A 271,366-nucleotide genomic window follows, 5' to 3' on the forward strand; every position below is an offset into this window, starting at 1 on the left:
GGACATACTACAGGACACTTGTAATCAAAACAGCATGGTACTGGTACAGAAACAGATGGATAGACCAATGGAACAGAATAGAAACACCAGAAATCAATCCAAACATCTACAGCCAACTTATATTTGATCAAGGATCTAAAACCAATTGCTGGAGCAAGGACATTCTATTCAACAAATGGTGCTGGGAAAACTGGATTTCCACATGCAGAAGTATGAAGCAAGACCCCTACCTTGCACCTTACACAAAAATCCATTCAACATGGATTAAAGATCTACATCTACAACCCAAAACCATCAAATCATTAGAGAACATTGGAGAAACCCTGCAAGATATAGGCACAGGCAAAGTCTTTTTGTGAAAGACCCTAGAGGCACAGGCAGTCAAAGCCAAAATTAACAATTGGGATTTGCATCAAATTGAGAAGTTTATGTACTTCAAAAGAAACAGTCAGGAAAGTGAAGAGGAAACCAAAATAATGGAAGAAAATATTTGCAAATTATGCAACTGATAAAGGATTAATAACTAGAATCTACAAAGAGATCAAGGAACTCCACAACAAAACAAACAACCCACTTAAGAGATGGGCCAATGACCTAAATAGACATTTTTCAAAAGGGGAAATCCAAACGGCCAATACACACATGAAAAAATGTTCAGGATCACTAGCCATCAGGGAAATGCAAATTAAAACCACAATGAGGTTTCACTTCACGCCAGTTAGAATGGCTTACATACACAAATCAACTAACATTAGATGCTGGTGAGGATGTGAGGAAAAAGACACACTAATCCACTGTTGGTGGGAATGCAAACTGGTAAAGCCACTATGAATGACAGTTTAGAGATTCCTCAGAAACCTGAATATAGCCCTACCACATGACCCAGCCATCCCAATCCTTGGAATTTATCCAAGGGAAATTAAATTGGCAAATAAAAGATCTGTCTGCATCTCAATGTTTATTGCAGCTCAATTCACAATAGCTAAGACATGGAATCAACCTAAATGCCCATCAACAGAAGACTGGATAAAGAAATTATGGGATAAGCACTCTATCAACTACTACACAGCAGTAAAAAAAAAAAAATGAAATCTGGTCATTTGCAACAAAATGGAGGAATCTGGAAAACATCATGCTGAGTGAAATAAGCCAGTCCCAAAGGGATAAATATCATATGTTCTCCCGGATCTGTGACAAGTAACTGAGCACCTAAAGGAAACCTGTAGAAGTAAAACTGACACTATGAAAAACAATGACTTGATCAGTCCTGTGATGACTGTATTTTCTTTTTCTACTTAATCCCATTGGTTTAACTCTTTAATTTACAATGGTTATTATTAGGTGTTTAAAGTTAACTGAAAATTGATCCCTGTTAACAATAAGAGCGGGAGTAAGAGAGGAAAGTGATGTACAGTTTGGCACATGCTCACTTATCCCTAACAGTATAGCTAGAAACATCCCATTAAGTTGGCATGTACCAATGCCATCTTTCTAGTTAAAGTAATCAGTTTAAGTTCATAATTGACCATAAAGATAGGATTAAGTATCAAAGGGATCACATAAATAAGACCAGTGTCTGCTAATAATAATTGATAGAATTAAAAAGGAGAGAATTGCCCAACATGGGAAGCGGGATAAACAGCAGACTCATAGAATGGCAAATGCCCTAAACCACACTCTGGCCTGAGAAGCAGCCCTTAAGGCATTCGGATCTGGCTATAAATCCCATGAGAGTATCTCAGGCATGGAAAGCCAAGATACTGTGGCAAAAAATGACCTAAATGAAATATCCCAGTGAGTGAGATCCCAGCAGAAAGGATGGGCCATCACACAAGGAAGTACCTTTCTCCAAAGGGAGGAGAGGACTTCCACTTTAATTATGGCCTTTTCTAAATAAGATCGGAGTTTGTGAACTCAAGAGGCTTCCGTAGCCTTGGCAGCTCATGACAAGAGCCTCGGGTGATGACTGATATCATAAATAAGAGTGTCAATTTTTAAGTGAACAACTGGAGTCACTGTGCACTTACTCCCCATGTAGTATCTGTTCTTAATGTGTTGTACTATGCATATTAATGGTAAAACTAGTGTTCAAAGAGTACTCTATACTTTGTGTGTGTGGGTGCAATCTGTTGATATCTTAGTATATACTAAGTTGATCTGTATATAAAGATAACTATAAATGAATAAATGGGATGAGAGAGGAAGTAGGAGATGGGATGGTTTGTGGGTGGAAGGGTGGTTGTGGGGTGGAACTGCTATAATGCAAAAGTTCTATTTTCAAAATTTATATTTATTAAATGAAAATTTTCTTAAAAAAAGAAAACCCTCCCCATTATAGGAGTTCATGAAAAAGTGTAGTTAAAATGTTTTCAATGTACTTTGAAACAGAGGCATTCTAAGAAAAGAGATACTTCAAGGCTCCCCACCAAAAAATACATTTTAAATACCAATATACCTTGATAATTCATTAGAATTATCTGAAAGAACATAAATGGTGTCAAATTTTTAAAATATAAAGTAGTTGGGACTGGCACTGTGGCTTACATGGCAAAACCTCTGCCTGTAGCACCGGCATCCCATATGGGTGCTGAGTTCTAGTCCCGGTTGCTCCTCTTCCAGGCCAGCTCTCTGCTGTGGCCCAGGAGGGCAGTGGAGAATGGCCCAAGTGCTTGGGCCCCTGCACCCACATGGGAGACCAGGAAGAAGCACCTGGCTCCTGGCTTTGGATCAGTGCAGCTCTGGCTGTAGTGGCCATTTGGGGAGTGAACCAATGGAAGGAAGACCTTTCTCTCTGTCTCTCTTTCTCACTGTCTGTAACTCTACCTGTCTAATAAATAAAAAAAAATTTAAAATATAAAGTAGTTAATCATGGGGCCAGAACTGTGGTGTAGCCACCACCTGTGGTTTCGGCATCCCTAATGGGCACTGGTTGGAATCCTAGCTGCTCCACTTCTGATCCAGCTCTCTGCTATGGCCTGGGAAAGCAGTGGAGGATGGCCCATGTCTTTGGGCCCCTGCACCCACATTGGAGACCTGGAGGAGTCTCCTGGCTCCTGGCTTAGGATTGGCCCAACTGTAGCCATTGTGGCCAATTGGAGAGTGAACCAATTGATGGAAGAACTCTCTTTCTTTTTCTGCCTCTCCTATGTGTAACTCTTTCAAGTAAATAAATAAATATTTTTAAATATATTTAATCATAATAATATGAGTAATTTATAATTGACTACTGTTCACAGGAATAACTACTGCAAAAGTTTCCTAAAGACATTTACTTTATTTTATAAAGCATGAAGACATAAAGAAGTATTCCTAAAAAGTTATTTTAAATGCAAATATGCACTAGAGAAATTGGTAATTCTGTAAATAATGTAATATAAATATACATATTTGGATTTATGCTAGAAGTTTGAGTTTTATGACTATGGGGGCACATAGTATTTAAATTGCACTTATTGCAACATTATATAAAGCACTGACTAAATATTCTTCAGTGTTTGGAGTGAATGTCATCTTAAGCAATGATTGCCTAAAAATTCATAATAATCAACATCCCTATATACCTTTACACTTGATAATAATAATATCAAAATTGAATATATATTTAATGAATAAATGATTACAAAATGACATAAATAATGAGCATAGTTTTAGTTTGTTTTCCATTATAGTTCCTGCTATCCCCAACTTCATAATTGCAAATTCTCTTTTTTAATTCCCCACTGACTAGTCTGCTGTGGAAGAAAGCGACTTTGTCTTCCTGGGGCTGAGCTGGCTCATTCTCACTTCCAGCAGAGCTTCACCTGTCAGCTAGGCCACCAACTACTTGGGGACAATTTGTTTCTCTAGTGCTCTAAGTGGAGAGTGATTTAGCAGTCTCCATCTCTAGAATTTTTAAAAAAGTAATTATTTATTTGAGAGGCAGATTTAAAGGGACAGGGAGATATAAAGACAAATGTCTGAGTTACACAGAGAAGGAGAGCAGAGAGAGAGAGAGAGGAGAAAGGTCTTCCATACACTGGTTCACTCCCTGATTGCAATGTCCAGAGCTGCGCCGATTTGAAGCCAGGAGCCAGGAGCCAGGAGCTTCTTCAGGGTCTCCCATGTGGGTGCAGAAGCCCAAGGACTTGGCCCATCTTCCACTGCTTTCCCAGGCCATAGCAGAGAGCTTGATCAGAAGTGGAGCATCTGGGACCTGAACTGGAGTCCATATGGGATGCCAGCACTGCAGGTGGTGCTTTTACCCGTTACACCACAGTCCCAGCCCTGATAACTCATTTCAAACACAAGATTTTTGCCTCAGCAAATGTGCTTGAGCAAATGTGCAATTTTTGCCTTAGGGTATGCGCCTCAGCAGCATGCAGTTTCAGAAGTGGCAGGTCTCAGGTGGCTCTTGCCTCAGAATCATGCAGTTTCTGAAGCCTGAAAAAGATCCTCCATTCAATCTCTCTTCCCTCAGTGCATGTGGCTTGGGAAGGCTAAGCAAAAATGCAAACTGTATTATATTTTCTGTTCCCCACTTTGGTACCTTTAGGGGAGCATAAGCTAAGATAGACTGTTTCCATTAATAGAATTTGGGTCAAAATGTGGGAGGAAAGGGGGCCTGTTTGTGAGTGTTTGCCAGTGTTTCTGTGCTTCCAAGTTTTCTGTGATGTGTTTGTAAGGATTATTTATGGGGGCGAGCACTGTGATGCAGTGAGTTAAAGCCCTAGCCTGAAGTGCCAGCATCCCATGTGTGCACCTATTCTAGTGCCAGCTGCTCCTCTTCCAATCCAGCTCTCCGCTGTGGCCTGGGAAAGCAGTGCACCCACAAGGGAGACCTGGAGGAAACTGTTGGCTCCTGGTTTTGGATCAGCACAGCTCCGGCCATTTCAGCCATCTAGCAAGTGAACCAATGGATGGAAGACCTCTCTCTGTTTGTCTCTACTTCCCTCTGTGACTTTGTCTTTGAAAGATATAAAATAAATCTTAAAAAAAGATAATTTATGTATTTGGGGAAGTTAAAGCTTAAGCCTTTAGTCCTAAGGGATGATTTTTTTCATGTCTTTTAGAGTTTTATTTCAGTAATTAATATATAAAAAATACAAATATTTTACTTACAAATATAAAGACATCTTCCAGGAGAAACGTTTAAAATAGTATAAAATTGTTGCCTCCAAGATATGAGAATCTAGGATGCTTCTTTTGGTTGTTCTTATTATCTTCTTTTTCCCCAGAAACCTTTTATTTAAGGTACAAACTTCATGCACTTCATAAGTACAAATTTAGGAATATAGTGATTCTTCCCACCCTATCCTCCCTCTCACCCTCATCCCATCTTCCTCCTCCATCTCCTATTGCCACTCCTAGTTTTTTACTGGTGGCAGAAACATTAGAATTCTATTTCTCACCTTTCAGGAGACCAGATGTCCAAGATCAAGAGACCAGCAGATGCCTCTTTAGCTTGCTGATACATGGTTGCCTTCTGCCATATTCCTGTGCCCTCAGATAGTCTTGGCTTGCATGAGGGAGATCCTAGCATCTTCCTGGTCTTTTGAGCACACCAGTTCTATTGGCATGGAGACTCAGCCTTTGAATTCAATTAACCTTGACGACATATTAAGGGCTCTGTCACCACAAAGAGTTGCACTGAGGGCTAAGTCTTTAAATGCACGAATTTGGTGTGTGTGTGTATGGCGAGGTAGTGAAACAATTCACCCACACAAATCTAGTTGTTTAAAAATCTGTCTGATTCATACATTCATATATGTTGCTTATAGCCAATGTCTATTGTGATTTATCACTGAACTGAACTATAGTTGGTTATTAGAATATTTTTATTATTTATTTATTTTTGACTGTGTATCATCATTTTATTTTTTTAGAATTTTTTTATTTAGTAAATATAAATTTCCAAAGTACAGTTAATGGATTACAATGGCTCCCCCCCATAATTTCCTTCCCACTTACTCCCCTCCCATCTCCCTCTCCCTCTCCCATTCCATTCTCATCAAGATTCATTTTCAATTATCTTTATATACAGAAGATCGATTTAGTATATATTAAGTAAAGATTTCATCAGTTTGCACCCACACAGAAACACAAAGTGTAAAATACTGTTTCAGTACTAGTTATAGCATTACTTCACATTGGACAACACATTAAGGACAGATCCCACATGAGAAATAAGTACACAGTGACTACTGTTGTTGACTAAACAATTTGACATTCTTGTTTATGTTTGAGAACAAGTTTTGTAGTTAATCTCACAGTACTTTTGGTAAGGAGTTACAGGGAGAGGGAGAAGGAAGGGGATGGAGTTGGAGAGGCAGAGAGAGAGTTATGCCATCTACTGATTCCTTTCTCAAATGGCCATACTAGTTAGGGTTGGACCAGGCCAAAAAAAGGTGCTTGAAACTCCATCCAGGTCTCCCACACGCATTCAGGGACCCAAGTATTTGGGTCATCTTTCGTGGATTTCCCAGGTATATTAACAGCTGGATCAGAACTGGAGCACCTGGGAATCAAACCATCCCTCTTGGAATGCCAGAGTTATAAGTGGCAACTTAATCAGCTATGCCACAATGCTAGCCCCTCCTCTGTTGTTTTTTTATAAATATTTATTTATTTATTTATTTGAAAGAGTTACACACAGAGAGAAGGACTGGCAGAGAGAGAGAGAGAGAGAGAGAGAGAGACTCTTCCATCTGCCAGTTCACTCCCCAAATTCTACATTGTGTGCTAAAAATATTTATATCTAATTAGTATTTCTACCCTTTATGTATGATGGCCATTTTTGAGTGCTTATTTTGTTCCTAGAAATCTTAACAAAGTATGATTTAAAGTGTTTTTCTAGATCAAAAATCAGTTTTGAAACATTTACAATTTTTATACCACAAGCTTCCTTTTCTAAATATGTTCATTGTGAGTATCAGAAACAATGGTAAATAATAGTAATGATTTGATCTCATCTTCTGACTTCGAAGCTAATGGCTGCAACCATAAACATTATTTTAGCAAATTATTTGAAATAAATATTAAGTAAATGTTGGGTTTATATGTATTAATTTTATTTTTTAAAGTATTCATTTTACAGGCAAAATGACAGAGGAAGGTAGATCCTCCATCCACTGGTTCAGTATCTAAATGGCTATAATGGCTGAGATTGTTCCTGGCCACAGCCAGGAGCTTGGAACTCTAACCTGGCTCCCACCTGGGTTGGGGGGTGTCCAAGTACTTGAGCCATCTTCTGTTTCCTTCCCAGGCATATTAGCAGTGAATTGGATCAGAAAGAGAGCAGTTTGGACTCAACCACAGTTGATTTAGGTTGCCAGTGTCACAAGTAATACCTCAACCAGCTGTACCACAACGTTGGGCCCAGTATTAATTGGTTTTAATCCATAATATTTAGGAATTTTATCAAATATCTTTTCTTATATATCAGTGCAATTTATTCACCATGGATTAATCAGGAATCTCCAGAGAAACAGAATAACAAAAACTTGTGTTTCTGATTCAAAGCTTGTACTGCCACTGTCTCTCCAGAACCACTCACACAGGAAGGGGAGGAGATAGGAAGGGAATGAAAGTGCTTTCCTTATCACCTGTGCTGGGTTTCCTTTCCAAGGAAAGATCCAGCTCAGTTTAACTTCAAGGCTAATGCCTTAAACTATTTGGTGCATTGGAATCACCTGAAAGGCTTGTTAGACTACAGATTGCTGAGCCTCAACTGCAGAGGCTTTGTTCAGGAGGGTGGGGCCAGAGAGCTTGAATTTCAAATCAGTTATAAGATGCTGCTTCTGGTGCTGGTCCCTGGACTGTATTTTGAGAACCTCTGACTTAGCTTAATGTTCATTAAAGATGATACTTCTAGGTTGCACAAAGATAAGCAATTACAATAGAATCTTCCTGCATAACACAACATAATTCCAGGATGAGAATTTTATGCTGTAGCTTGTGGTTGTGGTGAGGAGAAGGGAATGGTGGGACATGTAACCCCTTAAGGTCCTACAGCTACAGCACCTGTGGAGGGCAATGAGATGCCTAGTGTGCAGCACACTTGGTTTCCAGGGTCTAAGAGGGGTGGGGAAATTGTTTCTGCCTGGGGCCATTTGGATATTTAAAACATCATTCACAGGCCATAGAAAATTATCAGCTTAAAAATTAGTCTGTTGAATTTCCAGCCCTGCCTGTGGCTGCCTTAAGGCCAGGCCAAATGATTTCATGGGTCTTTTGTGTGGTCCAGGGGCTGAATCAGCTCTGCCCCTTAAACAAGACACAATATGCAGCTCTGTTGTTCAGGAGCCCAGAAAGTCTGCCCCTTTAAAACATCCATTTCCCCAACTAAACCTTCAACCAACAAATGAGCAGGGAAACAGTTCCTCACTATAAGTATTCTCAAAGTATAGTTCTGTCAACCTTGTCATTAATTGTTCCCTGCCCTCTTGTCCTTCTATGAGTTTACAGGATATTTTTCCAGGGGGTAGTGTGACTTGCAGTATTACCCAAGATTGAAGGACAAGCAGCTATGAGAGTCCAGATAATTTTTTTTTATTAAGCAAGACATTAGATTTTCAAAAATAGAAAACAATGCTACTGTCCTAATTTTTTATATTTGTGGTTTTAGAAAATGTAGTTACTTACAAAAATATTTTGCTGAGCTGGTGCATGGCTCACTAGGCTAATCCTCCACCTTGCAGTGCCGGCACACCGGGTTCTAGTTCTGGTCGGGGCACCAGATTCTGTCCCGGTTGCCCCTCTTTCAGGCCAGCTCTCTGCTGTGGCCAGGGAGTGCAGTGGAGGATGGCCCAAGTCCTTGGGCCCTGTACCCCATGGGAGACCAGGAGAAGCACCTGGCTCCTGCCATTGGATCAGCACGGTGTGCCAGCTACAGCACAACAGCTGTGGTGGCCATTGGAGGGTGAACCAATGGCAAAGGAAGACCTTTCTCTCTGTCTCTCTCTCTCACTGTCCACTCTGCCTGTCAAAAAAAAAAAAAAATTTGCTATAGATTATTGCAGGGTCTTAGTCCACCCATACAGGATAGACTGGGCCTGAGAAAAGGTAAGTGCTCTGCTTGCCCGTTCCCCAGCCTCCAGATCCCGGAGACAATCAGATACAGCAGGGAGCCAAGTGTAGCAAGAACTGGTTTATTTCACGTGTAACAAAGCCTTTTAAAGCACAAAACTGCAGAGTCATTGGGGCAGCGCATAAGGACCAACCAATCAAAGATCACTTTATGGGGCAATGTCTATAGGACTAGCCATGTGTATACCCTCATTATCAGTTGTTGCCACTCCCCCTGATGTTGCATAGCCAATTAGTTTTTGTTTTTTGTTTGTTTGTTTGTTTGTTTTGACAGGCAGAGTGGATAGGGAGAGACAGAGAGAGAAAAGTCTTCCTTTGCCATTGGTTCACCCTCCATTGGCCTGCCACGGCCAGCGCACTGCGGCCGGTGCACCATGATGATCCGATGGCAGGAGCCAGGTACTTCTCCTGGTCTCCCATGGGGTGCAGGGCCCAAGCACTTGGGCCATCCTCCACTGCACTCCCTGGCCACAGCAGAGAGCTGGCCTGGAAGAGGGGCAACCAGGACAGAATCCGGCTCCCTGACCAGGACTAGAACCCGGTGTGCTGGTGCCGCAAGGCGGAGGATTAGCCTATTGAGCCGAGGCACCGGCCGCCAATTAGTTTTAGTGGTAAACAACTTTGGATTCCACCCACCTTACTTCCTTTGGGTGCCATCTTTGAATTGCCTCGTGTAACTAATTTCCCCACAATTATAGTATTACAACTTCTTTCTTATTTTTTTAAACAGAATAATTATTTTATAGAGATACTAGGAGAAAAGTTTGAAATTCTTAAAAGTAAAAATTTGACTGCAAAGATCAAAATCCACCATATTTTGAAAATCAAATTTATAAAACACAAGCACAACATAAAACAGGAAAACCCTATATAAACCCAGAAAGTTGAATCACATTTTGAAAATTCCAAAGAACCAAGCAAGAAATGAAACCACAGAATCAAAATTTCATGTCCAGACTTACAGAATACTCCACACTTTTAAGGAAGAAAAATAAATTTACATTTCCCATACCTACACAGAGTAGAAAACACAAGAATATTTTAAAATTTCCTTTGGGAAACTGATATTATATTGATGTTGATGTAAAGGTACCAGGACATGAAATAAAAATCAAGTTATTTAAATGCATCCATTTCATAGGCCAAGCTATAGGTATCCTAAGCAAAATATTAAGGTAATAAATCAAATTATGTAAGAAAATATATCAATAGCAAGAAGGAGATAATTTTAAAAATGTACCAATGGTTAAGATTGTGTTACAACTTATTTCAAATGATCAGTAAATGCATATTTAATTCTTTTCTAGTTTTATTTTAGAACATGTCATTAAGAAACTCATTTAGCCAATGTTTTTGGGGACTCTGAATTATTTTGTCAGCTTTGTTGTATAATTTACATACCATATGGTCACCTACCTCATGTATGCAGTTTTATGACTTTTAATACATTTTTCTTAAATTTATCTTATATAACCAGTACCACATCCAATTTTGGAACACTCCCATTCTCCTGAAAAGACCTCCCTTGCCCTTTTAAGTTAATCCCTACTCCATTTCAAAGCACCAGGCAACAACTCTTGTGCATTATAGTTTTGCCATTTTAGAAATATCATATATTTCATTATACAATATGTAATTCTTTGCATTTGATTTCTTTCACTTATCACAATGTTTTTGAGATGCATAATGATTGTGTTATTTCATTCTTTTTTTGCTGAGTGTTACTCCATACTAGGAACATACTACATTTTATATGTCAAATCTTCAGTTAAAGGACATTTAAGTTGTTTCCAATTTTGGGCTACACAGTATAATATTGCTAGGAAATTTATATGCAAGTCTATAATTTATTAGTGTAGTTATGGGTAGTTACTTAGGGGCTAAGTTGCTGGATTGTTTGGTATAAATACTTGACTTTTTTAGAATTACACAGTTGAATAGAGAAATAACCATCAACACTTTCCCAGAGGAAAAACAATGCAGGAGTCTACAGAGATAGTTCTTATAGATGAGATTAAGGTGAGCAGAATGGTGCAATTTTGAGTTTCAACTTCCTTTGGGCCAGTCAGTGGTGATCCTTGCCTCTGTCCAGCTAAAAATAGGATAGGAATGCTTGAGAGCAGTTCTCAACAGTCCTTGATTTATTATCTTTTCCAGTAAACCTGTAACTTTGAGACCCTTAAACCAAACTTTGGTAAGAGTTCTGGGTGGGGGGGTGGTAGAAGTCAACAATGCACAAGACCCCGAGTGTCTGGTAAGGAAATTGCATTTTTCTCAGCTCTTGCTCCTGCTTTCCCTCAAGATATCCAAAGCCTTCCTTTGGGGTTGCTCTTTAAGGAATTCTTCATCTTCAGCACCAATCACTAAGAGCAGTCCAGAGGAAAAGGTGCCCAACTTCAGCCTCTAGTGCTCCTTCTAGTTTGGATGGTGTCTTCTAAAACTTCTTTTTATACCCAGTGATGGAAAAGCTTATTGGGCACTAATCATAGCCAACGAAGTTTCTTGCTAATTGAAAAGTTTTCTCAAATAAGTGTACAAAACTTTTAAAAAGAAAATAAGAAAATATGGCTTTAAAAATGCATTACCTGGATAGTGTGAATTATTCAGGGTTCCAAGATTTCTCAAAATAGATATATATGATTGTAGTCTGTACAACTGAAATAATTTTGTTTGAGTTCATGATAAAATACTTAAAATTCAATTTGTTTATAGGTTCACGATGGAAGGATAGATTTAGACTAGGATATTAAAAACATTCACAGGTAATGGTAATATGAAAGATGAAACATAAAATTATTGGCTGTTTCGTGAAATAAAATATATTATGATTAAGAGGGAGAAATAATAGATTGACAAAAGACATGAAAAATTGGTGATAAACAAATTATTATAATGCATTAAAATAAAATAAAGACTCAGGAAAAAGAATATCAAAGACAATAACAGTTACCAGAATAATCTTGAACTTCTTTAGCTTTCACAATTAAAAGGAAATTTACAGTCCCATAAACTTCCATAAAATGTACAAAATATATTACCTGGTAAATGATACCCCACCCTAAGGTCTCTCTGAGAAACTGTGTATTTGAAGGTTCCCATGACAACTTACAGAACTTTAAGGAATTTGATGACCTCACAATGTAAAATACAAGCAAGATGGCTTCCATTTCACTTAGCAAATTCTGACTTAAACTAAGATATAAAAGATATATGTAGGTGGTAGATAGAAAGTCAAAAACCAGTGTCGGCCCCATAAACTCATTCATAAAGAATAGAGCCCATAAATATTCTAATCATAACTACATTCCTTTTCTCAGAGAGCATGTAGATATTAATATTACTAATTTACTTTCATAATTTTTCTGCTTTTTTATTATTTTAGCCAGGGTTCTTAATAGAGGAATTTGCATTAAAAAGTATTACCTCCCTTACTTAGTTGATGGTAGAGGTTAATCACATCTACAAAATATACACTACTGGGTGGTTTATTTGAAGATAAAAAATACTGGATATGAGTAGGAAGCATCTTGATACAATTCAAGTTCAAAAGTTATGAGAGTAGGTCAAACTTCAAGATATTTAACAAGTAAAACAAAAGGAATATTGTTGCATTAGGTATGGAATTTTGAGGGAGAGATAAGTCCTAAGACTCTAACAAACACTCATTCATAGAACTTGTCCCTTACATGAGCAGTGGCACCACAGAGCACTGGCAGCAGCTGGTCTGGAGGTTCAAACTGCAAGATGATCCTCAGGGCCATTTCGTGGCAGATCCAGCACTTGAAGGCTATGGCACTGAACTTGCTACAGCAGGTCTCTCAACTGCTCCCTGCTAGCACCACCATCTTTATTCAGGTCAGGCACAGTAACCCTCCTTTGCTTGCAGCCTGCAAGGCTACATTCAGGAAGGGGGCAGAGCTGCCTAGGGATCCAAGTGGATGACATCATGCAGCTCTGTTCACTACCCTCTGGAGCTGGTGATACAGTGTTCAGGGTGGGACTGTATCAGATGTACTATTTCATGAGCTTCATATGGCAGCATATGAGACTCATGCAGGGGTATCATTGGTAACCACAGATTGGAGCTGGGCACCTCTCAGATGATTCAAATGCATTGCCTCTAGAAGTGACAAGGCCCTGGAGCACTCTCAGGCATCCCTCACAGATTTCCCCTCACAGTAGCTGTTGAAGGTTGGTCTCCAGTCCCAGGTTTCCACACTCTTTTTGTTTGAGCCCTTTCCTCAGCTTACTCTGACTAGTCCACAACCTGCTTCTGTGGGCCCTTCCTGGTGAGCAAGCTAATTGATCACAACCCACTTCAGATCCCCATGAAATTCCTGTACAAGGTGCTAGAAGACCTTATTGGTGGTGGGGAAGGTGATTGTCACAACCCCTCAGTGTGTGGTGCCTCCTGAACTTCAGGTGGACTTTCTTCCAGGGAGCACTCCATGCCTTTCTCCATTGCTGCTGGATTCAGTGATGCTCGGGCATGCCCCTGCATAAACTGGGCTCTACAGAGACTTCTTTTGAAAAGTAGAAAACTGAATTAGTCTCTGCATGTTTCCCCTGCTTCTATAATGTGATGTAATAATGTAATTAAATATACTTGATGTGATAACTATTCTAGAATAATCATTCATGCAGTTTAATTTTAAACATATATAATACTATATGAAATAACCTTGTTAGGATAAAGGCCTATTGTTTTAATAGATCAGTAGTAATATTATTTTTAAATTTACATTTTAAGACAGAGAAATATGAACATACAGAGCACCATCTGCTGGTTCTCTTATAAAATGCCCACAATGGCCAGAGCTGGACCAGGATTAATTGGGATCTTAGAATTCAATCCAGAATCCTACTTGATTGAGGGAATCCAGTTTTTGAGCCATCTCATGCCACATCCTGAGGGGTGCATTAACAGGAAGCTACAGTTCAGAATGGAAATGTGACTCAAGCCCAAGATATGGAACACAAACTCTGATATGGAACTCAAACATCCCAACCTATGTGTTATTTGCTAGAACAAATGATTATCCTGAAAGTATTTTTATTTGTAACTTTTTCATACATTTTGCCTATAGAAATGTAGAAGCAATGAATACTTTCATGGGTTTAATATTGCTGTTCTTTATTACACGGAAAGATTATTTCTGCTTTGATATTTCTTTTTAAATACTATATATGATTTTTATGATATAGCTTTTTATTTTATGCACACAAAGTAAATAGTATCTATGTAATTTCCTTAATTTTCATTTAAAAATCTGTGCATCCAAAAATATTAGCACAAGATGTTTATTGTGGAATCATAGTAAATATTGCAAGTACCTCTTCAATTATTTTTTGTCTGAGAGTGAGAAACAAGCCAATAGATAAAACAGAAGGAGAGATAGACATCTCCCACACACATGTTCACTCCTCAAATGCCTACAATAGCCCAGGTGAGGCTGGGACCAGATGAGAAGTCAATCTAGGTACCTACTTGCTTCATCACTTGCTGCTTCCTAGAGTGCACCTTAGCAGGAAACTGAAATGAGGGGTTAGTGTTGGGATTCAAACTCAGCATTCCACCATGGAATGCAGGCATCTCAACTGTTAGGACAAATGCTCACTTCATAATTTTAAGCTTATTTTAGCTATTCACTCAAATAGAAAGTTCTTTTAAAAATGATTTTAGAAGGGCTAATGCTATGGTATAGTTGGCTTAGCCTCCTCATGTAGCGTCAGCATCCCATAGGTGTTCTGGCTCATGTCCTGGCTGCTCCTCTTCTGATCTAGCTCTCTGCTATGGGAATGCAACAGAAGATGATCTGAGTGCTTGGACCCTGCGCCAGCATGGGAGACCCCAAAGAATCTACTGGTTCCTGGTTTTAAATTGGCCCATCTCCAACCATTGCATCTATTTAGGGAGTGAACCAGCAGATGGAAGACTTTTCCAGCTATCTTTCCCTCATCTTCTGTACTCTGCATCTCAAATAATTAAAATAAATTCTGTAAAAATTATTTTAGAATAACATTTTTTAAAGTATTGTAATTGTACATATTTATGGGACATGACAGGATAAGGGAACACCTCAGGTTAGTTAGCATTTTCATCTTCTTAAATATTAAATGGTTTTCTAATAATTGTACATAATTATGAAGTGTAATGTGAAATTTCAACAAATGTACATCACATGAGCTGGTAAAATCAGTCATTAACATTTTCCCATCTTTGCCTTTAGTTGATGATTGCGGCCTATTAAGAACCCCTCTTTTTATTTGCTCAAAAAATATCTAATAGGTTATTGTGAACTATAGCCATCCCACTCTGTTATTTACCACTAGGAACTTATTCCTTCAAAATCTGATTTAGTAGCCATTATTCAACCTCCTTTAATCTAACATACACACTTACCATCCTACAATTATCATTATTTTGTGTTCAGATCGACTTGTTTAGCTTCAACACATGTAGGATAAAGTGTAGTATTTATCTTTGTCTGTTTTGCATATTTGAAGTGACATCAAATTCAAATCCATCCATTTTGCTGAAAGTTACAGAATGTCATCCTTTTTATGGCTGATAGTATTCCATTGTGAATATGTACTGCATTTTCTTTATCCACTTATCTGGTAATGTACATTTAAGTTTATTCTATATCTTGCTATTGTGAAGAGCACTACAATAAACATGGGAGTTCAGGTATATTTTTAATAGTATGATCTAATTTCTTTTGAATATACACTCAGCTGGATCTTTTTATGAAAAATAGTAAACATGTAAATGCTAGAGCCATGAGCCATAAACTGATGTTATTTGTCTTGCAGAAATGTTGAGCTTTGCCTGCACAGTAAAAAATTGGAATTGCATATTAAATTGCAGATTTAAGAAATGGGGTCTTGGGGCTGATGCTGTGGGGAAGCATTGCTATTGTTATGTTTCTTAAAATTCACACTCATATGTAAATTGCCCAAAAATGGAACATCACTCCCCTGGTAACTTTTTAAAAATATGATATCATAATGGTGGTTTATGGCATTCCAATTAATTATTACATCACCAGGTCCTATGTCATCACAATTGATTATGAGATAATAATGGTAGTTTAGGACATCAAAATTTTTTACAGAATCACAACAGATTTTGATTTCACAATGTTTCTATTATATCATAGATGATTATAACACCATAACAAGTTTTATGGCATCACAGTGGAAGCTTATAACATCACAATGGTAGTATATGATATCACAATTATAACATCACAATGGTATGTTATGCTACAATGGCTTTTATGGCTTCAAAGTTGAATTAATGGCCAGCACCACAGCTCACTTGGCTAATTCTCTGCCTGCGGCACTGGCACCCCGGGTTCTAGTCCCGGTTGGGGCACCGGATTCTGTCCTGGTTGCTTCTCTTCCAGTCCAGTTCTCTGCTGTGGCCTGGCAGTGCAGTGGAGGATAGCCCAGATCCTTGGTCCCTGCACCCACATGGGAGACCAAGAGGAAGCACCTGGCTCCTGGCTTCAGATCTGCACAGTGTGCCAGCCGCAGAGCACCAGCCATAGCAGCCATTGAGAGGGTGAATCAATGGAAAGGAAGAGCTTTCTCTCTCTCTCTCTCTCTCTCTCTCTCTCTCTCTCGCTCTCTCTCTCTCATTGTGTAACTCCGCCTGTCAAAAAAATAAAAGTTCAGTTAATAATGACAACATCGTAGCTGGTTTATGAAATCACATTTTTCTATTTATCACAGTATACATAACAATATTAGTATATGTCATCATAGTGGTTTTCATGACATCATAATTGATTATGACATCACAATCATGGTCTATGGAATCATAATGTGACATCACAATGCTAGGTTTAAAATGTCACAGTGGTATTTATGACTTTACAATTGATTATGACATCACAGTGGTTGGTTTGTGACATGAAAATATTAGTTTATTGCATCATAATATTGATGGCAAAATAATGGCTTTCATTATATCACAATTGATTATCATACAACAATGGCAGTTTAACACTTCACAATTGATTATGACTTCCTAAAGGTAAGTTTGTGACATCACCATGGTTTTTATTAGTTCACAATTGACTATGACATCAAAATGGTATCTTTATAGCATCACAATGATTTATTGACTTTAGAATTGCTTATAATGTTACAATGATAGGTTCATAACATCAGGGTGGCTTTTAAGACTGCAATATTGATCGTAATATCAAATGGATTATGAAATCACCATGATTATTTATCATATCCCAGTTGATTTTTGTGACATCACAATTGATTATGACATAACATTGGTAGCTTTATTGCAATAACAATTGTATGTTATGCCATCACAATACTGGTTTATGGAATCACAATAGATTTTATGACATTATAATTGGGTTTATCATGAAAATGATGTTTTATGACATCATAATTGATATGACATCACGATAGTTTAAACAGCAATGGTTGCTCATGTTATCACAATTATAGTTTATGACATCACAAACTGGTTATAACTTCATACTAGTATATGTATAACATCACAATAGTATTTATGAGTCAATTGATTAGGACATCACAATGGTAGGTGTATTATATCCTAGCTGATAAGAAAATTACAAGGATTTTTATGATATCCTAATTGATTATGACATTACAATTATAGCTTTATGTCATTTACATCATGGTTTTTCATATCATAATAGGTATTGACTTCAAAATTGTTTTAATTACATCATAGTTGATTATACCATTATATTGGCAGTTTTATGACATTTCAATTGTGGCTTATGATATCAAAATATTGTTTTATGACTTTATAAATTATGATGACCTCACAGTGAAAAGTCATGTCCACACAGTGTTCATTTATGACATCTCAATTGATTGTTACCTCACAATGGCAGTTTCATGACATCACAATGATATTCATGGTTTTACTATTTCATCATGACTACACAATGTTTGATCTATGATATCACAATTACACATTCATGGCAGCATATTAGTATATGATATCAAAATAGTTTTCATAATATCTGATTTTATTATAACATCAATATTGCGTTTTATGACATCACAATTGATACTGCCATCAAAATGCTGGTTTATGACATAGTAATTGAATAAGACATCATATTATAAGTTTATGACATCACAATGGTTTTCATGATTTTACAATTAAATATGACATTATAATGGTTACTTTATGAGATCACAATTAATTATAATGTCATAATGGTAAGGTTATGATGTCCCAATTATTTCAATGACTTCACAATTGATTATGACACCAAAATGGTAATTTTATAAAATCACATTGGTCATTATGACATAATTATGGTTGTTTATGCATTGCAATTGATTATAATGTTACAATGGTAGTTTTGTAATACCACAATGGTTAGTTTCTGTTATTATTATTTTGTTTTACTGTAGTACAATACTTTATGCCACCCCAATACTGATTTATAACATCATAATTGTTTTATAGCATCACTACTGATTATAGTATCACAAAGGTGGATTAGGATATCTCAGAGATTATGATATAACAACATTGGATTTGTGGCATCACATTGGCTTTTTTGACTTGACATCATAGAGATTGGTTTACTTGTGTGTGTCTTTTATTTTTTTAAAGTTTTTATTTAATGAATACAACTTTCATAGGTACAGCTTTAGGAATATATTGGTTCTTCCCCCCATACCTACCTTCCCTCCCCCACTCCCATCCCACCCCCTACTTCCTCTCACATCCCATTCTTTTTTAAGCTTCATTTTAATTAACTTTATATACAGAAGACCAACTTTATACTAAGTAAAGCTCTCAACAGTTTACACACATACCTACATGCAATGTAAAAAAAAAAACAGCTGAGAACAAGTTTTGCAGTTCTCATAGTACAACTCATTAAGGACAGAGGTCATACATGGGGAGTAAGTACACTGTGACTTTTGTTAATTTAACAATTACCACTTTTATTTATGACCTCAGTGATCACTCAAGGCTCTTGCCATGACCTGTCAAGGTTATGGAAGCCTTTTTGACCACAAACTCTGTCAATATTTAGACAAGGCCATAAGCAAAGTGGAAGTTCTCCCTTCACTTCAGAGAAAAGCACATCTTTCTTTTATCACCCTTTCTTTCCACTGGGGTATCATTCCCTGAAATCCTTGATGTAGAATATTTTTGCCACAGTGTCTTGGCTTTTATCAGAATTATCAGATAAATCTACAATGTCTCTGAAAATGTGTGTCCATGATGATTGCCAGCAAAAACTGTAGTCTTTGGATGGAGTTGATGATCTCATAAAGAAAAGCCCAACCATGATGACCACACATTCACAGTGCTAGAATTGGCTTACAATATCAAGTTAAAGAGATATATAGGTATAAGTTATGAACTCAAATGCAAAAGCAAATAAACAGGCTGTTATGAAATAAAATATATTATGATTGCAATGAAAAAATGAATAGTTTTAGTAGCAATGATAGAACGCAAAGAAGATAAAAAAAAACTGTTGAAAACTAGACTATTGGGGCTGGCATTGTGACATAGTGGGTAAAGTCACAGTCTTCAGGGCTGGCATCCCAAATGGGTACCTGTTCAAGTCCTGGCTGCTCCTCTTCTGATCTAGATTTCCCTATTGGGAAAGCACTAGATGATGGACCAATTCTTTGGCCCCTGCACCCATGTGGGAGACATGGAAGTCTACTAGGCTGTGGGTTCAATCTGGCTTGGCCATGGCCATTGTCAGAATTTGAGGAGTGAACCAGGATGGAAGATCTTAAGATCTTTCTCTTTCCTCTCTCTCTTTCTCTCTCTCTCTCTTTCTCTCTCTCTCTCTCTCACACACACACTCTTAATTTCACTGTCTCCCTCTCACCCTGTAACTCTGCCTTTCAAATAAATAAAATATTTTAACAATATACTATTATAATTAAGGTAGAAAGAAAAATAAATGAGTGCTTCAGGAAATGTTAATCAAAGAAACACCACCTGCCAGAATAAAAACACCAGTAAAATATCAGTATTTAGGGCTAACCTACTGATATTTCCAAAAAAAATCAAAGGTAATGGTATGGCTCCATAAACAATCACACTTACCATAAAATCTGTTACCTTGAAGTGGGTAAAGATCAAATGCTCCTAAAATGGCTCTGAAAAATTCTGTACATGAAGGTTCCCAGAACAACTTATACAATTTTGTGGTAGTTGATAACCTCATAATAAAAACACCAAGAAAGATGGCTTAAGGTTCACAGTGGTAGGATTTGCTGAGCATAGATCACTAAATATATATAGGTGATAGTTACAAGGACCAAGATAAAAAATTAAGTAAAGATAGAGATGCTATGAAATCAAATATATTATAAGAAAAATAATTTTAGAGAAACAATAGTACAACAACAAGTAGATATAAGTACTTTGGCTGGAAACTATATGACTACAATTACCCTAAAAAGGAAAATGGATGAAAAAAATAAAAAATGGAAATCAAAGCTCAAGTAAGTTAGCAGTAAAAATTCAAAGAAGCCGGTGTCTGCACCTATTATAATGCAACTATCATACACTGATAGTAAATATAGAGTCCCATAAAATTCAAATAAGTTAGAAATATGTTGCATGTGACCCAACATTATGGTACAGCAGATAAAGTTTCCATCTGTGAAGCAAGCATTCCATTTTGGTGCTCGTTCCTATCCTTTGTGCTTCACTTCTCATCCAGCTCCCTGTTAATGGCATGAGAAAAGCAGTGGAAGATAGACAAGTGATTGGGCCACTGCCACTCATGTGGAAGATGGGAAGAAACTCCTGGTTGCAGCCTGGACCACACAGCCATTGCAGCAATCTGTAGAGTAAGCCAGCAGATGGCAGATCTCTGACTCTCCTCTCTGCAACTCTCAAATAAGAAAAAAAAAAATTTAAAAAGGAAAAGAATAAAAGATGGCTTTAAAATTCATGACACGGATGATGTGAATTATCATGAATGCCAAGATCTTTCAAAATATTTGTAAATGATGGGTTCTTAATACAACTTAAATAATTTTGTTGGAATTCATGACCTCCTAATCAAAATTTAATTTGTTCACAGGTTCACAATGGAAGGATAAACTTAGATTAGGATATTATAGGCCGGTGCCACAGCTCAACAGGCTAATCCTCTGCCTGCAGCACTGGCACCCTGGGTTCTAGTCCCAGTTGGGGCACTGGATTCTGTCCCGGTTGCTCCTCTTCCAGTCCAGCTCTCTGCTGTGGCCCCTGAGTGCAGTGGAGGATGGCCCAAGTGCTTGGGCCCTGCACCCACATGGGAGACCAGGAGAAGCACCTGAATCCTGGCTTCAGATCAGTGCTGTGCACCAGCTGCAGCACACTGGCCACAGCGGCCATTGGGGGGTGAACCAACGGAAAAGGAAGACCTTTCTTTCTGTCTCTCTCTCACTATCCACTCTACCTCTCAAAAAAAAAAGGATATTATAAACACACACAGGTAATGGTAATAGGAAATATGAAGCATAAAAATATTGGATGTTTTCTGAAATAAAATAAGCTGTGTTTAAGAGAGGAGAAATGAGTAATCCAGTGGGAGAAATAATAGATTGATAAAAAACATATGGAAAATTGCTGATAACAGACTATTACAACACATGAAAAAAGGAAAATAAAGGCTCAAGAAAAACAAAATCAAAGACAATAGCACTTACCAGAATAGTCTTCGACTTCTTTATCTTTCACAACTAAAGGAAAATTTAAGCCCCATAAACATCCATAAAATGTACAAAATATATTACTTGAAAGTGGTGAATGATTACCCCATCCTAAGTCTCTCTGAGAAACTGTGTACATGAAAGTTTCCAGGACAGCTTACAGAACTTCTGGCCTCCATTCCACCAGGCAAATACTGACTTAAACTTGGATATTAAAGGTATGTACAGGTGGTAAGTAGAAATTCAAAGAACAAAAAGTTCAAATGTGCTGCAAATATTATGAAATGAAAAGCAATTTGCTGTCATTACTATGAGAAGAAATGAGTACTTTGTTAGAAACAATACAAATGCCAAGAGATAAGAGAAGTTGCCAAAAAGTAGCCCATAAAAATGACATTAAATCTGTATTGGTAATTGTTATATATTCAAAGACAGCACAAAACATAAAGTTTGCAGATATTTTAAAATAAAATATGGTAATTATCATTAGAAAGAATGGTTAATTTTGTAGGAGCATCTGATTTAAAATGAAATAGCAGGATTATATATTTCCTGTCCTTTCAGAATTTCATTTTTCTAGTAACTAATTTACATTTTACTTAGTATTAAATGTTACAAAATATCAATCCACAATGTATTAGGGAAGATACTGGTCCTTTCCTACAGGTGGCTTGAACAGCAATGTTCTAGCAACAGTCAAGAATGCATTATTAAAAACTTACTTACATTATACAGAGTAAAAATATTTAATTAATTGAATAGTAAACTCATTCTAAAATATTAATTTATTTGAAAGACAGAGTACAGAGAGGCACAGAGAGCAAGAGAGAGAGAGAGAGGTCTTTCACCTGCAGATTCACTCTGCAGATGGCCAAAATGGCCAGAGCTGTGCCAATCCAAAGCCAGGAACCAGGAGCTTCTTCCAGGCCTCCCACACAGGCACAGGATCCCAAGCACTTGGACCATCTTCTACTGTTTTTCCAGGCCATACCAGAGAGCTTAACCAGAAGTGGCACAGATGTGACTCAAACTGGCACCCATATGGGATGCCAGCCCTGAAGACAGTGGCTTTACCCACTATGTCACAGTGTCAGCCCTATAAACTCATTCTTAAGAGTCCATAAGCTTTCTAATTATGCCACATTCCATTTCACAGAGAGCATGCAGATATGCATATTACTAATTTAAATTTATATTTTCTTGTCAGTATTTAGTTATTATATCAGTCTGGGTTCTTAATAGAGGAATTAGCATTAATAAACATAATCTTCCTTACTTATTCAATGACATGTTATTCACATCTACAAAATATATACATAGCAATATCAATAATACTGTTTTGCCAAATTCATCACAATAGTGCAACTAAGTTGACTAAGTTGAGTTGTTGATTACAATAGTTTCTTTATCAATACTGAATGCATACTATGTCCTTAAAGCAGATGTAAACTTGAAATAAATAAATGTCATTCTTCTATGTCAAATAATACAACTATACTTAGACCAAATTGCTGGTCATTCTTTATCTCATGGGGAAAACTTCACTTCCAGTTAGGGTACAAAACACATCATTTCACTCAATTATTGTCATCACGTGTGTTACACCAAATAAGCAAGAACTAAACAATACATTGCAAACCTCATTAAATTTTATTTAAGTATGTGAGAGGTAAGCTGCATTGTTGTGGGTACACAGATTAAAACATAGTGGGACCTCTGAAGTAAATTAGGAGTCTTTATTAGCCAGCTGGTGATTGCCCTCTCACAGAGCAAGTCTGGAGAAGGTAGCCCAGAGTTTTAGTGGTGGGGGGGGTTGTTAAAGGCAGCAACTACATTTTAGTGGTCTTGACCATTATCAAGCAAGCAAGCAGAAATACAGAAGCCAGAAATATGCTGGTTACAGCTGGAAGAGCAGACTGATATCTATAACTTGTTTCTTTCAGAGGAACAGTCCCTGCTCTGAAACAACCAACCAAGATAACCTATAACCACTTGGGCAGGCTATGTCCCATGAGAAAACCTTAAACTTAAAGACATGCTGTCACATTCCCCACTGGTTTTACTCAGGAGTCAAACTATTGACTTGCCTTGCTGACCCAACACCTGGCATGGCCCTTCTCTTTCCTCCTGACTTAGCTGTTGGTAGTGAGTTCAGAGCATTAATAATTCGACTGCATTTAACCTGCTGGTAATATACTTTGAGAGATAATTTAGGAAGCACGGTCCTATAAAAAGTCCTATAAGAATGATGGTCAGGGCTCCAACAATTGCTGAGATAAGTGTTGTTAGCCAAGGTGACCATGAGAAGAAGTTTTGATACCAATTATCTCCACTTTCTCTTTGTTGTTCTCTTTCTCTCAATTGTTTTCAAACCAGTGCTACACTGTTCCTAAACACACACCTGAGTGGTTAGCATAGAAACAGCAAGTTTCTCCCAAGGCCATGCATAACCCTCCTTGTTCTAGAAATAGAAGATCTAAGCCCCTTTGATTTTGTAGGGCTACCTCAGGCAAAGAGTCTAGTGAAGATTCAAGATGAGTTATAGATTTCTCTAACTCTGCTAGGCTACCATCCACCTGTCTGCTTAGGATCTTGAAATTTTGTTGACTGGTGGCCAGGGGCAATGTTCCAACTGCAGTGGAGTCTGCAATCCCTAATCCAACCAGCAGAGGGACCAGTACTGGGGCTCTCTTCTCTCTGCAGAGGGATCCCAGATGTTCCCTTCCACTTTCCCCAAAATAATAGCACACCTGAGGTATTACATGTACTAGTACACACAGTTCTGTCTGATTGGACTTATTGAGTCCCACATTTGAAAGGAAAGGAGTTGCCAGCACTGTGGCTCAATAGGCTAATCCTCTGCCTTGTAGCGCTGGCACACTGGGTTCTAGGCCTGGTCGGGGCTCCAGATTCTGTCCCGGTTGCCCTTCTTCCAGGCCAGCTCTCTGCTGTGGCCCAGGAGTGCAGTGGAGGATGGCCCAAGTGCTTGGGCCCTGCACCCCATGGGAGACCAGGAGAAGCACCTGGCTCCTGCCTTCGGATTAGCATGGTGCACCAGGTGCAGCATGCTGGCTGCAGCGACCATTGGAGGGTGAACCAACAGCAAACGAAGACCTTTCTCTCTGCCTGTCTCTCTCTTCACTGTCCACTCTGCCTGTCCAAAAAAAAGAAAAAAACACAATGTGGTTTCACTTCACCCCAGTTAGAATCACACACACACACACACACACACACACACACACACACCCACAAACAATAAATGTTAGTGAGAATGTGAGGAGAAAAGTTCACTAATACACATTTGGTGGCAATACAATTTATACAACCATCACTAGAGAGAGTGTAGAGATTCCTCTACAATCTGAGAAAGATCTACAATATGACCTAGCCATCCCACTCCTGGGAATGTATGCAAAGGAAGTGAAATCAGCATAATTGAGTTATCTGTGTCCCCATGTTTACTGCAGCTCAGTTCACAATAACTAAGATTTGGAATCAACCCAGATGCCAATCAACTGATAACTGAATAAAGAAATAATGTCTTTTGCCATAAAATGGATGCACCTGGAAACCATTATGATCAGCCTCAAAAAATACAAACATCCTGATTTCCACGATATGTGGTTACTAATATATAGTGTCCAAAAATGCTATGTATAGGAGTGAAATTAACATTTCAGATTATTGTGTATAGCTCTTTCTATACTCTTCAGGAACAGTAAGTTTCCTTCTATTATTTGTTGAATCCTTTACTTTGTGGAGGGTTAAGCTTGTGATTATAACATAAACTGAAAGTATGTCCTTGTAAAAATTAAACTAATAATGAAGGAGGGAGGAAGCTATGAGCCTGGGCAGGAGAGAGGTTAGGATAGATCACTATGCTCCAAAATCTGAATATATGAAATGCACAAAATTTATTCCCCTTATATAAATAAAATGTAAAAATCAGTAAATAAATCAAAAGGAAATAAAGATAACAATTCAATTTCAAAATCATAAAAGGGAATAAAATACTTAGAAATAAACTTAACCAAGGAAATAAAATATCTAAATGTTGAAAACTATGTCACACAAATAAATGTAAATATATCCTGTGTTCATGGATTATAAAATATATAATATGAGAAATCAATATGATCCTAGTGATCCTTAGATTCAAATAATTCTTTATAGTATCCTAATAGTTATTTTTAGAAAAAAAATTAAAAAAATTATACAGAAAATTCATATGGAATGTCAAAGGATCTAAATAGCCCAAATATCTTGAAGAGTTTCCCCCATGCTCTTGATTAATTTGATGGTGTCGTGGCATAGATTTAGATCTTTAATGCATGTTGAGTGGATTTTTGGTCTTGTTTCATACTTCAAGTGATTTAATTCCATATTTCTTGTTTGATACTGCCCTAATTCAAATTAATTGAATACATACTTAAAGAAATACTTCATTTTTGTTACATGAAACAATTTAAAAGATGTATTAATCATCAATTTAAGATAAAGTATTGCCTCCTAATCACTCCACTTAGAATGACAAAATGCCAATATACTTATTTCCAGATTATGTTTGTCTTAATAAACTCCTTCCAAAGATCATATTATTAGTTGCAATACTAATTTAACACCCCTTAACCTTATACACCAAAAAAGATGATGTTTTGAGTTTATTTTTATTGACAATAATTATATATACCTATTGGCTACAGTGTGAAATTTTAATTGATGCATGCAATGTGTACTGAACAAAGCATGGTAAACAACATTTTCCCTTCTCTGTAATTACACTTCATGATCACAGCCTTTGAGCACCTTTCCTGTTTGTTTATAAAATATAGAATAGATTACTACAGTCTATAGTCACACAACCATGCTATGTAACACTAGGTACTCACCCCTACCATCCAACTCATCTATCATCTAACTTCTCCAAAAAGAGAGGAGCCCTCCAAGTAGTTTTTAAAAATTATGTAATTAATTAGTTTTAAGGAAAAAGAGACACATAGAGAAACAGAGAGGGAGAGAGAACACTCTCACCCACTGGTTCACTTCACAAATGCCTACAACAACTATGGTTGTGACAGACCTCAACAATGATTTAGGAATAACATCAAAAGCACAGGTGACAAAAGAAAAATAAAGAAGTAGGACTGCAAAAAACATAAAAAAAACTATGTGTACTAAAGGGAAAGCTGAAAAGTGAAAGCAAGGAATAGGAGAAAATATTGGTAAACCATTGTATGATTAAAAGAATAATACAAAGAACTTACACAACTCAAAGGGAAATACTGTAATAAAAATGGACAAAGGATCTGATCAGTTTTTCCACAAGCAGCCAATAGGTATTTGAAAAGGGGCTCTCAGCACTGCCAATCAAGAGTATAATGGTTATGATCTCACATATGTAAAAATGGCTATTATCAAAAAGTAGAAACTATAAGTACTGAACCAGAATTGGAGAAAGGGAACAGATAAATTCTTTTTGGGAATGTAACCTGATATACTTACAATGAAATACACTACAGAGATGCCTCAAACAAAATTAAAAATGGAACTAATAAATGATAAAGCGGTCCCATAATTGGATGCATATCTAAATAAAATTAATATCTCAAAGACACATCTGCACATCCATGTTCATGTGAGCACTAATCACAAGAACTAGATATATAAATACATTGTCTATCAAAATGAATAGAGAAAATGCCACACACTCACACACACACACACACACACACACAAATCACATTCAACCTTAAAAAAGAAATCCTGACATTTTGTCATAACCTGGATTCAAAAGTATGAATGTGGACATTAAGTTGATTGAAGTATGACACAGAAAGATAAATATCTCACACTTTCCCTTATTTGTGGAACCTAATAAAATCAAATTTAATAACAGATCATAGTAATGTGGTTTCCAGGGGCTGAGAGTGAAGGAAATGGTAAGATGTTAGTTGAATGACACCCATTTATCACTAGGAGATAAATTAACTCCTTCAGACATAATACACAGCACAGAATCAAAATGAATACACTACTGGGTACTCACACTTGTAAAGATATTAATTATTCTTTTAAAAACTGTGTAAGGTGAAGGACTTGTTAGGTTGATTGTCCTAGTCATTTCATAATGTACATACACAAGGGAACTCCAAAAGATTTGTGAAAAACTAGATTAAAAGATAAAGGGAATTTTCCATAAACTTTTAAAAAAGTCCCCTCACAAATCAAAATATCAGGTTGCAGGCCTCGAATACATACAAATTTTGTTTGTCAATTATACTCCAATAACCTTGAAAAAATCACCCTACATCAAAATTAAAATTAACTTAGGAAACTAGATTGATATCTTTGTGGTTGGAAAGACATGGTGGAATAGAAACAGTTTTAAAACACTCGTAAATGTGGCTACCTAAAATTTCCAACTTTAAGTACAGAGACACATCGCAGTCTGTCTAGCGAACATATAAATGCTAAGATGACATCGAGGTAGCAAAATACAACGTCCTCGTGACCCCCTAAAACCTAGACTAAAACCCTGACTGAAATAAAGCTGCTTTGGTTAACTGACCTGGTCTGTGCCTGTGTGATGGCTCTGAGCAGAAACGGGACAGGATGCATGGAATCGCAGGTGCCAGTCCAGCCCCCATACTGCAATCCAGCCCCCATGCTGGCTCCACACTGAGGGAAGGATCGTGCTGTGAGCAGGAATGGGACAGGAAGCCTGGAGTCCCGGGTGCCAGTCCAGCCCCCATCCTGGCCCCACACTGAGGGCAGGGTCGAGCTGTGAGCAGGAATGGGACAGGATGCCTGGAGTCCCTGGTGCCAGTTTAGCCCCCATCCTGCAGACCAGCCCCCACACTGGCCCCACACTGAGGGCAGGGTCGTGCTGTGAGCAGGAACAGGACAGGACACCTGGAGTCCTGGGTGCCAGTCCAGCCCCCATCCTGCAGTCCAGCCTCCACACTGGCCCCACACAGAGGGAAGAGTCATGCCAGTAACAGAGGGCCCACAGACCCCAGAGCCGACCTCTGGGAAGCCCGCATCCCACCAGCCTTTTCTAGCAACGTCCACCTGCTCCCCTTCCTTGCTCCTCAGACCTGGCCCCACACACTCACCATGTCCCGAGTCCGAGGGGGTGGTGTCCTGCGATGGAAGAGGGGCAGAGAACAGACAGAGCAGCGGACGCCGGCTACCCGCAGTGTTCCGAGTGCTGGAGCCCCCTCCTGGGCCCTCTCTCCTCAGTGGAACGAGAGAACTACTATGGCGTCAACATCCCGCGTGATTTGATTGCACAGCTTGCATACCAGGGGCAGCATCACGCCATAAAAGACGCAGCCAATCAACATCCTCCATAGCGCTGACGTATAACTTCAGGTCTTTCTGGAGGGGAAAACAAGAGGGAGTTTGGATTCATTTCTAACACGAGGACCTCCTGGGCTCCACCTCCCTGCAGTGGGCGCGGGGGAATTCTCTCTTCTCTTCACTGGTCCTGCCAGCCACTGGATCCCTCCTGCATCTTCCTGAGTGGCTTCTGCTTGGGGGTTGAACGTAATTTAGGTCAGCTACAATTTAATGGCTGTTTATTGACTTAAGAACCTTTGTTTTTTATCATATATGTGACACTTTTCGTCTAATGAATCTTCTATGCTATTTTTAATATTGATTTAAAGAATGTTTACGTATATAACGTAATTTAATCCTTTTTTCCAATTTTACTTGCACATTTATTTCTAGTTTGCCTGTTGTCCTTTAATATTATTTTCTATTTGCTTCTTCCTGGTACTTAGTAGAAACACACACACACACACACACACACAATCTTTCCAGTAATCTCATTTATCAATTGTATTTGTTTTTAGTTTTTCCTAGATTATCTCTGTATATAAACCTCATCCAATATATTCACATTTTACAACTTATAAATTGATCTTTACACCATATAATTTCTTCTTGCTGTTTTATTTCTCTTACTGCCCTTGAAGTAGAAAGCTCGAGAGAGTGCAGGAATCGTGGTCTAAGTTTACTCCCAGGGAGAAAAAGCTTCAACGATGCTGTATTACTTGTGTTGTTGGCTGTAGGTTCATTTCACTCTTGATCAGAGTAGCGAAGTCACTGGCTTTTTTGTTGTTCTGCAGGCAGTTTTCTTTTTTACTAGATGCTGAACTTTATTAAAGCCTTCCAACATGTAATCTAAATGACCATGTGATTTTTTTCTTGTGTTTTTTACCTACTTGGATGACTTGTCTGAGAATCTTTACCACTCTTGTGTGTTTTATTAAGTCCTGCTTGCTATTGATATATTTTTATGTTATTTCATTTATTATATTAGTACTTTGCTGCAGATATCTGTAGCTATGTTTATGAAAGGGATGCTTTTAATAAAACTTAATGTTTATTTCAAGTCCTGGTCTGCTTGCATCATCCTCACTGCAATGCAGGTGTTCCAAAAGAAACCAAGAAAAAAGCTCTACTTATTTGCACTTTGGGTGAAATGTAGATTTGTTTTTCCTTCTCTAAAATTTTGGAGTATTCTGTAATTCTGGATCTGAAATTTTGATTCTGTGACTTTTTTCTTGATTGGTTGTTTGGAATTTTCAAAATATGATTTAACTAACCTGATTTATATAGTTTTCCTACTTTATGTTATATTTGTTTTTTTGCAAATTTGATTTTCAATATAGGGAAGATTTTGATTCCTGTAGTGAAATGTTACTTCTAAGAATTTCATACCTTTCTCCTAGCGCCTTGGTCAAAATTATAATCTACAAAGGAATGATTCTGTTTTAATTCCTAAACTGGTTATTTGTGTTACTTTCCCCATTGGTTCCTTAATTGTTTTTCCTAATGGTTTATTAACTTTGTTAATATTTTTCTTAAAGTCATTGTGTCCTTGTTTATTTGTGATACATTTTATAGCACTTCATAGATGTCTGCTTTTCTTTTTTCTTGCTTTTCTTCAATACTTTTTGATTTTTTTCTTTATAATTCTTAACAAGGAAGCTGTAATGATGATTTTGAGTATTTTATTCTATTGTAATCATTTGACTATAAATTATTTCTGAGCACTCATTTACTGCATCCTCAGTGTTCCTTCAGGTGTTTCTAACACCTGTGTGTGCAAGCCATGTCTGTCTCCCAGTATCCCTAATTCCATGTACCTGCAGCCATCACAGGTTACATGTGTCTCCAGGTCGGAAACCCATATGTACTGATTGGTAGATTAGTGCTTCAGTCATTAGAGGCCCATTCCTTACACTTGTGTGCCCAGTTAATCACAGCCCATCAATTACCCTTTCCAAGTCTGTAAAAGGACTATGGCCCCTTAAAATATATCACATCTTAATTTCTTTTAGAGAAGCAGATACAATTTCCCAGACAGCCCAAGTTAGAAATTTCCACAGAAACTACTGACAACATTGAAGTGTCAGCTTCGATATCAACCTTTCATATCAAATAGAACTGCTCTGATTGTCAGGTGTTTTTTCTTTACAGGGCTGCCTGTTAATTGCCAATTTGTCTCGATGCTAATGAGAGTCATATATCTTATTTTTCTATTAATTCTCATGACATTCTGGAGTGGCATGAATGGCAAAATTCTGTCCTCATTTGAAGAAGGTGGCAAAAATTATATCTTTGTGTAAAAATAGTTCAAGTTTTTGAAGTGCTCTGGATAAAAAATAAAATAATGTCCCAGTGCTTTGGCCAGAATAGTTGAAAGTTCTCACTAATGGATAATACATGATCTTAAAACAGAATAATGGAGAGTAAATTTCAATAAGGAAGCTGGGAAAAGATCATTTAAGCTGAAGAAGTGAACAACAAATTTAGATATTTTAATGAAGGGAAGAAAAATGCAGGTGTATAATCAAAGGATAAAGGAGGACTGAGCTGGAAGATGAAGAAAAAAATGAAACATGCTGTAGTTAATAACAATGTATTGGCCGGCACCGCTGCTCACCAGGCTAATCCTCGGCCTGCAGTGCCGGCATCCTGGGTTCTAGTCCTGGGTGGGGCACCAGTTCTGTCCTGGTTGCTCCTCTTCCAGTCCAGCTCTCTGCTGTGGCCTGGGAGTGCAGTGGAGGATGGCCTAAGTCCCTGGGCCCTGCACCTGCATGGGAGACCAGGAGGAAGCACCTGGCTCGTGGCTTCAGAACAGTGCAGCGCCAGCTGTAGCAGCCAATTGGGGGGTGAACCAATGGAAGGAAGATGTTTCTCTCTCTCTCTCTCTCTCTCTCTCTCTCTCTCTCTAACTCTGCCTGTCAAAAAAAAAAATCCCTCATATTCATGAATTTCAAATTATCTTGCACCAAAATAAACTTACCATTGAATTCCATTCACCTCAGACTTTTCAAAATATCTATTGTGAATAATAAATGGATATATAATGTATATATTTTAATTTTTATTTTAATTGAAATCTATTTTTATGTTTTCAAATAAATAAATAAGAAACATAAAATGAGACTGTTGGTGGATTTTAAGTATGGAGATCTTTTTCTGTTTGTGATGGTTTTAAGAGATCACTTATCAGCTGGCACCGCAGCTCAATAGGCTAATCCTCCACCTGCGGCGCTGGCACTCCAGGTTCTAGTCCCGGTCAGGGTGCTGGATTCTGTCCCAGTTGTTCCTCTTCCAGTCCAGCTCTCTGCTGTGGCCCAGGAGTGCAGTGGAGGATGGCCCAAATCCTTGGGCCCTGCACCCACATGGGAGACCAGGAGAAGCACCTGGCTCCTGGCTTCAGATCAGCACAGTGCGCCGGCCACACCACACCGGCCGTAGTGGCCACTGAGGGGTGAACCAATGGAAAAAAGGAAGAAAAAGAAAAAAAAGAGATCACTTATCTTTTAGACACTGGACTATAGGATCCAGTTTGTAGACTAATCTCTTTGGGTGCACCAACAACGACCTATCTGTTTTTTTCTGGTGGAGATTTGAATTTTGACCTCCAACTTTTTCCTACTTATTTGGTGATTGATTGTTGCCATAAAAAACACTGGAAGGAACATCATATGAAGATGTCTGTGTCTGTTCCTGGCAGACCAACTCTTGTAGCAGTGCAGTGTGTTATGCACATATTGCATATACACATTGTCAAACATGTTCAATTTGAACCCGTAAAGACTTGTATTCCTGTTTGAAGGATATTCAAGAAAATAGTCAAAGGCAACCCAAGAGAATTCAGACAAAAAGTAGAGAATGAGGTGGGCTTTGGGAGAGCTGGCCTTTGTCTCCAACACATCATGAACTGTTAATGGGAATGAGCAAGACTAAATGACTGAAAGGTCAAAGAGAGAATCCAGTCAGTTTCCCTGCATTGTCCCCTGGATGTGTCTGACACAGGAAAAATTGAAGTAATCATTGCTTATTAAAGGGAATGGAAATGCATTGCTGAACAAAAATATTATTAAATCCGGTAACTATTGTACACATAGAATGTTGACATATTGGAAAAAGGCAATATTATATTTTCTTTTTTAAAGATTATTTATTTGAAAGTCAAAGCAGAGAGGCAGAGGCAGAGAGAGAGAAAGAGAGGGAGAGAAATGGGAAGAGAGACAGAGACAGAGACAGAGAGACAAAGACAGATACAGAGAGACAGAAAGACAAGAGAGAGGTTTTCCATCTTCTGGTTCATTCCCCATATGTCCGCAACAACCAGAGCTGGGCTGATATGAAGCCAGGAGCCGGGAGCTTCTTCTGGGTATCCTATGCAGGTGCCCCAACCCAAGGATTTGGGTAATCTCCCACTGATTTCCTAGGCCTTAGCAGAGAGCTGCATCAGAAGTAGAGTAGTCAGAACCTGAACCAGCACCCACATAGGATGCTGGCATTGCAGGCAGCAACTTCACCTGCAATGCAACAGCACCAACCCTACATGATGGGATCTGGGATGATATGATAAGCCTTTTAAATTTCATAGAAAATATGTATTATGGAAAAGCCATCCATGGATGTAAATATATTTCGCTTCAAAATCTTATTTTTAATTGAATTCTTGCAAAAGCTTCTTGAAATGCCCTGTATATTATGCTAAGAAATATTTTTAAACCCTATGTTGTTTTTGTATGACTCCATTTTCAATGTGATACTTACTTGCCTTTTCTAAGGCTGTACATTATGACTAAGAAGAATATAAAACTTCGCATCTGCAGTTGTTAAATTTTGGACTTCAAAATCAGAAATGTCATCTATTGGAAGTTAAAGATGTTAATCCTCTAGTCTCTCCTAGATACTTTGCACTGTTTACCTATAAACTTGGGGTATTCAGTTTACTATTTGGATTACTCTGTGCTGGAGATGCATAGCTGACAGCTGGCACTTTCTTGTGAAATTTGGTTCCACTTAAAACAAAGCAAAAGAAATACCAGCACTGCTCACAGGCCTGCAATTTATTGTTAAATAAATGTTGTATAAACCTTCAATAAATTTTCAAAACATTAGAAGTTAGTAAGAAGAAAGTGAAAAGCAATAACACTCAAAGAAAATGCTTAGCAATAGTGCTAATGTCAGAGATGTTACCATTTTAGTTACATGCACTATACCAATTAAGTTATTTCAAATTCGGACATAAGCACACCATTTCCCTTAACTACCTTTATATACAGTTAAAAACCTGGGATCCTATGTAGAAAAGTGCTAGTAGCTCAAGTCTCACTTGATTAGAGTCACTTGGAAGTCTGTAAGATATACACTGACTTATCAGAGTAAGGGGAAAATAAAGCCAAGGAAAAGTAGTCCAAAAGGAAAAATGTGCTCATTTAGATTTCAGGTAATAACCTTTATAGATGTTCTCATGGATAATCCATGCATACATAGTTATCATTCATTCGCATAGATTTCATTTTTATTTTTTAAACTTTTAATAAAAATTTGTTTTTGTTTCTGGAATCACATTTTACTATACTTTGTATGTTCCCATCAGAGTAAACTTGAAGTTGCTTACGTCAAAAAGGTCCACAAGTGAAGAACTTACTCAGAAAAGAGGTTGCCAACCACGAATCACAGGAGCAGTGCTCACTGCTACCTGAATACTTCAAAGTCTGTATGAGCTGTTTCAATGGAGACAGCTGTAGTTTTACAGTAAACTTTCTATTATTGAATTGCATTTTTTCATATGGGCAGCTTACATCATTAGAAAACTATTTATTTTCATAATATATTATTCCCATGTGTATCTGCAAGGTGCTTACAGGCATACTACTGAATATATTAAACAATCATGACCTAGTTTCAGTGTAAGAAATTTGAATCTCTCTCATAAAGCAAGAAACATCCACAGTTGAGATTTACATAAGTAGTACCTCTTTAAATAAATAAAAAATAAAATGATATCCTGTCTAAAAGTTGTACTAGTTCATTTTACAGATTATTAAAGTGCTTATGAATGCATTAGTTCTCAGTAAATAAACATGGTGCTACAATACATCTAAAAGGATAAAGTCATCACACTGGCCCACAGAAGTGCCTAGGATTATTTTATATCTCTTAACATTAGAAAAATTAAATGAAATAAAGAATTAAAATTAAAAGAGAAACAAGAAATTTTACAAAATTAGAACACTATGGCCTAAAAATATACTGAAATATTCAATTCGGTAACTAAGTCATTTCTGGATTGAACACTGTATAATTAGGTTTGGAGAGTGCTTCTGTTAGCAAGGTCATAAGGTATGTGGAAATAATATAAGCATTTTATAAAGACTGACCCTGAAACAGTAATTGTTTATAAACATCACATACACCTGGTGCTGTGATATAGAAGGTTAAGCCTCCACCTCTGGTGCTGACATCCCATTTGTTCCTTAGTTCAAGTCCTGGCTTCCCCACTTACAATCTAGCCCCCTGCTAATCTGCCTGGGAAGGTAGCAGAGGATGGCTGACGTACTTGTGCCTCTGCACCCACACAGGAGACATGGAAAGGTTTCCTAGCTTCTGACTTCAGTCTGGCACAGCCCCAGTCACTGTGGCCATTTGGGGAGTGAACCAGTTGATGTAAAATTCTCTCTCTCTCTCTCTCTCTAAGTAAATAAATAAATCTTTCAGAAATAAATAAAAATCACATGCTAAGATACAACCAACATACTCAAGGCTTTTGATTTTGATGGAATGAAATCTTAGAGTGGGAATACAAATGAAACCAATAATCATGGAGATGCCACTTGTTTTCACCAAAGTAAACAATAGGAACATCATTTCAAGGTATAGCACATTGACAGACTAAAATGAGAAACTGTGAACAATGTTAGTTAGTACCAAAATATTCCCTAAGTTTGGAAGTAGTTCTAGTTCTGTTGCCTGTACAATTGCTCTTCAAAACATGTGTTCTCCTTAGAAAATATGTCTTCTGAATGGCTTTGTAGTCAGTGTGGAAAAGTAGGAAATGAGGTTCACAGTGAAGCTGAGTGAAATGCTTCCAAGATGATTCATTGTATCAGTTAGTAATCTCACCATACCTACATGTTGAATTTCAGGTTTTTGTTTTTTAACTCCTTCTCAAGTCTGTGGGCTTCAGCTCCTCAGGTAGTAATAATATTTTTCATGTTTAAGTATACAGGTCCCTGCTGTATAGTATTCTATAGAGTATATGTCCCATAATTTCTTTATCCAGTCTACTGTTGATGGGCATTTGGGTTGGTTCCAGGTCTTAGCTATTGTGAATTGAGCTGCAATAAACATTAATGTGCAGACAGCTTGTTTGTTTGCCAATTTCATTTCCTTTGGGTAAATTCCAAGGAGTGGTATGGCTGGGTAGAATGGTAGGGTTATATTCAGGTTTCTGAGGAATCTCCAGACTGACTTCCATAGTGGCTTAACCAGTTTGCATTCCCACCAACAGTGGGTTAGTGTCCCTTTTCCCCCACATCCTCTCCAGCATCTATTGTTGGCAGATTTCTGAATGTGAGCCATTCTAACTGGAGTGAGGTGGAACCTCATTGTGGTTTTGATTTGCATTTCCCTGATTGCTAGTGATCTTGAACATTTTTTCATGTGTCTGTTGGCCATTTGGATTTCCTCTTTTGAAAAATGTCTATTGAGGTCCTTGGCCCATCTCTTAAGTGGGTTGTTTGTTTTGATCTTGTGGAGTTTCTTGATTTCTTTGTAGATTCTGGTTATCAACCCTTTATCTGTTGCATAGTTTGCGAATATTTTTCCCATTCTGTTGGTTGTCTCTTCACTTCCCTGACTGTTTCTTTTGAAGTACAGAAACTTCTCAATTTGATGCAATCCCAAATGTTAATTTTGGCTTTGACTGTTTGTACTTCTGGGGTATTTTCCAAGAAGTTGCCAGTACCTATATCTTGTAGAGTTTCTCCAGTGCTCTCTAATAATTTGATGGTGTTGGGTCGTAGATTTAAGCCTTTTATCCATGTTGAGTGAATTTTTGTGTAAGGTGAAAGGTAGGGGTTTTGCTTCATGATTCTGCACATGGAAATCCAATTTTCTTAGCGGATGATTTTATGGTTATTGGTGATTGCTTTGCCTCAGGATTTTGGTTTTAAGATCTGGCATGCTATAGTGACTCTCCTATGGCTGGTTTTGTGTGGCACAAACTGGAAAGGACAGATTCTGTTGCCTAGTAACCACAATAGTCTCAGGAAATGTATTGAATCTGTAATTTGCTTTCAGAAGTATGAACATTTGATGATGTTGCTTCTCCCAAGTCATGAACATGGAAGTTTTTTTTTCATTTTTAAATGTTGTTTTTTTATTTCTTTCTTTCTTTAGTGCTTTTGTAATTTTCATCATAGAGAACTTGGTTGGACTTCTTTCTTAAATTTATCCCAAGATATTTAATTATTTTTGGAGCTAATGTTAATGGGACTGATCTTGAAAGTTCTTTCTCAGCTGTGGCATTGTCTGTGTATACAAAGGCTATTGATTTTTCTGTGATCATTTTATATTCTGACACTTTACCAAACTCTTTTAGGAGTTCAAACAGTCTCTTAGTAGAGTCTTTCAGATTCCCTATATATAGGATTATGTCATCTGCAAATAGGGATAGTTTGATTCCTTCTTTTCCAATTTATATCCTTTTGATTGCTTTTTCTTGCCTAATGGCTCTGGCTAAACCTTCCAGGACTATATTAACTAGCAATGATGAGAGTAGGCTTCCTTGTCTGGATCTAAATCTTAGAGGGAATGCATTCAGCTTTTCACCATTCAGTAGGATGTTGACCATTGGTTTGTCATAAATTGCCTTGATAATGTTGAGGAACATTCCTCCTATACCCAATTTGTTTAAGGTTTTCCTCAGGAAAGGATGTTGTATTTTATTAAATGCTTTTCTGCATCTATTGAGATAATCATATTGGTTTTGTTCTTCAGTTCGTTCATGTAATGTATCACAACCATTGATTTGTGAATGTTGAACCATTCCTAAATACTAAAAATAAATCCCACTTGATCCAGGTGAATTATATGCCTGACGTTTTGCTGGATTCGAGTAGCTAATATTTTGTTGAGGAGTTTTACACCTATGTTCATCAGGGATATTTGTTTATAGTTCTCTTTATTGTATCATTTTTCTGACTTAGAAAGTAAATGATTAACATTTCATTTAAGGAGTTTGGGAGGATTTCCTCCCTTTCAATTTTTCTGAGTAGCTTGAGAAGAATACTATTAGTTCTTTAAATGTCTGGTAGAATTCAGAAGTGATGCCATTAGGTCCTAGGCTTTTCTTTGTTGGAAAGGTCTTACTTACTGATTCATTCTCTGTTGGTTATCAATCTGTTTAGATATTCTATGCCTTCATGACTAAATTTTGGTAGATTATTTGTGTCTAGGAATCTCTCCATTTTTTCTAGTTTTCCAATTTTTTGGCTCACAGCTTGTTCTAGTAATTCCTCATGATTCTTTTTATTTCTGTGGTGTCTGTTATATTTCTATTTTCATCTCTAAATTTATTGAATTGTGTCTTCTTCCCCCTTTTTTTGTTAGTTGGCCCAATGATGTATCAATTTGCTTATTTGCAAAAAATAAGCTCTTCATTTCACTGATCTTTTGTGTTGGTTTTTGCTTTGAGTTTTATTTCTTCTCTAATTTTAATTATGTATTTCTTCCTACTAATTTGAGGTTTGGTTTGTCATTTTTTTTAGGTCCTTGATATACATTAATAGCTCATCTATTTGTTTCCTTACCAATTTATTCATGTAGGCAACAATTGCTATACTTTGCTCTTAACACTGCTTTTATTGAATCCCATAAATGTTGATATGATGTATTGTCACCTTCATTTGTTCCCAGAAAATTTTTGATTTCACTTTTGATTTAGTCTATGAACCACTGTTCTTTCAGGAACATGTTTTCAGTCCCATGTGTTTGCATATGATCTAGAGATTCCCGAGTTGTTGTTTTCCAGCTTCATTGCATTGTGGCTAGAGAAGATGTATGTTGTGTTTCAACATTTTTTTAATTTGTTGAGACTTATTTTATGGACTTAGCATATGGTCTAGCCTAGAGAAAGTTCCATGCGCTGATGAGAAAGATGTGCATTCTTCAACTGTAGGGTGAAATGTTCTGTACATATCTGTTAGGTCCTTTTGGTCCATTTTTGGTCTATTACCTATGTTTCTGTACTGATTTTTTTGTCTATTTGATCTATTGATAAATGTTGGATACTGATATCCCCCTTACTATTGTATTGTAGTCTATGTATCCTTTTATATCCATTAACATTTCTTTTGAATAGCTAAGCACCTTATAATTAGTTGTCAATACATTTATTTTAGTCACATCTTCCTGTTGAATTGATTCCTTAATCATTATATAAAGCCCTTCTTCATCTGTTACAATTTTTTGTGTTAAAATCTATTTTGTCTGATATTAGGATGAAAACACCTGACTTTTTTTACTTTCCATTGGCATGGAAAATTTTTTCCAGTATTTTACTTTCAGTTGGTATGTCTCTTTGGTAGTGAGATGTTTTTCTTATAGGTAGCAAATAGATGGTCATATGTTTTAATCCATTCAGCCAGCCTGTATTTTTTAACTGGATAGTTGAGGCCATTTGCATTCAATGTGACTATTGATATTTAACAACTTGGCTCTGCCATTTTCCAGTAAATATTCCTAGTGCTTACTTTGGATTTCTTTCATATGTTTACTGGAGGATTATCAAACTTTACATTCTTTCATATTGATGGCTATCTTTCTGTGTTTCTGTGCATAACACATCCCTAAGCAACTTATGTAAAGCTGGATGAGAAGTGACAAATTCTTTCAATTTATGTTTGTTATGAAAGGTGTTTCTTTCACCTTCACTCATAAATGACTACATAGCAGGCTACAGGATTCTGGCTTGACAGTTTTTTTTTTCTCTCTTAAGATTTGGGATATATGCTGCCATTCTCTCCTAGCTTGTGTTTCTGATGAGAAGTCAGCTGTGAGTCTAACTGGATCCTCTGAAAGTAATCTGGATTTCTCTCATGCACATTTTATGGTCTTTATGGTGAATATCTTTTCTGGTAATATCTGTTAGGAGATCTATATACTTCATCTACATGAGTGTTCCTTTCTTTCTCCAAATTAGTGAAGTTTTCTCTAATTATTTTACTAAATGGGGCTTCTAATCCATTCTCTCTTTCTACACCTTCAAGAACTCTAATACCTGTATGTTGTGTTATTTGATAGTATCCCATAAATCTCTAACACTGTTTTTAAGTTTTCTAATTTCTTCTTTTTCTTCTTCTTTGATCTAATTGAATGATTTCCAAAGTTTTGTTTTCTAGGACAATATTCCTTCTTCTTCCATGCCAAGTCTGCTGTTATGGCTTTCCACCACATATTTTATTTGGTCTATTGAATTTTTCATTTCTAATATTTCATTGTGATTTCTCTTTAACATATCAGTTTCATAGGAAAATTTTCATTCATACCATGTATGGTTTTCTTAAGTTTGTGGATTTGCTTCTGGTTGCTTAAGAATAACCTATGTTTACTTTTTAATTCTATTTCCAGAATTTCATCAATCTCTTCATCCAAGCATTTAAATATTGAAACATAGTTGTGTTCTCACAGGGTCTTCTTTATTATTGTTTCTTGAATTTCTTCATTTGTATTTAGTTAAATACAATGAATAAATTTGTGGAGTTTTTTTCTTTTCATGGTAGAGTTTTTTTTTCTTTGAGCTATGAATCTATGACTTAATGTAATGCCTGCACTTTTAGTAAACACCCAGAGGTATATGGTTGGTATGGCCACGGAGCTCTGGTCAGTGCTTAGGTGTGGGGTAATTTTCCAGAGTAACACACAGGTGGTTATAGTAGATCTCAATGCCTGGGTGTGTTCTGAACCACTATAAACCCCACAAGTGTTCTGCACAGTCTTCACTGTGAGCACATTTTCTGCAGCAAAGACCTGTTATTAGTAACCAAGGAAATCCAAGCATGTGGAGCTGCAACCAGTGATTGCCCACAGGCCCCACTATACCCTGTATCTTTTCATGTATCCACCAAGTCTCTACAGTCTCAGTACAAAAGGCCCCAACAGACTCCAAGTGCACAGGTTTCTCTGCCCTACCAGGCTGTCCAGTCAATAGAGTGGCAAATGTTCCCTGAGACAGTTCTGCCTAGGTGTCTTGCTCCTGGGAGTCTGTGGGTGCTTTATGGTCCTCTGAGGTTGACCGCCTACCTCCCTGTCAGGCTCAAAGTCAGTGGGGACTGCCTAGTATTTTCTTTGCTAGAGTCACTGGATCACATGCATACATAGAAGTCACTGGCCAAATGTTGCTATCTCCTTACCATTACTGCCAGTACTGCAAAAAACAGGGAGTCCTGCTCAGCCAGTTGCTGTGCATGTGCACAAATTCTTCTGCAGTTCCTGCTCTAATCCAAAATGATGCTCACTCCTTCTCATCCAAGCAGCAGGAGCTTTTATGGGGAAGTTGAGGTGAATTAAACATGCCCCTTGTCCTTCCACTGGGTTCGTGGACAACCTGTAGCAACTGCTGGCCTCCAGAGCTCCAGTCCAGACTCACACTGTGACTCCCTCTGGCTATATCACCATGGGTTGCTTCAGCCCAGCCTCACCTCTGTCTCCAAGCTGCCTCCTGCTCCAGCTCTTGGCTGCTTCAGTTGTGCTTGTGCTGGTGTTCTTACTGCATGGCTGCACCTTCCACACAGGTCCATGACATTCCTTTTCCTGTTGTAGGATTTCCAGTGCAGTTTTCTCTCCTATTCTATCCTGAGAGTGTACTCCCTATCCTTTTTCTTCCTGTTCATCTGTAGCCTATCACAGTGTGTTGGTCCCAAATTCACCATCTTGGAATCTCACTATAGTTATTCTTATCACAGAAGAGTGAGTTGTAAGAAGAGTCGATTCTGTAATATCACCCACAAACCTCACTCAATTTGGAATTTGGCTTAGAGACTACTAGAATGAAGCCAGTGGGGATTCATAGCAGAGACAATGCTCCACAGAGAAGCAGATTAAGTCAGAGTTGTGAAGTTGGAGGGTATTTGAAATCTTCAGAATTATTTTGATCAATGTGAAACCTAAAGCAACTTTCATTCCTGGGAGATTGAAACGCTAAGACAAAAGGGTAAGTCATAGTGTGTGTACTTTTGTGTTCTATAACACCTATGGAGTTTCTGGCTAAAAATGAACAAGTATTTCTGATATGAATTTGAGCCAATAAAATGATATATTTAAAACACAGTTTGGAAAAATTTGATAAATAATTTATTCATGAAAATATGCATGGCTACTTTTTTTAATCTCTCAAAAGTGTTCCATCCTCCCCATGCCAACCCACAGGCATGTGAAATTTCCTTTAACATTTCCATGCTTTTTCTTAAGTATGGAAATCAATGTCAAAACCAAAACTGTCTGTATGACTTCTTCCTCAGCATTTCCAGTTGATTATTCATTGAGTGCTGAGGAGGAATGTGAAATCAATAAGACCAAATAGCAGTGCTTATTTCCAGATGACTTTCCATTATATAGTCAGTCATGTTCTTACAATTATTTTGGATGTTTATCTTGCATGTTCATAAATCTTGTATGTTCATAAATTGTAATTTTAAATATAATTAGAAATCAGTGACATAACTCAAAGAATGATTTATTACTCTCAGGAAGTACTGAGGGCAAGCAGTCTTAAAGTAAAGCACCATATTTTTATAGGTTTGAATTACAAGCTCTTAATTTGTAAAACACATCTAGACTATAAGATTAGAGATCAGATTATCCATTATTATTTACAGCCAGTTGGATCTGTAAAAGAAAGAAATTACAAAATAAGTCTGACATGATACAAAGCAATTTCACACCAGATGTTTATCTAGATTTTAAAATTAACTTAACCCCATTTTTTTTTTTTTTAGTCAACAAGTATCCTAGGCCAACAGTACCTGTTCAACAGTTTAATACTTGAGGTTGTCTCTAAGACAAATAAGTGTGTTCAGGCCACTGTCAGACATCTTCCAACTTCATCCTGAGAGTAGATAGCTGAGGTGGTCTACTATTGAGTATATACAGTATTATAGTCTATACATTATACACCACAATGGAGACAGAAGAAATCCTGTCACTGTTGATGATTTAATCCATGGAGAACCTACAAAGAGAAGAAAGGAAACAAAGTACAAATCCATTCTGTAAGTACTTCAGATGAAGGAAGCTGACTAAGATAGACTCAGGGGCATCTTCCTGTGTTCTACATATTAAACTAGTCAGTTATCTCTGATTAACAGCAAGCATTGATGTTGACTTTTCTTTAGACCTAATTTTTTCCTGGGACATATTTTTTACCATCTACCTTTGGGTTAACACAGAAGTTTGTAAGTTTGAAGCTTGTAAAAGATGACCTATTTTATCTATGAGCACTGTGGGGAGCAACTCGGACTAGACTAAGTTACTGGAATTAAGACTTATTCTATGCATCTGCTCTCCCACAATATGGCACTGGGAGAGGAGAAAACAGCTTCTACACAGCTGCCTCTCACCAACTTGACAAACTGTAGGACCTGCTCCTGATTGGAGGAGAGCAGCGTACTCGGCGTGTGGGCAGCCGAGTTGGGATTGGTGGAAGAGGACTATAAAGGAGGAGAGAGACAACATGCACCAGGAACATCTAAGAGGAACACCTGTGCAGCCCCTGAGAGAGCAGTGTGCCACTCCCCCGCGGAAGTGGGGAAAGTGGCTAGGGGGAACCGCCCTTCCATGGAGGTGGAAGGGAAGGTAGCCAACCCGGGAAGAACCAGCAGCAAACCCGGGGAGGGCCGAGCAGACAAAAGAACAGCGCAGGGTCCTGTGTCATTCCTCCATGAAGAGGGGGAGCGACAGAGCACAGCAAAATATTTACCATCAAACTACAGTACAAGATAGTTTTTGAACACCCATGATTGTTTTTAACAAGAAAATTAACAGGAAACAGAGGGAAATATCTCAAACTTTGTGGCAAACAAAGGGAGATCAAGGATCAAAGGAGAGAGAAATACATAAGAAAGTAGGGCCCTCATTCATAAGGGTGATAGGTGCTGAGTGTCTTAGTGCAAGAACATTTCAGCTCTCTTATAGAGTTGTGAAAAAGTGAAGAGACCAAAGGGGAACTGATGCCATCCATCATCCTTTTACATTAAATAGGACTCCCACACTAATTCACAACCTTGAAAGTGCAAATGATATAATACTGGCAGCCAATGTGAATGTAGGCAGGTGTATCATAGTTCCAATGACTTTAGAAAGAATTAACTCAATGTCATAAGTTATAAGAAAAAACAAACAATGCCTACCAATCAGCACCATAACTCTTCACTACTGGAAAGAATGCCCTCCCCTATGTGCACTAACAAGATGTAGAAACACGATTCTCAGCTGGGTAAGTTTGACGTCCCAGAATTCTGAAAACTGTCCGGAGACATTTCCAGCTGTCACATAATGGGCTTCACTGCCTTCCAGTGGATAGCTGTCATCCTCCTAAAAACAGCACTGGCCTGTGCCCCAACTATTATCCAGCTCAAAATGAGTATGGTGCCCAAGTAGAGCATTTTGGCATAGGAAAAGGGTCTATACTCCCCCCTCTTTCAAACTCTTCACCTTTTAAACCACTTTTCCAATAGTTTGAGATATTGGGATATTTGTGCATCATGAGCAAAGTTTTTCATAGAAGAGTGGGCACAGTAGGCAGAATTTTAAGGTGGCCTCTGACTTATGCACACTGTGTTATGCCCTGCATTTCCCTCACCCTTAGATTAGCACTGAGTCTAGATGATTAAGGATGGCAAAGCTGATATACAGACACTCCTATTGTTATGGCCTTTGACATGAGGAACCACTTGAAAGACTTGAGGGAAATTCCCTTGCTGGACTGTGTACTGTGGTATGAGTGGGAAGTACAAATATACCCTAGGAACTGAGGTTAGATGACAAGTGACACAGAGAAGCTGGATCTCTCAGTCATGTGCCATAAGGAAATAAATAATGCTGATGATAAGTATGTATTCATGAGCAGATAAATCTGATCCCGCAGATGACAGCCAATGCATGTAGAAATTTGATGATGTCTTCAATTATGACTGAAGCCCTTTCTTGGCAAGGGGGTCTTTCCTTGTCTCCTGGGCTTCCTACTCTACCATGACTGTTACTGCCTGCTTTTCTAGATGATTCATTCCACAGTCCTTCTCTCTCAGATCCTCCATGTCCCTGGATATTTCCTGTAAGCATGATCAGTCCCTAAGTTAAACTAATAAAACTAAGAATCCTGTCACAGTGACTTCAGCAAGGTGTTTCAATACTAACATATCTAACATGTTGAACCTGCCTAACTTCTTAAAATAAAGCTTTCCAAAATTATATGGTCAGAATCTTATATTTTCCTGTATATCTTATTTCACTTATACCAAGTGTTTCTTTAAGTATTTTTGCGTCTTACTCATTAATGTGATTCAGATTAGAAATATATTTTATTCATGTGCATGATTTTTACATTCTGTGTCTCAGCAGTGTGAGAAGAGGAAGACAACTTTACACAAGAGAAGGAAATGAAGAACTGTGATTTATATGCTGTCCAGTCTGATCATAGTGACTTCAGTCCACCGGATTGAAACCTTAAGTACTCAGTGTGACACACTTAACCAAAATCCTCTGCCATAAAAATCTTAGAAGCAAACTCATAAAAGCTTACTTCAAAGAGAGGTTGTGAGGAAGAAATGCTAAATTAGGAACTTGCCTTATACATGGTGCTCCTAATTCATTTATTCAAGCCTATTCAGTCACTGCAAGAATAAAAAAGGCACTGAGTGCTAATACTCCTGTGAGCTGTGTGAAGTGTATATTTTATTGGAGTAGTGACAGAACAACAGAACAGTAGGCTCCAAATAATCATTGATAGACAAAATTGGGACAGGAGGGCATGGTGGTCACACTGACTACGATGTCATCAGTGTGACAGACTGGTAAGGGTCTTAGAAGTTGAGGGGATGGGAGAGAAGAAATGCAATAAGAAACACAATGGTGAGCCACATTAGGAGCAGAGACAGGTGTGATGACTCTTTAGTGGCCCTTCTCAAGACTCTGAAGTTCAAGTGGTAAGTAACAATTTATTCCAGAGCTAGAAAGGAAGTCTTGGGTAAGATTCTCTCTATTATTGATTCTGGAGGACCCTGTAGTAATTCTGGCCATGTAGTCACCATTCTAGCAGACAATAGAAAGCCCCTGCCTCAACTGTCACCACATGATATTTCTCATCACCAAGAAAGACTTGAAACCTGAGGATGTAAGGAAACATCCACCCTCATGAGCATTCATCCTGCAGTGTTTGGCACTCACACAATACCTGTGCCAGTCCTCACGCAGGAGCAGTGATGGGGGTGGATGGCTAATGATCACATCACCAAGTCACAGGGTTAGGGGAAGAGGAGTTACAGGATTTGATCTGTGTCTGAGGTATCCCAGTACCCATCTGCCCAGACTCTGTATCTTTATGAATGGTGCTGCCTTCTGTGGACATCTGTCTCCTTGGGATCTTTCCACAATTTCATCACTTTCTATTTTCTAAAATGTGCTGTCTGACTGGGCTCCTGTGTCTACAGTATGCTTTCTCATCACTTTCTGGACCAGTCTCCTAGTGGAGGGAGCACATGGAGACAACTCAATTACGGCCATTAAAAGTTGAGTGCAATTGCCAGGCTGTATTTTGAATACTTTCCTGAACCTTAAGGAAGAGACTTCAATCAAGTTTTTCACATTCATGTAGGAAGCCTCTAGGGGTAAATGTCAATCAATAACCCTGGGCAAGTGCTAGGAGCAGAAATAATATTTTCCTATTCCTGAGTCCCAAAACCATTAAGATTCAACAATTATGATTAAGTCCTGACAGTGAACCTGGTCCTATTTCCAAAATTTCACAAGTGAGATTTGATGTTCTGATTATAGAAATAGACTAAACTATGATCAGAGTGTTGGTAAGTGACTGCTCACCTGCCATGTAGTATCAGCCAAGTGACTTTATCTTTCTATGCCTTGCATTCTCTATAAAAAGGGCAATGATTCCTGATGCCCAAAACTGTTTTTGAGTATAAAGAGTTCCAGATACAGACACTCCTCAGCTAGTGTCGGACAAACCCTAAACCCTCAATAATTCTTAGATATCAGGATTTGGAATGTTACACCTTGTGATGATTTAATTGATGTTTTCTCATTCCCTGTTCACCTCTAGTATCCACAAAGTAAGGGGTCTTTTCAGATTACTTCTCATTCTCAAGACAGAGACTGAAATGTAGAAGACCTCCAGACTGAAGAAAGGAATGATGAACCAAGAACACAGTTTTTTTACTCAATTCTGTCATCTTATCATGTGGATACTAGTCAGGCAGTAAAAAGCACTGAGTTCTGGCCTCACTTCTACCACAAAGGTAAGTCATTGTCTCCAGATGAGTGTTACTGTGGCTATGACAGCCTGTGAAACTTACATACACAGAGGCCTTATCTCCTAAACACAGGCCTTGTACACAGGCCTCTCACAAACACAGGATAGCACATCACACAGGCCTCTCTCTCTCTCTCTCTCTCTCAGAAAAAATATCTGGCAATCTGTCTCAAGGGTGTCCTACATGCATAAGTGTAAGGAATAGATCTCGCTCCTCCCTTACTCGAGTAACAAGAACAGACCAGAAATCATTGAGTGAGTATTAAGAATTGGACATGAAAAGTTCATAGTAATGTGGGAGAAGATGTTATGGAAATAACCTCTGTGATCCAAAACAATGAATGCAGTGATATGCTCTTATGAGGTTCTATATGGATTTATAGAAACAACTATCAATCCCACCTGTACATGCTCAGGGAAGACTTATCCTAAGAGATGAAATCATATTGAAATATTCTAAAGCATTACTTTTTCCAAATCTTAAACTGTCTAAGGAAAGAGCAAGGTCAGCTTTGCAGATCTGAAATCTTGTGATGCTGAGAGTTCGGAAATCATGTAAAATAGACAATCAGAAAGAATCTAGTCTCAGAACAACCAGGACACACTGCATCCCAAGGACCCAGAGGAGATAGACATAAATATATTAAGACATGCAGTATTTCAAATAATCCACTGAAAATCATAAGTCGTATAGATGCAGGAGTGCCTGCTATTCTGTATCTCCCTCCCATACCACTTCAGTCAGACTCTGGAAAGATGATGCTGGGATCTGCGGGACCTTGGAAACCCTAGGTCATAGAGGTCACTCAATAGCTCTTCAACATTAGAGGTCCCCAGACCTAACTGTCAGCAGTGGCTTTTGAACATGAATCATTGAGGTTCCACAGACATAGCAAGATGGCTCAAGTGCATTACCTTTTGCATGAGTTCAAACAGATCCTGGGCACCTGCTGCTTCTCAATTTCTGTTTGAGGAGATCATGTTGCAGAGTGTGAGAATCACTTAGATTAGACATAGCAGCCCTTGGGTTAGGGTGAAACATTCACCAGTAAAAATGAGGAGACTAACACTTTGCCACACTTGCTTTCTCTCAAGAAAAAGAGATCTCCCCTTTATGCTTCTCCTCCTGTCCCCATTCTCAGCATCTTTTCTCTGTGTCTCAGTGCTCTGACACTCTCCATATTAATTGTTTCTCTCTTTTAACTCATAACAGCTTCTACCTCCAAATTACAACTTGGCATGATCTTTCCACACTACCCACTGCCAGTCCCCACATCCATTTATAACATCTCTCATTTGCATAATTTAATTTCTTTCCTGGACAGCTACTAGATTACTAAGTTTCCAAATTCCATGAGGTAAATCAATTATTGGATGGTCTTGGATCAAGGGTCCAGAGCCTATTAGTTGGTTTATTTTATTTATTTGTTCTGCTTTACTTCATTATTTACCATGTTGTATGCACTACACTTTACTTCTTGCCCCTTCCTAATTATTTTTCTTGCAGCAGTTGTTCTCAGGGAATCTCATTCAGTCTAACATCTTTAAAGGACATTTGAAAGCTCATGACATCTTAATGTCTACCTACAGCCCAAACACCATCTTCAGCTTCTCTTATATTTAGTATACTGTCTTATAATAATAACTTATTTACATGACTTACTAATCATGATGTCTAATTGCCAGCTCCAAACTAACCTGCCCTGACCATATTTATCTATCTATTTCTTTCTTTCTTTCTTTCTTTCTTTCTTTCTTTCTTTCTTTCTTTCTTTCTTTCTTTCTTTCTTTCTTGCTTTCTTTCTTTCTTTCTTTCTCTCCCTCCCTCTCTCTCTCTCTCTCTCTCACACACACATACACACACATACACATGTATATATATACACACACACACAGAAGTCTGCCTTCATTACACATTTGAGTAATCCTAAACTACTATTTTCTTCTCATACCAAGGCAGGAGTCAGCTAAGGGTTAATTGGGGAATCTGAGAAAAACAAATTCTCAAATTATTTTGTAGTCTTAGTGTGTTTTTCCTTTTTCCAGTCTCTACCTCCTTGCCCTTATACTTGACCTTGAGGCAGTAGACAAAGAGATAATTGGAGAAGCTAAGGAAAAAAGTTGCAAACTTGACCTTCATATGCATGTGGTAATGTCCAGATGGCTTACATGCCAGATGATCTCAGAACCACACGGAGGGTTGCCTCTCACCAAATAACCACACCTATAAATATACAGACCTTAACCACATTCAAGTGGCTTTGGTCTCAGCCTGTTGCCAGCTCATATTTTCATAATGAGTATACTTTACTTTCCTGTAATAAACATTTATTTCTTTACTCACTGCTTGTGTGAGCCTTGTTCAATTCATTATCTGAAGTTCAAAAGAGCTTAGTCATGAACTTTCCACTGTCAACTCCAATGATACTAAATATGTAAATTAAAAAAATTAGCTATTTCTGTATTTTGAAGATCTGATCTCAAGTCCATCTACCTCTACCGCCAGCATTTTTCATTCTATTCCTACATGACTCCATCTCCTGGACTGCTCAAAATCAATATTCTCAAGTTGGTACTTATTTGGGGCTGGTGCTGTGGTGTAGTAAGTAAAGCTACTGCCTGGAGTGTCAGCATCCCATATGGGCACTGGTTGTAGTCCTAGCTGCTCCTCTTCCAATTCAGCTCTCTGCTATGGCCTGGGAGATCAGTAAAAGATGGCCCAAGTGCTTGGGCACCTGCACCATCATGGGAAACCCAGAAGAAGTTCTTGGCTCCTGGCTTCAGATCGGTCCAGCTCTGGTGGTTGCAGTCATTTGGGGAAATGAACCAGTGGATGGAAGCTTGCTCTCTCTCTGCATCTGTCTCTCTGTAATTGCCTTCCAATTTTAATTTTTTTTTGACAGGCAGAGTTACACAGTGAGAGAGAGAGACAGAGAGAAAGGTCTTCCTTTTCCTTTGGTTCACCCTCCAAATGGCTGCTGTAGCCGGTGTGCTGTGATTCGAAGCCAGGAGCCAGGTGCTTCCTCCTGGTCTCCCATGCAGGTGCAGGGCCCAAGCACCTGAGCCATTCTCCACTGCCTTCCAAGGCCACAGCAGAGAGCTGGACTGGATGAGGAGCAACCGAGACAGAATCCAGTGGCCCAACCGGGACTAGAACCTGGGGTGCCAGCACCGCAGGCAGAGGATTAGCCAAGTAAGCCATGGCACCAGCCGTAATTGCCTTTCAAATAAATAATAAATAATACTAAAATGTTTTCTTAAAAAATTGGTACTTAGGGGCTGGCACTGTGGCATAGCAGTTTAAAGCCCTGGCCTGAAGCGCTGGCATCCCATATGGGCACAAGTTCTATTCCCTGCTGCTCCTCTTCCCATCCAGCTCTCTGCTATGGCCTGGGAAACAGTAAAAGATGGTCCAAGTCCTTGGGTCCCTGTACCTATGTGGGAGACCCGGAAGAAGCTCCTGGCTCCTGGCTCCGGGCTCCTGGCTCCTGGCTCCTGGCTCTGGCTTCAGATCAGCTCAGCTCCAGCTGTTGTGGCCATCTGTGGAAGACCTCTCTCTCTGTTTCTACCTCTTGCTGTAACTCTGTCTTTCAAATAAATAAAATAAATATTTTTTAAAAAATGGTACTTCATAGTTGCCTAACAATAAATCATTTATTTGATTATTCATACCAAATTCAAATTTACACTTGGTAAATCCTTTTATATCATTTGTTGGATTATTTTATAGAAAAGTCTTACTGATGTATTTTGCCTTTTACCAAAATGCATAGCCTTTTAAACATATCTGCTCTTTGCTAAAATCTAAAATTTACCAATAACAGACATAGCCATGTGCCTGTTTTGCTATTTTGGAAAAAGGTGAAAGATTTATACATTCTGAAGAGAAATCAGAGTATAGTTTTGCCATTTTGAATGTAGCATAATACATAATATTCTATTTGCATTTTATGAACAGTAATAATTGTTCTGAATTGGAAACTGCTAAGAATCATCATGCTATTGTATTATTTGAAGATCAGTGTGTTTATATAGTTGGTCTGAATATTTTTCATAAGGTGAGAATTATTCTTCCACCTAACAAGTATAATATACCCAAACAGGTAAGCTACCCTTTTAAAATAAATAAGTATTTTCTATAAAACATATCTGAACAAAAAGATGTTAAGATGTTGACAGAAAAATGTATTCTGTTTATTTAACTGTACCTTCAATGCTATGTGTGTGTGCATGCGTGCATACATACACTGTTTATCACAGGAAAGATTAAGCATAATACAAATTATCAATTATTTAAAGATAGCAGGTAAATATTATTTGAAGATGGCAGGTGAATATGAAATGAGATATTTTGGAAATTAGGGACCATACTATTGTAGATTGATCATTGAATAAATCATAAATAGAAGGAGATAGATTTGGGAATTTTGAAACTGAAAACGTAAGGTCATCTTTAAGAAAAACAAAATGTAAAAAAAAAAAAAAAAAAAAAAAAAAAAAAAAAGGGCCGGCGCCGTGGCTCAGTAGGCTAATCCTCCACCTTGCGGCGCCGGCACACCGGGTTCTAGTCCCGGTCGGGGCACCGGATTCTGTCCCGGTTGCCCCTCTTCCAGGCCAGCTCTCTGCTATGGCCAGGGAGTGCAGTGGAGGATGGCCCAGGTGCTTGGGCCCTGCACCCCATGGGAGACCAGGAAAAGCACCTGGATCCTGGCTCCTGCCATCGGATCAGCGCGGTGCGCCAGCTGCAGCGGCGGCCATTGGAGAGTGAACCAACGGCAAAGGAAGACCTTTCTCTCTCTGTCTCTCTCTCTCACTGTCCACTCTGCCTGTCAAAAATAAAAAAAATAAATAAATAAATAAAAAAAAAAAAAAAAAAAAAGAAAAACAAAATGTATCAGTACAAAATGGGCAAGTGCAAGGGAGGCACCCAGAAACTGTGGTGAGAAAAACTGCTTGTACCATTGCACTAAATGGTGGATAACTGGGAAAGAAATCATTCATGACTATGTCTAATAAGTACATTGGGTTCTTGAAACATATATTTTGTGTTTTGAAAGCTATTTGCTATGTCCTAAGGGAGAAAAAATGTGTAACTTCTCCTTGTCCAGTTTTTTCTTTTTTCCTTTGGTTGCTGCATATGATGGGGCCAATTAGACATGTTACTATAATAGGATTACCTGCAATCTACCAGTACAAAAAGATGTCTTCTAAGTATGTACATTTCTGTGAAAGGAGCATAATTTTAATGAGTTTTCCTGTTCCACAAAATACTTGAATATCACTTCTATGTTGTACTCTGTAAATGTCAGGTGGAAACAGTTGAATGAGAGGAAATCCAGGAGTTTTTTTCTTTGATATATTCTATAGGCAAAGGTCCAGTAAAGATAGGATAGTTCTATTTAATATGTGGCTAAGTATGACTCGTGCATTTTCTTTCTTATACTTTCAGTACACAGAACTGAATTAATCATAATTATTAATTGTAGATTGGTCATCACTGATTTATATGTAGCTTTTTACATTATATGCTTAAATATTAAAATATAAAGGCTCATTGCTTATATCTAACAGGCACATTTTTATCTTTGTACTTATGTAGTCTCTTATCTGATAAACCAATTGCAATTTTTCATTTTGAAGTATTTTAAAGATCAAACACTTGAAGGTATTTGACAAGTAACCTGGGTATAAACTCCTTCAAATTTAATACATTTTCAATCTATCGTATTGATTGATTCATATCTGATTTGTCAGTTTTGACATTCATATTCACTGGTATTCTAAAATGTTCAACTTTTATAGAAAGCATTTTTTTCTTTTCAGACTTTTTATTAGTTTAGATGGTATTTTACTATATAATGATCATAATATACTCAGAAACAGAAATAGGTCTTTACACACACAAAAAAACTGACACATGGAAGATGTAGATCTTATTAGAAGTGGTCATGAGCATTAATTCTAGAGACTGTCTAACTTCTAAAACAAATGAGGATTTAAAATTAACTGCAACAAAATGTGCTTTTGTCAGTGTAAGAGATGGTAACTTCTTGACAGATCCATCCTTGAAGTAGCAGAAAATGTCAAACATCAATTTGTCACATTCTATCTTCTCTGTGTAACAATTAGAGAGTTGGTTTTTTTTTTTGACAGGCAGAGTGGACAGTGAGACAGAGAGAAAGGTCTTCCTTTTTCCCATTGGTTCTCCCCCAGATGGCTGTCGTGGCCAGCGTGCTGTGACCAGTGCCCCATGCTGATCCAAAACAGGAGCCAGGTGCTTCTCCTGGTCTCCCATGTGGGTGCAAGGCCCAAGGACCTGGGCCATCATCCACTGCACTCCTGGGCCACAGTAGAGAGCTGGACTAGGAAGAGGAGCAACCAGGAGAGAATCCAGCACCCCCACCAGGAGTAGAACTGGTGTGCTGATGCCACAGGCAGAGGGTTAGCCTATTGAGCCATGGCGCCAGCCCAGAAAGTTATTTTTGACATCAATTATAGGTGATATTTCAGTCCTTCCTGCACATGACACTGTGCACACACATGTTTCTTAGAACTGATTTTTTTTTCTAAGCATGAGATGATTTATAACATACTAGATTTTATTTTTAATATTTAGGACACTTGCCCTTATAACACCAAGTCATATAAATTTGTTATGTACAATTTTTCACTATGAAAATTTTAATTTTTTGTAATGTTACAAATATATTTTAAATGGAGATCAATCATTGGAGAAGCAGCAAGCCAGATCCTCACAATGTGATGCACATCTGATAAACACATGAAATGCAGGCTAATGGATGAATTACTAAATAGCTACAGTGATTACATTCTTAGAAGATTATATATTTAGAATTGGCCATTCTGTTTTATTTTGAGTTTTGAACCTCTTTTTTTCCTAGTGAAATGCAGGTACACATAGGAGATTCTTGATTTTCCAGATATTTGAATTCTAGAACGAATGTTTGTTACAAGTAGTGTTTGAGAAAAAATTAGATTTGTTTTATTTTTTAACTTTTATTTAGTAAATATAATTTTCCAGTTTATGGATTACAATGGCTTTTCCCCCCCATAACTTCCCTCCCACCCACACCCCTCCCATCTCCCACTCCCTCTCCCATTCCATTCACATCAAGATTCATTTTCAATTATCTTTATATACATAAGACCAATTTAGTATATATTAAGTAAAGATTTCATCAGTTTGCACCCACACAGAACATAAAGTGTAAAATACTGTTTGAGTACTAATTATAGCATTAATTCACATTGGATGACACATTAAGGACAGAGATCCCACATGAGGATTAAGTACTCAGTGACTCCTGTTCTTGACTTAACAATTTGACACTCTTGTATATGGTGTCAGAAATCTCCCTAAATGTTATCATAAATTTTTTGAAATCCGTATCTTGAATTTCTTCCATCTCATCACCTTCATAATCTTGGCTTGGCATGTCTTTTTCATTTGGGGGTGTCATAATGTCTTCCTTGTTCTTGTTTCCTCAGTTTCTGCGTTTGTTGCTTGGTATTGTGGAGATATTCTTTGGATTCTTCTTCCCTCACTGTGGTGTTTTTTCTTTTCTCTTTATACTATGACTGTATTAAGTGGACTGTCTGCTTTTGATGGAGCCTTAGAGGCTTGAGATGGGTGTGGCCAGAGAGCTCTGTTTGGTTCCTCAGGGTTAAGGGTGTGCCAAAGGTGACATTCCCAGGTTAGGTGGGGTAAATCTCTCTCTCTCTCTCTCTCTCTCTCTCTCTCTCTCTCTCTCTCTCTCTCTCTCTCTTTGATTCAGAAGGGAAGTAATTCTGCACAGTTGAGCAGAACTGAAGGTAGTCAGCTTCCAATCTCTGGCTCCTGTGGGTATAACATTCACCTGCTCTTTTCCAAGGACCACACAGAGAATCTGTTCTGCCCTCATTGTGGGCTCAAATTCTCCTGCAGTCTCACTGGGTTGCCAAGACTACTGAATTGCAGCGTCTCTGGAGAGTACTCACGTGAACTCCATGAGTTCTCTCACCCACCGTCTCTTTTTTCACAGTCTCAGTTCATTAGCTCCACACATTCACTAGGTCCTACTCTCCTGTTATTTCACCCCCGCCTCCCAGAGTCAGGTTTTTTTGCTTGGCTGTGGGTGGGCAGAGCCCTAAGGTCATGCAGCTTATACGTATGATCAAAATGGTGCCTGCTCTTTGTCTTGCTCGCCTTTGAGAGGAGAGCGGAGAGAGAGAAACTTGTATTGGTACTGCTCCCCCTTTTTTCCCCTCTCCTCTAGTTAGCCTGGTGAACTTTCCCCCATGGCGCTTCAAGCCTCATTCCCTCTAGGCTCCTCCTTCTGCTTTCCTGCCAGTGTCTTGGGCTATTGAGGTTCGGCTCACCTCGTGTTCCAGTGCTGGTGCGTAGATTCCACCACTGTTGTCCTGAGCCATGGGCTCCCACTCCCTCCACACAGGTCCACCATGAATCACTAGTTCTGGAATAGTTTCCTCTGCTGTTGCTTCCCCAACTCTTCCTTGAACCTGCAGTATCTCCACTTTTATTAAACTGTCTCTTCCCGGACTATAAGTGTGCTCCCTTCCTATTCTGCCATCTTGCCCTGTTTTTCTCTTATGGATTACATTTAGTACTATATTAGTTACCAAAGATCAGAGAGACCCTATGACATTTACCTTTTTGTGACTGGCTTATTTCACTAAGTATAATGGTTTCCAGTTGCATCCATTTTATTGCAAATGAAAGGATTTAATTTTTACCACTGTGTGGTATTCCAAAGTGTATATATACCATAATTTCTTTATCCAGTCCTTAGTTGATGGACATCTGTGTCGATTCCAAATTTTAGCTATTGTAAATTGAGCTGAGGTGAACCTGCAGATACCTATCACTCTTTCATATGCTAGTTTCATTTCTTTTGGATGACTTCAAGGAGTGGGATGGCTGGGTTATATGGTAGGTCTATATTCAGCCTTCTGAGATATTTCCATATTGTCTTCCACAGTTGCTGTGCAAGTTTACAATCCCTTCAACAGTGGGATCCTCCTCCCCACATCCTCACCAGCATTTGTTGTTTATTGATTTCTGTATGAGGACCATTCTAATGGGGTGAGGTGAAACCTCATTGTGGTTTTGATTTGCATTTTCCTAATGGACATTGGGGAAATGCTACAAGATACTGACATAGGGAAAGACTTCTTGGCAAAGAGTCCATAAGCGCAGGCAATCAAAGCCAAAATTAACAAGTGGGGTTACATCAAACTGAGAATCTTTTGCACTGCAAAAGAAACACTCAGCAATGTGAAGAGGCAACCAATATAATAGGAGAATTTATTTGCAAACTATGAAACTGACAAAGGATTGAATTCCAGAATTTATAAATAGGTAAAGTAACTAATCATACACAAAACAAACGACTTAGTCAAGAAATGGGCAACAGACCTGACCAGATATTTTTCAGGAGAGGAAGTTCAACTGGCCAAAAGACACATGAAAAGAAAAAATGCTCAGGATCACTAGTCATCAGGGAAATGCAAATCAAAACCATAACTATTAAGTTTGACAAGTTTGTCAGTTGAGTCATTAGGATACCACCTGCTCACATGATATCTCTACTCTTAATTTTATGTGAAAACACAAGCATTACTTGCATTAAAACAGATTTGTACAAACCTAACCATTTTAATCAGGTGTATAATGCAAGCAGTATAAATTACTGGACCTGTTAAGAAAAATGGGTTGTACCAAAACAATTTAGCTTCAAATGTTAATGCATTAATTATCCCCAAATACTAAAATTGATATTGTATAAATTTGAATGTGTGAGTTCCTTTATATTAGTTCTAGCAAAAGTTCAAAATATGTGGGTATATAAGAATGCAATCTATGATTTAAATTGTGATCGATACATGAAAATACCTCTTTGGAGATCCTTGAAATCTATATTGAGTGTAATTAATGTTACACAAACCTTATTTTGCACAAAAGTATGCTAAGTGCTAATGCCCAGATAAGTAAAGTGAGTTGTTCAAAGTCATGCAGGTAATTTGTAGCAGTGAAAATTATATGAAGAATCTGGTATCCTGAAATGTAGGCCATCATTCTATCAATATAGTACTCCTTCTTGAGTTCAAGGTTATAATTTGTGGGAAATTAATGTTGGAAAATAAATACTTGCTTTTTTGTTATGGTGCAAAATTTCTTTGCATACTTATTCATGAGTTGCATGAATTTTTTCAACATATTTTTGAGTATGTTTGCTATTTATTTGAAATATATATATATATATATATATATAACAAGTAACTACATCTATTTCCCAGAAGAATTTTAGAAACTATTACATATATATGCTTAAAATTATTTGCTGACTTACTTGGCAATATGAAAAAGCAATGCGTATTTGAAAACCTTGAAGGGTACTATGTCACTTGCATTTTAAGATATAATGCTATATTTTAGGTCGTTTAATGTTTTGAGTAATGATTTTTAAATAATGAGGATTTTTCTTTTTTGGTAATCATTATGTTTTCATTTAAAACAGTATATTAAATAAGAACTCTCAAGGGAATAATTTCATAATAAATCCTAACACATTAATATATTTTAAGGTGAGAAAATAGGATTTCTTTGAAATCTCATAGAATGATAGTGAAAATTGAAGATATCTACAGTGTTTCATAATTTTGTTTAAAAATTTGTCACATTGATAATTTTTAGTTAAGTTTTTAGTTTTTAACAGATTCAATAGGTTTATAGATACAAGTTGAAGAAATAATGTATACCCATCCTTATTCATTGCCACCCTCTTTCCTTCCTTGTCTTTTTAGTTTTTGAGATAACATTTTAAATTTACATTATGATAAAAAAACTTAATACTTCAGGGAATTAGTTTAACAAGTATAAAGCAAAAAAAAAAAAAAACCTAGTTTAATAAGAATACAGACAATGGCCATAAACCATATTTGAATAAGAATAGAAAAGATTAAATGATAAAATCACAGTTTTAACTTCTTTACTAAAAGACTCAGAGAAAGTTATTATTTAACAAATGTCAGTGTGAAAACGGATGTAAAAAGTGGATTATTTTTGTGTAATAAAATGGAACTTCTCTCAAGCTTTCTTGACAATCTCACAGAAAAACTTTTTAATAAATTTAAACGAAGTTTCCCCCTCCTTGTAAATTTTAGAAATCATCTACACTGTTTATACTTAATATTATTATATATTAAAAATAATGGGATGTTTTCTAGAAAGTTACACAGAAAGGTCACGTGATGGAACTGAGGCCCCTCGTCCCACATGAGAAGAATGGAAGAAACGAGGACCCATAAATGACAGCTCCTCACCTGCGTGAGCCCCACACACAGCCCAGGCTTCTCTGTAGTGGCCACCTGGTCCCAACTGCACAATCAGGGGAGACACAAGGCTGTGCTACACAGCTGCCCAGGGATGGCTCTGGGCCCAGAAGTCTCTGCCAGCAGGGAAAGGGCAGAACACCGGGGGTCCCAGGTGCAAGTCCAGGCCCCACCTTGTCAGTCAAAAGAGACCCAGGGAAGTGCTGTGCCACCTGTGAGATGGGGCCAAGCATTGCACAGACAGCTCTGGGAGTCTGCATCCTGCCTTAGCTCCACCTTCCCCCATTCTAGACCCCAGCCCCACACACTCACCATTTCCCAGTGTCCTAAGTGTGTGGTTTCCTGTGCTGAAAGAGGGTCAGAGATCAGTGGACACTGGGACAGCTTTCGGAGTCTCCCAGTAGCAAAGCCCCCTCCTTGGATCCTTTCTCCCTATAGGAACTGGACTACTATGGTGTCAAGATCCTGTGTAGTTATGCAGTGTTTATACCACTGGGCCTGATTAGACAGCTTGCATAGCCATCAGCACGCATGAAACAAAAGACACAAGGAATCAGCATCCTAGATAGCAGTTACATAATTTTAGGCCTCTCCAGATGGGAGAAGTAACAGGGAGGGCTGCGTTTGTGTTGCAAACTGCCTCCCCTAGGGATCCACCCTCCCTGCAGGGGGAGGGCCTTTCACCACTGGATCATGCCACCTGCCTCCCCATGGGTTTTCCTGCACCTGTCCTACCTAGAAGTTGTAGTAACCTGCTTAAGATGAGTTAAAGTCTAATGGTGTTTATTGGCTTCTGGGCCTTTTCATTTTCTTCATATTTCTGACTCATTTCTCTGTTGGGTCATTTGATTTTTTTTTTGTTTTTTATTCTTTTTCTATTTTTTTTATTTATTCTTTTTTTTAACTTTTATTTAATGAATATAAATTTCCAAAGTACGATTTATGCATTACAATGGCTTCCCCCACATACCGTCCCTCCCACCCACTACCCTCCCCTTTCCCACTCCCTCTCCCCTTCCAGAGGTTAAATAATCATTTTGTTGTAGATACTTGTTTTCTAGTCTGCCTCTTGTTCTTAAATATGATAGTTGTTTCTTGCTGGTACTGAGTAATTAGCAGATTTTATACATTAATCTTCCCAGTAATCTTGTTAAATTTATCAGTTGTATTTTAGATTTTCTGAATTATCTCTGTATTAAAGTGTCATCCTAGATATATAATATATATGATCTATATAAACAATATATTCCTTCAAAATTTATCTTTACCCCATATATATATATATATATATGTGTATATATATATGTGTGTGTGTGTATATATATATATATATATATATATATATATATATATATATATATATATATATTTTACAGGCAGAGTGGATAGTGAGAGAGAGAGACAGAGAGAAAGGTCTTCCTTTGCCATTGGTTCACCCTCCAATGGCTGCCACGGCCGGCGTGCTGCGGCCGGCGCACCGCGCTGATCCGATGGCAGGAGCCAGGAGCCAGGTGCTTATCCTGGTCTCCCATGGGGTGCAGGGCCCAAGCACTTGGGCCATCCTCCACTGCACTCCCTGGCCACAGTAGAGAGCTGGCCTGGAAGAGGGGCAACCGGGACAGAATCCGGCGCCCCGACTGGGACTAGAACCCGGTGTGCCGGTGCAGCTAGGCAGAGGATTAGCCTAGTGAGCCGCGGCGCCGGCCATTTACCCCTTATATTTTCTTTTTGCTTATTTACAGGACTACTCCTCCACTATGAAGTTGAAAAAAAAAATAGTGTTGGCATCTTATTCTAGGCTTTCTTCCAAGGAAAAAGTTTTCAAAGCTTAAGTGTGTTATTTGTTTTAGGTTCCTTTTGATCTTGATCAGATTGAGGACATTAATTTTTGTTTGTTTTAACTGATAGCAAGTTTTTTCAAATAGAAACTTAATTCTATTATATGTGTTTAAACATTCACTCAAAATGATCATGTGATTTTCTTTTTGTATTTTTCACCTAATTGGGAATCTTCCAACTCCTGCATTTTTTATTTTCTCTTGCTTGTAATTGATCTATGGCTTTCATACATGATTTAATTTATTATAATAACACTTTGCTTATGATATTCATATTTCTGTTTATAAAAGGGATGCTTTTAAAAATTCTTTCAAATCCTGATGCACTTGCATCATCATCAGTGTGATATTGGTTTTCCAAGAGAAATTTAAAACATATCCTCTGCTTATTTCCAGTTTACATAGATCTGGGAAACATAAGTTTGTTCTTTCTTCCTTAAAAGTTTGGAGTATGTCTACAAAGATGGACCTGAAATTTTGATTATGCAAGTTTTTCCTTCATTGGTTGGCTGGAGTTTTGAAATGTCATTCAACTTACTTGATTTATATATGACTTTTTCTATTTTATGTTATATATGTGTTTTGGGAATTTGATTTTCAAAATATGGTGGATTTTGATCTCCCTACTCAGAATTTTGCTCTTAAGAATTTCACAGATTTCTCTTAGTATCTTGGTAAAGGCTGCAGAAGAATGATCCTGTTTTAGTTCCTGAAACTGGTTATTTGTGTGACTTTTCTCTCTGTTTCCTTAATAGCTTTTACTAATGTTTTATTAACTTAACATTTTTTAAATCATTATATCCTTGTTTATTTGCTTGTGGTAGTTTTTTTTTTTTTTTTGCAGCTTTTCACAAGGTTTGCTGTTATCTTCTTGCTTTAATTAAATACTTTCATTTTTTCTTTATAATTCTTAATAAGCTGTAATGATTGATTTCATTGTTTCACTCTAACATAATCATTGAAGGTTGTAAATTATTTTTTTACTATGGTTTACTGCATTCTCTTTATTCCCTCATGTTTTTCCAACCCCTGTATGTACAAGTCCTATGTTTCTCCCAGTGTCTCCAATCCCATGTACCTGAAGCAATTGCAGTCTACATGTCTTAATTTCTGTACCTTAAACCTATATGTTCTGGTTGATACATTAGTGCTTCAACTATCTGAGATCCATTATTTATGCTTACCTGCCCAGGTAATCACAGTATGTCAACTACCCCTTTCATGGATGCAGAATGGCTGTGGTGCTGAAGAGAGCACCACAACAGAGCAGTGTCTCCAATAATTTCAATAAAGCAAGTAAAATTTCCCAGATATCCTAAGGTAGACATTTACTTATGTACTGCTGACTACATGCAATTTGTTCATTTCTACATTAATCTTTTGAAATAAATGCTGCTATGATTGTTGATTTTTTTTCTTTATGGTGCTGCCTGTTAATTGCTGACATGTGTTAATACAAATGAGATTCATATATTTTCTCTTCCTACCAATTCACTCCACATTCTGGTGTGACCTGAATGGTAAAATTCTGCCACCATAGAGTATATCTGAAGAATGTGGTACAGATAATATCATTTTAACTCAAAATAATTAACATTTTTAAAATGATCTTGAGAGGCCGGCACTGTGGCTCACTAGGCTAATCCTCTGCCTTGTGGCGCCAGCACACCAGGTTCTAGTCCCGGTCGGGGCACCGGATTCTGTCCCGATTGCCCCTCTTCCAGGCCAGCTCTCTGCTGTGGCCCGGGAGTGCATTGGAGGATGGCCCAAGTGCTTGGGCCCTGCACCCCATGGGAGACCAGGATATGTATCTGGCTCCTGCCTTTGGATCAGTGCGGTGCGCCGGCCACAGCGCGCTGGCCACAGTGGCCATTGGAGGGTGAACCAATGGCAAAGGAAGACCTTTCTCTCTGTCTCTCTCTCTCACTGTCCACTCTGCCTGTCAAAAAAAAATGATCTTGAGAAAAAAATAGAACTCTGTAACTCAATTTTCAATAAGGAAGCAAGGAAATGAATATTCCAACTGAGGAAGCAAACCACACATTTAATTGTATTAATGAGAGAGAGAACAATATGGGTGTATAATGAAAGGATAAAAGTTGATATTTCTTACTTACTGGACATTATGTTTAGTGATGCGTTAAGCCTGTGATTATAGAGTGCACTAAAATTACATTTTTGCAAAAATTTAAAAAATAAAGAAAACAAAAGGGAGGAGTTGAGCAGGGGAAAAGAGGGTTGGAATTAGGCTTATGTTCTTAGAATTATGCATGAAAATACAAGAAATCTGTTCTCCTTATATTATTAAAATTTAAACAAATGCATTTTTAAAAAGTTAATTGACTTTAATAAAAATGAAGGGGGATGGTGTTTGTGGTTTACTGGTTAAAGTGGCCACCTGCAGTGCCGGCATCCCACATGGGCACCAGTTCAATTCCTGGCTGCTCCACTTCTGATCTAGCTCTCTGCTGTGGCCTGGTAAAATAGTAGAGGATGGCCAAAGTTCTTGGGCCTGTGCACCCATGTAGGAGACACAGAAGAAGTGCCTGGCTCCTGGTTTCATGTTGGTGAATCCTCAGCCATTATAGCCAACTGGGGAGTGAACCAATGGATAGAAGACCTCTCTCTCTCTCTCTTTCTTTCTGTCTCTCTCTCTCTTTCTCTCTCACTCTCTCTCATTCTGTCTTCATCTCCTTCTTTCTGTGTAACTCTTTCAAATAAATGAATCAATCTTTAAGCAATGACAATGAATTCTATTAATAAAAATTGTTGAGAAATAGATTTAAGGAATTCTAACTTAAAATATATGCAAGGTGATCAGTATGTAGTTGGTGCTTTTGGTTCCTTTGAAGAAATTCTTAGAAATGAAATTACTTTGTCAAAAGGTGTGATAAGTCTAATTCTTCATCACACAGGAAATATTGTCCTTAAAAGTCATGGTTCTTCATCTCTGGGATTTGAGGAAAGGTAAATTAGTAATTAATTATTTTGGGAGCAGTGATCTTACTTTTCTTTTGATTAAGAACCACTGTTCGGCTGGTGCCATGGCTCACTAGGCTAATCCTCCACCTGTGGCACCGGCACTCCAGGTTCTAGTCCCTGTGGGGGCAACAGATTCTGTCCCAGTTGCTCCTCTTCCAGTCCAGCTCTCTGCTGTGGCCCAGGAAGGAAGTGGAGGATGGCCCAAGTACTTGGGTCCTGCACCCCATGAGAGACCAAGAGAAAGCACCTGGCTCCTGCCTTCAGATCGGTGCAGCACACCGGCTGTAGCGGCCATTTGGAGGGTGAAGCAACGGAAGGAAGACCTTTTTCTCTGTCTCTCTTTCTCACTGTCTAACTCTACCTGTCAAAAAAAAAAAAAAAAAAAAAAGAACCACTGTTTGAGCATTAGTAATAGCCGCAGCTGACAAGGGAAATTTTTCTTTTCAGAGATTGTTACAAAGATGATGTGAAAGGATAGAGTTATAAGTGAAGTACTTTAAAGCCTAAGCATATATGTACTACACCATAGTAAGAATAATTAATTGCTCAGATAGTTAATTGGTTTATGGAAGTGAAACTTTACACAGCATCAAAGTAACCTCACACACTTGGTTACAAGGGAGGAATAACAATAATGATATGGTTTTGGCAGCAGTTTGTCATCATTACTTTGGTTAATTAGAGAAGCTTTTATATGTCATTTGAATAAAGTAGTAAGCTTTAGAAGGAAGGATGGAACCCTTGGTTAAATTTGAATTTCAGTTAAACAACATCAATTTTAGTTTGAGAGGCCATCACTGTGGCAGAGGAGGTTATGCCACCATCTGCAGTGTGAACAAGTGTGGGGAAGATTATCCCTTTTTCTCTCCCTCTCCCTCTCCTTTTCTCTTTCTTCCTCTCCCTTTCCCTTCCACCCTCTCTCCTCTGGGTCTCCTCTGTAATTCTGGCTTTCAAATAAATAAATAAATAAATATTTAAAAAGATAAAATTAGCTTGATCATATTCCAGGCAGTATTAGAGTGCCCTGTATTTTATCTGGCAGAACCACTTTTATAGCAATGTAATGTGTAATACTACAATGCATATACACATTGTCTTCCAGTCAACATGTTACACATCAAATAAATACTTAGCTTTAAATTTGTATTCCTGAAGGATTTTCAGAGCATAGAATAAAAATATTTAAGGACAATCTAAAAGAACTGAGACAAAAAGATGATGATGAGGTAGAGTTTTAGGCAACTGGCCTTTATTTCCATTAGGTCAATGAAATGTTAAAGGGAATGTGTAAGACTAAATGAAAGAAATGGGCCAAGAACATATCCAGTCATTTGCACTGCTTTGTTACTTGGACATGTCTGACATGTGAAAGAACTAAATTAGATAGAAACACATTGATGAAAAATAAGTATTCATCAAGGCCGGTGCCGTGGCACAGTGGGTTAATGTCCTGGCCTGATGTGCCAGCATCCCATATGGGTGCTGGTTTGAGACCTGGCTGCTCCACTTCCAATACAGCTCTCTGCTATGGCCTGGGAAAGAAGATGGCGCAAGTCCTTGGTCCCTGCACCCACATGGGAGACTTGGAGGAAGCTTCTGGCTCCTGGCTTCGGATCGGCACAGCTCCGGTCATTGCGGCCAGTTGGGGACTGAACCATCAGATGGAAGACCTCTCTCTCTCTGCCTCTCCTCTTTCTGTGTAACTCTGGCTTTCAAATAAAATAAATAAATCTTAAAAAAAGAAAAAGACGTATTCATGAAAGCAGGTAACTGTGACACACAGGAAGTTCTCATATAAGAAAATTGTAATACTGTATTTTCATGATGAGATCTGGGATTATATAAGTATTAAAATTGATTGATGTAAAATATGTACTATGAAAAAACTATGCATGGATTTAATGTTTCTGCACAAAATACTTACTTTTAATTCCATTTTCCAAAATTGTCTCAGTATGCCCTTGTGTATATATGCTAAGCAATCTCATATCAACCAGTGTTGTTTTTGTATAACCCAGTATGTTTTAACTTACTTGTTCTAAGGGTTTAAATTATTAATAAAAAGAAATATTGCATCACATATGCGGTTGTTAAATTCTGAACATTGTTTTTGAATATTTATTTATTATATACATTAACATTTTAGCTATATGCCATATACTAATGAACTTTTTCAGTTTCTATAAGCGTTTCAGATTATTAGAACTATGCCAATTAATTGGAAGCATCCGTAAATATTCCTCAAAATATTGCAGTCATATGGGGACCAATTCAGTTCCCAGGTGATCCTCTTATGATCTAGCTCCTTGCTAATGGCCTAGGAAAATAGCAGATGTTTCAAGTGCTTGGGCTCCTGCCACCCATGTGGAAGACCAACAAAATTCTCCTACCTTTGGACAGGCCTGCTGCTACTTGGGGAGTGAACCAATGGATGGAAGATATTCACTCACTCTCTCTCTCTCACTCTCAACTCTGCTTTTCAAATAAATAAAAATAAATATTTAAAAGGAAATTTGAAAATCTGGCCCACTCTTGCAGCCACCTCAAAATGGCATGAATTATTTCATGAGATAAAACAGAAGTCATTGAAATTATGGATCATCTTGAAATCCAGGGAAACCAAAAACCCCTAGCAAAAGTGAAATGTTAATCCAGTAGAGAAATTTTGTTGGATGACTTAAGAAAAGCTGAAATCAGGGAGGATGGGTTAAGGGTTGCTTGTTTAGTTGAAGGTTCATTGATGCTGGTGTGACCTAGGAAGACAAAGCTCACAAAAGTCAATAGCACATGCTTCTGTTTTGGAGCAGAGAGCTACAATGAGGAAGGCCCATTGGAAATGGGATTACGTGTCAAAGGGATTACATAAATAATACTGGTGTCTGCAAATATTTAATAGAATTAAAAAGGAGAGAATGATCCTGCATGGGAAGCAGGATACACAGCAGACTCATAGAATGGCAAAATCCCTCAACAGCACTCTGGCCTCAGAATCAGCCCTTAAGGCATCCAGAGAGTTTCACAGGCATGGAAAGCCAAGACACTCTGGAAAAAAAAAGAAGACCTAAATGAAAGATCTCTGTGAGTGAGATCCCAGTGGAAAGAACGGGCCATCAAAGAAGGAGGTACCTTTCTCTGAAGGGAGGAGAGAACTTCTACTTTGAATATGGCTTGTCTAAATAAGATTGGAGTTTGTGAATTCAGGAGGCTTCCATGGCCTTGGCAGCTCATTACAAGAGCCTCAGGTAATTACTGACATCATAAATATGAGTGCCAATTGTTAAATAAACAGCAGGAGTCACTGTGCACCTGCTCCCCATGTAGGGCCTCTGCCCTCAGTGTGTTGTACTTTGTGTGTCTGTGTGGGTGCAATCTGTTGAAGTTTAAAAGATATGTAGTTGCAAAGGAATAATCTGTGGGGAAGAAGAATTTTCCTGGGAAAATGTTTTTAACTTGATTAATTCTGTAAGGCTGTCAGTTTTCCATGAGGACATTTCCATTGCTTAAATCGCAGCACAAGCCTCTCGCCCATTCATGACTTATTCAACTTTCAGTACTCACTATTATAGTTCTCATTTAAAAATAATGGTAAAAGCAATGGACTAAATGAATACTTTTTGAAAATATAATCAATTCGGAAAATGGTTTATAAGGCAAAAAAATCTCTAAGCATGATAGCATAATGAATTTTCATTATGCAAGAACAATTAATCACTGTGTAACAGATTGTCAGCAAAACAAAATGCTTCAAATGTAAACAGGAGTGTCAATTTGTAAAGTCAACAACAGGAGTCACTGTGCACTTACTCCTCATGTAGGATCTCTGTCCTTAATGTGCTGTACATTGAGACTTAATGCTATAACGAGTACTCAAACAGTATATTTCACTTTGTGTTTCTATGGGGGTGCAAACTGTTGAAATCTTTACTTAATGTATACTAAACTGATCTTCTGTAAAAAAAAAAAAAAAGAAAAAATTATCAATTCCCAACTTGACTCTCACTGGGATTAAACATGACAATAGGTCTGATCTGATTTCATCATCATTTAAAAAATCATCTATTATTTTTCACTTTATGTTTCTGTTTGGGAGCAAACTGTTGAAATCTTTACTTAATGTATGCTAAACTGATCTTCTGTATATAAAAGAGAATCAAAAATGAATCTTGATGTGAATGGAAGGGGAGAGGGAGTGGGAAAGGGGAGGGTTGTGGGTGGGAGGGACGTTATGGGGGGGAAGCCATTGTAATCCATAAGCCATACTTTGGAAATTTATATTCATTAAATAAAAGTTTTTAAAAAATGTAAATAGTTACAAAATATTGTCTGTAAAGGTCAGGGAATTTTCTCTCTATGAAATAGGTTTTAATGATGAGGATTATAATGGAGAATATCATAAAACCAACAAATGTGAGATAAATCAACACTAATAATTTCTGTATTAACAAAATATATTTCCTATTCATTAAAACAATTTTTTGTGAATGTCCATAAAGAAAAAGATATAAAGGGATTCCAGTTAAAATACCTCAAGGGCTGAGATTGTGGTACAGTGGATTAAGCTGCCACCTACAATGCTGGCATCCCATATGAGAGCTCATGTGGGTGCCTGCTCGCTTGCTCGCTGTTCTTCTAATCCACCTCTCTATAATGCTCCTCTGACAGTAGCAGAGGATGGACCAAGTATTTTGGCCCCTGCCACCCCCATAGGAGACTTGGATGGTGTTCATGGCTCCTGGCTTTAGCCTTTCTCAGCCCCAGCCATTGTGGACATTTGGGGCAATAAACCAGAGAATGGAAAATCTTTGGTCATCTTTTATAACGCTAGGCAAGTTGTGACAAATTCTTTAAATTTCTGTTTATTATGGAATATCTTTATTTCACCTTCATTTATAAAAGAGAGCTTTGCTGGGTGCATTATTCTTGGTTGACAGTTTTACCTCTTAACACTTTGCATATATCTTCCCATTCTCTCCTAGCCTTTGGTGTTTCTTATCAAAATTCAGCTATGAATCTGTGCGGGTCAGCCGCATCAGTCAAATGGAACCTGAGGAAGGGAGAGGGACCTAAAAGAGAGGCAAGCGATCAGAGAGAATGGAGCCAAGACAACAAGGCTGATCAAAGCTCATTTATTCCAATGTCTGGGTGGTATTTTTACATAACAAGCACAAAGAAGAACAAAAAAGCACAAAGACACACAAAAGATAACAACATACATAAGCAACTTATTGGGGCCTCTGGTGGCACAGATAATTTTAACAGAGTGTTCTTTTTCTTTTCTTTTTTTTTTTTTGACAGGTAGAATGGATAGTGAGAGAGAGAGAGAGACATAGAGAAAGGTCTTCCTTTTCCATTGCTTCACCCGCCAGTGGCCACTGAGGCCAGCACACTGCGGCCGGTACACCATGCTTATCCGAAGCCAGGACCACAGCAGAGAGCTGGACTGGAAGAGGGGCAACTGGGACAGAATCCAGCACCCCACCGGCACCGTGGCTCAATGGGCTAATCCTCCACCTGCGGCGCCACCACACTGGGTTCCAGTCCTGGCCGGGGCGCCAGACTCTGTCCTGGTTGCCCCTCTTCCAGGCCAGCTCACTGCTATGGCCCAGGAGTGCAGTGAAGGATGGCCCAAGTGCTTGGGCCCTGCATCCACATGGGAGACCAGGAGAAGCACCTGGCTCCTGCCTTCGGATCAGCGCAATGCACCGGCCACGGCGGCCATTGGAGGGTGAACCAATGGCAAAAAGGAAGACCTTTCTCTCTGTCTCTCACTCTCTCTCCCTGTCCACTCTGCCTGTCAAAAATAAATAAATAAATAAAAGAATCCAGCTCCCCAACCTAGACTAGAACCTGGTGTGTCAGTGCCACAGGCAGAGGATTAGCCTATTGAGCCGTGGTGCTGGCCAACAGAGCGTTCTTGATTATCATCCTCCTTCAGGATGGGAGTATGTGACTTTCTTATCCCAAGAACTCCACAAGCCAAGATTGACCTTGATTGTCCAAAGGCTGCCTACATGAATCTAATTTGAAATCCTCAGAAGGCAATCTGGAGTTTCTATCATGTGCATTTTATTTTTTTTTACTTTTATTTAATGAATATAAATTTCTGAAGTACAGAATATGGATTACAATGGCTTCCCCCAATAATGTTCCTCCCACCCGCAACCCTCCCCTTATCCACTCCCTCTCCCCTTCCATTCACATCAAGATTCATTTCCAATTGTCTTTATATACAGAAGATCAGTTTAGCATGTATTAAGTAAAGATTTCAACAGTTTACTCCCACACAGAAACATAAAGTGAAAAATACTGTTTGAGTACTAGTTATAGCATTAAATCACAATGTACAGCACATTAAGGACAGAGATCCTACATGAGGAGTAAGTGCACAGTGACTCCTGTTGTTGACTTAACAAATTGACACTCTTGTTTATGGCCTCAGTAATCACCCTAGGCTCTTCTCATGAGCTGCCAAGGCTATGGAAGCCCCCTGAGTTCACTGACTCTGATCATATGTAGACAAGGCCATGGTCAAAGTGGAAGTTCTCTCCTCCCTTCAGAGAAAGGTACCTCCTTCTTTGATGACCCATTCTTTCCACTGGGATCTCACTCGTGGAGATCTTTCATTTAGGTTTTTTATTTTTTCCCCCAGAGTGTCTTGGCTTTCCACACCTGAAATACTCTAATGGGCTTTTCAACCAGATCCGCATGCCTTAAGGGCTGATTCTGAGGCCAGAGTGCTGTTAGGACATCTGCCATTCTATGGGTCTGCTGTGCATCTCACTTCCCATGTTGGATCATTCTCTCCCTTTTTGATTCTATCAGCTAGTATTTGCAGACACTATTCTTGTTTATGTGATCCCTTTGGTTCTTAGTCCTATCATTATGATCAATTGTGAACAGAAATTGATCACTGGGACTAGTGAGATGGCATTGGTACATGCCACCTTGATGGGATGGAATTGGAATCCCCTGGTATGTTTCTAACTCTACCGTTTGAGGTAAGTCAGCTTGAGCATGTCCCGAATTGCACATCTCTTCCCTCTCTTATTCCCACTCTTATATTTAACAGCAATCACTTTTCAGTTAAGTTTCAGCATTTAAGAAGAATTGTGTATTGATTGCAGTATTCAACCAAAAGTATTAAGTAGAACAAACAAAATACTAAGAGGGATAACATATTAAGCTGCTCATCAACAGTCAGAGTGAGGGCTGATCAAGTCATCATTTCTCATAGTGTTCATTTCACTTTAACAGGTTTCCTTTTTAGTGCTCAGTTAGTTGTCACCTATCAAGGAGAACAAGTGGTATTTGTCCCTTTGGGGTTGGCTTATTTCACTCAACATAATGTTTTCCAAATTCCTAACAGGGATCACTTTTCAGTTATAATTTAAATACCTAAGAATAATTGTGTGTTAATTACAGATTTCAACCAATGGTACTAGAACAAAAAAATACTAAAATGGATAAAGTATTACATTGTACATCAACCGTCAGGACAAGAGCTGATCAAGTCACAGTTTCTCATAGTGTCCATTTCACTTCAACAAGTTTCCCCTTTGGTGCTCAGTTAGTTGTTGCCGATCATGTGCATTTTAGAATCTTTTCTTTATATTTTACTGTAGAGAATTTTAGTACAATGTGTCATGAAGATCTTTTCTTATCATGGCTATTAAGAGCTTTATGTGCTTAATGTACTTGAATGTTCCTCTCTTTCCCAAAATTAGGGAAGTTTTCTGTAATTATTTCACTAAAAAGGCTTTCTTGGGCCAGTGCTGTGGTACAGTGGGTGAAACTGCCACCTGCAGTGCCAGCATCCCATATGGGCACCAGTTCGAGTCCCAGCTGTTCCACTTCTGATCTGGCTCCCTGTTATGTCTTCGGAAGGCAGTGGAGGATTGCCCAAATGCTTGGGACCCTGCTCCTATATGGGAGATCTGGAAGAGGCTCCTGGATTTGGATCAGCACAGCTCTGGCCATTGCAGCCAACCAGGGAGTGAACCAGTGCATGGAAGACCTCCCTTTCTCTTTCTGTCTCTCTTTCTCTCTCTCTTTCTCTGCCTCTCCTTCTATCTCTGTGTAACTCTTTCAAATAAATAAATAAATATTTTAAAAAGGCCTTCTAAATCCGTTCTCTCTTTCCATGCCTTTAGGAATTCCTAAGATCTGTATGTTGGGTCATTTGATAGTATCCCATAAATCTCCAACACTGTTTTTTATTTTTCAAATTTCTTTTCTTCTTTTGTCTTACTATAAAATTTCCATTGAATTGTCTTGTAACTTGTATATTCTTTCTTCTACCTCACCAAATCTGTAGCTAAAGTTTCCCACCACATTTTTAATTTGATCTATTGAATTTTTCATTTCTAATGTTGCATTTTGATTTCTCTTATAATCTCAATTTTATGAGAAAATAGTCATTCTTTCATATTATGTATGGATTTCTTTAATTCATGGATTTGCTTCTAAAACTACTTCTAAGTAATCCAATGTTCAATTTTTTTTAATTCCATTTCTGCCATTTCTTCAATATCTTCATCTTCATATTCTGGTATTGAAGTGTTGTTGTGCTCTTTTATGGGCAAGATATTGTCTTCTCTTTTCTTGTTTCCTGAATTGCTGCATTTATTTTTAGGCATTTGTGGAGATACTTGGTAATTGTTGGTTATTTTTCTTTGTTATGGATTTTATCTTTGGACTATGCCTCCATGGCTTAGTGGAGTGTCTGTCTATTCTTTCAGTGAATATCAGAGGCATGTGCTGGGTGTGGCCAAGTAGTTCTATTCAATGTTCCAAGTTGAGGGAAGTGTGCACATTGACACCCAAGTTGACTGTGTTAAATCTCTTTTTTTTTATCACAGGGGAGGTTTGATCAACTCTATTAATATAGTCTCATGCTCACCTCCTTCCTCCAATGACCAATGCTTAGGTGCTAGCCACAGTTGCTACAATATTTATGCAAGCTGACACAAGAACCATACAAAGATCTGTACAGCCCTTGGTGTGATCATGAATCCTGCTGCAAAGATCCTCACCGGGACTCAGGGAGCCACAAGCATGTGGAGCCATGCATAGTGACTGCCCAAAGACCCAGCCACACCCTGTGCCCTCCAGTGCAGCCACAATGTTTTCACAACCCCAGCTAACAGTTACAACCACCAGAACCCTGTCAATTCTCCCAGAAGACTTAGATGATTCCTCTTGGCTAGTTATTGGGCACATGGACACAAGCTGGTGCACCTGTTACATGTGTTCAAAATGGTGCCTGTTCTCTCTCAGCTGGTTGCAGGATTCCAGTGTCTGCTGGTCACACAGAGAGAAACATGCCTACTTTTTTTCCCTCTAGGTTGGTGGGTACACTGTTCCCCACAGGGCTCTAACCCAGACTCACACTAGACTCTTCCCTCACCTTTATTACCAGTGGCTTGGGCTGCTGCAGTCTGATCTCACCTCACTCTCCAAAACTGGTGCTGAGGCTCTTGGCTGCTGGATTCCTGAGATGTGTGAATCCACATCCTCTACATAAGTCCACAGTGTTCCTCTAATTTGCATTAAATTTCTTCTGCAGCTTTTCTCAATGTATCTTCCCTGAGATTGTTTTCTCTTTACTTTTCTAAAACTATCTTCTGCTAGAGTAGAGCAGTAAGCTCCCTCCCTATTTCACTATCTTGGAATCCTCTTAATAAATATTTTTAAAAACATACTATAGTTCTGCATAGAATGATTAAAAACTCACTAACATAACAAGAAGATATTTAAAGGACTAAACAAGCTGAAATAACCATTCATAATGGAAAATAAAAATTAAGAATGTAAAGCTGATATTTTTGGAAAAAATAATGAATGTGAATGAGTGCTATAAGATGTATAATTGAAATAGAATAGAAATACATGAATAAATAAAATTCTTCCAGATGTTTACTAGAATTTTGTGTACAATATTGGTGGGACCTCAGATTGTGAAGATGTATTACAATAAATGTTAAAGGAAATAGGCTAGTCAATTTGTGGGGGGTATTAATTGACATATCCAGGCAAGGTAAACCAAACATGGAACTTGAATAGATCACAAAATATTAGATTTTAGTGAGACACTTTCCATTCAAAATGTTCCAATAAACCCAAGAAACTCAAATTCAAAGCTGAAATATTTAAATAAACAAAAGTAAACATTTTGATGCACAATGCATTGTAAGCAATGTTTTAAAAATTTCTAAGATATGGGGGCTGGTATTGAGGCATAGTGGGCTAAGCTTCCTCCTGGTGTGCCAGCATCCCATATGGGTACCAATTCATGTCCCAGCTGCCCCATTTCCAATTTAGCTCTTTGCTATGCCCTGGGAAAGCAAAAGAAGATGGCCCAGTCCACACATCGGTGCTGGAAGGGGAGCAGACCTGCGTGGAGAGCGTGGGAGCCCACAGTTCGGGACACCAGCGGCAGACTCAACACACCAGCGCTGGAACACGAGGTGAGCTGAACCTCAATAACCCGAGACACCGGCAGGCAAGTGGAGAGAGGAGACTAGAGTGAACGACCCCCGGGGGGGGAGACTTCACCAAGCTAACTGGAAGAGAGAGAGAGGGGAAAAAAAAAAAGGTGACTGGTATGGACACGGGTTTCTCTCTCTCTGCTCACCTCTCAAGGGCGAGCAAGACAAAGAGCAGGCGCCATCTTGGACATACGTCATAAGCAGAGCGACCTCAGGTCTGCACCGGCCCTGAGCCTAGCAGAAAAACCTGACTCTGGGCGGGGCGAATTAACAGGAGATTAGGACCTTGTAAATTTGTGGTGCTACTGAACTGAGACTGTGAAAAAAGAGACGGTGGGGGAGAGAACTCATGGAATTCACGTGAGCACTCTCCAGAGACGCTACAATTCCATAACTTTGGCAACCCAGTGGGAGACTGAAGGAGAATTTGAGCCCACTCCGAGGGCCGAACAGATTCCCTGTGTGGTCCTTGGGAAAGAGCTTAAAATCTCTGGCTCCTGTGGGTATATCATTTGCCTGCTAACTACCTCCAACTTCGTTCAGCTGTGCAGAACAACTTCCCTTTTGAATCAAAAAAAGAAAGAGAGAGAGAGAGAGAGAGGTTTACCACACCCAACCTGGGAGTGTCACCTTTGGCACACCAAACAGAGCTCTCAGGCCACACCCATCTCAAGCCCTAAGGCTCCATCAAAAACAGATAGTCCACTTAATCTAGAGTCATAGTATAACAAGAAAAAGCACCACAGTGAAGAAACCAAATATCTTCAATATGACAAATAACAAATGCAAAAACCAAGGTAATAAAAACAAGGAAGTCACCATGAAGCCCTCAAATGAAAAAGACACCCCAATTCAAGATTATGAGGATGATGACATAGAAGAAATGCAAGAAGCAGATCTCAAAAAATTGATAAGAACATTAAGAAGTTCTCAAAAACAAATTCTTGAACTACAGAAATCCTTAATGGACAAGATAGAAAATCTCTCTCGTGAAAATGAAATATTAAGGAGGAATCAAAATGAAACGAAACAACTAGTACAACAGGAAACTGGGATAGTGACTGAAGTGAAGAATTCAATAGAACAAATGAAAAACACAATAGAGAGCCTTACAAACAGAATGGGAGAAGCAGAAGAGAGAATATCAGACTTAGAAGACAGAGAACAGGAAAGGATACAGTCAGACCAAAGAAAAGACGAGGAAATTAGGAATCTAAAACATATTGTCGGGAATCTTCAGGATACTATTAAAAAAACCAACATTCGGGTTCTAGGAGTTCCTGAAGGCATGGAGAGGGAGAAAGGATTAGAAGGCCTTTTTAGTGAGATATTAGCAGAAAATTTCCCAGGTTTGGAGAAGGACACAGAAATCCTAGTACAGGAAGCTCACAGAACCCCTAACAAACACGACCAAAAGAGATCCTCACCACGACACTTTGTAATTAAACTCTCCACAGTGAAACATAAAGAAAAGATCCTAAAATGTGCAAGAGAGAAACGTCAGATTACTCTCAGAGGATCTCAAATCAGACTCACAGCTGATTTCTCATCAGAAACTCTACAAGCTAGGAGGGAATGGCGAGATATAGCCCAGGTACTAAGAGAGAACAACTGTCAGCCCAGAATATTATATCCTGCAAAGCTATCATTTGTGAATGAAGGTGAAATAAAGACTTTTCATAACAAACAGAAATTGAAAGAATTTGTTGCCACTCGTCCAGCCCTGCAAAAGATGCTTAAAGATGTGTTACACACAGAAACAAAGAAACACGGTCATCAATATGAAAGAAGGTAAAGGAAGGAAAGCTCACAGCAAAAGATCACAGGGAATTCAAAGCATATATTAGAACTTATCTTTGGCAAATGGCAGGGCAAAGTTACCACTTATCATTAGTCACATTGAACGTGAATGGCGTGAACTGTCCAGTTAAAAGACACCGTTTGGCTGACTGGGTTAAGGAACAAAACCCATCTATTTGCTGCTTACAAGAAACACATCTTTCTAACAAAGATCCATACAGACTGAAAGTGAAAGGCTGGAAAAAGATATACCATGCCAACAGAAATGAAAAAAGAGCAGGCGTAGCCATCTTAATATCAGACACCATAAACTTTACCACAAAAACCGTTAAGAGAGACAAAGAGGGACACTACATAATGATTAAGGGATCAATTCAACAGGAAGATATAACAATTATCAATGTATATGCACCTAACTACAGGGCACCGGTTTATCTAAAAGATTTGTTAACGGACTTAAAGGGAGACTTAGACCCCAATACAATAGTACTGGGGGACTTCAATACTCCACTCTCAGAAATAGACAGATCAATAGGACAGAAGATCAACAAGGATACAGTAGATTTAAACGACACTATAGCCCAAATGGATCTAACAGATATATACAGAACTTTCAATCCTACAGCTAAAGATTTTACATTCTTCTCAGCAGTACATGGAACCTTCTCTAGGATTGACCACATACTAGGCCATAAAGCAAGTCTCAGCAAATTCAAAAGAATTAGAATCATACCATGCAGCTTCTCAGACCATAAAGGAATGAAGTTGGAAATTAGCAACTCAGGAATCCCTAGAGCATACGCAAACACATGGAGATTGAACAACATGCTCCTGAATGAACAATGGGTCATAGAAGAAATCAAAAGAGAAATCAAAAACTTTCTGGAAGTAAATGAGGATAACAGCACAACAAACCAAAACTTATGGGACACAGCAAAAGCAGTGTTAAGAGGAAAGTTTATATCAATAGGTGCCTACATCAAGAAATTGGAAAGGCACCAAATAGATGAGCTTTCTATTCACCTCAAGGATCTAGAAAACCTACAGCAAACCAGACCCAAATCTAGTAGGAGAAGAGAAATAATTAAAATCAGAGAAGAAATCAACAGGATTGAATCAAGAAAAACATTACAAAAAATCAGCCAAACGAGGAGCTGGTTTTTTGAAAAAATAAACAAAATTGACACCCCATTGGCCCAACTAACTAAAAAAAGAAGAGAAAAGACCCAAATCAATAAGATCAGAGATGAAAAAGGAAATGTAACAACAGACACCACAGAAATAAAAAGAATCATCAGAAATTACTACAAGGACTTGTATGCCAGCAAACAGGGAAACCTATCAGAAATGGATAGATTCCTGGACACATGCAACCTACCTAAATTGAACCAGGAAGACATCGAAAACCTAAACAGACCCATAACTGAGACAGAAATTGAAGCAGTAATAAAGGCCCTCCCAACAAAGAAAAGCCCAGGACCAGATGGATTCACTGCTGAATTCTACCAGACATTTAAAGAAGAACTAACTCCAATTCTTCTCAAACTATTCAGAACAATCGAAGAAGAGGGAATCCTCCCAAATTCTTTCTATGAAGCCAGCATCACATTAATTCCTAAGCCAGAAAAAGATGCAGCACTGAAAGAGAATTACAGACCAATATCCCTGATGAACATAGATGCAAAAATCCTCAATAAAATTCTCGCCAATGGAATGCAACAACACATCAGAAAGATCATCCACCCAGACCAAGTGGGATTTATCCCTGGTATGCAGGGATGGTTTAATGTGCGCAAGACAATCAATGTGATACACCACATTAACCGACTGCAGAAGAAAAACCATATGATTATCTCAATAGATGCTGAGAAAGCATTTGATAAAATACAACACCCGTTCATGATGAAAACTCTAAGCAAACTGGGTTTGGAAGGAACATTCCTCAATACAATCAAAGCAATCTATGAAAAACCCACAGCCAACATCCTATTGAATGGGGAAAAGTTGGAAGCATTTCCACTGAGATCTGGGACCAGACAGGGATGTCCACTCTCACCACTGCTATTCAATATAGTTCTGGAGGTTCTAGCCAGAGCTATTAGGCAAGAAAAAGAAATTAAAGGGATACAAATTGGGAAGGAAGAACTCAAACTATCCCTCTTTGCAGATGACATGATTCTTTATTTAGGGGACCCAAAGAACTCTACTAAGAGACTATTGGAACTCATAGAAGAGTTTGGCAAAGTAGCAGGGTATAAAATCAATGCACAAAAATCAACAGCCTTTGTATACACAGACAATGCCATGGCTGAGGAAGAACTTCTAAGATCAATCCCATTCACAATAGCTACAAAAACAATCAAATACCTTGCAATAAACTTAACCAAGGACGTTAAAGATCTCTACGATGAAAATTACAAAACCTTAAAGAAAGAAATAGAAGAGGATACCAAGAAATGGAAAAATCTTCCATGCTCATGGATTGGAAGAATCAATATCATCAAAATGTCCATTCTCCCAAAAGTAATTTATAAATTCAATGCAATACCAATCAAGATACCGAAGACCTTCTTCTCAGATCTGGAAAAATTGGTGCTGAAATTTATATGGAGGCACAAGAGACCTCGAATAGCTAAAGCAATCTTGTACAACAAAAACAAAGCTGGAGGCATCACAATACCAGATTTCAGGACATACTACAGGGCAGTTGTAATCAAAACAGCATGGTACTGGTACAGAAACAGATGGATAGACCAATGGAACAGAATTGAAACACCAGAAATCAACCCAAACATCTACAGCCAACTTATATTCAATCAAGGATCTAAAACTAATTCCTGGAGCAAGGACAGTCTATTCAATAAATGGTGCTGGGAAAATTGGATTTCCACATGCAGAATCATGAAGCAAGACCCCTACCTTACACCTTACACAAAAATCCACTCAACATGGATTAAAGACCTAAATCTACGACCTGACACCATCAAGTTACTAGAGAACATTGGAGAAACCCTTCAAGATATTGGCACAGGCAAAGAGTTTCTGGAAAAGACCCGGGAGGCACAGGCAGTCAAAGCCAAAATTAACTATTGGGATTGCATCAAATTGAGAAGTTTCTGTACTGCAAAAGAAACAGTCAGGAGAGTGAAGAGACAACCGACAGAATGGGAAAAAATATTTGCAAACTATGCAACAGATAAAGGGTTAATAACCAGAATCTACAAGGAGATCAAGAAACTCCACAAAAACAAAACCAACAACCCAATTAGGAGATGGGCCAAGGACCTCAATAGACATTTTTCAAAAGAGGAAATCCAAATGGCCAACAGGCACATGAAAAAATGTTCAAGGTCATTAGCAATCAGGGAAATGCAAATCAAAACCACAATGAGGTTCCACCTCACCCCGGTTAGAATGGCTCACATTCAGAAATCCACCAACAACAGATGCTGGCGAGGATGTGGGGAAAAAGGGACACTAAGCCACTGTTGGTGGGAATGCAAGCTGGTCAAGCCACTATGGAAGTCAGTCTGGAGATCCCTCAGGAACCTGAAGATAACCCTACTGTTTTACCCAGCCATCCCACTCCTTGGAATTTACCCAAAGGAATTTAAATTGGCAAACAAAAAAGCAGTCTGCAGCCTAATGTTTATTGCAGCACAATTCACAATAGCTAAGACCTGGAACCAACCTAAATGCCCATCAACGGTACACTGGATAAAGAAATTATGGGATATGTACTCTTTAGAATACTATACCGCAGTAAGAAACAACGAAATCCAGTCATTTGCAACAAAATGGAGGAATCTGGAACACATCATGCTGAGTGAAATAAGCCAGTCCCAAAGGGACAAATACCATATGTTCTCCCTGATTGGTGACAACTGACTGAACACCAAAAAGGAAACCTGTTGAAGTGGAATGGACACTATGGGAAACGGTGACTTGATCAGCATAGCCCTGACTGCTAATGGACAACTTAATACATTATCCCTCTTAGTAGTTTCTTTGTCTGTTCTACTTAATATGACTGGTTTAATTCTGTAATTAATTCACAGTTATTCTTAAGTGTTGAAATTTAACTGAAATGTGATCCCTGTTAAACATAAGAGTGGGAATAAGAGAGGGAAGAGATGTATAATTTGGGACATGCTCAAGCTGACTTGCCCCAAATGGTAGAGTTAGAAACATACCAGGGTTCTCCAATTTAATCCCATCAAGGTGGCATGTACCAATGCCATCTCACTAGTCCAAGTGATCAATTTCAGTTCACAATTGATCATAATGAAAGGACTAAGAGTCAAAGGGAGCACATAAGCAAGTTTAGTACCTGCTAACACTAACCGATAGAAGAAATAAAGGGGAGAGTGATCCAACATGGGAAGTGAGATACTCAGCAGACTCATAGAATGGCAGATGTCCTAAATAGCACTCTGGCCTCAGAATAAGCCCTAAAGGCATTCGGATCTGGCTGAAAAGCCCATGAGAGTATTTCAGGCATGGAAAGCCAAGACACTCTGGCAAAAGATCTCTGTGAGTGAGATCTCAGTGGAAAGAACAGGTCTTCAAAGAAGGAGGTACCTTTCTCTGAAGGGAGGAGAGAACCTCCACTTTGACTATGACCTTGTCTAAACAAGATAAGAGTCGGAGAACTCAGAGGGCTTCCATAGCCTTGGAAACTCATGACTGGAGCATAGGGAGATTACTGATGCCATAGACAGGAGTGTCAATTGGTAAAGTCAACAACAGGAGTCACTGTGCACTTACTCCTCATGTAGGATCTCTGTCCTTAATGTGCTGTGCATTGAAATTTAATGCTATAATGAGTACTCAAACAGTATATTTCACTTTGTGTTTCTATGGGGGTGCAAACTGTTGAAATCTTTACTTAATGCATACTAAACTGATCCTCTGTAAAAAAAAAAAAAAAAAAAAAAAAAAAAGAAAAGAAACTATCAACTCCCAACTTGACTCTCACTGGGATTAAACATGACAATAGGTCTGATGTGATTTCATCATCATTAAAAAAAATCATCTATTATTTTTCACTTTATGTTTCTGTGTGGGAGCAAACTGTTGAAATCCTTACTTAATGTATACTAAGCTGATCTTCTGTATATTAAGATAATCAAAAATGAATCTTGATGTGAATGGAAGGGGAGAGGGAGTGGGAAAGGGGAGGGTTGTGGGTGGGAGGGACGGTATGGGGGGGAAGCCATTGTAATCCATTATTCGTACTTTGGAAACTTATATTCATTAAATAAATTTAAAAAAAAAAGAAAAAGTAAAAAAAAAAAAAAGAAGAAGATGGCCCATATGCTTAGGCCTCTTACCCACTTAGGAGACCCAGAAGAAGCTCTTGGACCCAGGCTTTGTATCAGTCCAGCTCCAGCCTTTGCAGCCATTAGTGACTGAACCAGCAGATGGAAGGCCTTTCTCTCTATCTCTCCCTTTCTCTGTTTATAATTCTACCTTTCAAACAAATAAATCTTTAAAAAATTTATAAGACATGAATCATAGGGTTTTTTACTTTAGATAATGGGTGAGTTTCTCCGTTACATAATGAGCTTCTATAAATCAATTGAAAAAAAAAAAAAAAAAACCCAGTCACCAAACAAAAACATGGACAAAATATGTATGGATTATTTTTAAAAAAGGAAAAATGAGTTTAGATATATGAACAGAAATGCAACCTCACCGGGAGAAATTAACAAAAACAATCTGGAGATCATCATTTTCAACTTTAAGATTGGCAAGAGTCCTAAAGGTCTCAGAAGACCATATTGGTCAGGCTGACTGGAGAAACAAACCATCATATCTATTACCAAACAGCTAGAATAGCCAGATCCAATTATCATGACCACTATAAAAGGCAATAAGACAGGGCCAGTGTTGTGTCATAATAGGATAAGCTTCAACTTGTGGCTTTAGCATCCCACGTGGACACAAGCTAATGTCCCCGCTGCTCCTCTTCTGACCCAACTCTCTGCTTATGGCCTGGGAGAGTTCAGCCTAGCTCTGGCCATGGCCTACATTTGGGGAGTGAACCAGAAGGTGGAGGTCCTTCCTCTGTGTCTCTCCCTCTGTATGTAATGCTGCCACTCAAATACATAAGTAAATATTTTTTAAAAAGGAAACATGACAATATTTATCAAAATTATGAGTTCTTATGCTCTTTAACTCAGCAATTCTAGATCTAGTAATTTCACTTAGAGGTTTACCTTCACCTGTGTAAATTAATATATTTCATTGATATCTATTACAGCATGTATTGCTATAAAAATAAAAGTTTGGAAAAAGGAAAAAGTAAAATATCTAAGGAACATCTGTACTAGAGACCATGAGTCTCAAAATATGAGGAAGTGATTTTGGTAATGATATGATTGTCTCTAAGGGGGTGGACACCATGTATTTTATTGTACCTTCTGGACATTTTATTGCCTTTTAATTATATAAAAATAAAGGGAGCACAAACCACAATAAAATCATTGCAGAATACTATACAAAATAAATGTACATTAATTTTACATTAAGTAGGCTAGTACAAGATGCATCTGTGTAAATTACATAGACTATGCTAAGGATAAAGGGAAGTAACTATGAACAAATCATTCAGGGGCCTGTAATAAATTACTAGGAATCTAAAGTTAGCCTCATTGGAGATGCAGAAGCAGACACTAGAAAGAACATGTATGATTCAGCAGTGGCTGGGGTGATAGATGGGAGTGATCTACCTAGGATTGATGAAGGGTATAGGATTATCACATTCAGAAAGCAGAAAGGGGCCCAAGTAGGATGCAAAAATAGCCTATGTATAGACACATCGTGGGGATCCTTCAGAACACCAAAAGCTTAAAATATAAGTAGTGTAAACAGCAAACAGAGAGAACACAGAGATTATCCTTATGTCATCAGTTGATACCACTTGGGGCCTTTCCTCAACAAGGGTCATAGCCAGAGGATCATGAGCTGGCATCTTCATATGCTGAGGAACCTGGTCACTCCAGAATTCCACACATGGAAGTTATGATTCAAGAGATGAGGAAAATGGAATTTACCTCTCATACACTTGTACAAAAGAAATGCTGAAATACACTGTTCAACACAAAGAAAATTGCTGTGCCATGTTCCAATGATTCAACGATTTGTTTATACATCCTCCTTCAGTGACCTTTTGGATTGTTTCTGCTTTAAAGAGAATGGCAGTTTTAAGTAGTGCTATAATGTTTAGTGATGTAGTACTTCAGGCTTTTTTATGAATAGGTGCTATAAACTTTCTAGTTAGGTCTTAAGGTAGATTTACACATCTACTTCTCTGCATACACCTAAGAGTGGGTCTTGAAGTAAGCCTATGGTAAATGTTAATAGAAACTGGTAAAGATCTTTCTGTCCATGCTAATATTCTAAGAATAACCAAGGATCTCTAAATTTAGGATTAGGAGGGAAATTACACCAATGTACCTATGCATCATGCTCAGTGGTCAAACATGAGAAATATGAGGGCACTTCAAAGCATTTGTGGGAAAACAGAATTAAAAGATAAAAACTGTAGGCTAATCCTCCACATCACGGTGCCGGCACACCGGGTTCTAGTCCCAGTCGGGGTGCTGGATTCTGTCCTGGTTGCCCCTCTTCCAGGCCAGCTCTCTGCTGTGGCCAGGGAGCGCAGTGGAGGATGGCCTGAATACTTGGGCCCTGCACCCCATGGGAGACCAGGGTAAGTACCTGGCTCCTGCCACCGGATCAGCATGGTGCGCCGGCCTCAGCGTGCTGGCCGCGGCAGCCATTGGAGGGTGAACCAATGGCAAAGGAAGACCTTTCTCTCTCTCTCTCTCTCACTGTCCACTCTGCCTGTCAAAAAAAAAAAAAGATAAAAACTGATTTGGGTCTAACATGCTTTGAAATCCATGCATAGCATTTTCATAGCATTCTTTTTACATGAACTTCTTAAAATCCTCCCATTTTTCCTTTAAGGAAAAAGACAAAAATGCCAGGATATATAACAAAAAACATTTTGAAATTATGAAAGTACATTGTTTGCAGATTAATATGCAAAAAACTAATATACAAATCAATAATACATTGAAAAATCCACTAAAAATTCAATTTAACATAATCACACTTATAGTAACAGTAAGAACTACAATGTATCTCATAAGAAATACATGGTAAAACCTTTTTGGAAAAATATCACAAACCATTGCAGTAGTACATAAAAGAAGATTGAAACAAATAAAGAAATTTAAGAAATTCATGAGGGAAAGACAATATAGCAATTAATTAATCTATAAATTTAATGTAATTCTAAATCCCAAAAATATTTTCCAAAGATATAAAAAAGCTGAATAAATGTGCAAAACTATCCAGGACAAAAAGAATAAGGAGAAAGGTCAAGGCCCTACAAATCCTGTTCCATTATCACTCAGAAACTCGGGCCACTTGGTATACTGCAGGGAGACAGAACTCTCTTAAGACAGAATAGAGTTTTCACAAATAGTCCAGGTACATACTTGCACTTGATACATGATGAAGAAGCTATTAAAGTTTCAGTGAGGACTGTGCCAAAATATATTTTACTTAAATCTAAACCTCTAGATATAACCTCAAGCTTACAGTAAACAAGAGATTAAATGAGTAAATTAAAGGATACCATTAGGAAATACTCAGACAAAACTGAATACAATTTATTCTACAAAGGTATTGATTTTTACACTTTAAACAAATTTTTGAAACAACTGGAAAATTTGAAAAATGTTTAGTAACAATAGCAAATTTTGTAATTATTGGTAGTTGTTTAGGTGTAATAATGACATTGCATTTATTTGGGAGACTGTCCATATTTTTAGACGTATAATGAAATAGTGAGGAGTGAAATGTCAAGATATCTGCAACTTACCTGCAAATGAATTCAACAAAAATTACATATGCACCTGCACACTCATTGACACACAGCAAAATGCTAGAAATTGCTAATTTTACATGTCAGGTATACAGAACATCACTGTATGACTTTTGTTTCTTTCTGTACACTAAAATTTTCATAATAAAATATTTGAAAACCAGATGGGAAACAGTATATATTAAACAAATATTGTTGAGAAAATTGAGTTCTTATAAAAGTATATTCTTACTTGACATCCTAGGAGAAAACAAGAAAAAAAAGCATTTTAGGAGAAAACAAGAAAAAGTCTCTTTTCTCAAGTTATGACAGAATTTCTTAAGGCTCAGAATATAAGTCATGGGGCAAGCACTGTGGCATAGCAGGTAAATCCATGGCCAGCATTGCTGGCAACTCCTATGGGCAGTGGTTCAAGTCCTGGCTGCTTCACTTCCAATCCAGTTCTGTGCTATGGCCCTTGAAAGCAGCAGATGATGGCCCAAGTTCTTGGGCCACTGTACCCTCATGAGAGACCTGGAGGAAGCTCCTGTCTCCTGGCTTCAGATCTGCACAGCTCCAGCAATTGAGGCCAATTTAGGAGTGAATCAGAGGATGGAAGACCTCTCTCTATCTCTCTCTGCCTCTCCTTCTCTCTGTGTGTAACTCTAAATTTCAAATAAGTAAATAAATCTTTTTTTAAAGAATATTAGTCATGAGAAAAAGAACTAAGTAAAAAACTAAGAACTAAGTCTCTCTGTATCTCTACCTCTCTCTTTAACTCTTAAGAAATTAAACAGGTGCAGCAATTATGAGAACATATGCTCATTTTGGGATGAAGTGTAACTTTGGGGAAGGGGATGGATGGGCTTGTGTGATATTTTTTCAAAGAGATATTTCTTTGAAAGACAGAGAGAGAGAGAGGGAGGGAGGGAAAGAGACAGATATATATATATATATATATATATATATATATATATATATATATCAGAAGCAGAGAAGGTAAGGGTTGATCTGCTACTCCTATGGGATGCTGTGTTGCAAGCAAAAGTTTAACCTGCTGTGCCAGAATGCCATCCCAGGGTAAGTCTTTAGTTATACTTACCTTTGATTTTCATGGGAAAATATTATTTTTCTTTTTACTTTTTAAAGATTTATTTACATACATGAAAGTGTGTGTGTGTGTGTGCGTGTGTGTGTGTGTGTGTGTGTGAGAGAGAGAGAGAGAGAGAGAGAGAGAGAGAGAACTTCTATCCAATGGTTTACTCCCCAAATGGCCAGGACTGGGCCATGCTGAAGTCAGGATGCAGGAGTTTCTTCTGGATCTCCCACATGAGTGAAGGGGCCCAAGAACTTGGGCTATACTTTGTGCTTTCCAGGAACATTAGCAGGGAGCTGGATAAGAAGCAGAGCAACTCTGCCTGGAACTGATGCCCATATGGAATGCTGGTGGTGCAGGTGACAGCTTTACCCATTAAGTGTTGTTAAGTTCAGGGCCATTTAACTGACTCTTTCCCTAAAATCAATGCCATTCTTATCTGCTGATACCCAAAGTCTTACAAGTAGGGCCTCCTCCAAAGCTTCATTGCCTAGGAGCCAATGACTGACCACAAAGGTAGCAAGAGGCTAACAAGAAATGACACCCTAGAACATCCCTGATAGAACGCACATGGAGGCTTTCAGCCCAGACATCTTTCCCAACTCCCTCTCCCCAGCAAGAACGTAGAAGGAAAATGGAATGGTGAGGCTACATAGCAAACCAGGAAAATAGCAGTGAAAGGGAAAAATCATCAAAATTGAAATGCAAACACAGCAAAATCAATCCAAAGCACCTATGTTATCTTAAGTGAGGTCTCTCACGTGGGTGGTAGGTGCCCAACTACTGGGGCCATCTTTATACTGCTTTCCCAATCACAATAGCATGGAACTGCATCAGAAGTGGACCAATCTGGACTCAAAACTGTGCTCATTTCAGATGCTCATCCTGGAGGTAACAGCTTAACCTGCTGTGCCACAATGCTCAGCCCACCACAGCACTTTCAGACTTGGACATTTTGATTCAGGACAATGAAATCCCTTTCTTGCTCCCCATGTTTCTGCTATGAGTTCTCACAAAGCATTCTCTGAGTATTTTCCTATCAGTCCTCTTTTAAATTCTGCCATCCTCATGGAAAAACTTGCTTTTGTTGATTTTGCATTGGTGGGGTATCTTAGTGAAGAGGTGTTACAGAAATGCCCAAGGAGTCAAATGTAATATTTCTCTCACATTCAAACAGTAGTAGCACCATGGTTGAACATACTTGGAAGAGCTCTTTGATAAGTGCCTACCATACTCCAAGCATTTCATGCCAAAATCTCTCAACAAAACAGCTGTGAAAATAGGGAAGCTCCCAGAGGGCTCAAACCTCCTCCCCTGGCCACTAGCTATGACCTGGCAAAAACAAGACTGAATTTCAATTCCCATGATCCCTAGGTTATATTCTATTAAGTGCTCTTTGGTGTACCATGTTGCCCTGATTTGAAATTTGGGATCACACTGGGAATACATAAGACAGGTCCCTCAGGGGTTCACTGTCTTCAACCACTCATGATTTTCATTTTATCTCAAAGAAAGGGCATAAATAATTATTAGATTGTCCACTTGACTTTTGTCTGCTATGGAAGAAACAAAATGTTTAACAGTGATAGGAATTCAGAAACCAGCAGAACTCAGATGAAGACCAAAAAGGAGTAAGTTTTTGGTATACTTTGTTTTAATGTCCATATTTTGATGTACTGTTTATTTTTTGTATTTAAATACCAATTTATTGATATTAATAGATAAACCTAGGCACACTGAAATTCTTAGAGTTTACCTGAGCACTCAGTGATTTATATGTTTTGCAGCCCCAGATTACAAGTAGTTCAGGTTCAACCAAGAGGGCATTAGGGGAACCTTTAATGAGTTCACCGAAGATAAACAAATAAAATGTTTGGTTGAAGTGGAAGGTCCCTAGTTAGAGGTTACTTGGAGGTTTCTGACTGGTAAAGTCTCTAGGCAGAGGTTAGTTGGGGGTTTCTGGTTAATCTGCAGTTCTAATTGGCTAAGCTTTTCATTTTATTATTTACACGGAGATGGATTTTGGTTTGTTTATGCAGCAATTCAAGGACTAGAGACAACACAAAGATTTTTTAGAGGTCTCTCCATTTTTTTTAGCATTGACACATTTTACCTTGTATGTTTTTTAACTTTTATTTAATAAATATAAATTTTGAAAGTACAACTTTTGGATTATAGCGGCTTGTTTACTTTAATGTAATTATATTAATGAAGTCTTTTTTTCTCAGATTAAAAAGGACTGCAAACTATACTGCTGTTTAAAATACTAAAAAAAATCAGTGCATATTCAGATTCAGGTCCTCTGGGGGAAAATAAAGGTAATATTTTCTTATTAATATCACATTATAAGATTTCAAACTTAATAGATAATAGTGAAGAAAAAAAAAGCCCTCCCTTCAAAGTCTTTAAGATACATAGAGTGATCATTAGAGACCACTGGAATATACAGTGTGGCTCTTCACACGTGATCCAGTGTTACCTGAGTATTCTGAGTACTCACCAGAGTCATGTGGGCCATGCCTTGCAACACAGCATCAAACACCTTCTGATGTCCCTGTCCATGATAGACTTGTATGACTTGTGCTAGAATGGGTGATATATAAGGGGAGCTTGTCATGAGTAACATGGAACTACATGTCCACTCATGGTTCCCGGCTGTCATCACTGAATATCTTCTGTGGATTTGGTTAGAATGTGTGATGTATGAGGTGGTAAGGCAGTGAGTGACCAGGGAACTGCACATTCACACAGAGCTACTGTGTGTCATCACTCCATATCTGGTATTTACAGACCCATGTTGCCCCTTTATGACTAAAAGACCTTTTTTATCCTCAGAACATGGAACATGACATCTGTGAACCCAAAACTCCCACTTCCCAGATAAGGAAAAGGAGTCCCAGGAAAGGGAAGTTACATCACCTGAAATTACAGCCATCTCAAGGCAGAGCTTTGTCCTTGTTCAAAGTTGCCCAAATTCTTTCATCAAGAAATCTTTCCCAGGACAGAGGGAAGACACTTCAGTATCAAGAATTAAAATGAAATATTGACATTGCTGATGCAAATTGTATACTCCTCATTATCTCACTAGTGAAAACAAGGGAGGCTATTTTTATAAACGTCACACATTCTCCACAATAAGTAATTAGTTGAGGCAGATACATGTGGCATTGCCATCCCTGTCCATGCCTGTCACCCTCTTCATCTGGAAAAGAAAGGAGAAAGGAGGTGAGTAGGCCTTCTGCAGACATGCCACATCTACCACCAGAGACAGAGCTCCCAGAAGGCCTGGAGTCCTGTGCAACTGGGTCCGGCTTCTCAGGCAAATCCATGAGTCATATGATCAAAAATACCAATCCGCTCAGTTTTAAGAAAGTGAAATTGACCAAGTTATTAATATTCTTTTCATATGCAAAATTATTTGCAGTTTAAAACACATAGATTTAAATTAAAACTTAGTCTGTTGATAAAAGTATTATTTGTAAAAATAGTATTTATTTAATAAAATGGAGAGGGAGAGAGTGAGAGAGAGAGAGAGATGGTTTCCATCTGCTGGTTCACTCCCCAAATGAGTGTGACAACAGCCCTGCAAGTTTACTTTAAGTAAAATGACCCTTTTGTGAAATCAGCAGTCAATATTGATTTGTCTGAGAATGCGCTGTATGCCTTCTCTTCCTTCCTCCCTACTCTTTTTGGAGAAGGCCTGCTTAGCTGTCAGCAGAGATGTGGAGAGAGGCTTAGAACCAGCTCACTGAGCTTTCTCACTTCCACTATTAATGCTGATAAACCTCTGTCTGGTAGGCTTCAGCCATCAATTCCTGTTGAGCTACAGAAACCTGCTTTCTGGGCAGTCAGCATTTATTCTCTCTTCCTGTATGCACAAAACTTGGAAGGACATCCACCAGCTTGTGATCCACATTGGCATTGGGAGGCACCCTTGAAGAATGGAAGAAAACTTTTCTGTTTTCTTTTGCCTGATACTCTTGTTAGCTTGCTCTGACATGCACAGAAGATGGTGCTAAGGTTACAAAGCAAGATTCCTGCTGACCTCCAGGGTTTCCATGATCAGGGGATTAGACACAGTTGGCAAGGGAGGCTGCAGACTTCATTATGAAGACTTCTCTTGGAGCTGAGTCACAAGGTACTGGGTTTTCCAAATCAGTGCCATCAACCGACTGAGATTGTACTCCACAAGTCAGCACCTTTACACAGAAACTGGTGAGACCTAAATTAACATCTAGGATTCTGTGCTGGGGTCATGAAGAAGTAAAACAGGACTGTCTCTTCCCACTCTGCCCAACACAAGAAGTACCAGAAATGGCCCCGTGCCCTCACTTACTGCATACACTGAGGAACACTGTATCCCAGGATGGCACCAGCACAGGCAGACGTGGTGACCTGTATGCCATCCCAAATTGCAGTTAACACCATAGGCAGCTTCTGGGTGCCTGGGAGGGTTATTTAACTGCACATGGGAAAGCAGCAAGTGCACCAGTAGGAGGCTCCATGGAACCCAACCCAGGTATGAGGGCTCTGAGGCACACGGGCATTCACTTGTTGCAGGACATCAAGCACATCAAGGTCTTCTCATCACTTGCTCTCGGGCCTCAGACTGTGTGGCCAGCAGCCTATGGAAGTGACTATGCTGAAATTGGGACTTCAAAGTTCATGGGAAATGCACAATATCTTTTAATTCCATCTTCTTATGAACTTTTTAACTAAAATATTAACATCATTGACATCAGCAATATTGCTAAGCATTTTCTTTGATTCTTATTGATCCTCATTTTCTTCTTGCCATCTTTTAATGCTTTAAAAATTTACAATATGAAACAGTAAGAAACAGAATTGTAAACTGGTGTAGGTGAGGGTTAATGTACTATTTATCTTATAATAAATTGAATGTGAACAGTGCTGATATTTCTTTTGCTTTCCTTTTAAGCAGAATTGAATTTCACAATGAAGATACTATTTGCAATGTTTGCATTTCCAGCAGACAACAATATAGAGTGCAAAATTAGGCACTATGACTTTGTTGGTAAACAGTGCTCAGTATCTAGGACAGAATGGATGACCAACATCTTTAACTTCCCATTGATGAAATTTCTGATTTAAAAAATTCAAAATTTACCAACCGCAGATGTGAAGCTTTATACTATTTTTTTGACAGGCAGAATGGATAGTGAGAGAGAGAGAGAGAGAGAGAGAGAGAGAGAGAGAGGTTTTCCTTTGCTGTTCGTTCACCCTCCAATGGCCACCGCGGCCAGTGCGCTGCAGCTGGTGCATTGCGCTGATCCGATGGCAGGAGCCAGGTAATTATCCTGGTCTCCCATGGGGTGCAGGGCCCAAGCACTTGGGCCATCCTCCACTGCACTCCCTGGCCACAGCAGAGAGCTGGCCTGAAAGAGGGGCAACCGGGACAGAATCTGGCGCCCCGACCGGGACTAGAACCTGGTGTGCCGGCGCCGTAAGGTGGAGGATTAGCCTAGTGAGCCGCGGCGCCGGCCCGCTTTATACTATTTTTAGTCATAATGTGCATGCTTAAAACAAGCAAATATCATTCTGAATAATGGGATGGTAAAAAAAGAGCACGGGGTTCAAAGATTTCTTAACATAGATACACAAGGGAGCTTCAAGAAGGTTTATTAAAAGTAGAATTGTTTATTTTTTCAAAACTATTTAAATTCATACATAGTTTTTATTTTTTCTTTTAGTTTTCTTTAATACCAATCTCTGACATTATAAAGCTTCATTTTTGCTTTTTGTCCTTCGAGAATTTCTAAATATAAATTGAGTTAAAAGAATGTTCCAAAATCTGATATTTCATTAAAAGGCATTAAAATGTTTCTTAGGCATGAACGGATCCACTAGTCTTTTAGTTGTAGTTTTTTGGGGTTAACTGATAAAAAGAAACCAGGTAGGAAATGGCTAACAAACTGAGACTATCCTCACATGCCAAAATGCCACTATTTTTATTTCATTTGTGTCTTGGTTGGTCTGGAGGATCCTCTGCTGCTGGGTGGGCATGAGGTGTGCACTACAGGCAGGATCCTGGGATCGAGTTGCTGTACTCTGCAGTCTCCATCTTGAGGATATAGGATATTATGCTATCAAAGCATTGCAAATGGGATAAGTAAAAAAAAAAATTCTTCTGTTATGTTGGATCCCATGAACCTGGATGCTGGCAGGCAGACAAGAATCTGGGCCAATTGGTAGGTGTGTTCCAAGTAGGTTTTCTGAATATAACCCTGCGACTCCATCTGTGCCTTTTCCTGAAATTTTTTGGCTTGTTCAGTCAAACGTGGATGCTCAGGACTAAAGAGAACTATAACTTTAAGGTATGTATACTCATAGCTGCCTATATCCAGCTTTGCCATGCGGTTACAGAACTCCTACAGCTTCCAGATGTGCTCCATGACCTGTTTTATCTAGTAGATGGAGAGTGTGTCTTCCTGGATGCTGTTATGCAGGTGGTTTATAATGGCAGTCAGAATGGTGGAGAGTGTTGGGAAGCAAGACATCAACAGCACTGACAACTTGGAGGCTCTTGTCTAACATGGCCAAAAGACCCTTGAGGAAGGGAAGAGGGGGCTGCACACAGTGAACTCTGTCCTAGTTTCACAGAACACTGCATGGAGCAATAGGGAATTTGGCTGTATGAGAAGTGCACAACATCCTCCTTTCTCAATATTGTGGGTGATTTCATGTCTGTTTCCTCTCTGACGACCTAAGTCCTTACTGTAGTTATAGTTTTGTGGAAAACAAAGCCTCCCTGTCAAACCTCTCATACCAGACTCCATATTTCTTGTTTGAAAAAAAATTGGCTGATCTAAAGAAGATAGTCCCAGAGTCTTCACTCAGTGCCTTCGATCATTTTTCTACAGTATTTCAGACTCACTGGGTTGCTGCTTGAGAAAATAAGCAGCATAAGTTTTGCTCAATGTGGGGCTGGCACAGTTTGCATTTGCTATCTTTTCATCATCTGTAGTGCACTGCCAACCCCTGCTGCTCACTGCAGCTGTAGTCCTTGCCTTAGTCTTTCCTGCTTCTGATTGGGACAGAGGACTCATCCTGGCACACAGAACTTTCAGAGAGGAGAGAAATTCACCATGGCAGTTTGGGTAAATAGGGGTAATTGGTCCCATAAATACAGGTAGTCATGGGAAATTCAGCCACTGTGGAAAGAAGGCATTTCATAGCTATGAGAAAACGTATGCTAAAGACAAGAGGAGTAAAGTGTGCACATAGTTTCAATGCCTTTTGTAAATTACTATTCTAAGGGCCACCACCAAACATATAGCTTCTTCCTTTACAGTGGACTTCAGATACCACCACATGGGTTGAGTAATGGCCCCTGAATGAGAACTAAAGGCTTTTCAACATTTGGTTGAGGAACCAATTAAAATTGGGACCTCAGAGCTCTTAATAAAGTCATGAATAAGATGGGCACTTGAAGCCTGCACTCCTAGCTCCTCCTGCTATCCCTGCTCATTACCATATCATTATTTTGGAACTAAAAGATTGCTTTTGCTCTATTCCTCCCCATCCTAAAGACAAAGAGCGATTCACCTTTCCAGTGTAACAGTTAAATAATAATATCCCTACACCCTGATATCAGTGGACAGTCCTCCCCATGGGAATGAAAAATAGTCTTAATATATGCCAGTATTATGTTAATAAGGCTACACAACCTTTCCTTTGCCTATATCCCACAGTTTTCATTATATGGATTATATATTGGTAGGACATCCAGATGAGGATTATTTAGACAAAGCCTTTTGTGACCTTCAGGGCATGCTGTATAAACAGACTACATAGCACCAGAAAAAGTACAAAAGTAGAAACCTTTACAATATTTGGGAACAATAATTACTGACACAGCCATAAGATCTATAAAACCTCATTTGGAGTTAAAGAAAACTTTAAGGTTAAATGAGCTAGAAAAGCCCTAGGACATATTAATTGGTGTGGACCATATTTTTCCATTACTACTGCTCAAATGAGTCCTTTATTTCAATTATTGGAGGGAGATTCCACTTTAATTCAATAGGAATGGCTACTCTTCATGCTCAGGAAGTACTTTAATTGATAAAGTTTTGATAAAATGGAACTACATAGATAAAATCCAAGAAAAGGAAATACAATTACTTATAGTCCCTACCAAAAAAACAACCTTTGCGAATAATAAGCCAAAATTCAGAAGCAGGCATAGAGTATACCCATCTCTCTCATGTACTTCCTAACTTCATCACACCTTATTTAACTATGACTATGACTCTTAATAAGGAAGGCAGAAAAGTGTCAAGCTATTGTTGGGGTAGAGTATCATACCCTCATACTACATTTAAATAAACAAGAAGTAGAATATCTACATGAAAATGATCCCATAGGGCAAGCTACTCTACAACATTTTCTGGGAAAAATAAACTCCCACTACCCATCTAGGAAGATGCTCACTCACCTTACTTGCAAGACCCATGTTATGCCTCAAATGCTGAGTAGATATGCTGTTCCCCAGGCTGATACCCTATGTACAAATGGTAGTTCTACAGAGACAGCCACAATGACTTGTTATAAATCAAATCAAAAACTTTCTGTCCACAAGACTTGGCATAATATTCAGGGATCAGCACAAATTTTGAAATTAGTGGGTATTCACAATGACTTACAAATGACTTCCCAAGAGGTCAATGTCCTTACTGACCCTTTACAATCCTTATAAACTTCCTATATTAAACCAAAGAATACACCATTTGCAACTATTTTTTTACCTCTCTACAAAAATTTTTTATCACATAATAAGCCTTTTTACATCTTCCATATCAGAGTCCACTCTGGAATTCCTGGACAGCTAGCTGAATAAATGAGGCTACAGACAAACTTACTAGGATAAACATCCAATATTTAGAACAAGAAAAACTCAATCATCTGTTGCTACATCAAGATCCAACTATGCTAAATCAACAGTTTCTACAATTTACTACTCAGCAATCAAAATGTATTGTCTTGTCTTGCAACCAATACTCTCCATTCTAGCCATTAGGTCTATAAATGTCTGCCAACCCTAGAAGATTTAAAAAAATGCTGTTTGGCAAATGGATGTTACACATTTTCTGGAATTTGGAAAATTAAAATATGTCCATATAACTATAGATACTTTTTCTAATGCCTTAATGGCCTCCACTTTGACAGGAGAAACAGCCACACACATGCAATAAGTTGTTGTATTAAATATTTCTTATTTTTAGGCATTAATTTTCAGATTAAAACAGACAATGGCCCAGTATATTCAGGTCAATGGTTTCAGGACTTCTGCAGGCAGTGAAAAATTCAACATGTCACGGGCATTCCCTATAACAGTATAATTCAAGCTATTGTGGAGCACCATCATCAGAGATTAAAGGCACACATATAAAAAAATCACAAGGGGGGATCCCACTCTCAACATGCATTATTATCAAAAGCCTTACTAACTATTTTTTTACCTTAAATAACAAACAAGAAGCTCGTATTATGACTCATTGGACCCCATTAGCCTCTTGAACTCCGTTACCTCAGGTACAGTGGAAGGATCTCTAAACTAATCAATGGTGTGGTCCTAGCCCATTACTAACCTGTGGCAGAGGATATGCTTGTGTCTTTCCAAAAAATGAACCCAGATCACAATGGATCCCTCTCCTACACATCCAATCACACCATACAACAGGGGATAAAGAGGCTACACATCCCCAAAACACTGAGGGAGATCAAAAGTGGGCAGGACATGGAGAGTGCTGAAAGCACTTGTGGAACAAGCCAATAACTTAGGAAGAAGAGAAAGACAGGACATTTCCAAGCCTGAAAATTTATTAATCTTTTAGCGACACCTACGGTTAGCAATGTAAATGTTCAAGTAGTACATCGGGCTTCTGTTCCTTACCCACCTGGTATGCATGTGCTAGAATGGTATCAGGCAGCTCCATATTGGTGTGTAAATGATACAAAGTTATATCCAGGATCTGCATAATGGGATCATGACCCTAAAATAGAACATAAATCTCCTAAGGGAAGTGACAGAGGGACTTGTTAATTATGTTCAATTGGATTGTGACAAAAATTGGAGAGATATATATGTGTCACTACACCACAATGGAATAGCTCAATGTATAATCTGTCCATGATTAATCAGTACATCTCTGGATGGTGGAGTGTTCAAAATATGCAAGGGATTGTAAATTTGACAAAATGTAATTATGAATTGGCTAAAATTCATGTGGATGCTATCAATGAATCAGTGTTCACAAACCTGATTATAATTTTACTAAAGGCTTACATCAGATAAGTCTGGGGACTCTTACTTTATAGGGTGCTACCATAAATGTTCTTTGTATATTTCTTAAAATAATTTGGTGACTACTCTCTAACATTCATAAATCCCTGATGTTCACTGTGTATTATTTACAAAATAAAAACAGTGGAGAAAATGTTAGGGAACAAGACAGCCACAGTATTGACAGGTTTGAGGCTCTGTGTCTGCATGTGGCCAACAGACCCTTGAGGAAGTGAAGAGGGCAGTCCTGCCCAAGTGCCTGAAAGGCTTGGACTGAACTGGCCCAGTGCATGGAGAGGAAGAACAGGAAGGACACAGACTTGCAGATGTACTGCACATTGAGGTGCTTCGGCATCAGGCTGGGCATTGTCAGCTTAAACATGAAGTGTGTGTCTGAAAGGAGAGGGCCTTCAACCTCAATGGCAGGTGCTTACTGGTCTTGTCTGGTGACATGGATGCTCCCTCCTCCACTGGTGTCCATCTGTTTGATCAGGCTTGGTGGCCAGGAGCTGTCTGTGGTATTAAGTGCTTTAGCTAAGGTATCAAATGCCCTGCAATCTCACTTGCAGACTGGCCCTCTAGCTGGATTTCTGAAGTGTAACCATTGTTCAAGGATTCACTTAGGTTGACAAGGAGGTCACTACGTTTGCCAGTGTGCCTAAGCTCCCTGGCTTGTTTCTGCCTTGGAGTAAAGAGAATTGTGCCATCCTGGGCTGCTAGACATTCACAAGCATCCCTGCTCCTTCTATGTCTTGTGGATATCAGAGGACTTCTCAGGTCCTTCTGGATATAGATTTTCTCAGGTGAAGCAGCACAATTGCTCAGTTTCTCCCACTGCTATCAAAGGACATCTGTTTACTCTGTACAGATTCTATTTTAATGCTCATAGCCAAGCATTTTTTCAGCTGGCAAAACTGACAGTGATTGTAGTGATGTTTGCTGATGATGAAGTCTTGGTTGCTCTAGAAATTTTTTTTTTGCATGGTCCTTTTAAAGAAACCTTTGCAACCTTCACAACTGACAGCCACATAGTGATGGCCAGAGGCTTTGTCACCACAGACTGTACAGTACTCCACCACCTGGAGCTGCTGTAGGTCCATCCTGCCCAGAAATTGCTCCACAGAAGCAGAACCCATGACGACCTGGATCCTGCCAGGAACCAGGTTGGTGTAATGATCTGAAAGCACAGGGAGAGGCTGGCCATCCCTTAGAGATTCTGGTAGAGAGGTCTTTGTAGGTGGTAATTCAACCACTTGTGGGTCCCCATTCTGTAATGAACCAGCCCCTCCATATTTGTAGCCAAGGTGAAGCAAGATCCTTCGAGAACCTCAGGATTTGGCACCAAAGTGGCCTGGAAGCAGGTCTCATGTTGGCGGCGGGCAACCCCCAAAGAGGAGGGCAGGGCACAGTGAGACTGGGCCCCCTGAGTAGGTAGATGGCAAGAGCCTGGGGGTGCCACAGGGGTTGTGGGGAAGGAAGAAACTGTTATTGTTTTTGTCAGTGAAAGTTCAGTGTTCTTGACCCCATTGCTGTAGCCACTGCAGCCTGGGCACTGGGAGGAGGAGCACGAATGTTCTTCCTTTTCTCTGTGACAACCATGACACGCAGTTTTTCTAAAATACATATTTCCATGATTTCTAATCATATTATCTCAGATTCAGTATGCAGATATAGTATGACTTTTTTCCCAATATTAAAACATTCTTTGTGTAGCATGGTAACCTGAATTCATGAGTTAATGGTATTTATTTTTATTAGACAATGAAGTCCTATCCCATTTAATGAGCAATGCTTACTTCAACTTTCCCACATAACAGGAATGTCCTGGGAAGAAACCAAGTCAACATTCCTATTAACATTTCACTGATTTTTTTTAGATATACTTATTTAGCTGAAGGTCAGAGCTACAGGGAGAGATACAGAAAGACCCTGAAAGTGTGGGTTCACTCCTTGCAATGTCCAAGGTGGGTCAGGCCAAAACCAGGAGCTTCATCCATGTCTCCCACATGGGTGGTGGTGACCCACACACTCAGGCCATTTTCTGCTGCTTTTCCAGGCCATTACCATGGAGATGGATTAGAAACAAAGCCACCAGAACATAAACTGGCACCTATATGGGGGGCAGGAATTGCTGGTTGTAGCTTTACCCACTATGGCAAAATGAAGGCCCCTACTTCACTGAATTGCAGGAGACAATGGCCAGCTGTACCCAATGCCACCTCAGCTTACTTTTTAGTCTGGGTTCTCTTAGATTATCCTTGAATATTTCATTTTATCTACAAAATATCCTTCAAAAGGAAGAAAGTTTTAAAGCTAAATCTTTATAGGTTCTAGGTAAACATGCTTGAGTGGAAGGCAGTGTGTTTGTGCACTATGTGTATCACATATTGTGTTGCTGCAGGGGTGGTTTGCTATATAAAGTCCAGGACACCCTAATATTGTGTGGAACATAATTATACTAATATGTATGTTGTTTAACTGAAATTCAAATTCAACTAAATGTTCCATCTTTCTAACTCTGACTGCCTTACTCAAAAGACGCATAAAAGCTTCTCAAATTAACTAATAAAATGACAAACTGCTATCTATGTTGTATCATTGTGGTTATTTCCTTCTTGCTACCAAGTGTGTGAGGTTTCTTGGCTATCATATAAATTTCCACTCTCAACAACCATTTAACCAACTTCCCAGGTTATTACACTGATTCTTTTCTAGTCCTATCTTTAGGCTTCACAAAATGCCTCTCATAATTCTAAGTTGACTTCTATATTATTTTTAATAGAAAACTTTTATTTAATAAATATAAATTTCAAAAATACAACTTTTGGATTATAGCAGTTCTTTCCCCCATAATCACCCTCCCACCTGCAAACCATCCCATTTCCACTTCCTCTCTCATCTAATTCTTCATTAAGATTCATCTTTAATTATCTTTATATACAGAAGATCAACTCTATACCAAGTGAAGATTTCAGCAGTTTGCACCCACACAGACACACAAAGTATAAATTACTGTTTGAAGACTAGTTTTACTATTAATTCTCATAGAAAAACACATTAAGGACAGGGTTTCTACATGGGGTGCAAGTGCAGAGTGCCTCCTGTTGTTGATTTAAGAGTGTCAATTGTTAAATCAACTCCTACATTACTGTAGTAACATTCTACTGCACAGAAAAACTTCCTTTGTCAGCTGAGGCTATTAGTAATGCTCAAGCTATGATTCCTAATCAAAGCAGAGGAAGGCAGGATCACTGCTTCCATAACAATGACTACAACTCGACCTTTTGAGCCACAGCTCAAGCACCATGACTCTAAGAATAGGATGCCTTGTGTGAGGGAAGATTAGACTGTTTGTGCTCTTTGACCTAGTAATTTCATTTCAGGAATTTATGCTAAGGAAACAAACAAACAAAAAAACACAAAAACATACGCAGATGATGTTCCTTACAGGTTTACTTGTAATAGCAATAAATCAACAAATAAATAGAAACAAAAATGGAGGCCAACATTCAAATCTCCATCAGCATAGGATTAGGTATGTCCCAGATGGTGCACCAAACAAGATTAGTTTCCTAATGGGACCTTACCCTACTGTCCAGTCTCAACAAACTATGTGATCTCAAAAAAACACCAAAGACAAAAAAGCTCTCCATGCTTCAAATCCACCAATAGAATCTCATTTTATTTTTATTAATTATTTATTCATTTGAAAAAGCAAAAATTGCATTTTAATTAAAAACAAAAATATATTCATTATATATTAATTAATTATGAACAATGGGTATTTCAAAAGTTTGAGGGAAATAGAATTTAAGCTAAATTTATTTTAGTGGAAGAAATTTTGAAATCTATGTATATATGTGCTCTTTAAAAAGTAATAGGACATGTTTATTATAAAAATCTATACATAGATTCAAGTCTTTTTCAACAAAAATAATCTCTTAATTCCATTTTGCATGAACTATTTGAAACATCATTGTCTGCATTGTTCTGAAAGATGTACACATTGTAGAATGACCAAACAGTGAATTAACACATATATCATCTTGCACATTTTTAAGAGGTAGTAGTCCTTAAATCTATTTTTTTCAACAACTTTAGAGAATACAATACATTTTTATTAACCATAGTCACCATGTTTCACATTTTATTCATGTCCCAGCTCAATCATCTTCTATCTTTTGATTATACACGCACATTTTTCTTCTGTTAATTAAGATCTTCAACTTTGTCTATTGAACTTAAATGTTCTTTTCCTAGTTTCCTTAATGTTACCCTATTATTATGCTTTAATATTAAATATTACCAATTAGTTATGTCTTTCAAACTACTAAAGCTAAACTAACATTTAACCCTGTACTAGGACCTGTCACATTACAACATTTTATTTTTTTCTCCAGAGCTCTTTAAAACGAACTATTTTTACACAAAGTTTTATTTTGTACTACCTTCTTGAAATATGCTCTATGAGGTCAGAGTTTTTGACATTCAGCCCACTCCAGAATGTAGAATGAATTATAGAAAATTCAGATATATGAACTTCATTTTCAACACAAGTTAGCAATTAACAGGCAGCCCCATAAACTAAAAAACAAACTAAAACAAACAAAATAATCCAGAAAACTGAAAATCAGAGCAATTATATTTGTTATGAAAGAGTGCTTTATAGGCTGATAATGCAGAATTAGTCAGTAGTAAATACGGAAGTGTCTACCTTTGAAGGTCCGGGAAAGTTTACTTGCTTCTCTAAAAGAAAACAGGAGAGACATGGCTCAATGAGGATATGATACATTTTGAGGGGCTACAGTCCTTTTGTAGACATGGAAAGGGTAGTTGATGGGCTGTGACTACCTGAGCATATAAGTGTAAAGAATGGGTCTCTGATGGTTGAGGCACTAATTCACCAATCAGAATAGATGGACTTCAGGAACAAAAATGGAGACATGCATAGCCTGTGATGGTTGCAGGCACATGTGGGTGGAGACACTGGGAGTCAGACAGGGCATGCACATATAGGGTTTGTAGACATGAAATGTAATAAAGTGGATACAAATAAACCATTGCTTGGAGATAATTTATAGTCTTAGATGATTATGTCAGAATAAAACACTGAAAAGCAATCATTATAGCTTCCTTGTCAAGAATTTAAAAGAAAATTAGAAGAATATTGAATGAAGGAAAGAAAAAGTAAAAGTAGACATCTATCAAATACCATTAAAAATACCACACATAAAAAAGGATCCAATGATTTTTAAAGAAAAATGTTAATAAAGTTAATAAACCATTAATAAAGGGAATTAGGGAGACATAGGGAAAAGTAACACAAATAACCAATTTCAGTAATTATACAGAATCATCCTTTTGTAGAGGTTATAGCCCTGGCCTGAAACACTGGCATCCCATATGGGTGGCAGTTGGAGTCCTGGCTGCTCCTCTTCCCATCAATCTCTCTGCTATGGCCTGGGAAAGCAGTAGAAAATGGGAAATGATCCAAGTTCTTTGACCACTGCACCTGCATGGGAGACCGAGAAGAAGCTCCTGGCTCCTGGCTTCAGATCTGCACAGCTCTGACCATTGTGGCCATCTGGAGAATGAACCAGCAGATGGAAGACTTCTCTCTCTCTCTCTCTCTCTCTCTCTCTCTCTCTCTCTTTCTCTCTTTCCCTCCCTCTCACTCTCTCTCTCTACTTCTCTCTTTAACTTTGTATTTCAAATATATAAATCTCTAAAAAAATACACCATGTTTTGAAAATTGAATTTCCAAAACACAAGTGTAACATAAAACAATATAGGGTGATTACTGACACCATAAATAAGAGTGTCAAATTGTTAAGTCAACAACAGGAGTCACTGTGCACTTACTCCTCATGTAGGATCTCTGTCCTTAATGTGCTGTACATTGTGATTTAATGCTATAACTAGTACTCAAACAGTATTTTTCACTTTGTGTTTCTGTGTGGGTGCAAACTGTTGAAAGCTTTACTTAATACATGCTAAACTGATCTTCTGTATATAAAGAGAATTGAAAATGAATCTTGATGTGAATGGAAGGGGAGAGGGAGCAAGAGAGAGGAGGGTTGTGGGTGGGAGGGAAGTTATGGGCGGGGGGAGGTCATTGTAATCCATAAACTGTACTTTGGAAATTTATATTCATTAAATAAAAGTTAAAAAAACCCATAAAACAGGAAAGCTCCTAAGTAAGTTGAATCACATTTTGAAAATCCCAAACAACCAACCAAGAAAAAAGTCACACAGTAAAAATTTCAGGTCCAGATTTACAGAATGCTCCAGAGTTTTAAGGTAGAAAAAAACAGATCTACATTTCCAAGACCTACCCAAAGTAAAAATAAGCAGAGAACATTTTTAAATTTCCTTTGGAAAATCAATGTTTCTTTGATGATGAAGCAAGTGGACCAGGCTATGAAATAAAAAATAAGTTTTTTAAAAGCATCCATTCATAAACTGAGCTATAGGTATCCAAAGCAAAGTAATAATGCAATAAATTAAACCACATAAGAAAACATCAATAGCAAGCAAGATATAATAAAAATGAAACAGTCGTTAAAGTTCTCGGACAAGTCATCCAGGTAGGTAAAATTACAGGAAGAAAAACCACATCATCATGTAGGTTACATGTTGTAAAGCATTTAATAAGGTTCAGCATCTAGTAAAAAAATTAAAAACTGCTAGCAGAACATTGAAATAATAAAAGCCAGTGAGTTCATTACTGTGATCAAGATTGAAAGGAACTTACAAAAACAGTGTAACTAGTATAGGATCACTGTATTATTCCCCCCCTGGAAGTAAACCTAGACCATGATACCTGTACTATCTCTCTTCAGCTTTCTATTGCAGGAGTAGTCAGGGAAATAAAACAGTAAAAAGAAGCTACAAGGTGCAAAAATCAACTTCTAAGTAACAAAATGTTACTATATTGGATGCTGCTTTTATACAGAGATGAAGTCTAAAAACATACAAGGGATAAATGAAATTACTGGAGAAATCAATATATAAATAATACATAAAATATATAAAATCCACTGGATTACTAAGTACAGCAAGGAATACAAAATAATATTAAAGGACAATAGGTAGACTAGAAAAAAGTCTGCAAGAGAAATGGAAAAAAGGATGAAAGTTTTAATATCTTTAAGTATTCTTAAAATTAAATTAAAAAAATGAATGAAAAGAAAAACAAAGGCTTGGAAGGCAATAAACTGCCTCTAAATTATAACTGACCTGAATGAAGTAGGCTGCTGCAACCCCCAGGCAGGATCCTCTCAGGAACAGGGACCAGGGAGGCAGGAGGGGCCAGCAGGTGGCAGGACCGGGAGGTGAAAACCCCTCCTGCTGCTTGGGAGGTGATGTGAGGACTCTGTCAGAACTAACCCGGGACCGGCCCCTACTTTTCTCCCCTGTGATCCCTGAAGATACACGTCTGCGCTGTGGAGGGTGCTGATTGGCTCCGTTCTGTATTACGTGTGCGTGCCCTCGGCTACACAAACTGTCCAATCAGGGGCGCTTGCGTAAACAATACATAATCGCGCGGGATCTTGACGCCACAGTAGTCTTCCGGTTTTGCCGTGGAGAGAGGTCCAGGAGGAGTTTTCACGGATGGGAACCTGAGAAGGTGAGGAGCGTCCGTTCTTTGTTTTCTGATCTTCCTTCACGCAGGACGCCTAGCAGAGGTGAGTGTGTGGGACAGGGAGTGCGCGGAGGGGTAGGGGGGAGTTGGCAGAAGTTGACGTTCTGCCTGGCAGGACTCGCAGGGCTCCGGAGGTTGTCCCTGGGCCTCATGTCACTGCTGGCACCTCACTTCCTTCGCCCCCCGCTGCTCCACGGTGTAGGCCTGGACTGGCACCTGGGACTCCGGGCTTCCTGTCGCTTCCTCACAGAGACTTGTCAGCCCAGAGCCATCTCTGGGCAGCTGTGTGGCAGCAGTCGCCCATCTTCCCCGATTGTGCAGTGGGGGTGAGCGGTCGTTTGGGAGAACCCGTGCTGGGGGTGGGAGGGTGCATGCAGGCGAGCAGCTGTCCTCTATGGGGTCCTCGGTTCCCCTTCTCCTCCCAGGGCTGACCCTACTCTGACTATGTCAGAGGCAGGGTCTCATTTCGCAAACTCTGACCTCTCAGCATAGCTCTTTCTGGGAGTCTGATATCAGTGTTTGAGACTAGACAAGTTAAAATGAAAGCTGTGTGGTTCAAGGCTTTTGGTCCAGGTTTTAGTGGGGCAGGGGGACACTGTGTTTGATACTTGAATGTCATTTTATCACGCACACATTCCCTTAACAGGCTGTCATCTGTGTTTGAACTTTCAAAATAGAAACTTCGGTTACATTTATGAGTGTTTTAAAAAAGATTTCTGTTCCATGATTACCTTCCCAGTCCCAAAGATAAAGTAAAACTTAGATTCCTAAGTTATTTTTAATTTGTATTTTAACAAGGTAATTTTTCAAGATTATTTGAGTACAATTGACAAAATTGGTTTTTACTGAAGGCGTGCAACCTGATATTTTGATACATTACTGGAATTTCAAAAGTATATGGAAAATTAACATTATTTTTAAACCTATTTTCACAAAACATTTGGAGTCCCCATGTGCATATATATCATGAAATTATTAGGACAATCCAACTTTCATATCCATCAACTTACATCATTCTTAAAAGAGTACTTAAGTTTTTAATAAGTTATATCTAATGCTGTATTCATCTCATTATTGTGTTTTATATTATATCTCAAGGAGTTAATTGATCCCATAATTGTAAATGTGTATTGTTCAAATAACATCTTTCCATTTCCTCCACACTCAGGCTCATGGTAACCACCATTCTGTTCCGTCTTTCATTTGACTTTATTATATTCCACATATACATGAGAGTATGTGGTATTTATTATTCTCTGTGATATTCCAAATAGTGTAATGTCCACATCAGTGCTTTTGGATCCAAATTGTGAAAAATTTCAGAATTTGCTTTTCTCCACATCTGATTCAGCATTTAACACTTTTGATTTTATTTTACTTTTTGATAATATCTTTTTAGCCTATGTGAGGTAGTAGGCATTATGGTTTTTATTAGCATTGCTGAGCCATTTTTCATAGGATTGCTTGCATATGTTGGTTGGAAAATCTGATCAAATACTTTGTCCATTTTTATTACAGTATTTGCTTTTGCAATATGTATGTTCTTTATATTATTACATTACTCTTACTATCATCTGCCAAGATTTTCTCTCATTTATTTCTTTCTTAATTTTTTCTGTTAGTATGCAGAATCTTTCTTCAGTTTTTAAAAATATTTATTTATTTGAAAGGAGAGTTACAGAGAGACAGAAGCAGACAGACAGCAAGAGACATCTTCCATTTTCTGGTTCACTCCCCAAATGGCTGCAATGGCCAGAGCTGGGCTGATCTGTACCCACAAGTCAGGAGTTTCTTTTGGGTCTCCCAAGCTCTTGGGCCATCTTCTACTGCCCTTCCAGGCCATAGCAGAGAACTGGATGGGAAGTGGAGGAGCCGGCACTCAAATCAGTGTGCACATGGGATGCCAGCACTTTAGGGGGCAGGTTTTTATTTTTCTCTGCTATGCCACAGCTCTGGTGACATCTTCAGCTTTGTTTTAAATCTATAAACCTTTTATTTAAGATATAAAAACTTCAAGCATTTTGTAAATACAAATTTAGGAACATAGTGATCCTTTCCATCCTGGCCTCCCTCTCACCTGCACCCCCCCACCCTTCTTCCTCTTCCCCCTCCTATTCCCAACCTTATTTTTTGCTAAGATTTATCTAAGATATATTTTCTATTAACTTTAAACACAAAAGATTAACCCTACACTAAATAAAGAGTTAAACAAATAGCATGAAAACAACAACAACAACAACAACACTGTTCCTCAACAGTGGAGACAAGGGCTGTTCAATGTCATTACATCTCAAAGTGTCACTTGCATTTCTATAGATTACCTTTGAGGCATACTTTAGTTACCACAGATCAGGGAGTTCATTTAGTATTTGTCTTTCTGAGACTGACTTCCTTCACTGAATATAATATTTTCCAAATGAAAATGAAAGTATTCCATTTTCATTTTTTTTTGCAATCATACTTCCTTATTTTTGCTTTTGTCACCTATGCGTTTTGTGTCATATCCAAATTATTGCTGAAGCTAAAGACAATGGATTTGCTCCCAGTATTTAAGGAGCTTTAAGTTCTGAGATCTTCTGTGTAAGCCTTCAATCCATTTGGATTGATTTTCAGGCATGGTGTAATATAATGATTCACTTTCAGATTCTGGCATGTGGATGGCCAATTTGCCCCTGCCTCCAATGCTGGCCCCCAAAATGTCCAATGAGTACACTCAGTGAACCCATTGTCACTTTATCAAGCGCCCCTGATGCTGTGCCTGGAGCTGAACAGTGATAAGGTAGAAACTGGCAGAGTCCAGTTTTACCATCACTTGCTATCTCATCTCCCAGGCCCATCTTGCTGTGCTCTGTTGCTCTGCCCTGTCTGTATTGGGATACCACAGAAGGGGAGAATTCAGGGAGAGGGACATGAGAAGAGTTTGGGATGATGGGGAGAAACAGACCGTGCAGTGATGGGGTTGGGCTCATGGGGCTGTGTCCCCTCTCTGCAAGCCAGAGATGTGGAGGTAATTCAAAACTTTCCTGGAGGGATGGACATTGTGTTACAACCTTGTTTAGAATGCACATGTCCCATATTGGGGTGTCTGGGCTAAAGTTACATCTTCCACTTCCAGCTTCCTGCTAATGTGTGTTCCTGGATGGGGGGGAGTGATAGTTGAGGTAGTGAATCCTTGCCACCCACCTGAGAGACCCAGGTTGAGTTCCTGGCTTCAGCTTGGTCTGGCATGGCCATAGCTTTATTGGGCATTTGTGAAGTGAACAAATAGATGAGGGTGTTCTCTCTTCCTCTCTGTCTCTGTGCACATCTCTTTTTCTTCCACACTAATTAATTAATGAATTTGTAAAAACTGCATGGAATAATTGGTACCAAATCAGAGTTAAATTATAGGAGTAAGTTCCTAGTGTTACATAGCATATTGGAGTAACTATAGTCCATAATCTTATATTTTATGAACAAATAGAATTGTGAATTGTAATTTTGAGAAGGGAATGTGTTGTTTACCCTGATTTGATCAATACACATGGATTAAAAGCTCATACTGTATTCCATAGATATGTACAATTATTGTCAATAAAAAATTAAAAAACAACATTTTACTTAGTGTATAATGTTACAAGTTGTTGAAATATTTAAGTTAGTATCACAATTAATGTGATCTTTGGAAGTAGTTTATTAATACAAATATAATCTAGAACACATGGACTGATATTTTGTCATGTTAAGTGGAGCAATCAGGAGGCAGTATTTTACCTTAAATTAATGATTAATATTTTAAACTGTTTCATGTAAGAAAAAAATAAATTATTTCTTAAAGTGTATATGGAATAAGAATTAGGGCAATATCAAACAAGAAATGTGGAATTAAATGTTGGGTTAATTTTGATGCAGAAATTTCTTGAAACATATGTATAGTTCTTTCATACAAAATATTGTCCATGAATTTAAAGTCCCCTCATATTCATGCTTTCAAATATTTTTGAAATAAAATGAACATATTTTAATTTCATGTTCCACAAAATACTTGAAGCCCCCTCATATTTATTGGTTTTTAGTTTCTTCTGTGAAGCCCAAACTCATAAGCCTGTCTGTGCAGTCCTAACTGTCCCATGTTTTCAGTGTGTGTTCCATGCTTTGTACTACTTTGGTAGTCATATAATCATAAGCACAGTATAAGATAAGCCCATTTTCATTAATTCCACAAATGTTTCATATTATTTACAGTACCTCTTCATGACTATTAGTCCCAGACAGGTCTTAATCCAAATTTTGTCTCCAGACATTGACCTTTTCTGGACTGACCCATAATTGGACTCATATAGTGTTACAGTATGTGTGGTTTTGCTTTTTATTTCTTTTCTCTCTTTTTTCATTTTTTGAGTTTCATTACTTTTGTAGTCTGTCATTTAATAGTTATTTTTGATTTCTAAATACTATAGCATTATAAAAGATATACTACATATTGTTGTTTTTCCACATCAGTATTTGGGTTGCTTTCACATTTGGGTTTCATGAATATTGCTGAAGTGAGTATTTGGGTGCATGCGGGCTTTGTATCTTTTAGTGATGTATCTTGGAAGGAAACTGCTGAGGCAATCAATAATCCCATGTAAAACATGCTGAGAAACTGCCAAATTATTTTTCCTAGTGGTCTCACAGTTTTATTGGAAGTTTGTTTACCTATGGCTGAATCAGTCATTTTATTGACTGTGAAGTTGGATTGTCCAGAGGCTTTGATTTGCATTTTCACAACGACTAACTTTAAGCATACCTCTTTTGTAATATTAAAATGTGTTACTGAAATCACTGCTTCATTTTATTATGCTTTTTAATTATACTTTGTAATTTTAGTATAAAATCCATGGTCTTATTTTAATTCCTTAGTGCTATTTTCATTCTGTGATGCTACATTGAATGTTCTCATTGATTATATTTTCAGAATGTTCATTGCTACTAAACAGAAATATGATTGATATTTGAATCTTTTATATTTTGCAACATTACTGAATTTTACTTTGAGTGGGTCTATAGTGAGTTCCTTAGGATATATTTTACATACAAGATTATGTGTTAGGCATTACAAGCCAAGTTTGCTCTTTTGTTTCTAATTTGGAGAGTTGAATTTTTTATTATGAGGTCTTTAGCAGAATCCTGTAATACACTGTTGAGTAGAACTCCTAAGAGTATTTGTGGTTTGTTTTCATCTTATAGGAGTTTACTGTAGATTTCCCATAGGTGCCCTTCTTGAAGTTCTCTTCAATTCCTAGTTTGTTTAGGGTTTTAATCATAAACTGCATTAGTCAAAAATTTTCCTCTATCAATGAGGATATCAAATTTTGATTTCCTTTTATTAGCATAAATTATTACATTAATTATTTATCTGTAACATTTTCTTTGTTTATATTTGAGAACTACATAGAGATAGAGCTCCTACCTTTTGGTTCACTCCCCAAATGTCTGCAGTAACCAGGTCTGGGATAGAACTGAGACCAGAGCCAGAAGCCAGAAACACAATCATGGCCTCCTATTTTGCTGGCAGGGAGCCAGTTGTACCATCACCACTGCCTCCTAGAGTCCAAATTGACAAGAAACTGGAGTCAGGAGTCAGAGCTAAACATTGAACTGTAATATGGAGTGAAGGCATCTTAGCCAGCATCTTAAATGATGGGCCGAATGCCCACACTTAACCTCTGTAGTCTGCTCCTTTGGTCTATCTGTTTTTGCAGTAATAATGCATTGTTTTGATGACTTTTGCTTTTGATATTTATCATATTTTCAGTAATACTTTGTGTATTTGAATTGTTGACATTCCATGTGAATTTTCTGTATAGTTTTTTTTTTTAATTTCTGCTAAAAGTAAGTATTGGAATGTTATAAAGAATATGTTGAATTTATAGATCACTTCAGATCATATTGATTTCATTTTTAATGAAAGTTTTTCTCTTTTTAAAAAATTGTTTGAAAGACATAGTTACATACAGTGAGAGAGATCTTCCATCCACTAGTTCACTCCCCAAATAGCTGCAACAGCTGGGGTTGAAACAGGCCAAAGCCAGTAGCTTCTTCTGGGTCTCCCACGTGGGTGCCATGAGCCCAAGGACTTGGGCCATGCTACACTGATTTTCCCAGGTGCTTTAGCAGGGAGCTAGATCAGAAATGGAGCAGCTGGTTTTGAACCAGCTCCCATAAGAATGTCAGCATCACAGCAGCAGTTTTACCCACTATACCACAAAGCCAGCCCCAATACTGATTTCTTACATATATTTTATAATCCACAAACACAGGATATATTTCCATTTACTTGGGCCATCTTTAATTCCTATCAGTAATCCTTTATAGTTTTCAGTGTTTAGATATTTTATTTCATTGGTTAAATTTATTCCTAATTATTTTATTCCTTTTGATGCTATTGAAAATTCAGTTGTTCTTGTTATTTCCTTTATTATTGTTAATTTTTAGTTTATAAAAAGACAGCTACTTTTACTATGCTTATTTTGTATTATGAAACTTTGTTGTATTTGATTATATTAACAATTTTACTGGAGAATCTTTAATATCCTCTACATGAACGGTCATGCAAATAAGGCTGCAGAAAGGTTCTGTTGTTTGTCCTGTGAGAGTCAGAAATCTGTCTGCTGGGCCGGCGCCGCAGCTTACTAGGCTAATCTTCCACCTTACGGCGCCGTCACACTGGGTTCTAGTCCCGGTAGGGGCACCAGATTCTGTCCCAGTTGCCCCTCTTCCAGGCCAGCTCTCTGCTGTGGCCAGGGAGTGCAGTGGAGGATGGCCCAAGTGCTTGGGCCCTGCACCCCATGGGAGACCAGGATAAGCACCTGGCTCCTGGCTCCTGCCATCGGATCAGTGCGGTGTGCTGGCCGCAGCACGCTGGCTGCAGCGGCCATTGGAGGGTGAACCAACAACAAAAAGGAAGACCTTTCTCTCTGTCTGTCTCTCACTGTCCACTCTGCCTGTCAAAAAAAAAAAAAAAAAAAAAAAAAAAAGGAACGCGGGGTATCGGCGCCACAGGCGGAGGATTAGCCAATTGAGCCATGGTGCTGCCACCCCCCCCCCCAAAAAAAAAGAAATCTGTCTGCTGGACATTGGGCTAACACTGCCAACAAAATCCACAGAATCACCCAGGGCATCACACCACCTCTGCTTCATACATTCCCAGTTAGACACTACAGCTTCTTAAGGGATATCTTACACCCTATAATGTGTATTGTGTGCTTATAGCAGCAGTCTATAAGCATGACAGATCCAATGGGATTATTTGAGACTCAGGTCCTCTAAATTGCATAAACAAGAGTTTTGGTAGCTGTGAAATAGTGATTCTGAGAGCACCAGGTGACTGCTGCCTGCACTTCAAGTTCTTACTGTTCTAGCCTAGCACATAAGCGATGGCCACATCTACTGTCAGGAAGAGGAAGATTGCTGCCCATACTAAGGAACTCCATACCAAGGTATGACCTTTGATAGAGATGGAAATAGAAAGCCTGTTCAAAGACCCAAGACAAAGACTCAGTGAGAAAGACACACCTGGTGCACATATGTTCCTGACAGGAAGTGATCTGTAACTCAACAGACAGGGACTGGAGAGCTGATAGCCATCACTGAAAAGATGCCAAGATCATCTCAAAAGCACAGTTGATGGTGTCCTAGGTGCAGAATGCTTGTTTGGAGACTGACAAATTGCATATTGCAGCATAAATTTTCTTACAACAAATGATGGTGCACAATTGAGAAAAGAGCTGCTGAGGCATTTAGGTGTTTTTCATAGAGTTTATCTGACTGCCATCCCTGTGGGACAGGAAGAAGACCAGAGTAGTCCCATTCTGCCACATTTGGGTTCAGCAGTTTATTAAAACTTTAATCAGTGTTATTCGTGTTAAAGGCACTAAGACAGATATTCTATCCACTGATTCTCTCATCAAATGCTCACAATAGCTGGGACTGAGCCAGCCTGAAGTGAAGATCCCAGAACTCAGTCTGGGTGGCAGAGACCCAAGTTGTTGAGCTATCACTTGCTGCCTTCTAGAGTGTGTTTTAGCAAGAAGCTGGATTGGTAGTAGTGTGGGGTCTCAAACCTATGTGCTCAGATGCAGGATGTGGGCCTCTAAAGATCTATCTTAAGTGTAGTTCCCAAATGCTGATTCATCTATTATTTTATGAGGACTCCCAATGGAGGCCAAACCCACTCTCCTGGCTCTGATGATCACAGCCCCTAAAGTTCCCAGGCACAATCATCCAAGGAGTCTTCACAGCATCAGACTCCTGCTGTGCTACATATCCAGTGTACCACCAGGTGCTGTTCTCCCTGACTTCTCTCCATCCATTATCCACAGGCTAGCACCCAATCTGGCCATCCACAACAAAGTCAGAATGCTCTCTACTGATGTGGTGGTGAGAGGGACTTCTAAGATGACTCATTTCAAGTAAATCTCATGGGTTCCTCTAGTCCTTCCTTGACATCCAGGTGGCCCATCTACCCAGATAACCACCAGTAGCTAGCCCCTGGCATACTAGGCCTGGAACCCCACAGGCACCCCTCTGGATGACAGTCACCTGTTTACTGGCTCATGGCATAGACAATCATGGCCTTATTGGAACTGAATATAGGCCATTTGGTCTTCAACTCATTAGTGCAGTGCACTAGCCCTGCTGGGTCATTAAGAAGAAGGCTAGCCCTTAGCATACTCTTATGGTCATCATTCTTAAGGCCATGTTTTACATCTCCGGTGTTGTTCTTTCCCAGCTCTCATTTACCATTTCTGATCCTTGGCATGGATGGAATTTATGATAGTCTAACATCATTCTCCAGTATCTGGCTTTGTAATGTTTCAACTGATGAATTAAATCTGGATATGTTGGGTTCACTATCTCTGCCTCCTGCTTTATTTAGTTTTTAAGGGTAGCATGTAAGCAGATAATACTTTTTAAGAACATAAATCCAGTACCATCATCCCAACTTTCAAAATTGATAGTTGAATATTATCTAATACCCACTGCTTCTGATTGTCACATAGATTTTGACTTAGTTATGGCTGGAAGAATGGCTAGAGGACTTACTCTTACACTATAGGCCATGAAACCAATTCTTCCCATTACTCTGTATTTCCCTTCCAATTCTACAGCTTGAGACCAGGGACATTAGCTATGCTGGGCTTGGGGAACCAGTAGACTCTTTGAAAACTAACCTTGGACTAGAACACTGTTTTCTACCAGTGCCCCATGCACAGCTACTCTAAAATAGGACTGTGATTCCACTTTTTTTTTTTAAACTTTTATTTAATGCATATAATTTTCCAAAGTACGACTTATGGATTACAATGGCTTCCCCCCCATACCGTCCCTCCCACCCACAACCCTCCCCTTTCCCACTCCCTCTCCCCTTCCATTCACATCATGATTCATTTTCGATTATCTTAATATACAGAAGATCAGCTTAGTATACATTAAGTATGGATTTCAACAGTTTGCTCCCACACAGAAACATAAAGTGAAAAATAATAGATGATTTTTTTAAATGATGATGAAATCAGAGCAGACCTATTGTCATGTTTAATCCCAGTGAGAGTCAAGTTGGGAATTGATAATTTCTTTTTTTTTTTTTTTTTTTTTTTTACAGAGGATCAGTTTAGTATGCATTAAGTAAGGATTTCAACAGTTTGCACCCCCATAGAAACACAAAGTGAAATATATTGTTTGAGTACTCGTTATAGCATTAAATCTCAATGTACAGCACATTAAGGATAGAGATCCTACATGAGGAGTAAGTGCACAGTGACTCATGTTGTTGACTTTACCAATTGACACTCCTGTCTATGGCATCAGTAATCTCCCTATGCTCCAGTCATGAGTTTCCAAGGCTATGGAAGCCCTCTGAGTTCTCCGACTCTTATCTTGTTTAGACAAGGTCATAGTCAAAGTGGAGGTTCTCTCCTCCCTTCAGAGAAAGGTACCTCCTTCTTTGATGACCTGTTCTTTCCACTGGGATCTCACTCACAGAGATCTTTTGCCAGAGTGTCTTGGCTTTCCATGCCTGAAATACTCTCATGAGCTTTTCAGCCAGCTCCGAATGCCTTTAGGGCTGATTCTGAGGCCAGAGTGCTATTTAGGACATCTGCCATTCTATGAGTCTGCTGAGTATCTCACTTCCCATGTTGGATCACTCTCCCCTTTATTTACTCCATCGGTTAGCGTTAGCAGGTACTAGACTTGTCTATGTGTTCCCTTTGACTCCCAGTCCCTTCACCATGACCAACTGTGAACTGAAACTGATCACCTGGAACAGTGAGATGGCATTGGTACATGCCACCTCGATGGGATTGAATTGGAATCCCCTGGTATGCTTCCAACTCCACCACTTGGGGCAAGTCAGCCTGAGCATGTCCCAAATTATACATCTCTTCCCTCTCCCATTCCCACCACCATGTTCAACAGGGATCACATTTCAGTTAATTTTCAACACTTAAGAATAACTGTGCATCAATTACAGATCTAAACCAGTCATATTAAGTAGAACAGATAAAAAAAACTACTATGGGGGATAATGTATTAAGTTGTTCATTAACAGTCAGGGCTATGCTGATCAAGCCACCATTTCCCATAGTGTCCACCTCACTCCAACAGGTTTCCCTCTTGGTGTTCAGTCAGTCGTCACCAATCAGGGAGAACATATGGTATTTGTCCCTTTGGGACTGGCTTATTTCACTCAACATGTTGTGTTCCAGATTCCTCCATTTTGTTGCAAATGACTGGATTTCGTTGTTTCTTACTGCGGTATAGTATTCTAAAGAGTACATATCCCATAATTTCTTTATCCAGTCTATCGTTGATGGGCATTTAGGTTGGTTCCAGGTCTTAGCTATTGTGAATTGAGCTGCAATAAACATTAGGGTGCAGACCGCTTTTTTGTTTGCCAATTTAAATTCCTTTGGGTAAATTCCAAGGAGTGGGATGGCTGGGTCGAACGGTAGGGTTATCTTCAGGTTTCTGAGGAATCTCCAGACTGACTTCCATAGTGGCTTGACCAGCTTGCATTCCCACCAACAGTGGGTTAGTGTCCCTTTTTCCCCACATCCTCGCCAGCATCTGTTGTTGGTAGATTTCTGCATGTGAGCCATTCTAACCGGGGTGAGGTGAAACCTCATTGTGGTTTTGATTTGCATTTCCCTGATTGCTAATGACCTTGAACATTTTTTCATGTGCCTGTTGGCCATTTGGATTTCCTCTTTTGAAAAATGTCTATTGAGGTCCTTGGCCCATCTCTTAAGTGGGTTGTTGGTTTTGTTTTTGTGGAGTTTCTTGATCTCTTTGTAGATTCTGGTTATTAACCCTTTATCTGTTGCATAGTTTGCAAATATTTTTTCCCATTCTGTCGGTTGTCTCTTCACTCTCCTGACTGTTTCTTTTGCAGCACAGAAACTTCTCAATTTGATGCAATCCCAATAGTTGATTTTGGCTTTGACTGCCTGTGCCTCCCGGGTCTTTTCCAGAAATTCTTTGCCTGTGCCAATATCTTGAAGGGTTTCTCCAATGTTCTCTAGTAACTTGATGGTGTCAGGTCATAGATTTAGGTCTTTAATCCATGTTGAGTGGATTTTTGTGTAAGGTGTAAGGTAGGGGTCTTGCTTCATGCTTCTGCACGTGGAAATCCAATTTTCCCAGCACCATTTATTGAATAGACTGTCCTTGCTCCAGGAATTAGTTTTAGATCCTTGATCAAATATAAGTTGGCTGTAGATGTTTGGGTTGATTTCTGGTGTTTCAGTTCTGTTCCATTGGTCTATCCATCTGTTTCTGTACCAGTACCATGCTGTTTTAATTACAACTGCCCTGTAGTATGTCCTGAAATCTGGTATTGTGATGCCTCCGGCTTTGTTTTTGTTGTACAAGATTGCTTTAGCTATTCGAGGTCTCTTGTGTCTCCATATAAATTTCAGCACCATTTTTTCCAGATCTGAGAAGAAGGTCTTCGGTATCTTGATTGGTATTGCATTGAATCTGTAAATTGCTTTTGGGAGAATGGACATTTTGATGATATTGATTCTTCCAATCCATGAGCATGGAAGATTTTTCCATTTCTTGGTATCCTCTTCTATTTCTTTCTTTAAGGTTTTGTAATTTTCATCGTAGAGATCTTTAACGTCCTTGGTTAAGTTTATTCCAAGGTATTTGATTGTTTTTGTAGCTATTGTGAATGGGATTGATCTTAGAAGTTCTTCCTCAGCCATGGCATTGTCTGTGTATACAAAGGCTGTTGATTTTTGTGCATTGATTTTATACCCTGCTACTTTGCCAAACTCTTCTATGAGTTCCAATAGTCTCTTAGTAGAGTTCTTTGGGTCCCCTAAATAAAGAATCATGTCATCTGCAAAGAGGGATAGTTTGAGTTCTTCCTTCCCAATTTGTATCCCTTTAATTACTTTTTCTTGCCTAATAGCTCTGGCTAGAACTTCCAGAACTATATTGAATAGCAGTGGTGAGAGTGGGCATCCCTGTCTGGTTCCAGATTTCAGTGGAAATGCTTCCAACTTTTCCCCATTCAATAGGATGCTGGCTGTGGGTTTTTCATAGATTGCTTTGATTGTATTGAGGAATGTTCCTTCCAAACCCAGTTTGCTTAGAGTTTTCATCATGAACGGGTGTTGTATTTTATCAAATGCTTTCTCGGCATCTATTGAGAGAATCATATGGTTTTTCTTCTGCAGTCTGTTAATGTGGTGAATCACATTGATTGTCTTGCGCACATTAAACCATCCCTGCATACCAGGGATAAATCCCACTTGGTCTGGGTGGATGATCTTTCTGATGTGTTGTTGCATTCTATTGGCGAGAATTTTATTGAGGATTTTTGCATCTATGTTCATCAGGGATATTGGTCTGTAATTCTCTTTCAGTGCTGCATCTTTCTCTGGCTTAGGAATTAAGGTGATGCTGGCTTCATAGAAAGAATTTGGGAGGACTCCCTCTTCTTCGATTGTTCTGAATAGTTTGAGAAGAATTGGAGTTAGTTCTTCTTTAAACGTCTGGTAGAATTCAGCAGTGAATCCATCTGGTCCTGGGCTTTTCTTTGTTGGGAGGGCCTTTATTACTGCTTCAATTTCTGTCTCAGTTATGGGTCTGTTTAGGTTTTCGATGTCTTCCTGGTTCAATTTAGGCAGGTTGCATGTGTCCAGGAATCTATCCATTTCTGATAGGTTTCCCTGTTTGCTGGCATACAAGTCCTTGTAGTAATTTCTGATGATTCTTTTTATTTCTGTGGTGTCTGTTGTTACATTTCCTTTTTCATCTCTGATTTTATTGATTTTGGTCTTTTCTCTTCTTTTTTTAGTTAGTTGGGCCAATGGGGTGTCAATTTTGTTTATTTTTTCAAAAAACCAGCTCTTCGTTTGGCTGATTTTTTGTAATGTTTTTCTTGATTCAATCCTGTTGATTTCTTCTCTGATTTTAATGATTTCTCTTCTCCTACTAGATTTGGGTCTGGTTTGCTGTAGGTTTTCTAGATCCTTGAGGTGAATAGAAAGCTCATCTATTTGGTGCTTTTCCACTTTCTTGATGTAGGCACCTATTGATATAAACTTTCCTCTTAACACTGCTTTTGCTGTGTCCCATAAGTTTTGGTATGTTGTGCTGTTATCCTCATTTACTTCCAGAAAGTTTTTGATTTCTCTTTTGATTTCTTCTATGACCCATTGTTCATTCAGGAGCATGTTGTTCAATCTCCATGTGTTTGCGTATGCTCTAGGGATTCCTGAGTTACTAATTTCCAACTTCATTCCTTTATGGTCTGAGAAGCTGCATGGTATGATTCTAATTCTTTTGAATTTGCTCAGACTTGCTTTATGGCCTAGTATGTGGTCAATCCTAGAGAAGCTTCCATGTACTGCTGAGAAGAATGTAAAATCTTTAGCTGTAGGATTGAAAGTTCTGTATATATCTGTTAGATCCATTTGGGCTATAGTGTCGTTTAAATCTACTGTATCCTTGTTGATCTTCTGACCGGATGATCTGTCTATTTCTGAGAGTGGAGTATTGAAGTCCCCCAGTACTACTGTATTGGGGTCTAAGTCTCCTTTTAAGTCCGTTAACAAATCTTTTAGATAAACCGATGCCCTGTAGTTAGGTGCATATACATTGATAATTGTTATATCTTCCTGTTGAATTGATCCCTTAATCATGATATAGTGTCCCTCTTTGTCTCTCTTAACAGTTTTTGTGGTAAAGTTTATGTTGTCCGATATTAAGATGGCTACGCCCGCTCTTTTTTCATTTCTGTTGGCATGGTATATCTTTTTCCAGCCTTTCACTTTCAGTCTGTATGGATCTTTGTTGGAAAGATGTGTTTCTTGTAAGCAGCATATAGATGGGTTTTGTTCCTTAACCCAAGCAGCCAATCGGTGTCTTTTAACTGGACAGTTCAGGCCATTCACGTTCAAAGTGACTAATGATAAGTGGTAACTTTGCCCTGCCATTTGCCAAAGATAAGTTCTAATATATGCTTTGAATTCCCTGTGATCTTTTGCTGTGAGGTTTCCTTATACAGGTAAAAAATATTAGGGCATTTATCTCCCCTCACTGTGCCACTACCCACATAAATGTGACAGATTGTTTTAGTTAGAGACTGGAAGAATGTTAACCTATATGCTTGATGTGATGTTACACATATCTGGGAACTTGTCATCTACTTCAATCAAGTGAGATTTGTGTTTGAAAACTGGCTTATGTACAGGAACAACAGAAATATGACTGATGGAACATGTGCTCTCACTCGTCTTATGAACTGATCTTAAAGTGTTTAGATTGCATCAGTTGAGCACTGCCCTTTTTATCTGAGAATTCATGTTGTTTCTAGGGATGCATGCTATAATAAGCATTTCCATAGCTCTCTTGATCAAGTACCCTTGGCTGCTATTTCATTCTTATTCAAAGTGAACACAGCTTGCTTCAATAGTTAAGTACTTCCACCGAGTCCCTATTATTATTGTTTTGGAATCTTGACATTCAAATTGCTGAGTTCCCAGTGTTTATGACATTTCCCACCATCAGGAGTGACCTAGAGAGAAGATTCACCTCTGTGGTACTCAGAAATGACAGTGCCTTTCTCACCAACACACATTTTATAAGTTTCATAAATGGATTGTCTTTGGGCCTCTTGTAGAAAAATAGTCGTTTTATAAGTTTTTCAATTTTAAATATACTTCTGTATTAATTTAATAACTGAAGCATAATTACTGTGAGATTTCGATTGTTTCTCTGTCACGGCAATTCAGGTATTTGTACCTCACTTAACATGGATTATTTTTATTCAATTTCAGATTTCATGCTAGCATTACCATCACCATTTGGAATTCTTGATAGTAAAATCCTTTGTTTTCAATGAGTGCTCTCACTTTGAGAAATGCCCCTTTCCTAATTTTGTCCTGTACCCTCAGGACCCAACCCCATACATATTCTCCTACTCCTGATAGAACATATTGGCTATGCCCTGCAACTGTTTCTTTTGAGATAGACCCATTTTTTCTCTCTTAAAAAAACTATACTTCTGTATCTGGGTTCATGAGGATGAAAAAGTTATTTGGTCCTTCAAAGTACTTTTAGGATTAGTAGATGTAGTAAAACCCCCAAGTGAAATCTATTTGTAGGTAGCAGACTCCTTTCTTTCACTAAGGCATATGTGATATGATTATATTACCTTTACATAAATTCATGAAACCAGGATGACCACAATCAGTAATTTCAGAAAATCCACTGTCTGGGAACTAGTTTAGCAAGACAAAAGAGAGTATAGTTAGTTCTACTAGGCAAAGACCATTTTCCTCATGAGTAAGCAACATAACCAGTTAATTCCCCTAATGTTATGGTATTATCAAAATTATGTAAGTATATTATATGGCTTCACTGGAGTACTGTCATAATTTAATCTTTTTAAAAGTAAGCTTTCTTGTATTTCTCCCCAAATCCACATGTTTGATGAATATTATCAACATTAAAATGATAGTTGTATTAAAATGTTTTATTGACACAGTTAACAATTATAGGTTAATCAGACATGGAAACTAACTTTGTGGATGAATATTATAACTGTAGCTAGCTGAATCATCTTTTAGGACAAATATATAAACCCAACAATTAAAGGTTGATATACAGTTTTGGCCTTGTTGAATATTATAATCTATATAAAGTATTTTATGTCCTAGAAGATGAAATATAAATAACACAGCTAAAGTACTTAACAGAAATTACATTGAAAGTCAACAGTCATTGTCGTAGATGTCTATCTTAATTTCGTGGTTCTTGGTTAAGCCTTGTAATTCTAGAAATTCATCTGATTCAGAAATGAAGAAATCCTGTACGTGATATCCTAAGCTGTTTATATAGTCTGCCATATTTGTGCTAACACTGTAACCTGTACTGAGAAACCTCTACTCTAAACTTTTTTAACTTTTTCCCCAGAAGACTCAATATTTGATAGCAAGAGCTTTCTGTATAAAGCAGAAATGATCTTACAATGATAAAACTGGCTGTAGTCAACATATTGTAACTATAAACATCATTAGAATGGAGAACTCAATGCTTTGTTGAGGAATAATAAATCATCAAGCTATGGGTGTAATTCAGTGATTCCCTGGGGGGAGAGAATATTTTGGGTATTGACAGATTTTCAAAGCTTTCAGTTAATGACATAAGATGTATTATAAGTAAACTCTAGGCTGGCGCCACAGCTCACTTGGCTAATCCTCCGCCTTGCAGCACCAGCACATTGGGTTCTAGTCCTGGTCAGGGCACTGGATTCTGTCCCGGTTGCCCCTCTTCCAGGCCAGTTCTCTGCTGTGGCCAGGGAGTGCAGTGGAGGATGGCCCAAGTGCTTGGGCCCTGCACCCCATGGGAGACCAGTAGAAGCACCTGGCTCCTGCCATCGGATCAGCGTGGTGTGCCGGCCGCAGAGTGCCAGCCACGGTGGCCATTGGAGGGTGAACCAATGGCAAAGGAAGACCTTTCTCTCTGTCTCTCTCTCTCTCACTAGCCACTCTGCCTGTCCAAAAAAAAATATAAGTAAACTCAATAGACAAGACAATCAGTTTTAAATCTTATAACCATGTCACAAAGTGGGAAAATTATCTTCTTACATTAGTAAGCACTAAATCACTAGAATATTCGTATCATGTGGGATACATTTATGAGTAGTAAACCATTTTTGTTTTAAAATATAAATCTTATTTTATTAGAAATTATTATTAAATTTTGAATAAGCAGTTTAGAGGTAAAATATAAAATGTGTATGTGGGGGCTGGCATTGTGTTGTAGTGGGTAAAGTCATTGCCTGTAATACCAGCGTTGCATATGGGTGCCCTTTGGAGTCCAGCTACTTCACTTCTGATCCAACTCCCTGCTACTGTGCCTGGAAAAGCTGCAGGTTATGGCACAAGTTCTTGGGCTTCTACACCCATGTGTGGGACTCAGAACAATCGCCTGACTTTGGACCGGCCCAACTTTAGCCCTTGTGGCCATTTGGGGAGTGAACCAGTGAGTGAAAGTTCTGTGTGTGTGTGTGTGTGTGTGTGGATAACTGCCTTTCAAATAAATAAATAAATATTTTAAAATGCATTTATGTACAGTATATATATATATATATATATATATATATATATATATATATATATATATATATAAATGTTTAAAAATCAGTGGTGTTATTTGAACAGTGATAATTGAAGTTCTCTGTTTTAAAATAAATATTAATAGAAGTAAATTCATTGTTTTTGTTTTATGATTTCCTTGTGTGTTCCCTTTGTAATACTTTATGGGTCTTGGACATACTAGTGGGTATGTTGAAGTTTATCTTGGTATCATTTAAAACTATGATGGCAAAAAGAGTTTCCACTGTTTTTGTCAGATTGCATCATATCAAATAGCCTATAGTCAGGAAATTCTCAGTCCAAACCTTGCAGAGACAAAAAAAAAAAAAAAAAAAAAAAAAAACTGAGATTATTTCAAGGAGGGTCCCTCTTTTTCTGGTTTGTATCAACTCTGTAAATCTAAATACTGTTTGCTATGTGCCCTGGATTGAAGAAGGAAAACAAGCAACAAAGCTTTAGCTGCTGAGAATAAATTTTGTTTCAACATTATTCTAAAGACTGTAGTTGATTGAAAAAACTCAAAGAAACAAAAATGGGACCTTATTCCTCAATGTCCTTGGTATTTTTAATTCTGAAGTAAATTGAATCCAAAACATCTGGCCTCACATCCATATTGTTCACTTTGATAGTGCTAAACAAAATAGCCCTTTAAAAATCATAGAGTCAGTTGAATTTCAGAACATCTACAGATTCCATAATGGCAGATTTGGGCCAGCATTGAAATATGGGTGATCAGGAATCTGGTTCTTTTGTTCTGCTGAGAGCACATCCAAAATTTCCCCAGAGGCCGGCGCCATGGCTCAACAGGCTAATCCTCTGCTTTGCGGCGCTGGCACATCAGGTTCTAGTTTGGTCGGGGCTCCAGATTCTGTCCCTGTTGCCTCTCTTCCAGGCCAGCTCTCTGCTGTGGCCTGGGAGTGCAGTGGAGGATGGGCCCTGCACCCACATGGGAGACCAGGAGAAGCACCTGGCTCCTGCCTTTGGATCAGCACAGTGCGCCGGCCACAGTGGCCACTGGAGGGTGAACCAATGGCAAAGGAAGACCTTTCTCTCTGTCTCACTGTCCACTCTGCCTGTCAAAAAAAAAAAAAAAAAAAGCCAAAATTTCCCCAGAGCAGATGGCCTATGTGAACCTGATCCATGAAGGCTTCAATGTAATTCTATTTAGGTCTCTGTGTAAGATAATGATCATGAATCGAAGGCCCTGATCACCATGAATCTGACCCGAATCCAAAAGCAAAACACAGAGCTAATTATCACTGGCTCATTTTCAAAGGACTTACAATTCTGCATATGCTTGGTGCCCAGTGGCCCAGTTATAATTGGCTTTGTAGTTGAATTAAGCTTGGCTTTAAGTTATACAGTGGATAGTGTCTTCTCCCTGAAGACAAAAGCTGATATCCAGCAGAGTGTTGGCCTGAATACAGTCACCCTAAACCATAGAAGACGGCAGTGTTAAGTCACATGTGAGAAATGAGGAAGCTTTCTCAGTAAGGTGGTCAAAGTACCTATTGATAGATCTTAGCATTAAAAGTTCCTGTATGGGGCCAGTGCTGTGGTGTAGTAGGCAAAGCCTTTGCCTGCAGGACTGGCATCCCATAAAGGCACCTATTCATGCCCAAGCTGTTCCTCTTCTGATCTAGCTCTCTGCTCATGGCCTGGTAATGCAGTGAAAGATGGCTCAAGTGCTTAGGCACCTGCACCCATATGGGAAACCTAGAAAAAGGATACTGGCTCCTGGTTTCAGATCAGCTGAGCTCCAGCCTTTGTGGCCATTTTGAGAGTGAACCAGCAAACAGAAGACCATCTGCCTTTCTCTCTCTCCATCTGTAATTCTACCTATCAAAGAAATAAATAAAATCTTTTTAAAAAAGTTCATGTGTCTATTTGGTACTTTATATATGCATTTTAAAGTTCAAGTGGAAATTTATCTTAATTTAATGTGTTATTTTTTTCATACAGGATTGTTGAAAGAAGAAATAGACTAAGTGTGTAGAACAACAATATATATGTGCTAGTAGAATATATGGCAATAAATTAACCCCTTCATTTTTTACATGGAAACCTTTGATCAAAGACTAGAACATTTTCTTCTGGTTCTAACTGTAGGACTCTACTTTAGGGTTTCTCACTCCCAGGCCATATTGGTTCTCCTATTTCACTAGAACCCCTCTTGTGGTGGGAAAATACAACATTAGGAAAAAAGCAACATGCAAGAACCATCTAACACAGATGTTCAGGTATTTTGGTTCTTCTAGCTTTGATTTGGATGACCTTTGGAAATGGAGGTGACTGTTAGGATAATAGTGGCTTTTGTAACCTTTTTTTAGGTTTTGATGTTGGTGTATGCTTATTGAAGGTAGTTGTTCCTTAGGTTTGAACATTTACATTAATTAGAATTTGATGACAATTTCACCCATTTACTTTTCTTCCCCTTTATCTATATCCCCCCATATTTTTCACATGTAATTCCTCTGTTGTAGCCAAATGCTACATTTTCCTACTTGTTTGATGATGTATCTGCTATTCTTTTACTGGATCGGGTTGGCAAACTATGATCTGTATGTTAGATCTGACTGGCATCTATTTTATAAATAAAGTTTTATTGGAATAGAGCTATGTACACCTATTTATGTATTGCTTGGGGCTGTTTTTGGTTGATTCTAGTTTGTAATTGCAGAAGTGAGAAAATACAGAAATAGAGACAGATGGGCCCACAAGACTAAAATATATACTATCTGGGCTGTATAGGAAAATTTTCTGACCCCTGTTCTAATTTTTCAATCTATTTATACTTTTGAGCACATGAATTTGGTTGTATCATCCATTCATTGCACTGGAAACTGACAAGAAATAGATGTGTTTCAATTGGGTTAAAATTTTGCAGGAAACAAATTTTGCAGGATAAAATTAACCATCCAGGTCATGGAGCTGAAATAGGTATTTAGTTAAAACACATGAATTTGACTTTTTTGTGGGTCAAAATAATTTGAATTATGTAATTCCTTAAGATTCAACCCAATAATACTCCTAACATAATTTTTCTAGTCTCCCTCCTGCCATGAGAACCTGCTGTCAGTAGTAGGGACTCACTGGTCTGGAAAGCCCATTGCTTACTGTGCCAGCATTTCCTCCTACAGTTTTTTTTTTTTTAATTTCCATCTCTCTTCAGGTGGTTGCAAATAATTTTTGCACTTCTGTTAAGCCCTTGTTGACATATACATGGTCATCCTAGTTCTTGAACAGAACTCTAAATATCAAGTCAGTATCTGCACCTGGGGAGGAAGAAGTGGATTCAGTGTCCAGGTATCCCTAACAATATCCATTCTGCTGGTTTCCTTGACCTTGATAAGATCCCACTGGTAGGACCACTTCATGGGCAATGTACTCAGCATTCAACAGCATTCATCTGTTGTAACAATCAGGCTAGGTAAAATAGTTTACCCAGAGCCAATAAATTTGAAAAGTCAAGTCTACTTTACAGTGAATACACTTACTTCTTTTCATCAACCAATAGTCCAATTTAATCACTATAAAGATTGAAGTTTCACTTGACCATGGTGGCAGAACTTTGATCAAATCCTCATGAGTTTGAGTTCCCAAACATAGAAAGCAACTTTGCAAAGATTGTAAATACAAAATGTTTTAACACAGATTTCTGTGGTGGTGCTTTTTTTTTTTTTTTAATCAGTATAGGGAATACTTTCTAGCAGATTTAAGGTCAAAGAAACAAGTAAGAGACTGTCCATGATGTAGGAGAAAGAACACTGAGTTTGGGAGTTTCGTTTCCTGGGTTCAAGACCCAACTCCACCATTTAAAAGCTGTGCTAACTCAGACATACTTCTTAATCTATAGATTGGAGATTACTCAAGTGCAACTTGAGTTGACATATGCAGTCTGAGGCCCCTACAATTTTAGAAGTGCAAGGCATCCAATAATATTATTTTCATATATTTAATTGCAGAGTACAAATAGCTGATCACAGTAAGAGCTATTAATTATTATATTGTATTTCATAGTGATTAATTAGCCACTAGATCACCATAGATCTTGAAGATACACAGAAATAAAATCTCTCTGCTGACAATACTAATTGGTGTGGTATTCCTCAATCAGTCCTAATTTATGCCTGTAATTCCAACGTAATTACTATCATTTATCTCTTTCATTCTTAAAATAGTTGCAGTGAAAATGATAAATTATGTGGCCACTTTAAGTAAAATGTAAGTAGAACCTGATGTTCAAAAAAACAGTATGATTAAAATCCTTTATTAGTACATACTGTTGATTTTATGTGTACTAGAAAATAAATTGTCCTGCCCTTATTATCACTTTACAGTTGCACAAAAGATGATTGAAAATGTTATTAGCCTAAGGTCAAGAGTCTGTGGGTCATAATAGGATATAGAGTTATTCTCCCAATATTGAGATATTGTTTTAGTCATTAGGCTACTTTTACTTGCCAAGTGTAATAGGGTCACTGTATTTTTTAGTCAAACTCAGCAGATGTTTGTTCTTTTTTCTCTTTGTTCTTTGTTGCCTCTGGGATGAATAACTCTAGAAGAAACAGCCTGCTTTTGTTGCTTCCCTGAATTGGAAAGACTAACTCGAAATGAAATTGGCTGGTTTTGCTCAAAATTTTATTAATTATATTTAAGATTAATATGTTGAGTGTCCTTGCTGTATATTTATATAAGAATTCTGAATATCCAGGTTTTCTGAGGAATCTCCAGACTGACTTCATAGTGGCTTAACCAATTTGCATTCCCACCAACAGTGGGTTAGTGTCCCTTTTTACCCACATCCTCTCCAGCATCTATTGTTGGTAGGTTTCTGAATGTGAGCCCTTCTAACCAGGATGAGGTGCTGAAACTTAACTGAAAATTGATCGCTGTTAAATATAAGAGTGGGAATAAGAGAGGGAAGAGATGTGCAATTCAGGACATGCTCAAGCTGACTTACTTCAAACGGTAGAGTTAGAAACATACCAGGGGATTCCAATTCAATCCCATCAAGGTGGCATGTACCAATGCCATCTCACTAGTCCCGGTGATCAATTTCTGTTCACAATTGATCATAATGATAGGACTAAGAGCCAAAGGGATCACATAAACAAGAATAGTGTCTGCAAATACTAGCTGATAGAATAAAAAAGGGAGAGAACGATCCAACATGGGAAGTGAGATACACAGCAGACCCATAGAATGGCAGATGTCCTAACAGCACTCTGGCCTCAGAATCAGCCCTTAAGGCATTTGGATCCAGCTGAAAAGCCCATGAGAGTATTTCAGGCATGGAAAGCCAAGACACTCTGGGGGAGAAAAAAAAAAAAACCTAAATGAAAGATCTCCGTGAGTGAGATCCCAGTGGAAAGAATGGGTCATCAAAGAAGGAGGTACCTTTCTCTGAAGGGAGGAGAGAACTTCCACTTTGACCATGGCCTTGTCTACATATGATCAGAGTCAGTGAACTCAGGGGGCTTCCATAGCCTTGGCAGCTCATGAGAAGAGCCTAGGGTGATTACTGAGGCCATAAACAAGAGTGTCAATTTGTTAAGTCAACAACAGGAGTCACTGTGCACTTACTCCTCATGTAGGATCTCTGTCCTTAATGTGCTGTACATTGTGATTTAATGCTATAACTAGTACTCAAACAGTATTTTTCACTTTATGTTTCTGTGTGGGAGTAAATTGTTGAAATCTTTACTTAATGTATGCTAAACTGATCTGTATATAAAGAGAATTGAAAATGAATCTTGATGTGAATGGAAGGGGAGAGGGAGTGGGAAAGGAGAGGGTTGCGGGTGGGAGGGACGTTATGGGGGGGAAGCCATTGTAATCTATAAGCTGTACTTTGGAAAGTTATATTCATTAAATAAAAGTTAAAAAAAAAAGAAAAAATTGCCAGGTATGATGCAATTGGGTTCATACATTTAATATAGTGACATCTTCCTGTTGAACTGTCCTGTTAATCATTACATACTGCCGTCTTTGTCTCTTTTAACAATTTTTGCGTTAAAGTCTATTTTATCTGATATTAGGATGGCTTGACCCGCTCTTTTTGTTTTCTGTTAGCATGGAATAACTTTTCATTCTCTGTGTATATATTGTTGGTGATATGTGTTCGTTATAAGCAGCAAATAGAGAGCTCTTGTTTTTTAATCAATTCAGCCAGTCTGAATCTTTTAACTGGAGAGTTGAAGGCATTTACATTCAAGGTTACTATTGATATGTAACAACTTGACCCTGCCATTTTTCCATAAATATTACTATTGTTTACTTTGTATTTCTATTACTTTTTTGAAGATTTATTTATTTATTTGAAAGGCACAGTACAGAGAGGCAGAAGCAGAGAGAGTGAGGTCTTCCATCCACTGACTCCTTGGATGGCCACAATTGCCAAAGCTGCACCAATTTGAAGCCAGGAGCCAGGACCTTTTAGCAGGTCTCCATGGAGTTGCAGGGGCCCAAGGACTTGGGCCATCTTCTCTTTTATAACCAGCTCCTGAAAGAAGTTCTGATATTCGTGAGATACAAATAACCACTACAATTGGATCATGTCTGGTTACTGGGAACTTTTTGGTCAGGTCTGTTTCTGAAGCTGCTATATAGCTGGATTTGGCTACTTTACGTTGATTTATACAATAAGTGCCTTTTATAAAAAGATATAGTATGATGAAATAAAAATAAAAATAACTAAGAAGTACACAAGAAATGTCTTATATATTTTAAAGTTATATATTATGTAAGCTTATAGAATAAGAACTCCCTTACCACAGTCTAAACCTTAACTCATTAATGCATGACTTAATTGTCTGTAAGACTAACAAGTCACCTGTTAATCACATCAAGACCTTATGTGGGAGGAACACTCAGAATGTATGGCATAGTCATTATTTTCTTGGTGAGTTAAATATTTCTTACCAGGTATACATGGAATGCTGTCTGGAAATGACTTAAGTCATAATTTTTTAGAAGAAAAGTATTCAATATTTCAAAGGTTTGAATAATATAAAATATATCATCTGGTGATTACAAGTGAAACTAGAGACAAATAACAGCACAAACCTTGGAATATCTGTAAATATGCAGAAAGCAAATAAGAATCTTTATTTAAAAATATTTTATTCTTTTCTGAGCTGCAAACCAGTTTCTGGAAAAAAACAAATATGCAAGGGTTTTAATAAATAATGCTATTATAATTACCTTCTGGCATCTTTTGTTATAGAAAATAAAGTTATAGCAAAGTACATATATAAGTAGAGAACCATTTTCTTGCAATGCATCAGATATATAGAAAGATGCTCAATATCACTAACATACCAGGTAAATGCAAGTCAAATACACAATAATATTTCACCTTCTTTTACAGTGCCTTTTGTCAAAAGGATAGGAGATGACAAGTGTAGTCAGGGATGTGGATAAATAAGAACCCATCTATATAATTAGTGGAAATGTACATGGGTACAGCCAATATGAAGACAATATGAAAGTTCCTCAAAAAGTAAAAATAGAATAACTATAGGACTCATCAATTACTCTACTGGGTGTATATGCAAAGAAATCAGTCAGTCATCACCTGGTAGAGATATCTGTGCTCCCATGTTTATTACAGCATTTTTACAGTAACCAAGAAATGAAAACACACTAAGTAACCTCTGATGGATGAAGAAATATTATAAATAAAGAAATGGAGAATCAAATATTTTATAATGGAATGCTATTGAGAGAAAATTATTTAGCCATTTGCTACAGCACAGATGAATCTGGAGTATAAACCAGATATATAAAAATATTTAAATTGCTTTATGGTCTTGATTATATGTAGAATTTTTAGGATTCAAATGCTGTACATAGAAACAGTGCAGAACATTGGTTACTGGGATAGGATGGAATGATGTAGATCAAAGGGTAGAAATTGTTTTTAATCATTATTGATTTGAAAGGCAGTGACAGAAATTTATCCTTTTAGTTTATTATCCAAATTACCACAATACCTAGGGCTAGGCCAAGTCAAAACAGGAGCCAGGGACTCAACCCAAGTTTCCCCTGTGGTGACAGACCTACAACTTCAACCATCACCTGCTGCCTCCAAACATGTATTAGCATGACTCCAGAATTTAGTGCAGAGCCAGCGCTCAAACCCAGACCCTCCAATAAGGGATGTGAGCCTCTCATGTGGCATCTTAACTGCTCCACCAAATGCCTGGTCTATGTATAAAGTTTTAATTCTGTAAGGTTAATCAGTTTAGAGATCTGGTGAACAGCATGAGAACTCTAGAGAATTATATTATAATCTCCTAGAAATAAATTCTCAGTGTTCTTACCATGTACTTTAAAAATTTAATGTGAGATAAACATTGATATCATATTTTGTCAACATACCACAAAACATGAATTGCAGTGGTATAAATCCATTTTACTCTCAAATATAATTTGCTTAACTTTAAGAAAGATACATATACATGAGGACCTACATGCACATAAATGCACATTCTTCTAATTCTCTCAAAAAATCGTTAATAGAAATTATTTGAAAATGCTACCAAGCTTTTAAGAAAATCATACAGTTTTACATTAAATATTTATGTTCATTGTGTTATCAAGACTTTAAAAATACGTTAAAGTGTTGTACCTCTCTTGTAAACACTAGCAAATTATCTATTATGTGGTGATCATATAGAATGAAAATAGATAATTTAGTGTTCCAAAATAAATATAGAATGATTACATGCAGTGGAATGCATTACAGTTTTATGCTTTTAACAGTTCTCAGATTTTCATGAGAAACATGTGTGTTTTTTAATTGTAATTTTAATTTTAAGTTTTCACACATCATATAACATATCCAAATCTTGAATATACTATTCAGTGGTAGCTATAAATAATCCAGAGTTTAGGAAATGAGTTAGTTTTCATCTATATTATGAGTGCTTTTGCAGGGCCATAAACAAAACACACTTAAAGGGAGAGGACATTTCTAAATGGAATTATCTCTACAGGCAAATGTCTTGGGAAGAAAATGTGAGAAACAGAAAATAGTAATCAGAGAAGGCCTTATAAATGTGCTGACAGTAAAACCCTTCCAACTCTAAGAGGTATATCATCAATTTATTTGGGTTTCTAAGACCTGGAGTGTTTTTAGTTCTAGTATGATGGAAGCAACACTAGTATCCCTAACTTGATGCAGCCCTATGCAGCAGCTCTGGGCTGCTTTTCTGTTGTATGTGCAGATGTGCCTATCTGAGGTTGTGCCTATGTGTCTGTGCTCCTATTTTTCTCACCTCCCCAAAAAGTTCTTCTTAATTTTATCACCTGCTCTCAGTTGCTTGTGGGAAGTAATGTCAATAGCACCAGCTATTCTGATGACTGGGATCACAGTGTGTCAACCAATCACAGAAACCCTGTGGTCACACTTGGTGTCATCCAGGACAGGGCGAGGGACAGCAGTAGTCACTAACAAGGTGTGAGTCCTTGTTGTCCATTTATCATGAGCAATTATAAGTTCCAGAGTATTCTGCTGCCCAGTCTTCAGTGTTACCATTATACAATAGCTCATTTCACACTCAATGGCTAACTCAAAGAATGCTGAGAGTACAGCAAAATGAAATAAAGGCTCAAAATATTCCAGGGGACTGGCGCCATAGCACAATAGGATAATCCTCTGCCTGTGGCACTGGCATCTCATTGGGCACCGGTTCTAGTCCTGGCTGCTCCTCTTCCAATCCAGCTCTCTTCTATGGCCTGGAAATGCAGTAGAAGATGGCCCAAGTCTCTGGGCTCCTGCACCCACATGGGAGACCAGGAAGAAGTATCTGGTTCTTGGCTTCAGATCAGTGCAGCTCCAGCCATTGCAACCATTTGGAGAGTGAACCAACGGGAGGAAGACCTTTCTCTCTGTCTCTCCCTCTCACTGTCTGTAATTCTACCTCTCAAATAAATTAATAAAATCTTTTAAAAAATCTTAAAAAACAATATTCTATACAAAATTCCCACTGAAAAATATTAAAAATTAAATATTTATTTTTTAAATGTATATATTTTTCTGAAAGGTAGAGGCAGATTTTCCATCTAGTGGTTTATTTCCCAAATGCTCCCAACATCTGAGATTGGACCAGGCTGAACCTAGTATCCAGAGACTCCATCTGAGTCTTCAATGAGGGTGGCTAGGGGCCAAGTACTTGGGCCATAATTTGCTGCCTTCCTGAGGATATCTGGGGAGGGGGACAAGTGCCTGTGGGCCTCTTAGACACAGAAAGAATTTCTGACATAATGAGGTTGCAAATGTGCAAGCAGGCTGCAAGCTGTGGCTGGAAAGCTTGTTTTACCTGCTGGCATCTCCCCCATGATAACCTCCTGTTCAGTATATGTGAGCCTGTAGTTCTAACCACAACATCAATCCTCTACCCAGAGCTAGTACAGGAGAGGCCTGAGCCCCTAAGGGGAATCTGGCTGACTTCATGAGACCCCCACTATCTCCTTGGGTGGCCCCAGTTCAATCAACATAGACTATGTGAAGCCCCTGTCCAATGGGCACCCCCATAGATTGACCCAATTAAAATGCAGTCATGCCATAAAAACCCTGGGCACTTCCTGAAAGCCATTGTCGTGCTCTGGCATTCCATCCGGTCTCCTGTTGGGCTAGATGCTTTACTGTTGCTTTGCAAACTAAATAAAGATTTTGCATCTTATTTGCAAATTGTTTCCCATGTTTTTATTTCTATGCTAAGCTGAGGAAAAGCACACATGGAGATTGCTCAGGTAACCACCCTCCCCTCCATGACCCATAACACTTCCCAGGAACACTAGCCAAAGTGGATCAGAAGTAAAGCAACTGGGACTTGAACCAATGCTCTGATATGGGATACTGGCATCACAAGCAGTGACTTATATTACTATACCATAATGTTGGCCTCTAAGACTATTTAAGTAAACTTGTTAAGTAAAATTATTTAAATAAAATTCTAGATTTACACTATGAGAAAATATTGAAAACATAGATTTTAATTGATTTTTACTACTAGTTTAGGAGTTACTTTTGGTCCATTTAGTATCACAAATTGATATATTTATAATAATGTATAAATACATATATATTCTATACAACTTCTGTTATTTGAATATTTAACCAAAAATGCACCACATAGAATCCAGATGAAAGATAAAATAGACCTATTAGCCTTAGAAATCATACATTGCATACACAGAATACATATGTTATGAAATCATTTACGTATCTGATGCACCTTCCTGTAAATAATAATGTGAATAATATATTCTTCCTCTCTTGAGTGTGTACTTTCATAATTCAGTCTTCTTCCAGATGAGACTCAGTCTTATCAGCTTAAATTGGAAAAGCAGAATTGAATCTTAGAATATCTGACTTTAATAAATCACAGCATATTTTTCATCTACCAATACATTTTTGAAAATGACATATTCAAAACACATACAGAGTTATATATTTCCTGACATTTTCTAAAGCATTTATTTTCAATGCCACTATAAGAAACTATTATAGAGAGAAGAAATATTGCTCATCCAAAATCCAAAATATAGAAATCTGTACAACTTTGCCACAATCTGTACAAATTTATACCAGTTCCTAATTTACACAATAAAACATGACTAACAAAGTTAATGAAATAGATGGTGATTTGTGGAAAAGACTTTTAAATAATTAAGTCCAAGGAGAGTTACAAACCAGACCTACACTTTCTAAAATTAAGTTGTTTATTTGGTCTTAGAAAACTACAAACTAACAAATATACAGAGAGCTGGCTGGTGCCTGGTATTTTCTAAAGAGTCTTTTTTTTTTTTTTTTTAAATCCTGTGGCCATTTAAGATTCTGGTCACTTGCTACTTTCAAGGCAAAAAAAAAAAAAAAATACAAGAGCTGACCATTTCCCCAGGTCATGCTTACTGGTCTGTATTTGTGTAAATTTATAGATATTTAAGTGCTAGCTAAAAGTCTTGTCATAAAATTCCCAGTACTACCATTTTAAAGACATTTATCTTTCCTATTGAGATACCAAAAATTGATGCTAATTTTCAAGCATTAATAGTGAAAACTTATCTGCAAGATATACTGCAGAGAAAGATTCATTGAAATATTGATTTTCATTAAAGTGACTGATATAAAACTTTAGGTTTAATGCCTTGGAGAAACTGAAACATAGGACTTCACTCCCTAGGAAATAAAATGATCATTTACTTGGTCTCAAAGGCTACTAAGTCATTGAAATGGACTGTACAAACCATGGCTTTTGACACTTAAAATTATTTTACCATTCTATTTTGTGCAAGATCTTCAAAGCTGTGACATGTTTTAAGTTCCATAATGTATCCTCAAGAAAGCTCACCCAAAGCAAAAATCAAATTTGTCCATCCATTATAAGACATCTTTCCATAGCCTATATCTTAGCCTGATAGGCATTATCTTATAATTTTTAGAAGGTTTTTTTTCTACTTAAGAGAACCCTCCTTTGAGCAGATTCTTCTGTCTACCATTTGTACCTTGGTGCTGTTCTGAGTGCTTCCTCCTGCTGGTGAGACTTCCTATAGCACGCTGGTGGAGCCATCCTGTCCTACTCTGTAGGACACTTCATAGGCATCAGCCCAGAGTGCAAGTTAGTGTTCAGGGAGCAGCCTGAATAGCTCTTGACTGCTCAGTGCAATCAGAGGGTCCAGTTTCTGGTTGATGCTCACAGGAATATGATGTAACGTGATCCCTTGCACAGCTTCTCTGGGAGCCAGTGGAGTGTGTAATGCTCTGCCCATGTCTCCTGCAGGCTCTGACTGAAGGTCTGCAGCTATCACTTGATCATGAGCCTCTTGGTGTGGAGGAACATGGAGATGATGAACTTGGTGGTGGCGATCTCGCATATCATGGGGGTGGCGCAGGTGTAAAAGGGATGCATGGGGTTGCATCCAGGTGGCTGAGACTTCCCCTGGGATCCCTCCCAGGTGAGAGAGCTAAGAGGGAGTGAAGCACTGATGGCTACTGCCCTCGCCACTTCTTTGGAGTAAAAAAGTTATTTTCAAGATAAGAGGTGATGGGAGAGAAGAGAGAAGCGACAGCAGCCTGGTTACAGTTCTGGGAGCCTCCCAGCCACCTATGCCTCCAGCTCTTTAACCTTCAAAACCTCAACAGTGGTGTTTCCACCTCTGAGTGGGAACAGCCTGATTTGTAGAGTGAAAGACACCTTCAGAGAAGTAGGACTCGAGTATCCCATCTTATTAAAAATAGGCCTGTCTAGTGATATATAATGTTCTTGAGATGGCAAGATCATTTTATGGAGATAATTTCATTTTATGAATATTTGAGCTCCTTTACATGTAGATATTTCTGAAGGGAAGCAAGCACATTAGTTGTAACTTTTGGATCCTATAAGGGCTTCAAAGTGATCATGAAATAAAAACACAAATAAAGGGGTTTCATACAGTATAGATTTCTGAGTATGTTAATAAGTTATAAAAGCATGTCTAGTTGTTGAGAAATATAAAACATAAACAGTATGTACTTAGGGTCTGTCCTGAATGACTTCCATCTGCCCAGCTGAATCAGTGAACTATCTCATGGCTGCCAAGTGTTAGTGCTCTCCCAATGCACAGCTGACATTGGAAAAAATTCTAACCACACAGGGTACTGTTTCACAGTTTGCATTTGTCAAGAAGAGCAACAAAATAAAATATTTGCATTTATTATTAAAGTAGACATGTCATAATTTTATGTCCAGAAATGCATTTATAAATTATTAATACAATATATAGATTCTGAAATGTAGGTGTAAACCAGAGAAGCATCAACCTCAGTTAGAAAACAAAGAAAATGTTGAAATTACTACCTTGTACTTTAAAAATATTATTATTTAAATATAGATAAATTATGAGTCATGGAAAATATAATATAATTATGGGCATACAGTATGATAATACATCATAACCAGAATCTATTGTTAAACTGACAGCTTCCTTTGCAGATGCTTTCTATTCATAGTCATTTTTTATGTAACTGGGTTTATATTAATGAAACATTTTATCATTCACACAGTATCGGTCAATAAATGGTGTTAGAACTATAAAAAATAAGAGTTATATGATTAGATTTATTATTATTTGGATAGCTTTAGATCATGTTATTCATGCATCATTATGAATTGTAGCAAAAATGCAGGAGTTTAAGTGTCAAAATATTCACAATTAGCTATATACATATATTTCCATCTTGTGGTATAATTTGTATGTGATTTTATTCATTGAAAAATTACACTATGTACAAGGGATCCAACCATCACTATGTTTCTCTATGTGTTTGGAATTCAGAGAGCATGCTAAATTATCACGTGCCTTTAATCAATCTGTAATTCATAGATATTGTGATTCATATTTATTTTGTTTACATTTGTAAGCATAATAAATAAATTTTCATACTGAAACTCAAGATGGTTAACTTTCAGTGATTCCAAGTATTTCTTCTTATGTTTTCCAGAGTATATGCATTTAGCTTCCAGTTTGCTTGCAACTCTTTTATTTCCTTTCCTATTGCTTTTTATAGAAAATGCTAGAGAACATGGATTAGTCAGAATTCTAAGTGTGTCATTCAAATTAGAATTTTGAAAAAATATGCAAAATTCTTTTTAAGTAAAATATGAATTTGATTCAAATTCTCAGAGTTAAAATCAAACCTTAAGGAAAAATGCTATTTGCTTGATTATGAACATTAGTGTTAAGGAATTGTTAAGTGGAAATATGCACAACATATATGTGTAACAGGTGGTAAAAATTCATGTTGCTGAATATAACTGAGATGGACAAACTATCTTGAATTCAACAAAAATGTATCTGAGATACTTATTCTAATTGATGCCATTATTTAGACAGAAAGAAAGTTGTGATTATAAAAATCAGATTTCCAGGTAATAGATGAACAACAACTCATGGAAATATGACAGATCTGAATAATTAGAAGGCATGCTTGAGGAGAGAAATAGTAACAAGTTTATTGACTATGTCTAAATAACTCAGTGTCATTGAATTATACAATTCAATGGTTATGGGTTTAGAACCTAAATGTTCTCTAACAAATAATAGACAGTCTGAACCAGAAAAATTATAATTCCTTTAATTCTTCTGGAAAAAGGGATCCGCCAGGTTCCTGTTGTTCTATGATTTCAGTCATACTGAGTTCTCAGACTATATAAGGAAGGGCTGCATAAGTAACCATCAATGAATAAAGTGAACTAGATGGTCATTGTGGCAGCTTGTCCATGCTTAATGTGGGCAGCTGTGGACTGCAACTGGGATTCTTAGTTGAAATTTCCTTAAGCTTAAATGTAGATGAGTGTATTTCTCAAAACACTGCAAAAATCTAACAGCAGCTGCCTGTTAGCTACAGAGTTCATGTATTTGATTACCAAAGGCACAATGGCAACTAATTTCAGATATAGGAATTCATATACATTTTCATCATTCATGCCTCTGAAATTGTCTTATTTATCACTTAAGAAACACCCCACATAATTTCATGATTTGGTTTCTGTTTCAGGATTTCACCTGGCATATTCCTCCCATTGCCAGTAGCAGAGTAGTGTTCATCACAAAGTAGCTCCTTGCTGTAGATTATATTTAATTCCTAGTTGTGTGGCATCTCTTACAATTTCTCAGAGAAAAGTCGTCTCCATTTTGGAGATGGAGGGACTTAAATACTGGCTAGAAATCTAAAGTATGGAAACATTTATTCTTTTTTTTATCCTTATATAGTCAATAAGAAATTAATCTTACTGAAAATGCTTTTGTATATCACCCTTTAAAATGCCCACAAAATGCTGGAAGTTGTAGGCACAATACAGTGGGGTAATTGCAAAGGTACTATCCTCATAACTTGTAGGATTGCAAGACAGCTGAAATGAAAAGAGATGTACTGCTTTAGGCAAGGACAAAATAGCAGAAAAAAATGGAGGGATTGCATTCCCAGGAGAGAGTTGGAGACAAAAGTGCAGTTGAAATTCTACAGATGTAAGAGTGACACTATGAGATAGTGCAGAAGATACAGCAATGAGTACAAACACAATATAGGGTCCCACAACCATGAGCAACAGGACACTGCCAGCTTTGGAGAGTGAGGTGAGAGCAGGCTGCATGCAGCAGCCTATGCCTCTTGTGATATTGCCAGAGGGAGAGCCTGGCAGACCACACTGTCTTTGATTCCATCCTGGGGTCCTAATAGGAGCAGGGTACCATCTAACACAGTGAAGACAAAGGGCATTTTTTTCTCCCTTACCCCAACCAAGGCACCTGGTGGAAGGAGCCATTTTGAGAACAGAGTGGATGCAGCAGTACTTGTATGTGCTTGTGAGCCAGGGATGTTACCAGAGGGAAAAATCCATGTTCCCCACAGACTTTGAGTCTGGCTGGGGGCTAAGCACCCATACAGGATTGTGAGGTGCCCCCAGCCTCTCAACATATTACAGGTTCCAATGCTCAGTATGCCAAGGAGGAGCACCCTCAGGTAGCTGGCTCTGGGAACATCTCTACTTTCTCTGTGGATGGGAAATGAAGAACACATTTTTTTGAAAAAGTAAACAAAATTGATACACACACCATTGGCCCAACTAACCAAAACAAAGGAGAAGACACAAATCAATGGAATCAGAAGTGAAAAAGGGGGTGTAACAACAAACACCACAGAAATAAAAAGAATCATCAGGAATTAACTACAAAATGTTATATGCCAGCAAATTGGAAAATATAGAAGACTTGGATAGATTCCTGGACACATGCAATTTACCAAAATTGAGTCATGAGGACATAGAAAATCTAACAGAATAATAACCAACATTGAGATTCAATCCATAATAAAGACCCTCACAACAAAGAAAAGTCCAGGACCAGTTGGCTTCACTGCTGAATTCTACCAGATGTTTAAAGAACAGTGTTTAATTCTTCTCAAGCTATTCAAAACATTTGAAAGGGATGTAATCCTCTCAAACTCCTTTTATGAAGCCAGTATCACCTTATTTCATAATCAGAAAAAGATATAACAGAGGAGAACTACAGACATCCCTAATGAACATAGACACAAAAATCCTCAAAACATACTAGCCAATCAAATCCAACAACACATCAGAAAGATCATTCACCTGAACCAAGTAGAACTAAAAGCTGATATGCAAGGAAGGTTCAACATTCACAAATCAATGTGATCAATCACATTAACAAACTGAAGAACAAAAAAAAAAGATTATCTCAACAGTGGCAGAGAAAGCATTTGATAAAATACAACATCATTTCATGATGAAAACCCTAAGCCAATTGTGTATAGAAGGAACATTCCTTAAGATAGTCAAGGCAATTTATGACAAACCCACAGCCAGCATTCTAATGAATGGGGAAAAGCTGGAAGCATTCCCCCTAAGATACAGAACCAAACAAGAATGCTCACTCTCACCATTGCTATTCAATATAGCCCTGGAAGTATTAGCTACATCCAATAGGCAAGAAAAAAAAATCAAGGGTCCAGTGCTATGGCTCAGTCAGTTAACACCCTGTTCTGAAGTGCTGGCATACCATATGGGTGCCAGTTTGAGACCTGGCTGCTCCACCTCTGATCCATCTCTCTGCTATAACCTGGAATAGAAGTAGAAGATGGCCCAAGTCCTTGGGCCCCTGCACCCACGTGGGAGACTTGAAAGAATCTCCTGGCTCCTGGCTTTGGATCAGCACAGCTCCGGCCATTGTAGCCAATTGAGGAGTGAACCAGTGGATGGAAGACCTCTCTCTCTACCTCTCTCTGTAACTCTGTCTTTCAAATGAATAAAATAAATCTTTTTTTTTAAAGTGGCAGTATATAAAATTAACACACAGAAGTCAATAGCCTTTGTATAGAAAAATAATGTCATGGCTGAGAAAGATGTCTTAAGTTCACTCCCATTCAAAGAGACACAAAATAATTTAAATGCCTTGGAATAAATTTAACCAAGGATGTGAGCGATTATATGATGAAACTTTTTAAAAAATGAATAAAATAGAAGAAGACACAAAAAATTGAAACATTTTCCATGTTCATGGATTGGAAGAATCAATATCATCAGAATGTCCATTCTACCAAAAGCAAATTACAGATTCAATGAGATCCCAATCAAAATACCAATGACATTCTTCTCTAATGTAGAAAAAAATGATACTAAAATCATATGGAAACATTAGACACCCTGAAAAGCTAATGCAATCTTATACATAAAACCAAAGTTGGAGGCATTATGATGTCAGATTTCAAGACATACTACAGGGCAGTTATAATCAAAAAACCTGGAACTGGCAAAAAAAATATGAGTAGACCAATGGAACAGCACAGAAACTCGATTAATCCATGCATCTACAACCAACTTATTTTTGACAAAGGAGCTAAAATCAATCCCTGGAGCAAGGACAGTCTCTTCATCAAATGGTGCTGGTAAAGCTAGATTTCCACATGTTTAAGAATGAAACTAGAACCCTACTTACACCTTACACAAAAATCCACTCAAATGGATCAAAGACCTATCTATGACCGAATACTATCAAATTATTATAGAACAAACTTGGATAAACTTTGCAAGCCTTTAATATAGGCAAAGACTTTTTTGGAAAATATCCCCAGAAGCAGAGGAAATCAAAACCAAAATTGACAATGGGATTACTTCAAGCTGAGAAGCTTTACATTGAAAAAAAAAATCAGCAATGTAAAGAGGCAACTGACAGAATTGAAGAAAATATTTTCAAATTACACAGTTGACAAAGGGCTAATACCAAGGCTGTATAAAGTGTTTGAGAGATTCAACAACAACAACAAAAAATACACTTGAGAAATGGGCAAAGGGCTTTAGCAGGCATTTTCCAAGAGAGAAAATTCAAATGGCCAACATATACTTGAAAAATGTTCAGGATCACTAGCCATCAGGGGAATGCAAATCAAAACCACAATGAGGTTTCACATCACATCAGTTAGAATGGATGTCATACAGAAATCAGCAAATGACAAATGCTGGTGAAGATGTGGGGCAAAAGGTACCCTGGTCGACTGTTGGTGGGAATATAAGCTGGTTCAAACACTGTGGTAGACAGTGTGGAGACACCTTGGAAACCTGAATATAGACCTAGGATATGACTCAGCCATCCTACTGCTGGGAATTTACCCAAAAGAGAAGTCAGTATAAGAAAGAGTTATCTGTAACCCATGTTCATTGCAGCTCAGTTCACAATGGCTGTAAATGTTCAAACCAAATTACCCAATCAAATGTCCATCAACCATTGACTGGATAAAGAAATCATTGTATATATACACTATGGAATACTATTCAGCTATTTAAAAAATCAAAATCTGTCATTTGCAACAAACTGGATGCAACTGAAAACCATTATTTAGTGAAACAAGTCAATCCCAGTAAGAGAGATACCATAAGTTTTCCCTGATCTGACATAACTAATAGAGTACCTAAAATGTAATGTATTAGAGTGAAAGGGGCATTATAACATTTGATGATTGTTTACAGCCCTTATCTCTTCTAGGTTTTTTTTTTTTTTTTGCTCTCCATACTATTTGTTGAACTCTTTTATTAGTGTAGGATTAACCTTATGGTGATTAAGTAAATTGAAAGCAGATCTTTGTAAAAACTAAGAGTAGCAATAGGAGAGGGAGGAGGAAGAAGGTTTGAACAATGGGTGGGAGAGATGGTGGTGTGAGAAGTATCACTATGTTCCTTAAACCTTATATATGAACTACATGAAACTTGTATAACTTAAATACATTTAAAAATATATGAAAATTAAAGAAAACCCAAAATAAATAAATCTTAACAGATAAATATTTTATAGAGTATGCAATAATTTAAATATTTTGTTTTTCATTTGGTTTAACATTAATATGTGTATATATGTGGATGAATATTTAGCAAAATTGTATTGATTCTTTAATAGGCATCTTTGACACTTCTTTTCCCCTTAGCCCTAAATAAGCCTAATAGCTCTGCCTCATGAATATTTCTCAAATACACTATTATTTCTGTTTCTACCCATTACTATTAACCCCAAATTATTTTTCCTTATAAATATTAGAAAACTCCGAACTAATTTCTGATGATGTGAAAAATGACTTTCCTAGCAAATAGGCTAAAGGAGAGGGGGACTTAGAATTGAATGTAAATCACAATTTGTAAAGCATTGCTATGTATCACAAAAGAGATGAATTTTCCTGACATGCAAGAAACATAAGAGTATAAACATAAGAACATAAACAAAAGAGCAATAAACTTTTTAAATGCCCATATATCAATATTAATACATCTGTTAAATCAAACAGTAATCTGGCATTGGGTTATATGTTCTAAAGATAAAAGAAAACTTGAATACTTCACCAAATTGCTTACTAAACAATGATGATCTGACCCTGACAAAACTGTGTGACTTTATCCTCCAAAGCCTCCAAATCCTGAGATGTAACTTCTGAAATGTTCATGGTTCTGCAGGCTGCTTTCTATCTTGTAAGAGTAGAACGCCAAACTTTATTGTCAATGTGACTGTTAATCTTTCTTCCATGGTCTTTAACATGTTTAGGGAGGTACCAACACAATTTGGCAACACTTTCAATGCTAGGGACCAGAGCTCTTCACTTAGTGATTCTGATTAATTTTTTGAGTAAAGGATGCTCAGGGAGGTGGTGAAGCATTATTTCCAAGTATATCTGAGGGTATTTCCAGAAGTGCCTAACATTTGGATCAGTATGCGTAAAGATTCACCATCATTATTGTGGGCTAGTGTTGTACAAACCACTGAAGGTCCACACAGAACAAAATAGGAAAGGGAAAGCCAATTCCATCTCATTACTCTGGTGCTGAGACATCCCTGTTCTGTCCACTGACACCAGAGTTCCTGGTCCTTGAGCTTTGGCAATCTCATTCTGTTGAATGAGACTATGACTATAATTGGATAAATCATGAATTTGAATTGTGGTAATAAAATTAATGGCTAATAATTTTGGACTTGGCAGGTATACCAATAACACTGTAAGGCAGAAACTATAATTTTTTTATGTTTTGCAAAAAGAAACTAGACCCAGGGAGTTTAAGTAGCATGTGAAGGTCACAAATGCTTTTCTTTTCTTCTCCAGAGAGAAACTATTGTACATAATGCATTTGAGCATGGGGTTTAGAGGCTTACAGATCTGGAATTATGCCTTATCCCTCTAAGTGCAGCAACAGTCATTTCTCATTTGTTTTCCACAAATGGTGGAGAAATAGAAATTTAAAGAAGTATATACCTCTTCCTTATCTACTCTGAAAACATTTTGACTTACTGGAAGTTTAGGTAGTGATTAATGGATAGATACCGACACATGGGTGAGTGAATAAAGACCTTTAGCTTTGTTATTTTCTGTCACTAGATGACACAAAAATGCCTAAACAAGTTTAAAGTCTTCTTTCTGGGACTCACAAAGCATACATAATAGTAAATAATCATTAGACTTTAATCCTAACCACTGAAGATTACAAGGGGATTCTACATTTCACAAATATGATGGAAAGACTAATTTGAGTTCCTATTCTGTCTTTTTCTATGTATTCAGTATAATTTTAAAATTTTCCCTTCATTATTTCAAAATATTTTTTCAATTCTTTTTGATTTTCATTAATGTAAAAAGAACAGATTTAATATATTTCTGAGGTACAATTAGTGAGATAACCATACTTCACTCCCTTCCTTCTCTCCATCAACCAATGCTCCTCCTTCCGTTCTTTTTTATTTAATCTTTGCAAAAGCACAATTTCAATCCATTGTATATTCACAGATTTAATATACCACTAACAATAATAAGGTAGAGAGACCATAGTTCCACAGAAGTATGAACAAAGGCTAAATACATCAACTTGTAAGATGTCCATTTCATTCCTATACATCTTTCGTGCTTTATAATAACTACAATATATTAGAGAAACCATGTATTTGTTTTTGGGATACTGGCTGATTTCACTAAGCATAATGTTTCTAGTTGCATCCATTTCTTTCAAAAAGCAGGATTTCATTAATTTTTAAGGCCGAGTAGTATGCAATCATGTACATGTACTAAAAATCTTTTTGAAGATTTATTTATTTATTTGAAAGGCAGAATTATAAAGGGTGAGAGAGAGAGAGAGAGAGATCTTCCTTCTGTTGGTTCACTCCTCAAATGGCCACAGAAGCCAAGGCTGGGCCAGAATGGAGCCAGAAGTTTCTTACAAGTCTCCCACATGGGTTCTAGATGCCAAGAACACAGGACATTTTTAACTATTTGGCCATGTGCATTAGGAAGGAGCTGGATCAGAAGTGGAGCATCAAGGACTTGAATGGGTGCTCATATGGGATGCCAGCACTGCAGATGCCAGTTTAACCTGCTGCAGAACAGCTGTGGCCCACATGTTTTCTTCATAGAGTCATCAATTGATGGATATCTGGGTGGATTCCATGTGTTAGCTATATGTGAATTGATCTGCAATGAACATAAGGTTCATTTATATGATGATTTCATTTCATTTGAGTAAATTCCCAGGAGATGCATGACTGGGTCATATGATAGATCTGTTTTCAGATTTCTGAGTAATCTCCCTATTGTCTTCAATAACAATTGTGCTAGTTTACATTACCACCAAAGGCGTATTAAGGTAACGTCCCTGCGTCCTCACCAGCATTTATTATTTTTCTGATTTTTGGATTATTAACATTGTAACTGGGTGAGGAAAAACCTAATGTGGTTTTTAGTTAAATTTTTCTGATGGCTACTGATCCTGAGCATTTTTTTCATTTGTTGTTATATTTCCTTTTTTGAAAAAATGCCTGTTCATGTCCTTTACCAATTTCTTAACTGTATCTTGTTTTATTGTTGTTGAGATTTTGAGCTCTTTATAGATTCTGAAAATTAACTATCAGTTTCATAGTTCACAAATATTTTCTTTCATTCTGTTGGTTGTGTCTTCACTGTGTCAAGTTTTTATTTTATATCGCAAAGGCTTCTTAGCTTGATGTAATCCCATCTGTCTATGAGTTTTGATTGCCTGTGCTTATCGTTTTTTTTTCCAAGAGTTCTTTGCCTATGTTAATGTGCAGAATTTCCACATTGTTTTCCTCTAGTAATTTGATGGTATCAGGTCATAGATGTAGATCATTGATCCACTTTGAGTTGACTTTTGTGTAAGGTGTAAGGTAAATGTCTTATACTTCTGTGTGTGGAGATCCAATTTTCCCAGCACCATTTGTTGAAGAGACTGTCCTTTCTCCAGGGATTGATTTTAGCTCCTTTGTCAAAGTTAGTTTAGATACATGGATTAATTTCTGGGGTTTCTATTGTGTTCCATTGGACTGCATGTCAATTTTTTTGCCAGCACCTAGCTATTTGATTGTAACTGCCCAGTAGTATGTCTCAATCTAGTATTCTGATGCCTCTGGCCTTTTTGTTTGTTTGTTTAAGATTGCATAAGCTGTTCCAGGTGTTTTGTGTTTCCATGTGAATTTTAGCATCATTTTTTCTAGATCTGAGAATATTATTGGTATTTTGATTGGGATTGCATTGAAGTCTGTAAATTGTTTTGGGTAATATGGACATTTTGAATATCTTAATTCTTCCAACTCACAAACATGGATGAATTTTAAATATATTTTTGTGCTTTCTTCATTTCCTTTTTAATGTTTTGTAATTTTGATTGTAGAGATCTTTCAAAACTATAATTTATTCCAAGGTAGTTAAATTTTTTGTAGTTATTATGAGTTGTACTGAACTTACAAATTGTTTCTCAGCTATGGCATTGTCTAGGTATAAGAAGGCTACTAATTTTTTGTTTTGCTTTTATACTGTTCAACTTTACCAAACTCTCTTATGAGTTCCAATATTCTTCAGTGGACTCTTTTGGTTCCTTTATATATAAGATCATGACATCTACAAACAGGGATAATCAGATTTCCTCCTTTACAAATTGTATATCTTTGATTTCTTTCTTTCTCCTTTTTTTTTTTTTCCTAATGGCTCTGGTTAAAACTTCCAGGACTATATTGAATAGCACTTGTGAAAGTGGACATCCTTATCTGGTTCTGGATCCCAGTGCAAATGCTTTCAACTTTTCCTCATTCGGTGCATTGCTGGCTGTAGGTTTGTCATATAGTTCCTTGATTGTGTTGAGGAATGAATGTTCCTCTATATCCAATGTGCTTAAGATTTTTATAATGATAAAATGTTATATTTTATCAAATGCTTCATTTGCATGTATTGAAATAACCATGGTTTTATTCTTCAGCTTAATGTGATGTATCCCATTTATTTATTTGCATATGTTGAAACATAAATCTCACTTGGTCCAGGGCAAGTGAGATTTATCACCATTCTGATGTGTTGTTGGATTCGATTAGCTAATATTTTATAGAAGATTTTTGCATCTGTGTTCATCAGGGATAGTGGTTTATAGTTTTTTTTGCTGTATCTTTTTCTTGTTTTTGACTTAAGGTGATCTTGGCTTCATAGTAGGAAATTGGGAGGATTCCCTCCCTTTCAATTTTGAAAATTTCAGAATTAGAATTAGAATTAGTTATTCTTTAAAAGTCTTGTGGAATTCGAGTGTAGCCATCTGGTCCTGGACTTTTCTTTGTTGAGAGGGTCTTTGTTACTAATTCAGTCTCCATCCTGCTTACTGTCCTATTTAACTTTTCTGTGTCTTCATGACTCAAGTTTGATAGATTGTAAGCTTCTAGAAATCTATGCATTTCTTGTAGATTTCCCAATCTGTTGGCATATAGCTGTTTGCAGTAATTCCTGATGATTCTTTATTTTTGTGGTTGTTGTAACATTTCTTTTTTCTTTTTTTAAAGTTTTTTTTTTTATTTATTTGAAAGTCAGAATTACACCAAGAAAGAAGGAGAGGCAGAGATAAAGAGAGTTGTCTTCCTCTGGTTCACTCCCCAATTGGCTGCAATGGCTGGAGTTGTTCTGATCTGAAGCCAGGAGCCAGGAGATTTTTATGTCTCTCATGCAGGTGGAGCGGCCCAAGGATTTGGGCTACCTTCTAATGCTTTCCCAGGCCACAGCAAAGAGCTGGATCATAAGTGGAGCATCCGGGTCTCAAACCAGCAACCCTATGGGATGCCAGCACTTTAGGCAGCGGCTTTTTCATCTTTGATTTTGGTAATTTTGGCCTGCTCCAACCAAGGAGGTATGAATTTTATTTATTTTTCAAAGCACTATTTCTTCATTTCATTGATTTTTGGCATTTTTACATAATGACCTTATTTTGTCTTTTTTGATGGTTTCTTTTTGAAAAAGGATTTATTTATTTAGTTGAAAGTCAGAATTACACAGGGCAGGGAGATTGGCTGCAACAGCCACAGCTGCACCAATCTGAAGCCAGGAGCAAGGAGCCAGGAGCCTCTTCCCGGCCTCCCATGTGGGTGCAGGGTCCCAATGACTTGGGCCATATTCTACTGCTTTCCCAGGACAGCAGAGAGCTGGATTGGAAGTGGAACAGCCGGGCCTCAAACCAGCACCCATATGCTGGCACTTTAGGCTAGGGCATTAACCCGCTGCACCACAGCACTGGTCCTTCTTTTTCTTAAGATTTATTCATTTATTTTAAAGTCAGAGTTACACTGAGAAAGGAGAGGCAGAGAGGTCTTCCATATGCTGGTTCACTCTCCATTGGCTGCAATGGCCAGAACTGCACCAATCCAAAGCCAGGAGTCAGGAGCTTCTTCTTGGTCTCCCATTTGGGTGCAGGTCTACAAGGACTTGGGCTCCAAGGACTTCTACTGCTTTCCCAGGCCATAGCAGAGAGCTGGATCAGAAATGGAGCAGCTGGGACATGAACCAGCACCCATATGGGATGCCAGCACTGCTGGCAGTGGCCTTACCCTCTTTGCCACAGCATTGGCCTTGACAGTTTCTGTATTAAAGTCTATTTTCTCTGGCTTGGCACCCACACAACTGAGCATACTCCAAGTAGGGCTCTGGTGACTCACTGCTGGCAGACCCTTGGGCTGAGGCCAGACACTCTTCATCCCTTCCACCTCTGACATGCTGTTGGCTTAGTCTGTGTATGTGTGGTAATACCATGCCTGCTCCACTGTCAGCCATAGTGCCTTGCACCAGGAAGGATGCCACTGTGGTAATTTTCCTTCATGATTGGAAGATCCTTGACATGGATGGGCAGAAGCCTTTGCAGGTAGCACAAGTTCACATGCCAGATATATCAGCCTGCGTGTACCCATTGTGCCTGTTGCATTAAATATAAACATGGCTATGCCTTTTTGGTTTGATAATATTGGACTTTCACCAGACTCACCGGAGGATGAATCTAGAATTAAACAAGCAACAGAAAATGTAAAGGCTTTGATAGATCAAGAGGTGACGAGTAGCATTGCTTCTAACAGAATTATTTTGGGAGGATTTCCTCAGGGAGGAGCTTTATATACTGCTCTTACCATATAGCAGAAACTGGTGGTGTCACTGCACTCAGTTGCTGGCTTCCACTTCAGGCTTCATTCACAGGGTCCTATCAGTGGTGCTAATAGAGATGTTTCTATTCTCCAGTGCCATGGAGATTGCAACTCTTTAGTTCCACTCATGTTTGGTTCTCTTACTGTGGAAAAACTAAACACATTGCTAAATCTGGCCAGTGTAACCTTTAAGGCCTATGAAGGCATGAGTCACAGTTCCTGTCAGCAGGAAAAGATGGATGTCAAGGAATTCATTGGTAAAATCCTACCTCCAATTGATTGAGTCATTAAGAGGACTGTGTAGAAGTACACCAGTATCACTGAATCTGATAATTTTTAGACAAGGCCATGGTCAAAGTGGAAGTTCTCTCCTCCCTTCAGAGAAAGGTACCTCCTTCTTTGATGACCCATTCTTTCTACTGTACTCAAACAGTATTTTTCACTTTATGTTTCTGTGTGGGAGCAAACTGTTGAAATCTTTACTTAATGTATGCTAAACTGATCTTCTGTACATAAAGAGAATCGAAAATGAATCTTGATGTGAATGGAAGGGGAGAGGGAGTGGGAAAGGGGAGGGTTGCGGGTAGGAGGGATGTTATGGGGGGGAAGCCATTGTAATCCATAAGCTGTACTTTGGAAATTTATATTCATTAAATAAAAGTTTTTAAAAAAAGAAGTACACCAGTATCATTGTTATACAGTATAATCCTTTTCCTGTACTCAGCCTTGAAACTTCTGTTTGCAGTGTTAAAATGTTTCACAATTAAACACCTATGACACTGACTAAATAATGTCTCCTCATAGGAAACTTGTGATATATCAGTTTCTATACGTGTATTTGTAAAATATGATCCAAAATACCTGTTATTAATATAGGTGAAGCAGCTAGCTTTTTTTTCTTAACTGGAATTTAGAAAAATAATTAAGCATTTCAGTCAGATTTTTTATTATATTATTTGAAATTTAACAGTATGCTTAAGAAAAATTTATGTAGGTATGAATGAACAGTTAAGAAATGAGATTTTTGCATGGTGTGACTTAGTCTATAAATTTGTTCCAAAGTTGCTTAGTCACCATGCACTCTTTGGTGTTTTTATATATGCTCTCATGTGTAATGATTGTAATGCATAAGAGGGAGAAGGTATTACATTATTCCAAATAGTGGGGATAATGCTTTTAAGTGTCAGTAAAGAGTAATATTCTTCTCTTCAAGTAATGGCCCTTTTATTTTGGGGAACAGACTTTTCCCTGGGTATCAAGAAAAAAATGTTCTTGCCTGATTGTCCTTCATCGCAGACCAAATACTGCTTTCCTGCCATAGAATGTGTGTCAGTAATGCTGTAATTTGACATTCTGAATCATAGATATATGGTATTGAAAATCTATTTGCACTTTAAGAGAAAGCAACTATTACTTAAAACTTTCTGTATAATATTTCAAGTAGCTGTACATTAATCTAAACTTGGACCTGTTCAGTGATTAGAATCTTCAATCCAGGTAATAAGTCATTCTGTGTTTTTATTTTTCTGTATATAATTAAAAGAATAATTAGATCACATTCTAGTGTGTTCTGAAATAATTAAGACTAATCTTAAAAACTAATTTCTGGGGGCTGGTGCTGTGGCGCTGTGGGTTGATGCCCTGTCCTGAGGCACTGGCATCCCATATGGGTGCTGGTTCAAGGCCCAGCTGCTCCACTTCTCATCCAGCTCTCTGCTGTGGCCTGGGATAGAGGTAAGAATATGGCCCAAGTCCTTGGACCCCTGCACCCACCTGGGAGACTTGGAGGAGGTTCCTGGATCCTGGTTTTGGATCAGCACAGCTCCAGCCCATGCGGCCAGGTGGGGCATGAACCATCAGATGGAAGACCTTTCTCTCTCTCTCTGTGACTCTCCTCTCTGTGTAACTCTGACTTTCAAATAAATGAATAAATCTTTAAAAACAAACTAATTTCTGAGATGATTTCATCTCCTGGTAGTATAGATTCTCTTTTCTGTACATTTGTTTCAAACCAGCTACTGTAGGAAATAAACATTCCATTAGAAAAATGTTTTTTGTTTGGGCCGGTGCCATGGCTCACTTGGCTAATCCTCCACCTGCAGCACCAGCATCCCATATGGGCACTGGGTTCTAGTCCCAGTTGCTCCTCTTCCAGTCCAGCTCTCTGCTGTGGCCCAGGAGGGCAGTGGAGGATGGCCCAAGTGCCTGGGCCCCTGCACCTGCATGGGAGACCAGGAGGAAGCACCTGGCTCCTGGCTTCAGATCGGCCCAGCACTGACTGTAGCAGCTATTTGGGGGTAAACCAATGGAAGGAAGACCTTTCTCTCTGTCTCTCTCTTTCTCACTGTCTATAACTCTACCTCTCAAAAAAAAAAGTGCTTTTTATGCCAGTGAACTTAAGTTTTCATTTAGCAAAACGAGTTTTAACGATTAGCTTTCTGTTCTGACATAAAAATAGTGATCATTCAACTCTAAATAGTCAGAATTCCCAGATTACTGGAATAATTTTTGAAAACAAGTTTATGGATAATAAACATTAATCAGAACTATGTACTGTGGTCTAGTTACCACAGTTTAATATGTAGCAAAAATGGATGCTTAATATTTCTGAAGTGTTTTAATTTTTCTGCTGTATTCCAACAGACCAAACAATGTTAAGAATGCATCTTTATAAATGGGTGCTAATTGGTAATGCAAATAATTTAATACAGTATTCTAGCCTGACAGTTTTATTTTTCTTTGAGGACTTGGGCTATGTCTCTCTGTTCTACCCTCTTCTGTAGAGTTTTTGAGAAATCTGTCAAAATAGAGCTCTTTTAAAGATAATCTGGCATTTCTGCTTGTACTTTTTAGCATCTTTTCCTTGTGTTTTACATTTGAAAGTTTGAATATTCTATATTGTTTTTTATTTTTTTTATTTTTCTTATTTTTTTTATTTATTTTTTTGACAGGCAGAGTGGACAGTGAGAGAGAGAGACAGAGAGAAAGGTCTTCCTTTGCCGTTGGTTCACCCTCCAATGGCCACCGCGGCCAGCGCGCTGCGGCCGGCGCACCGCGCTGATCCGATGGCAGGAGCCAGGAGCCAGGTGCTTTTCCTGGTCTCCCATGGGGTGCAGGGCCCAAGCACCTGGGCCATCCTCCACTGCACTCCCTGGCCACAGCAGAGAGCTGGACTGGAAGAGGGGCAACCGGGACAGAATCCGGCGCTCCAACCAGGACTAGAACCCGGTGTGCCGGCGCCGCTAGGCGGAGGATTAGCCTAGTGAGCCGCGGCACCGGCCAAATATTCTATATTGTGATTAAGACCTTTGCCAATCATGTCTATCTGGGATTCTATGTGCTTCCTGTACTTGAATGTCCATATCTTTGTCCAAATTTCAGAAATTTTCTTCTATTATTTCACAGTAAGTTTTCTAAGTTACTTTGTTTTTCCATTCCTTCGGGAATGTCTAAGACATGTGTAGTTTGGCCTTGATGGTATCTCATAGACTAAACACTATTTTCATTTTTCTGAATTTATTTTCTTTTTTTGTCAGACTATGATATTTCTTTTTTTTTAAAGATTTATTTATGTATTTGAAAGTCAAAGTTACATAGAGAGAGGAGAGGCAGAGAGAGAGAGAGAGAGAGAGAGAGGTCTTCCATCTGAGAGTTCACTCCCCAGTTGGACATAATGGCCGGAACTGTGCTGATCCAAAGTCAGTAACCAGGAGCTTCTTCTGGTTCTCCCACGTGGGTGCAATGACCCAAGGACTTGGGCCATCTTCTGCTGCTGTCCCAGGCCATAGTGGAGAGCTGGATTGGAAGTGGAACAGCCAGGACTTGAGCCAGCACCCATATGGGATGCTGGTGCTTCAGGCTGGGGCATTAACCCACTGAGCCACAGCTCTGGCCCCAAGACTGTGATATTTCAAAACCTTAGTCTCTCACCATGGATATTCTTTCTTTGGCACCACTGAGAATGGTGTTCAGGCTTTTCACTGTATTTTTTACTTGACGTATTGAATTCTTCATTTCTTAATATTTCAATTTGGTTATTCTTTAATATTTCTATTTCTTGGATGAATTTCTCATCTGTGGCATGCATCAGTTTCTTTAACTCATGTAATTGTTTTTCTGTATTTTTGAGTAATCTTACAATAAGTCTTTTGAATGCCTTTTCAGGCATTTTGTCAAGATCCTCATCTTCACAGTCCAATATTGAAGTATTATTGTGTTCTCTTTGGTGTTTCATATTGTCTTCCTTGTTAATATATCTCATATTTATGATTTTTACACATCTGGAGAAGCACTTGTGGATATCTCCTTTGAAGTCTTTGTTTTTAGGAACATGCCTCTAAGAATAGGGAGATGCCTGCACCTTCAGTGGATATCTAGAGGTGTGTACTGGGTGGGATCTGGAAGCTCTGGTCAGCATTTGTGTGTGAGGTCAAAGTCCAGGGTAACACCCAAAATATGCATGGTAGCTCTCCTCTGTATTCAGCAGAAGAGAGTGGATGATCCCCCTGGTTGTTGTGGTCACTGCCTCCACCCTTCTCTGTGCCAAGATGAACTTCTCTGTGCCTGCACCCTGCCCCCAACTCACTCAGGTGCATAAACTGCACAAAAATCTGTCCACTATGTAGCCTGAACATGGAGTCCTCCTGGCTTATAGCATAAGACCTCCATTCCCAGTCACAGAGTGTAGGGTTCCTGCAGTCAGACTGTAGGGTATCCACTCTCTGCCCTTGGAGCCTTTCTATCCAGAGACCTATTCTCTCCCTGACCTTGGGATAGGGCAGGAAGGCAACATACTCTCCATTCCCTGAGCTAAATGGGTGCCCTGCCCCCACCAGCTCCTCTTTCTGGACTCAAAGTCAGTGGAGATTGTAGATTTCTCCCTGTGATAAAAACCCCAGACATTCACTAGCTGTGGCAGCCTCTACTCCCATTACTATGAGAAGGTGGCACTTTCCCCCTTGGTGGGGGAAGGGGCAATGTGCCCTCCATTCACAAAGTTAAGTGGACACTGTCCCTGGATAACTCACCTCACCAGAATGAGAGTCAGCAGGGACCACAAATCTCATCTCCAGACAGGATCATCAATGGTGCACAGGCTTGTACAGAATCCTCTCAACTCACTCTGGGAAGATGGCCTCACTGCCAGATAAGGCCTGCAGGAGCTGCAGCCATAGGAGTAGCTGGTGGTGTCCCCTGAGCTGCTGTGTGTCTGTGCAATCCTTGCTGCTCCACAGAGTGTCTCTTCTTACTGTATGCATTTTATTTCTATTTCTTACTTTACTGCATTGTTTAGGACTTTCAGTAACATGTTGAAAATTGGTTGTGAAGACACACGCTTATTTTATTCCTCATTTTAGTGGAAAAACTTGGGGCTTTCTATCATTCTCTATAATGTGAGCTGAGAGGTCTGTGTAAATGTACTGTATCAACCTGAGGACATCCTGGGCTGGAGGCTCTTACTTAATTTTTCATCCATTTGTTTCATCACTCATGGTGTTAGACTTTGTCAGGATTTTCTGTATTCATCAAATTGATAAAATTGTGCTTTTCTTTTTTTCCATTGATTTGGGAAATTAAATTGCCACCAGTTTGACCTGCCTTAAATATCTGGAACTAATTCCATACATTTATCAAACATCACTCTTATAATACTTTATTGAATTTTATGAAAAATTTTAAAATATGTGCATCTATGTATAAGAAAGACACTGGCCTTTAAATTATTTTCCTCTACCGTCTCTGTATGGTTTGGATAGGGGAGCATTTCTTCGAGTTCTATCTTCCAGAAAACTTCATAAATAATTACAGCAATTTTTTCTTAGATGTTACATAGAGTTTCTCAGCAAACCCATCAGGGCCTGGTGCTTTCTGTTTTAGGAGATTGTTACTGAATTAATTTATCTTTAAATTATGTTTATATTTATTTTTTATCTATTTATGTGAAAATCATAAAAAGAGGTCTCTTCTCTTGCAGTTCAATTCATCAAATGACCACAACAGCTGAAACTCAGGAAGCCTGCAGTTTGGAGACATAAACACAACCCAGGTCTCTCCATATTAGTATAATCCAGATCTTTGATGTGAGTGATAGAGACACAGAAATTTTAGACATTGGCTTTTACCTACCAGTGTGCATGTCAGTAGAGAGTCTGAATTGGGAGTGGAGCTGTTACTTGAACCAAGGTAGTCCACTGTTGGTTGCAGGCATATCAAGCAGCAACTGCTGTGAAAACATCTTTTAACTGAATTTCTTTAATAGATATAGAAACTTTTAGGATATTTATTTCTTCTGATGTGAGTTGAGGCAGATTGTTTATTTTAGCTGGTCCATTTCTTCTAGATTAAAACTCCAATATTTTTGCAAGGGCAATTTGAAAGCCATGAATTCAGCATTTTATATGATTTCAGTGAGAAGATTGGTCAATGTTATTTCATTATTTCACCAGGTAACAGTTTTATTTGACTCCTATGTTCATATTTGTACTAATAGGTAGCCTAATTACTGGCTTGTCACTTGAATTTGTTTAGTCTTGGTTTTTCAGCTTTTCTATAGTAGGCCTGACTATATGTCAAGTTTTCCATAAACACTATTAGCTTTGAAGGTCTTGACCTCCAACATTTTATTTCCCTTAACATCAAACCAGGGCTATTTAACATACTTTTTTGTAGAGTGGTCTAAAATAAGCATTATTGCAGTGTGTGGTTCTTACTTATAAAGTACAGCCTTTAGGTATTTCACTTACATGCCTGTGATGTTAATAATATGTCAACAAGGTCTTACTTGGGTTAGAACTTAGATACCCTCCAAACCAAATAATCTGAAATATATTTTTACACTCCCACCTCAGGATCAGTTACTCTCTGGTGAACCTCATATAGTTTCACTTCATTGATGCTCAAATTATCTCATGCTCAAGGGCTTGTGGGGACTTTACATATCCAGCTCTCAAGTTTTCATCTGTTCAGTTATATTCATTCCAGTTTCTTCTTTGGAAAGTTCTTGCTGTCCTCAGATATGGTAACTACTGCATCTCAATAGCAACAGGTATTGACTGGAATCCAGCTCATTGTATTGTTGAAAAGTCATTTTTCCCAGCAGAAACCCATATAGCTGTACTGACTGCTTGTCAAATTTTCTTTTCTTGGTGATCTCAATGTTTTATTGCCTGTTGTTTGCCTGACATCTTCTCACAAACTTTCCTCAATGCTTTTTGTTGTGTTTTTTAGTGTCAAGAGATTTTAACCAGGTATTGAAAGTAAAATCACCTGATTTCATTTCTACATTCATGTTTTTTTCCACTGAGAATATTTCCTGATATTTCATATGAGAAAAATGAATTTTAGTAACTCCTTTTGATACAATGTTAAATTTTGAAAGTCTGTCACATTTTCAGATTTATTTGAAAGGCAGAACAACAGAGAGAAGGGAGAGGTGAAGAGATTTCACTTCTACTGGCTCACTGCCCAAATAGCCACAACATGCATGTGTGGGCCAGGCCGAAGCCAGGAGCCAGAAACTACATCCTGGTCTCCTACATGGGTGGCAGAGGCCAAGTATATGGGTCATCTTCCACTGCTTTCTCAAGCACAATAGCAAGACACTATATTGGAAGCAGAACAATGAGAACTTGAAGAGGCATTCCAGTGCAGGATACTGCTGCCACAAACAGGGCTTAACCTGCTGTGGCACAATGCCAGGCCTTCTTTTAAAATTAAGATTCAGTTAAGTGGAAGCCAAAGTAAGAGAGAGCAAGCTATCATTTTTATTAGTTTTTCCTAAATAGTTGCTTATCACAGAATAATAAAACAACATTTCTATTACTTATTTTTCTATTTTTATATTTTATATAACTCACAAAATAATGATTGTATAAAAATTGACACCAAGTTAGCAAAGCATACGATTTCCAAAAATGTCCTGAGTTTTTGGTACATTCAGTTTCCAAAGGATGCCCTCAACTCAATAGTTAAAATGCAGACATTATGCGGTATTTCATTACCTTTGGTAAAAAATATCCTCATTAGTCTGTCTCCTCACAGTATTAACTCTGGGATCCACTTGATGCACAATCTGCTAGTACTAGAATGTCAGAAAAGTTTAAGCCTGGAATGACAAGAGGCAGATATTGCCAAGAAGCAGTGTCAGCCTTGGGCCACACTGCTACATTAATGTCATATGTCTACACATATGGGCAAGCTGAGAGCTCAGGGGCCTCCATCCTGGTGTCTACAGAGGCTCTCATTTGGGCAAGAAGCAAATTTTGGGGGGTAAAATGGAAACAAAGGCCATCTCTAAGGAACCCAAGTTGTGCTGTGGTGTGGTTGGAACAGTGACACCAACAAAAGAGCCAGTGTGGGTGCCGGTGCTGTGGCATAGCGGGTAAGGCTACTGCCTGCAGTGCTGGCATCCCATATGGGCTCTGGTTTGAGTCCTGGATGCTTCACTTCCAATCCAGCTCTCTGCTATGGCCTGGGAAAGCAGTAGAAGATGGCCCAAGTCCTTGGACCCCTGCATCCATGTTGGAGGGCTCTGGAAGAAGCTTCTGGCTCCTGGCTTCTGGCTTCTGTCCATTGTGGCCAATTGGGGAGTGGAGGTAAACCCTGCTGAAACACCCATACAGGCCCTAACTACGGCCATTAACAAACAACACAAAGAAGTCTAATGACCCTCCAGTTTGTTGGGGATGTTGGGAAATAGGACACCTACAGTGAAATTGCCCAAATGCTGACAGATAGGGCAAGCCCAAAATGCTGTGACCCAGATGTAAAAAAAGCTTCCATTGGACACCTAGAACAAGTCCGTATTCTACACCAAAAATTTCATGTCAGCAAACAACATAAAATTGCTTTTCCCAGAGCTAAAAATGAGCCAGTGCAAACACCTAGTGCACTCTTGCAAGAATTGTGCACCCTTTGCCCTATTAGGCCCACTGCAACAAGCAGGAGTGAACACACTAGGCCTTGCTCCTCATAAGCTCTGGCAAGTGGACATAACACACATTAACTCCTTTGGTAAACTTAAGTTTGCCCATGTGGTGGTAGATACTTATTCAAAGGCTGTATTTGCAACAGCCCAATCTGGAGAAAAGGCTAGTAATGTGATAAAGGCAGTTAAATCAGCCATGCTGATCCTTGGTGTCTCCTGGATCATAAAGACTGACAATGGGCCAGCATATACATCACAAGAATTTAATTCCTTCCTGAAATACTGGGACATACAGTCTGCCAGAGGTATCCCATACAACCCACAGGGACAGGCAATCATTGAAAGAACTCATAGGATGATTAAAGATCTCTTACAAAGACAGAAAAACAATCATATGCCCCCAGACCCACAGCTTGCTTTGACTGAGGTCCTTTTCACTATCAAGTTTCTTACTTTTGATTCCCAAGCGAAGAGCCCAGCTTACAAACAATGGGGCTCCTTTCCATCCCAGACCCCAGCCCCTATGGTTAGGTGGAAAGACCCCCTGACAGGAGAATGGGAAGGACCACACCCTCTGCTAACCAAGGGTTGAGGATATGCTTGTGTCTTTCCAGAGAATGCAGGACAGCCCATTTGGGTACCAGCCAGAAACATCAAGCCTGCAACTGACAGCCAACCAGAACCAGCTGAACAAGACTGAGAATCTGCCTTGTTAGCAGACATACCTGCCCTATCATCCTACCCTGAGAAATTGCCCATAGCCATCTGTTACTGTTTTATATGCCACTAGCTCTGGTCAGCCACTTGAATGGCCCACAGCCTGCATGTGGTCATGCCATTCCTGATAACAGTTGTTCCTCATTCCTAACCCTATCTGAGCAAGCACTCTTGTGGTCTCTCATTTTGAGTGCTGGTTAGTCAATGATGGGAAAGATCCCCTGGGGGACAACCTAAGACAGGCACAGCTGTGTATGGAGACGACCTGGAAATGGGGTCAACAATGGTATGGCCAAGAATCATGCCTCCAGTTGCTCAATAATAAATGAAAAGGGGGAAATGTGGTGGAATGAGAAGGTGAGAAGGTCATGAGCAGGTGAGAAGGTCATGCCAAGATGACCACTGACAACAGAAACTGCCTGGCAACAGGCCATGATTGGATGGCTTTGGAAACCACATGACAACAGAGATGGACTTACAACAGGCCATGATTGGATGGTTTCAGAAACTGCGTGGCAACAGAGCCTGACTGGCAACAAGCTGTGATTGGATGGCTTTGGAAACTGCCTGGCAACAGGCTGTGATTGGTTAGGGCATAGACTGCCCCTTGACTGGATTGGATGCCTTGGCTATATAAGCAGCTGTAGCAACTGAAATAAGCGAGTCTGCAAGCTGCTTGCCTCAGGTCTGCTTTCATCCAACTCCCAGGGTCTATGTGGTGACCCTGTGCCTCTTTCCTCCACCATGCTCTTCCTTTCAGAAACAAATCCACAGCAACAGCAGATGGAAGACCTTTTTGTCTCTCTGCCTTTCCTCCTCTTTGTGTGCAACTCTGACTTTCAAATAAATTAATTAATTAAAAAAAATAAAAGAGCCAGGGTATCCCCGCTCTCTGGTTTCTTATTGCTGCTGATGTGATGCCCCTCCTGAAAACTTGAAAGGGAGGTTTGGGGCCAATGCCCAAAAGGTAGGGGGACATTAGCACTTGTGAAACTAGACAGGACTTTATTCCCTGTAATATGTTTGTTATGTAGACAACACATGAAATGAAGCAGAATTTGAACGCTTAGTGCATTCATGACTATCTTCATACATTCTTCAAAACTTACTGGGCCTGGCACCATTATACAGTAGGTTAATCCTCTGCCTGTGGCACCGGCATCCCATGTGGGCACTGGTTCCAGTCCTAGCTGCTCTTCTTCCAATCCAGCTCTCTGCTGTGGCCTGGGGGAGCAGTGCAGGATGGCAAAAGTACCTGAGCCCTGCACCCGCAAAGAGACCAGGAAGAAGCACCTGGCTCCTGGCTTCAGTTTGGCATAGCTCCGGCACAGCTCCAGCCATTGTGGCCATTTGGGGATTGAACCAATGGAAGGAAGACCTTTCTCTCTGTCTCTTCCTCTCACTGTCTTTAACTCTTTCAAAACTTACTAACAGAAAAGGATGAATACTATCACATACTGTGACTTAGTGTTTTACTCAATGTCAAGTTGTGTGCTACTTCTTTAATCCTCAAGATAACAAGGCAAAGACAAAAGGAAAAAAAAATAGTGAAAACCAAAGAACTAGATGAGTCAAGGATGGGGGTTGCCAACAAATTTCTGGAACACAGTAAATTTTGAAAAAATGAAGTATTTTATACTTTTGCTGCTTCATGTGAAATACACATACACACACCACCAGCATCATGACCACTGTCACCACCACCCCTCACTGGAGCTGCCTGTGTGTTGGAGAATTGAGGACATCATACAGGCAGGACACAGGAGCTGCAGGCATTGTCTGACAGTAAGGAGGCCATGAGACAGCTCTCAGAGCAGACCCATCTCTCTTTACTGAACATAGCTGTGGGATTGGGGGAGCAGAAGCCCTGTATAAGGAAAGTGTTGAAGAAATCACCAAAATAGTTTGCAAAAGTTTACGATGATCTAAGTTACAGAGAGGTGGTCTTAATTTCTATCAACTGTTGGTTTTGTCTAATGTGAGTAGTCAGGAAATTTTTAAAAAATGATTTATCAATGGATTATGCTGCAGAAGTTCAGGGTCACAGTCTACCTGTGAGAATAGGATAGTTTTCTCATGGCTTGGAATCCTGTCAGATGCATTCAAGTCACTAGAACATATTCCACAGGATGCCTCACTGGTAGGGCTGCTTGGAGAGAGCTGTAGCTGTCTTTGGGTAGGGCCCGTGCATGTGTGTTGGTGCACAAGTGTGCATTCATGTGTTAAGGAGGCCAATGTAGTGAGGAGAGTCTCCCAGGTTCTCCAGTCCCTTCTTCCCAGGCACACAAAAAGGTGAAATCACTATCCATGCAGGTCTGGTTCATCTCACTTAAGTTTTCTACTAACAACAAATGTGTGTATATGTATGTGTGTGTGTTTTTGTGTGGTTGACAGTGTGAGTGTCTCCTTGTGCATTTCAAAATCCCTATAACTTAGGCTTGAAGCTTCAACAAAATAACCGGCAATGGTGTTTACAATAACCACACATTGCTCAAAATCCAGGCTCACAGAAGAAAAAGACCTACTGTGTGTAGGCAGAATTATGACATACAGCCCCTAGAATACAGTGCATATCAGGGATATGAAGAAAACTCACAGGCTAGTTCTAGTACTTCTGCATTTTAAAAGTTATTTTATCTGAAATGCAGAGTTACAGATAGAAGCAGTGAAAAAGGGAGAGAGAGAGAGAGAGAGAGAGATCCTCCAGCCACTGATTCTGTCTCCAAATGGCCAAAATGGCTGGGCTGGACCAGGTCGAAGCCAGAAGCCAGGAGCTTTATCTGGGTCTCTAATGTGGGTGTCAGGGGCCCAAATACTTGGACTGTCCTCCACTACTTTTCCAAGGAGATGGATTGGAAATGAAGCAGTCAGGACTTGAACTGGCACTCATATGGGTTGCTGTTATGGCACGTGGCATCTTAACCAGTTATGCCACAATGCCAGGCCTTAGTATTTGCAATTTAAGACTGTAAACTATTAAGCCATGAAGTTAGTAAATCTGTAGCCTCCCACAAGGGTTTTAGGACTACACTCTGTGGATCAGTTAATGTCCCAGGCATCTGGGACTCCTTACTAAGTTAGGGTTTAACTGTTTCCTCTCCCTCTTAGGCCAGGCATGTGGCCCCCAGGGCAGGTTGGGCAAAAGTATTGTTTTTCCAGACTTGGCCTGATGGGGAAGTTTCCTGTTCCAACTCCTGAAGAGCAAGCTGCCAGCCAGGCACAGTGTGGCTTTCCCAATCAGTAAGGAGGGAAGAGACACATGCTCAAAAATAAGAAATGGGGTAGGGGTGGGCCAACAGGGCCTAAACATTTTTTTTTAACTTTTATTTAATGAATATAGATTTCCAAAGTACAGCTTATGGACTACATTGGCTCCCCCCCCAATGACTTCCCTCCCACCCACAACCCTCACCTTTCCCACTCTCTCTCCCCTTCCATTCATTTCATGATTCATTTTCAATTTTCTATATATACAGAAGATCAGTTTAGTATACATTAAGTAAAGATTTCAACAGTTTGCACCCACATAGAAACACAAAGTGAAAAATACTGTTTGAGTACTAGTTATAGCATTAAATCTCAATGTACAGCACATTAAGGACAGAGATCCTACATGAGGAGTAAGTGCACAGTGACTCCTGTTGTTGACTTAAACATTCCTGAGCAGACTGTGGAAAGAACACAGGAGCCTTTCTGAAACCACCTATATCCTTCCAATGTCAGGTCTCCCAGTGGGCCCTAGCTCACGCCTGGCTCTGGGGAACAAGGATGCATTGCTGCCTGGAGGAGCTAACACTTGAGTCTGGGGAAGTCAGTACACAGCTCCCAGAGCTTGATTTTGTACAAATACATACAGAGAGATTAAACAGTTCTCAGTGAGCCCAGAGGGGCTCGACCCTTAAATCAAACAAGAATCAAATGCCCATAGACATTCCTTTCCAAGTAAATATGTCTGCTCCTCCAACCAGCACCATGTATGGGGAGACAATGGGGATCATGAGAGACACAATTCACATCCATCTATGTTCATGTATGCATCAACATTAGCCAGTGTTCTCTGGAGTGTGCATAACATTCTAACCCAGATGGCACTGGAAGACAGACTAGGCCACATGCAACCTTCCTGGGCACTACAGCAGAGAGGCAACTCAGACACGACATCCTCCCTACTGCTGTGCAAGGGGGCAGCTTGACCCTTCTCAACCCAGTAGGAAAAGACAAGTCTCTTAAGTCACCTGGAGCCATCATGTGTGAACATGGCACTTCTGAATGTTCCATAAATCATAAATCATGAAACATATTTTTTTTTTAAATCTCAGTAACTGAAGTCATCTTATGGTACTTCATCTCAAGTATTTAAAATTTTGTTTTCTAAGTAAATTGTACCCTTAAACCTCAGGAATTTGTTTTCAAAAAGTAATTTCATTTTAATTAAAACATAGGTAAAATGGAGCATGAAAAATGTGGGCAGAAGAACAAGACAATTGCTGATTTGCATTTTGAACTGCCAGGGGTGGGCAGGACACAGCCAGGAAGAGAGGACCCCATTCCTCTTGCCCCTCACTCCCACAGTTCAACTCCCCCCAACCTCAGCTGCACCATCAGGGAACACAGGCAAGAAGTCAGAATCACAAGACACCAAATTCAAGGTTTCTTTTCTGTACTCTGTAGGTGTTTACATCTGCAAATGCAGGGAGCCATGCTCCAGGATACAAGGTACCAGTGTGTGGACATCATACACTCTAGAACAGTGCTCAACCCTAACAGCAACCACTGCTCAGCCTAACATCTCCTAAATCAGGAAGTAGATGGGTTCAGTGTCACTCACTGGCCCCTATGCTACTGCAATCCTGCTTCTGTGGCTTGCTGACGAGAGTGGGAGTGGCTGTTCCTGGGGTTTGCCATCAGGAGCTCATTGGTGCAGAGCAGGTTCCAGAGAGTGGATTGTTTCCAGGAGCTTGTGTGAGATGCCATACAAAGAAGCAGCAGTCAAATTGTGTCTTTGTTGGGCTCCTCCTTGCCTGACCTCTCCGAGCCCAAGCTCCTGCTGGGCTGTGCTCCCTTGCTGCAGTGGGGTGAGCTGTTCTCCAGGTTCCTCCTGCCAGCCACCTCCTCCCACGCAGCTGCCCACTACTGCTGGCTTCTCCTGTCAGCTGGAATACTGGAGGGCAGTCCAGGGCAGCATCTTCAGCCTCCGTCTTCACCTTCATGGTGTTATTGCTTAGAACTTTCACATCTTCACTGAGTTCAGTTGAGTCCATCTTCTCCATTGGGACACCGAGTTCTGGGCTTTGCAGGGAGGATGCGGGTCAGCAGTGGAGCCTGCACGTAGGGCCTGTCTGAGGCCCCTGAGTATTTTCCCCATTGGGGGTCCATGAACTGCACTAGTGCACAACGTGGCAGGACTTTGAGTGTCACTTCCCCACAAGGACACAGGAGCTCCTCACTGCAGTACAACCACATGTCTGCTGCCCTTGGCCTAGTGGGGCACATGCGGGACCATGGTGGGGGCTCACTGTGGGGGCCAGGGCAGATACCACTCCACAGGCCTGGTGTGGGCCTGCACTCATGAGAAGGTGGGGGCTGCAGCTGTGCATGCAGGGCATATGGGGTGGCACCCTGTGCTCCCTGGAAGTCACTTCTGGAAAATGTGGCTTCTCAGACCTGGGAGTGTGGCCCCAAGTGATGTAGGCAGGCACATGGGTTAAAATTGATTAGATTTGTGAGCTGGAAGACCATGCCTCACCACACCCCTGTGTGACCTCATGCCCTACCTGGCCACACCTGTGCACACAATGGCCAGTCAGGTTAATTAACCATTCCCCTTTGAAAATAGTTTAAAAGCCTGGTACATGGTGTGTCCACCCTTTCCTATTCCTTGGCATCTTGCCAGTACAGGGTCTGTGTGGCCCTGAACCTCCAGGGTGCATTGTCTTTGGGCCACCTTCCCCATGCTTCCTGGCCCAGATGCTTTTACATGTGGCTGGTTCCTGGTACTTGGTATGAGCCCAGATTTAACTCTCTTTTTAGGCAGAGCCCTCACTCTCCTATGCATCTTTCGCACTGAATCACTGAATACAAGTTTAAAATGCACCACGCTGCCTCGTTCATTTATGCCAGTATTCAGAATTCTTCTCTAAACATTAGGCAAGAACCCTCATGGGCTTATCAATATTGGGAATTTATCAATAAGCATTCAGTGATATTGTATGGCACTCCAACTTCTGGTTACATAAGGACCTCCTTTTCTTCCTCTGGTCCTCCCCCTCCTCCCCCTGCTCCTCCTTTCCCCTCCTGTCACCTCCCCACCTCCTACACCTCCTCCTCTGCCTCAGTTTTTTGCCTTTGCTAGAAACATGTTGTCTTTTTTTATTTTTTCCATGCATAATTGAATCAATATATACATTTTATTTTGTTCCTTTGTGTACTAGTGTCACACTGTGTGAACATTATTACAGAGTCCTTTCTCATTGCTCTTCTATTTTGCAGGGATTTTTTTTACTATTTTCAGCTTGAGTGTTCTAAACATGCCTATAATAATTTTCTGCAGAAAATAAAATATTCAGGGATTTTTAAATTAATAATTTATAATTTATAAGTCATAAATAAATTTTATAAAAATGCACCTTCCATATTTACATATTTAAAATTAATGTGGAGTAAAGAACTTTTTATATTAAGCCAATATTCAAAAACATGATATTTTCCCCTTTTACAATGATACATGTGTATAAGCTTCTAACATTTTATCTTATTTAAAAATTGTTTTTAGTAAAAATGGGGTCTTCTATTCCATCATATCTTGTAATTGGTGTATGTTGAAAAGCACAAAGACTATTGTGATTTGGATGTTGGTTTTATAAACTGATTCATTAAGTTATCTTGCTAATTTTAGCTTTTCCAAGATTCTTTTAATTTTTTTCTATAACCAAATAATTTTCAATAAAATACTTTCTTCTCTTTCTGAAGTTATCATGATTCTAACTTGATTTTTTTCTTCCCTATTTCCATGGTTAATAACCTAATAACAATGAAAATGGTAGCATCTATGTCCAACTCTTAAGTGCAATACACTTCTGTTTCAAAATTCTTAGTGTATCAATGCCATTATAAAGATAACTTATTTCAGAATACTTTAAATTTATAAGACAAAAATTACAAAATAACCACACAGTTCCCATATATCCCACTCTCAGAATCCTTACTGCTAACATCTTATACTAGTATGATATATTTGTCACAATCAATGAGCCACTCATAGATTTCTCTATTTTTATCTCACTAGTTGTGATAGTCTGTCACAATTAGTGAACCATGCCAGTTTTGCCAATTGTTTACCCAACTCCCTCTATCCAACCCACCACTTTCAGATTCTAACACTAACAGTTATTTGTTGAGATTGAGGGGTTTTGGGGGTCCTACATCTGAGGAAGATTTTGTTAATGCATAATCTGCCTCTAATTATCAATGCCAACAAAATATCTGATGTTCTTTATTTGAGATAGAGTCTGTATTCTCTTCCTCTAACTCTAAGCTACTATGTGAGTGCCTTGACATGAGATTACACTATAAATGATGTCATGCCAGTTTCTAGACCTGGCCTTCAATGCAATGGCAGCTCTAGGCCTTACTGAAATCAGTAGAACTACTCTAATGGGCAATGCCTGGAGAAACCTAGAGAGGGAAGTGTGCCCAGCTGATTCCCAGCACCCTAGCCTCCTCCATGACAACACACTAGTTATGTGTATCAATTGTCTTAAACCTTCTAGATCAGCTGAGACCCAACATGAGTATCCCAGCATGATCTCAATGTCATGAGAAATGGACATATTTGCCAATGAATTAGTGCCTGTATTTTTGACTGACAAGATCATGAGATAATAAAATATACACTGTACTCTATTGAATACTATACAGCAGTCAAAAACAACGAAACCCAGTCATTTGCAACAAGATGGAGGAATTTGGAAAACATCATGCTGAGTGAATTAAGCCAGTCCAAAAGGGACAAATATCATAGGTTCTCCCTGATTGGCGACAACTAACTGAGCACCAAAGGGGAAACTTGTTGAAGTGAAATGGACACTGTGAGAAACAGTGACTTGATCAGCTCTTGTCCTGACGGTTGATGTACAATGTAATACTTTATCCATTTTAGTATTTTTTTTTTTGTTCTAGTACCATTGGTTGAACTCTGTAATTAACACACAATTGTTCTTAGGTATTTAAATTATAACTGAAAAGTGATCCCTGTTAGGAATTTGGAAAACATTATGCTGAGTGAAATAAGCCAATCCCAAAGGGACAAATACCACTTATTCTCCTTGATAGGTGACAACTAACTGAGCACCAAAAAGGAAACCTGTTAAAGTGAAAGGAACACTATGAGAAACGGTGACTTGATCAGCCCTGGCCCTGACTGTTGATGAGCAGCTTAATATGTTACCCCTCTTAGTATTTTTTTTGTTTGTTCTACTTAATACTTTTGGTTGAATACTGTAATCAATACACAATTCTTCTTAAGTGCTGAAACTTAACTGGAAAGTGATCGCTGTTAAATATAAGAGTGGGAATAAGAGAGAGAAGAGATGTGCAATTCAGGACATGCTCAAGCTGACTTGCCTCAAACGGTGGAGTTAGAAACATACCAGGGGATGCCAATTCAATCCCATCAAGGTGGCATGTACCAATGCCATCTCACTAGTCCCAGTGATCAATTTCTGTTCACAATTGATCATAATGATAGGACTAAGAACCAAAGGGATCACATAAACAAGAATAGTGTCTGCAAACACTAGCTGATAGAATCAAAAAGGGAGAGAATGATCCAACATGGGAAGTGAGATACACAGCAGACCCATAGAAAGGCAAATGTCCTAAACAGCACTCTGGCCTCAGAATCAGCCCTTAAAGGCATGTGGATCTGGCTGAAAAGCCCATGAGAGTATTTCAGGCATGGAAAGCCAAGACACTCTGGGGGAGAAAAAAAAAAAAAAAACTAAATGAAAGATCTCTGTGAGTGAGATCCCAGTGGAAAGAATGGGTCATCAAAGAAGGAGGTACCTTTCTCTGAAGGGAGGAGAGAACTTCCACTTTGACCATGGCCTTGTCTACATATGATCAGAGTCAGTGAACTCAGGGGGCTTCCATAGCCTTGGCAGCTCATGAGAAGAGCCTAGGGTGATTACTGAGGCCATAAACAGAGTGTCAATTTGTTAAGTCAACAACAGGAGTCACTGTGCACTTACTCCTCATGTAGGATCTCTGTCCTTAATGTGCTGTACATTGAGATATAATGCTATAACTAGTACTCAAACAGTATTTTTCACTTTATGTTTCTGTGTGGGAGCAAACTGTTGAAATCTTTACTTAATGTATGCTAAACTGATCTTCTGTATATAAAGAGAAACGAAAATGAATCTTGATGTGAATGGAAGGGGAGAGGGAGTGGATAAGGTGAGGGTTGCGGGTTGGAGGGACGTTATGGGGGGGAAGTCATTGTAATCCATATTCTGTACTTTGGAAATTGATATTCATTAAATAAAAGTTAAAAAATATACACTGTTTATGTCCAAAGTCTGTCATTTTTGCACATAATCAGACATAACAATATTACTTTCCTTTTATCTATTCAATGTAATTGATTACATTAATAGATTTCATATTAAACCAATTTCAATCTAGATTATTTTATATAATTATTTTGCTATTTAAAATTATTAATATTTTGCACTCATTGTAATATTTCATAATTGTTATACATCATTTTTGGTTTAAGATCTCTTTTTTGATGAAATCTGTTATTTTTTTAGACCAAATTTTCCTTCCTGTCTGTATGTGGATAGTGTGAGATCATCTATTCTTCCAAGGATTTTCAGATTTCTTCTACTTCTTTTTATTGTGAGGAAGATATTTAATGTAAAAATGTGGGCTTTTAAGGTTGATTTTATTTATTGGAGAGGCAGAAGGAGAGAGAGAGAGAGGGAGATAGAGGTCTTCAATCTGCTGGTTCACTCTCCAAATGACCACAACAGCAAGGATTGGTCCAGGCTAAAGTCAGGAACCTGGAGCTTCACTCGGGTCACCCACATGGGTGTAGAGGTCCAGTATCTTGAGCCTTCTGTTACCTTTCTCAGGTGCATTTGCAGGGAGCTGCATCTGAAGTGGGGCAGCTGGACTAGAACTGGCACACATATGGAATGCCAGGACTACAGGTGATGGCTTAACTAATTATGTCACAATGCTGGCCCAAATATGTGGTTAGTTTTATCTTATAAATTGTAATGTTATACATTAGCAGCATGATAATAAATGGATCATATATCAGAATGATATAACAATTGTAAATATTAAGGTGACCAACAGAAAGTATCAAATGGCATGAAACAAAAGCCAGGTGGGTGATCATTGGCATCATAAATAAGAGTGTCAATTGCCAAATCAACAACAGGAATCCTTGTGCACTTATTCCCCATGAAGGACCTTTGTTCTTGATGAGTTGTACTATGAGAATTAACTGTAAAATTTGTTTTCAAACAGTACCTTATACTTTGTGTGTGTGTGGGTGCAAATTGTTGAGATCTTTACTTAAATATAGGGGTGGTCTTCTTTAGTTAATTGAAAATGAATCTTAATGAAGAATGGAATGGTAGAGGGAGTAGGAGATGGGATGATTTGAAGGTGGGAGGGTGGGTATGCGGGGAAGAACGGCTATATTCCTAAAACTATACCTATGAAATTTACATTTATTAAATTAAAGCTTTCTAAAAAATTTTAAAAAGAATTAAATAAGAAAACAGAGGCCCAGAGGAGCCTCTAGTATTTAAAACTCAAATAGCCTATATAATCTATGGATGAAAAAATCACAAAGAAAATTATAATTTATGTTGGACAAAACTAAAATACAAAATGACAATCACATTTCTGGTAGATACATGGAGGCCAGAATGTCTTTACAACTCTAACATCTGAGGTGGAAATTACTGCCCTTTGAATGTAGGCTGGCCTTTGCCTACTGAGTCAACACAGCTTGGCATGTTTAAAACACTGAAAAAGATATCTACAGAGCTTTTCATCTCACAGTAGCAGAACACACATTCTTCTCACCAGTGCATGGAACTTTCTCTAGCATAGACCATATGCTACACCGTACTGAAACCCTACCATGCATCTTCTATGGCCACAGTGGAATCAACCTGGAAATCAACAATTCAAGAATCTCTAGGACATATGCAGACAAATGGAGACTGAACAACATGCTCCTGAATGAACAGTAGGTCATAGAAGTAATCTAAATATTTCTGGAAAGAAACAGTACAATACATCATACCAAAATTACATCATACAAAAAAGGAAGTGCTGAGAGGGACATTTATAGCAATGGGTACCTACATAAGAAATTGAAAGACACCAAATAAGTGAGCTGTCAATGCATCTCAAGGACCTAGAAAAAAAAACCCAAAGTAGTAGAAGAAAAAAATACTTAATATTAGAGAAGAAATACACAAAAACAAAAATACAAAATATCATGAAATGAGGAGCTGCTTTATTTGAAAAAATACATAAAATTAATACACTACTGGCCCAACTAAGAATAATGAAGGAAAATATCCACATCAATAAAATCAGAAATGAAAAAGGAAATATAATAGATACCATAGAAATAAAAAAGAATCATCAGGAAATACTACAAAGAGCTATACGCAAATAAATTGGGAAACCCTGAAGAAATGCATAGATTTCTGTACACATACAATCTAATATAATTGAGTATGAAGACAGAAAAACTAACAGACCAATAACCAAGACAGAAACTGAATCAGTAATTAAACTCTCCCAATATAGAAAATCCCAGGACTGGATGGTTTCACTACTCAATTCTACAAGATATTTAAAGAAGAATTAATTCCATTCTTCTCAAGCTATTCAAAACAACTGAAAGAAAGGAAAACCTCCCAAACTCCTATGAAGCCAGCATAATCTTAATTCCTAAACCAGCAAAAGAAACAACAGAGAAAGAACACTATATACTAATATCCCTGCCGAACATAGATGCAAAAATCCCCAACAAAAAATTAGCTAATTGAGCAACACATCATAAAGATCATTCACCCAGACCAACTGGGGTTTATCTTTTATATGTAGGGATGTTTCAACATTCCCAAATGAATAAATGTGATACATCATATTAACAAACTGAAAAACAAAAACCATGTGGTTATCTCAATGGATGAAGAGAAAGCATTTGATAAAATACAACATCCTTTCATGACTAAAACTTTAAACAAATTGGGTATAGAAGGAACATTCTTCAACACAATCAAGACAATTTATGACAAACCCATAGCCAGATCCTACTGAATGGGGAAATGCTGTAAGCATTTCATACAAAGATCCCCACTCTCACCATTGTTACTTAATATAGAAGTTTCAGCAGTCTATCAAATTTGGGTTCAATGTCAGCAAACTGGGCTTGCTTTCTGGAAAAATTCTAAGTACACCTCCACTTACCTTGGCACCCCAGTCTTTATTAATATATACAAGTCACACATCTCCCATCTCATTTTGGATTATCAACATACCACACGTAACCTGTTCCATTGCCTGGATAACAACCATGGCTTTCCTCCGGCCAATCATTTTGTAGTTGCCCAGCTTCTCATTACAGTGGTGGATCAGGTCATCCATGCTGCTCATCAGCAGCCCAGCGGTTTCACAGCTGGCTGGCTGTGAACTTGCCTGTGCAGTGCAGGGCGCACATCTCGTCGCATATCTTGTCCAGGAAGTCATCCACTACCCAGATGCCACGCTTGTTCATGCAAGGCAGTGCAGAACTGGCTTCATCTGCCCTTTGGGCTGCAGACCACAGCTATGGCTCAGTCCCTCGCAGGGCGTGTTTCTAGGTGGGTACTGGTTTGCTTGCTCCTGATACTGCGATGGGCGGCTCAGCAGTTCCTCCTTCCCTGGCTCCACCTCTGCCACTGCCGGCCCTGGAGGCCAGGGTTCCTGTTTATGGCAGGGTGGGCCATGGACTTGGCCTTTGCCTTGGCTGCATCTCCTGCAGCCGGCCCGAATACCTGGAGGCAATGGAGGTGCTGTAGGGACTAGGGATGAGCAGCTCCTTTCCTGGCCTATTGGGCTCTGGCCCCACGGCCCTGGGCCGTGGTGTGGTGGGAAAGGCCAGGGCGCTGGTGCGGGCCTTCCCCATGGCCAGAGGCGCCCTCCCTGCCCTGGCACAGGAGCTCCTGCTCCTTCCAGTTCTGGCGCTGGTGCGGCCGCAGCACAGCAGGCTCTCCATCTCCCCACAGGGCTCACAGTACCGCTGGTCCCGCTTGCTCTGGCCCTGCCCCCCAGGCCCGCCACTGTCATTGCCCATGGTGGAGACATTGGTGGTCCAGTAGGAGAGGTGGGGGCTGGACTGCCTAGTTCAGGGCCAGGGAGCAGAGAGCGGCAGAGAATGTTTCTGCGCCATGCACTCACTGCCTCTCTATTCAAGCAGGCCGGCGCCAACGTCCTCAGCCAGGCCGCTTTCTCATCCTTGGGGACAGCCCCGCAGTGCCAGCGGCTGCTTCGGTGCCTCATCACGCAAGGGTTGAGGGTGTACGGCCTGCGTGGGACCAAGATCTCCACTCTGGGCGCGCTAGACCAGCAGCCTTCCAGGCCGCCACCTCGCCATCCCGGGTGGCCTGGCCCAGCTTGTGCAGTAGCGCAGGGCATGCAGGCGCTACTTCCTCTGCGCTCTCTCCAGACACCACTGCCCGGTGGTGACCAGGGCAGGGGCTCGAGAGGGCAGAGGAGGGGGAGCAAGGGCCCAGGGCAGCGCTGAGGGGGCGGTGGCCGTGCACACGATTGGCCTACTTGGATCTCCTGCACTCTGCGGGAGGTGGCCTCGGCGGAGCCCTTGGGTGACATTCCGCGTTGGAGTGGGCCGGGGACATCAAGAGGCCGTCGCACTGCCACCACCCTCTGTGGTCTGTGAGTGGACACCCCGCAGACAGATTGGGGAGCCTAGAGAGGAGGGGGCAGAGGCAGGCTGTGCACATACCTGCTGAGAGAGGGTGCTGGCCTGGGGAGGGTCACAGAATGGCAGACTCATAATCCTTGCTGCTTGTCCTTTAGGCCGACTCGGGTTGTGCTAGGCGCACTCCTAGACATTGAGTTGCAAGGTGTCCATTGAGAAGGAAATGGAAATTCATAGAAGTAAAGCAACTTGCCCAAGGTCATGCTGAACTGGGATCCAGGAATCAGCTTTGTTAGATTCCAAGGCTATTTTTCCCATTACACCATGCAGCTTCTGCTTGAAGAAAGTTAATTAAATAGAGTCTCAGAGCAGGCATTTGGTCTAATAGTTAAGACACCTCTGTCCCACACCTGAGTGCCTAGGTTTGAAGCCCAGCTCCAGCTCCAGACTCTAGCTTCCAGCTAATGCAGACCCTGGGAGGCGGTGGTCATAGCCCAGGTAATTGGATTCCTGCCATGCACGAAGGAGACTTGGATTGTGTTGTTGGCTCTTGGTCTTTCACTTTTAGAAGTTACATATTCTTTTTTTTTTTTTTTTTTTTTTTTTGACAGGCAGAGTGGACAGTGAGAGAGAGAGACAGAGAGAGAAAGGTCTTCCTTTGCTGTTGGTTCACCCTCCAATGGCCGCCGCTGCAGCCGGCGCACCGCGCTGATCCGATGGCAGGAGCCAGCATCCAGGTGCTTTTCCTGGTCTCCCATGGGGTGCAGGGCCCAAGCACCTGGGCCATCCTCCACTGCACTCCCTGGCCATAGCAGAGAGCTGGCCTGGAAGAGGGGCAACCGGGACAGAATCCGGCGCCCCGACCGGGACTAGAACCCGGTGTGCCGGCGCCGCAAGGTGGAGGATTAGCCTATTGAGCCATGGCGCCGGCTCAGAAGTTACATATTCTGCCTCCAGGAGTGTGCATCCATGACATGTGTAGACTCGCTTCTGCTTTCAGGCATAGTACAAGGCAGGTGTGGCACCTTGTGGACGTGAGGGCTCCCCATTCATTTTTTAAAAATATTTATTTATTTATTTATTTGAAAAAAGTTACACAGAAAGAGAAGGAGAGGCAGAGAGAGAGAGAGAGGTCTTCCATCTGCTGGTCCACTCCCCAACTGGTCACAATCCTGGAGTTGAACCAATCTGAAGCCAGGAGCCAGGAGCTTCCTCTGCATCTCCCACATGGGTGCATGGGCCCAAGGATTTAGACCATCCTCCACTGCCCCCCCCCAGGCCATAGCAGAGAGCTGGATCAGAAGTGGAGCAGCCGAGTCTCGAACCAGCACCCATATGGGATGCTGGCACAGCAGGCAGGGGCATCATCCACCATGCCACAGCACTGCCCCCCCCATTCAATTTTAACACATGAGTGCTCAGGGACTTGTGAATTATGTTTGCAATTACCACCTAGTAATTATCCATTAGCTGCTAAAAATAAACTCAATAAGTTGCCAATATTCTGTGAATTTAGCACATTATTACTGATGCACTTTGTTGGCTTTGAAGAAACTAATGTGACATATATGCCAATTTAACATTTTCTCACAAGTTTAGTAATAATCATATCTACTTCACCAAATTTGTAAAATAATTACAAGAATTATAAGCATATGCCTGCAGTGCCAGCCTCCCATATGGGCACCAGTTTGAGTACTGGCGGCTCCACTTCCAATCCAGCTCCTTGCTAATGCACCTGGAAAAGCAATAGAAGACAGCCAAAGTGCATGGGTCCCTGTACCCACATGGGAGATCCAGAAGAAGCTCCAGGTTCCTGGTTTTGGATTGGCCCAGCCCTGGCAATGGTGGCCATTTGGGGAGTGAACCAGTGGAAGGATAATCTCTCTCTCTCTCTCTCTCTCTCTCTCTCTCTCTCTCTCTCTCTCTCTTCTCTGCCTCTGCTTCTCTGGAACTTTATCTTAAAAGTAAATAAATAAATCTTTAAAAAAATCTAGCCATGATTTTAAAAATGTCATTATGTAAAACTGGCAGTGGGGGGTGGCACTGTGATGCAGTGGGTTAAAGCTCTAGCCTGAAGCATGGGCATCCCATATGGGCATCAGTTATAGTCCTGGCTGCTCCTCTTCCAATCCAGCTCTCTGCTATGGCCTGCAAAAAAAGCTAGAAGATGGCCCAAGTCCTTGGGCCCCTGCACCCACATGGGAAGCTGGGAAGAGGCTCCTGGCTCCTGGCTTTAGATTGGTGCAGCTCTGGCCGTTGTGGCCATCTGGGGAGTGAACCAGCAGATGGAAGACCGCTCTCTCTATCTCTACCTCTCTGTAATTCTTTCAAACAAATAAAATAAATCTTTAAAATAAAACTGTCAAGGAATTGAAAAATCCATACTGAACCACTCTGCAGTTACTTTAGTAGATAATGCTCGAAGATAAAAGGAAGCATTAAACCTGTTCCTATAATAACAGATTGATACTCTCTCAGAACTTATATTCCCTACTTGTCATATAATCATAATTTCAAACAGATTAACATTAATTCAAAGTTTATAAAATAATTAGGACAACATCCCTCTTGTAAACTGGTCTGTATTCCTGTAAAGAATAGTTTTAGTTTTGTTTCTCATACTATGATGCATGTGTTTTCTGAACGATGAACGGTGGAATCATATGTACTCTTATATAATTACCTGTGTTCTCATTTTCCTATTTCTTTTCCATTTTAATATTTTCTAATATTCAACTTCATTGGTTACTATGTTGACTTTATCTGAATGCAACATTTAGACATTTATATTTTTGTATGCACACACAGGAGTTTGTAAGTGTGTGTGTGCATATGAGAGACAGCATAGAAAATAATATTATGAGGAATCCTAACCCTCATTTCAAGCATTAAGCCCTCCTCAGACCTGGCTTCTTTGAAGCAGAGCACCGGGACCTCTCACTGTAATGGGCTGAACTGATTCTCCCAAAAGTGAATATCTTGCAGCCCTAATCCCCAATGTGATTGTTTTTAGAGACAGGACCTTTAAAGGTGTAACAGAAGGAAAATGATATCAAGTGTGAGACCCTAATCCAGGCTCACACCTGACCTTATAAGGAGAGCCAGCAGGGATTCACATGGACAGAGGAAATACCATGTGAACATATAGCAAGTTGCTGGCTGACTGGAAGCCAGGGAGCAAGGTCCCAGAAGTCACCAAGCCTGTAGACACCTTGATCTCAAACTTCCAATGTGCAGGACTGTGAGAAACAACATCTGGTGAATTAAACCATCCCATTTGTTGTAATGTGTCATGGTGACTTTGGCAAAGTAATATACCCAATCACTACCTGCTTAAATTGCACCCACCCAGAAGCTCCACAAAAAAAAAAAAAAAAAAAAAAAAAAACTTTCAAAGAAATATGGAAATTAAAAACTGTGAGAAAAGGAGAGAAATAAGATGAATGAAAAATAAAACACTAGAAATATGTCCATTAAAATCTAGATATCAGAGAAAGGGAAAGAAAATACAAAAATGAATAAATTATTCTTATGTATATGTGTGTGGTTTTAAAAAGCTAATACTTTGATCCAAGTAGAAATTATAATGCTTAATGATATAATAAGCAGATTTAAAAGGACCCTGATGGACTATGGTGTTTCCATAGAACAGGGTCTAAATTAACTCTTGAGACCAGCATTGTGGCTTAATGGGTTAAGCCAGAGCCTATGATGCCATCATCCCATATGAATGCTGATTCAACTCTTGGATGCTCCACTTCCAATCCAGCTCCCTGCTAATGTGCCTGGGAAAGCAATAGAGGATGGCTCAAGATCTTGGGCCCCTGCATTCATTTGGGAGATCCTGATGAAGCTCGTGGTTCTTGGCTTCAGCCTGGCCCAACCTTGAGCATTGCAGCCATTTGGGCAATGAAGTAGTAGATGGAAGATCTTTCTCTGTCTCTGTCTCTGTCTCTCTTCCTCCTTCCCTTGCTCCATCCCCCCCTCTAACTCTGCCTTGAAAATAAATAAGTCTTTATTAAAATTAATTTTCACAGCTTCCAGTATTTACCTATTTTTAAAATTTCATGGGCGAAATCCATAGTGTGGCCCAAATTACAATTGTAGCTATGGATAGCTCTAAATTTAAACAAAATACAACATATGATCTTAGGAAAATTACAAAAAGAAAAGAGAAGAAAAAATAAGGTATTCACTTATTATACTTATTTTTAATTATAACAATGCTTCTATTTTCCATGGTCAAATGAACTCAATTATTCCATAGGAGGCAGAGTGACTCTAAAAGAATAAGTAACAAATTAAAAGTAAACTAAGTTTTTGGAAGTTAAAATTTGCCTAGATAAAGTGGAAATCCACAGGCCAAATTAAAATGAGTAAGATGGCCAAATATAAGGAAATTCAAAGGCTTCAAGTATTGCAATTTATGACAAAAGAAACAATTAACAAAGAGATGAGTATTCCCATTGCTTTCCCTTGCTTTGTTCTTAAAACTAGAAAGAAAAATGGCACTCACATGGTGGTGGCTCAACTAACTGAACCACAATACCAGACCCCGTGAATAGCTTTTGTTACTTGATGTTGGAGAGTTTCCGTATCCTATTCCTGACATGTAGCCTTAGACAGCAAACACTGGAGGCCATCCTCTCTGGCAGTGGTCACCTCCCAGCATGAAATGACAAAAGCAATTTAAGGCCTGGCATTTGACTCAGCTGGTTAAATCAATGAATGCAACATTGGCATTCCATGAGCCCAGGTCCAAGACCTGGCCACCCCATTTCAGTCCAGCTCTCTGCTGATGTACCTGAGTGGGTATCAGGGGATGGCCCAAGTGCTTGGGATAGTGCCACCATATGAGAGACCTGGAAGTATTCCCAGGCTCACAGCTTTGGCCTGGTCCAACACTGACCATTGCATCCATTTGAGGAGGGAACCCTCCCTCCCTCCTTCGCTGTAACTCTGCTTTTCAAATAAATTATGTAATAAATCCAAGGAAAAAGCTATCCAAATACATTTTCACACCATTCTTCTGACTGTTGATTGTATTATTATTGGTCTGGATGCATGCCTCAGTTTGCAAACCAAGGACCCAAACTTTTGTTTTTCCCAAAGAAACCTTTTATTTAATGGGTACAAATTTTATAAGTACAACTTTAGGAATATAGTGATTCTTCCCACTGTACCCACCTTCCCACCCTCACTCCACACCACTTCCTCCTTTTTCTCCCATTGCCAGTTCCATTCTCCATTAAGATTAATTTTCAATTAACTTTATACACAGAAGACTAACTCTGTACTAAGTAAAGATTTCAATAATTTGCACACACACACAAAACTGAGACCAAGTTTTATAGTTAATTCTGTTAATACAACTCATTGAGGACAGGACTGCATGGGAAGCAAGTATACAGTGACTCCTGTTGTTAATTTAACAAGTAACATTCATGTATTATATCAGTGATCACCCAGAGGTTCTTAACATTAGTTGCCAAGGTTATGGAAGCCTTTTGTATCCCAAACTTTTTTTTTGGACAGGCAGAGTTAGACAGTGAGAGAGAGAGAGACAGAGAGAAAGGTCTTCCTTCTGTTGGTTCATCCCCCAAAGGGCTGCTACGGCTGGCGCACTGCGCTGATCTGAAACCAAGAGCCAGGAGCTTCCTCCTGGTCTCCTATGTGGGTGTAGGGCTCGAGCACTTGGGCCATCCTCCACTGCCTTCCTGGGCCACAACAGAGAGCTGGACTGGAAGAGGAGCAACTGGGACAGAACTGGCACCCCAACTGGGACTAGAACCCAGAGTACTGGTGCCACAGGTGGAGGATTAGCCTAGTGAGCCGCCGCACCGGTGAGACTCAAACTGAAAAGGAAGCATTTCTAGTGCCAGTGGGGGCTAAAATTTAAAAATAAAAAACATAAACAAAAAAGACACTCCTGTATCAATATCACTGCAAAGTAATTTTGTCAAACTTTATATCTTTGACAAACCAATGGTTAAGAATGATGTACCACAGTTGCAATGATCTGTGATTATTTTAATATTTACTGTGTATAATTGAAATGGACGTCATTTTATTTGATTTTTATTTATAGACTTGTCAATATTCCTAATGAACCATGCTGTTTTTATTTTTTATTTGTTGAACTCTTTATTTTGTGGAGTGGCACATTTTAGGAAAATGAGACAAAGGGATAAGCAGAGTCTTCAACAATAGCATTTGGATTTGCCAGTATCCTTCTTTTAGTAATGGATGGCACAACTATGAAACAGACTGAAAAGGATTTGGAAGATTTGAATATGATAAAACAACAAAGTTAATTGATATATACCACACTAATAAAGAGAATATGCCTTTCATTTAGTGTGCATGCAACGTTTTCCACAGAAAACTTTACTACATCATAAAATCACCTGAATAAACCTTAATGAACTGAAATCATTTAAGATATTTTCTCTGACCACAATTAGGAGTATTCGGTCTAGTGGTTAAGATAATGTGTGTAGGGGCTGGCGCTGTGGCACAGGGGTTAAAGCCCTGGCCTGAAGCACTAGCATCCCATATGGGCACTGGTTCTAGTCCCAGATACTTCTCTTCTGATCCAGCTCTCTGCTATGGCCTGGGAAAGCAGTAGAAGATGGCCCAAGTCCTTGGGCCCCTGCACCCATGTAGGAGACCTGGAATAAGCTCCTGGCTCCTGGCTTCAGATCAGTGCAGCTCCAGCCTTTGCAGCCATCTGGGGAGTGAACCAGCAGATGGAAGACCCCTCTCTCTGTCACTGTCTCTCTCTGTAACTCTGTCTTTCAAATAAAATAAAATAATTTTTTTTAAAAAGATGTATGTTATATCCAAATCAAAATCAGAGCACCTAAGTTCAAGTCTTGGCTCTGCTTTCATTTCAGCTTCCTTTAATATGCATCCTGGTAGGAAGCAGGTGATGGCTGAAGTAATTGCAGCATTGTCACCCATGTGGAAGACTTACTGGCTCCATTTTGCCTGGATGAACTCCAATAGTTGTGAGTATCTAGGAAGCTGTGCAATCTCTCTCTCTCTCTCTCTCTCTCTCTCTCTCTCTCTCTCTCTCTCTCAGTGTTTTTTTGAATAAATTATAAAAAGCAAAACCAGAATGATACTTGAGAAGTTGTAATATAAGTGGAAAATAAGCAGTACATTGTGGGAAAAAATAAGTAATGGAATGGAAAAAAACCTCAAGGGAAATTATAAAATATGAGGAAATTATAGAAAATTAAAACACATTATACAAGAACTCATGATTAAAGAGTCATATATGGAAGTTATTAGATCTAAAAAAATCTATTTTATGAAGAAGAAATATATAAAATCCATAAGGCAGACTTCCCATTTTAAAAAAGCTAGAAAAAGCTGGGAAAACTAATCATCTCCATGAGCAGCTACACAAATGACAGCAAACAACAAACAAGTGAGCTCCTAGCCACTTTCATTGATGTTCTCTGCAGCACCTGGGCTGTCTCAGCCCCCAGGATCTGTATCACATCACAGACCAGACTCACAATCTGTAGAAGATGTATGAGGTCTGGGCTATGTCTTTATGCACAATCCAAGCTTCCTGCAATGTGCTGTATCATCCCCAGTTGCTCCATCCTCTTCATCTTATCTCCATGAGCATACCCACCTCCCTTGCCCAGTGGCACCCAAGGGTATGCTGGCCTCTGTTCAACTGATGGTTCTTTTTGGAGGTTGGATTCTCACTTTCCAAAGACTCTATGGGGGGCTGGCACCATGGCATAGTAGGTTAGCCTCTCTCTGCAGCATCAGCATTCCATATGTGCACCAGTTCAAGTCTCAGCTTCTCTCCTATAATCTAGAAGTCTGCTAATGGTCTGAGAAAGCTGTAAAGATGGTCCAAGTACTTGGGACCTTGCACCCACATGGGAGACCCAGTAAAGGCTCCAGGCTCCTGACTTGAGATTGGCTCAGATTTGGCTGTTGTGGCCATCTGGGGACTGAAAAAGCAAATGGAAGGTCTCTCTCTATCTCTCTCTCTCTATCTCTCTAACTCTGCCTTACAAATCAATCAACCTTAAAAAGAACACTATGGGTAGTAAGGGATTCTCACAGCTAGTGAAAGGCTCTTTTACTGGAATGATGCTCCAGAAGGGACCAGCAATAGATTGGCAGGTGTTGCCTTACAGTGGGCTCCCAGTAGTATTTGGTTAAGCTGCCATAAAGGCCTCTACATAAGGGATATCTATTTACCACACACATGACACAATAGTTCTAGCTATAAAATGGTATTACAATTTAAGTTCCAATTATCTAGCTGTGTTTTTTCCCTCAAATTTACTGCAGCCAAGGAATACTACAAAAAATGATGGGTCATTCCTTTAAGGTCTGGGGATCAAACCATGAACAGTTTTTATACAATACAGTATTATCATAAAGCCATGGGTTTCACCTGTCAGAATAAAGGAAAAATAATGGCAATAAGATAGGCATTTCTGCTCATTTCCAACAAATAAGGGGAGATAACAAGCCATTCCTGTTTGATCTCCCAACTGAGGAAGAACAGGCCTGGCGATACTTCTGGGTTTATGGAATCAAATAATACTAGTGAAAGAATCAACTAGTCCTTACTGAATAACCCCATCCTGAATATTTCTAAATCTCTCGCAGAGGGTCCTTCCATATGTGGAAAAACCTTCCATTTTTTAAAATATTTACTTATTTGAAAGGCAGAGTTACACAGAAAGGAGAGACACACAGAGAGGGAGATAACTTCTATCCACCGGTTCACCCCTAAAATGAGAGAAATGGCCAGAGTTGGGCTGATCTGAAGCCAGGAATGAGGAGCTTTTTCCAAATCTCCCACATGGGTGCAGAGGCCCAAGGATTTGTGTCATCTGCTGCTGCTTTCCCAGGCACATTAGCAGGGAGTGCATTGGAAGTGAAGCAGCCAAGGCATCAGCTGATGCTTCTATGAGATGGCACTGCAAGTACATTGGCTGCAGAACCTTCCACTTTTAACCCCTATCCTGACCTAATGATGCCTAGTCAGGCCATGAGAAAGAATCAGCCTTGAAACTCAGTTCCAAGTGTGATGGTTGACCCAGGTACACAGGTAGCATTGTCAACATGCGGGGGGGAAATCTTGAAGACTCTGAAATATCCCTAAATAACTTGACAGTGCATTATATACAATATTATTCCTCAAGAAATCCAACAGGAAATTCCAAAATTCAAAGATTTAATTTAGATTTTGGATATGAAGAAAAAAACCCACAATCATCTGAAGTTTAAAACATCTCCTCAAAATAAGACTCCTCATCATTGAAAACATAGTCACATTTAACCAGGATGCTTTGATCAAGAAGTATAGACCAGATGCAGAGTTTTAAGATCACTCATCTTAGAAAAATAAGTTGATAATCTTAACTTTTTAAAAAGAGATTTATGTATTTATTTGAAAGGCAGAGTTACAGAGAGGGAAGGAGAAGCAGAAACAGAGACCTTCCATCCACTGGCTGGGCCAGGCTGAAGCCAGGAGCTCCAAAACATCTTGATGGTCTTCAATGGGGGTGCAGGGGCCCAAGCACTTGGGCCATCTTCTACTGCTTTCCCAGCATCATTTGCAGATAATGGAGTTATGGAATTAGTAGGGAATATGGGATACTGGTGCTGCAGGTAGATTTACCCACGCTGGCAGCACAGGACCTGGGATCCCTCTGGTGATATTATTCCCAAGCTCCCTTATCCTCATGGTCCTCAACTCCAGCTGGCAGCATCATGCCTTGGGGCGCAGTGTGAGGCCAAAACCACTGGGCACTGTAGAGAGCCAGCCCTAGCTGGCCATGGAGCTTGGAGTCGAGGTGGCCATCAAAGTCACAAGGTCACTCAGAAATTGGGGGTTCCTGTTGACCCCAGGTGGCTGCAGCACAGCTCCAGGTTTGTGCTGGTTCCCCAGCAAGGAGAGCTGGTACCCATGGGACCCACCTCACCCACATCCATCACCTGCCCTCAAAGATGTAGTAGACTCCAGGCATCTGGTGCCACTGAATCCTGCCTCTCTTTAAGGAAAGGAGAAAATTGTGGGCATCCAGACAGTAGCAATAGATGATATGAGAGCCAAAGATGCATCACCCTGTTGTTCTCCCATTGCCCATCCCCTCTTTCCTGACTCATGCACCCACCTCTGCTCCACCAGCCCACTGCCCATTTCTTGTCTCCTTTATGCCCCAGGCACACTCAGGACACTGTCACTACCCACCCTCCACACTCACCAGCCTGCACCTGCACTGCTGGGAAAGCTCTCATCAGCCTGCTGCTTTCCTCCTCCTGGCTGTCAGATTTTCTCTTTCCTCCTTGCCCTCTACAACATTTCAGGGCCAACCCATGCCTTTCTGAACATCTGCCTTGAAAGTCTCAGTCTTCCATCCCCATTCCTTTCCGTGGTCAGCTCTGGTCAGCTCTGGACTAGGAAGGCCTCTGACTGTCACTGGGCCCCTCAGGTTCCCTTTTCTGCAGTTAGCACATAATCCTTGGCTTCAGCTTCACCCTGCACTGCCTCAACCCAGAGCTCAGATTAGGAGAGTTAAATAGGGGAGGGTGCCCCTCTATGCCTAGCTGTGCCTCCTGTTCTGGGAGCCCACCCCTGTGTAAGACTAAGGCCTGAGACAAATTTCATTTGCCCTGGAAGGGAGCACTGAGGTCAGGAATGCTGCTGATAGAGTTCACAGCTTTAAGATTCCCCCAGATGACCTGGGCCAGAGGGGGGAGCCACAGCACTCCCTTTTGCTTCAGTCTTCTCCTGACTTCCATCCACCTCTATGCCAACTCTCTGGATGAAGCCAGGAGCCAGGAGTTTCTTCCAGGTTTCCCATGTGAGTGGCAGGGGCTAAGCAGCTAAGACTTTTCTTTTTGTATTTTGATTTTTTAACTTTCATTTAATAAATATAAATTTCCAAAGTACAGCTTTTGGATTATAGTGGCTATTCCCCCCATAACTTTCCTCCAACCACAACCATCCCATCTCCCACTCCCTCTCTCATCCCATTCTTTATCAAGGTTCATTTTCAATTATCTTTATATATGGAAGATCAACTTAGTATATACTAAGTAAAAATTTCAGCAGTTTGCACCCACAGAGATTTAAAATGCACCCCCCAGGCCATTAGTGGAATGCTGGATTGGAAGTGGAGCAGCCTAGAGAACTGGAGCCCATATGAGATAGTGTTGCAGGCTGCGGCTTTACTTCATAGGCCACAAAGCCAGTCCCTGGAAGGACTTTTCGAATTTGAGTAAGGACATGGCTGTCATTTCTTTTCCAGTGAAAAGTTGCCATTAGGCTATACTATAAAATATGCATATTATGGTGTATCAACACCATACAATCAATTGAATAGGCTACATGGGGAAATCCAGAAACAAAGCAGAATCTACTTCAGTATTGGCAGTGACTTTCGTGGATGATGGAATCACAGGGTTATTGTTCATGTTAATGCTTTTCAGAATTCCCTTTTTCCAAAATGAACAACATTTGCTTTAGAATAAAGGGAAAAAAATCACCCATGAGTCTGCTAGCTTGATAAAATCTCAGTTATTATAGTTTTGACACCTTTTCCTATCCAAGTGTTTTTATACAGGTATAATCATGATGTACATACATTGTTTTATTCTCCTTTTTAATAAGACATGAATTTATTTATATGAAAGGTTTTATATACAGCATTGAATGCATGATCCATAAAAATATAGAATGTGAGCTGTGTTAACTAAAGGTGTTCTCTAACATATTATTTAAATAAAAGATAAGCCCTACAATGGGAGATAACACTTGTAAAACATATATCCACAAGAATTGCCTGCAAATTTCATGAAGCTTGTGACATTTAATAAGGTGATAAATCCTCCAATTTAAACCTAAAAAATTGAGTTGTATTTACATAGGATATATGCAGCTTAGAAATAAATACATACAATATATTGAACTTTAGGGAATTGTGAGATAAAAGAATGAATGTTCCATAAAATTAATGCAAATTAAATGCCAATGAGGTAGAAACACTACATATTTATAAAATGGTCTTAATAAACAATCATTTTGGTGCCAATTTTTACTAGGATGCAGAGTATTCAAAAATATTATTCATTACTGGTCAAAATGGCTAAATCCTTCACAAGATATCTGGATAAGGTATTTTAAAGCCTATGATAGTATCCTTATACAGTGCAGGAAGGATGTCCTGATGATTTACCCAGCTAACTGGAAAGCTTAGACCCACAATCTAGGATAAAAACATACACACCAGCTTTATTCCTAATGCCTAAAACCTGAATGAAATCAAAATGTTCTTTAGTAGATAAACAGAGAGCCAAGCTGTCACAGTAGGTGGAGGCTCTTGAAGGCACATGGAATTAGGAAATATGGGGCCTGGACACTGGACATGGGGACACAAGAGAAAAGGCATGGGCTGGAGTCACAGGGGTTCCAGAGACACAAGGAAGACATTGGCTTCAGGCAAGTAGCAGGCAGACAGCTGAAGGAAGCCGTAGTTGTAAGCAAAGGGCAGAGTGGTACCCATAGGCTTCCATGAACTGGGAGTAAAGGGACAAAGTCACTGCAGGGCAGGAGAAAGGTCACTCTATACAGAGAAAGACTGGAGACACACAAGTCCTGACAGGATGTATGGACAAGGGAGGTCAGCACTTAGGGAAAATTAGGGCTACATACAGAGTGGCTGGGGACCCATGGGGACTGGCATGGTGTGCAGGCCCAGCAGGAGACTTGCAGAGAGATGTGCTGTACATAAAAGGGATGAGGACTCTCACAGCTGGGACATGCTGCAGACACAAGGAGCAGAAGCTTTAAAGAGCTGGCTTGGATGACACTTTTTAAATGACAAAACTATCAAAATGAACAAGGGTCCCAGATAAAGGAGATGTTGAAATAGCAAATAACATATGGGCTTTAGGAACAGGATTAGAGATAAGCAAAGTGAGCAGACACATGGAACTGGAAACATTAGGAGGCAGACAGGGCATATTATTACAGGATTTGGAAACACAGCAAAAAATACAGGAGATGCAATATAAATTGTCACAGTAGGTGGAGACCTGCTTAGAGAAAATTTAGAGTCTCAAGTGATTGAGAACCAGTCATTATGGCTTCCTTTTTTAAAACTGATTTGTTTATTTGAGAGAAAGAGAGAGAGAGAGAGAATCTTCCATCATTCCACTGGTTCACTCCCCAAATGGTTTTAATGGCCAGAGCTGGGCCAGTCTGAAGCCAGGAGCCAGGAGCTTCTTCTGGATTCCCCACACAAGTGTAGGGCCAAGCATTTTGGCAATCTTTTGCTGTCTTTTCCAGGCCATTAGCAGGAAGCTGAACTGCAAATAGAGCAGCCTGGACTCAAACTGGTACCAATATGGAATGCTGGGGTTGCAGGTGGCAGCTTTACCCACTATGCCACAATGCCAGCTTCCTGCAGTTTCTTTCTTAAGAACTAAAATTAACTATAGAATAAACCACACAAGAGAGGCAAGTAAAAACAGGCAGGCATCAATGAAACCTGTAGAAAAATGCACAATAGAAATAAGGAAAAAGTGTTTTTAAAGCATATTAACAAAATTAATAAAAATTAGTATAAGTCATTAAGGAAACCAAAGAAAAATACCATACAAACAACCAGCTTCAGGAATCCAAATAGCATCATCTTCAAAAATTTTCTTTTTTTTTTTTTCATTTTAAAGATTTATTTGAAAGTCAGAGTTACAGGGGAGGCAGCAGAGTAAAGAAAAAAAAAAGAAAAACAAAGAACTACACACATACACATGAACACACACAGAGAGAGATAGAGAGAGAGAGAGAGAGAGAGAGAGAGAGAGAGAGAGAGATCTCCCATCCCTTGGGTCACTACCTAAATGGCTACAGTGGATAGGGAGGCAGAAGCCAGGAGTGAGGAGCCAGGAGATTCATTTGGGTCTCCTGTGTTGGTTGCAGGGGTTCAAACACTTGGGCCAGCTTCAGCTACTTTCCCAGGACACTTAGCAGTGTGCTACATTAGAAGTGAAGCACACAGGACTTAAATTGGTGCCTTTATGGGATGCTGGCATCCCTGATGCAGCTTTACTCATTACACCATAAAGCCCCCCAGATACCCTCCTCCATTTATAAACCTTAACAAGATAGTAAGTATTATGAGAAATAGTTTGGAGTAAAAAATTTTAAAGAGATATCAAGTCACTGAATTTTGGAAACCAATATACCATAACACAGATATTGCATACTGTAGAGAACTTCCATATAAGTTAAATAAGACTAATCAGTAGTTGAAAAATCAAATCAATGAATTTAAAAATTCCACAAGGAAAATTTCAGATTCAGACTTAGAAAATTCTAGACATTCAAGGAAGGTTGTTGCTCATTTTCCCAGATTCATCTAAAGTGGCAATAGACAGAATATATTTGAATTTCTTTTGAATTCATTGCTTTACATTAGTGGACACAGATCAGGTGGAAGGAACTTAACATAAATCTTTAATAAGAGATACAGGTATTTGAAGCAAAATATGAAAACAGAAGAGATCAACAACAAGCAGGATACATTAGAAGATGCAAAGATGATTTAACATTCCAAAATAATCCAAGTAAATAATTCATGTGTAAGAAAAATATAAGTAAATCACATGAATGTTGAGATTAAATGTTGAAAAGCTTTTAATACAACAACTTATAACTATAAAAAGAACAGAAAAATGATAGCAGTTCCCTAATTGTAATTAAGACTAGCTACAGAGAAGTAATAATAAACAGCATAATTAACACAGAACACTAAACGATTTTTCCCTGGAAATAATCTTGGACAAGGTTTTCTCCTCTCTCTTTCTTCAACATTGTCCTGGATGCATAATTAGAGAAATTAAACAAACAAAAAGAAATGTGAGGTATTGGGTTAGCTTTTAAGTAATAGAACTCTTAATGTATGTTAATGATATTAATATATGTAGAGAAAATCCAACATAAGCCAAAACCAAATATGAGCTGATAGGCGAATTAACTAAAATTATTGGGTACAGGATCAATACAATCAAGTAGGTTACCAGGTCCCCGTAAAAAGCAATTAGAAAACAATGGTAACGGACAAAGTACAATCCAGAAAATGAATATCTGTATGAGAAATACTCTTCAATTCCGTATTTAACAAAATCAAATGACCTAACAGAAAAATAAGCCAAGAACACAAAGAGAAAAAGGCCCAGAATCCATAAACAGTAAACTGTAACTCACCTGAGGATTATGGCAAGCTCCAGATTCAAGGTCTGAACAGGATCTCAGGAGATGGGATCCTGCGGGCGGGGCAGCACCCCCTGCAGTCGGGAAGGCCAAGTTTCAGGCCTGAGACCAAGCCCCGCCTTTCACTCCCCCACTCGATGTAACCCCAAGGGCCCGCCCTCACACTAGGGATGATGCTGATTGGGTGCGTCCTCTGTGACGTCATGCAGCCTCTGTGACTGTTGAATCAGGTGCGCCATGGCAACAGGGCAGACCCTGGGGGATCCTCTTCCTGGTCTGCTCCTGAGAGAGCCCCGGTCAGCTCAGACACTTCTACCCTGAACTCCCCTCAGCGCAGGGCCCTGAGAGGACGCCCGGAGTCCCTGGTCGCAGGAAGCGGTGAGTGTGAGTCCCAGGCCCACAGGAGGTGAGGGGAGCGGGCAGCTGCAACCCTGGTGTAAGGCCCTGTCTCAGTGTGCAGCGACTCCACCTGAACCCGGCCTCACCTCTCCAGGTTGTGTGGGGAGAAGGAGAATCTGAACCTCACCCGTGACCTGATTTCCTTGAGTTGGGCACCTGGGTCTCAGGTCCATAGCTTTTCCTAGGGGTTTTGTTGCTAATGATGTAACAGCAACCACATGTTTTTAAGCCAAGGATGCGGGGCAGGGTGTGGGGACGGACTTCTGCTGGTGAGGCTTGGGATGGCACAGATCCCCCGTGGACAAATGGAGAGTGGGGGAGTCCAACCCCAGGTAGTGTGAGCACCAAGACCTGGAGCCTGGGGAACCTGAGTGTGGGTTCAACAGGCAGCCTCCCAGCGCTCATTCCACTCATGTCTTTTGCAGAAATTTGCTTCCATTTATTCACAGTCTGCCCACTTGTGTAGGAACTGTGTGACTTGATTTGAATGTTACACTGCTGTTTTCTTTGATGAAACCTGAGTTTATTCAGTAATAAGATTTGAAAAAGGAAAGAGGATCTTTTATTTTCTGCTAAGTTTGATTAATAATGTAAACACTAATGGAATGGCTACCCAGGTAAATAAGTGGGCCTTGGTCAGTTCAGGGGTCCTGTTTCTTTTTGAAGTTTTATTTATTTATTTGAAAGGTAGAGTTACAGAGAGGTAGACGTGGAGAGAGAGAGAGAGAAAGAGTGAGAGAGAGAGGTCTTCCATCCATTGGTTCACTCTCCAGATGGCCACAATGGCCAGAGCTGTGCTGATCCAAACCAGGATCCAGGAGGTTCTTCCTGATCTCCCATGGGGGTGCAGGGCCCCAAGAACTTGAGCATCTCCCACTTTCCCAGGCCATAGCAGAGAGTGGGATGGGAAGTGGAGTAGCTGGGTTGGGAACCGGCACCTGTATGGGATGCTGGCAATGCAGGCAGCAGCTTTATCTGCTGTGCTACATTGTTGGCACCAGGGGTCTTCTTGATCTCTTCTACCTCTGCCCCCACTGGTGAATGAGCTGAGGTTCTTTTTAATGTTGTGTGTGTGTGTGTGTGTGTGTGTGTGTGTGTGTGTGTGTGTGTGTGTGGCATAAAGCTATTACTCTCAGCTGGCACCGCGGCTCACTAGGCTAATCCTCCACACCTGTGGTGCCTGCACACTGGGTTCTAGTCCTGGTCGGGGCGCCGGATTCTGTCCCGTTTGCTCCTCTTCCAGTCCAGCTCTCTGCTGTGGCCTGGGAAGAAAGTGGAGGATAGCCCAAGTGTTTGTGCCCTGCACCCATGTGGGAGACCAGGAGGAAGCACCTGGCTCCTGGCTTCAGATTGGCGCAGCGTGCCAGCTGTAGCTGTCATTTGGGAGGTGAACCAGTGGAAGGAAGACCTTTCTCTCGGTCTCTCTCTCTTACTGTGTCACTCTGCCTGTCAAAATAATAATAATAATAATAAGCTATTACTCTCAACAGTGAGCTTTTCTTTGTTTATTTTGTGATATTTGTGATAATATTTTAATTTTTTTTCATGTGTTGCTTCACAGTATGTTTTTAAAATAATGCAAAAATGTTGTTAGGCTATAGGTTGTGAATAAATTCTACTTCTGTAGGCAGTGTTAGTGGAATACAAGGATTAAGTATCTAACTTTTCATGCTTATGCACTTACTAAGTTTTTGACTTCCCAGCAGTTAGATTTACCTTATTTATTTATCCCACCTGGTGTTAACTGACATTTCTGGTTGGTAACATATTCCTAGTTCCTAATGACCACTGGTTGAGTATGTATACTGTTGATCTATTTGTACTGATTAGGAATGATGGATCTGTATTTTTGCTTGGAGTTATATAAGTTTTCTCTTACATAACTTAATGCTCTACTTAGGGGCACTGGTAGCAAGCCTTGTAATGTCTTCTTGAAGAACTGCCAGTTGTCTCACTGTGTAACCCTTGTAGTAGTCTGACCTAAATTCTGATTAGTCTGAAATGAATGCTGTTTTTCTACATTTAATTGAATTGGTATTGTAATGGACTATTTTTCTGCATATTTTTATTTTTAAGCAGCTGTGTATAGATGTGTCTTAAATTGATGAGAATGGAATTTGGAAATATTTATATAATTTAAATGAACAAGGGAAGGCAATTACCATCTCCATTATGTTATGTACCTATTTTCATGATAAGAATCCTTAAAAGTCTAAATTCTTATTTATTTTTCTATAGTAGAACACATTGTTATTAACTATTTTCACCATGTTGCACAACAGACCTCTTGAATGTATTCCTACTATGCAAATGAAATGTGATTGGCCAAGATGACTTCAAATTCCCTTCATGTATCTGTATATTTAAATGGTTTTCCTATAGACAGCACGAAGTTGGGTCTTGGTTTTATTTTTCCCATGTCAATCTCTATCTTTAGTGTATTTAGATAATGCACATTTAAAGTGATTATTGATGTAAGTGGGTTAGTATGTAATGTGGTTGCAATCATTTTCTCTGTTATGCTTTTTTTTAAGTCTTATTTATTGATTTTCGTTTATTTGAAAGGCAGAGAGACAGAGAGAGGGAGATCTTCCATTGGCTGTTTCACCCCCTCTGGAAAAAAAAAAAAAAAAAAAAACCTATAACAGTTGCAACTCAGCCAGATTGAACACAGGAGCCAGGAAGTCCATCCTGGTCTTGCACATGTGTGGCAGGGACCCAATAACTTGAGCCATCCCCTATTGTCTCCCAGGGGGTGCATTCACAGGAAATTGAATCACAAGTGGGGTTGCTGAACTCAAAGGTGGCACTCTTATATGGGACATGGTTATCAAAATTGGAGTGTCAATTTGTTAAGTCAACAACAGGAGTCACTGTGCACATACTCCCCATGTAGGATCTCTGTCCTTAATGTGTTGTACAATGTGAATTAATGCTATAACTAGTACTCAAACAATACTTTACACTTTGTCTTTCTGTGTGGGTGCAAACTGTTGAAATCTTTACTTAATATATACTAAATTGATCTTCTGTATATAAAGATAATTGAAGATGAATCTTGATATGAATGGAATGGAGGAATGGAGAGGGAGTGGGAGATGGGAAGGTTGCGGGTGGCAGGGAAGTTATGGGGGGGGGGAGGTCACTGTAATCCATCAGCTGTACTTTGGAAATTTATATTTATTAAATAAAAGTAAAAAAAAAATGGTGTGTTTAGCTGTTGCACCAAATGCCCATGCCGATTCTTGTTTTTAAACATTTTTTTGTAATCTTATTTTATATTTTAAATTTTTTTATTTATTTAATTCATTAAAGACAGAGATACAGAGTGATCTACCATGTGCTGGTTCACTCCTTAAGTTTCCAACACTGTGGCATAACAGGTAGAGCTGCCAACTGTCGGTTTATTAATAGTCCCATATTATATATATATATATATATATATATATATATATATATATATATATATATATATATATCATATTTCTATGATCAATTATATATATTCTATGATCAATTATGTCTTTTTTTAAAGATTTTATTTATTTGTTTGGGAAGCAGTTACAGACAGAGAGGAAAAGAGAGAGATAAAAGATCTGCATCCACTGCTTCAGTCCCTAAATGGCTCCAAGGGCTGGAAGGTGGTCTGATCCAAAGCCAGGAGCCAGGAGCTTCCTCCAGGTCTCCCACATCAGTGCAGTAACCCAGGGCTTGAGCCATCTTCCACTGCTTTCCTAGGCCATAAACAGAGAGCTGGTTGGAAGTGGAGCAGCCAGGTGACAAACCAGTGTTGATATGAGATGCTGGTGCTGCAGGTGGAGTCTTAGCCCACTGTCCCACAGTGCTAATCCCCAGCCATGGCTTTTAATTTCTGTGTTTGTCTGATAATTGCGGTGGCCTTCTAATTGGCTGTAGGAAATATAAGCAGAGAAAAGAGTGCATTGCTTTGCTAGGGTGGCCATAACATAATACTGTCGAATATGTGGCTCGAATCACAGCAATATATTTCTCATAGTTCTAGAGATTATATATTTGAGAGCAAGATGATAATGGGTTTGGTTGCTCCTGAGACCTCTCTTTGGTTACCACATAGCCACCATGTTACTGTACCCTTACATGGTATTTCTTCTGTCTATGTGCATCCCTCCTTATAAGAACATTGATCAGTTTGAATCAGGGCTTCACATTTATGATATCATTTGATGTCAATTATCTGCTTAAAGTCTTATCTCCAAATAGGGTCACATTGCTTGTCAGCGTTTCATGATATAAATTTTAGAGAGATACAGATCAGCCTGTAGTACTTAGAAGGACCCAGGGATTTGCCCTGTAGGAAGCTGTCTCCAAGGAAGACTTCATTTTTGAAATGTGTGTTAATGTTTCTCACAGTATCATTTTCTTTTTTTTTTTTTTTTGACAGGCAGAGTGGATAGTGAGAGAGAGAGAGATAAAGGTCTTCCTTTACCGTTGCTTCAACCTCCAATGGCTGCTGCGGCCAGTGCGCTGTGGCCAGTGCACCAAGCTGATCTGAAGCTGGGAGTCAAGTGCCTCTCCTGGTCTCCCATGCAGGTGTAGGGCCCAAGCACTTGGGCCATCCTCCACTGCACTCCCGGGCCACAGCAGAGAGCTGGCCTGGAAGAGGGGCAACTGGGACAGAATCCGGTGCCCCAAATGGGACTAGAACCCGGTGTGCCGGTGCCGCAAGGTGGAGGATTAGCCTATTGAACCATGGCACCAGCCTCATGGTATCATTTTCAATACCGTATGTAAATATTGCTGCATGCATGAACATGCATGTGCACAAACCCCTGTATACATTAGATACATTATTGTGAAGATGTTTAATGCTTGCATGGAGGTAAAGTTAATATAGTAATCCATATGATGACATACTGGGGCCAGCAGTGTGGAATAGAAGGTTGAGCCTCTGCCTGCAGTGCCAGCACCCCATATATGTGTGGGTTCAAGTCCTGGCTGCTCAACTGCTCATCCAACTGCCTGCTGATGCACCTGGGAAAGCAGCAGAAGATGGCCCAAGTGCTTGGACCCTGCACCCACATGAGAGACCTAGAAGAAGCCTCTGGATCCTAGCTTCAGCCTAGTGTAGCCCCAGCTGTTGCTGCCATTTGGGGAGTGAACTAATGGATGGATGTTCCATCTCTATCTCTCCCTCCCTCTCCCTCACCCTTTCTCCCTCCCCTTCCTTCCCTTCCTCCTCTTCTCTCTGTATCTCTGCCTTTCAAATAAACAAATCTTATTTAAAAATGACACAGTAACAAACATTAAAACATTATGAAAAGTAGAAAAATGATAAAACTGAATAAGTGTGTTATCCAATATCTAATTCCTAAAACATAAACAGCAAACAAGGAGTGTTTTCTTAACATGGTTAAATTTTTTAAATTATAATTACTCAAAACTTAAACTTTTCATTATAGGGACACAATGGCAAGCTACTTTACCAAAAGCATAAATCCAATACCACTATAGTAATTTTTCATTATTGTTTCCTATTTTTTCAATATTATCTACTTAATTGTGAATTATGGTGGGCTTTTCTGCTCTTTGAATACCACTTATAGTATTTAAGAAATTTACAAATTTATCATCGAGTGTGTTTTTTCAACCCAGGCACTGATATTGCCAGTTTAGTGAACACTGGGGTGGCCACTGCAGGATTTAAAATGAAATTTATATTATAATGACATAGGTCTCCCTAAAATCTTCAAAGCCTCCAAAGCACATAAATTATCACATCAGTAATTTATTAGAGATATTTGATTTAGTTTTATTTTTATGGTTAATGTGTCATTACTGTTTGGCAGTTAGAAATATAATTGATAAAGCAGGACTAAGAACCAAAGGGATCACATAAACAAGAATAGTGTCTGCAAACACTAGCTGATAGAATCAAAAAGGCAGAGAATGATCCAACATGGGAAGTGAGATACACAGCAGACCCATAGAATGGCAAATGTCCTAACAGCACTCTGGCCTCAGAATCAGCCCTTAAGGCATGCGGATCCTGCTGAAATGCCCAGGAGAGTATTTCAGGCATGGAAAGCCAAGACACTCTGGGGGAGAAAAAAAAAAAAACTAAATGAAAGATCTCTGTGAGTGAGATCCCAGTGGAAAGAATGGGTCATCAAAGAAGGAGGTACCTTTCTCTGAAGGGAGGAGAGAACTTCCACTTTGACCATGGCCTTGTCTACATATGATCAGAGTCAGTGAACTCAGGGGGCTTCCATAGCCTTGGCAGCTCATGACAAGAGCCTAGGGTGATTACTGAGGCCATAAACAAGAGTGTCAATTTGTTAAGTCAACAACAGGAGTCACTGTGCACTTACTCCTCATGTAGGATCTTTGTCCTTAGTGTGCTGTACATTGAGATTTAATGCTATAACTAGTACTCAAACAGTATTTTTCACTTTATGTTTCTGTGTGGGAGCAAACTGTTGAAATCTTTACTTAATGCATGCTAAACTGATCTTCTGTATATAAAGAGAATCGAAAATGAATCTTGATGTGAATGGAAGGGGAGAGGGAGTGGATAAGGTGAGGGTTGCGGGTGGGAGGGACGTTATGAGGGGGAAGTCATTGTAATCCATATTCTGTACTTTGGAAATTTATATTCATTAAATAAATGTTAAAAAAAAAGTAAGCATTAAGATTGCATGTTTCCTAGAAAGAATTTTGGCATGACAGTGTGAGTATATGTCTGCCTTCATTTTAGTAGGATTTATAAAAAATGTTTTAAAAAGATATATTACTTATTCATTTGAAAGGCAGAGTGACAAAGGGTGGGAGAGTTTACTCCATCAATGGCCCAAGGATCCAGACAAAGCAAGGCCAAAGCCAGTAGCCCCAAATTCCTTTTGGTTTCCCATATGTGACAGGGGCTAAAGCATTTGGACAATCATTTGTTGTTATTCCAGGTGCATTATCAGGAAACCAGATCAGATTCATAGTAGCTAGGACTGGAACTGGTTTTCTAATGCAGATGCCAAGTAGTTCAAATGGTGGCTTTACCACAATGCCAGCCCTGACAAATTTTGTTTAAAAGAAAGGAAAATTCTTGTACCTTCCCTAGAAATGGTTCCAAAGACACTTGCAAGTAAAGAAATATTTACTGAAGACAGATTTGTTAAGAGCAGAGAGACTCAGTGCTTATGGATCCAGACCTGTTTCCTACCTTCCCTATCACAACTCAGTGCAATGGAAACTCCAATCCTAAGTGCAACTGAGAACACATGGCACTCTCTCCTGCTAGCTGCCAGCTTGGGATGACATCCTCATTTTTTTTCCTGTCCTCAGTTGCCTACTGCCAGAACTATGTGCTGGGTGAGTGTAGCTGAGAGGAAGGGCTCAGACCACACTTGAATAATGGAGACTCTGTATTGGGCATTAGGATGCTTGGATCTCATCCCCACAACATGCAATGTCCACTGTAGGCACATCCATAGAAACAGTACATTTGCAGTGACTTTGGGTTGAAAGTATTAGGGATATTAAAGAGACAGCCTTCTTTTTATTTATTTTTTATTTTATAAGCAAGGACAAATAACAATGAAAGAAAGTTTCCACCTGCTGGGTCATTCTCCATTCAAAACAAATAAGACTGAGCTAAGTTAAAATTGGAAGCTGGTAAGATAGGCATGATAACACTGAGAATTAAGTATTAATTGGGATGCTCACTTCCCTTTTCAGAGGGTCAGTTCAGATCCCAGCCACTTTGCTCCTAATCCAGCTTCTGACTATTAGGCCTGGGAAGGCAACCCATGTTGGCCCACACCAGTATGGGAGATGAGACCTGCATGGAATTCCTCAGCCCTAATTTTGCCTTGGCCCAACTTTGGCTGTTGTAGGTATTTGGAGAGATGGGGGCATAAACCACCAGATGGAAAAATCTCTGTCACTCTCTCTGAATTTCAAATAAATTATTTTTAAACAGTTATAAATTGGGAGCTAGGCACTCAATTTTGGTCAACAATGTAGCTAGGTGTCCCAACTACTTGAGCCTGTACCTTCTGGGTGATACAGACCTAGGGTGACCATTAGCAAGAAGCTGGAGCTGAATCAGGATGGAGCTGGGACTCAAACCCAGGCTGTCTGGGATGTGCTGACCCAAGCAGTTTATTAACCACTAAACTCAACCTCAACACTTTAAGGAGATAAAAAAAAAATTATAAAATTGTCAATGGTGATGGTTACAACTGAATGAAAACAGTGAATTGTATAGGTACTATTAACAGATGAATCTCATGGGAATTTGCATTTATATCCAATTATGCTATTTAAGAAAATTATATAACTTAGAATATATTGTATTATTTCAAACTTTTCATGTAATGTATATTTTAGTGTCTCAAATTCCAATGCACATAAAATGTCGACTTTCCTCTGTAGGTTACATTGCATATTTACATATAAATATGAATATAAATGTAAGACCAAGGGATGACAGCATATTAACTAGATAAGGAACAGTGATTGATTCAGGACCAAGGGATATTGGTTAAAAGATGACATTAATCTTTTCTGTATATCTTTTCTGAGAATAAAATTAAGAAATGAATTAACATGAAACAAACCATGGTCAGACATCAGAGGCATGTGAATATATAATTTACCAGAGATGAATCTGAGAAGACTAACATTTGGGACTGACATTGTGGTGCAGTAGGTTAGGACACTGCTTGCAATGCTGGCATCCTATATTGGCATGTCATTTGGAGTCCTGGCTACTCTGCTTCTGATCCACATTCCTGTGAGTGTGTTTGGGAAAGCAGTGGAACATGGCCCAAGAACTTGGATCCCTACCAGCCATATAGGAGACCCAGATAGAATGGCCTGGTCCTGACTCCTGGCCCCATCCTGGCTGTTGCAGACACTTGGGGAGTGAGCCACAAGAACGAAGATCCATCTATCTCTTTGTCAGTCTCTCCTGCCTCTCTCCTTATTTCCCTTTCAAATAAATCTTTAAAAAAGAAAAAGATTAACCTCATTTCATAATCCTTGTGATGGAATCTTAATTACCCAATCTCCTTTCTATTCATCTCTCCCTTTATACTACAGGGACTATTTATTCCCATTCATCCAGTACAAATTACTTACTAGAATTGCTGTCATGACTTGGTGCTCAAAAACATGAACTGCAATCATCATATGATATCTATACTTAAGAAACAGATAAAGAAGTTGCTTAAGGTTAGCCATCTATTTGTGAGTATGTTCTTCCCGCTTTTATTCATATCAGGACTCCTCATTGAATCCAAATATCTGACCCCAGTAGGAACAGCTCCCATTGAAAGAGGTATGTGATGACCAAGGGAACAATTCCTGGGAATGGGTATGAGAAACCAGTATGTTGTGTTGCTAAACTAGTTCTTTGATCCCTGAAAGTTCATTTTTTTTATTTCAAGGAATGTGTCATAGAGACCCATTTTTTTAAGCATGTAATTTCTTCTGTGTCCTGAGATGAGAGTTCCTAGGCTATAAATTCAATTTTGCACAATAGTCACTAAAGGGCAATGGCAGGATCAGAGAAGGCTTGGGAATTTCAACAGGGCAAACCATAGGTGAGGCACAAAGAAAGCCAGGGATAGGCTGTGGGTCAAGAGTCAATACCCTGTCCTACTCCACTCAAGCCCATCTCAATTCTAGCCATCTTCATATGAGAGCTCCATGAAACCCTCTGTTGGCCTCTTTGCCTAGTTTGTAACATAAACCAATGAGTAGAGGGAAAAGTTCAGATCTATTTCTTAGAACAGTAAGTGATTTGTTAGATATTTAGATGGACAGATGGATTTCAGAAGCTCTTAGTTATGTAACTAATGGAGATTGAAACCTTTGTATTTGTGGACACTTTTTGTTTCAAAATATGCACTAGAATAGTTTTCTCAACTCTGGAATATGACCCAAGGATGGAACACTAATTATTTTAGTAGAAAAGACTAAGTATCTTTATATGACCATACTTCCCCTCCCCATACTGTCTATGGATTGTGTGAATCAAATATGTTTATAATGCAAGTTTTTCTCTTTTAATATCAGTTACCCATTTTTTGACAATCATAAATGTTGCAGAGATTCAGTGTTGGTCCGTTTCCAATTATTATTTTTTAATTTTTTTTTTTGATAGGCAGAGTAGACAGTGAGAGAGACAGAGAGAAAGGTCTTCCTTTTCCCATTGGTTCACCCCACAATAGCCGCTACAGCTGGTGTGCTATGGCTGGTGCACCACACTGATCTGAAGCCAGGATCCAAGTGCTTCTCCTGGTCTCCCATGTGGGTGCAGGGCCCAAGCACTTGGGCCATCCTCCATTTTCCTCCTGGGCCACAGCAGAGAGCTGTACTGGAAGAGGAGCAACTGGGACAGAATACAGCACCCCAACTGGGACTAGAGCCCGGTGTGCTGGCACCACAGGTGGAGCATTAGCCTATTGAGCCACAGCGCCGGCCCATTTCTAATTATATAAAATGTGAGCAAATCAGACTACTGCTGATAATCACTTTGTAAAATATAAATAAAATGCAATACAGTGCCCAACTAGAGTATAAAATATTTCAATATATTCTTTTTTAAAAAAGATTTAGTTATTCATTTGAAAGTCAGAGGAGAGGCAAAGACAGACAGAGAGAGAGGTCTTCCATCCTATGGTTCATTCCCCCATTGGCCGCAATAGCTGGAGCTGTGCTGATCCGCCTTCTTCTGGGTCTCCCAGGCCCAGGGGCTCAAGCACTTCGATCACCCTCCACTGCTTTCCCAAGGCACAGCAAAGAGCTGGACTGGAAATGGAGCAGCCAGGTTTCAAACTGGCACTCATATGGGATGCTGGCACTTAAGGCCAGGATGTTAAACCACTGTGTCACAGCACCAGCCCCTCAATACATTCTTATGATATCCAGGCATTTTGTGTGGCAGCAGCCTAGCTGACAGAGTTGGCATGACTCATGCTCACGAACAGGTCTATGTGAAGGTCTCTTGATTGTATATGGCATGCAATTAAATTCTTCCTTACCAAGAGTATATCAGCATTTGATATATAACAAATCAACAAAAATTTATGTTATAATTTTCTTTGTAATTATTTTTTAAAAGGCTGAGCATCAGAGAAGGGGTGGAGGAGGGAGGGACAAAGGATGAGGGAGAAAGAGAGACTGTTCCATCTACTGCTTGATTCACTCTCTAATTATCCTAACAGCCAGGGCTATGCCAGGCTGAAGCCAGAAGGAAATAATCTTACCTGCATCTCTTTTGAGGGTAACAGGAACCCAAGTACTTATCCATCATCCACTACCTCCCAGGTACAACAACAGGGTGTTTTATTTTAAGTATGGAATAACCAGGATGAAAACCACAAATTTGCTTATGGGATGTGTGTCCCAAGCAATATTCTAATCTGCATCACCATATACAACCCTCTCAAGTTTGGTGGTTTGCTCTGGCTCTTGCCCAAACTCTGTGTCTCCAATAGGCAAGTCCCAGACTTCTTCATAATATAAATGTTTAATAAGGTAAACTCCAATAAGCAAGTACTTTTCAAAGTGTGTAGGTTTCATATTTACTGATGTCCAGATGTGTAAAGCAAGAAAAATGGTAATGCCAAGGATCATTGTGATGAAGATTATTTGAAGGCTTGTGTGTTGGGAGGTGTGTTATTTGGGATAATTACTAGGAAAGTATAGTACAATAAGTATGTATTATATCCATTTTTACTGTACAGTTGTGGGTAAAAATACACAGATTGCTAAATGACTAAATTCTATAGGATTTTCAGTATATGGACAGACTCCTGTTCAGTACATCTGTAGTAATACCAAAGTAGTTAATACCACTCAAGTATTTTTTTTCTGTAGTATGGTTTTAGTGACAAAATGATGTTTATTTCTATGATATACTGAAATTTGTTTAAACAGTCATCCTGAAAATAATAAATTGCTTCTCAGTCATAACATTAGCTTTTTTATTTAAAGATATATTTTATTTATTAAAAAGACAGAGTTACAGAGAGAGGTAGAGACAGAGAGAGAGGTCTTCTATCTGCTGGTTCACTCTCCAGATGGCTGCAATGGCTGGAGCTGCACCGATCCAAAGCCAGGAGCTAGGAGCTTCTTCTGGATCTTCCATGTGGGTGCAGAGGCCCAAGGACTTGGGCCATCTTCTACTGCTATCCCAAGCCATAGCAGACAGCAGGATCAGAAGAGGAGCAGCTGGTACTAGAATCATTGCCCATATGGGAAGCCGGTGCTTCAGGCCAGGGCATTAACCCACTGTGCTACAGTACCGGCCCTATCACTTGCTTTTTAAAAATAAGTAACAACAAAATGATTCCATTAACCTAAGGATAACTAGATTTAATCACTGCCAGTTAGTAAAATTTTGGGTGCTCTTTCAGGATCTTCCCTTCCCCTTATCAAGTGTAAATTGCTAAATCACCACAGAGATTGTTTCTGTTTCTCCAGCTAATATATCTATAATTCTGCATTCATTTCTATCATGATCTTCCCTACATTGTAGAGTCTAAGTGCAAGCGAGACCAGTTCTCTTACAACTCCCTGTATTCACTTTCTTTTCCAGGTGTAATTGTAGATACCACTACATGTTTCAGGGGCCAAAGAAAATGAATACAACACCAGTAAGTTGTTTACTTATTTCTCAACTTGTTTTACATTGTATTATAGGAGCTTTATGAGCATTTTTAAATTAAAATGGAAACATAAAAGTGATAAACAAGGTAGTATTGTCATAGTTATAAGGTATTAGAGCCATCAGAGCTGATTGTAAATTTGTCTACAGTCTTTCTGGTGCCTCAAAGACATATCTGTTACATGGTCCAAATCAGAAATTAGAATTTGCTAAATTCTAGTGGAAAATGAAGTCTGGAATAGTATTTATTGGTCATATGATGCTAAAGTGGAAGTGGTTTAGTTCCAATCTAGAAATAAACATACAACATTCTGCACTGGTAAGAGTTGCTAACTGGTAATAAATCAGTTAATAAAGTGTTTTAGGAATTGTGAAAATACCCTTGGGAGACTGTACCAGATTTATGGATTGGACTGGGGTTGTGTGGAGAGCAGAATCTCTTCAGGTTCTTAAACAGCTCTACATACATTTCTTCCTGCCAGACTATACATGCTGGTTGTGCTGCAAACTTCCCAAAGCTCTGTCTTCCAGCAAATCATTCCATTCTTCATTCATACTTTAAGCTACTCAAAGTACCCTCAATTCAAATAGTCAAATATTTATCAATGTCATTAAGTATATTGTCTGGCTTTTTCCTTGCTTGAATCTTTTACATTTAAAATATATTTACATATTTGAGAATTAGAAAGAGAGACAGGTAGATTAGGAGAAATCAAAGAGCGTCTTATCCACTAACTTACTCTCCTAAATATCCATAGTAACCAAGAATGAATCCAAGAGCCAGGAATGTACTCCTTTTCCCTGACATGAGTGGTAGAAGCCTAATTACTTGGATTATCACCACTGCCTCCCAGCACATGCGGTAGCATAAAATTGGACTCAAAAGCAAGAGCTGGGAATAAAAACAAGCACTGTTAACTAGAATTAGAATATCTTTTTAAAATTTTATTTGTTTATATAAGTAGAACAGATTTCATGCATTTCCTATATATGGTTTTAAGAGCATGATGATACTTTTCACTCTCCCTTCCCTTCCTCCTTTTCCCTTTCTTATTTTTCTTTTAATTTGTGTGATAGCACATTTTCAAGTTACTTTATAATCACAAGCTCAGCCCTCCACTAAATAAAGAATTCAACAAGTAGATAGTAGAAACGTCACTGTTCCTGAGGAATATAGAAAAGGGATACAGATGATAATCAGATCTCAAGATGTCAGTTTCACTCATACATTTTTTTCTGCTGTATAGGCTACCAAAAATCAGAGAAAATATTTTTGTATTTTTAGGGTTGACCTGTTTCAGTAGGCATAATTGTCTTCAATTGCATCCATTTTGTTGCAGAAGAAGGATTTCATTCTTTTTTATGGCTGAGTAGTATTCCATTTTATATATGTGTGTGTGTACACACATACACACACACACACATACCACATTTGCTTTATCTAGTCATCAGTTTATGGACATCTGGGTTGATTCCCTATCTTAGCTATTATGAATTGAGCTGCTATATAAAGTTGGGGGCACAGGTAATTCTTTCATATGCTGATTTTATTTCCTTTGGGTAAATTCCCAGGAGTGGGATGACTATGTCATATGTTATATCCATTTTTGGATTTCTGAAGAATCTCCAAAATGTCTTCCATAATGATTGTGTTAGTTCACATTCCCACCTAAGTGTATTAGGGTATATTTTGCCTACATTCTTGCTAATATTTATTTGGAGGGGCACTTTTGGGTGAAAGCCATTCTTACTGGGGTGAAGTGAAACCTCATTATGGTTTTTATTTTCATTTCTCTTGTGCAAATCTTGTTGCCTTGGCTTTGGTTCTAGGTGAACCCAGGATTGTAGTGTCTGAGTGAGTCCTTTTATTTTAGTGGCTGTCAGCTGTGTCTGTTAGTAACACAATGGTCTAGTCAGCTGCAGTTCCTAGGGATGAATAAGTGTTTCTTTGGGTGTGCATCTTTGGTCCACAGATTCTGTGTTAGTCTCCCTGATGATTGTGATAGCCAAGGGCTTGTTCTTGGTGCTGAGGAAGATGAGGATGGCTGGTCCTTGACTTACTGGCAAGCTTGAGTGATACTGGGATTTGTGGCACTGATTTCTGTGGCTTTAGGACTGTGCGATATGGATTGTCCCTTCCTCAGTTCTTGGTAAGAGAGTCCAACTGGTACTTTGTTGAGTAATAACAACAACCCTAGTCCTAGGACTAGGTGTACAGGTTTTACTCTGCAGAGTATGGGTCCAGAGAGGAGGAATGCAAGCAGGTTCTTCCCTATGTCCACTGGGTAGATTTCAGTGGCACCCAGAAATTTACAATAAATTGTTACAGTCCTGGTCTTTCAGGTATAGTGGATCATTACCCAGATCTCCTGGGGTGGGAACAAACATTTTTATGGCCTGCTTCTGGTGGTAGCCCCCAGAAGCTAAGGTGATTTTCTCTGGCTCAGGTAGAGTATGTGAGTGTAGCTCTGCCCCCAAACTCCCACAGATGCAGGATGCAGGGATCTGTCTTTTACCTTACACATTGCCCTGACTCTACAGTGCTGGTAGGAGCAGAGCAGAGGCTCACTGTGTATCTTCTCTGCTCAGTGTCATGCTCTGCAGGAATCAGGGAGGGGAAGGAAGCAAGGAGGCTTCCTTGCTCCAAGCTCATCAGTTGCTCAGACCCCATCAGCTCTCAGGTTGAGGTAGGAAGTCAGTGGGTGACTGACTTTTTTTTTTTTACTTCTTTGTCTAACATTTCAGTCAGTCACTTCTCTGGAAAATAGTATTTCCTTTGTTCTGTTCATATCTCAGAGCAGCTTAAGTCATTATGGCTATACCCGATTCAGCCATCTTGGATCTCACCATGATATATTTTTGATTTGTAGCTCATCATTTATTCTGTTGTTGTAAATGTTGGACAGTGATTTATAAATATTATTTTGGTCAATACTGTCATTCATGTTTATGGTTGATGTTTTATTAGTTTCATCAATTACTATAAAATGTAAATCAATTTTCTAACATTACTTTTGAGGATTTTTCTTAAGTTTCTTTTTTTAGTTTTGTGGACTTTGTTTCATATCATTTGAGGTTTTGTTTTTAGGCACATTAGCATTTATAATGATATGATCAGCCTGATGTATTATCTGTTTATTATGATGAAAAGTCCCTGAGTATTTCTTTAGCCATATAAGACCCAAAAAATCATTTGGTTTGACCCTGCCAAGACAACCACAGGTGGTATTATTAATTCAAGGAGCTAATAACAAGCTAATTTTAAGTTGATAATTTTGTATGGACAGCACATAATGTTGTAATATCCAAATGGCCTTTGTCAGTAAAAAATGCTCCTATGTTCCTAACTCCTACTAATCCAAGTATTCATTTTGTATCATTTTATTTGAAAATGAACTGCTTCTTTTATATTATATTCTCATTTTCCTGTTCAGAAAATGTCTTTTGTATACTTCATGGATTAATGCTTTATTTATTTTTATTTACTTGATAAAAAATTAAGAGCTCTATCTGCTGTTTCACTCCCTCAAATACCTGCAATGGCTGGAACAGGGTTGAGGCTAAAGCCAGGAGGCTGGAACTCAATCCAGATCACTCATGTGGATATCTGTGACCCAGCTACTAGAGCCATCATCTGGCACTTACCTGGTGTGCATTATTATGAAGTTAAATCACAAGCAAGGTTAGGAACTTTGATATGAGATGTGAGCATCCAAAGAAGCAGCTTAACCCAATGAGCGAAAATACCTGCCCTTGTTCATCTCATATTTTACAGCAATTAACACTACATATAGGATCAAAGATGGAAGGATATTTTTTTCAGTGTAGTGAAGATTTCTTTCACTAATTTCTGAGGAGAAGTCAGCTATCATTCATACATAGCTGACCCAGTAGGCTGTTGTTTCTTTCACAACATTCAAGGTCTGTTCTTTGTATTTGGAATCCTTCATTTTATTTGCCTTTAGTAGCTTTCTATCTGTTGATTAAGGGGTCACTGAACATTTCAAATCTATAAATTGATGTTTTTTTAATAAAATTTGAGAAGCTTTTCACCATTTCAAAATACATATTTTGTTTTTCATTTATTCTCTTCCTACTGAAATTTATTGCAGTTATGAGGGACTTCACAAAGATTCTGGAAAGTTGAAAGAAAAAAGTTTATTTTAGTGCAAAAATGTTAGTAACCCATGCATAAAACTGGTCTATAAGTTCATTGAAAATGCATAAATGCATACTATAAAACATGATTCATAAAGGATATGGAAAGTGTGTATTTGTAGATTAAATTTTTTTTAACCAAAGTGAACTTTTCTTTTTAATTCTGCATTTTAAATGTTAGATTACTTTCTATATTGTTCCTGGACTTCTGAAGCTTTGCATATTTATGTAGTATCTTTCATTAATTAAAAAAGGCTTTTAGGGGGTGACACTGTGGCATGGTGGGCTAAGCCTCTGGCTGTGGTGCTGGCATCCCATATTGGTACCAGTTTGTATCCCAGATGCTCCTTTTCCAATCCAGCTTATGGCCTGGGAAGGCAGCAGAAGGTGGCCCAAGTGCTTGGTTCTCTGTACCCACATGGGAGACCCAGAGGAATCTCCTGGCTTCTGATTGGCTTAGCTCTGGCTGAGCCATCTGGAAAGTGAACCAGTGGATGGAGGAACTTTCTGTCTTTCATTCTGTCTGTAACTCTGCCTCTCAAATTAATACATACAGTCTTTAAATAAAAAATGTCTTTTGATCTATGTCCATCTTAGTCTCTTTGTGATAAGACTGTCAAACAGGTTATTTAGAAAGAAAACATTTTTTGCCAAAATGTATTTACTTTAAAATACTTTTTTCAAAATGTATGTACTTTCTCTTTCTGTTAATAAAAGAGAGAGGGAGAGAACAAGGGAGATTCTATCACCTGTTTCACTCACAATAGGATAATTTGGGACATGCTCAGGCTGACTTGCCCCAAGTGGTGGAGTTGGAAGCATACCAGGGGATTCCAATTCAATCCCATCGAGGTGGCATGTACCAATGCCATCTCACTGTTCCAGGTGATCAGTTTCAGTTCAGAGTTGGTCATGGTGGAGGGACTGGGAGTTAAAGGGAGCACATAGACAAGTCTAGTACCTGCTAATGCTAACCGATGGAGTAAATAAAGGGGAGAGTGATCCAACATGGGAAGTGAGATACTCAGCAGACTCATAGAATGGCAGATGTCCTAAATAGCACTCTGGCCTCAGAATCAGCCCTAAAGGCATTCAGAGCTGGCTGAAAAGCTCATGAGAGTATTTCAGGCATGGAAAGCCAAGACACTCTGGCAAAAGATCTCTGCGAGTGAGATCCCAGTGGAAAGAACAGGTCTTCAAAGAAGGAGGTACCTTTCTCTGAAGGGAAGAGAGAACCTCCACTTTGACTATGACCTTGTCTAAACAAGATAAGAGTCGGAGAACTCAGAGGGCTTCCATAGCCTTGGAAACTCATGACTGGAGCATAGGGAGATTACTGATGCCATAGACAGGAGTGTCAATTGGTAAAGTCAACAACAGGAGTCACTGTGCACTTACTCCTCATGTAGGATCTCTATCCTTAATGTGCTGTACATTGAGATTTAATGCTATAACGAGTACTCAAACAATATATTTCACTTTGTGTTTCTATGGGGGTGCAAACTTTTGAAATCCTTACTTAATGCATACTAAACTGATCCTCTGTAAAAAAAACAAAGAAATTATCAATTCCCAACTTGACTCTCACTGGGATTAAACATGACAATAGGTCTGCTCTGATTTCATCATCATTAAAAAAATCATCTATTATTTTTCACTTTATGTTTCTGTCGGGGAGCAAACTGTTGAAATCCATACTTGATGTGTATACTAAGCTGATCTTCTGTATATAAAGAGAATCGAAAATGAATCTTGATGTGAATGGAAGGGGAGAGGGAGTGGGAAAGGGGAGGGTTGTGGGTGGGAAGGACGGTATGGGGGGAAGCCATTGTAATCCATAAGTCGTACTTTGGAAATTTATATTCATTAAATAAAAGTTAAAAAAAAAAGGAGTTACAACAGCCAGAACTGGGCAAGGCCAATGCCAGGAGCCAGAACCTCCATCTGAGTCACTGCATGTGTGTCAGGAACCCAAGTACTTGGGCAATTATACATTGCCTTCCTACATGCTTTAGAAGGAAGCTGAATTTGAAGTTGAGTAGCCAGGACTCAAATCAGACTCTATGAGATGAGAGCTTCACCAGTGGTGACATAATATGCTGTGCCACAAGACCAGCCTCAAGAAAACAGTTATTTCTTCTAGTCTGGGAGCTAGACAGTCTAAAGTCAAGAGGCCAATATAGAAAGACCATCTTCCTGCATCACAGTGTGGCAGATAACATCACACAGTAAGAGAAAAAAGTAGAAGTCTTTTAAAATTGGTGTTAAGCTGTTCTTTATGATAGCAACTTTTACTTTGTGGACTAAACTTGCATTGCGCTATTTTTTCCTTTTCCTACAAATAGGTTTTCACTGTAATACTGTTACATCTATAGAATTTAAATAGCTTATCAGTCTTTATCTAACTTTATATGATTTGTAAATACTGGAAGATACTTGGAGATTCTTTAGGTATCTTGTCTACTACTTTCAACACCTAACTTAAATTTCTTCCTAGTTTTTCTGTCCTTGAGTATAAGTCAGATTTTCATTTTTCCCCCAAGTATAATGATTTTGAATTTTATCTTGAGTATTGTAAGGCATATGTTGCAGAAATTGTGAATACTGTAATATTCTTCAGAATGATTTGCTTTACATTAATTTGCTGTATTAAAATTCTGAACTCCATATTCTTTGCAGTGATCAATAAGTCCTTGCTTCTCATAGTGTCAGTTTCACTTCTACAGGTTTCCTTTTAGGTGCTCAGTTAGTTGTCACAGATTAGGGAGAACATATGCTATTTGTCCCTTTTGGGCTGGCTTATTTCATTCAGCATGATGTTTTCCAGATTCCTCCATTTTGTTGCAAATGACGGAATTTCATTTTTTTATTTCTGTGTAGTATTCTATAGAGTACATGTCCCATAATTTCTTTATCCAATCATCTGTCGATGGGCATTTAGGTTGATTCCATGTCTTAGCTATTGTGAATTGAGCTGCAATAAACATTGAGGTGCACACAGCTCTTTTATTTGCCAATTTAATTTCTCTTGGGTAAATTCCAGGGAGTGGGATGGCTGGGTTGTGTGGTAGTGCTATATTCAGGTTTCTGAGGAATCTCCAAACTGACCTCCATAGGGGCTTTACCAATTTGCATTCCCACCAACAGTGAATTAGTGTGCTTATCTCCCGACATCCTCGCCAGCATCTGTTGTTAGTGGATTTATGTATGAAAGCCATTCCAGTCAGGGTGAAGTGAAATCTTATTGTGCTTTTGATTTGCATTTCCCTCATGGCTAGTGATCCTGAAAATTTTTTCATGTGTCTGTTGGCCATTTCAATTTCCTCTTTTGAAAAATGTCTATTGAGGTCCTTGGCCCATCTCTTAAGTAGGTTGTTTGTTTTGTTGTGATGGAATTTCTTTATCTCTTTGTAGATTCTGGATATTATTCCTTTATCAGTTGCATAATTTGCAAATATTTTCTCCCACTCTGCCAGTTGCCTGTTCACTTTCCTGACTCTTTATTGTGAAGTACAGAAACTTCTCAATTTGATGTATTCCCAGTTGTTAATTTTTGCGTAGGCTTCCTGTACCTCTGGGTTCTTTCCAAGAACTCTGCCAGTGCCAGTATCTTGCAGGGTTTCTCTGATGTTCTCTAGTAATTGGATCATGTTGGGTCATACATTTAGGTCTTTAATCCATGTTGAGTGGATTTTTTGTAAGGTGTAAGGTAGGGGTTTTGCTTCCTAATTCTGCATGTGGAGATCCAGTTTTTCCCAGTACCATTTGTTGAATAGACTGCTCTTGCTCTGGGAATTGGTTTTAGCTTCTTGATCAAATATAAGTTTGTTATAGCTGTTTGGATTGATTTCTGGTGTTTCTATGCTATTCTATTGGTCTATCCATATGTTTCTGTAACAGTACCAGGTGTTTTGATTATGACTGCCCTGTAGTATGTCTTGAAATCTGGTTTTGTGATATGTCTGGCTCTGTTTTTGTTTTCTAGGATTGCTTTAGCTATTCAAGTTCTCTTGTGCCTCCATATGAATTTAAGCATCATTTTTTCAAGATGTGAGAAGGACATCTTTGGTATTTTGATTGGTATCACATTGAATCTGTAAATTGCTTTTGGGAGAATGGAAATTTTGATTATATTGATTCTTCCAATCCATGAACATGATTTTTCCATTTTTGATATCTTCTTCAATTTCTTAAAATTTTGTAATTCTCATCATAGAGATCTTTGAATCCCTTGGTTAAGTTTATTCCAATGTGTTTTTTGTAGTTATCATGAATGGGATTGATATTAGAAATCCTTTCTCAGCCATGGCATTGTCTGTATATATAAGGGTGGTTGATTTTTGTGTATTGGTTTTGTAACCTGCTACTTTACCAAACTCTTCTATGATTCCAATAGTCTCTTGGTAGAGTTGCAGATCATATCATCTGCAAAGAGGGATAGTTTGACTCTTCCTTCCCAATTTAAATCCCTTTGATTTCTTTTTATTGCCTAATAGCTCTGGCTAAAACTTCCAGTATTATATTGAATAGCAGTGGTGAGAGTGGACATCCCTGTCTAGTACCAGATCTCAGTGGGAATGGTTTCAACTTTTCCCCATTCAGTATGATGCTGGCCATGGGTTTGTCATGAATCATCTTGATTGTAATGAAGGATGTTCCTTCTATACCTAATTTGCTCAGAGTTTTCATTGTGAAAGGGTGTTATATTTTATTGAATGCTTTCTCTGCATCTTTTGAGATAATTGCATGCTTTTTCTTCTGCAGTTTGTAAATGATTTATTGATTTGCAAATGTTGAACCATCCTTTCATACCAGGGATAACTCCCACTTGGTCTGGGTAGATGATCTTTCTGATGTGTTGCTGCATTCTACTGGCTAGAATTTTATTGATGATTTTTTTCATCTATGTTCATCAGGTAAATTGATTTGTAATTCTCTTTCTCTGGTGCCTCTTTTTTAGGTTTAAGGATGAAGGTGATTCTGGCTCTGTAGAAATCATTTGGGAGGATTCCCTCTCTTTCAGTTGTTTTGAATACCTTGAGAGTACTTGGAGTTAATTCTTTAAATGCCTGGTAGAATTCGGCAGTGAATCCATCCAGTCCTAGGCTTTTCTTTGTTGGGAGGGCCTTTATTACTGTTTCAGTTTCTGTCTTAGATATGGATCTATTTAGGTTTTCTATGTCTTCATGGTTCAATTTAGTTAGGTTGTATGTGTCCAGGAATCTTTCTATTTCTGCTAGACTTCCCAGTTTGTTGGCATACAGCTCTTTGTAGTAATTTCTGATGACTATTTCTTTGGTGTCTGTTGTTTCTGTTGTTACATTCCCTTTCTCATCTCTGATTTTAATGGTTTGGGTCTTCCCTCTCCTTCTTTTTTTTTTGGTTAGTTGGTCCAATGGTGTGTCAATTTTGTTTATTTTTCAAAAACCCAGCTCTTTGTTTTGCTGATCTTTGTAATTTTTTGGATTAAATTTTGTTGATTTCTTTTCTGATTTTAATTGTTTCTTTTCTCCTACTAGGTTTGGGTTTGGTTTGCTGTAGAGTTTCTAGATCCCTGTTATGGTTTGGTAGCTCATTTATTTGGTGCCTTTCCAATTTATTGATGTAGGCACCTATTGCTATAAACTTTCCTCTTAACAATGTTTTTGTGGTATCCCATAAGTTTTGATATGTTGTGTTGTTATCTTCATTTGCTTCTAGAAAGTTTTTGATTTCTCTTTTGATTTCTTCAGTGACCCAGTGTTCATTCAGGAGCATGTTGTTCAGTTTCCATGTGTTTACATATACTCTAGAGATTCTTGAGTTGCTGATTTCCAGATTCATTCCTTTGTGTTCTGAGAAGATGCATGGTATGATTTTGACTTTTTTGAATTTGCTGAGACTTGGGAAGTGAAACAGCTAATGGAAGATTTTTTCCCTATCTTTCTCTCCCTGTCATTCAGTCATGCAAATACATAAATACTTAAAAGGAGAGAAAAACCTCTAGAATTTTGGTAAAGGACAATGTTTCTTCAGGAAATGTTAACATTTTTCTGTATAGCTTGTGATTTGTAGCCTGATCTGTTGATCAATAGGATTACAATTTTCACTAGCTTAGGATATATTTCTCTGATCCTACTCCCAGTGAGGTCTGCAGTTACATATGTGCCATACCACTTGCCCATACCACTTGCTACCATCCAACACATCACTGAGTCTCCAGTACTTTCATCTGAGATCCCATATTAATGAGACCCATTCCAATGGGAGATATTTGTATCCTCAGCAAAATGAGAATGAAAAAATCTCTTTCCTCTGTAGTCATTTTTGGCATTGGATTTAACCTCCCATGCTACATATCTTCAGAATTTGGCAATTGACAATACACAAAAAAGGCATATCTGCTGATGTTTAAGTTACTAATTTTGTCATTCTACCTCTAAAAATTCTGCTGAGTTTTCTATTCTTGATTTTGAGCTTGCATAGTTTCTGGATATTGAGTTTCAGTTAGAATAGATTTTCCTAATCTAAGATTATTAATCACACACTGCATGTAATTCTAAAGTTGTTAAATACTCAGTGTGAACTGTGGGTTCACTTTTAATTTTATTTTGTGTATGTTTTCCACAAAATTTGCTAAAAAGTCTATAACCCCCAGCCTCTGTGCATTTCTTGCCCCCTTCCATGGACTTAGAGAGATCCATCTATTAAAGTGAACTGCTGTAACAGATGCTCTATTTGTTAGTGTCTCACAACAATTGGGTTGAAAAGTTAGGGTATAATTAGGTGACAAGTGACTCCCAGACACTGCAGGGCTTCCACATTTAAAGTGTGTTTCAGATCTCCTATTTTTCTTCATCCTGCTATAGTGACCTTTACTAGAAATGCTCATCTTTGTGATTGGAGAATATAGAAGCCATTGGACCAAGTAAAGCTCTCCTAGAAGTGACACAATTCATATCTACTGATATTTGCTGAGTGAGAATCATGTGAATTTGTGTGAGTTCTAGACTGGGAGTGGATATGTGATTTTCTCACAAGAAACAATACTGAAGTTGAGTGAGCAGTGGTCACCACACATCAGTTAATCTTATCTCACAAGTATCTTAACTTCATTCCATACCCAGAGAGACAAACTTAAAAAATATCATCTATTCTCAACTTTGAAATCAAATCCAAGTTCTGTGAATGATACCAGAAATGTATCATGTCCAGATGTGGCTTCTCTTGATTGTTAGACCTGTGTGTCATGAGCAGACAAGTGACTGCTTCGTTTTTAATCAGTGTACATGATTTAAAAAGGAGGAGGATAATCACGACAGCCATTCCTTTTTTATAATTTCATTTTAAAAATAATTTAGGAATTCTGGAGGATAGCAGCACTGTCTCATGGCAATATGACCATGCTGGGGATACATGTGGAGAGTGGCCTGTGCTGTGTACTTGAGACACAGACTTTGTTGACTCCATTCCATACCTTGGTAGCTCTTCAACCTTTTGTTTTCCAAGGAATCATTGTTTCTTCTAATAAATAGCTTTCTTTAACCATTATCAATATTATTTACATTACATCATTTTTCTTACAGGCAGAGTGGACAGTGAGAGAGAGAGACAGAGAGAAAGGTCTTCCTTTTGCCATTGGTTCACCCTCCAGTGGCTGCCGCGGCCGGTGCAGCCAGCGCGCTGAGGCCAGCACACCATGCTGATTGATTGCAGGAGCCAGGTGCTTATCCTGGTCTCCCTTGTGGGTGCAGGGCCCAAGCACTTGGGCCATCCTCCACTGCACTCCCTGGCCACAGTAGAGAGCTGGTCTGGAAGAGGGGCAACAGGGACAGGATCTGGTGCCCTGATTGGGACTAGAACCCAGTGTGCCAGCACCACAAGGAGGAGGATTAGCCTAGAGAGCCACGGCACTGGCTCCACATTACATCATTGACCAGGACTGAATAGAGCATGCTTACTATGGGCTGGGCTGCCTTGTTGGCTTCCTTCTTGTTTATAATATAACTTCTTTATCTTCTGGCACTTTTGAAGTAAATTTGGTTGTTTCTGACAGTATAACCCTTTAGAATGTGTGTGTTTGTGTGCATTTGTGTGTGTGAGTGTATTTGTTATTCCAGCCAGTTGTCAGCCTTCTGAAACATGACATTTTGTCTGGTTATGTTACTAGTGTTTTAGCATGTTTTTTAGATGTACCTTGTGATCTCCTTCCTGTGATTTTGAACAATTGAAAATTCTATTGAGAACAACTACTTCATTTACATGATTTAGCAATAGCTGTCATGGTCATAACCTTAATTTTCAAGTTAACATGGATTTCAGTATGAATGTTTTGGCTTTCCAAATTGTTTCTTACTGTATATTTTACTTGTAAGATTAAAAAAGGCAGACTTGAAAACCTTATAATAAAAGCCCAAATGAAAATGCTTTGAGAGTTTTCCATTCCTATGCATCCTCAAGTTTCTGGTTTCTTCCTCTTCCCTTTATCTCTTTCTTGTATGATTTGGATACTTTTATGAGCTCAGCATTTTCCTGTAGACATATGAAGTAGAGTGAACTATACCTGATACATGTTACTGATATTCTTTTTCCTGCTTCAAACTCTATGTCCATGATGTAAATATTATTTGACCTATGGCCTGGTTACATAATTGTGGTAGTCATTAAGTACACACAAAAATTTATCAAATAATTAATGGAAAAATACATTAAAAAAACTATGCATAAATTTTAAAAAGTTTGCAATAAAATAAATGATCTGATAATACAGAAAAATTTATTTTTTAAGAAATTCCTCGTTCTCCCAATTGATGTTCAACATTTTCTCCTGTAACTCATCTAATGTTAATTCAGTCATATGCTTACATGTATGTCTACAGATTACAGTGTGGGCTCTTTTCAAAATCATTAGGAGAAAGAGCAGTTCCATAATAACGAGCATTCCATTGTACTGATTTTTGAATTATGAAATTAATATAGAAGCAAGATATTTTCATTGTAATTTTGCATTCTGTTGCCATATAGATTCCAAAATCATCCGCATCTTATATAAAAGGCATAGAAGACACACACAGAGAAATGCACTCCTAGTCTTTTTGTGACAGAACTGGCATGATGAACAAAAAAAAATGTGCTGTTGCAGATGTTGGTGTCATTTGAAGACCTGGCTGTGGACATCACTCAGGAGGAGTGGCAGTACCTGGACAGTTCTCAGAGGACTCTGTACAAAGATATGATGATGGAGACCTACAATAGCCTGTTGTTTTTGGGTGAGTGCTATTCCCCTCTCATGCCGAAGTGAAACAGTTACTTCCCATGTGACAAGCAAATTAATTGTTTAAAAGATTACATGGTGGATAAGCATAGAATTTGAGGCCAAGAAACATAAGGAAAGGATTGAAATCAACAATTTTGTTTCACAGCCCCTGTGAACAAGCTGTTGTCTTTCAAAACTCTAACATAATGATATGATGACACCCAGCATTATTTCCCTTTAACAGGGTACTGCAAAAGCAAACCTGAGGTGATCTTCAAGTTGGAACAGGGGGCAGAGCCATGGACAGTGACAAAACCCCTAAATTGGAGCCTGTCAGGTCAGTCAGCACACATGGGACAGGGAGACTGGGATGGAAAAGATCTCAAGGAATGTTGACTGGGTAGAGCATTTCTCATTATTTATCCCAAGTCCCAGTCCTGAGAACAGCTGATATGATGCATCATCTGCTTGTTGTTTTGCTCTGGGTGAATATTTTGTCAGAACTACCAACAATGCAATCAATTTATTTTTAAAATTTTATTTATTTATTTATTTGAGAGGTAGAGTTACAGACAGACAGAGGGAGAGATAGAAAGGTCTTCCATTCACTGGTTCACTCCTCAGATGGCTGCAATGGCCAGAGCTGAGCTGATATGAAACCAGGAGCCAGAAATTTCCTCTGGGTCTCCAAGATGGAGAGCACTTGGGCCGTCTTCCACCACTTTCCCAGGCCATTAGCAGAGAGCTGATTTGAAGAGGAGCACCTGGAACATGAACTAGTACCCATATGGGTTGTCGATGCTGCAGGCAGAATTTTAGCTTACTGTGCCATAGTGCTAGCTCCATTGCAATCAATTTCTGCCTGTAATGAGACTAATTTTTAGGTTAAATACATCCCCTGTATTCAAACTTGTCCTTCTTCCTACTGTCACATCCTGTTTTTCTTCAGATGTTTATTCTTTTTTTTTTTTTTTTTGACAGGCAGAGTTAGAGAGGGGAACAGAGATAAAGGTCTTCCTTCCATTGTTTAACTCCCCAAATGGCTGCTCCAGCCAGTGTGCTGTGGCTGGTGTGCTGCACTAATCTGAAGCCAGGAGCCAGGTGCTTCCTCCCGGTCTCCGATGTGGGTGCAGGGCCCAAGCACCTGGGCCATCCTCCACTGCCTTCCTGGGCCACAGCAGAGAGCTGGACTGGAAGAGGAGCAACCAGGACAGAATCTGGCACCCCAGGCAGGACTAGAACCTGGGGTGCCAGTGCCACAGGCAGAGGATTAGCCAAATGAGCCATGGCACTGTCCTATTCATGTATTTATTCTATCAATGCTTATAAAAATTGGATCGCACAGAGGAACTGATTTCTTATGAGTTGCAGAAATTTAGTTCCCACTCATGGTTTTGACCAGGCACAGGCCTTACTGTTGCACAAATTTGAGTACTGAATTAGTGAATGTGAGCTTTCTCATTGTCTCTTTCCTCTCCCTTTTTCTGTCTTTTTTTTTAAGATTTATTGATTTGAAAGTCAGTTACATGGAGAAAGAAGGAAAGGCAGAGAGAGAGAGGTCTTCCAAGTGCTGGTTCATTCCCCAGTTGGCTGCATCTGCCGCCAATCTGAAGCCAGGAGCCAGTAGATTCCTCTGGGACTCCCACATGGGTGCAGGGCCCAAGTACTTCTACTGTACATCTTCTACTGCTTTCCCAGTCAGAAGTGGAGCAGCTGGGACTTGAACTGGTACCCACATGGGATGCCAACACTGCAGGCAGTGGCTTTACTCGCTATGCCATAGTGGCATCCCCTCTCTCCCTTTTTTCTGTCTCTGATTCTCAAATAAATGAGTAACAAAATAAATGGCCATTGCAAGCAATTGAAAAGTGAATGAGTGAATGGGCTTTGTTTGTCTGTCCCTATCCCTGTAGTTCAAATAAATAAATCATGAAGAAAATGGGATTCCAGTGTTGCAGCAAGCAGGTTAACATGCTATAATACTTTTCCTGCTCCTTTTATAATATAATTATAATATAAAAGTTTAGAAATGCATAAGAGAGTCAGTTTTCTGTAAAAATGGGATAATTTTGAGCATCTAGCACAAGCATTAAAAGCCATAACTTCAAATTTTAGAGCAAGAGTGTATACCAAGAACTCAAAGAATACCAAGTATGCTGGTTTCATAATGAGGTTGAAGTACTTCTCAAAGAAGGTGAACATAATCCTAATGGAAGAACATATTTCCTTAAATTGATTGGAAAGCATACAAAAAATGATGTATGGGACATTTATGGGCCTTCTGTGGTACTGAGAATCTGAAGATACTAGGTTTTCTTAGGAATCTGTGGAAACCTGTCATCATAATGTGCATATAAAAGATTTGGGAAGGGCTGAGATTGTGACAGTATGTTGAACCACTTCCTGTAATGACAGCATTTCATATGGGCACCAACTTGAGTCCTGGCTGCCCCACTTGTGATGCAGCTCCCTGCTACTGTGCCTGGGAAAGCAGCAGATGTTTCTTTGCACATATCTGGGAGACTCATTTGGAGTTCTGTGCTCCTGTCTTTACCCTGGTACAGCCCTGACCATTGCAGCCATTTGGGGAGTGAATAAGTGGAAGAATACTCTCTCCATCTCTCTTTGTAACTCTGTCTTTAAAAAAAATAAATCTTTTATAAAAGTTTTTTTTATTTATTTGAAAGAGAGAGAGAGAGGTAGAGACAGAGAGAGAGAGGTCTTTCATCTGCCAGTTCACTCCTAACTGACTGAAATGCGTGCAGCTGAATCAATATGAAGCCAAGAGTCCAGAGTTTCTTCTGAGTCTCCTATGCAGGTACAGGGACCAAGTGACTTGGGCCATCCTCTGCTGCTTTCTCAGGCACATTAGCAGGTAGCTGAATCTGAAGTGGAGCAGCTGAGACTTGGCACCCATATGGGATGCTGGTGCCACAGGGCAAGGCTTTAACCCACTGCACTACAGCACCAGCCTCTAAAATAAACAAATCTTGAAAACATTTAAAGGAGGTGTTTTTGCTTAAGAAACCCCACAGATCTCTATAGCCATTCCCCTGGAAAAACTGAACATGCAGCAACCAAAAAATGGATGCCGTTTCTAAGTTATGGTCCTGCCTAGGGGATACACACATGTCCTCTTCTGGTACCTATAAGTAAGTGATCCAATGAAGTTTTCCCATCTTCAAAGCTGAATGATTAAGGAAGCAAGAAACCTCACTTTTATAAGAAATGATGATGGTTGCTGGGAAGTTTGCAGCTTATTACTCAAATAAGATAGTTGGTAAGTATTTTTACTAAGTGTTTCTCAACTTTTATAAATATTTACTTAGTTATGAAAATGTTTATTAGGTTCTCCTTGCAAGGCAGAATGAAAGTAACAGAGAAATAGAGAATGAGAGAAAAGTCCTCCATCTACATGTTCATTGCCCAAATGCCTGCTACAGTAAGAATGAGGCCAACCTGAAACCAAAAGCCAGTAAATCTGTTTGGGTCTTTTAAGTATGTGGCAGGCTCCAACACACTTAGAATCATCATTGGTTGCCTGCCAGGACACATTAGCAGGAATCTGTATTGGAAGCACAGTAGCCAGGACTCATCTGGTACTAATGTGGGATGCATGTATCCTCAGAAATGGTTTGACCCACTGCCTGACATCACTTGCCCCCTCTCTCCACTTAAAACATTTAACATAGTTAAATGTATGAATTTGGGAAAGCTTCCTTTGTTTTATTACCTTAGTGTATTATGAAGAAAAAGATATATAGGGCAACACTGAATACCTTTTACTGACCTATTCAAATGCTATTCCACTAAGAAATTGCATTGCTTTTACTTGAACATTCTACAAGTAACATTTAGATATGGTTCATGGATATAGTATTTTTTTTTCTCATTTCAGCCCACAGAAGGGATGACCTATTGGGAACCAACTGGAAAAGTCAACAAATAAATTTGAGGCAAGTTGTAATCACAAACAACAACTTAACACACAAGAGAGTTAAATTAAAAAGCAACACTTAGCTGGTGCCGCGGCTCAACAGGCTAATCCTCCGCCTAGCAGCACTGGCACACCAGGTTCTAGTCCCAGTCAGGGCACCAGATTCTGTCCCAGTTGCCCCTCTTCCAGGCCAGCTCTGCTATGGCCAGGGAATGCAGTGGAGGATGGCCCAAGTGCTTGGGCCCTGCACCCCATGGGAGACCAGGAGAAGCACCTGGCTCCTGCCTTCAGATCAGCATGGCACACCAGCCGTGGCGGCCATTGGAGGGTGAACCGATGGCAAAGGAAGATCTCTCTGTCTCTCTCTCTCTAACTGTCCACTCTGCCTGTTAAAAAAAAAAAGCAACACTTAATTTAAGCTCAGGCCATATTTTTACTGAAAGCTGAGACATATAATTTATTTCACAATTTGCTTCTCCCTAGGAGGCCTGATGAGATGCGAGCTGCAGAGAAATCTGATGGCACTAATGTACCTGGCAACTCAAGTGAACGTTGGGAGCCCATCAGGCAGCCTCACAAGATTCAGCCTTTTCAGCAGGTGTTTGAACACAGTGTAAAAGGCAAAGGGTTCAACAGGAAAAGGGTGTTCTTTACAAATGAAAGGGATCATATGGGAGACACCTGTAATAAGTCAGTTGGCATTGTAGGAAAGACAACTGAACATGTAAAGAACTTTCCAGAAAAAGTCCTACCTCAGTAAACCTCAACAAACACACACAGGAAAGAAACTTTATGAATCTTTTGAGTATGAGGAAACTCTCATTTACAAATCAGATTTTATCACAAGTCAAAGAACACATACAGGAAGAAAAACCTATTCTTGTAACCCCTGTGGAAAATCTTTCAATTGTAAATCCTGCCTTTCTATCCATCATAGAACTCAGAAAGGGGAAAGGCCCTCTGGGTGCAATGAATGTGGGAAAACCATTTACCCGAGGTCAGATACTACAAATCACATGACTCACACAAGATACAAATCTTTGACATGTAAAACATGTGGCAAAGCATTTTATTGGAAGTCGCAACTCATTCTACATCAGAGATTTCACACAGGGGAGAAACCTTATCAATGTAATACATGCGGAAAAGGCTTTCATTGGAAAACAATCCTTATTTCACATCAAAGAATTCACACAAAGGAGAAATCTTACAAATGTGATATATGCAGAAAAGCCTTTTTCTGGAAGTCAAATCTCACTGTACATCAGAGAATTCACATAGGGCAGAAACCTTATGAATGTAATAAAGGTGGAAAAGCCTTTATCCAAAAGTCAAATCTAACTTCACATCAGAAGATTCACATAAATGAGAAACCTTATGGATGTGAAATGTGTGAAAAAACCTTTCGCTGGAAGTCAAACCTTACTACACATCAGAGAAAATTCACACAGTGGATAAACCTTTTGAATGTAATACATGTGGAAAAGCCTTTTGCCAAAAATCACAACTCATTGCACACCAGATGATCCACAAAAAGGAAGAAAACTTATGAATGTAGTACCTGTGGAAAATCCTTTTTCCAGAAGTCACAACTCACTCTACATAAGACGGAGAAGATTTATAAATGCAAAATGTGTGGAAAACCCGTTTGTTGGAAATCACAACTCTTTACCCATCAGAGAATGCATAGATCAGAGAAAATTTATGAATGCAATACATGTGGAAAAGTCTTTTGTAATAACTCACAACTCATTACACATCAGAGAGTTCACACAGGGGAGAAACCTTATCAATGTGATGAATGTGGAAAAACATTTTCTCAGAATTCAAACTTCAGAAGGCATCAAAGAACTCACATGTAAGAGATAACTTGTCAATGCTATGGATAAGAAAAGACTTTTTGCCAGAAGATACATCTCAACAGAAGGCAGAACTCACAAAAAGGAAAAAAAATACCTTTTAATGAAGTGATTATGTAAATTCCTGATGCCAGAAGTCAGTGTTAGGCACACATCAAAGAACTCACAGGTGAGAAAGCATGTGAATATAGGAAAACTTTCTACCATAAGCCAGATCTCACTATCAGGGATCTTAGAGGAAGAACTCTACAAAGGCAGTGGAAGTGGACAAAGCTTTTACTCTGAGGCAGATTTCAACAAGCATCAGCAAAATTATCCACAAAATTATTAGTACATAAAATAAGTGCTAGCCAAATTACTCAATATTATTCTGCAAAACAGTAATGAAGGTGGAAAAATACCTGTTTAACATCACATCTCTGCAGGTATTAGGGAATTCACATGAGGGTGTAACACTGTACTGCAGAGGCTGGCTATGCAGTCTTTGAAATCTACATTAGTCTCTGTGCCAAATAATCTGCTGTTTTGCCTGCACTTATTATGAGTAGGGGACGATATCCACATGTAATTTTTTGTAAGTAAATACTCATTCTATACTACTCAGTTTGAAATACAATCCTAACATTTGCAAAGTATTTGGTACAACTCTTTCACTGCCTGCACATGAGTCTTCCTCCATTTATTCTAGTACAGATCAGTAATGTGACCACAGTTGTGTTACCTCACATGCCAGCCATAATGCTGTACTATTAGAGTTGGATGTTGTTGTTTTTTTGTCCTAGGTAGGATTTGTCTTGTGGCTTTTTCAGTCATGTGAATCCCAGATTTGTGTGTAGACTGTCTCATTTGTCCATATTACCAATCTATTTATAGATTGAAGAGGATTCATAAGTATTGCTTTGGTGGCCAAATGTCCAAACTATCTTCCTGGGATTGTTTCTGGGCCAATGTTTAATTTTTTTTTCCATTAAAAGACAATGACAGAGCAAAACATGTACACAGAGTTCTTATATTCACTACTTCACTACCACAGATGGCTGAAACAGCCATGTCTAGGTGAGACCAAAGCCAGGAGGCCTAAATTCTATTTTAGCCTCCCACATGGGTGGTAGGGCCCCAAACATATGGATCATTAAGTACTAACTCCATAGGAGTATTAGCAATGTAGTGACAGAAACAAAGTAGCCAGGACTCCCAGCTAACACTTAAATATAAAATGTCAGCATTGCTCACAGCAGCTTAACCTGTTGTTCCACAGTGCTGGCCATAGTTCTTTTTATTTTTGTCCTTGTTTGTTCTGCAGCTCTCTTGCCTCTCTATTGTGGTTATGCCTGTTTGGAGTCATTTACCAATGTTCTGACTTCTGTTTTATTTCATTTTACTATCTGATGATATAGGCAGCTAGCCAGTGAGCTCTAGGAATAGAAAACTGCCAGCAGCATGTGTATTGCAGTCACACACTGTCCAAAACCCAGACCTTCCATACAGCATACAGGGTTTTCAGCTAGAATTATTTTACATGGCTCCAGGCTCATCACACACACTCCCATCAAGAACCTGAGCCTTAATTCATGATGTTCTGGATTCATATTTCTTAGAATAAAGCATATGTATTCCAGTTACCAATGCACTATAAACCCATCCTGCTTTTCCCCCCAAAGAAACCTTTCATTCAACTATAACAAACTTCATGCATTTGTTAAGTACAACACTCTTGCACCCATACTCCAGTCCCTCCTCATCCGCTGTCTCCCATGCACAGTCCCATTTTCCAAGATTCATTTTCAATTACTTAATGAACAGAAGACCAACTCTAAGTAAAGATTTCAACAACTTGCACACACACAAAATTGAGAACAAGTTTAACTCTCATAATACAACTCATTGAGGATAGAAGTTCTGCATAGGAAGTTAGTGCACAGTGATTCCTGTTGTTAATTTAACAATTAACATTGCCTGGGGCTCTTGACATAAACTGCCTGGGCTATGGAAGCCTTTTGAACCCTCAAACACCATCAGTATTTAGAAAAGGCCACACACAAAGCGGAAGTTCTTGCTTCAGAGAAAAGTACATCCTTCTTTGGTGACTTCTTTCCACAGGGATTTCACCCACAGATATCCTTCATATAGGACATTTTTGGCCATGATGTTATAGTGTTCCATGTCTGAAATACTCTCATGGGCATTTCAGCCAGACCAGAATGACTGAAGGGCTGATTCTGAGGTCAAGAGTGTTATTTGAAGTGATTATCATTCTATGAGTTTGCTGTGTGGACTGTTTCCCATGTTGGACCCCATATTGGGGTCCAATGCAAGTTTATAAACTGTACTGTTAGCAAAAAGTCCATAGGAATATATGCAAAACTATACAGCTTTACAGTTATAAATTTCCTCCTCCCTTATTCCCACTCTTATTTTTTTACTGAGTTCTATTTTTTTTTTTTTTTTGGACAGGCAAAATGGACAGTGAGAGAGAGAGAGGCAGAGAGAAAGGTCTTCCTTTTTTCCATTGTTTCACCCCCCCATAGCCACTGCAGCCAGCACACCGTGCTGATCCAAAGCCAGGAGCCAGGTGCTTCTCCTGGTCTCCCATGGGGGTGCAGGGCCCAAGCACTTGGGCCATCCTCCACTGCACTCCCAGGCCACAGCAGAGAGCTAGACTGGAAAAGGAGAAACCGAGACAGAATCCAGAACCCCAACTGGGACAAGAACCTGGTGTGCTGGCGCTGCAGGCAGAGGATTAGCCTATTGAGCCATGGCGCTGGCCGAGTTCTATTTTTAATTGATTTTATACACATATGATTAGCTCTGTTAAGTAAAGAGTTCAACAAATAGAATGAAAAAAGTTCCTTCATAGTCAAGATAAAGGCTGTTCTCATTGCTTCTCAAAGTGTCAATTTCACTTCTACAGACCTCCTATTAGGTGCTCTATTAGTTATCGCAGTTCAGGGATTTCATTTTTTTTTTACTGCTGTAGAATTCCATAGTGTACATACCCCATAATTTCTTTATCCAGTCTTCGGTTGATGGGCTTTTAGGTTGGTTCCATGTCTTAGCTATTGTGAAAAGAGCTGCAATAAACATGGGGGTAGAGATACTCTTATGTGCTAATTTCATTTCCCATTTGTAAATTCCCAGGAGTGGGAGGCCTGGGTCATATGGTAGGTCTGTGTTCAAATTTTTGTGATGCCTAATGGCTTGTGTGTTTTTTTTTGTTGTTGTTGTTTTTGTATACAGTTGCTTTAGCTATGTGGGGTCTCTTGTGTTTCCATATGAATTTCAGCATCATTTTTTTTAACTCTTGCAACTTATTGTTTTTAAGATTTGGTAATTTGAAAGAGAGAGAAGGAGAAACAGATCCTCCATCTGCTGGTTCACTCCCCAGATTATCACAATTGATCAGGCTGGGGCCATGAGCCTCTTCTAGGTCTAAGAGGTGAGTTTAGGGGTCCAGAGGCTTGGTCCATCTTCTACTGATTTCCCAGGTACCTCACAGGGAACTGGATATTAAGACGAGCAGCTAAGGCTTGAACTGGAGCCCATATGGGATGTCAGCACTGTAGGCCTTTGGTTATCCCACTGCAACACAGAGCTGTTCCAACCTTGGTGTTTTTAATTCTAATTTCTACCTCAGTTTTTTTTTTCTGACTGACTACATTACCTACACTCCTTTGAAATTTTTTCTGAGTGTTCAGCAGAAGCCACATCATTACCAGCTGCCTTGTTTATATTATCAGATTTTTTGGTTCTACAACAATACAATGTTGACTGCTAAATACCTGTAGAGGTAAGGCACATGACAAACTGCCAGCAACTGTGACCAAATAGTGAAATAATGATGTAGATAATGATAGGGCATGTGTGTGCCAGATGAAGGAATGAGGAATTTGTCAGGGAAAAATGGATATGAGGCCTGACTCCTGCTATATGCCTGCATGTCCTGCCCCACCTGCAGTGCCAGACATCTTGATCCTAAATCATGCTTGCACATCAGGGAGCACATGTACTTTGCATCCCTGGAGGTGCATTAGCAGGTGCCTTGAATCTTCTAATTTGTTGGCATAATGCTGAACATTGTCACTTGAACTCCTCGCATCCCAATTCCTCCTCAACATGCACAAACTCTAAGGCACTTTGGCATCTTGCCTCTTGCTTGAGAAAGCAGGCATTGAAAGACATGCTGGCTTCTGGGCCCCCATCTCTGAAAGGCACTATGAGGCATGCTGCTCCTGGGTGCACAGGCAGAGAACTCTACTTCCCATTGAGATCCCCAGATTTGCCTTAGCTTGCATCAAGTATTTCTGCCACCATGTTGGCTCTGAAAGCCTCTGCCTCATTCCTACCCAGGTTGCCTGGGGTAACAAAGACTAAGCAATAAGCACATGAAGTCCCCTTTGGGAACTCCTGGCTTCCAACATCTTTGCAAACCATGAGCTACAACTGTCCACTGCCTTATCCTGAAGACAGAGACAGCCCTAAGGCAGGAGACTTCAGTTTGGTATGAAAGTCCTGGGATATAGTATTTGCTAATGTAGAGGCTGTGAGACAGCTCCACATTCCCTTTATGCCTGATAGTCACCCAAGTTTTCCCTCCATTGGGATGAATTGTCCCTGGAAACAAGATTGTGCCTCAAGACATTGAGGTCTATGAGTGAGTACCAGCTGACTGTGAGCACAATGCACAAGCTGCAAAGCAGTTTCTACTGGAGCACCAATAGTGAAGCAAGCCTGTTCAGTGTGAAGCCTATTTTCCTCTTCCTATGTGATGGCATGACTAACATGTCATGTTTGGGATCAAGACCCTGTCAGGCACCAAGAATCTGAGCATTGAATGTAAGGGCAGCAATTTTGATCTGCAATGCAATCCCAGGGTCATGTAGACCATGCTGCATTTAAACTTATGCTGAAGTTGGTGCATCACTACATAGTGTCCCCCACCCCAAGCACTCATCTTTATGTGAGCCCTGGGCTGACCCTCTGAAGGGATGCTTGGGCAGCAGCCTACCCAGATACTCCTTGCATCCCACCCCAGAGTACCTATTAGATCTAATTTGGTGATGAGTAGATTCCCTCTTTTCTCAAAATCTAAGCCCCCTTGGACAGCACCCTACTGTTTGGTTGTCTTTACCTCCTAGGAAGGGGACAAAGTGGGACATGTGGGTTGGGGAGGAACTGTATGGGTGGACCCAGGTGCCCAGATGCTATATACCCAGCCTCTGGAACCAGGTGTCCAGAAGTTACCAACCCAGTTTCTGGCTCCATCCACCTCTATAGAATGACTTGGACTTACTTAAGGTACCTATAGGATATCCCTATATTCTCTCTCTCTTTTCTTTCTTTCTTGTTCTCATTTGATGTTCTTGCCTAACCATTGTCCGATTGGTGGGCTTTTCTGTCCTTTACTAAAAACATTTTTTCAGTGCTTAAATGTTTTATCTTCCAGACTTTAGAGTTTTCCTGATATTTCTAGAGTTTGTAGCAGCACTTTGCAAAGTATAATTATGTAACAAAGACAAGAATATTTTTGCTTCATGCTTAATTCCTCTAATGTTCAAAAAACTAAAGTAACTCTAGGTTAAAATTCTATGTGTTCTTAATTTTTTATGTAAATTCAAGAATCTTGTAGGTAGGGGAAAAAGAAACATGAAGCTTTAGTCATGGGAATGTCTTGGTAAATAAAGCTATGGGGTATGAAAGAAGCCAATTCAGGGGAAATTGAAGTAATACTCATCCTAAATTGAAAACGCTGGTGGTCTTTAAGAATAAATGAGTAAGGTAATGCAAGAATGTTTTAGAAGTTTGGTGGAAGATGAATCTTGTGTAGGATTTGGTTGGCTGACACTAGAAAAATTCTTTATATGTATTTTTTTGACAGGCAGTTAGACAGAGAGAGACAGAGAGAAGGGTCTTCCTTCTGTTGGTTCACTCCCCAAATGGCCACTACAGCTGGTGCGCTGCAGCTGGCATGCTGCAGCAATCCAAAACCGGGAGCCAGGTGCTTCTTCCTGGTCTCCCATGTGGATACAGGGCCCAAGCACTTGGGTCATCCTCCAATGCCTTCCCAGGCCACAGCATTGGAAACGGAGCAACCAGGACAGAATCCCGTGCGCCAACCGGGACTAGAACCTGGGGTGCCGGTGCTGCAGGTGGAGCACAGTGCTGGCCTCTTTGTATGTATTTCTTTTTTTTTTTATTTAATGAATATAAGTTTCCAAAGTACGAATAATGGATTACAATGGCTTCCCCCCCCATACCTTCCCTCCCACCCACAACCCTCCCCTTTCCTGCTCCCTCTCCCCTTCCATTCACATCAAGATTCATTTTCGATTATCTTAATATACAGAAGATCAGCTTAGTATACATTAAGTAAGGATTTCAACAGTTTGTTCCCACACAGAAACATAAAGTGAAAAATAATAGATGATTTTTTTTAATGATGATGAAATCAGATCAGACCTATTGTCATGTTTAATCCCAGTGAGAGTCAAGTTGGGAGTTGATAGTTTCTTTTTTTTTTTTTTTTTTTTTTTACAGAAGATCAGTTTAGTATGCATTAAGTAAAGATTTCAACAGTTTGCACCCCCATAGAAACACAAAGTGAAGTATATTGTTTGAGTACTCGTTGTAGCATTAAATCTCAATGCACAGCACATTAAGGACAGAGATCCTACATGAGGAGTAAGTGCACAGTGACTCCTGTTGTTGACTTTACCAATTGACACTCCTGTCTATGGCATCAGTAATCTCCCTATGCTCCAGTCATGAGTTTCCAAGGCTATGGAAGCCCTCTGAGTTCTCCGATTCTTATCTTGTTTAGACAAGGTCATAGTCAAAGTGGAGGTTCTCTCCTCCCTTCAGAGAAAGGTACCTCCTTCTTTGAAGACCTGTTCTTTCCACTGCCAACAGGCACATGAAAAAATGTTCAAGGTCATTAGCAATCAGGGAAATGCAAATCAAAACCACATTGAGGTTCCACCTCACCCCGGTCAGAATGGCTCACATTCAGAAATCTACCAACAACAGATGCTGGCGAGGATGTGGGGAAAAAGGGACACTAACCCACTGTTGGTGGGAATGCAAACTGGTCAAGCCACTATGGAAGTCAGTCTGGAGATTCCTCAGAAACCTGAAGATAACCCTACCGTTCGACCCAGCCATCCCACTCCTTGGAATTTACCCAAAGGAATTTAAATTGGCAAACAAAAAAGCGGTCTGCAGCCTAATGTTTATTGCAGCTCAATTCACAATAGCTAAGACCTGGAACCAACCTAAATGCCCATCAACGGTAGACTGGATAAAGAAATTATGGGATATGTACTCTTTAGAATACTATACCGCAGTAAGAAACAACGAAATCCAGTCATTTGCAACAAAATGGAGGAATCTGGAACACATCATGCTGAGTGAAATAAGCCAGTCCCAAAGGGACAAATACCATATGTTCTCCCTGATTGGTGACAACTGACTGAACACCAAAAAGGAAACCTGTTGAAGTGGAATGGACACTATGGGAAATGGTGACTTGATCAGCATAGCCCTGACTGTTAATGAACAACTTAATACATTATCCCTCTTAGTAGTTTTTCTGTCTGTTCTACTTAATATGACTGGTTTAATTCTGTAATTAATACAGTTATTCTTAAGTGTTGAAATTTAACTGAAATGTGATCCCTGTTAAACATAAGAGTGGGAATAAGAGAGGGAAGAGATGTATAATTTGGGATATGCTCAAGCTGACTTGCCCCAAATGGTAGAGTTAGAAACATACCAGGGTACTCCAATTTAATCCCATCAAGGTGGCATGTACCAATGCCATCTCACTAGTCCAAGTGATCAATTTCAGTTCACAATTGATCATAATGAAAGGACTAAGAGTCAAAGGGAGCACATAAGCAAGTCTAGGACCTGCTAACACTAACCGATAGAATAAATAAAGGGGAGAGTGATCCAACATGGGAAGTGAGATACTCAGCAGACTCATAGAATGGCAGATGTCCTAAATAGCACTCTGGCCTCAGAATAAGCCCTAAAGGCATTCGGATCTGGCTGAAAAGCCCATGAGAGTATTTCAGGCATGGAAAGCCAAGACACTCTGGCAAAAGATCTCTGTGAGTGAGATCTCAGTGGAAAGAACAGGTCTTTATATGTATTTCTAAACATCAGTGATGCAGTAACATTAAAGGCACATTGTTATAAGACTAGAATTTAATCTTATAAATTAAAGAAAAAAGGTTTTGTATTAAACATTGCTCACAAAATTTTCATCTTTTTAATTTCAAAATCTAATGTCAACCCATCTTCTAGGCTATAGTGTTTTTTGTCTTGTATTTAATGTGTGGCTATTCCCTTCCACTTTTACTCAGCTCCTGTCTGATTGTCTACGTCTCACTTTGTCTTTATGTATTTAAGTTGTCTGAAGTAATGGGTTAATGCCATGTGGTAATTTTGTTAAATTTTAATGTGTTAATTATTTTATTCATTTTTCTAAGTTTTTGTACTGATTTAAGAAACTTAGTTTTGTAATAATTTTATGTGTCATTGGGAAGGAAATATATGCATTTTCTTTTGTATATTGAGATGTGATTGCTTAGGTAGAACTGAGCTGTAAAATAGTCAAGGTTATTTACTTTTTTCACACATTTGGTCACCTTACAATCGACAAAACTTAGTCAATAATTCTAGTTGAAACCCTGAATAAATGAATTTTTTTCAGTGATATAGTATCTTGATGTTTTAAACTTCTGACAACATGAATTGGTCTTTTTATTTTTTTAAGATCCAAAGTTCTAAATGAAATCTTTGAACTTTAAAATATCCATTTAGATTTTTAGAGCCTTCCAAGATCCAATCCCCCACTTGAATGGTTACTGAAGTAAAACCATCCTTACTACCCTGGCTACAGAACTTGAAGCAGATAAATCAACGTGGCTCTATTTCATTTTTCTACTCTTCATTTATATCCTCAGATTTAAGATGCACTAGACTGTGCACACTATGTTGAATTAAAAATTTTAGTCATGCTTTTGTAGGGACAATTAAAATATAAAGGCACCAAAATATGACAACTTGTCATTAGATTATTTTTCATAATCAGAAGATTTGCAGTACATTATTTCACCTTTTAAAAAAATCAGCTTTAAGGGGGTTTTGGCTGTGGTGTAGTGCACTAAGCTGCCATCTGCAGTGCCAGCACCCCAATTGGGTCCTGTTCAAGACCCTTCTGCTCCATTTCCAATCATTCTCCCTGATAATGTTCCTGGGAAGGCAACAGATGATAACCCAAGTGCTTCAGGCTCTGCACCCACATGGGAGACCCAGATGAGGCTGCTGGCTCCTGGCTTCAGCCTGGCACAGTCTTGGACTTTGCAGCCAGTTGGGGAATGGGCCAGTGCATAGAAAATCTCTCCTTTCTTTCTATACCCCCCTCTCTACTGTGACTCTGACTTTCAAATAAATATTTTAAAATAATCAGCTTCAGGGGTCAGCATTGTGATGTACTGTGTTTAACCACCACGCAAGATACCAGCATACTTTATGGGCACTGGTTCATATCCTGGCTGCTTCTCTTCTGATGCAGATCCCAGCCTAGGAAAGTAATGACAGATTGTCCAAGTCCTTGGCCCGTTGACACCCATTTAGGAGACCCAGAAGAAACTCCTGGCTCCTGGCTTTGGCCTGCCCATCCTTGGCCAGTGAGGCCATTTGGAGATTGGATCAGTGGGTGGAAGATCTTCATCACTCTCCACCTCTCTGTTTCTTTCTTTCTCTCATTCTCTAACTATACCTTTCAAGTAAATAAATAAATCTTTAAAATCCAATAAAACAAAATGAATTAATAAAGGAAACTATCTGGTTCTGGACTTTTCTTTGATGCTGGACTCTATTACTAATTTAATCTTGCTGGTTGTTTCTCATCCATTTAGGGATTCTATTGTTTCATGGTTCACTTCTGTTAAAGTGTGTGTGTCCAGGAATTTGACCACTTCTGAGTTATCAAACATATTGGCATATGATTGAATCTAATAATCATTAGTGACCCTTTGTATCTCTGATAACTGTGTTATCAGTTGTAGTGTTTCCATTTTATATTTATTTTCAGTTACCTGAGACTTCTCTTTTTGTCTTAGTTAATTTAGCTGAGGGTTTGTCAATGTGTTTATGTTTTCAAAGAGCCAGGACTTTATTTCACATCTTTAGTTTTTGTTTTATCTATTTATGCTCTGGGTTTTATTATAAGTCATCCCTAATTTAGGTTTGGTGTACTCTTGCTTTTCTAGTTTTTTACATGCAGTACTATGTTGTAAACTTGCAATTTTCCTGCTTTTAAAATGGCTACAATATCTGTAACTGTGCCAGGATGAAGCCAGGAATCAGAAACTTCATCTGGAACTCCCACATGGGTACAGTGGCCCAGACATATGATCTGGGAGCAGTATTGGAAGTGGATCAGCCAGAACTTGAAGTGATGGCCAATATGAGATGCCAGCACTGAAGACAGTGGCTTTACCCTCTAGGCCATAGTGCCTGCCCTTTTATAAATTCTATGAAACATGTAAAAACAATTAACATCAATACTTCTTAAACTATTCAAAAATAGGAGAGAAATAATTCTTCAAAATGCATTCTATAAGGTCAGCATTACCTTTAAGCCAAAACCAAAGATACAACAAAAACTCAAATTATAAACTAATATCCTTGGTAAGTACAGATGGGAAAATTTACAAAAATACTAGTACATTAAAAGGATTACATACTACAGTCAGAAGAGATTTACCCCAAGGATACTAGTGTGTTTTTACATACACAAATCACTACACATGACATGCTATAACAACCAAAGTGCAAAAATCGTATGTCATTCTCAATAGATGTAGAAAAGGCAGTTGATAAAAATTAAGAGTCTTTCATAATAGGAACTCTGAACAAATCAGGTACACAATAACGTAACAAAGGACATATACAACAAGCCAACAGCTGACACCATATTGAATGTGGAGAGGCTGAAGAATTCTTCTCCAAGATCTGGAATAACACAAAATGATCACTTTAAGCATTTCTATTTTTTTTTTTTGACAGGCAGAGTGGACAGTGAGAGAGAGACAGAGAGAAAGGTCTTCCTTTGCAGTTGGTTCACCCTCCAATGGCCACTGCGGCCAGTGCACTGCGGCCAGTGCACCACGCTGATCCGATGGCAGGAGCCAGGTACTTATCCTGGTCTCCCATGGGGTGCAGGGCCCAAGCACTTGGGCCATCCTCCACTGCACTCCCAGGCCATAGCAGAGAGCTGGCCTGGAAGAGGGGCAACCAGGACAGAATCTGGTGCCCCGACAAGGACTAGAACCTGGTGTGCCAGTGCCGCAAGGTGGAGGTTTAGCCTAGTGAGCCACAGCACCAGCCTCCATCAGGTTTTGACTAGAAAAAGAAACTATGCAATATATAAACTATGCAATATCCTGTATTTTGCAACAAGATGGGCACTATCAAAACCGTTTTACTAAGTGAAATAAGCCAGTCCATAAAGGACCGATATCATATGTTTTCCTTGATCTGAGGTAACTAATAGAATACCTGAAATGCAATGTAGTGAAATAGACATTTTGAGATTTGATTATTTTACAGCTCCTGTCTCTCCCATTAAGGAACAGTGTTTTTTTTGTTTTCCCTCTTCATACTATTTGTTGAATTCTTTTGTTTTGTGTAGGGTTAACTATATGATCTTTAAGTAAATTGAACATAGATCTTGGTAAAAATTAGGAGTGGGAATGTAAGAAGAAAGAGGAAGAAGGTTTGGAGTTTGGGCAGGAAATAGGGTGGGGATGAGTATCACTATGTTTCTAAATCTGTATATAGGAAATACATGATATTTGTATAACAAACAAAATTTAAAAAATAGAGACTTATTTCCATTGGGCATGTGTGTATATATACATACATACATATATATATATATATATATATATATATATATGGGATATATATATGCCCAATGGAAATAAGTGTATATATGTGTATATGTGTGTATATATATACAAGTGTGTATATATGTGTGTATATATATAGGGAATATATATATATTTATATACATGCCCAATGGAAATAATGGATATATATATCCCATATATATATCTATATATATCTATATATCTCCAATAGTGGCATTGCTGGAACATGTAGTAGTTCTTTCAGATTTTTTAGGAATATTAATCCCTTTTTTTGGGATGTACTTCATTACATTGCCACCAAAGTACACAAAGATGCCCCTTTCTCCTCATCCTCTCCATCACTCATTGTCTTTGTCTTTTGGGTAAAAGGCAATATACTTAGAATAAAATAATAGCTTATTGTAGCTTTCGATTAGTTATAGTGAGCCTTTATTCATTACCCTGTTTTTCATTTCTACATCTTCCTTTGAGAGATCTGTGTTTAAATGTGTTCTTCATTTATAAATTGTATTTTTTTGCTATCAAACTGAGTTTCTCATATGTATTAATCATTAGCACCTTTTCAGATATATTGATTATAAATATTTTCTCCCATTTTTTAAAATTTATCTTTTTATTTTTAGAAATTATTGCTTCATTTCTTAAAATGTTATATAAGTTATACAAGTTTCATGTATTTGATACATAAAAATTTAGTAACATAGTAATACACCCACCCTAACCTCCTTCCTGCCCATGCTCCAACATTCTTTTCTCTTCATTCTCCCATTCCCACTCTTAATTTTTATAAAGATCTATTTTCCATTTACTGAATGATCATAAAGTTAACCCTACATTAAGTGAAAGAGTTCAGCAAATTGTATGAAGAAAATGATGCTGTCCCTCAACAGAAGAGACAAGGCTGTAAATAATCCTCAAATCTCAAAATGTCCATTTCATATAATACATTATATTTTAGATGCACTATTAACACTGATCAGGGAAAATATATGCTATCTGTCATTTTGTTTCTGAATTATTTCACTTAAAAATAGTTTCCAGTTGTGCCCATCTAGTTGCAAAAGTGGGAAGCCACATCATATGGTAGGTCTATATTCAGATTTCTGGGATATCTCCATACTGTCTTCCAGAGTGGTTACACCAGTTTACATTCCCATCAACAGAGGACAAAATAAGTCTTTTGAAGATATATTTGCTTTCCCATGTTTATTACAGAACAATTTTCAGCAATTAAGAAATGGAGACAACCTAAGTGTCCATTCACTGATGAATAAGGAAAATATGATACATATAACCAGTGGAATACTATTATGCCATTAAATGATTTAAATGTTTTCATATGTAAGAAGATTGGAGGTACAGCTAATTATTTTAAGTGAAATAAGCCAAGGATAGAAAGACAAGCATTGCACGATTTCACTCATGTGGAATCTAAATGGTTGATCTAATGTAAATTAGGTATATAACGGTGGTTACGAGAGTCTGGGGAGTGTAGGGGGGAACTGAAGGATGGAGAAAAAATGATAAACCGATACTAAGCCATAGCTAGATAGGAGAAAGAATTTCTGGTGTTCTATTGTATAGTCGATTGACTATAGATAATGACAATGTATTATACATTATTCTAAAATAAACTGGGTGAAGGTTGATTGACTATAGATAATAACAATGTATTATACATTATTCTAAAACAAACTGGGTGAAGGGCTTTTCAATATTTTCTCCATAAAGAAATGATGTTTGAGGAGGTAGATATGTTAGCCCTGATTATACATTAAATTATAAATATATACAAATATCAAGTCATAACATGATATTCCATAAATATGTATAAATTTTTGTGCTCATTAAAATTTTTTTTCAAATTATTACAGAGGACAAAGGAAGGAGAGGGAGGGAGAAGCACATGGGAAGAGGGGAGAAGGGAGAAGGTAGAATCAGGAGGAGGGGAAAGGAAAGTGATGGAGGAGGGCAGGGTGGAAGGAATTAAAGAAGGCAAGCAAAGCCAAATATTAAGATTAAAAACAAATGATGAACAAGAAAATATTGTTACCAGCTTTGTGCAGACAAAATGGAAATATATAAATTCATGCAAATAGAGATAAAATATTAAAATGCACCTCTTTTTCAACATTCATTGATTCATTAATTCATTTATTAATTTTATTAAATTATACAATTTGTATTACCCTATGCCAAAAATTGGAGGAGAGTAAAAAAGACATTGTTGTTTCAAATGAGATACTGTCACTGAGAATGATATTACATTTCCTTTTTAAAAGATTTATTTTATTTATTTGAAAGGTAGAGTTACAGAGAAAAGGAGAGAAAGAGAGATCTTTCACCCACTGGTTCACTACTCAAATGATTACAATGACTGGGCCTGGGTCACTCTGAAGCCAAGAAATTCATCTGAGGCTTCCATGTGGATGCAAGGGCCCAAGGACTTTGGCCATCTTCTGCTACTATCCTAGGTGCATTATCAGGGAGCTGAATCAAAAGAGAAGCAGTCAAAGCTAGTGCCACTATAAAGCAGCAGTTTTACCTGCTAAGCCACAATGCTGCCCCTTTTGATATCTTTAAAATCATCTTCACTATATTTTCAATATCAGGTAAACAATTGATTGTTTTAAATTAAACTGTCACTACACTGATTGGTTGCTTGCAAAAAGTAAAAGAAAAATTTTTCTTAATAAAAATAGGATCATTCAGAACCTCAAATTATGTCTGCATTTTTTCATGCAAAGTATCTAAAATACAACTTAGATTTAATAGACATGCTGGGAAGAAAGATATATGAAACAGAATGACTGGAGATCTATATATTGGAGTTATCAAGACTAGAATATAGATAACTGACAAATATTCAAGATTCATGATAAGACAGTTTTCACAGAGAAATAAAAAATTAGTATAAAAAATCACATAGAAATACTTTAACACAAAAACAGAAAGACTAAAATAAGTCAGTGAATGAGATTAATAACAGTTTAGAAAAAGCTAAAGTGAAAGAGAAGTGGAATACTTGCTGGCCTTCAGAATTCATGGAGGATTGGCTCCAATGCCACTCACAGATTTCCAAATTCATGGATTCCTAAATCTCTTATATAAAATGGCATAGTATTTATACATAACATAGTCACATCTTCTGGTACACCTTAAATCATCTGGATTTACTTAAGTACCTACTAAAATGTAAATGCTACTATGAAAATAATTATTGTATTATTGAAAGAATAATGTCAAGAAATATTTTTTGACAGGCAGAGTGGACAGTGAGAGAGAGAGATAAAGGTCTTTCTTTTCCATTGGTTCCCCCCCCCCAAAATGGATGCTATGGCTGGCGTGTTGTGGCCGGCGCACTGCACCGATCTGAAGCCAGGAACCTGGTGCTTCTTCTGGTCTCCCATGCGGGTGCAGGGCCCAAGCACTTGGGCCATCCTCAACTGCCTTCCCAGGCCACAGCAAAGAGCTGGACTGGAAGAGGAGCAGCTGGGACTAGAACCCGGGGTGCTGGCACCGCAGGTGGAGGATTAGCCTAGTGAGCCACCGCACTGTCCAACAAGAAATCTTTGAATGTACAATTAAATCTAACATGTAGATTTCATTTTTTTGAAAAATTTTTATTTTAATTTTTTTACTTTTCCAAATGCAATTTTAGGTATAATCACTTAGGTGCTTAAATGAATACATAAAAGACCCAGAGGGGATCTTACCAGTACTCTAACAAGGTGAAGTATACAAATCCCTCTTTTTCCCCTAGCTTCCAGCTTTGCAAGAGGGAACACCTAACAAAATTCAGTTCAGTATATCGCTATACTAGTTCTGTGCTTTGAAAAAATATCTGGTGACATCTGAGTCTGATACATCAAATGCTGCTATTTCCCTTAAGACTTCTAGCAGTAGTTATCATTTCTAGTGTGGCACTTCAGGATAATGAATAATGACCAAGGGATAAAAAACTTTAAGGTAAAAGCAAGAATATATCATGTCTTCCCAGATTTTTTGAAGCAGATTGTCAAATTCTTAAAAAAAAGTCTGAAAAAGATTGCTGCTATATTGTTCAAAGAATTACTTTCCTATAAAATAGACTTGGCCTATGTAGCTCATTCCATAAACACATTTAATATAAAACTCTTCATATTTTTAGCAAGGGTAAGTAATTTTAAAGATAAGTAATGGAGTTTTTATTCCATTGTCCTCTGGTATTTTAGTTTATCTTTATTGAATATTTTTCTAACAAACATTTTGAACAGTTTATTATCATTTTCTCTTTGATTACCTACCAGTTACTTAACTATGTGTTTTTTGTTTTGTTTTGTCTTGTTTTAAAGACAGAGCTACAGAGAGAAGTAGGGACACAGAGAGAGAGAGAGAGAGAGAGATCTGGTTCACCCCCCGCAATGGGCAGAGCTGCGCCGATCTGAAGCTAGGAACCAGGAGCTTCTTTCAGGTCTCCCACATGGGTGCAGGTGCCCAAGGACTTGGGCCATCATCTTCTGCTATCCCAAGCCATAGCAGAGAGCTGAATCATAAGAGGAGAGCTGGGACTAGAACAGGTGCCCATATGGGATGTCAGTGCTTCAAGCCAGGGCTTTAACCCACTGCACCACAGTGCAGGCCCCTCAACTTTTCTTTTCAACATCACAAATACAATAGCTTAGAGTTAGCCTTTCTGCTTTTGTTTTCGAAAGTAGATCCTGGAGATATTTAGAGTCCTAACTGGAGATCTAGCAATTAAATAATATAATTTAATGATACACCACTGTCTCCTGTTTTCTTTTTTAAATTTATTTGACAGGAAAAGTTATAGACAGTGAGAGAAAGAGAAAGAGAGAAAGGTCTTCCTTCTGTTGGTTCACTCCCCAAATGGCCGCTACAGCTGGTGCTGTGACTGAAAGAGCTGGACTGGAAGAAGAGCAACTGGGACTAGAACCAGTGCCCATATGGGATACCAGCACAGCAGGTGGAGGATTAACCAAGTGAGCCATGGCGCCAGCCCCAACTACATGGTTTTAAAAGGTAATCTGCTTTAAATTCTCAAAGTCAATACTAAAAAAAGTATAGAGCTTATCCCAATTGTTAACATTTACAAAAAGTATAGTTCATTCAAATAAAAAATAATACTTTTTTTGTAAATAATGCATACAAAGCACAAGAGCTTCTTAGTATATTTAGTGAAGCCAAACATTTTGACATCAACAAAAACATCTTTTCATCTTAAACTAAATTTTCAAACAGCATGCCATTTAGTTCATACTGAACTAAATTTCCAAAACAATATGATTTTTGTTCAATGATTTGCATAATTTAATCTTGATAGGTACTTCAGGAAACATATAGTTTTACTGTCATAGTTTTGATGAGAAGACATAATAAAAATAATATAGATACCACTGGAGGATTAACAGGACAAATAATAGAGATGATACAGAAGGGCAAATCCATTGAACCTGTCGCTCCCCGTCTTCGTGGAGGAACGACACAGGACCCTGCGCTGTTCTTTGGTCTGCTCGGCCCTCCCCGGGTTTGCTGCTGGTTCTTCCTGGGTTGGCTACCGTCCCTCCCACCTCCGTGGAAGGGCGGTTCCCCCTGCCACTTTCCCCACTTCTGCGGGGGAGCTGCACACCGCTGGCTGGCTCTCTCGGGGACTGCACAGGTGTTCCTTCAGATAGATGTTCTTCTTAGATGTTCCTGGTGCATGTTGTCTCTCTCCTCCTTTATAGTCCTCTTCCACCAATCCCAACTCAGCTGCCCACATGCCGAGTACGCTGCTCTCCTCCAATCAGGAGCAGGTCCTGCTGTTTATTGGTTGAACTGGAGGCAGCTGTGTAGAAGCTGTTTGCTCCTCTCCCAGTGCCATATTGTGGGAGAGCAGATGCATAGAATAAGTCTTAATTCCAGTAACTTAGTCTAGTCTGAGTTGCTCCCAGTTGCTCCCCACAGATCCCCCTTTCTTTTTATTTTTTGGCATTGATACGCGCCTGTCTTCGGTGACCCATGGCACACACTCTGCTCTGCTTGCTAGAGTTGCCCACAGGTGCTTACAAGCCATACTAATCAGGCAAACTGAATCTGGGTCCTCTCTTCGCCATGTTGTGAGGAGGTTTTTAGGCGCTGATGTGTGCCTGTGTTCGGTGCCCTGCAGTGCATGCTCTGCTCTGCTAGAACTGCCTGCAGGCGCTTACAAGCCCTACCAATCAGGCAAACCGAATCCAAGCCTTCTCATTGCCGTGTTGTGGGGAGACCTATTGGTGTTGATAACGTGCCTGTCTTCGGTGACCTGCAGCTACCCACAGGTACTTACCACCTTACTAATCAGGCAGACCGAATCCAAGCTCTCTCATTGCCGTGTTATGGGGAGGCCTTTCTCTATTTCTCTATCTCCGGGCATTCCTATTTATCCTATTTTACTTCTATCTGCCAGCATTCCTATTTCTCTCATTTTACTTCTATACTTCTATTTCTTGCATCCCGGCGCCCGCCCCGCGGCTGCTTCCTGGCTCTGCACACTCCGCGGTCTCCACGCCCTTTGCACCTGCACCATGGCCTTCGCGCCAGCCCTGCGTTCTCTCTATTAGAGCCCCGCCTGCTCTCTCTGCAAGTGGCGGATTCCACGAGTCACACAGCCTAGCTCACGTTTCCGCCACCGGTATTCAGTCTAAGTTCCCCGGGCTAACCTGGCGAATTCAACCTGACTCACATCGCCGGCCGGCTCTCTCGGGGGGCTGCTCAGGTGTTCCTTCAGATAGATGTTCTTCTTAGATGTTCCTGGTGCATGTTGTCTCTCTCCTCCTTTATAGTCCTCTTCCACCAATCCCAACTCGGCTGCCCACACGCTGAGTACGCTGCTCTCCTCCAATCAGGAGCAGGTCCTGCTGTTTATTGGTTGAACTGGAGGCAGCTGTGTAGAAGCTGTTTGCTCCTCTCCCAGCGCCATAATGTGGGAGAGCAGATGCATAGAATAAGTCTTAATTCGAGTAACTTAGTCTAGTCCGAGTTGCTCCCAGTTGCTCCCCACAGAACCAAAAGGAATTCTTAACAGAAGTTTAATACTTTTACTAAGTTCAATAGGAGAAATGACCAAAAAAGATGTTTGTAAAAACCTAAGCCCACAAAAGTGTATCAGAATTCAATCTTAGTAATATTTCAGATTTTCCTCCAATTACAAAAATCAGGAAAGATTAAAGGTGTTTCTGATTTAGAATTATTTTCCAAGAGCACTGGATTCATTCTCAGAAATGTGTTCTAGCCATTTGCTTGCTCAGAAAGCTCCAGCTTCAATGTTCATACTTATTTTCTAATGGGGAGCAAAGTCTAGAAGTAATTAAAGTCTGATAAAAATGGATGGTGATCTTCAAGTACAGGCCATTTGGACTTTGTAGTGAAGTCATAGTTATGACAGGTCACTATGTCTGAGGTTCATTTCCTATCAGAAGGAAAAGTAAAAGAAGTCTGGTTTATTTCCCCTACCTTCTTAACAGTAACTAATAGATTTTACAAATCAAGCACCTTATAATGTGACATGAAATCCTTTAAATCTGAAACAATATCTTAACAGTCTCAATTTTTGAAATAAAAATCAAATAATCAATGAAGTTTTTAAGTAATAAACTGTGCTACCCACATTATTTAGGTGAAAACTGGCTCATGAATTTAGGCTGAGTTTTCAATAGAAGATATTTCTTCTTTGATTCATATACAATAAAACATTTTAATATTTAATAAGAATCTGTTTCTGTATATTGGATCCAAAGTGTGTTATGTTTTAAGTAACAACTTGCAGACAATTAACTCATATTCTGGATATCCAAACGGTGCCTTCATATGGGAGCCTTTCATCCACGTACAGCATCGATACTTTAATAAAGCATGAATTTACTTTGCTTGAGGATTAAGTCTCATTCTCCATGGTTAATACAGGATTGCTCATAGGAGCTTTGCCTCTTCCAGGGCTTATGTTGCTTTCTGTCCAAGACTGCGAGTCAGTGAGAAGGTGGCTCTGGAATTCTCTCTATGGATTTGCAGGAACTGATGGTTTTCAGGATTTTTAGCTGTTGAATTCAGCCCTGCAGGAGTAGATGGTTGTTCAGGATCCTGGTTAACAAGGCAAGTTGGGAAGGAGCAGCCATCAGAAAGATGTGAAAAAATGGGTAAAAACCAGTACTTCTTCTCATCACCAAAAACTTGTCTCATTATTTTTACTGAGACCTAAGCTGAATCCATTCTTATTGGTTCCACATCGAGATACTGGACTCCTGAATGCCTCTAATGTAGATTTATTTTTGCTGACTAGCCAACAATGATAGCCAAATAGAGAAGATAAGCTGACAGAAAACTAGCTGCAGCAAAGAATAGAAACATCATATGGAACTTGGCTTGAGTATCTGGTAGACCACTTGTCCAAAATTTGACAACATACTGTAAGTCTGTAGCAGTGATAAAAAGGCAGTACAGCAGATAATAAGCCACGAAAAGGAGGAAGAATTTATAATCTGAAATTCCCACAAAATTGTTCACCCATGGGCAATGATGATCCATCTTCAAAATACATTTATCACAGACGGAACAGTGATGGCAGTGACCTGGTTTTATAAGTTGGCATCTGTCACAGTAGCGGATGGCTCCAATCATGTCCTGGTATAAATGGGAAGACCCTGGCTGCTCGCCTAAGAGCCTCCTGATGGGGTTGTCCTCTTGGCTCCCTCTCCAACAATTCTTTCTCTGCATAAGAGAGATGGAATTCTTTGGAAGGATCCATTGGTAATATATAGTTTTGCAGTACGACCTGACAAACATCGCAAAAAGTAGATGATAAGCCAACAAGCACACAACTTGTTCGCCAGTGTTTTCCATGGAAACTAGGCAGAGCTGGATGGTGGAGGCATAGTAGGACCAGCCCTGGAGGAGGCTGATGAACACCACTGGGATCCAGTACAGCACCCACCACAACACATGCCGGTACCATCGCCTGACGCTGCGTGGGCCTGAGGGCGCCATCTTCCAGTGACATCCACTTGCCCAGCTCTGGCCTTGGGGTGGGATGGCCATGCCCGGCGCTCCCCAGCAGGACAGGACTGGGGGTGGGGGCTGGTTGTGCTGTGGCCACTGCCGCCACCATTGTGGACGCCCGGCTCCTCAGCCCAGCGGAGGCTGCAGCCACAGGAGGAGAAGGCAGAGGAGGAAGCTCTACATGTAAATTTAAAAATGTATTTTCTGTCGATTTTTTTTGCTGAACACATGAACGCATAAACTGTTTATAGAAAGCCAAATCCAAGAGAGAATAAAATATTCAGTCTTAAAATGGGGAGAAAATAAAAGATGAAAAATGACTATGATGTATGAATTAAATAAGTCACAGAGAAACTGCTGACATTTTTAAATTGTAGGCCCAAGTGGAAAGGATTTAAAAGGAGAAACAAGAAACAGAAACAATGTTGAAGCAGAAAATCATTGAAAATTTTCCAAAACTTTCAAAACTCAACAATCATCAACTCATAGATCCATTAAAAGCTGCAAACCATTTTCAAGGTAAACCATACTTAGCCGTAGTTTCACTTTTTGAAACTAAAGACAAGCAGAAGACAACAAAATATATAATCTCCAAAGGATCTAAAGTGAGAGAATAGCTGACTTATCTGTGTCTGGCTTCACTGTATTAGTTGAGGAATCTGAATTTTGTACTGCTGTCAGTATATGTGTATAATCAGTATTCATTAACACCTATAGACATCATATGTGAAAGTGTATTTATATATATGCAATTTCAAATAAAAATTGACTCAAGCAAATATTGAAGCAAACATTCTGACTGGAAAAAATAGTCTCAGAAGAACAATGGTGAAGAAATTAATGAATTTTGACTTGAAACTCTTCTATTATCATTGTGTGTATTCCATAGTTTTTGTATTCTATAGTTTCTATCCCTTATAATAAAGAAAAGGTAAGGAACAAGAGATGTTAAAATGAGGTAAAAATGCTGAGTGTAACTGAGCAAGCCTGAGAATCTAAAAGCATTGTCCTGATGTCTTGACTAATCAGTAAAAGTGATAACTAGACAGAAACCTTAGAATTTTCTCCTTATCTCATCTCTGTGTGAGATTACCACAGTAAATTACAGGATTATGCTTTGCCCATAGTAAAAATGATCTCAAAAATTAAAAAGTGGTTTTTGTTCCAGAGAACAAAATTAGGCAGACTATTCATATCAATCATCTCCAGGGGAGGAGGAGTGGGAGCAGGCCTGGGTGGAGGAAGAGGCTCCTACAGAGTAGGGAGGGGTTGCATTTCACACACAAGCAGTTATGCAAACACACACCCACCATGCCTAGAAAAAGAGAAAGGGACACTGAAGAGGAGAGCAGGGGACCTGCTGGAGGACTCCCTAAAGTTCCAAAGAGGTAGAAGACCTCAAAGTGGAAAAGGCCGCAGCCACCATACAGGGGAGTGGCCTGTCCCCACAGAAGTAGAGAACAGCACCTGCTCCAACACAGGCCCCCGGTATGCCTCAGGCTCCAGGCTCCAGCTTGAGATGCCTCAGGAGGAAGAGAAGGAAGAAGAAGGCTTCCAAGGAAAAGACTGAGCCCCCCAGTGTCAGAGATCATAAGAGACTGTAGCCACCAATATTTCAAGAGGGGCCCCCTCCACATTCCTGCCACTGACTCAGTGTTACTGGGGACTTTGGCCATAGCCTGCAAACTGGGAACCTGCTCTCCTCCTCCACTCATTTTCCTCACAAGTCCAGCCCCTGAAGATTGATCTGGGCTAGGTAGTCCATCTGGCCCTTCCTTGCAGGTCCCCACACACTTAAGATCAGTCAGGGCCATGTTTAAGCTCTGGATGAGATTACACCTCAGTGTGCCTTCTTAATTAGAGCTGTTTCCCAGGGCTTCTCCTGGGGCACTGGCCAGCTCCTTCCACCTCATGTTATCCCTCTCCCCTTCCCCCAGGCATTCTGGAGCACTGGGTTTCTCTTCCTTTGATATATTGAAGCTGTGGGTTTATTTTTCTTGCCTAATGGTTCTGCCAAAAACTTCCATGACTATATTGAATAGCAATGGTGAAAGTGGGCAGGCATCTTTATCTAGTTGCAGATTTCAGTGCAAATGCTTCCAACTTTCATCCATTGAATATGATACTGGTTGTGTGTTTGTTATATATTGCCTTGATTGTGCTGAGTAATGCTCCTTACATACCCAATTTGCTTAATATTTATATCATGAAAGGATGTTGTATTTATCAAATGCTTTCTCTGCATCTTTTGAGATAATAATATGGCTTTTATGCTTCAATTTGTTGATATGATGTGTCACATTTACTGATTTGCCTATGTTGCACCATCCTTACATACCAGGGATAACTCCTATATGGTCCTGGTGAATCATCTTTCTGACGTGTTGTAGGATTCAATTAGCTAGTATTTTGTTGAGAGTTTTTGTGTCTATGTTCATAAGGGAATGTTCATAAGGGACATTGGTCTGTAGTTCTCTTTCTATATTTTTTCAGGTTATTGAATTAAAGTGATGCTGGCCTCATAGAAGGAGTTTGGGAAGAATTCACTCCTTTCAATTATTTTAAATAATTGGAGAATAATTAGAATTTGTCCTTTTTTAAAGGACTGGTGGGCCAGTGCCACAGCTCACTAGGCTAATCCTCTGTCTGTGGCACCAGCACCCCGGGCTCTAGTCCTGCTTGAAGCACTGGTCCTGTCCCAGTTGCTCCTCTTCCAGTCCAGCTCTCTGCTTTGGCCCGGGAGTGCAGTGGAGGATGGCTCATGTCCTTGGGCACTGAACCCATGTGAGAGACCAGGAGGAAGCACCTGGATCCTGGCTTTGGATCAGCACAGTGCACCAGCCACAATGTGCCAGCCATAGGGGCCACTTGGGGGGTGAACCAATGGAAAAAGGAAGACCTTTCTCTCTGTCTCTATCTCTCACTGTCTAACTCTGCCTGTCAAAAAAATAAATAAATAAAAATTAAAAAAAAAAAATGACTGGTAGAGTTCAGCAGTGAAGCCATCCAGTCCTGGGCTTTTCTTTGCTGTGAGGATCTTTATCACTGATTCCATTGCTATCTTGATTATTGGTCTGTTTAGGTTTTTGTCTTCATGACTACAATATGGTAGACTGTGTGTGTCTTGAAATACATCCATTTCTTCTAGATTTTCCAGTTTATTGGATAAATGGATTTAACAATTATGAATATGTGGTTTTGAGTTCAATTTCTCAATTAAATAAAAGATCATTTAGCTTGTTGTCCTTCTTTCCTTCTCTTCAGTTCAAATATCTGGGTTCCCTGTAGGTTTCACTGTCAACTATGTCAGTGAGACCACATGTCTCAGCTGCCTTTGTTCAGTACCATTTTACACCAATCTGGTGTCAAGCACTACTTAAAATTTTCTGAATTTATCATTTTTAACAAAAGTTTACTTAATAATTCCATTAATGGAAGTCAAGTCGGATTAGGACAACCTTCACATTGCATTCCCAGATTCTGCCATAGAATCTTATTGTGGTATATGAGGCTTTTTTTCTGTTAATAGGGGTCTCACTTTAACAAATGGTTCAGTCTGCAAGACACTTAGAACAATCCTCCCTCTTTATTGGATGTTTTCTGAATGCAACATACTTACTATCTCACTTACAAGGGCAGCATGCAGAGCACAAGCTCATAAAATGAAATGTTCCTCTAAAGAAGTAGCTAGACAGAACAAATGCCTTCTTGTTTTGAATAGTGATGGTTAGGGAAGGAATTACCTGTTTATCCTGATGTCCCTTGGTCTACCAGCTCATTGCCTCATGTGACAAGCCTGAGGTTGAGTTGGGCTAGTGGGAAACTTAACATTTTTGGCTATGTACACATGAATTATGTGTATATGGCTTAATAGCTGTTAAGCTATTGATTTTCTTCTTTTTTTAACTATTTTTGAACCACTACTTGTCAATATCATCCAACGTAATTACTGGTATTTAACCACTGTTGATGTATATAAGTTTCCCAGGAGACCTTCTGATTCCTATCTTTTCCCCTTTACAACACTGACTTGGGACACAAAATCCTGACACTGCTACATTAGTGCTCAGTTTCTCCCATGGGTATATGGTCATCCCTCAAACTTTCCTAGATCATTTTCAGGGTAACCACAGCTTGTCTGAGATAGGAAGTTCCAATGCTCTCCCAGTCACCTAAATAATTGTAGTTCATCTTCTGACTTCCCACAAAACACCTTGCAGCAGGTTTTAAAATTACCAAGAACTTCCTTAAGATTTCAAGACAAACAGGAACATAACACAGTCAGACACCTGCACATCCACCTTTTAAACCAACATAAAGATGTTTTGGAAGCTTGCATCAAGTTAGAAGACACCTCCATCTTATATTGTAATGATTCCTTCACACTACACCAAGGAAACACAGCAGGCTTTGGAAACCTGAATAATTGCACCATAGTCATTATATCCCTCCACAGACCCATATCAAGGGGAAATTTGATCCCACCCTACAGGGAGAGAAACAACTATATACATACTCAGCATCTATTGGGCACCACTAAGGGCACAGCCAACATCACTTTCTGCAGCAGCCAGGAGAAATCGGGTCCACCCACCTCAAAGTGAATGTCCCCAACTCAGAAGGAAATGAAGAGAGAAGGTCCCAACTCCAAGTCAATAGTGACTTATCTAAAAATCAGTGACCTCTAATTGCAGTGGAATGTGGAGGGGTGTTGGACAACAGTGACATCATAGAACCAGCTCTGTCACAATGGTGCACTTTATGTACAGGAGGGCCAGCCTCCTCAACCCACTGAATAGTAAAAATCTCAAGAGGTGGGGGTCTTGAGGCCTCCCTAAGGCACAGGTGAAAAGATCTGGGACAGGTATTTCATGTGACCAGGTATGCACTGCTCTCTGTCTATACAAGGCCCTGCTATACAAGGCCCCATGTTCTTGCAGGTCTCTACTTTCTACCCATCCTCTTACTCCAATGCACTTACATTTTACAACTTTTAAGGCCTTTTTTTGAATTAACAGTTACTCACCTGAAGGAGAGAATATGGTATAGGGACAAAATCAGATAAATGTATTATTTTGTATTTTTTCTATGTCAAAATCCTATGGCTTTTGTTTCTATGTCAAATTTCTGTAAGTATTTTACATCCATTGTATTTCCAAATGTTTTAATTATTTGAGAGAGAGAGAATGAATTTCTCACTCCAAATTCCCACAACAGTTAGGATTAAGCCAGAACAAAGCCAGGAGCCAAGAACTGCATCCCCGTTTCCCAGGGAGGTGGTAGGAACCTAAACATACATGCTACACCTTCTGCTTCCTAGGGACATTAGAGGGAAGCTGGGTCAGAAGGCCACAATCACTGGGACTTACACCAGGCCCTCTGATATGGGATTTTGGTCTCTGATGTGGAGGCTTAAACAGCTACTTCAAAACAACCACTCTTGAGACATATTTTGAAACCCCTTATAGATCAATGAAATTTTCCGGGACAATGATGATTTGGGAAATATAGAAAAATGATGCAAAACATGATGAAAATTGTTACTTTATGTTATATGAAAAATTGGAAACTATTCCTTTCAGAGTGCAGTGGGGAACTGCTTTGGGAACTCTGCATCCCACATCAGAGTGCGTGGCTTTGAGTCATGGTTCTGCATCTCACTCCAGTTTTCTGCTAATGCACAACATGGGAAGCAGCAGATGACTCTGGCACTCATGTCCCTGCCAACTCAGAGACCCAGATCAATTCCCTGACTCTTGGCTCTGTCCTGGCCCATCATTGGCAGTGAGCCAGTGAATGCAAGATTCCGCTTCTCAAATGAAAAATGAATATGTGAATAAAATCTCTATGGAAACTGCCATTTTAAAGAGTTATTTATTTAGAAGTCAGTTATAGAGAGAGAAGGAGAGAGAGGAAGACACAGAGAGAAGGATCTTCCATGTGCTGGTCACTACCCAGGTGGCCACAGCAGCCAGTGCTGTGCAAGGCCAAAACCAGGAGTCAGGAGCTTCTTTCCATTCTCATGTGGGTAGCAGGGACCAAGTCACTTAGGCCATATCCTGCTGATTTTCCCAGGCCACTAGCAGGGAGGTGGATCAGAGATGGAACAGCTGACTCACTAACTGGCACCCATGTTGGATGCTGGCACTGTAGGAAGTGGCCCCTGGAAAGTATCCATTTAATATCAAGAGAACACATGGTTGTATTGTGATGAAGGTAGTAGGTAATATGACAAGTAGAAAGTTATGTAACAGTGAAAATGAGACAAAATTACATTAATTTTAGATAGTATGCGGATAAACTTGAAATTCTAAAAGAACTATATATAAACAAATAGCACAAAAAGATAATTTTGCTGGTTGAATATAAATATTTTTCAAACACTACTCTTCATAAGTAGAAACAATAATGAGAAACTATGATGGAAAGAAAGATATAAATGCTTAGAATAAAACAAAGCAGCAGCAGAAAATCTATGGGAGCAAAGGTAAAATATTAATGCCAGGCAAAATAAAAAACGGAAATGGAAAAGTTTGAAGGGAGAGAGGAACAGAGGAACAGAACCACTGTATGTGTGTGTGTATGTGTGTGTGTGTGGTGCATAGAAGGATGCTGACAGTAAGGAACTGGTTTGTGTGACTGTAAGGCTGCAAGGTGAAAATCTGCCACAGCTTCTGCCAGGTGGGAAATCATTGAAAGCAAAGGGTACAGAGCTGGTCTGAAGGAGTTGGCTAGTAACGCTGGAATTGCTTCTGATGATTTTAAAGAAAAATGGAGATGATTAGGACACTGAGGGACATTTAATGAATTAATCTTTTCTGCTTTTTGCATGCTCAATCACTAATGAGAAGAGGGTGATTGTCATATGTGATGTGTATTTTCTATAAGGTGATTTTAAAGTTCATGGGTAAAATAAGCATGAAGAATTTCTAAAAATAAAACACAATGAAAGGTGACAGTTCTTTCTAGATTTAGACAATAATTTGAAGACACAGACATTTAAACAGAAAGTTACTACTGAATGATCAGATAGAAAAGTCAAGGAAGAATATAGACAACAAATCAAAGTAAATAAATATAAATGTATCTTAATGGGAGCAGGTCTAATTTTACCCACAAGAAAATAAACACACATGAAAGAAAACTGAGATTGTCATTTTAGCTAGTGTTTATATTTCTTGTTGGATATTATAATTAATAATAATAATTTACTTGTTGAATGTTATAATTAATTAGTGGCAAATTATGTCTTTGAATATACACTGGATTAAAATTATGTCTGCAAGAATTGATGAAGGGAGCAGGGTGGGAGGAGTTTGGGGGAGGATGAGAGAGGGTTGGGGGAGCAGAGGAGTAAGGGGAAGTGTGGTTGTCTTCGTGGAACTGTACCTATGGAATGCGTAAGATCTGCTCCCATTATATTAATAAAACTTAAAACAAACAGAATTTATATTCACATTATAAACATATTGATATATGTTTCATGAAAATAAAAGCAGTACCTTCTTACTATAGAATATTTGGATGATAGAAACAATAGAAGGATGAAAAAAGGAGAAAAAAGTAAACTGGGATACCAAATACCACAGCATGACAGATTAGAAATGATACAGGAATCAGAAACTCTTAGATATTGTGGAGAAGAATATAAATTATTGAGGTCCACCATGAAGGCCCTCTCTGACACAACTGTCTCCCCAAGAAATGTAGTTTGTATCTGTCTAACCCAAGTGTACTGCAGTTTCTGAGATCCATATCAAAGTGATTACCTGCAATGTCCTAATTTTATTAGGGCACCATTCAATAAATACAGAACATCCAAGCTGCTGCATTACTCATGTGGCCACGAGGCCTATGCTGGGATTTAAGATGGCAGTTGGGGTGGTGGCATGTGCAGTGGGATGTCAGTCAGTGGCTGGGGTGTGTTTCAGGGGCTGTGGCAGGAAGTTAGATGCTGGCAGAGGCATCTCTCAAAATCCAAAGAGATGGGCTAGTGCCTTTGCATAGTGGGTAAAGCCACCATCTGCAGTGCCTGCATCCCATATGGGTGCTGGCTGGAGTCCTGGTTGCTCCACTTCTGATCCAGCTCCCTGCAAATGGCCTAGGAAAGCAGAAGACATTGGTCTAGATGCTTGGACTCCTGCACCTACATGAGAGACATGGAAAAAGCTCCTGGCTCCCGGCTTCAGATAGGCCCAGCTACAGGCATTGAGTTCATTTGGGGAGTGAAGCAATGGGTTGAAGATTCTCTCTCTCTCTCTCTCTCTCTTTCTCTCCCTCTCTCTCCCTCAACTCTGCCTTTCAAATAAGTAAAGTAATCTTAAAAAAAAAGAAGCCAAAGAGAGATTCTCACAGGGAGAACTCATACAACTCCACATGCTTCATTCAGAGATCTGACCTTCTTGTTTGATGTTGCTTTTATTGGCTCCATTACGACCATGTGGCTCTGCATGGCTGTGACAGGTCCCTTAACACACTGCTACCATTTCTGGTACCTGCAACAGTGATCACAATTTGCCAAGGCTGGAGATATGCTTTCAGCAACATATCTGTTTATTGCCAACAGGACCCCAAATACAGACATCAATATTATGGTCAGGACAAGATGGGCTCTAAATCCCTGAACTTCCTGGATTTGAAAAACCCATTTTTTTGATACACAGGCATAGAGGCCTTTAACACTACCTGGTTCCCATTATGAATCACATGTGAGACCATATGGAACTTGGACAGCTCCTGCAACCTCAGTAATGGGATCGCCATGGCTGGGATGTGCTCTACCCACTACCTGACTGGTGCCACTGGTGGCAGCTCCATTCATAGGCCACAAGGACCTGATTCTTTTTGCCAATGTAGGGATTGTCAGTGACACTGCCTCTTAAACAGGCTGAATAAGGAGCACAGTGATTGTCCTAGTCTCCTCAAACAGTGGTGGTGGTGGATCCAGTACCCACTAGGCAATCACTATCCAATTTACTATGAGCAGTCCTGCCATCTACAGAGCCTACTCCTGTCCATCCTGACACAATGCACTATGGAGCTAAGTGCCTCTGCCCTCAACAGACTGACAGCCCTGTAAACCAGATGAAGGCCCTGACCTGCCTGCTGCACAGCAGCTGTCCACGTTTAACTGGAGGAGCCCAGACATCCATCCATGTCTCTGCTTTGGGGACTTGGAACTATTTATACCATATTGCTGTTGCTGCCCATGTTCTGAAACTCAGCACATGCCACTGTCATCCTTTACATAAAATCACATCAGGAGATTCCCTCATCATCAACATTCCACCCTGCTCTCTGCTACCTGATGCTCATCTGACAGCTGTTGTCACAGGCCTGTTGGGTCTGACAGCTGCACCTGGTGGGCTGGGAGGAGATAGAACAGGTATTAACAATCCCAGCTGGCCGGACATCCCCTTTCCACCACGAGGCTTTGCTCACCATGGGTGTGGCAAGCTGCTTTTTAGTAAATTATTTATTTTTGACATGAAACACTGTCAAATGCCAGACTCTCTGAGAGACCCAGCCAGCAACCCTCTCTCTCCTCAGACTCAGAGGCTCAGTGGTGAGGAGCAGTCTTGTTGAATATTCAGGGAACATTGGGGCAAAGCCCTAAGGGACCTCTCTCCCAGTTTCCTCACATTTGAGTGTATGGCCCACCCCAGCTGTCTGAAGGCCTCCATCAGCCCCTGCCTCTTGCTGCCCCTCTGTCTCAGAATCCCTACATCTCCCTCTTCCATCCCACAACAAGATCTGGAACAGGTGGCCAGCAGGCAAGGACACCGTGGACCACATGGGGTAGACACAGAAACATACACATTTGTCATGGAATGTGTTCCATGCTGTTTCCTCACAGCTAATGTTAGACCTGTGTTTCCTTCCATACCCACAGTTACTACACTCCCTACTGCCATGATGCCATTTTTCTTCCTGCCAATCTGGGAAGGGGCCAGGCAGGGACCTCTCCCTTGTAGTAAGGAAAAATAGAAAGATAAAATCGGCAAAAGAGGAAATGTATGTTTCAAACAATAAGAATGGTATATAAAATGTAACAGCATGTGATTTTACAAAGTTACAAAAGCACTTTTATAGTATTATATTCAAGATTTATCAGTTGGACACCATAACAAAATTCAGACCAGTAACTTTATTCTTCTATTGTTGGTTCTGAAAAAAGGCAATAAAGTATAGGTTAAATGGGTGGAATATCTCTGAAAGTGGAGACTGAAGTTATATCATGCACTGCCTTTAAGGGTGAATACTTACATAATTGAACAGTAAGGAAGATATTTTTCACTATATTAACAGCTTAAAAATAAATAAAAATATTTCAATCATTAGAATATTAAAGTTAATGCATCTTAACCCCATCACACCACATTCCTTTGTCAACCTCCCAAATTCACCACCTCTGTATATGGGAAAATTATTTTTGCTTAAAACTATGCACACTATAGTATAATGATTTTTATTTTCATTATCTATTTTGATTTTTTGCTTTGTTTCAGTTTGTATGTTTTCAAACACATTTATTTTCCATTTATAATCAGATCTTAGCCCTATGACTTTATGTTAATTTCCATTGTAATACCTTCAAATGTGTTAATATTTGACTTTTATTTTTAACTCATTTTTGTATTTTTTATTTTTAAATACAGCACACAGATTTAATTATGATAATTTTGTTATATTTGTTTCTGTGTGTCAACATGACTTGCATGGTATCTGTTAGCACATCCTGTTTAACTATTACTGTAGTTCAAAGTATTTGAACAAAAATCTCTGTTGTGATGTATTCTCTTGAAAAACTAAGGTGAAAATGGAAGTCATTGAGATAATTTCCTTGGAATGTTCATTATAATGGAGGAAGCTTATGCTGCAAAATCATTTTCCTTATTCCTTCCTGAAACACAGTGTGTTGGTCATACAGCAGCTAATGTGTAGCCATGAGCTAAGAATATAGGGAATGTAAGTCACATTATCAAGATCATGTCACTTTTATACTCTCAGATTACCATATTAGCCACAGATCAAGCAATTTAGGGAGCTTTATTACATAGGAAAAATACCAATGATTTCGATAAGCCCATTGGATCAATTTTCCATATATGTAGGTTTATTCTTAACTGAAGAGAAACAATATATCCTTTTTATTTTGTTTAGTAAGCACAATTGTCATCAGTCAAGCCCCTCATCTCCTACCCAGGTTGTCCCTTATGGTACTTTAGTCTCCCACAAATGAGGCATGAAGTCTCTCTGATATTAAGGAAAAGACTTCCCAGTGTGTGTACCCCTTTAGCTTCAACACAATCCTAATATTACTTCAGGAATATAACTATGAGAAAGATATATCAAGTAATATAGATAGCTTGTAGACTATAATAATACTATTTTAAAGTTTCTAAAATGATGTTTGCTGTTCCTTCTATCAGTTGTATTAAAAGGCACTTAATTAAAATTAATCTAAATAAAAATAGCAGTTATGTTCACTTGTTCATGAATTCACTTTTGTAATCTTCTTTTTTGCAATAAACACATGTCTAGAGAAAGTAGTTTTCAAGATGTTTCCTAAAACAAATTTCCTTTAGCTTAAGAGATAGTAGTCTGAAAACTAGAGAAAATAAGGAAAGATAATATAATTTAAATAAATAACTGTGAGAGGGCATAATAACACTTGGCTGTTAATTGTGCATGCACAATTCCAGCTAGTAATACCTGGCTCATTTTGTTCCTTATTATGTATTGTTATCTGCAAAATAGTTGTTATCTTAAGGTAAGTGTTATAGCACAGTAGGTTAAGCTGACACTTAGAATGCACACATCAATCCAGGTTCCTGATAATTTATTGTGAGAAGCAGATACTGGCCCAAGTACATGGGTTGCTGCCATCTACATAGGAGACCTGGATGAAGTTGCTTCTTCTTGGCTTTGGCCTGGCCCAGCTCCAGCTGCAGCTCTTCAGGGCATTTGGAGAATGAAACTGAAAAGCTTCTCTCTCTCTCTCTCTCTCTCTCTCTCTCTCTCCCCTCTCCCCTCTCCCCACTCTCCTCTCTCCTCTCTCCTCTCTCTGTTCTTCCCTCTCTTTCTCTCTCTACCTCTCCCTCTGTATCTTTCTGTTTCTCCGTTTCTAACATCCTATCCTTCCAAAAATAAATACCTTTATAATAGAATATCCAATATAGCCATAGAAATACTTCTATTTTATATTTTTGTGCAGAAATTAAAGCTGAAAGCAGTGTTTGACATGATTTGTTTACCTTTGTATAGAGTAAAATTGCTGTAATTTTCCCAGTGCATTTCTGTATTTATTTAAAAGTCCAAGAGCATTTATCAATATAATTTTTCAAAAAAAAAAAAAACAGGAATTCAGGCACAACCCATGTAATATTTACAATAAATTAGTAAAGGAAATGTTGATGCTGGCTTAGGTACTGAGAGTTTGTTGGGTTTTATGAGCTAAAAAGGGTGTGTATCATCAAGAACTATGCATATGGATGCTGTTAGGCTCAAAGAAAAGAGCTTATCCAAAATTTTGCCATTTGAAAAATTATTGTCTTTTACTTTAGGCCCACAATCTAGATATAGATGACAAAAAGAATTCCTAAAGTGTAGAGAACATTTTTGCTTCAGTAACTTAAAATGAAATGTGTCAGGTAAAGAGGACACTAGGGTCCTACAAAAGTAGAGTTAGAAGACACCATTTTTCACAGAGGTGTGTTACTTTGAAGCACTAGGCATTGCAGTGAGATTTCCTCACCCTCACACAATCAGCTTTAAAATATGTTCTCTAATATTATTGTGCCTTTTATTTCAATGTGTGTGTGTGTGTGTGTGTGTGTGTGTGTTTGGGATGAGAAATGGTAACAAGGACTGATCAGTCTAGTGATGGTTCTCTGGGATATCCAGAGTTGATATTAAAGTCAATGGGATGACTGAGGTCAAAATCAAAGAGGTGGAGATCAGTTAGTGAACAGATGCTTTACATGAATCAGAGCAATTCCACTTCTAGTTAGAAATCTAGCAATAATCTGGGTTAGGTACAGAGAAGTCATGGATAAGGATATGCATAACAGTGTTTTTTATGATATCAAAAAATCATGGAAATAGCCCAAAATGTCACCATTGTTAGAGTGAACAAACTAATCAGCACATATTCATGTAGTAAAGACTGCACAGTGAAAATGAATCAACAAGACGTATGTCTACTCTGATGAATCCTAAAAAGTATATTACGGAAGCAAGTTGGATTTGGCACCATGTGATTTTTTTCATAAACAAAATGCAAAATAAGAAAATATTAAACAATATCACTTAAAGAATGTTTATAGTTGGGTGGAAGAAACCTGACAGGCTGCCTCCCTGTGCAGGAGAGAACAACCCACTTAAAGAATGATTATCATAAAATCAAAGAGAGTGACTTCCACTGGGGAAGAATTGTAACAGAGAGGTAGGAAAAGGTTTCCAAAGTATAGTAACATTTAAATTTGTAATTTGGTTAGTGGATTCATCAATGCTTGCAATGCACATATTGTAAATTATATACAAAATATAGAACACTAGTATTGGCTCTCTTTTATTGTGTGTTGTCTCCTGGAATTTTCAGAGTATCAGGGACTACTATTACTTCATTTTATATAAGGGTAAATTTTGGTATGGTTACCTGGTCAAAGCCATATGGGGTAAATTATCCATGAATTCTCCATTAACACACAGGATGGCTGCTTTTGATTTATTCCATAACATTCAATGGACCTGGTAGAATTATCTTTCACTGTTTCCTTAAGATACACCAAGGTGGTAAATTATATGGAATACTTGAGGGCAGAATTTGAAGGCTTTCTGGGTTGAGTTGTTCCACATGTATCAAATATGCAGACTCACTATTGTGAACAAAAATATTTGCCACATAATTAATACATTTTCAAAAATTTCTCTACCAGGAGATGATTTCAACATCTTTTTTCCACTTTTCTATTTCCAATTTGGTTTTCTACTTCTCAGAGTACTCTTTACTTGGCTCTATTCATCCTTAAATATTATTTAATAACCTTTCACAATATTGTGCATAGTAACAAATATTAGTTTTAAAGATAACTTTTTTTGTATCCAAGGTAGAGTGGCAACATCTTGCTTAGCAGAGGACAACAAGCAAGTAATAAACAATTAAATTATAAAGATAGAAACTTTAGGTATAATTTATTTTTACATGATGAAACTAAGGCCCAGAGAAGTGGTACCATTGACATGAAATATGCAAATGATATGATCAAGGCCTAATTTCTAATTCTGTATGACATAGAAATGCTTTGAACAACTTTAAAAAGTAGATTTTATTTTTGACTTGATAATGAATAAGGATACCCCTTAGTTTCTCTTTACTCACACCTTTTCAAATTCCTTTCCTGTTACATTGTGTGGGACCTTCACTTCAGAAACACTTTAAGCCACCAAAAGATATATGTGTTTGATATCTCATCTACATCAGTGACAAAGATAACTTTGAATGGTTGTCATCCCGTATATTCACATTAAGAATTTTTTGTTTGTTCTACTTAATAATATTGGTTGAATTCTGTAATTAATACACAGTTATTCTTAAGTGTTGAAATTTAACTGAAAAGTGATCCCTGTTAAATATAAGAGTGGGAATAAGAGAGGGAAGAGATGTACAATTTGGGACATGCTCAAGCTGACTTGCCCCAAATGGTAGACTTAGAAACATTCCAGGGGACTCCAATTCAATCCCATCAAGGTGGCATGTACCAATGCCATCCCACTAGTCCATTTGATCAATTTCTGTTCACAATTGATCATAATGATAGGACTAAGAACCAAAGGGATCACATAAACAAGACTAGTGTCTGAAAATACTAACTGATAGAATAAAAAAGGGAGAGAACGATCCAACATGGGAAGCAGGATACACAGCAGACTCATAGAATGGCAGATGTCCTAAACAGCACTCTGGCCTCAGAATCAGCCCTTAAGGCATTTGGATCTGGCTGAAGAGCCCATGAGAGTATTTTAGGCATGGAAAGCCAAGACACTCTGGAAAAAAAAATGACCTAAATGAAAGATCTCTGCGAGTGAGATCCCAGTGGAAAGAACAGGTCATCAAAGAAGGAGGTACCTTTCTCTGAAGGGAGGAGAGAACTGCCACTTTGACTATGACCTTGTCTAAATATGATCACAGTTGGTGAACTCAAAAGACCTCCATAGCCTTGGCAACTCATGACTAGAGCATAAACAAGAGTGTCAATTTGTTAAGTCAACAACAGGAGTCACTGTGCACTTACTCCTCATGTAGGATCTCTGTCCTTAATGTGCTGTACATTGTGATTTAATGTTATAACTAGTAGTCAAATAGTATTTTTCACTTTGTGTTTCTATGTGGGTGCAAACTGTTGAAATATTTTCTTAATATATACTAAACTGATCTTCTGTATATAAAGAGAATTGAAAATGAATCTTGATGTGAATGGAAGGGGAGAGGGAGAGGGAAAGGGGAGGGTTGTGGGTGGGAGGGAAGGTAAGGGGTGAAAGCCATTGTAATCCATATGCTGTACTTTGGAAATTTAGATTCATTAAATAAAAGTTTAAAAAAAGAAAATTAGGCAAAAAAATGTTAGAAAAGAGTATACATACGTTTTGTGGATTAAGCAGGAAATTATTTGAAAGAAAATATTATGTTTAATTTGTAAGGATCAATTAATACATCCATGAAATAGCAAATTTGCACTGACAGTCTTGGTGAAAATTTGGGAAGCTGGAATCTCAGAGCTACTTGCTATATCACACTTTTCTTGAGAATAAAACATTGAAGTGTTGCATTAGACTATCTATTCCTCTGTCTGTGGCACTAACATCCCATATGGGTGCTAGTTCTAGTCCTAGTTGCTCCTCTTCCAGTTCAGCTCTCTTCTGTGGCCTGGGAAAGCAGTGGAGGATGGCCCAGGTGCTTGGGCCCCTGTACCTGCATGGGAGACCAGGAGGAAGGATCTGGTTCCTGGCTTTGGATCAGTGCAGCTCTGTCCATTACAGCCATTTGGGGAGTGAACCAATGGAAGGAAGACCTTTCTCCCTGTCTCTCTCTCTCACTATTTATAATTCTGTCCAATAAAATAAAAATCTAAAAAAAAAAGGAAAGGAAATACTAAAGAAATAAGTGAATGTCTCAATTTTTCAAAAGTATAAATGCACTGCACTTTTTTTTTAAATTTTTTTGACAGGCAGAGTGGACAGTGAGAGAGAGAGACAGAGAGGTCTTCCTTTGCCATTGGTTCACCCTCCAATGGCCGCCGCGGCCATGGCGCTACTGCTGGTGCACCGCGCTGATCCAAAAGCAGGAGCCAGGTGCTTTTCCTGGTCTCCCATGCGGGTTCAGGGCCCAAGCACTTGGGCCATCCTCCACTACACTCCCTGGCCAGAGCAGAGAGCTGGCCTGGAAGAGGGGCAACCGGGACAGAATCCGGTGCCCGACCGGGACTAAAACCCAGTGTGCTGGCACTGCAGGTGGAGTATTAGCCTATTGAGCTGTGGTGCCGGCCCACTGCACTTTCATTACAATGAAATACATAAAGCAGCTACCTTATGAAAAGAAAAGCTTTAACTCAATTTTGGATACCCCATGTCCAAATGACATAACACAGACCCCTCTGATAAGAGTCTGATGCTAATAGCTAAGCCTATATGGAAGAAAGATCACAGGGTGAGGAGGAAAAAGAATTGGAACAGATCAGGCTTTTACAACAAGCTTCTCATGAAGACTGAAAAGGTCACATGGAAACAACCTTCCAAGTGTATCCATCCACAGGACCCCACTTCATAAAGTACCTAAGTTCCCTGGTAACACTACTTTTGATGTATCTCTTAAGTTTTATATTGCATATTCATTTTTCTTATGAATATTTTGATTCCTCCTTTTTTTGACAGGCAGAGTGGACAGTGAGAGAGAGAGACAGAGAGAAAGGTCTTCCTTTGCAGTTGGTTCACCCTCCAATGGCTGCCGCGGCCAGCGCGCTGTGGCCGGCACACCACACTGATCTGATGGTAGGAGCCAGGTACTCATCCTGGTCTCCCATGGGGTGCAGGGCCCAAGTACTTGGGCCATCCTCCACTGCACTCCTGGGCCACAGCAGAGAGCTGTCCTGGAAGAGGGCAACCAGGACAGAATCCAGCACCCCTACCGGGACTAGAACCCGGTGTGCCAGCACCGCAAGGTGGAGGATTAGCCTAGTGAGCTGTGGCACTGGCCCTTGATTCTTCCTTTTGATTTATATTATGACCCACTCTTCATTCAGGAGCATGTTGTTCAATCTCCATATATTTGAATATTTTCAAGAGATTCTTAAGTTGTTAATTTCCTGTCTTGCTCCATTGTGGTTAGATAACATACATGGTATGATTTCAATTTTTTTTAATTTGATGAAACTTGCTTTATGGCCTAGCATATGGTCTATCTAGAGAAAGTTACATGTGCTGATGAAAAGAATGCATATTATTCAACTCTAGGATGAAATGTTCTGTATAGATATCAGATACATTTGGTCCGTAGTGTAGTAAGCTCTGTTTGTTGATTTTTTTGTCTAGTTGATCTATCCATTGATGAAAGTGGGGTGTCAAAGCCCCCCATTAATTTTGTACCTTAAGCAAATTGGGTATAGAAGGAACATTCCTCAACACCATCAGATGACAAGTCCACAGTCAACATCGTATTGAATGGGCAAAAGTTGGATACCATCAAATTAATGGAGGACAATATCTGGGGAAATGCTACAAGACATTGGCATAAGCAAAGACTTCTTTTTTTTTAGTGTTATTCACAGTATTTCTTTTTTTTTAAACTTTTATTTAATGCATATAAATTTCCAAAGTACAATTTATGGATTACAATGGCTTCCCCCACATACCGTCCCTCCCACCCACAACCCTCCTCTTTCCCACTCGCTCTCCCCTTCCATTCACATCAAGATTCATTTTCGATTATCTTAATATACAGAAGATCAGCTTAGTATACATTAAGTATGGATTTCAACAGTTTGCTCCCACACAGAAACATAAAGTGAAAAATAATAGATGATTTTTTTTAAATGATGATGAAATCAGAGCAGACCTATTGTCATGTTTAATCCCAGTGAGAGTCAAGTTGGTCAAGTTGGGAGTTGATAATTTCTTTTTTTTTTTTTTTTTACAGAGGATCAGTTTAGTATGCATTAAGTAAGGATTTCAACAGTTTGCACCCCCATAGAAACACAAAGTGAAATATATTGTTTGAGTACTCATTATAGCATTAAATCTCAATGTACAGCACATTAAGGATAGAGATCCTACATGAGGAGTAAGTGCACAGTGACTCCTGTTGTTGACTTTACCAATTGACACTCCTGTCTATGGCATCAGTAATCTCCCCATGCTCCAGTCACGAGTTTCCAAGGCTATGGAAGCCCTCTGAGTTCTCCGACTCTTATCTTGTTTAGACAAGGTCATAGTCAAAGTGGAAGTTCTCTCCTCCCTTCAGAGAAAGGTACCTCCTTCTTTGATGACCTGTTCTTTCCACTGGCATCTCACTCACAGAGATCTTTTGCCAGAGTGTCTTGGCTTTCCATGCCTGAAATACTCTCATGAGCTTTTCAGCCAGCTCCGAATGCCTTTAGGGCTGATTCTGAGGCCAGAGTGCTATTTAGGACATCTCCCATTCTATGAGTCTGCTGAGTATCTCACTTCCCATGTTGGATCACTCTCCCCTTTATTTACTCCATCAGTTAGCGTTAGCAGGTACTAGACTTGTCTATGTGCTCCCTTTGACTCCCAGTCCCTCCACCATGACCAACTGTGAACTGAAACTGATCACCTGGAACAGTGAGATGGCATTGGTACATGCCACCTCAATGGGATTGAATTGGAATCCCCTGGTATGCTTCTAACTCCACCACTTGGGGCAAGGCAGCCTGAGCATGTCCCAAATTATACATCTCTTCCCTCTCCCATTCCCATCACCATGTTCAACAGGGATCACATTTCAGTTAATTTTCAACACTTAAGAATAACTGTGCATCAATTACAGATCTAAACCAGTCATATTAAGTAGAACAGATAAAAAAACTACTAAGAGGGATAATGTATTAAGTTGTTCATTAACAGTCAGGGCTATGCTGATCAAGCCACCATTTAAGCATAAGCAAAGACTTCTTAGGAACCACTCCAGAAGCAAAGGCAATCAAAATAAAAATAGACAATTGGGATTATGTTAAGAGGTTTCTGGGGGTGAGGATTGTGTATGATTTATTTTGAAAGTCATAGTTACAGAGAGTGAGGGGGAGACAAACAGGGAGATTTTCCATTCCCTGGTTAACTCCCCAAATGGCCACAATGGCCAGCACTAGCCCAGGATGAAACCAGGACCCAGGAGCTTCATCCAGGTCTCCCATATAGGTGTCTTGGACCCAAACACTTGGGACATTTTCTACTGCTTTTCTCAGGACAGTAGCTGAAAGCTGGATGGGAAGTGTAGTAGATGGGGCATGAATCATTCTCATATGGGATGTTGGTGTCACAGGCAGCAGCAGCTTTACCCACTATACCACAACATCAGACTCACAAAAATATTTTTAAGTTTTTAACATCATAAGAATTTTTATTTGAAAATAACATATTCTAATGCAAGCCACATTATGTGCATATATTCAATAGTCTTGACCTTACAACTTCAAGCAGGATGAAATCTACCTAAGTTAAGAAAGCATACCATGGAATTACCATCACCTATATTTGAGGTTTAAAGTTATTTTACAGCCAGATGCAATTTCACAAATTGCATAAGTCTGATGAGATTATTATATATAGTAATCAAACATAAACTGTTACAGAACAATTGATATAAAGTTGTAGACAGATACATATGAAGGTAATAATCCTCCCATCTGTAATATTACAAAAGTTATCAGTAATTAACTTACATTATAAAAAGAAAAAATTTATGCTCACAAAACAGAACCTTTACATGTAAAACTCTAGGATTGAAAACAGTAATTTAAGAACTACTGTTCAATCAAAATTTGATTATCATTGACTCAACCTTGTTATTTAAATGCACATTTAAAATAACTTTCTGAAGGTAAATGTTTATTCTATGCTAGGTACAAAATAAAATCTTACAATACACTTCTGTCTCACAAGTTTACAGACAAATCAGTCAGACTGACCACACATCAGCCTGGTAAGTGTTGTCAAAACTATCTTCCCAGGGAACTACTGAGACAGAAGAGAAAACAAAGAGATCTCACCACAGAATATTGTATGAGGACTCCCTGGTTATAAACCAATTCAAAGAAGTCACCAAACATTTTTCAACTGAGTTCATCTGTATACACAGGGACAATGATATATAGTTCATCATTTACTGTTCTTGGGAGAAGAATTCATGTCCATTCACACTCACTCTGCACAAGGCACTGTTAAGGGCTCAGAAAGACAAAGCACATCCCACAGGGCTCCAATGTGGTTAGGGGGTGAAAAGGCTGAGGATCGCTGGACAAATCATCACTTCCAGTGAGTTCACTATCCCTAGCCCTTTAATTTCCTGGCAAGTTCAAAGATTTAAAAAGTGTCTAAACCAAGTCTTATGTTTTGTCATGTATGTTCAGAATGGGATCATTGTGCATCAGAATTACCTGTAATGCTTGGAAGTGCCCAAGCCAGGCCTCACTCAAAGTTTAGTGCTTCAGAATCCTCTAGGAGCCTGGCAGTTCTGAGGCATCTTCCTAGTCAAGAGCTCTTTCATTTTAAAGGCTGCTAACAGAAATGCACATGCTTATTAATAGGAGTACACATATGTCCATTCAACTTGTATTTCTTACCATAAAACTTATCATGTGTCACAGACCCATTTAAAGTTCTCATTAAAAAGACTTCCAGTCAAAACAGGAGAGCAACAGCAAATGGTCCACAGCATTGCTGACCTCAGCTGGCAGAGGCCTTTAGGTGCTGATACTGAACATAATCTGTATGTGTGCATCCTTTTCAGGGGAACAAAAGTGGGGCAAGCCAATCAAGGTTATGAATCCCTAACAATATTTTCAATATTAAACTAACCTCTAAAGTAAAGTCCACTGAATACGGTTACAAATGTGGTAAACTGACACAGCTGGTTCTCTGAATGGATGATTGTCCAAGGTTAGCTCATAGCCATGTTTTCATTTATTGCACCTATAACATGTGACAGATTTCACATCTGGGCCAGTTGCAGAACCTCAGTAAAATGAAAGTATTAGTGCTGCATTGCTGTAGCTACTATTACATAAAAAAAATCAGAAAACTAAGCCTCACAAAGGCATTATTATTATAAAAGCTAGCACAAGTGTAATGTCTCAAAAAAATCCCCATTCATATATAATTTTAACACTAAACCTGGAAGAAATATTTAATATTAAAAGCAATTTTTTCAGAGTACACAACCACAAAGGAGAGTATAAGGATTTGTCATACAGATATTGTGTTACCTTAGGCACCTCACATATAAAATAGGGAAAACAGTGCTACCAGAGGAAAATTTGACTGTTGCATTTGTTGACCCTGTCTAGTTTGAGCGTTTGTAGTTCACCCTAAACTCCCACATGAACCAACGCATGCGCTTCAGCCAATCGCATGCTCAGCCGCCCAGCCCCAGGGTCTGGGAAGAGCACCATGTAGGCTTCTCCCAGTGTGGAGGCCCTGACTGCACCTGGCACTGGGGCCATGAATCTACCTTTCGCGGACAAAACCAGCTTCCTTCCCCGTGACCCCAGGTGTACTCCGCATCCAACACAGGCCATCCCTTCTCCCGCTCACTGCAAGAGCCCAGACTCCTGCATGCTGCCCATGGCAGACACGGACCCTGTTTGAAGGCCGCATTGGCGCCAAATTCGGAGGTAATGTGTAAGAGGGTGTAGCGGGCCTGGAGCACAGACAGGGAAGCGGCTGCGAAGGCTGAACCCGGCACCTTCTTTTGCTAAGAGGCAGTGGCAGCGCTCTCAGTGCATAGAGGCCACTCTCCTCCCTGCCCATGGCCTGGCCAAGCAGGAGGAGGGACCCTGACCGCCCCGAGGATCCAGTGCAGAGCCGGAACCCGGCCATCCTCCTTTAGAGGGCTGGGCCACTCACCTCCATGCCCACGGCTGGGCAAGCAGGAGGGCGCACCCTGACGAGCTCTGCTGGAGGTAATGGCCACATCCCGCCTACCAGTTGCCACCTTTTCCCACCCCTGTCAGCGCTGACATTTTTTATCTCTATGGAAATGGTTGTAGCTGGGCCAGATTCCTCTCCGGCTTCTCCACTTTCTACTCTTGCTTTTTCTATCCTCGTAGGCTGTTCTGTAGTCCCTCTTCCAGCACTTGCTGGCTCCTTGCCCCGCTGCTTCTTGCTGGGCCAATCACCATGTTGTCTGAGGGGAGCATGAGGATAAAATATTTGTGACTTCTTGGAAGTCTTCAAAGAAAGGTCTCTGTAAGTCAAACCAATGGTAACTTTTCCCTTTCCCCATCACTGGTAGACATTGTTTTAGATAATGTTAGTAAAACAATAAAACCACACTTTTGAAGCTGTTGTAGATGCTCTCAAAAGTGCTTTCATACAAACTCTCAGCTCCACTGTGACACTTACCCACCGGCATTTCTTTTCTAGCTAAATTGTTATTAAGCCCTGTCTTCTTGCTTTTGAATAATGAAGGACTTTTCATTTGCTTTTTGGGAGCAAAGGAAGTAAAGAGTAGTGATGTGGGGAATAAAATTTATTAATTTACACATCTCTTTAATCATTATGTAAGGTTACACTTGAAATACAAGGTTAATAAGATCATACTTTCTGCCAATCCATGTATCATTTATTCTTAAATAGTAACTCTAAAAATAAATATACCTTTGAATTTCATTCTCCACAAAATTTAATAGAAGTGTATGTATACATGATACACATAAAAGTGTGTAAATGCAGATTATATTTTAATTAAACTTTATTTTTTCAATTAAATAAAACAAATTTAAGAAATATAATTAGGGCTATTGGTAGGTTTTAAGCATGGAGATTTTTATGTCAGATTTTTAAAAGATCACATAGATTGTTGAGACTAGACAGCAGAGGGTAAGTGTAAATGGTAATACCAGTTAAGAGATAGTAGAAGTTTTTCCAGGGAGAGCTGGTGGTATCTTGAACCAGGGAGGAACAGTGGAGAAACGGAGATCCTCACTGTATTCACAATATATTAAAAAAAACCTCAATCATAAGATTAGTGAGTGATTTTATGTTACAGAGTAGTCATACTTAAATATGACTCTTAGGTTTTTATATTGGGCTGGAAGGTGGTTTTGATTTGCCTGAATAAGGTAAAACATAAAGAGGAGTAAAGTTAGATAAAGTGGTTAGGAATTACTAGTAGAATAGGAAGTTGATAACTTCTGACTTCTTGGCTTATATCCCAGAGAGGAGTGGAGCTGTTCACTTCTCAGAGACATGGCATGGCACAGCATTCACAGCCTTGCCAGCGTTCTTGGTCTTTGTCAGCCTGTTCTTTACTGCTTGATGGCAAATCCACTCCCAAAGTTAGACCCTGATCCTGGAATGGCTTTGTTGATTTGGGCTTCTGTTTCCTCTTCTTCCAAACTCTCAGAACTGCTAATGGTGTCTGACACATAAGTATTGTCTTGTAGTGGCACATCTTCCTCTGCCTTCTGATTCCAGCTGGGTGCTGAGGTTGGTTTCCCATGCATATTCATGTCCAGGAGGTTATAGGCTGAGTCAGGAACCACCTAGCCTCTCTGTTCCTTCACTGGTATCTCTCTCTTTCTCACTCACCCAACCACACACACACACACACACACACACACACACACACACACAAACCTTCCTTCACTGATACATAACAGTGTAACATATACACACACCCTTCCTACACTGATAGATGGCAGTGTAACACACACACACACACACACTCTTCCTTCACTGATAGATGACAGTGTAACACACACACACACCCTTCCTTCACTGATAGATGACAGTGTAACACACACACACACACCCTTCCTTCACTGATAGATGACAATGTAACACACACACACACACACACACCCTTACTTCACTGACACATGGCAGTGTAACACACACACACCCTTTCTTCACTGATAGATGGCAGTGTAACACACACACACACACACCCTTCCTTCACTGAGAGATGACAATGTAACACACACACACACACACACACCCTTCCTTCACTGATACATGGCAGTATAACACACATACACACCTTCCCTGATAGATGGCAGTGTATCAGATCAGCTCCCATCGCCAATCTGAAGCCAGGAGCCAGGAGCTTCTTCCTGGTCTCCCATGCAAGTGCAGGGGCCCAAGAAGCTGGGCCATCTTCTACTGCTTTCCCAGGCCATAGCAGAGAGCTAGACTGGAAGAAGGGCAGCCAGGACAAGAACCTGCACCCGCATGGGATGCCAGCACTGCAGGCAGAGGATTAACCAAGTGAGCCAAGGCTCTGCCCCGACTAACAGCATTTTCAATTGAAAATGGGTTCATGAGTGAGAGCTTTGGTGGTGAGGGAGGTGGCGGCAGGAGGGACCAGTGAGGGGAGGGCAGAGGTCCTGCCTGGGCCTAGCGGCCTCCTCCCACCTCCAGCACCTCCAGCCCTGGCTGCAGCCCAGCCTTGCTGCCCCTTCCCAACTACACTTGCCTGCTGTGAGCCTGAAAGCGGTTGCAGGAACCCAGCGGGCTGCCAAGGGGATCTGTGCCTCCACTGCCCTCAGCCACTGCCACAGCAGCCGCAGCTCCATGGATTGATCAGCCCCGAACTGCAACCCCTCAGGGCGGACACCACCCTCAACAGCAAGGTCCAGGGTGTGCACGGCCACCCTGGCAGGAGCTCCAAAGTGACTGCAACAAAAGGAGCTGGGTACCCTCGGGCAAGAGGCCCCCTCACTCCCGCTCCAGGGGTGCAAGAACTGCACCCCCCAGCCCAGCAGAAATGGCATCGAGCGATCCCATGGTGGCCCACAAGGGACTGGACTGGCCAAGGGCGAGGAGGAGCAGGAGGAGGTGTGGCTGCTATCTTTGTCCCTGACCTCAGGCTGCAGTTTAAGAAGCCCCTCAGGCAGGGAGGTTGAGCCAGGGGAGGATCCGATGATAGGATAGGGTAGTTCCAATAGGAATCTGAGCTCCAGATGCTTGATGTGATGAGACTGAGCACCAAAGATCTGTCTGAACCCTACTCCATTTATACTTATAGAGATTTTATCCACAGCTGGCCACAGCTGTGCTTCTTGGCCATCATAGGGGAGGAGTGTGTAGCTGTCATCGTTTGCAAGTTGGATATGCACAAAAAGATGTTCTGCAGAGGTTATATAGCCATGTTAGCTGTGGATTCCAAACCCAGGAGTAATGGCATGGGTACTAACTTGCTTAAGAAAGCTATTTATGCCATGGTTGAAGGAGACTGTGATGAAGTTGCTTTGGAAACAGAAATAACAAATAAGTCTGCTTTGAAACTTTATGAAAATCTTGGTTTTGTTCCAGATAAGAGGCTATTCAGATATTATTTAAATGGAGTCAATGCACTACAACTTAAACTGTGGCTGCATTGAGAAACTGACATCAAGGAGGAAGGGCTAATCATGCAGAGTCGACCTTTGCATGCAATGCACTTTGTACAGAATTGCTTTGCTGGTGGATTTCATAATTTCCATGGAGCTCTTCTCTGTCGGTGTTGCGTTGAGTGCCGCACAATATTTGTACTTTGGCCTGGAGCATTTGTTCTGAAATAAAAGAGATTGTTTTAAACTTCAGGAGTCTTTTGGTATGAAGAAGATATGTCAGTTGATAGCCAAGATTTGTTTGTTAATTTGCAAAGTCTGCTGACAATGCTATTTACCTAGTGATAATTTTATCACAGAACCAGTAAGTGGAACACGGTTTTTGTTCTTAAAAAAGCCACCATAGGCTGGTGCCATGGCTCAATAGGCTAAACCTCTGCCTGTGGCACTGGCACCCTGGGTTCTAGTTCCAGTTGGGCACTGGATTCTGTCCCAGTTGCTCCTCTTCCAGTCCATCTCTCTGCTGTGACCCGGAAGTGCAGTGGAGGATGGCCCAAGTGCTTGGGCCCTGCACCTGCATGGGAAACCAGGAGAAGCACCTGGCTCCTGGCTTTGGATCAGTGCAGTGCGCCAGCCACAGCGGCCATTGGGGGGTGAACCAATGGAAAAGGAAGACCTTTCTGTCTCTCTCTCTCACGGTCCACTCTGCCTGTCAAATAAATAAATAAATAAATAACCACCATAGATGGTAAAGTCTCTAAATATATTAACATTTCACACAATACCTACCATAATTTTCTGAAGGGGGTGAGAGAACAGCTTCAATTTTAGGTTTTATTATTATTTTTCAATATTAAATTTCCCAGTCTTGAATATTGGTACCTCATTGATTAGTGAATGAGAAAGTGTAGAATGGGGTATGTCTTACGAGTAAAGTTAATTAAGTTGTGTCTGCCAGTGCCTGTGTAGATAAAAATGTGTGTCTTCATCTTAGCTTTTGAATGCATGTTGTCTTTTTCTTTCAGGCTTTTACAAGCAAACTTTTGTTTTCATTTAAATTCTAAATTTGGTAATAAATTATTTCAGGGTTTTATAATTTGGATACTTTTTCCAGGTGAGTGACAGAGTGGTTGACTTTAGACGTCCCTTCTTTCATTGCACTAAGAAGTTGAATCTACTTGGAAAACCTTTGAGGAATGGCCCCAAGGGGATGACAAAAGTTGATGGAGGGCCACTGCCATGGCTCATTAGGCTAATCCTCCACCTTGCGGCGCCAGCACACCGGGTTCTAGTCCCAGTTGGGGTGCCAGATTCTGTCCCGGTTGCCCCTTTTCCAGGCCAGCTCTCTGCTGTGGCCAGGGAGTGCAGTGGAGGATGGCCCAAGTGCTTGGGCCCTGCACCCCATGGGAGACCAGGATAAGTACCTGGCTCCTGCCATCAGATCAGCGTGGTGCGCCGGCTGCGGCGGCTATTGGAGGGTGAACCAACGGCAAAGGAAGACCTTTCTGTCTCTCTCTCTCTCACTGTCCACTCTGCCTGTCAAAAAATAAAAAAAAAAAGTTGATGGAGTTGGGAATTACTTGGTTTTGGACTAAAAAGTCGAATGATTACCATATTGTTCCACTGGTTTATATTGAATATCAGCGTATACCTTACATCTCTAATTGGGTATGTAAAAATTGTTAAGTAGACTAAAATTTTCAATTTTAGCATGATAACTCAGCACCAAAATTAAGCCTCCAAGTGGAGGCAAACATCAAATATTATTTTTTGATATTAGGAATTCATTTGTCTGATACAAGTTTAAATACAATTCAATTATAATTTGATAGAGGGGGTTCACTTGGCAAGAACTGAGCAAAATTTTTGCAACTTTCTTTTAATGGGGGTGCTGTCTCTTTTTAAGACTGACTGTGCTATCCGCTGACACTGGTTTGGCAGTTGGTACTGCTGAACATTTCACTACATGCTACCATGAAGCTGTATATGCTAGTACTGAAGAGGCTAATGGGTATACTACCATTTTTGATGTGTGGGCTGATCATAATTTCCCTTACACTGGGATGAAACTACTTTAGAGAAGTTCACAGATCAGAAACCAGACAGTAGCTTTTGAGTTTGATGCCAGTAAAAAAGAAAAAGTTATTGATAAAAATTGGTTGTAATAATTTCTACTTATTACCTAAATTACCTTCCACACTTGCTTGACAAATCTATGTAAAGAGGTTTGCCACATTTTAACCTTACCATGCATGGGAGCTAAGAAATAATGTTGCATATTAGAGTAGAAGAGAAAAGCAAAGGCTTACATTCATCTTCCAACAGATATATTTTAAAAGTGATGGCTCAGGGCCTGCCACTGTCACACAGTTGGTAAAACCACTTCCTACAGTGCCAGCATCCAGTATAGCACTGGTTTGAGTCCTGGCTGCTCCACTTCTGACCCAACTCTCTGATAATGTGCCTAGGAAAACAGTGAAAGATGGCTCAGTTCCTTGAGCCCCTGCATCCACATGGGAAGCCTGGAAGAAGCTCTTGGCTCTGGGCTATGGATCAGCCCAGCTCCAGCCATTTCGGCCATTTGGGAAGTGAACCAGCAGATGGGAGATATTCTCTCCCACTCTGCCTCTGCCTCTCTGTAACTCTGCTTTTCCAATAAATAAATCTTTTTTAAAAAAGAGATATGTCAGTAAAGGCAATTTACATAAAAATAAGGTGATGGGAGTACCTTTATAGAACCACTAAACATAATAACATCACTTAGAATTGCTGTCTCTGGGGCTGCCAGGTTAAGTCACTGCCTGTTATACCAGCATCATGTATGGGTGTCAGTTCAAGTTCAAGATGCCCCACTTTTGATCCAACTCTGTGATAATAGCTTGGGAAAAGCAGCAAAAGATGACCCAAGTGTATGGGCCTGTGTCACACTTATGGGATACCCAGAAGAAACTCCAGATGTCTGGCTTCAGCTTAGCCCAGCTCTGGCTATTGTGGCCATCTAGAGAGTGAACCAATGTATCAAAAATCTCTTTCTGTCTCTCCTTCTCTCTGTGTAACTCTGACTTTCACATAAACAAATAAATCCTTAAAGAATTTTTGGATGTGAAATGACCTACCTGTAAGGAACAATAGGTTGAATATATTTTCTGCTGTACTCAACATGGTATCAAGAGATGTTGCTGGGGAGCTGACATTGTGGCACAAAGGATAAAGTCGTTGCCTGTGATGTGGGCATCCCATGTAGGTACTGGTTTATGTCCTGGATGCATCACTCCTGATCCATTCCTTACAAATGGCCTGGGAAAAGCAGAAGATGGCCCAAGTGTTTGGGCCCCTACAACCCTTGTGAGAGACACAGATGAAGCAATCATCTGGGGAGTGAATCAGCAGATGGAAGATCTGTGTCTCCCTTTCTCTCTATGACTATTTTAAATAATTAAATAATCTGTCCTTAGGCCTGTAGGTCATACCAGAAATCTTTAAGCCTAAAATGTCTTTAAGATATTTCTAAAAATATCTAGACATGTCAAAAAGGCTACATGTCACTGGCATTTGCTTTTCTTTATCTAATCAGTAGTGGTTTATAGTTAATTCAACTTGAGAATAAATTGATACCTGAACAGTCTCACTCCTGATAATGAGAGACTTTTTTTAAACTTTTATTTAATAAATATAAATTTTGAAAGTAAAACTTTTGGATTATAGCAGTTTTGCCCCCCATAACCTCCCTCCCACTCACAAATCATCCCATTTCCTGTTCCCTCTCCCATCCAATTCTTCATCAAGATTCATTTTCAGCCGGCACCATGGCTGAATAGGCTATCCTCCACCTGCAATGCTGGCACCCCAGTTTCTAGTCCTGGTCGGGGAGCCGGAATCTGTCCCAGTCACTCCTCTTCCTGTCCAGCTCTCTGCTATGGTCCAGGAGTGCAGTGGAGGATGGCCCAAGTGCTTGGGCCCTGCACCCACATGGGAGACCAGGAGAAGCACGTGGCTCCTGGCTTTGGATTGGCATGGTGCGCCAGCCGCAGAGTGCTGGCTGCAGCAGCCAGTGGAGGGTGAAACAATGGAAAAGGAAGACCTTTCTCTCTATCTCTCTCACTGTCCACTCTGCCTGTAAAAAAAAAAAAGATTCATTTTCAATTATCTTTATATACAGAAGATCAACTTGGTATATACTAAGTAAAGATTTCAACAGACTGCAGCCACACAGACACACAAATATAAAGTACTGTTTCAGTAGTAATTTTACCGTTAATTCGCACAGTACAACAAATTAAGGACAGAGGTCCTACATGCGAAGCAAGTATACAAGTTGATCTTCTGTATATAAAGATAATTGAAAATGAATCTTGATGAGGAATTGGATGGGAGAGGGAGTAGGAGATGGGATGGTTTGCAAGTGGGAGGGTGGTTATGGGGGAAAAACCCACTATAATCCAAAAGTTGTACTTTCAAAAATTATATTTATTAAATAAAATTTTTAAAAAGTGACGTTTCTCAATTTCTTACAGTCTGTGTTGTCAAATGAGCCTTCTTTGAAAATATTTCTTCTCTCCTCCTGTGAGAGCGATGTTAAAAATATAACATAAGGACCGGTATCATGGTGTAACAAATAAAAACACTGCCTGCAATCCCAGTATCCTATATATGCATTGGTTCATGTCTTGGCTGCTCCACTTCTGATCCAGCTTGCTGCTAATGGCCTACAAAAACTAGTAGAAGGTGGCAAAAGTGTTTGGGCTCCTCCCACCCATGTGGGAGACTCAGATGTAGATCCTGGATCCTAGCTTGTAATTGGTTCAGCCCTGACCTTTGCTACCACTGAAGAGTGAATCAGTAGATGGAAGATACTATCTCTCTCTCACTCTCTCATTCTCTCTCCTCTTTCCTCCTCTAACCCTTTCTCCCTCTCTGTAACTCTTACTTTCAAATAAATAATTAAATCATTTAAATATATATATATTAAATATATATTTTGTTTTTATTGCCTGTGCTTCTTGGGTCTTATCATGAAGTCTTTGTCAATACCAATGTCTTGCAGTGTTTCTATATATATATATATATATATATATATATATATATATAATATGTATATTTAATATATATATTTATATATATTAAATATATTAAATATATTATTATTATATAATATTAAATATATATATTATATTATATTATCTATATAATTATATATATATTATAATATATAATATATAATTATATATAATATATAATATATAATTATATATAATTATATATATATAATATATATAATATAATATAATAATATTATATAATATTATTTTATATATTATATTATATTATATTATATTTTATATTAATTATAATTATATATTAAATATTATTATATATTTATATATAATATGACATTTTAAATTTACTTTATAATCATAGCTTAATGTTCCACTGAATAAAGGGATGAACAAATTAAAAGTAGAAAGAACAATGTTCAAAAGGCATACAGAAAATTCTTGTAAATAATAAAATGCCAAGACATAAATTTCCAACATATATATTTTAGCTCTGTACTATATATATTAGCTACCACAAATCAGCAAAAATGTGCTATTTAT

At 39.2% G+C, this 271,366-nt stretch overlaps 2 protein-coding genes, 1 long non-coding RNA gene and 4 pseudogenes across 3 annotated transcripts; 3 read left to right on the plus strand and 4 right to left on the minus strand.

Moving 5' to 3' along the window:
- Positions 1 to 92,099: 92,099 nt before the first annotated feature.
- Positions 92,100 to 92,729, minus strand: LOC149119438 (nuclear receptor subfamily 2 group C member 2 pseudogene; annotated as a pseudogene).
- A 3,208-nt stretch (positions 92,730 to 95,937) lies between these two features.
- Positions 95,938 to 103,847, minus strand: LOC127486032 (uncharacterized). The gene is made up of 3 exons (XR_016228742.1): positions 103,611 to 103,847; positions 101,086 to 101,117; positions 95,938 to 96,081 (listed from the first exon to the last, which is right to left on the minus strand). It is a non-coding gene; the product is annotated as an uncharacterized LOC127486032 (long non-coding RNA).
- On the minus strand, positions 96,496 to 97,970 carry LOC149119439 (nuclear receptor subfamily 2 group C member 2 pseudogene; annotated as a pseudogene).
- A 53-nt stretch (positions 103,848 to 103,900) lies between the features above and the next one.
- LOC149119440 (zinc finger protein 717-like) lies at positions 103,901 to 221,313 on the plus strand. Its single transcript, XM_089325243.1, has 5 exons — positions 103,901 to 104,001; positions 213,341 to 213,467; positions 213,699 to 213,791; positions 217,353 to 217,410; positions 217,875 to 221,313. Exons 2-5 carry the CDS (start codon positions 213,341 to 213,343, stop codon positions 218,149 to 218,151), a joined length of 555 nt encoding a protein of 184 aa, XP_089181369.1. The 5' UTR covers positions 103,901 to 104,001; the 3' UTR covers positions 218,152 to 221,313.
- Positions 147,381 to 148,425, plus strand: LOC149119441 (acyl-protein thioesterase 1-like). The gene is given in 3 exon segments (XM_089324984.1): positions 147,381 to 147,824; positions 147,827 to 148,094; positions 148,188 to 148,425. Coding segments are annotated over 3 exon segments (588 nt in total). The 5' UTR covers positions 147,381 to 147,742.
- A 17,773-nt stretch (positions 221,314 to 239,086) lies between the features above and the next one.
- On the minus strand, positions 239,087 to 240,192 carry LOC149119442 (palmitoyltransferase ZDHHC2 pseudogene; annotated as a pseudogene).
- A 9,039-nt stretch (positions 240,193 to 249,231) lies between these two features.
- Positions 249,232 to 265,820, plus strand: LOC149119443 (N-alpha-acetyltransferase 30 pseudogene; annotated as a pseudogene).
- Positions 265,821 to 271,366: the final 5,546 nt, after the last annotated feature.

The sequence above is a fragment of the Oryctolagus cuniculus genome, chromosome Y (assembly GCF_051225735.1).
Source record: "Oryctolagus cuniculus isolate XC-2025 breed Fujian yellow rabbit chromosome Y, ASM5122573v1, whole genome shotgun sequence".
NCBI classification, from domain to species: domain Eukaryota; kingdom Metazoa; phylum Chordata; class Mammalia; order Lagomorpha; family Leporidae; genus Oryctolagus; species Oryctolagus cuniculus.

Bases quoted from the DNA above. Each gene is read 5' to 3' on its own strand.
- LOC149119440 (XM_089325243.1), top strand. From the start codon at position 213,341: ATGTTGGTGTCATTTGAAGACCTGGCTGTGGACATCACTCAGGAGGAG. The intron at 213,792-217,352 runs GTCAGTCAGCAC...TTCTCATTTCAG, and splicing joins CCTAAATTGGAGCCTGTCAG to CCCACAGAAGGGATGACCTA. The intron at 217,411-217,874 runs GCAAGTTGTAAT...GCTTCTCCCTAG, and splicing joins AGTCAACAAATAAATTTGAG to GAGGCCTGATGAGATGCGAG.